The sequence below is a fragment of the Equus przewalskii genome, chromosome 3 (assembly GCF_037783145.1).
Source record: "Equus przewalskii isolate Varuska chromosome 3, EquPr2, whole genome shotgun sequence".
Classification (NCBI taxonomy): domain Eukaryota; kingdom Metazoa; phylum Chordata; class Mammalia; order Perissodactyla; family Equidae; genus Equus; species Equus przewalskii.
In genome coordinates, this window is record NC_091833.1 from 23,316,934 (window position 1) to 23,573,572 (window position 256,639).

Below are 256,639 nucleotides of genomic sequence, written 5' to 3' on the forward strand. Positions count from 1 at the left end.
CTCTGAGGATTGAAGTTGGCCAAAGATCTTACCCAGAAATATCTTCACACACAAAATCTGGGGGTGGGGCGATTCCTTCAGAGCCGGCTGAGGCTTCAGCTGGGCAGCACGCTCCCGTCACTGCTGCGGCGTGCCCTCGAGCGGCCGAGAGCAGCTGGGCTGGGTGAGCCACTTCGCCTTGTGGGGATACCACAGATGAGGAGCCTGAACCCAGCGCCTCATTTCCCACATTTACAGCAAAGCAGGGCAGCCTCTCCAGGACACTCAAGAGTGTCTGGTCCCAGATGCCTCTCATTCAGGGCTGACAGCTGCCCAGAGCTCCCTAGACAGAGGAATATTTGTAGGAGGGACATAAAAGGTCCCCAGACGCTCTTCCTCCTTTCTGCGACTCTTCACCTTCTCCCAGTCTCCACTCTACTCTCAGGTGCATCATCTCCTAAATGACTGTTGCCGAAAATGGATTTGAGGAGTTCTGAGAAGAAACCCTGGGTCCCAGGTTACCTCGTCCTTTCTCTCTGAACATCCCATTACTCAAATCCTAATATGGACATCACCACTTCAAGAAATCCTTGCTACCATGCAAATTCCTTAAGCTATTATTATTATTATTTTTTTTTTTGAGGAAGATTGGCCCTGAGCTAACATCTGTACCCATCTTCCTCTACTTTATATGTGGGACACCTGCCACAGCATGGTTTGATAAGTGGGGTGGAGGTCTGCGCCTGGGATCCGGACTGGCAAACCCTGGGCCGCCAAAGCGGAGCACGTGAGCACGTGGACTTAACTGCTGTGCCACCGGGCTGGTCCCTTAAACTATTACTTTTTAACACCCAGATGCAAATTACCTTTGCTGAAAGTGGAGGAGGTAGAAGGCTCAGGAAGGGTGTCACAGAGGTCACTGACCCCAGGACTGGGCTGTTGGAATGTGGAGACGAGGACTGATTAAAAGGGGACATGGCAGGGCACAGAAAATAAATGCGGCCTAGTTCTGGGCCTGAATGGAAAGGTGGCCACTAGAGAGCAGGTGCCATCCAAGAAGGGGTTCTGCGTATGTGCTCTCCCCAGGAAGGAGCCTCATGACATAGCTTAAACCCATCAGTAGAATGAGTAATTTTGGACACAGCAGCCTGAGAGTAAACCCCAGATCTGATTCCAGCTCTCTTCTGAAAGTCCTATGATCCCAGTCTGTCTGCCCTAATCAGCCAGGAACGATAGAAACCTCACAGTAAGTTTTGTGAGCATCAGTGCTCCAGCTCCACAAACTTCCACTAGCAGAGTGGGTGGGTGCAGCATCCTCCCAGTCACCACAGAAGATTTAACAAGTAAAAACCTGCAAACTCTTTATTAAATTCTCCCATTTCATCTGTACAGAAAAAAATGCACATTATGTTCAGATTCTCAGTAACATCTCAAAATTACACAGCATGAACATGTAAAAACAAGGAACTGCCAGGATTTTATACATAGAAAGGAAAACCATTTACAAAAGAAGCTTGTTAATTTTTCTTTCTTTCTTAAAAATAAAAAGTTAAAGGCCTAAGATTTCACACAGCATTTGCTGTACAGTCTGTTTTCCTGCTTGGACTGACTTGGGAACACTGTGCTGGGAGAAGCCGCTCAGGATGCCTCCAGCTGCCAGCTCTCCTGTCGGCCACTCCATCAGTGCACTGCAGTCTGACCAGGGGACCTGTTCGAACCACCCTAGCATGTCTGGCATAGGGCCTGTGGGGCTCTGGGGTCCAGGTGTCCATTCTATGTTGGGGGGAAGGCAAAAACAGAATATAGAGGCACTGTCTGAATTTTCTCCTTGCCCAGGGAGATTTCTCCACTGCATGTATCCCAGCATCCCTACCTGTGTGTGGTGAAGATCTGGGGAAGGGGGAAGGAGAGGAAACCACCATCAGGACCCTGTGACCACTAGCCCAGGCAGACAGTCCCACCTTTGTGCTCCAGATGACAGACAATCCCTGGGTCTCCACAGTGATCTCACCAGATGGTCTGGGGAAGCCTGTCACTCTGACAAGTCAGTCTGGGTTTGCTAATAACTGATCTGTTGTCTGAGGTCTGGACAGGAAGGGGAATTCGACTTCAAACTTGACTACCCTAACTTGTGATCCTGGTCCTAGTGGAGAGGAGGAGGACCAAGAGGAGTAGAGTTAGAGAGACTGCCAACCAAAGACAAATGAGAGAGAGAGAGGCAAGCCAGAAGATCAGCTCTGGCCCCAGGCCTTTGGGAACCAAAGATCAGTAGCGAAGAGGTGAATTAGAAGTGTCCCTGAAGGCCCAGAAGAAACTCAGGGCACTAGATGCTCACTTTATAAAACTACTTAGGAGCTGTCCAAATGGTGAGAAATAAAAGGGATCTTTGAGGTTTTTCAAATTCATAAGAATCTGAAATGCAAGTAAACATACCAAAATGCACATGATTCTAAAAGACATATTTTTTGTTCTATGGCCAAAATTTAGGTTGAATGTGTCAGACTGGATTGGCTGGCTTCCAGGGTCCCTATTTCAGCTTCCTTCTCCACATCTGCTTACTTAGAATAAGTTATATGTGGAGAATGTTTATTCTTTGGTCGGGGAGGGGAAGAAACGGAGAGTGAAGGCCGTTTCAGGGGAACTTAAGACTCGCTAAGAAAGGAAGCCGTGTGAAGCAGCCCGCCCCTCCCTGGAGGTCTCACTACAGTGGGGCTCTCCGGGCTAGACGCAGTACTACAGCCTGGAGGTGGGGAGGATGGGAGCCACTTCCAGAAGTCACGCTTGCATATGAGAGTAAATCTTCTCTTGGGGAAGGTAGAGGGAAGTCAGCATACAACTCCCTTTCCACTTTATCTGATAAAATGTAAATGGATGCTACAGACCTCTTTACCACTGGATTCTTCTATTACATGGCCTCAGGAAATGGGAAGAAATGAAATCTGGTAGTAATTTTGTTGCCTCTTCTAGGAAAGCAGAATCTCCCTCCCTCCCCACTGGCAGAGCTCTTCACTGTCCCCAAGGAGAGTCAGGGCAGGATGTGAGAAAGCCAAAGGCCTGCCACAAACTCAGGTCAACACTTGCTCACTAAATACTGGAATTCCCCTGCTTCTGAGGATGCACTGGCTCAGAACAAGCTACCGGATCCACAGCGGGACTGGGAGGGGAAGCTAGAAGGTCTCTAGGGAACCCAGAGAAGGAGGGTTTTCCGGCTGGACTGAACTCCAGCTTTTGCTATGGCTCCCATATGGGCACATCGTGCTAGCAGGCTTCTCTTGGGGCACCAACAATAGCAGAGGGAGGCCAGGGATGCACCAGGATACAGGTCTCACTCCCAGAGCTACCCGTCTGTTGGTAGCTCTGTTAGAGGGAGCAGTTGGTCTCGTTCTTGATGTTTTCTCTAGATTTTTGATTTCCTGTATCACAGGGCCTCCAGCCCAGGAGACTGATCTCCTCGTGCCTCTGGAATGTGGTGGAGCACACTAAGTAAGTATGAGTCCCTGAGACACTGCAGTGAGCTGACAAGGACAGATGAGTTACCTGGCTACTGTTAATTTTCAGCAAGTGCCTAGAGCCTTGGCAAAAAAAATCTACCTGCTCTGCTGCTTAGGTTATTGTTCATGGGCTAGACATCAGGAGAAGAGATAAAGACCAAGGTCCATCATCAGTCCCTCATCTAGGGCCATGGTTTCCTCTTCTTGACGAGTTCTTGACTAGTTGATTTACCCATGACTGACCTATGAGGCCAGTACTCAGAGGTGCCCCAGAAGCGGTTTTGTTATATCAAATGGGGTACAGAATAGGTACAGTTGGGCTGCAAGTTCAGATGGTGCTGGGCCCCCTGGATGTAGAAAACTGCTCAGGAACACCACCTGGGACCCTCAAGAACCAGTCACATGAAACTATTCCAAGTAAGATGGTGAAATGCTTCCTAGCAACCAGTAATTGAAAACACCAGCAGTCATCCCTTCTATTCTGACCATTTCTAAAGGTGACAAATGTTTCAAGAATCAAACTCCTTTTCAAACTTCCAGATCTGCTGCAGACAACTAATGAGATGGTCTCTCAGTTCAAAAAGAACAGAAAGACCAAGACTAACACGTAAACCATGGAGATGTTTTACATGTATTGGGAGGGAGACTGCAGAGATGGAGAATGGTACCCCATTCTCATCACATGGTGAACATTTATCCTAACCTGTAAATCACACCAGACACGTCAGTGGAGACCTGCATTTAGATGACATCCCCCGTTCTCAATCCCAAGCCCCCGCCACCCAGGTGGGAACCCTGGAGGTGGACTACCTGCCCCAGCTCAATTCAGCCCGACAGTGGTGGCAGGAGGGGGTGCTGCTCGGATGCCAAGAGTTTCAAGTTTTGAGACTGAAGAATCCCAGGGCAGTTGCTGAGAATCAGGAAGACCCTAAAAGCAGGACTGAGAGGACCAAGCAGCTTAGCAGCTCCCCTTGGAGACTTGTAGTACCCTAGGTAGGGGGGATATACAGCTGGCTTCTGGAACCTACTGCCTCCAGGAAGGATAGCAAAAAGAAAAAAGAAAGAAAAAGAAGAAAACCACAGTATTCAAATATATGTCAGTCAGGTTAGACACGGAGTAATTTGGATCAACTGATCCACAAATTGACCCACTTTGTATTGAGCACATTTCAGGGAAGACAAATGTTGTGCAGGTCCCACAGCACATGTGGACAGTGGCAAAGGAGGGGCAGGGCAAGGAAGGGTGCCATGGTCTATGTGGACAGTTTTAGGCACATGATTTATAATACTTGTGGACGTCTATCAGGTTAATAAAATATATATTATATAAATATATCTCCTACTGTACATGCCGCCCTCTTGTGCAGCCACTGTGACTCCAGCCCTAAACTCAAGCCAAGCTGTGCCAGGTTGAACCATGATGCCTGCACTCCTCCCTCTTTATACTCCAAACCTGTCATCTCCACACGCAGGGATGAGGGAGGACGGCCAGGAATGCTGCTTCCATAGAGCTCAGATTCTGGAAAGACTGTTGAATCATCAAAGTACAACATGTAGCCGATGCCTACTACAGTGGGTGTATGCAGCAAATGGACAGAAAGGAAAAAAAAATGGAGAAAAGCCTCCATCTTTGAATGTAATAACTTTCCACACCCTCTCCACGTAGAGGCATAAAGGAGCTTGTCTGGGAAGCTGGCCTTGAGCCTGCAGAAAGGTCAGGTTAGACTGCCAGTCACACCCTGTGCCACGCTAAATCTTTATGAGCCATTGTCTCTGACCTGCATTGTTGCCTGGAAAATAAAGCAAAGTGAATCAATCCCCCGCTCTCCTTCCTGCCCTGAGCCCCCTTGCCCCACAGTTCCCGCCTCCTGTGAAGTGGAGGGTTTCTGGGGTAACTGCTACTCCAGCAGAGTCAGTCTAGATGTGACTGAGTCCTGCACTAGCCTGGAGGAAGGAGATTACCGGGATCCTGCTGCCTGGACTCAGGGTCCAGCCTCTCAGCGCAGATCAGTGGACTGACCAGCTTCACCCACTTCTGATCCCTTCCCCAACCCACATGCCCTTGCCTAGGGAAGCACATGCTTCACGTCACCGAGGTGAGGAGATCACGGCCTTGGAGTCTTGACCAGCAGTGATTCTGTTAGGGTGGGAACTGGAAGGCATCACTGTTCCAGCAGAAGAAAACAAGACCCAAAGCAGGCTAGTTAAAGGTTTCCCACTACTTGGTGAAGTCCGTGGCCCTGACGTGGCCCAAAGGTGCTTTTGAGAAATGAGCAAGACACCCCAGCTACAGAGTATTGGGTGGTGCGTTTCCCTCTAAAGTCCTGCCTTCACTTTACACAGTCACGAAGACATAACCCCATCGCCCAAAGCAAGCCTGGAGGAGATGTGTTACTATATACATTTTTTTCTTTCTTTAAAAATTCCTTTTTTTTTTTTGGTGTTTTTTTTTTTAAAAAAAATCATTTGAGTTGCAGGTCAGGTGAGTTGGTTCTGGAAGTATTGGTAATTCCATTGGTATGAGAGAGACTTGTCTACGGGCAGGTAAATCCAAGTTTGCCAACAAAGGCAATAACCAAAGTGGCCAGCTGCTGATGCTGCACAAATGGTCGAGGAGGAGGAGGACACCATGGACAGGGGCGAAGTCTGAGATGGGACAACGCAGTGGATACCTGCTGCTGCTCTAACATGAGTGTTGGTGTCACCTCTTAGAAGAACGAGGTGAGTGGGTACACTATACAGGAGGGCTGTACAGACTGGGCACTGGACAGGTAGTTCCTTTGGTGGTCAAGGTGGCTCTACCTGTCCTTGAGCTCTCGTGTCACTCGCTTGGTGATACGTCCACACATCAGGCCAATCAGGAACAATATACAGATGCTCCCGCTGATCACAGAGAGAATGTAGTTCTTTGACGGAGATGTCATCACTTGCATGGCGAGGTCAGAGAAGCCATCCGCTGGGGCTACCTGGAATGACACATGGCAGCATCATCTTCTGAGAGATCTAGGCAGGGGCTCTGCTGGCTCTAACTTGCTCCCCTTGATTCCTAGTTAATTTATGTCATTTCTTTCGGGGAGAGAGGGCTTGGACAAGAAAAGTCAAACAGAGAACTCAAAGTCTTCTTCCTGATCATACTACTGGACCTATCTACTACAGAAAATTAGAAGATACAGACAAATACAAAGAGGTGGAGTCTCATACAGTTCATCGTAGCCAACATAGTAACAGCCCTCACACTGAGGACTCGACGACGTGTTGGGCCCTGGGAAAGGGCTAGATGTGTTTTCAATCATTTAGTCCTGGTGCCAATCCTTACGAATAGATTTTATTACTCCCACATTACAGATGACCCAGAAGCCTGAGGGTGGGGAGGCGGCTAAGTGACTTACACAAGGTCACAGGTTTTTAGGTATTCTGATTTATTTTCTTCATCATGTTTGCTGCCTTTTTAAAAACAAAGAGAAAAGCTGAGATGGTACTAGGGGCTAATTCTACATCTTGCCTTATTTTCACTCACCATTATGTCATACGCATCCCCCCATCAAAACCAATGTGCAAACATGACGTATACCGACTGAACCCACCTAACCATTCCCCCAGCTGTGGACACTGGTAGTCTAACAGTTTTCATCCTCAGTTTCTCTCCCTGCTTTCTCCAACAGCCCTCTACGCTCGCCTCCTACGGCAGGATCAGGATCGAATGGTTCACCAGGTGCAAAGGAACCTGTCCTTTTGAGTCTCACCTTAGTCTGACGCCTCAGAGGAGTCTGGCCCAGAGAGGTCTGGGCTGCTTCTACGGTCATCCCAGGTACACAGAACAAAGCAGGAAGGCTCCAGATTAAGGCAATTTGAGCACAAACATTTGCCAACACAATATAAGCAGTGGAGGCACTCTGAAGCAATGCTTAGTGGCTCAAAAGTGGAAACCAGTGAAGAAAGAAGAGACTAATTTAGTGTCACTGCTCCCTCATCTGACCAAGGGCTTTAAAGATGACTTTGCTCCCGTGAGAGAAGGGGTGACGGGTGTGCTTGCTGTGTTGTCAGCTGTCATCTCTTCCTCTCATCTCGCTTACACCTAGGTATGAAGACTTTCTGTGGTTTTTCCCACTTGCCTGTTACCCTTGAGTTTTAAGCAAATGGGTGACAGGAGGAATTGGGCAAGAAGGAGGGGAGTTCTCATGGTCACTCTCTTGATCTAAGGTAACTGCGAATGTCTATCCTAGTGTGGGGTGATACAAAGAGGATGGTACTAGAAACCTGACTTTTTTACCGACGGATCTTGAGCAAATCATAATCTCCAAAGTCAAAGTTTCCTCTACCATAAAGTGAGGAAATGATCATTTAACTTACCTTGCAGGATTTCTACATTCAAATGAGGTAATATATCCATCAAAGTGTTTTGTAAATTACAAACCAATGTATACACGAGAAAAACTCTCATTCTTCTTCTGAGGCTGAATTTTTGTAGGAAAAATTTCCTCTAGCCCAAGTCTGCCTGGGTATCTTAAACATTCACTAGTGTCCTGAAGTCTCCCAGTATCCTATTATTCTCCACATTCCAGGCTAGCTGGGGGCTAGTCTCACATATATATTCTTCTCCCAAAGACTGTAAAGTTAGAAAAACAAGCTTTAAGACAGAAAGGGCTGGATATCGTTCTTTTCCCATGGGCATGTTTTCTGGTTTCTCTTTTGCATGGCTGGCTTAAGTCACATGCTTCCTTTGGGTGACTCACTTGTCAGTGGTTGACTATGGGCAACTGAGGGCAGAAAGTAGTGGCCTTGGCAAAGCCTTGCAGACACAACTCAATGCAAAGGGAGATGATGGCTCCAGGCTCACAGACAGCCAAGGAGTCTGACAGGTGCACTGATAGATTTTTCAAATACACTTACTGCCAGTCTCACAACAAGGACAAGGAGACCAGTGAAGTATCTCGCAGAGACTAGGAAACTGATAGAAGAGATGGCCACTTCAGGAGATTCTCTTGGTCATTACCTTCGCTGCATAACTCCACATTTCGATCCGGTCATTAAGGCGTTTTTTGCACTCAGGTTGTAACCTCACTCGCTTATCCTCCAAGGCCTCCATGAGGCAGGACATTTCTGTAGAAGGAAAGGGATAAGAAGAGTCTGAAACTGTACACAACGGAAATTTCTGTAAGGTTAGGGAGACGGGTACCTAAGCACTAGAGAATTGAGATCCGTAGGCTACCCAAAGTTAAATCCATTCAGGAAACTTAACCCAAGAGCTAACATGGAGAAGAATATTTAATTTCCAAGGTTGGCTGTCCAGAGTCTCTCTTAAAATTTCTCTTTTTATTGGGCATGCACAGCTCAGGAACAACTTTACAGCTGCCCAGGTTCCACCTCACATAAAACTTATCTATTGAGCCTAACGTGGCCACTGCGGAAGCTGCTGAAGCTGTTTTGGTTTGGACAAGGGGGTGAAAAGGGCCATGATGATGGCTTCACTTTGCTTCCCTGATAAATAGCTCCACTTTGCCTTTTCATCAAATCTTTACCTCTGGTCATGGCTAGGTCACTTCAAACCTGCAGGATTATTCCCAAATTCATTTTGCCACAAAGGCTTAGTCCCAGCATCAACCAGGCCCCCAGGAGGTGCTGTCTGTGGTTGAACTGAAGCTACAGAACAGAGTAGCTGCAGCTGATGTCTCACAGGGAGTCCCTGCTCCTCCCAAGATGGTTCAGACAGGCTCAGCGGGAACACAGTGACTTACGACGCCCACGGCCAGGGGTGATGGCTGCACAGTGGTGTTTAATGTCCAGGGCACAAGCTGTATGAAGAACTGGGTCCACAAAGATGTCTGCTTTGCTCTCCTTCAGCATGTTTAACACTTCCTAGGAAGACAGGATCGTTGTAGACAGAGCTTTTATACAGGAAATGCATCAGATCTGTTGTCTATAAATACTTTATATACAAAGAAAGTTAAGGAGGGAAGGTTGAGTCAAAAGAGCCTGAGATGCACAGCAAGGTGTGATGATGCAAAGAACGCAGATTGTTAGCATCTGATCGAATTCAATAATAGACCTGCGTACACTTCGTATGCAAAGCTGTGTGCTACACAAAGCAGGGGGCTATAAGATCAGATTTAGGTTTTCGGCATTCTGGTATGCCCTATTATTAAATACAAAATGTTAGTTTTTATATTTATGTAATACAGTTATTTTGTTACTTTAAGTCTGAAAATGTGAAATCTGAAAATCAGAGTAATATGCTATATTAAAATTCCCAATCAAACAAAGGTATATTTGTTTGCAAAATATTTCACTTTACTTCTATTATCCTCAAAAGGGAAAAAAGAATTGACAGAAGATAACTTCCACCATGAGAATAACTCTTCTGTGAGTTTAAAGATGTTCCGAATAAGAGGAACAGGAATGTGATAGAACTGAAATCAGCTCTGCAGACTCTCCATTTATACGTGATAAAATTATAGGAGGTAAAGACAGGACAGAACTGCTTTCTTAGACAAAAATTAGTCTGCCCTCAATAGAAAGACAGTAGTCAGGGGCTCGGCCCAGTGGCACAGTGGTTAAGTTTGTGCTCTCTGCTTCTCGGTGGCCTGGGGTTCACCGGTTCAGATCCCGGGTGCGGACATGGCACCACTTGGCAAAAGCCATGCTGTAGAGGCGTCCCACATATAATGTAGAGGAAGATAGGCATGGATGTTAGCTCAGGGCCAGTCTTCCTCAGCAAAAAGAGGAGGATTGGCAGTAGTTAGCTCAGGGCTAATCTTCCTCAAAAAAAAAAAGACTGTAGTCCCGGTAAAACAACAATAATAAAAACCAAAACTCAAATATTGTTCAAAAAGTCCTTCTTAAAGTTAGATGGGATCATTTGATGACAAAGTAGTCCAAGGAAAATATCTACATTTAGCTTTTAGCCAACTTCTACCACTTCTCAGACCATGTGGAATGTGGAACATTTTGAGAAGATGAAAATATCTGCTAAACATCATATAATGTCAAATATTGGAATTGATATTTTGCTTTGGTATAGCACTCACAATGCCCTTAAACAATGGTCTAGTCATGAGGAGGAGACATACTCACAAATAATTAGTACATGTAAAAGAATATTTAAGTTATAGGCAATTAACGGTAAAGTCTGGTAAGAGGAAACAGTAGAATTCTGGGAAGGACGGTTTAGATTTTACTAAGACATGCAGACTACAGCTTTAAAAGGAACAAGAGAAGAGAAAAGCAAGTGGCGGAAATATGGTGATTGATGGCGGTTACCTTCTTACACCCTTCCGTTTTGATTTTGAGCAGGTTAACTTTGAGGCACTCCTCCACTTGACCTGTCTGCTCCTGGGCTGCTGCTTCTTCAGCACATAGACTGGAGATCTATTAGGAGACATCCGATAAACAAGGTCACCCTTGCTCTCACCAGAGACCTTGTTTCTGAAATGTGTGGATCTGGTGATCTTCCCACACACGTGCCCAGGGCTCTTCTCAAACAGATTCCTGGTGGATTTCTCTCCCCTCCCTCCCGTATGGGCCAGGCTCCGTTCTCATTCACAAGGACTAGCACACAGAGAACCAGTCAATGCACATATCTTTATTCTGTCAACGCTGAGATTTGAGTCAGACTGTCCCAGGACTGGTCACAAAGAAGGCTACTTCCTGATTCCACATGAAGTTTATAAAGCCAAGTAAAATACTAAAAGCAAATGCTTGACATTTACAGAGCTTTGGTCAACTTAGATTCACAACTTGGAAACACACACACACACACACACACACACACACACACACACACAGAGGTCCTGAAACACAGCCTGCAGCACAGATTAAACACATAACTTTCTTGGGGCTGGCCCTGTGGTGTAGTCCTTAAGTTTGGCACACTCCACTTCAGCAGCCTACGCTCATGGGTGTGGATCCCAGGTGCAGACCTACACCACTCATCAGCCATACTGTGGCAGTGACCCACATATAAAATGGAGAAAGACTGGCATGGATGTTAGCCCAGGGCTAATCTTCCTCAAGCAAAAAAAAAGGAAGACTGGCAATAGATATTAGCTCAGGGGTAATCTTCCTCAGCAAAGACAAAAACAAAAAAGTAACCTTCTTTGGACAGCTTTATGAGTAAGCTTCTTTGAAAGAGCTTTAGCTACAATCCCCTAAAACTGACATATGTTGAACAAGGTTCCCCAGATGGCCTTTTCTAGCTAGGAAGTCATTTCCAAGGACAGACGCTTCTTTATAGGAGCACTTCTGTCTTTCTGGCAAGTCCTGGGGGTGTTCTGGCTGACCATCAGAATAAGGAGAAGGGAAGAACAAACTATGTAGAGAGATATAATAATAAAAGGATACTCTTGTTCCATAGAGAAATATGGAACCAACATTGTACAGCGACAGGACTAATGCCAAGTCTAATTCAGTGTTACGGAGAACCAGGAACTCAGACAATGGAGAGCCTAGAAGATGGGCCTTCAACAAACCCTGGATTCAAGGCTGAAGTGAAAGAGAGTAGAATAAAGAACTTTTCTCCAATAAGAACTTCTCTGAGGGCCAGCCCCGGGGCCCTAGTGGTTAAGTTCAGCACACTCCGCTTTGGCAGGCCAGGTTCAGTTCATGGGCATGGACCCACACCGCTCGTCTGTCAGTGGCCATGCTGTGGCGGTGGCTCACATACAAAAAAAGAGGAACAGTGGCAGTGGATGTTAGCTCAGGTGAAACTTCCTCAGCAAAAAAAAAAAATTTCTCTGACCAGCTCTGTTCACAACCAGCTTCATACCCAAAACCTACCTCATCTGAGCAGTGTAGCTGGAGCTGAGGATCGAGTCGGTAATCTAGAGCAGACTCCTGGATAATAATCCGGATCTGGTCTTCACAGTCTGAAGAGAGGCGCTACTTGTAACAAAGGGAGAAAAGTCAGCCTATTAGACAACTTCAGCTTTTTATTTGGCCCTGGCTTGGGAAAGGTATGAAAAAGGTCTGGGGAAAGTAGGAACAAGCTAAGAACTTCCAAAGAAAAGAGCATCAGGAATAGTGGTGGCTCCATAAATACACCTCTGTGGAAAGCACAGGCCACTTTACCTGGTCAGCATATCTCAGCTTGAGGCAAGAGATGACTTGACCTTCGAGCTCCGAATCATCCTTGGCCTTAGTCAGAATACCATGACAGAATTTAGGAATGTCAGCTTTACAGGCTTTCCTCAGCACAGGGTTTAAGCGGTAATCTAGAGCAGAAAGAGATAAGCACATGATAAAATATTCCACCCGGATTCACAAATTTTGAGATCCATCTTCCAAAAGGGGGCATATTATGGCAATGACCATGAATAAACCACGGATTTGTTTACTTAATACATGTTTACTGTGCCCTCACTACAGTATTTCTAACCAGTAACATAATTGGGTGAAAGAGTGGATGTCGAGACCCCCAGGAATGCTTCTGCTCTGCGGCAGCTCTGCTGGGTTTGTTCAGACCAAGGTTCAAGCAGTCCTCACAAAACCAAGCAGACACCAGCAACTTTCCCCATAACGTATTTTAAAAACACTGAAAACAGAATCTCTAACTCACCTTGCCCAGTAAATTACAAGGTCTTGCAATGCAGAGGTGAAATTTCTCTGTTCTAAAACAGATTACTCATATATTCTCCTACCACGTGCATGAAGTTTTATTAAATCTTCATACTTATCAAGGAATGCTAGCCCTGATTCCTTTTGTACGCCTTTCAAAAGCAGTTTTCTATTTTTTCAGGCCTCTCTTTCACATGACTTTCATTCTGTTCTTCTGGATATTCTTCAAGGAAGGAGTAAGTCATTTTTCTTACATCTAGACTCTTCCCTTAAAATTCACGATGAACAAACCACCTATGGTTTAACTATGCAAGTATATGCCCACTCGATTCCACTTATGCTGTGCTCAATGGGACCAGGAAAGCCAAGCCAAGATACCTGTGTTCTGGGTGATCTGGCGCTTAGTTATCATCTGTTTGCATTTGGGATCCATCAATTCACTGTTTTTATTTTGCTTCAAGCACTGCAACATAGTTTTGGAATCTGCTTCTGGACAGAATCTCTGCAAAGAAACAAAGTTTTATAAAAATAGGTATCCAAATGTGGCAATTAACACGATCTGTATCACTCTTAGATCTATTGAGGAGCTTAAGACAAACAGCCTGAAGGTATCACGTGGTACAAGAGAACTGGCTAAGTCTGAATAAGCACTCAGTCTCAAGTCCCCCTTTCTTTACCTAGTCTCTACTATATTTCTCACATTTCTTTCTACCACCTCACTGTTTCCTACTCTACATAGATTGATTCTCTACCTACACGGCTATGTTACATTACATGACATCTCATGAGCTTAAATCCTGTTTAAGCACGAATATAACATTGTACCACATGGCCATGTAGTCCTCAAGCCAAATCTACTCAATCCCAATAGGAAATTTAGGAATTACTCGCCAACCAATGTGGACAGAGATGTGGGGAAAGGACCTATCTGGTTCATCTGTTAACTATAGGGGTTATAATCCTACGGAATCCTGTGGGGCTAGGCCCTGTACACTTGTTAGTGTCCTTGAAGTCAGAGATCCATTTTGGACTAGCAATAAACTCTACCTGCTAATCTACAGTCTATCTACTAATTATAATCTACTAATATCTTAATATGGAGACATGGATTGCTGATTGATTTTTATAAAAGCTTTCAAAATCTCACAAAGCTCCTTCAAATCAGAGCCCGACATTTTCACTTTTACAAAGGACTCAATTCTACCAGGCCCAGCTAAAGAGACTTCTCTAACTTTTAAAATTCTCTTTGGAATTTATTTGATAGGGTGAAAAGTCACATTTTATTTTAAAGGGAAGCTGAAAAAAGGGGTTAGAACCTGAAGTTTAATCTCTCGTATATGTGGATAGATCCACAAACTGACACCTAGATTGTCAAGTCAGCCCTGCTGCAGAGAATGTTCACTGGAGAAGCAAATGAAGCAGAAGAACTTGTAGAACACCAAAGCCTTTTTATTGTGGTAGATGGATGATCAGGACATTCAGTGGTGGCTTTTGTGGTATACCTACGACTCTGCCCTCAAAACTTAATCATATATTTATTGGACATCTCTTTACTTGTGCCTTAGGTCAAAGAGAATCTTAGCTCAGTGGTTTTCAAACTTGAGCGTACAGCAGCATCCCCTGGAGGCTCGTTAAAAAGACTCTCCACTCCCAGAGATTCTGATTCAGTAGCTCCGGGGGGGGGGGGGGGGGCCCTGAGCATCTGTAGGTTCTCAGGTGATGCTGCTGCTGCTGCTCTAGGGACCAGCCTTTGAGAACTACCATCTTAGCTGTATAAAACAGGTTGAAATGGAAAGATTATATGAATTTGCTCTGAAATTTCAAGAAGTTATGTTGCTGTCATTTTTACTTACCCTGTGCTTAACCCTTGGTTTTGGATCCCTTACCTTTATCATCTGCTTGCAGACTCTCATGAGGGTGTAATCTAGTTCTGGGTCCATCATCTCTGTTTCCTGCAGCTTAAAAACTTTCTGGTGGCAACGGTTACTTAGCTGCTTCTTGTTTTCTTTCAGACATTCAATAATCTATGGCATAAGAATTATGGTCAAGTTAAGGGGTGTATGAAGGATTGATAATCCATGTATTCTGACCGAAGCATTCAGTTCTTAGTGTGTCCCACATTTTCCTATCCAAGTACCTTCCATTTCTAATTCCTAGGTTAATAGGAATCAGGATTTCCTCACCAAGAAGAATTATATTTATAGATTTATAACCTGAGGACTAACAGCAAATCAAATTGCATAAAATTACAGATGAATAGCAGGCTGCACTGGAGTCCAAAGGGAAGGAAACCCATTCAGGATTCCCAGTTTCTTCTGCCTTCTAGACCTGTTCCTTGTCAAGATTCCTTCTGGAGCATACACAGGCTCTCTGCATTTCCCTGGAGCAATAATCCTGACTAGACAGTAGGCACAAGACAGGAGGTGCAGTTCAACTCACCATTTACCACATGAGAACAGACCATTAGATGCCAGATAAGAATCAGACCCAATCCTTACCCTTGACGAATACACAATCTCACAGGGCAAACTTATATAAACAAATAACTACAATAAAAAAGATGAGTGGGTTAACATAAAAGCATAAAGTGCTACAGGACGGGTTTTAAGATAATAAATTAAGTATATCCTGAAATCTCCCCTACATCAACCTTATAGGTATTATAAAAAAAAATAAAGAAGAGAAGCAGATGGGAAGCTGCAATAGCTAGGGCCGTAGCATGAAGTCATGAGATTTCTATGAAATCCTCAAGGCACAACCAAGAATCACCAAATAACTGAGGGAAAAAGGTAGGAGAGCAATTAAAAAATATATTTACTATCCTCAGAGCAATACAGAATGAAATAGTAAACAACAGTCAAAAACAGGTACTTATGAAAAGAATGAATTACAGATCTTGGAAATGAAAAATAAAACCCAATTGGTGGTCTCTCTAAAGAGCAAAACAGACAGAGCTGAAGAACAAATTACTAAGCTGGGAAATGGAATTACTTCAATGTAGTACAAAGAAACAAAAAAATGGAAAGCATGAAAGAAAAAGTTAAGAGACATGGAGGACAGATTCAGATGCTCCAACTGTCTAAACAGGAGTTCCAAAAGGAAGGAAAAGGAAGACAATATGTGAACAAACATGACTGAGAATTTCCCAGAAATGAAGACATGAATTCTGAGACGGAAAAAACTAGGATAAAGAAAACAAAAACCATTCCTAATTATGTCACAGTGAAGTTACAGATCATTAAAAATAAAGAAAAAATTCAGAGAGAGATTAACTACACAGAAATGAGAATCAGACTGACATCAGACTTGGCATCAACAATAATAGATCAAGAAGACAATGAAGCCATTATCTCAAAGGCTAAAGCACCATGGCAATGCCCTCAACTAGAAGAGGGAGGTGAGTCCAGGGGAGAACAATAAAAAAAATCACTTGCACTTCACTCTGATGATTCTGGGTAGGGCCCTGTTCTGTGTATTAAAAAAAGAAAAAAAAAGGGGGCTGGCCCAGTGGCATAATGGTTAAGTTTGCTTGCTCTGCTTTGGTGGCCTGGGTTTCACAGGTTCGGATCCTGGGTGCAGACCTACGCACCGCTCATCAAGCCATGCTGTGGTGGCATCTCATATACAAAATAGAGGAAGATGGGCATAGACATTAGCTCAGGGCCAATCTTCCTCACACACACACACAAAAAAAACCCCCAAAAAAGTTCCCTAGGAAATTCTTATGTGACCTCTAGTTAAGAACTTCTGTGCAATGGAAATGTATAAGGGAATAAATTAATTTTGGAGATGCAGAGTGTTAGGAAAGCTATAGAGAGGAAGAGGCATTTGAAGGATCATTAGCAGTATACTAGGCAGACAAGGTAGGGAAGGACAGGGTAACCTGAAAGAGGGGAGACAATGAAGAGGAGACAGAGAGGAATGCAGGTGAGGAACTTTGGGGAAAGTACCCTGGCACAGCTTAGGAGGGGATGATCATGGGGCTGGCCTGGCGGCATACTGGTTAAGCTCGCATGCTCTACTTTGGTAGCCTGGGGTTTGCACGTTTGGATCCCGTGTGTGGACCTACACACTGCTCATCAGGTCACGCTGTGGTGGCATCCTACATACAAAATAGAGGAAGACTGACATGGATGTTGCTCATGGACAATATTCCTCACCAAAAAAAAAGAGGGGCTGATCAGGCTGGAAAGGATGTGATGGGGTCTATCTCACTGGTGAAGAATTAATTATTAACATGTTACCTTTACAATTAAAAAATCAACACAAAACATTACCTGAGCATTGCCATATTGCACAGTGGAACAGTAGTTCTTAATGTCACTCTTGCAGGCTTCGTACAGGTCTGGTTCCAGACGGATGTCTTCTGTCTGCATGAGAGGGAACCAGCATAGAAAAGTGAGCTTATTTTAAGCTGGAGATGTCAAATGTTCTACAGACTTATTTGTTGACTGGATCTTGGCTAATGACCACCGCTTTTACACAGCAAAGTGGCAGCCGTGTGGCCGCTGTAGTAAACGGACAAATGGGATTTAGTGTCAGTTCTGCCACTAACTAGCTACTTGGCCTTGGACTTTCTTTCTACGATGAAATGCTACCATCTACCCTGACCCCTTCACAGGACTGCTATGAGGTGAAATAAGATTAATATCATGCAAAAACCACATTAGAAAGTTAAAACCATTATATAAATGTAGGGTCCTGCCTTTATTATTTTACTGAAAGAGCTAGGGTCAAAGCTAGGGACCCAAAGTCCCAACTAAAATAGAGCATTTAGGCCAGCTCCACTTAAACATAAGTGTCACTGAATCACTACCACTATATGTGAAAATATGGTAATGCAACTTTTGCAACATTAATGGTGTTTGGTGTTCAGTACTAGTTGTCGCTTAGACTGAGATGAAATAAGTATGATTCACAATATAAAACATATCACAAAAAATTTTTACCTGTCTTCTTAACATGCTTTGTGCTTAACCTCAAAAGAAAAGTAAGAAGTTTCTTCTTATAGTGCAGCCTGTGCTTGACTTCCCAATATCCATTTCGCCTCAATGATGAGTAAGCTCACCAGAGTGTGGCATTTCCCTGGAAACTGTTGCTCAGGCAGTAAGCACAGATCTCAAGCTGACACAATCAAATTGAAGGGAAGGATCTGTATTTCATGCTGGGGGTAGTTTTCTCTTGTTTTTATTTTCCTGCTGCAGACGAATATTGGCGCAAGTAGCCCAGTTGTTGCGGGCAGCCATCATGCAGCCATGAAGGAAGCCAGCCTTACGATCAAGTTAGTGCCAGGGATAGCGGAGCGGAGAGAGAAAGACCCTCGATCCTTGAGGACATTATTGACGCAATGACTGTATCACATGCTTACAGCTTGTCTTACAGCTGGACTTCCAGTTATGTGCAGTATTTTATCCGCACATAAAATTATAAAAATATTTTATCATTAAAAAAAAGGTAAAGCAAGAAGCTGCCATATGGTAAAATTTCAGCACTTAGCTCTGAGTCTTTTCCATTCAACAGTTGTTAATAAAATCTTCCAATTTGCCCTCGCCTCTCACCCAACTTTCTAAGCCCTGCCCCTGTGGCTTCTGGGACCAGAGACTGTGCAACGAGGCATTACCATCTCCAGCTCTTCCACCCGCAGCTGCTTGCGGCACTTCAGGGACACCCTGTGTTCCTTGGCTTCCTGGAGAGTGTCATTGCGCACGGTGGTGCTTAGGCAGATCACCACGTCCACCCTGCCAAGGAAAAGAGAAGACTTGAGACTGGCAGGAGCCACACGTGCGCAGACAGCTGAGAACTGGACGGGGGCAGGTGCCATACCACCTCCCCAGAATCCGTGACCCCTCTGTGTTTCCCAATGCCTTTCCTGTAAGTCTCACTCTCCTTTCAGAGTGCTAAAAGTAGTAATTTGACTGTGTATGTCATAAAAGTTGGGCCATGCTGACTACAATTCTGACTACATTCTGACTACATTTCTGACTGGTGGGGAGGCCAGAGAGGGGACATGTGTGCAAGCACAGTTCAACACTTGTTTTGTTAAAAACATGTGACCAGAGAGGAATGCTGCTCTTAACTCTGAACTGTGTCTTTGATGTACTGTGACACTCATTCCAGAAAGGTACAGAAACCTGAGCAAAATGGGAACTTGATTTGCGGGCAAATGTTTTCTAGAAATGTGCCTTTTCAAAGAGTAACATGGAAGCATTTGGGTAGCCATGCTATAACAGCTCATCACTCTCCTCAATAAGACCTAATTCTTAAATGAATAAAGGTTTTGTTTCTTCCTAAGATCTTTGACTCAGTAAAAGCCTCTGCTGTTTCCCTGAAGAAACAACTTAATGGAATGATGTCAGGAGGAAGGCAGTTAACGTCTTTTATTCATACTGCAACTTGCTCCTCTAAGTAAACAATCTATATCTGCTTCATCAGTTAGATGGCCTTAACCTGGAAAAATTCAAAATGCTCCTTTAGACTATAGGCTCTCCATATCAGAACTACCACCACCATTTGTGGCTCTAGGCAGCTATAAAGACGATCTGTCCAGACAATCCAAGTGTTTGGCCATACCACCAAAGGAGCGTGCAGGAGGTCTCCAGGGCTAATCTGCCAGACAGCAGGAGGCTGCCTGGCGTCTTGGGTGTTCATTCAGTAACTAAGAGGGACTTTGGGGAAGCAGAACGAATCAATTAAAAGCTACATACTTCTTCTTTATGTTGGGGCAAAGTTTCAACACATCCTCTTTGCAGGCCATTTTAAATTTGTAAGAGAATCGAAAATCCTTCATCTGCACCTGAAAAAGATGATCAGAAAGAAAATCAGAATATTGAGTGGAGTTGACAAGGGCAGGATCTGTCATTCCACCTCTGTCTCCCCGTGCCTGCACTCAGCGGCCCTCGATACCGTTTGTTAAAGGCAACAGGCCCGGAGAAGAGATCAATTTTACACAGTTGACTGGATGTCATCCTCCTGGGAGGGAAGTGCTTGCTTTACCAGAAACACTGCCTTTTGACATGTGGTAACTATGGAGAGCATAGTTTAACCATCTTATTCAAATGCCAACCCTGGGTAGTATGATTTAAAAGAAAAAAAGGCTTAGAGTCCAGAGTATTGATATACATTTGGGCTGCTGCACTGAACAGTGACACAAAATAGCAGACCCCACTGATACTAACTGTCAAAGGAAAAGCTAAAATATCTTATGTAAGCAAGCAGTGTGACTGAAGCAGGAAACGCCTGTTTATTTGTCCCCATCCCCACTGGATTGCATGCTCCTTAAGGGTACAGACCCTGTCTTATCTATCATTGCATTTCCCAAGTCTAACAAAGTACCTGGCCCTAGCAGATAAAAACATCACATTTACTGAGAATAAATCGAAATAGGACATATATTTGGAGAAAATGGTTTTTCACAGAAGTGGTGCTCTGATGTTCTAAAAGAGGAAGGGATTCAGTAGCCATCCAAAGAGCCAAGGCAAGAAGGACCTGCCAGGTGTTACTGACCAGTTGGAAGTGAGTGACTCCAATGGCACACTTCTCATTCATATCTTTCTGGTGCTTGTTCTGTATCAGACACTCCATCAGGTCCCCAGAGTCTATCTGGTTATCTGCCACATCCTGGGGAAAGCAGTGCACATTTACACCTTATTTGTAACCTCTAATGAAAAAACCCTACGCCCCAGCCCATGAGAAATACAAACAAGACTGATTCTAGACTGATTCTAGAGCCTTCACAAACAAGATATACCACAAATCATGTCAAAATAAGCTGGAGAAATTACAAAGAATAAACATTCAGGGGAATAAAATTTACACAGCAAGTTGCCCCACATGAAGCGCCAATGAGAACATGCACCATGCAGGGCCTTTACTCCCTTCCTTCTGATGTTGGAAGCTGGCTTTCAGGGTAGCATCTGACACCGCCTCCTGGGTGTCAGATCCTCACGGGTCCTCGGTGTGCTTCACTCCCACAATTTAGATAGTTCAGTAAGTGAATAAACTAACAGAATTCCCCCAATATCGAGGTACAAGGAGACAGCTGGAAGGGGAAAGCCACTATTATTGCTAACAAATCCTGGACTGATGTATCTGAAGCAACTCAGCCATGCTGATAGTGGCTTCCCCCTTTTCTCTCTGTTTATAAAAGGCATCTCAACAAGTGCTGCTAACCACACACCTGGGTACCCACAAGGGATAATCAAATAAGGTTTCCCAGGATGGTGGCACTCCTCTCTCGATGATGTTTACATTTTAACTTTACCTTGTCAAAGTTGGCTATCACTCAGGAGAAACGTGTGCTGGAGACAGAGATGAGTCCAACACACTTGCGGGCCAGAGGCCCAGTGAATCTGGTTCTATTTGTGACCCTTGTTTTTCCAGACATCACTTACGTGGCAAAAGTTCTGAATTATGGGTTCACAGGCTCTCATCAGCAAGGCTTCTATTTGAATATCCTGTAGAAGATAACATACATTAATAATTCTGCTTTAGAAACAGCCAGGGGTAAGAGTAGGAGCAGTTTCTTTTTCTGAATTAGTAGCATCTGATGGGTATATAATCTAAAATGGACATCTAAAAACTACCCTAGTATTTAAGTAAGATAGCCCCAGCATAGATAGAACTGCTCCTCCATTATACTTCGAAAGGCAAGTTTTCTAGAGGCAGATTCCCCTTGTGCCCAAACAAAAGAGAATGCAGAATTAAGAACGGTGGGGAGAAAAAAGTATTTAAAAATAATATTAGAGTATGTAAAGCCTTTGGAATTTTCCCCAAAAAGCTAAGCAGTTCAAAAAGAAAATAGGAGTAACTGACCTCTATCTTTAGTTTCTAAGCTCCTAAACGAGATCACTGTCCTCAAACCAGATGACAAACCACTGCATCTGGGGAACCACACTGAACGCCTTTAAGCTCAGTACCCGCCGCATAGCACTAGCTGCTGAAACAAGATCTTCCTTTCAAGTTACACACCCAGAATGTCCTCATTAGCCCACAAGGACATGAGAATGGGAGAGGAGATGACAGAAGATGAAAAAGGCAATAAACTTTTGAAAAACAGAAAGCAAAAAAAGATGCTGAGAAATGTAATTTTATGTATTGCCAATTTTGACAATTCAAATAGTTCTAAAAGGGTTAGATAAAATAAAAAAGCAATTCTTTGTTTCTTTGTTACCGTGATTTCTGCACAAGCCAATTTTAACTTTTTAGCTGCTCCACCCTGTAATAATCTCTGTATTTCTAAATAATATGCCTATGCTTATGAGGTTTTTTAACCCCCGTTTTTACAATTGAATGGGTTTCAGGATGGAACACGTATTCAATCGTTCATGTTTAACTGGAAGTCCCACGTTTTTATTTCATTAAACACACAAACATTACCAAATGACCTAACTGAAAAAGCTAAAGATAAGGGAATAGGAATGCTTGGACTATTCTTGAATGTGATTAAGAGATCTGAAGTACATTTGCTATATTTTCTAAAAGGGGGGGAAAACGATACATCTAATCACTGTGATAATTCTAACATGAAGAAAACCAAAGAGCTAAATGTATAGAGTGTTTTTCTAGAGAAATGAGGAGAGGGGTTCGGGAAGCAACACAATATACTTCTTTATAAAGCAAATGGAGAGAATCTGACAAGGCTTCTTTTGTTTTACAGAGACTCTGCATGCTCAAGAGTCTAGAAACAGTAGAACTAAGAAAAAAAGCAAAGGCTGCTGACAGGACACTCTCCTTCTGTGAGCTGCAAATGCTTACCTCGGATTCTAACTCGGTGAGGTTGCCGACTATATCTCTGCATTCTACAGCCAAGTCATCGAGATGATCCTGGAGGCACTCAAGCTCCTGCAAATCAAAAGGCAATCCCTTGGCATTTGCCAGTTGCATAAATGGTCAAGGGAAGCTGAGATACTAGTGTCGACTTCCTTTTCAGAGGTCCTCTTCTTCTTCTCTTATTAAAATGACTTCACAGAACAGAACACTAATGCTTTATCTGATTCTCCAAACTGGGATTGTTGAAAGGATAAGTACTTGACGTAACAGGGTGGTTAAGAGGTTTAAGGGGATACAACAGCCATGAGAATCCTCCAGAAGGCCAAATTGGTAAGTCCAACAATTAATCATCATCAGCGTTTGGGTGTCCTCAGAGTCTAAAATAATCAGGACTTTATTTCATTCATTAACACCCTGCCATTCCATTTTTACCTGTGTTTTGATAATCTTTGTCTTCCATTTTAAATCTGCATTTTGATAATAATTGTTGAACAGCAAATTCACAGGGAAAGATGTGGCATATTTTAAGACTCTTCATGGGCAAAGCAGGTTGGGACCCAGAGTCGGAAACACAGCACAGAACCAATAGCTCCTGCAAGTCCAATCTAGGACTCTAACCCCAGCCCCCATTAAAAGGATCCTCTGAGGGAAACCCTGAAACAAGTGAGCACACTAGGGCTTGGGGATCTAAAAGCTGTCTTGTCTGGGCTTTAGAAACTGAGCTGGAGCTACCCCATAGCATCAGCCTATCACTATTCCTCTTAGAGATTTAGAGATTTGAAGTATAATATCAGCTCACTTTCCCAAAGCATATCAACAGCTATTTCTCAGCAAAATGCTCTGTTAAAGGATCAAGTTTAACTTACTGACCATTCTGCAAGAACCTCCCTGCGCAGAATTAGAATGAGAAGGGAGGAGAGGGCTGTAGGTATCATACAACAGCCAGAATTGGTGATGGTGGTGGTGAGGGAACCCAAAGGAAAATGCATAAAACATTTGGGAGTAAGATAAACAGCTACGGGAAAAACCCTATTCACGGAATCCTTTCCTCAGTTTATTTTTTAATTTAATTTTATCTTTTGAAGATTAGCCCTGAGCTAACATCTGCCACCAATCCTCCTCTTTTTGCTGAGGAAGACTGGCCACGAGCTAACATCAGTGTCCATCTTCCTCTGCTTTATATGTGGGATGCCTACCATAGCATGGCGTGCCAAGTGGTGCCATGTTCACACCTGGGATCCGAACTGGCGAACCCCCGGCCGCCGAGAAGCAGAACGTGCGCACTTAACCGCTGCGCCACTGGGCCGGCCCCTCCTTTCCTCAGTTTAGCTTCACAGTGATGGGCTGCAATGTAGTGCAGCTTTTTCGATGTTACTTTACAGGGGTAGGAAAGGAAACTTTCCTGGGACTCCATACCACTGTGTCTCTGTTTCATTAGACAGAGGCAGCAGAAAGCTGAACTATAGGCATCTTGTAACAATAAACTCGACAGAACTGTATAAGGCCCAGGAAGCAGACTGCTGAAAATGATATTCCCAGGCCCATCAGATCTGAGTAGGCAGCCATGCTGCTTCTTAAAAATGTCCAATTCCGAGGCCGGCCCCGGGACCGAGTGGTTAAGTTCGTGCGCTCCGCTTAGGCAGCCCAGGGTTTTGCCGGTTTGGATCCTGGGCGTGGACATGGCACTGCTCATCAAGCCATGCTGAGGCGGTGTCCTGCATGCCACAACTAGAAGGACCTCTGCTAGAATATACAACTATGTACCGGGGGGCTATGAGGAGAAGAAGAAAGGGGAAAAAAAGAAGATTGGTAACAGATGTTAGCTCAAGTGCCAATCTTTAAAAAAAAAAAAATGTTCAATTCCTGTACACGTGACTTTTTAATAGTTTGGTTCCAGAGGGTGTTTTGGAGTGTTATAAATGGAAGCTGGAAACCTGAGTTCACACCTTACTCTAGTATTAATGGGGCTTTATCCAACTAGCTATTCCTCACTGCTTGGTATCCCTGCCTTACGATAGAAGACAAGCTACTTCCCCCTTAATTTACTAGAATGCAGTAATGCACCCTTTCTTTCTCTTTTTTTAAAACTAGGTACAAAATCTTTAGAAATCATTCATAGCATGCTTGTAATCCTTGGGGGCTGCTCCTTCCCTACACTCTCCTGTATTGGAGAGGTTACGTTATAATAGAATAAATGCCTGCTAGGATTAGACCTGAGTTTTACGGAAGGAAGTCAATACACTTCACTTCTCTGAGCCTCAATTTTGTCAACTACTAGAAGGAAAAAATAATTCCATTCCTACATATCTTGTAGGACTGTTGTAGGACATGCTCATTATTCATGCATGCCAGTATTCACATACATATGTATGTATTTATATCCTGCCTTCCCTCAAAAGGACTTAATGTAGCTTATAAAAGTGAGAAAAGAAAAAAAAAAGATAAAATGAATTAAAAGTGAGCAAAAAATAGGAAAGAAAAGGAAAATATGGTAAAGAAAGTGGAGTGAAGTCAGCAGTAAGCTTGGTACACAAAATGCCCACCATAAAACCTTATACACTTGTTAGAGACAGGCCATATGTTTGGCTCCAGGCTTTTTAAGAGGCAACACAGAGGGGAAAATAATAAACTATAAAATACAGTAACCATAATATAAAAACAAACTAATTGCTTAAGAAAAGTACAATTATTCCTAATATGGAGACCAAAGAGAAAACTTTCCTGAGGATTTTTTACAGGTGGAAGATTGAAGAATAATATAACAAACCATGTCTGTGAAGTAATCAGAGATGGACTTTTTTGTGTGTGTGTGTGAGGAAGATTGGCCCTGAGCTAACATCTGTCAATCTTCCTCTATTTCGTATGTGGGATGCCACCACAGCAAAGCTTGATGAGTGGTGTGCAGGTCCACCCCTGGGATCCAAACCTGTGAACCCTGGGCCACTGAAGAGGGTGGGCGAACTTAACCACTACACCAGTGGGCCAGCCCCAACAGAGATGGATTTTATGGTAGTCGTACTCTATATAAAATGTTAATCATGAACATTATTATTATTATTACTGTAAGATAAATAAGGTAGCTATGTCACTTACCTGTCCAGTCTCTGTTTTTTCACTGCACCATTTTCCCAGATCAATCAGGCACTTATCTTGGAGGGCAGGATCCAGCTTCACATCCATGGCACGTTGATGTAGGATCCTTTGGACTTCAGCTCGGCACTCCCGTGAGAGCTACATGAGAAACAACAGTAAAATACTTTAAAGGTATCAAAACCAAAAGAAAAAGACATTAAACAAAGCAAATCTGTTGTCAGGAAACTAACAGATAACTTTATAGTTAGTTGAACCAAACTTTATACCTCGAATCTCTTCTAGAATAAGAATTAAATGTTTCATGAGGCTCTAAAAACCTCTGTCTCTATAAATGAGATTATACACTCAGCATTTTCTAATATACTATATGAAACAACATTCTTTTCTCAGGATATCCTGATATAAAGTGAACTGGATTTGTTGCGGTTAACTTACAGAGTTTTGTGTTTAGCAAAATTAATTTGCCACTACCCTATGAATAAAGAGTAGAATGCTTGATCCGATTCAGGAGAGAATACACACTTGGGTCAGGAGAAGTGAGTTCAAATTTACCTAAACTCGGAAGAAGCAGGCAACAGTTACTATAGGTCAGGACTAGGCTCTTCTAGACGATTTAGGGAAAATTAGCAGAGGGTGAAACAGACGAAAATTAGTTTATTTGGTAGGGTTGTGAGAAAGCTGTCATTGCCAGGTACAGTCAGTCTCTCTTTCCTAAAAAGCCAACACAGCTGGGGTGAGGGAAGGGACGAGAGCAACTGCTTCATGAGAATGGGGTTTCCTTTTGGAGACATGGAAATGTTTTAGAAGTAGAGCTGGTGGTTGCACAACTTTGTGAATCTACTAAATGCAACTGAATTTTTCTCTTTAAAATGGTTAACTTTATGTTATGCAAATTTCACTTCAATTTATAAAAGTATATTTTTTATACTTTTTTAGTATATTTTTATACTTTTTTAGTATATATTTACATACTATTTATATACTATATTATATATATTTAGTTAATATTTTTTAGTATATTTTAAAAAAAGACATCATACCAGATTCCAACCCTTTCTTCATTACAAGAGAAGGAACTTTCTACTATAGTGACTACCAAGATGCCAGGATTTAGGAGTGCCTTTGATTAATAAGAGGCTCATTATATGGAGGAAAAAGTAACAACAAATTCCCATATTTTTTTACACAGTAGTAGAAAACCTGGGTTAAGACCACAGTAACTGACGTACGACATTTCTTTCTGTTTGGGTCTCCTCATTCTGAATCTTAAACAGTCAGACTTTTGCATTGAACTCAGAGGGGTATTTGTAAACATGCATGTGAAATAATACCCTCCCTATTTTCTGTAACAAATGCAGGACTGAAATGCAATGGGATATCTCAGAAGGCTTAAAAAGGCTACCATGGAGAGCAAGCAGCACATCAGTGTGACAATGGAAAGCAGCAAATTTTGCTGGAGAGCCAAGCACACACAAATACCCCAACAAGAAGTAGCAATCAGGTCAAATGCCAAGAGATTAGGTATGGAGGTTTCTGCTCCAACTGGAGTACTGTCAGGGAGGCCTCATTCCCATAGGCATTAGTGCTCTGCTATCAAGGGCAGAAGCCTAAAGACCATTTGTATCCTGGCTAAGAGCTTCTAATGGATCTTTAAAGCTAAATAAAGTTAGATGAACAGAATTTAATTGTCTCTTTGTGATTTAGATTCTGGTAATTTTAAGAAAAAAAACTGGAAATGTCCCGATTCACTTTGTTAAAAACATAAAATCAGACAGAAAGAAGCTGGAGAACAACTCTGTGCACGTTCACTGAATGAAAAAGTTGCTAGTAGTGCAGTAACCTTCCCTGCCCAATATACTAAGTCTTCCTAGGATGACAAAATCAGAACAACATATAGCAAACTAATTAAAAACCAAATGACAATAAGAAGAAATGAAGTCAATATTGAGTGCATACCCTCCGGCCCTGTTCCTCAGTGCGGTAGGCGTGTCTATATAAGCAAGAGAACACAGCTCCAGGAGGCATAAGTTCACTGGTTTCATTCCAACCGTGAGTGTGGCAAAGACGAGATGCATCTCCCTGGCACTTGCGGTATAAGACAGGGTCCAGCCTATAAGGTTAAGAGTTAAAAGATAATCACTCTTACTATACTTTTCCTTCTAAGACATGCTAAGGGTTTTTACAAGGTGCTTGCTTGTGTACTCATTGGTAACCACCTCCAGGGTAGTGGAGACAGCAGGCAAGCAAAAGTACATTGCTGAATTTTGTTCTTCACGAACACATGGTGTTTGTCAACCTTAATACAGAAGATTTAAGCTCTACCTTAAAGATATTATCTTGGCTATGTAAGGCACAGAATAGTACAATACTACACTTAGCACTAACATGCCCTGGCTGAAACAAGAAAATAAGGTTTTAGCTACCATCAGGCAATTCACAACTTTTCATTCAATACTTTTTTCTAAGTATGAATAAAATTCAATCCTACCTGATATACTGGATTCAATAAAATCAGGAAATGGCAAGATAAACAGAATCTCCCACTCAACTTCCTTTCTAGTAACACTGTTGCTCTTCTTTTCCCCATGCAAGGTAAGGCAGTTATATTTTCAGCATACCTGAATAAGCGTATCAATTTAAAAAACCTGACATTTGGGGCCTGCCCCGTGGCCCAGTGGTCAAGTTCACACGCTCCGCTTTGGCGGCCCAGGGTTTCACCGATTCGAATCCTGGGCACGGACATGGCACCGCTCATCAGGCCACGCTGAGGCGGTTTCCCACATATCACAACTAGAAGGACCCACAACTAAAATATATACAGCTATGTACTGGGGGGATTTGAGGAGAAAAAAAAAAAGAAGATTGGCAACAGTTGTTAGCTCAGGTGCCAATCCTTAAGAAAAGAAACCCCTGACATTTAATTTAGACTCTGGAGACAGTGGATCAGGCAATGAGCCTGCTGCTTCTCCAAATTAGGCCAATGCATGCTTAATTCTGTCCATGTTACAATGTCAACTTTGGGAAGGGCTATTTAAGGGGAGGAGAAAAGTTAGTATTTAATGAGCAGCTTGTAAGACTGTGAAGCATCTTTAGATCATGGGTGAAGGAATTACAGAAGAGGAAAAAACATGACTTTTTCAGGCAGTAAACTCTTTGCTATTTCAGTCTAGATGGCCCGGGTAAGCACAGGGAAATTCCTACACAGTTTTCTGTAGTCCTTTCCAGAGCTAATTTGAGGGAACAGAAATAGAAACACATTGAATCCTCAAGTATTCTCTTTCCAGTAAAGTATGTGGGTAAAACATATAGTAATCTCCAGAAAAAGTTAATGACCAAAGTACAGTGGCTGAAACAACTGAATCAGGAAGCAGCTGAACTTGGGATGCAGGAGGAGCAGACTGATCAGGTACTGGCGGCTTCGAAGGGGAAGGGAAAATGAGACATGGAAAGAGGAGGGGATTGAAGCCAATAAATTATAGAGATTCTGAGTGTAATATAGATACTTCTCCTATTTCACTTCTCCTCTTTTTTCCAGCTAACAGGATGAGAAAAGAATCAAATTGTCACTTATTGGTAAGAGCCTCTTAAGACAGAATAAATTCAATAACTTAGAATAGTTAAAGAAATAGCAAATTCCGTGTGGTAATGGATTATAATTAGTCTTTGGGTGGTGAACATGATGTAATCTACACAGAATTCAAAAAATATTATGATGTACATCTGAAAATTATATAATGTTATAACCCAATGTTACTGCTATAAAAACAAAAATTAAAATAAAAAAAGGAAAAAAATAAAAGCAATCAAAAACAAGAAACAGCAAATTCCCATACTGAGTGCAAATCAGTAAGAATAAAAATGTGCTATTATCGTCTTAAAGACATATCTGAAGATGCTTCTGCTGCCCCATAGGTGCCCAAGCTCTTTCTAGACGATGTTTGTGGTATCAGAAGCATCTGACCCTGACTTCCAAAGTAGTAGTGAACACGGGCACTGGGGAACAGACCTGCAGGACGGTGTCTGCCTTTAAATACTGAGGTTTTTCAGGGGACCGGAGTGTTGTCAGCTATCCTAGAACTTAATAAAAACAAATTCCTACCGATTATCTCAAAAAACACCAGGGATACTGGCGACACAGGAGAACAGGCTGAGGCTTACGCTTACTCTGGCTTCAAAATACTCACTTCCAATCACGGGAGATGAAATATTGCAGCTCTAAGAGACGGTGTTCACAATCTTCCACCATTTTCTCTGTGTATAAATGTTCCATCAGGCATGAGAGGATCCTGGGCATAAAATAGGGGTGAAATTGTAACAAAGGAAAGAAGAGTTCTGACAACAGGTTCTGAACTCTTGCATCAGTATTTCCTTGGTCTGTGGGAAAAGCCATTTCACTATTTTCCTAGGGCAATCAGGAGTTTACTCTTCTGAGAATCACTCAAATTAACCCAGCCTGACAGTGATTATGGCTTCTATCAACTTCGGAGCCACTCAGCACTTAGGACTCAGCTTGCATAAGATCTGCATGCACCTGCTTTATTTTTAACTGTTTATTATGAAAATTTTCGAACACACACAAAAATAGAGAATCATATACATCCACCTTCCATTCCTATAGCTTTATCAACCTATGGCCAAGTTTGTTTTAGCTCTATATCCCCTCACTGATGTTTTACAGCAAATCCCAGATACCATATCATTTCATTTGTAAATACTTCACCATATTTCTCTATGATAGGAGAACACAATCCTATTATCCACCAAAATAAATCAATGAAAATCATTAAATATCCTATCAGTTTTCAAATTTTTCCAATTATCTCATGCCTTTTTACATCTTTGTTCAAAGTGGGACTCAGAAAAGGTCCACACACACTACATTTAATTGATAGTATCTCAAATCTATTTAATCTGTAGCAGTTCCCTCTTTCCTCCCTCTCAACTGGCCCCTTCATGGCTGGTGCAATTATTTTCATATTGGTAAATATTCTTAATTAGTCTTAAGAGTGTTTGTCTATCTCCTCCAACTACACAAAGAGCTTTAAGGAAGAAGACCTTTTTTAAATCCCCTACCACAGTATGAACAGTAGGAGTGCATGAATAGCAGAATGATGATAAACATGGACTGCATTGCTTTTATTGATGGGTACTGCCAGCTGCAGGTTATAAAGATTTTTGCAGAATTGGAAACCTGTTCTTACTTGCAACCTGTTTCTAAAAGCTGTTTGTACATCATATGGAATAAAACTAATGCATGAGATACAAATACTTTATTACAGCATTGTACAGCTTTCCTGGATCTTGGATGCAACTTCAGAGCTCATTTTGTCCATTATTACTCCCTCTAACCATCACATTTTTTTCATTTCAATAATTAATTACTTTCTATCTAATGATTATTGAGTAGTCAATGTATCCAAGTTAATATACAAATGAAAAATACAGAGCCAAAGCATGTGTCACTCTTTATCCTGAGAGTTTCTCTATCTCATTTTTATTTGACCATTAAATGGAATTATTCAGTGACCTAATGTATAGGCCCATATATGGTCAGTCAATGTCAACAAATATCATCACAATTCTCGGTCTAGGTGTCTCTACAGTGTGGATGAGGCAGAGCCGAAGTCTCAATTCCAACAGTAGTTTTAACAAAAGTTGGTATGTGTTCCTGTTTAACAAAATTTCAGTTAAGATGTTAAACCATCCAAAAGTCATTTGAGGGAATGTTCCCTGAGCTGCCCTGCCAAATATAATAAAATATAATATGGATAAATAGCACAAATAAGATAACCTACATTGGGTCTCCTGATCTGATGTGTTTGCAGGCTGTCTGTATTACAGATTCACAAGCTTCATTCAGAGCTCTATCAATGCGGTAATCTGCACCAGGATCAGTCTCTTGAATCAATGTTTGAAGCTGGATTAAAAAAAAAAAGTTAAGAAAGAAAGCCACTTACACATTAGGGAAGAGCAATATCACATCTTCACGCAATCAGTTACTCAGTTTGGTATATCACAATGTACTCTCAATAAGGTCCTACGATTGTCACTGGCCAAGCTCAAGAGCTGTTGCCAAAAACTTTCCAACTGGTTTCTCTCCCTTGACTGCAAATTCTTCTGTTTAAGTCAAAGTGGGGGTTGCTTGCCTACCTGTCTGAACCATCTCTAGATATTTGCAAAACAAAAGGTCTTTACAATGTAAAGTCTGCCTCTTTCCTCACATCTAGGCAGATATCTATCTGGTAATTGGTCTACTAAATCTGACACTCAGGGCCAAGCCAGAATTGGGCGAGAAGAGTAAAGAGAAGACATTTCCAGTTAGAGACCTAATTTGGTCAAAGGAATCTAGAATTTGAATTTTGCTGCAAGGACACTCGCATTACAACAGGCGTACTTTGCTTTATTAAAAACAGATGTGAGATTTCATTTAACTTGCAAGAAATATCAATTACAAAAAACAAGAATATGGTACTTATAATTTCCTATTTTTCCTCACTGTCTTTTATACAACCTAGAGGAAAACTAGAACTTGCCCATTCAAAGTATACAGAAAAATACTTGCGATTATGCAGTTGAAAATGAGAATAATTTCTTTAAGATTTACTTTTGCTTGGTCCATACTTTGTCAGGGAATAAAGTGAAAGCATGATAAAATGTGCCTTGGATTCTTTTTTTCTGTGTTTGAGAAGAAAGCAGTGGGAGCGCAGAGGAAAAAACTCTAAATTAAGAATCAGAAGACCTGAGTTCTATTAATAGTTCCGGCTCTGCCACATAGATACCAGCTTTGAGAACATGAACAAGTTGATTAACCTCTAAGCTCCAGTTTCTTTTACTGCAGAGGATTATAAGAAAGAGTGGTATGGAGGAGAAAGTTATATAAACTGTAAAGTATTTTACAGACGTAAAAGATCACTGTTACTACAGATGGGTAGCAGATGGTGTTTTGGGGTGGGAATCTTAAATAACCGAAAGTAAATCTGAAAACTACTAATTCTTCTGGTTCCTTTACCAAGTTAAAGAATTGGAGCCCTTCTTGTGTCGTAGATTTAGCCTCTGAAGAGGCCTTCTCTGATCCTCATACACTTGACCTGCGATCCCACAGGGGCTCCTGTGAAAGCAATGATCCCATCACATATTGATCAGAGAACACAGATCAAAAGGAAATGGAGAAAGAAAACTCTGTCTATCCCAAAAGAAGTCAGCAATTAAGATGAGAGAAGCATGAAGGACTTCCAATATTTTGGGATGGAAGTTATTTGTACCAGTTCTTGGTGGCAATTTGGAGAAGCTAGAAAATGCTGTGGTTAGTTAGGAGGAAGATTATTGTCAAATGACTACCAATTTTAGTTATGATGTTTGCTAACAAAGACTAAAATATTTACATCTTTTTCTGAGGGAAGTTATAAGCATCATGGGAATCTGGAAGTCACTGCAAAAACTGTATCAGTTAAATATCCATGACTGACAGGTGAACTTTGAGAATTCTCAATGAATGCAGACTGCAGGTCCTAAAAGGAGACAATGAATGCGCTATAGACTCTAGTAGGCTAATGGCTCAAGGGATCACAGCTACTCCCACTCTTGAATCCAGTGACAACAGTCTGGGAAATAAACACTAAGAACGTGAATTGCTACATGATAATACGTCTATTCTAGCCCCTAACTGCTTAGGAAAAACCTGGGAAAATGCTTCCAAGAAATGATTAATCTAAAGAATAGCCTGGGCAGTCACCTTTGGCTTGGGAGAGACTGGGCCCAGACTCGTTCAACCATAACTGAAGAGAATTTAATAAGTTCACGATTACGGTGCATTTGGAAGATAAGATGATTAAGATAATAATTATCATTATGCGTCACAGTTTACTATTTGTTGAGAGATCACTAAATCAAAGTATCACCAAGCAGAGAACAGGAAAAATTAATGGTCAACCACAGACAGGTATGAAAGTCTACTGGATCAAGGAAGAAAATTGAAAAAGAAAGAAATCCACTCAAAATAAATTATTTCTAAACATTCCTCCACTTGATGACGGCTAATGTAGTAGAAGACTAAGGAAGATTTTCTTCTTATTCCTTCAACTGTTTTGAGCAAAGGCTAAAAAACCATGGGTCTATAAAAAACAAAATAAAGTGTTTGTTTCCCACTTGGCTAAAACTTAATGTGGTCAAAACTACATATTTCACTATTTGAGGCTAACCTCTAGGTTTGGGAAAGCACTTTTCTTCTGCACACAAAGGAAGAGGTGGGTGGTACTTATTTACCTTTCAGGTTGAGTCACCAGCTCTTTTAATAAGCTAAATTTCAAAAAGCCTTGGAGGTAAACTAGATGCCTCAAAATAAAGTCAAACCAATGTATTTTCTTTTTTCTATAACGTTAGTACAAGTGTAGCCTCAGTCCCCTTTCCACGCCACATTAAGGATGAAATGCAAATATAGAATGTCTTGATTCATTCTTGGGCTGGGGCCCAGGCACATACATTATCACAGAGGCTTCCTAGCACAGTAACCAGCAAGGACTGCTCCTGAGGAAGACTCCTTCTGCTACACTTGGTATTTTGGAGAACAGGCTACATTTGTCTATTTTTCCTACCACGGCATGTAAAAGTTACTGTCTACTCTGGGTCAGGGTATTAGAAGCTAAAATGAAATTTTACTCCACATCAAAATTTTATGGAAACTTTATGTTTCAGACTGTAAAATTCTGATTTTACATAATTAGCAAGAAAATAAAATTCAAGTAATAGTCAATTTTAATAAAAATGCTAAAAACAAAAGACTAATGAATAGTGGTTTTCTAAAGTTTCACTGAGAGAGAGGCACAACTTTCTAATTTAGGATAGAAAGGTAAACTATATCTTTTGTGCTTCCTAAGGAAAAGTATAGGAAAGTATGGGGTACATTGTACAGGGTACTGCTGTTGCATTTGGTATTGTAAATTGTTCAAAGATTCTTATTCAGGAAAAAGTAATAAACATGGACAATGGCAATGAAATAGATGCACTGTATCTATAATATTTTGTTAAATTTATATTATGTACCTGATCTGTAGTTATTCAATTGTTTATGAACCCTGGGATCAAGAATAACTTTATTTTATCAAGCAAACTATGCTAATTTTCTCCAACTATCTTTATAGAACTGCTGACTGTAGAGTCTGGAGGTAGAGAAAGAAAGACCCTTCCACGCATAGTTGCCCTACTCTAACAAGAAAAAATGGTGTGATTTTGAAAATGACACGCTTTCTTGATCCTCAGGTCAGGAATTCACACCATGCTGCACATCAGTAACAAAAAGAAACATAAAACTTCAATTCATTTCAGCTCTCCTTCAGCCTCAACTCAATCAAACCTATTTAGACAGGCAAATTCTCTTTTGGTGGAAGAACTTCTCTGATTTACCAGAACCTGGTTTGCCCTGATTCTGGATTTAGTAAATTCAATCTAGCAAGTTACCTTTTCTTTAAAAACTCTAGCAAACAATGCATTTTATCTATTTCTTTAAGTATATAGCTCGTTTTATTGATTATGAGCTCAAACTTCTGCTCTGCAGAGAATTCCACATTCTTACTAAGATACGCCTGAAGAAACAACATTCCATGTCTGGTTCCTAGTAGCTAATGTTCACTGTGATGTCATAACGATCCCGATAAAGTAAGTTGGGATCGTGTCAGGAAGAGGTTCCTCAGCTGATAAAGTGTGACATTCAAAACGGCAGTAGAAATTTTTTCCTTACCGCTTGTTGGCAGTTCATGCCAACATTCCCTTTCTCGCCCCGAACTACTTTCATCAAACAATGCAGGGTTCGCCCTTTTCGATGCAATCCAGAACAGTGGTGTTCAATCTCCCCCCGACAGCTCAGGATGATCTCAGGGCTCAAGGAAAAGTCTTCCATCAACATGCGTCGGTAATCCAACATCTCCCCCTGGCACTCACTGCTCACTTGTCGCCCTAAGTTAGGATTTAAGCCAAAACATTATGGAGGCGAGCATTAGAATCAGATATCACCACATATTAAAAGAACACGTTTTTCCCTAGAATATACTATACCAGTCATGCTATTATCTAGACTGAAAGGCTTGAACTTTAGCAAAAGCTTTATAAGCATAAAATGAATTTAAGACTCCAGGGACTAGCGTTCATCTTGTCGGTGTTCTGCATTATACAGATTTTATACTACTGAACTAATAATGCAAATGTTTTGTCAATGGAAGGCTTATTAATAAGATAACTATTGGGGTAAAGATGAAAGCCAAGAATAATCCCTACTGGCTGGCCTACACAGTTAAAGCTTGTGGAAAAGACTCCATTTGAAATATTCACTACAGCTCCCTGCCTCCCTTGAGCTGTAAATGTCAAGTGAGAAACTTAAGAAATTTTTTAAAAAACAGCTGTACTGAGGTTTAACTGACATATAATAAACTGTACTTTTAAAATATACAATTGGACAAGTTTGACATATATACATCGATGAAACCATCACCACAATCAAGATAATGACCACCACATCCATCAACTCCAAATGTTTCCTCATGCTCCTTGAGACTCCTTCTCTTCCCCACCCACCCCACCCCCAGTCAACCACTGATCTGCTTTCTGTGGCTACAGATCCGTTTACGAGTTTGCATTTTTTAGAAGTTTATATACACGGAATCAAACGGTAGGGACTCTTTTTTGTTTAACTCCTTTTCCTCAGCATAATTACTTTTAAGATTCATTCATGTATCAACAGTTTATTTTTTTTTATTGCCAAGTAATATTATTCCATTATGTGGATATATTATACTTTGTTTATCCCTTTAATTGTTGATGGACATTTTGGTTATTTTCAATTTGGGGCTATTACAAATAAAGCTGTTATGAATATTCCTGTATAAGAGTTTATATGGACATATGCTTTCGATCTCTTGGGTAAATACCTAGGAGTTACATGGCTGGGTCATATGGTAGATGTATGTTTAACTTTGTAAGAAACCAGCAAACTATTTTCCAAAGTAGTTGTACCATTTTAAAATAGCATCAGCAGTGTATGACAGTTCCAGTTCTTCCACAGCCTACCAACACTTAATATGGTCAGTCTTATTTTAACATTAGCATTCTATATAACTTTTCTGAATTATCTATTCATATCCTTTGGCCATTTATTTACTGAGCCTTTTGGTGTTTCTTGTTAATTTGCAGTTTAAGGACATTCACTTTCTATTTTTAAATACCAAAATTAGATTACATTATGCATATCATTTTATAATATGCTTTTACTAGTCAATAATCCCCACCTTTTCATTTCAGGAAAATTTCATCTAACACCTAGACCATAATCAAAATTCTCCAATTGCCTCCAAAATGTCCTTTGTTTGGCACTCAATCTATTGCTTTTAAGCTTAGGTGTCTTTGACTATCCAGATATGAAAAAAAAATTTCATCAAAAAGCTCTGAGTTTTATTTAATGATCGATTTTTTTCCCACTTTTTAATCACTAACCAATTGTCCCAGCACCATTTATTCAACATCAGCTACGAATTTCACTTTTACAGATTATAGCCAATATTAAGAAAGACAATCCTGACCTTCTATACATCCTTGTTGGTTCCTTTGTCAGAGATTGACTTTTAGACTAAATAGACCATGAGTCTGACCTTGTGGGGTAATCTTTTACTCCTTTGCTGTTTAATTTCTTGATATCATCACTGTCATAATAATAACAGTATCTATCACTTATTGTATATTAAGTGCTATGCCAAATTACTTCATTCAGTCCTCACAAGAACTCCTTAACATAAGTAATGTTATTCTTGTTCTATACATAAGGAAAATGAGGTTTGGAGAGATTAAGAAAGATAAGCGATGGTCACCCAGCTAGTTAATTTGGTGACAGAGCCATAATTCGCAGCTGTGTCCCTCTGGCCCAAAGCTGATGTGGTAAATCATTACACGGCCCTGACTCTGCTAGAAACGCTGTGTGAGAGGCAGTTTAAAAATTAAGATATTTGGGTTTGAGAAATATAACTTACTTCTTAAAAGGCAAGACGGGATGTAAAAGAAAAACAAAATTGGGATTATTGAGCTAAGAGAAAGGGCCTTCAATCATGCTTCGGGACCCCAACCCTTCAGCCTAGAGTTATGCTCCTGCGTCACAATGCACAGGTGCAGTCAAAAGAGTAAATATAGGAGGAAACTATCCAAAAAGGAATGAAATGGATAAAAAGAAACTGACTCTCACCTCTATGTACAGCTGACTCCAGACACATCAGAAGGTAGGAGAGCCTAGCTTCCCGGGATCGAGGAAGGTTTTCCACATTACACCGGTATTTCTTCAAGTCACTCTTACAGGATTTGGCCAATGAATAACTGACTTTATAATCCTGGGCAATCAGCTTTTGGCGCGTTGTTAGTGCTTCTCGACACTGAGGGAAGGGTGCAGCAAGAGAGTTGTAAGACCACCCAAGTGGCTCAGCTGTTCATATGTACCTCCAAGACAAGCAGAGCTTGTGGCCAAGTATAGTCAACCACCGTGGTTATTACAAAATGGCTACCTTTAAGTTTGATTAAAATTGAGCACAAGTAGGCTAGAGTAGGTGGCAAGAGGAAGGGGTAAATGGGTGGGGCACCCTGGAATTCTACAGTGAATTGCTGACTGTTGTAGCAATAGCAGCTGTCCTAAACACATAAATATTTGGTAGATTTTAATACATTAACTTGACAAAATATTCTTTTCCTCTTCAGTAATATCCTAAAAATAAATTTCACCAGAATCAAAGTGGTAACTGCCACAACACTCTGCAAATTCCATTCTATACTTTTTAAACATAATTAATCAATAGTAAATAATATAAAGAATCGAAATGAAAAACATTTCCTCAGCACAGGAAAGTAAATGACAGGATAGCAAAACAAAAATAATCACTTTTAAAGTCATAAAAGACTCCTGCATTCATCCAGGAACAGAGGACTAACGGTAATGAGAATGCTTAATGAGACAGCTGCTGAAAGACGAAATCACTAATTATCTATGAAGCACATTGGTTTAGTTAGTATAAACTTCCTGAATATACAGGGATGGCTTCAGTGTGATTTTGATATAAAATTCTCCAATTCTACCCCCTAAATTGATTTCCAGTTAGCTTCCCACTGTCTAGATATCACAAAAAGCATCATTTTCTTGGTTTAAGTGAAACACGCTTTGGTTCCCTACTAAAAGCCTAGTATCTCACCTCTGAGAAGGATAAGCTTTATCAGTCCTTTATATTTTAGTATGAGTTTACAAGACTATTTTTGAGGGGATTTGAGAAAGCTTTTACGAAATGAATAAAACATTGGTTTCAAAGTAATGCTTACCTTTTCACTCATGGATTCTTCAAATTTATGGTTAAAGAGGCACTTATACACTCTGCCTTCACCAGCTTGCGTCTGTAAGATGGAACATCCTCATCATTATCAGCATTATTAGCTAAGTAGTTATGCTGGGCATTATCCACAATCTTATAGAGAACTTTGTGTTAAATTATTATAATGATGCGTACTTTTGAATGAACAGAAATGCAGTAGCCTTTGAAAGAAAATAGTGATTGCAGTAAAGATGAGAAAAATTTTCCCATGATGTTTGTCTACTGTCACTTGTTCCCAGATATACCGTTAATTAGAGAAGCAAGAGAAATGTCAGTGAGTCTTCCTTCTCACAACTTTATGCTAGAGTCAGTAAAACTCATAATCAGTGGCTCTGATGGTTAAAGCTGTTAATTCAAAACAGCAGGCAGAGTGGGAGTTTACACAAGTCACTCTCAGTCCTTTGTTATATAGATGGAGATTACTCTGTTTAAAGTGCTGGAAAGTTGTTCTATAGAGTCTGCAGGTAGTAATCAAAGATTTGATTTTAAAAGTTAGCCACCTGTTTTCTTCATCTTAGCCAAAAATATAAAAATACGTAATATGGCAAAGTTTTAGCCATAGAAGAGATGTGAATGGGATTCCCTGGTAAAATACGATTCCTATAGGTAAAACAAACTTCCAAGAACTAAAATTGAGAATGAGATAAAGTAGAAAAAATAGTGTGTGGAGGTTGTCAGAAGCCAACTGTTAACTGGATGTGAAGCCACCAAGGCTGAGCATCCAATAACACTTTCTGCTATTCTGGGACCAACTCCATCTTCCATTTCAGTGGCTTTTCTACATGTGAGGGTTTGTCTTGGTTTATTGTATTTTGGCCGAGTGGTTAAGTTTGTGCTCTTCGCTTCAGCGGCCCAGGGTTTCACTGGTTCGGATCCTGGGTGCAGACATGGCAGCCGCCGCTCAACAAGCCCTGCTGAGGCGGCGTCCCACATGACACAACTAGAAGGACCCAAACTAAAATTATATACAACTATGTACTGGGGGGCTTTGGGGAGAAAAAGGAAAAAAAATTAAAAAAATAAAAATGTAAGGAGAAAAGAGGAACAGTTTCTAAGCTGACTCACATTTTCACAAAAACGCTCCCGATCATCTCGGCAAGCAAAATATAAATGCCGGTCTAAATGAAAGTCATCTGAGGACAGCTCAGCCACCCGGAGAATGGCTTTCTTGCAGAGTTCAGAGACTTGAATCTTGGGATCTCTTTCTTCTGCTTCCTTCACCAGGCCTTTCTCCAAGCATGATACCACCTCACCTTGTGAATGTGCATCCTAAAATAGCAATGATAGTAACATTTAAAAACTCTCACTGCAATGAGTTTCAAATAAACATCATTTGGTTAAAAAAAAAACCCCAACTCAACATATAGTTAACATATTGATGTTCTATTAAAAAATCAAGTGGGAACCAACTACACTGTGGAAGTTACAGAAAATGCTCTCAAAAATCTTTGGTTAGAATATAATACTTGCATGCCACAAAAGCAAATAGACATCCTCAGAAATTTAAGTATACTTTAGTTTGCACTAGAAATAGGAATTTAACTTCTTCAAGTTTAAAATGTCAGAAAAATTTAAAGAAATTACATCAGCCCAATGCTCTGATCATAGTTCATGTCAATGTTGAAATAACATTGCAGAAATCTCTCTTCATTTACTTCTAAGGGCTAGGTATTTCCCAAATAGCAGGGCTTTTGGTCAAGTTAAAACAACAGCAGACCACAAAATCCATTGAGAAAAGATGTTAGAGATCCTTTTCCTCTTTTTTCTACTCTATACTGTTCACAAAGACCCCAATATGTACAATCTGTGGTATAATACTCACTTTGATGTTTTAAATTTATCTTAATGTGATTTAACGAGATTACCACCACTTTATACAAACCGCTTTTGAGAGCTTTCCTAAAACCATCCAATTATCTTTAATAGTACTTTGCATCATTCCCATAGCAACCACAAGCATTCACTCATTGAAAATATGAGAAATTTCCCTTAAATATTTTCTATTCAAGAATCCTAATCCTCTATACTCAGAAGACATGCTTCAATAACTTCAGAGGTATAACCATTAATGTAGCAAACCAAAGTAGCAGAAAATATAGTGCTACCATTTATTTACACACATGTGCGCATAAAAAATCTTGTCACAGTAAAATACCATGTCTACAAAATCATCTGTATATAATAAAAAGATTCCTAAAACCAGGTAGAGAAACATCTACTTTAAGCAAAATTTCAATTCAACAAAAAAAGTACATAGTTTTTTCTATTTCGTTGTAATAGGATTTGTTTTATAATACATTAATTTCCAAGTATTTTCACAAGAATATTCATGTTCTCTCCTAATGTACCTGTGAAGAAAGGATAGGAATTGTGGTATCTATTACACAGATGAGTAAACAGAGGCCTACAGGAGTTTATCAACTCATCTGAGTTGCAGAATGTAAGGGGCCTAGCCAACAGTCATCATTTATTTTTCTAGACCTTGTGGTTCTACGAAACTCCTCAAATTTGTGTGTGGGTTTTGTACTTTTCCTGATGAGGGTTCCTGGCTTTTGTTAAATTTTCAAAAAGAACTGCTGACCCAAAAAAGACTAGGAGCATGCTGTCCTTGTGCCTTCCTATTCTCTATCTGCACTTTAACCTTTTTCACTTGCTGTACGATTCTAACCAATGCTTAGAAACCTGAGATCAACAAAACATTTTTTTGGAGAGTAATTCTGAACAGATAAACAAAACTCTGAGGGACAAGTGACAAAAGGATAAGGATAGAAAGAAAAGTGGACACAAACCCCAGAAATCGGAGTAAGGCTTATCTTTTCTTCCTAAATTATGAGTGACACTCAAGTTTGTCTGACTATGACCCACTTAGGAAAGGCCTAACCATTTCCACTACCCAAAGGAAAAACAAATCTGTGACAAAGACTTGGACAGAAACATACTGGTCATATACTATTTACAGTATATAAGAGATTATTATAAACAAGATTTTATGTTATAAAACAACATCCTGTACCAATTTTTAGTAGCCCATCATAATTTACTTAGATGGTCACTAGCAATTAGGTCTTAACCATATAAAAGACGTTGAAAACAATAGCATGAGAGTCAACTCTTGATTTAGATTCATTCAGCCTTTAATCTTGACACATGGTAAAGAAATGACTTCCACGTAATGAGTCTAAAATGTTTCGCTGTATACTTAGGATTTATAACTGTTCTAAATGTGCCACCAGTAAGATTAACTACTTAGGGCTATTATATTTCTTAATGGTTCTGTTTGCTTATTATTGGATTTAAGAGAGCATCATCATGGTTTGAGACTCCCTAAGGAATCTAAAATTTAATTTTAATTATAGCAATTATAGCACCACACATCAGTACTGGGCCATAATATCACCTCCATTAGACGTTTTTATTCATCACAACTTTAGACAGATAATTTTTCAAATAAAGATATTTCAGGGATCCCTCTCAGTTCCCTAGTCTCTTAAGCTTTTTGGTTCAGCTCATTTGGGGTATATAACTGAAGTGCATGCAAGTATTTGACAAAGAAGACTGGCTAATTACTGTATATGAATGAAAGCACCTGCACATTATCTATGAGAAAATAAAATTACTTAGGTTAAAAAAGTTATTAATACACAGGCTTGACATATAAATAACAAATGTTCCTGTAAATGGACTTACAATGAATTTTTAAGATTCTATTGTGGTGAGACAAATATCCGTCTTAAAACTACTGCTAGTGTTCTGATCAGTTTTTAACACTAATCTCAAAAAAGTAAGCAAGAATTCAGTTTTCATTTCTGCTATAAATCATTCTCTAGTTCACCATTTTTGGTGTCTTCTGTGATCTACCTCACCAGATAAAGAGAGAAAAGGAATGCTGAATTATTCAAAGTAGTGGGATAAAAGCAGAGAATGATAAACTGATGTAACTACTGAGTGAAAAGTATGAAAGTAGCAATAATGTGGCACGAGTCCACAACTAAGTTTCCGTATTGGAAGCCACATTCAACTTTCTCTTCAGAGGATATAAATCATTTACACTTTTACATCATAATATATTCCGAATATATGTTTTAGTAGTTCTTCTCTGTTCCTGTCTTTTTCTCTTGCTCTCTTCCCTTGTGGTTTGATGGCTATCTTTAGTAATATGTTTGATTTCTTTTGTCTTACTTTTTTGCTTGCTTATTACATGTTTCTGATTTGTGATTACCATGAGGATCTATTTAATATCCTATGTATATAACAGTCTACACCGAGTTGATACTCTTTAGCTTGACCTCTTCCTAAAAGCTCTACTTTTTCACTCCCCTCCTCCCATATTTTATGTTTTTCAAATCATATACAGTCGCTTGTTTTGTGTGTGTCCATCCATTACCCTCTTATCATTGAAATAGGTGATTTTAGTACATTTGTCTTTTAACCTTCATATCATCTTCACAGTAGTTAATCTGCTAGATTTGCTATATTTTTATCTTTACAAGTGATTTTATTGCCTGGTTGTTTTGTTGTTGTTTTGTTTGTTTTGTTTTTTGATTATTTTTTTTAATCTCTATTTGTGGTTATTGCTTTCCCACTTAAGTAAGTCCCGTCATCATTTCTTGTAGAACTGGTTTCTTGGTGATAAACTCCTTTAATTTTTGCTTGTCTGGGAAGCTCTTTATCTCTCCTTCCAATCTGAATGACAGCCTTGATGGACAGAGTATTCTTGGCTGTAGGTTTTTTCCTTTTAGCACTTTAAATACGTTGTACCATTCTCTTCTCTCCTGTAGGGTCTCGGCTGAGAAGTCTGCTAGTAGCCTGATGGGCTTCCCTTTATATGTCACTTGTGGCCTTTCTCTTGCTGCTTTTAGGATTCTCTCTTTATCCTTAATTTTGGACATTTTAATTATAATATGTCTTGGTGTGGGCCTCTTTGGGCTTATCTTGTTTGGAGCCCTCTGTGTTTCCTGAGCTTGGATGTCTGTTTCCTTCCTCAGATTAGGAAAATTTTCATCTATTATTTCTTCAAATAAATTTTCTGCCCCTTTGTCTCTCTCTTCTCCTTCTGGGACACCTATAATCCGAATGCCAGCACGCTTCATATTGTCCCAGAGCTCCCTTAGACTGTTCTCATTCTGTGTAATTCTTTTTTCTTTTTTCTGTTCTGCTTGGGTGATTTCCTCTAGTCTTTCGTCTAGCTCACTGATCCGTTCTTCTACATCCTCTACTCTGCTATTGAGTCCCTTTAGTGAATTTCTCATTTCCAGTATTGTAGTCTTCATGTCTGATTGTGTTTTTTTTATATCTTCCAGTTCTTTGCTGATGTACTCACTGTGTTCATCCAGTCTTCTCCCAATATCTGTGAGCATCCTCATGATATTTTGTTTGAACTCTTTGTCGAGTAGGTTGCTTGTTTCTGTTTCATTTAGTCCTTTTTCTGGGGTTTTGTCATGTTCCCTTGCTTGGAAAGTATTCCTTTGTCTCCTCATTATGCCTCTTTCTCTGTGCTTATTTCTACGTATTAAGTAAGTTGGCTATGTGTCCTGATCTAGGAGAAGTGGCCTTATGTACGAGATGCCTTATGAGGCCCAGCAGTGTGCTTCCCTCTCGTCACCAGTCCAGAAGATCCAGAAGTGACCCCTTTGTGGGCTACTTGTGTTCTTCTTCTGTGTCAGGGTTGCTCCCACTGCAGATACCCAGGGAGTCTAGTCTTTCCTTCCCTGGCCAGCTGTTTGTAAATCTGGTTTGGGAAGCCTCAGCACCTGTTGGCTACAAAGTCTATTAGCACACTCCTATTTCAGTTTTCCTCTTGATTGGGTTGGTACCCAGTGTAGCTGGTTGCTAGGTTCAGGGGCTTACAGTTGCTATAGGCCTCAGGCCTACATGGCTGTTGTCAGTTCTCTTAGGAGTACAGCTGAGTGGGGCTGGCCCTAGGCACAGAGCACTCAATTGTTTCAGGCTTTGGAAGGTGGGGCTGATCCTTTTCATGGCTATTTGTGAAGCACAGGTCTTCTGCCGGATAACCCTCACCCCCTACAGGACCACACACATGTCAACACAGTCCTGGTCGGTGCAAGCTTCTCAACCTCCTGGAGCGTACCCTGACACCGCACTGCAGAGGCGCCCACCTCTCCACCAATGCCCCCCCACAGTTCACCTGGTTCTCACACAGGCCCTGCCCCACAGGGGCAGACACCCTTGCCTGCCTGTGGAGGATCAAGGCACCCATTCAACCCAGGCTGAAAAGTAGCCTGAGGGCTTGCTGTTAGGTGGGGCCAGTCCCTAGGGCGAGTTGCCTGCCCTGGCTGAACTGGATGAAATCTGTGCTCTAGTGGGCGTGGCAGACCCCTGGGCTAACAGGCCAAGGGACGAACCTCAATGGCGCCCGCGCTGTCCATAGCAGCACGCCTGGACCAGCTCAGAACAATGGCCCCCACCAATGTCTCAGTCTCTGGAGAGGTCCCTCCTCTCACCAAGATGCCCCCAGAACCCATCAGGTGAGTCTTGTTTCATTAAAGGACTGTCAGCCTTCTGTCTGGTGATTTTAGGTTGCTTCAATGAGTGAGTTTGTGCATGGGCTGTTTAAGACCCGGGTCTTTTCGGCTTTCGGCAGATAGCTTCTCTGCGGGTATCCTCGCTGCGGTTAACAGCCAGCAAAGCCATACAGTAAGACCCCCGTCTCAGCTGGGCTGAGTCTGAAGGATGCTTACAGCAGTATCACCCCCGCTCCGGACCTCACTCCTCCAGGTAGGGCTGTGTACCTTAGGGTGGCTCCCGCCTGGCCAGCTGAGAAGCTCCGCTGCTCCGAAAGGTGGCTTTTTTCCTCTCCAGCAGGAATTTCTGCCTCTTCTGCTTTAGTCGGGACTGTCCCTTTTGTGGTTCTTTTTATCCAGTTTTCAGTTTTGTCTCTAGGGTAATTTTTCCAAAAATAGCTGTAACCTGGTTGTGTTTGTGGGAGGAGATGAGTTCAGCGTCTGCTTACGCCACCATCTTGATGAGATCTCTGTGCTTTCATTTTAACAATATGTATCTAGAAAATTCTATCGGTTTTAAAAAAATTCTTTTATTGAAGTCATATTGGCTTACAACATTCTGTAAATTTCAGGTGTACATCATTATATTTCAGTTTCTGTATAGACTGCATCGTGTTCACCACTAAGAGTCCAGTTTTTATGTCACCATACACATGTGCCCCTTTACTCCTTTTGGCCCCCTACTCCCTTCTCCTCTGGTAACTACTAATCTGTTCTCCTTATCTATGTGTTTGTTTATCTTCCACATGAGTGAAATTCTACGGTACTTGTCTTTCTCTGATTTATTTTGCTCAGCATAATATCCTCAAGGTCTATCCTTTGTTGTCACAAATGGCACAATTGTCTTTTTTATGGCTGAGTAGTACTCTAGTGTGTGTGTGTGTGTGTGTGTGTGTGTGTGTGTGTGTGTACATATAAACCACATCTTCTTTATCCACTCATCCGTTGATGGGCACTTAGGTTTCTTCCAAGTCTTGGCTATTGTGAATAATGCTGTGATGAACATAGGGGTGCACATATCTTTTTGAATTACTGATTTCATGTTCTTTGGACAAATATCCAGTAGTGGAATAGCTACATCATATGCTATTTCTATTTTTAATTTTTTGAGAAATCTTCATACTGTTTTCCATAGTGGCTGCACCAGTTTGCACTCCCATCAGCAGTGTATGAATAGAGTTCCCTTTTCTCCACATCTTCTCCAGCATTTATTATTTCTTGTCATGTTAATTACAGCCATTCTGAAGGGTGTGAAGTGATATCTCATTGTAGCTTTGATTTGTACTTCCCTAATAATTAGTGAAATTAAACATCTTTTCATGTGCCTGTTGGCCATCTGTATATCTTCTTTGGAAAAATGTTCAGATCCTCTGCTCATTTTTTTAATTGGGTTGTTCATTTTTCTGTTGTTGAGTTGTATGAGTTCTTCATATATTTTGGAAAGTAACCCCTTGTTGCATATGTGATTTGCAAATATTTTCTTCCAGTTGGAGGGTTGTCTTTTTTTGTTGTTGATGGTTTCCTTTGCAGTGCAGAAGCTTTTTACTTTCATGTAGTCCCATTTGTTTTTTTTCCTTTGTTTTCCCTTGCCTGATTAGACTGGTATTCAAAGAGATATCGCTAAGACCAGTGTCAAAGAGTGTACTGCCTATATTTTCTTCTAAGAGTTTTATGTCTTACCTTTCAGGTCTTACATTCAAGTCTTTAATCCATTTTGAGTTAATTTTTGTGTATGGTATAAGATAACAGTCTATTTTCATTCTTCTGAACATGGCTGTCCCATTTTCCCAACATCTTTATTGAAGAGACCTTCCTTTCTCCATTGTATGTTCTTGGCTCCTTTGTTGAAGATCAGCTATCCGTAGATGTGTGGTTTCATCTCTGAGCTTTCAATTCTGTTCCTTTGATCTGTGTGTCTGTTGTTGTACCAGTACCATGGTGTTTTGATTACTATAGCTTTGTAGTATATTTTGAAGTCAGGGAATGTGATACCTCCAGCTTTGTTCTTTTTTCTCAGGATTGCTTTAGCTACTTGGGGTCTTTTGTTGTTCCATATGAAATTTAAGATTCTTGGTTCAATTTCCATGAAGAATGTCCCTGGAACTCTGACTGGGATTGCACTGAATCTGCAGATTGCTTTAGGTAATATGGACATTTTAACTATGTTTATTCTTCCAATCTATGAGCATGGAATATCTTTCCATTTCTTTACATCACCTTCTATTTCTTTCAATAATGTCTTATAGTTTTCAGTCATAGTCTTTCAGTATAGTTTCAGTTATGGGTCTTTTACCTCCTTGGTTAAATTTATTCCTAGATATTTTATTCTTTTTGCTGTGATTGTAAATGGGATTGTATTCTTGAGTTCGCTTTCTGCTAGTTCATTGTTAGTGTACAGAAATGCAACTGATCAGCCTTGCCAATCTGGGTCTGGAGCTCTTTGTGCTGTGCACACTACAAGGGGATTCTCCCAAAGTCATTTGGCCTACAACTGTGCAATCGAGCACCATCCCCTCACTACTTCGCGATCACCACATCCTTTGTGCTCTGGAAACCGGCAATGGCAAGAATCTCAGCTACCTACTACCTCTGCTTCAACTGCTCTTGGGCTGGCCACGCCTGGTCTCCCAGTGTATCCCTGCTCCTTGAGGCCTGATCCTTGTACCTTCACAAGAATTAGCTGAACATGTCCAGGCTGTGGCACAGCCCTTGGGCAGCTCCCTGGACCTCCATGTCCAGGAGCTTGGGGGAGGCCATGGCATGAGTAGGATCCAGCTGCAAGTGTCCAAACAACCTTCAGCACATGTACTAGTGGCCACTCTGGAGGCTTTGCGGAAGACCCTGAAAAGGTAACTGATCAGCCTGGAGCAGCTCTCCTTCTTGGTATTGGATGAGGTAGACACACTCTTGCATGGAAGCTTCCTGGAACTAGTGGACTGCATCGTGGAGAAGAGCCGTATATTGGAAGGCCCAGCTGACTTAAAATACCCCTTCAATCCCAAAGCTCACTTAGTGCTGGTGGGGGGCCACATTTCCCCAAGGTGTAAGCCAGCTACTGAGTCAAGTTGCCAGCCCAGACTCTCTAACCACTGTCACCAGCTCCAAGCTCCACCATGTCATGTCTCATATCAGACAGACATTTATGAGGCTGAAGGGAGCAGAGAAGGTGACTGAGGTGATACAGATCCTCAACCAGCATGACAGAGAATATAGGACGGGCCCCTCAGGAAGTGTTCTGGTGTTCTGTAATAGCTCTAGCACTGTGAACTGCCTAGGGTATATTCTAGATGACCACAAAATCCAACACCTCAGGCTGCAGGGACAAATGCCAGCCTCAATGAGGGCAGGTATGTTCCAGCACTTCCCAAAGGGCTCCCAACTCCCGAGACATACTTCTGTGCATAGACACAGCCTCTCGGGGCTTGGACAGCACCCATGTGGAGCTGGGTGTCAATTATGGTTTCCCCCTTACCCTGCAAGACTACATCCAGAGAGTGGGAAGAGTGGGCCGTGTGGGGAGCAAGGTGCCAGGAACAGTCATTAGCTTTGTGACTCATCCTTGGTTCACATTGAGCTGGCAGCTCGCTGGAGGAGAAGCCTTCCAGGACTAGGGTACTTAGTGAGAGAGCCTTTGCCCCAGCAAACCTGACTGCAGCTGGCTTAAATACAATGTCCTAACAGGGATCTTTCCCTGTGTTCTGTAGGGGTGAGCACAATTGTCAGTAGGATGAGCTAGGCCGCTCAATCACCTCTTCAAAGGCCTGGTGAGCTGCTGTCTGGCTTCCAAAGGTAAGCTGCTGGCTGGCATTGGAGGGTGAGCTCCTGAGCATGTCTCTCTGTAGTCTTTCACATGACTCGTGAAACATAAAGTAGATTTTGGCTTTGCATTATGTCATGATTTCTAACAATATATGATGTTTTTATGGATCTCACCCAATAATAATAGTTATCATCAGGGCAGAATTAATTGAATTCTGAGAAGATTCACACTCCAAACTACCACACCAAGGACAAAGGCTCTTTCAACTGATGGTTTAGTTCGTAAACATTTAGGTTTTATTTCCTGCCCCTAAAACACCCATTAAGCTCCCAGGAAAAGGGAAAGGTGAAGTAACTAGCAGTAGGGAGAAATCTTCACCAGCAGTGCCCATGGCAGGCTTGGGCACTCTTGGTGAAATCTCTGAGAAGTACTGGCAGAAGAATACAAGGCAGACTGACGCAGAAGTGTGGCTGGCTGTGCATTTCCAGGCTCTGCCTTCTCTTCTGTCCCTTGGTGGCAGAGGAAGAGGAGAGGGGATTAAACTGTTTTACAAAACTGGCAAAACAAGTGTGCAGCATCCTCTGATTGTCTCCTAGGTTCCAGTCTCTGCTGCAGTATATGAGTTTTGCCTAAAGTAATGAACAGGTCAGAATCAAAATACTCCACAAAACAACTTAAAAATACTTGCACGCGGAAAATGATAAGGTTTCAGAGAACAGAAATGGGCCCAGGGCAGCCTTTACCAAAACAGAATATTGTACCAAATGTACAATCAGAGCTCTCTTTTCCATATGAAAAAACTGAAGCTCAGAGGGACAAAAGAACTTACTCAAAATCACACAAGTAAGTTGGACAGAATCTGGTCTTGTCTGCACCAAGGTTTGTATTCTTAACCACCATACTGGCTTTTTTCAAAAATGATACACACACAGAATTACTATACATCTCTCTTTTCCTTGAATATTCCTTGTTTACATCTACACCTGGCACAGTTTTTAATACTGCCTAGTTTGACTCTCAAAAGTGACCCACTTTAGGGGCCGGCCTGGTGGCACAGTGGTTAAGTTCGCGCGTTCTGCTTCTCAGTGGCCTGGGGTTCGCCAGTTTGGATCCCAGGTGCAGACATGGCACCGCTTGGCACGTCATGCTGTGGTAGGTGTCCCACATATAAAGTAGAGGAAGATGGGTACAGATGTTAGCTCAGGGCCAGGCTTCCTCAGCAAAAAAAGAGGACTGGCAGCAGTTAGCTCAGGACTAATCTTCCTCAAAAAAAAAAAAAAGTGACCCAGTTTAGACAATAATTTGGTTGCTCTATCCCTGGACCACTATGGTGGAGCTGCCCAGGAAGCTTGTTAAAAGTGCAGATTTTTTTTTTTTTAAATTTTGGTGAAGGAGATTAGCCCTGAGCTAACATCTGTTACCAATCTTCTTCTTTTTGCTTGAAAATGATTACCGCTGAGTGAACATCTGTGCCAATCTTCCTCTATTTTGTATGTGGGATGCTGACACAGCATGGCTTGATGAGCGATGTGTAGGTCCACACCCAGGATCCGAACCTGCGAACCCCAAGCCGCCAAAGAAGAGCATGTGAACTTAACCATTACACCACTGGGCCGGCCCTGGCAGATTTCCTAGCCCCACTCCAGATCTGGATAAGTTTTCTGAGGGTTGGCCCAAGAATCCATGTACGAGTATTTCTAAGTTGTTTTGTGTACTCCCCAGGTGAGTCTCAAACTCTCTTAAGTTGAGAAACCTTTTGTGTATACTGTTCCACCTTCCCCAGAGACCCAGCCAGGTCTGGATAAGGTTTCAGTCCCCCACCAGAGCAGAGGGGTGCTCCTGGACAAGTAATCTCTCTGGAGCCTTGGAGAATCTGAGGGGTCTCATGCTGGCCCACCTGCCAGGATGAACCTCCTCCAGAACCCTCCCCAAAAGCAGTCTGATCTAATTAGGCCTGACTTCATCTGTCCTATCCTGTACCACACTGATCAGGTAACTTAGGAGTAGAGAGAAGGTGCTGTGCTTCTCAACTGGGGTTGGCCAACCTCTGAAATAGTAGCCCGGGCAATCTCTACCTCCTGGGCACATCCCCTCTGCAACAGCCCCAGTCAACAAATATCCCATCTTTTTTTTTTGGAAGATTAGCCCTGAGCTAACATCTGCTGCCAATCCTCCTCTTTTTGCTGAGGAAGACTGGCCCTGAACTAACATCTGTGCCCATATTCCTCCATTTTATATGTGGGCTGCCTGCCACAGCACAGCTTGATAAACGGTGCGTATATCTGCACCTGAAATCCAAACCAGCAATCCCTGGGCCACCGAAGTGGAACGTGTGAACTTAACCGCTGAGCCACCAGGCAGGCCCTGAAATGTCCCATCTTTGCTTATTCAAGGTCAGCCATAAGGAGGCCCCTGCTAAGGAAGGTTCTCTCTCATTGCTAGGAAGTTCTTGGACACACTGCATCAAAGGCTGCCCTAAATATAGTTCCTTCCTGTGGGCCCAGTCAGGCTAAGAGCAGAGTTTTTTTCCTCCTCCTCTGAGTAGGACCAAATTGTTTTTTAGTAACACTTTTTCACAGTGTTGACCATATTTTTCACCTGGGCTGCTGCTGGGCCCACATCTCTTCCTTTCATGGTGATGGGATTATCATTATTTGCCCTTTTTGGGGAGAGAGGAGTGTAATGATCAGGCTGTCATTTTGTATTATGTCATTTTGTCATGAAATTGTTTTGAATTTCATATTAAAATGGGCCCATCATTCCCACTTTTTGAAGTCATTCGAGACCCTCATTTTGCCTTGGAGCACCTTTAACATTTCTCCCAAAGATGGAATGTGATGTCCCTGGAATGTGATGAGCTTGTCCTCATGTTTCTATCAGCTACAAATCCGGAGTCCCAACATGGAGCCCTATCATGGAGCACAACACCTCTCCACTACCTGTGTAGCCTTGGGTAGACCCCTTAGCCTCTCGGGTTTTGGAGTCCTCAGTTGTGAAAATGTGAAGGTTCTATGAATTTACACTTGAGGCAGGACAAGGTCAGGAAGAGCTCGTCTTTGCTTTTATTCTTCCCACCTGGAATATCTTCCCTCCTCTCCATGGGTCCAAATCTCACTTGTCCTTCAGGCCCACCACCCAGGCGCCTTCTCTGATTTCCAATCCATACAAATCTCTGCCTCTCCAGCTGTTGAATACTTAGGGTCAGTGACATACAACCCGGCTGTCTCTTAAGCTAATCTTGCCTCTCCATCCAGTCTCAGAATATGGGTTTCTTTTGCCCTCCTGTGGTCCCTGAGGCTGTGCCAGCCCACAGGTATGCTCCACAGGGAGTGGCTACTTGACTAGGGCATGGGTGGGGAGGGGCAGGTGTGCGGGCCCAGGCAGGATGCCTCTCTGCCTCCACCTTACTCTCCTCCACAAAACCCCCGGAACCTGAAGCCCGCCCCTCAAGTCACAGACTCCTTATGTGACCTCACTGGGTAGTGATGACCTCATAGACCTTCTCACAGTTTCCATGGCAAATGTGGTGCTCTTGGGGAAACTTCCCTACTAGTTCTCTACCAGATACCGATCTGTTAGGTTGCCTGAGAGAGAATGTCTGACCGGATCTTCTATATTAACTCGAACTTGTCCTCTGTCCCCTGGGAGGGCAATGGAGCAGGTAGGCCTAGTGTGGACGTCTGTATAAGAGGCATTGGTATACATACAACCTCACCTGGCTGCCACATGTTCCTTTTGGGCTTGCCTACCACACCTCAGAACATCCCCAGCTGTAAGTAGTACCAGTGGCCTAGGGCCCCCTCAGGGACCTGCAGTGTTCCTGCTCACTACCAAGGACAAGTGAAATGTCATCCCTGGGCAAGTGTTCAGAAGGGTTTACAAATGTAGCCTTCCCCTTTGGGCTACAAGATGCTTCCATTCAGACCCTTTCCTGATTGGCCTCTGAGCAAAAGAGCGTTTTTGTTGGCAAGTGATAAATGGAGCAGTTTGAGGAAGAGCTGTTGAAGGCTGCTCTTGAACCTCACCTTTCAACCCAGGCACCTTCGCTGTGCTGTCATGTAGACATCCACCTGGGTCCCCTCAGATGCATCCCAGACCGAGCTGCTGAGTACTGGGGGAAAGAGTGGTGTCATATCGATGGGAAGAACAGAAGAGGGAAGGGGAGTGATGAAGTGATACTGAGCCTGGAGGACTGAGGAAATGGTGTCCCAGGAGGATGGGGTGATGTGAGCCTAGACTTGGTACCCAGATTCTGGCTTGGAACGTCCTGGTCACTATGTCTCAGTATTTGGCCTTTTTTCTAATCTAGATAAAAGTATCACAGGGCTGGAGTTCAGTGTGGTTGAAACAGGCAGAATGAACGAGGCCCAAGAGAAGTTGCCAAGGTGAAAGGGGTTCTTAACTCATTTAGATTAGATTATTTTTTCAAAACTTGAAAGGCATTTCCATTAAAGCCTCAGAAGTGACAGAACTTAAGAAATGTTTTCTCTGTTGTGGAAGGGAGAGATGGGGGGGATCCTGATTGCAATTATTTTCGGGTTCTACAGTTTTCTCTGGGATGGGGAAGAGATTTCCTGGTCTCCTGCTGCTGGTATAGGCTCCAGGGAATTGCTTTTGCAGCCCAATACCCATCTCTAGGGCACTCGGAGGTGATGGGCCAAGGCTGTGATGTGGATGCCAAGTAGGTTAAAGGGCTTCAACCAGAACCAGAGACAGACATGAGAGAGGGGAGGTCCTGGCAGGACACTGTGCCCAGCAGAAGTGACTGATCAGTTGTGATTTTCTTTGCAACAGCAGTGGCTCCCACTATTCCTCCTACACCTTGTCTATACCATGTCCTCTACCGAGGGTGTGGAGAAACCCAGATGAGCTGGCATGGAGAGACATACTGCCTGGTTGGTGGCTACCGGGCCTACGGAGATGCTCCTCTGGCCACCCCAGCAAAGGTGGAAGCAGAGAAGCCAGTCCCCAGGCGGGGGCTCAAGAGACATCGAGCTGTGGCAGAGCCGGAAGAAGACCTCGGTTGCCCCAAACCCAAAATTCCACGATTGCAGCTTGGTGGTAGGAGGCGGACCCTGCGGAAGCTTGCTGGCTGAGCCACTCTGTAGAGAGGGTAAACATTTAACTGCCTAATACAGCTAATGCTTCCTCCTGCAGTGAGCCCCGCTGACCACCATTGGAGGTTAGAACCTGAGCCATTCTGTCTGAGCCTTTCTCTGCCAGGAGCCTCCTTCCATACTAACTGGCCATGGGCAAGGAGCCTCAGCAACTGAGGTTTGAAATGAGAGGCTGCTCTGAGCATCCCAGGACTGAAGCTGGCCTGGAAGAAAACCTGATGTTCCTCTGCTCAATCCTCTAGTGTCCCTTCTTGGGCAGAAGAAAGAAAACTCTGCACTCTGTGAGCCAAGGAGGATGCAGGAGCAGAGAGATGGTGCAGAGCGGCTTTATCAGCGGCCTGGTCTACCAGATGGACTCCTGCATGACTCGTTGCCAGCAGCTACCAGCACTAACCAGGAGGAGCTGGGCTTTTTGAATCTGAAAGAAGCAATCTGTGGCTACCCAGGGAGCCTCCTGCTTGGGGTCTCAGGAGGCAGAATAAAGAGACCCAGGAAGACCTGCTCCCTGGAGCAAGAAGGGGATGGAGAGAGTCAAGCAGCATTCCTCGCCCCACGCCACCACCTCCCCCCCTCCGCCCACACCCCCTGCTCACATCCTCCTTTATTCCCAGCCCTTTCTAGCCCCAGTGGGGTTTCTCATTGTTCAATAAATGATTTTCTGTAACAGTGTTTGACTTGAAATTCAGCTTGTCCAAGGCCAGGCCCCAAACCTCCCTGTTCCCTTAAAGTACATTTCCACATGGGGTATCTGGTCCTCTAAGACCTTCTGCCTCCAAAAAGGGCCCTTGGGTGCTGCTTCTCACTATGTGGCTATGCGAACTGGGGCAGGACACAGGCAGGTTCTTTAAGAAATGCAGAGCCTGATGAGTACTTCCCTCTCTATGTGCAAGTGCAAGTGTGTGTGTGTGTGTGTGTGTGTGTGTGTGTAAGGAGAGGAGAGGCAGGACTGAGAAGATGCTGTTACATCTACCAATCCACCCATCCATCCATCCATTTAACAAATATTTATTGACATTATTTATTAACAAATATTTATTGGGATATTTCAGTGAATGTGATGATCAAAGCCCTTCTCCTCAAGGAACCCACAAACTAAAGGAAGAAACAAAATATAATTTCAAGTAATTATAATTGTTATAAAGAAAAGTTAAAATAGGATAAGAGGATAGAGTGATGAAGGGGTGCTATATTATACAAGGTAGTCAGGGAAGGCTTCTCTGAGGAGGTGACATTTCAGTGGCGATGTGAGTGAAGGAGTTATGTGAGGAGCTGGAGGAAGACTCTTCCCGGAGGAGGAAATGGCAAGTGCCAAGACACTGAGGTAGGAAAGAGGCTAGCCTGTTCCAGGACCAGCAGATAGGCCAGTGTGGCTGGTGAGGAAAGATAGAGAAGAATGAAAGATGTGGTTGGAAAAGTAGGCGTGGGCTGGACCGTAGCAGGCCTTGTCGGCTATGGTGAGGAGAGCATCCTGTCTTAAATGTGACGGGAAGTCACGGGAGGGATTTGAACAGGGTAGTGAAGTGATCTGATGTAGATGCTAAACAGCTCACTGAGTGCTGTGTGCCATGGCAATGAGGTGCTGGCTGTTCCCAGTGGAACGCCTCTCTCAGCAGGTAAGGGGACAGTTGGTGCTGGGGAGTGAGGGTGGGAGAAAATCAGCAGAGAGGAAAGAGCAGTGTTTGGGCCTGTATCCCAGGCCCACGTACTTTTCAGCCCAGAACAGAAGGGGACACTGTCAGCAGCTCGTAGCCCTCAGGCCCGGGTAAAATCACCCAACCTGTGGACAGCACACTGGTTCTCAGGGCCACAGCAGCAAGACTGTGGCTCCTTCCCCCAACACACACCTTCAAGGCCAGAGAAAGTGCTGATAACTTAAGAAGTTTCCCCAACCTGGGTTAGAGGAGCGGGGGCGTACACCCTGCGGTTCCTAGCAAGTTCGCACTGTGAGTCTCAGTTAACCCACAAAAGACCACTAATGCCTCTTCTTGCAGTGACCCCCACTGCCCAGTACTGGAAATTAGAACCTCAGAATCTCTCTCTGAGACTTGGTGTGACTGAGGCAGACTTGTGGTTACTGGGGGAGTCAGATAGGTTGGCGAATCCCAAACATGAGGCAGAGACCCACCTGGGCTCTTAGGACAACTAGACATCCCCAGCACCCACACCACTCCTAACTGAATACGGTTTTCAGGGTGGAGTCTGGAAATCTGCAGGTTTCTTTTCTTCTTATTTGAAAAGTTTATTTACCCACATATTCTGTGATCCTTCAATCAGCACTCTACAGAACTATTCCTATCTCTCAAAATCTGATATTCTACATTCTTCTTTTTTTTTTTTGAGTTTGGCTTTTATTCTTTTTCTTATTTTTGAAAGTTGTATTATTGAGGTCATAATGGTTTATAACATTGTGTAATTTCAGGTGTACATTATTATTTATCAGTTTCTGTATAGACTGCATCATCCTCACCACCAATAGTCTAACTTTTATCCATTACCACATATATGTGCCCCTTTACCCCTTAAAACCACCTCCCAACCTCCTTCCCCTCTGGTAACCACTAATCTGTTCTCTTTATCCATGAGTTTGTTTATCTTCCACATATGAGTGAAATCACGTGATGTTTGCCTTTCTCTGTCTGGCTTATTTCACTTAACATAATATTCTCAAGGTCCATCCATGTTGTTGCGAATGGGATGATTTTGCCTTTTTTTTATGGCTGAGTATGTATTCCATTGTGCATGTGTGTGTGTGTGTGTATATATATATATATACACACCCCACATCTTTATCCATTTATCAGTCAGTGGGCAGTTGGGTTGCTTCCACGTCTCAGCTATTGTGAATAATGCTGCAGTGAACACAGGGCTACATAAATCTCTTTGGATCACTGATTTCAAGTTCTTTGGATAAATACCCAGTAGCGGGATAGCTGGATCGTATGGTATTTCTATGTTTAATTTTTTGAGAAACCTCCATACTGTTCGCGTCAGTTTGCATTCCCACCAGCAGTGTATGAGGGTTCCCTTTTCTCCACATCCTCTCCAGCATTTGTTATTTTTTTCGTCTTGGTAATTATAGCCATTCTGACAGTAATTACAGCCATTCTCATTGTAGTTTTGATTTGCATTTCCCTAATAATTAGTGATGTTAAACATCTTTTCATGTACTTGTTGGCCATCTGTATATCTTCTTTGGAAAAATGCCTGTTCAGATCCTCTGCTCATTTTTTTAATTTGCTTGTTCATTTTTCTGTTGTTGAGTTGTATGAGTTCTTCATATATTTTGGAAAGTAACCCCTTGTTGCATATGTGATTTGCAAATATTTTCTTCCAGTTGGAGGGTTGTCTTTTTTGTTTTGTTGATGGTTTCCTTTGCAGTGCAGAAGCTTTTTACTTTCATGTAGTCCCATTTGTTTTTTTTTCCTTTGTTTTCCCTTGCCTGATTAGACTGGTATTCAAAAGGATACTGCTAAGACCAGTGTCAAAGAGTGTACTGCCTATATTTTCTTCTAAGAGTTTTATGTTTTCAGGTCTTACATTCAAGTCTTTAATCCATTTTGAGTTAATTTTTGTGTATGGTATAAGATAATGGTTTATTTTCATTCTTCTGAACGTGGCTGTCCCGTTTTCCCTACATCTTTACTGAAGAGACTTTCCTTTCTCCATTGTATCTTCTTGGCCCCTTTGTTGAAGATCAGCTAGCTGTAGATGTGTGGTTTTATCTCTGGGCTTTCAATTTTGTTCCTTTGATCTCGTGTCTGTTTTTGTGCCAGTACCATGCTGTTTTGGTTACCATAGCTTTGTAGTATATTTTGAATTCAAGGAGTGTGATACCTCCAGCTTTGTTCCTTTTTCTCAAGATCGCTTTGGCTATTTGGGGTCTTTTATTTTTCCATAAAATTTTAGGATTCTTTGTTCAATTTCCATGAAGAATGTCATTGGGATTCTGATTGGGATTGCACTGAATCTGTAGACTGCTTTAGGTAATAGGGGCACTTTAAGTATGTTCATTTTCTAATCCATGAGCATGGAATACCTTTCCATTTCTTTATGTCTTCTTTGATTTCTTTCAATAATGTCTTATAGTTTTCAGTATATGGATCTTTCACCTCCTTGGTTAAATTTATTCCTAGGTATTTTATTCTTTTTACGTGATTGTAAATAGGATTCTGTAGGTTTAATTAATATATAATCTTTGTTCTAAAATTTACATATATTAACGTTTTGAAAAAAATTGTTATCGTTTCAAAATCATGACATTTTTACGTTCATACAGAGGCAGGGACAAACAGATTAACCATGACTTCTTGCCTCTGCCCTTTAGAGGAGGTCTGTTCACAGCAAGTCATGAGGAATTTTCAAGCTTCAGAGGCAACAAATTTGGAATTGATGAGCCTGTTCTCTTCTGTGGTCAGAAGGTGATTCATTAATTTTCAGGATAATTTTCATATCTAAGTAACTGGCTTCAGAGAAGTAAACTATAGTTGGAAAAGGCAAAGAAAGGCTTAGAACATGCCTTCCTCATTTTTAAACTTGGCTGTAGGACCAGAGCAAATTATATAGGAGGGAACATGCTTTTTCAGAAGCACAGGCATGAGCCCATCACACTGTCACCAAAGTACAGGAAAGCTTTTGATGCTAGGGTGAGGGCCTGGTATAAAGAGAAATTCACCTAACTGGTAGGTATAGCAAAAGATAAAAATGACAAAGATGTGCATTTTGATAGTCCATAGAAACATTTTTTGTTATTTTAACAAAGGTGAAAAAACAAGCCTCCCTCTCATGTCTTTGGCCTCTAGCACTACTACTTCCTGCAATGGTCTCAGTCACTGCAGACTGAGGAGCTCACACACACAGCTGAAAGCACGTTTTATACTGACAATTCAGACTGCTAGTGGGAAGCTAATCAGAGATTAGCTTTCATTCATCATAAATACGAAAAAGTGTCATCCCTGATTCCTGCAAAGTGTCTGGAACACTTATGTGAAGAGTTTAAAAGGAGTCAGGTTTAGAATTGAATATAATCTCCCACACCCTAAAGAAAGTCAGAGGAACTTCCTGAATTTTCAGGATGACTTGAGTGGTTTGTGCCATTTCTAGAGTCTGCTGCAGAGGAAAAAAAATCCACATTCTTTATTAAAACTGGCCCTTCTTTAGCTGCCTGAAAGGTGTATGTCAAGTTCACAGTGCTCTCAAGATCAACTGAGAATGCTGTGTGAAATGGCCAGAGCCCTGTGCTGGTATAAAGGAAAGGGTATTTGGTGACAGCCAGACAATACCCAGCACTAAACCCTTCATTTGAACCAGTATATGAATTTCCAGCATTCCAACACTATGTCCCCTTTGTCAGTGACGGAAGCCTGCAAACCATGGTGCAATGAACAAATAGAGGGCAAAGAGACAAATGGATTTTATTTTCCTTCATATTTCCTAAACATCAGATTAATGAGCAGTGGTAATAAATAGCTGATGCCATACACAGATCTCAGACTACCTCTCCCACTGGCATCTGTTACTTCTCAAGAGTTTCTTTCATTTTCGCTGAGCTAACAAATTCAGAACAAACCTGGCCAAACGTCCACTGTGACCTTCTGGACAACAGACTAACAAGGACAAAATAAGATCAGACACAAACAAGGAAGAAGAAACTAGCTAGGTAGTTATTTTCTGTCTTTACTAAAACTAGTTCTTCTGAAATGAAGACAACATGTCACATTTATAGAGTACCTTTCTTCTAACAAGGTAAAAATACCTTCACATATCTTAAATTTTCTTTTGTAGTGGTGTGCTTACTAAGTAATTTTTTATGGCAACAGTGAGATATATGCAGAGAAAGGTTAGAGAACTCAAATCTCTTCTAATCCAACTACTTTTCCCACAGAACCTCAAAATGCTTTTCAAGAGGAACATTATAGGTAACTAGCAAATGGTTTAGTATTTTGAGGATAACACCACTCTTAGCAGATATAAATTTCTCTACTTCCCTCTACAGTGCTGAAACACTTTGTTACAAACAGATGAAATGCATTCACAGGTCCACTAGCTTTAGATCTTGGGGCTGTCTGGACCTCAACTTTAAGGCCACCTCTAGCCCTAAATTTTACCACACCAATTATACAAAGCTGTTCACTTATAAAGTTTGTAAGACCCCTTTGGTGAAGCCAGCGCAGTAAGTACCTTTTCTCCAAGCCGAATGCTGCCACATTTCAGAATATTGATGTCATTTTTGCAGTCATCCATGAAGCCACAGATTAGACGGTAATCACTGAAAATGATGGCCGTCATCTTGGTGATGTATTGGTGACACTGGTACTCAGTGATGTTGCCTCGGTGATCCACCAAGCAGGAAACCAAATAACCTTTTCCAACTGGTTCATCAGCACATTCTTTAATCTGCTCAAAAGAAAGTGGCTATTTTACACAAGTATTCTATTCTCATATCAAATAACCTTTACAAAACAGACAATGTCTGATATTTTCTTGTTGATTACCCAACTCTATACTTGGAAGAGAAAAGGAAACACTTAGAAATACATTTATTGTAAAGGAAATAGTGTGCCACGCCCTCTCAGATGGTTGAGCCTTCTAAGAAATACCTGATTAACGTGTTTTGCAAGAAAATATATCCATAAACAAATGCTTAGGTAGAACTCAGGTTTAAATAGAGTAAAAAGAGCTTTTTAAAAAATTTCAGCTTTACTGAGATATAATTTAAAAGAGCTTTTAACATCTACAGCTTTAGAATAGTTCTACTGAGAAGTCCCTCTATCTATGCAAAAAATGCAATGGATAGTGAGGAGATTAATCTAGAGAACATGTCTGGAAAACAGGTGCAGAATTGGTCTAGTTGCACGTCCCAAGCCAAGCTACACAGAAAACTGTTACTGCTGGTAAACCTAATGGCCAAAGGGAGGGAGGAGGGAAGGCATAATATCACTTCTTGACACGACATTAATGTGTTCTGAATTAACTATGGATTTGGACATGTGTTTTTGAACTTAGCAGAATCCCAGCTTCACCACTGTGGTCTGGAACAGAAACATGTTTAAGATGATGTTCACTGCAGCCTGCTGAGAGGTTTGGGAAGCGGAAGGCCACAGTAAACCTAATTTGGGTGGTTTAGACATACGATCTAGTGGGTCAAGCACAGAGTGGTTAGTGTTCCTGCAGAGTTCATCCCAAACCACGAGTGCTCATAAAGCAAACTAGCCAAAAAATGCTGAAATTCATGCATAAACAAGTGAAATCTACTTATAGGGCTATAAGCTTGAATTATAAAGCGAGAAGGTTGTTTCTCCTACTGCACTTGGAGAAATTAAAAAGAAACAAAAGGAAGTTTTGACAAAAGGAAGGAGCCAAATGTAAATGTTTATTTTTAACACAGAAGACAATGATTTATTGGTTTTTTTAAATCAATGCAGACCATTCTCTACCACTGCACTACCTACTGTAATGTAAATATGTAAACAGGACAAAACACATACAACCTCCTTTTCCAAAAGGCACTGGGTGAAGGGCATACATACCACACATCAATTATCCTATAGGCCACTAGGTCTCTTCACATCTAAATCCAGATCAAGTTAAAAACTCGGTTCAAGACAGAAAACTGTTTACTTTTAAAGAAACAAACTTGGGAATTTAAGTAAACAGTCCCATACTGGCTTCAAGAGGCAGCAGACATCTCAACACTCAAGATTAACGCAATTCTTTCAGCTTAACCTGGAATCTTCTTTTGTGATGCCTAAAAAGGTGGGTTGTTTTTCAGCAAAACAGAGTTAAGTTTCAAAAGTAAAAGGAGGAATGGCTGCGTGAAAATCTGAGCATTTGCGATTCAACCATGGAAAAAGTCCTGTATAAAAAAATAGGACTAGTGGCAGACATTTGATTTTAAAACTTAATGAAGGAGAAGAATTCATACAGGCCCTGATACTGGGCAATCAACAGTTTAAAAATCTGAAGAAAAAGCAAGAGCAGATTTTGAGTTGGAGCCCCAATAAGAAGTTAAATGTATATTTAGCTTTAATCACTTGAGGTTTTACTGAAATACAGAGATATAGTACCTATTTGTATTTCAGTTTACCACCAATTACATGAAGTGTAGTATTTGAATTAGAAGTTTATGCTTTTCTTCAACCATCCTATTGAATAGAAGTTTAATAAGACTTGTAAAATTAACAGCAAAAAATAGCATTAAATCATCAACATATCTACGAACAGGAGTAAACTCTGAAGGGGCTGGGGAGCAGATTCACAAGGTACATTAGAAAAATGCTGTAGTCACTCTATTTCTGACATGAGACAGGAGGAAAGGAGGCAGTATTTGGCTCAATCTCGGAGAGTAAATAAAAAGCTTGGTTGGCAGTTTGCAGCTATTCTTGTGATGTTGTTTTTCTCCTTGGAAGTAGGATTCCAAAATTAAGGAAGAAGATAAGAAGGAGATGTAGAACAAGATGTTTTGTTAGCCACTGTGTTCTTTCTGATACTTAATTTTCCAGACTCTACTATAATCTCCCTCTAGGGAGGGAGAAGTGCCCTTGTTTCTTGAATCTTTTACAAAACCACAATACTCCAAAAGGTTACAAGAGGGCCATCATTACATATACATGATAAGAAAGCCAGCCTTATAACAGATACAGATACACATATAATAAGCCAACAAAGAGGGTAATTATTCAGGTGAATCTGCATATACTCTGAGCTAAATTTCCACATGGCAATCAAATTGGTATGTATAGCTAGTTATATAGCTAGCTAAAGGAGTGTGAGATACAGAATATTGAAGGTAGAAGCTAAAGATCAATCTTTCACAGATACACCAAGGTAAATAAGAAGGGTCATTGCTTTAAAAGAATAAAATATACCTGATCCAGTATTAGAAAGTTTGAGGAAGAAAGGTTCTACAAGATCCCATAATGATGTTAAGTGAGGAACACAAGCTGAGGGCTTATCTGAGTGGAGTAGGTCTTCTGGAAGGCTCAGGAGAAAGGGGTCCTGACTTAAGTCAAGTCATCAATAGGGTCAGTTTGAGGACAGATCAATATGTTATAAGATCTATGACTATTAACTTTGAGTGGAAAAACAGCAACTACTTTCTCTGTGATTATTATACTTCAGTATACAGAAATCTCTGGCTTTCTGGAATTTCTATTACTAATTCCAAAAATTAAAATAAAATAAAATAAAAATTTCAGGGGCTGGCTCTGTGGCCGAGCGGTTAAGTTAGCGTGCTCTGCTTTGGCGGCCCAGGGTTTCACCGGTTTGGATCCTGGGTGCAGCCATGGCACCGCTCATCAAGATGATGAGGTGGCGCCCCACATAGCACAACCAGAGGGACCTACAACTAGAATATACAATTATGTACTGGTGGGCTTTGGGGAGAAGAAGATGGGGAAAAAAAAGATTGACAACAGATGTTAGCTCAGGTGCCAAACTTTTTTTTTTTTTTGAGGAAGATTAGCACTGAGCTAACATCTGCTGCCAATCCTCCTCTTTTTGCTGAGGAAGACTGGCACTGAGCTAACATCTGTGCCCATCTTCCTCCACTTTATATGTGGGATGCCTACCACAGCAAGGCTTGCTAAGCAGTGCCATGTCTGCACCTGGGATCCGAACTGGCGAAGCCAGGGCCGCCAAAGCAGAACATGTGCAGTTAACCGCTGTGCCACCAGGCCAGCCCAACAGGTGCCAAACTTTAAAAAAAAAAAAAAAAATCCAATACCACAACTTTCACTAATACTATTTATTGTTTACATTGAGCCAAGAGAAATAATTGAAAAATCTCCCCAATTAGCATGCACACAATGTTATACATTTTCATGATTTTTGTCTTTATACTCAATATCCATTTATAATATTATACATAATCTTGTTACAAATCTTTTTAATACTAACTCCTATTATTTGAAGCGTATGCCTCTATGGTTCAATTGATCCAAGTGGATAGCCAAAACACTTAGGAATGTTTATAAGCTTCCTGGGGAGGCCATTTTGGTATGCCTCAGACATAAGTAGATTGTAAAATGTGTGAGAGCAGCACCGATGACAGAGCAGTTGTATTCTCTGTTTGGTGACCAACAGAGCCTGATTTCCAGTTTGTCTGAATCAACAGCATCTAATGTAAATGTAGATAAACATTAACAAAAAGAATTACATCCCCATTCTTGGTCTATCTCTCAAGCAACACAGATGTGAATTTCAAGAAAAGTAACGTAACTGAGTCAGTCATTCCTCGTTTAATGACTGGTTGGTCAACAGATGTAATTTTCTCATCTACGTCATTCAATACCCACAAAATACTTTCACAACCTACCTCTGATATGGTAGATTTGCAAACCTCTCTGGCCACAGATTCAAATTTGGGATCTGTAGTTAGGTTCAGTTTATAATTCCACAACAACTAGGTAGAAGAGAAAAAACAAACAAAAAAACTCCAGTTAGAATACTATGGAATTTATCATCAATGACCACTATAAATGATAAAAGCTATTACACAGAGTCAGATAAAGCACATTCACACTTCAGTTAAAACAGAAAAGATAAAATGTCATCAAATTTACAGATAAAAGGAAAAAAACATGCAGACAAAATAAAAACACTACGCTTCAGACATACTTTTTTCTTTTTTTACTTAAGGACAATTTTCTTAAAGCTATGAATTCAGTCATTAAAAAGTCAAGAAAAATATATAATCAATCAACACAATCAAGCATTCACTGATTCACTCAAACATCTGCTTAGCTTATTATGCTGTACCACACAGAGTCTAACCTCAAGGGGCTTCATAGGCTATCACAGGAAACAGAAGCAAATGTCTGAGTATGTACTGTGTTAGGAACTGTGGGATAAAATAAGAGGAGAAAGACAAAGACTGTCCAGTGGTGGCTATGGTCCATGGCCCTATTAAGCGTGATTAAGCATCTGGTTAACGGCAACACAAGCTGCCACAGCAGCACAGGGGAGCAGTACCCCGGACTGGGGCGGGGTGGTGGGGGGAGGTTTTGGTCAAGGAAGGTTTACCAGAGAAAGTACAAAAAGCTAAAAGATAAGTAGGAGTTAATCATATTAAACGGGTAAGCAGAAGACCGTTTTAAGTAAATGAAACAGCATGCGTGGAAACTCACCCAAATGGGAAGGAGGGTGTATTAGGGGACTAAAAGTCCAGTGGAGGACTGTTGACTCTGGAGAGGCAGGCTAGAGCCAGATCATAAAGCCCCCGTGAGCCATGTTTGAACTTTAACCCAAGAATAATGGAGAGTCACTGAAGGGACAGCAAGGGGGTGACATGACCAGATCTGTTTTTTATAAGTAAAACAGAGACATATATAAAGAGCATTAGGAACAACAAACAAACAAGCAGTTAATTCTGTATAGGAGTGCTGAGGAAGATTTTGTGAAGAGACAAACTATGAAGGATGACTAGATTTCTTCTCCTCTCTCAGAAAAAAAAAAAAGGAAAATGAAAATGTTCTAATCTCTCAACTATCATCAGTAAGTCAATTTTTAGAAAAAAAGAGTAGAATCTGGTCTCCATTTATAATGAAAGCTCTAAGAGGATGGGACTTCTGCCTTGTACACCCCTGTAAACCCAGTGCCCAGAAGAGTGTATGGAACACACAGGCATCGATAAATATTTGCTGAATAGATGAACGAATAAACAAACCTATGCCATGATGAATGACAAGTTCAACCAATAGGATATATGAGGCCAAACTGAAAATGGATATAGGAGAAGCATAGTTCTAACTGAAGGAATCCTGGGCCTCCTAGCTCCTGAGAAGCAGCAATTAATCCAATGATTCAAAAGACAAGGTAAGAATTTAGACAAATACATTTTACTATTATCTATGAATTAAGTAAGTACTACACGGTCATTAAATTTTATATTGTAAAATTAAAGCAATGCTCTTTTTTCAAAATTCAGACCATCCTAATTCTTTGTGGACATCAAACCAAAGATAGATTAAAATACTTCTTCCTTCTTGAGTGACTTGTACCTGACTCAATCCCATTTCTCTTGTAAAAAAAAAAAAAAAGAAAGAAAAAGAAAAGCTATCTGGTAGCTTTAGGATTTAGAATAGACAGCAACAAATGTTAGTAAAATTATAAACACAAACCACAGAATACTTCCTCTATCTAATGCAAACTCAGATGTCCTGTGATTGGACCAGAAATAGATTTCCTATCAATAGCCATTTAGATAATAATTTAGATCTTTTCAATGTCTTCAACTTTTAATTTGGAACTTTATTCTGATAACAGATATAAATTTCCTTATGAACAGCACTCCTCCCAAAATGACAGTATTTTTAAATGCTAAAATATTCTACCTCTCGTCTTTTTTTATTTTTTAGATTTAATTCACATACCATAAAATTTATCATTTTAAATTGTACAATTTAGTGGTTTTTAGTATATTTACAAAGTTGTGCAACCACCACAACCATCTATTCTAGAACATTCTATCATCCCAAACAGAAACCCCATACCCATTCTGTTGCTGCCCATCCTCCCTACTTCCATCCTTTGACAATCATTAATCAACTTTCTAGTCTTTCATTTTTAATATGACCTATTAATACATTCTTATTCTCTTTCAGGAATATAAGTAAAAAGGGAATTCAACACAGGTTGCCACCAATACATTTTCCGCTAGAAAATAAATACATACACTTGATCATTAAGAGTTGATTACTTATACCATATTTAATAGTGTCCTTTCCTGAGTGGTTATAAATAAGAAAAATAACTGCAATTTGACAGTAAGTGCTATTGGTTTACAAGATATAACTCAGTTTCAATTTCCTTAAATTTAAGACGTTCATCTATGAATCTATCTATCATAGATTAGATGGATAGATATAGGGATGGATAGATAGATTCCGTTCCTCACCCTCTCCCAAACATGTATTGAGTAACTACTGTAATCCGAGTACCCTCCTACGTGACAGAGTTGAGAAAGGTGAAGGAAAAAAAAAGCCACTGTCTCTGCATTTGAGAAGCTCAACCACGGGAGACAAAAGAAGGAAAAGTCAGACTAGGAAGAAAATAAGCTATAAAAATAGAGTGTGATAAATGTGGTAACAGAAGGAGGTTATGGCAACACACAGGAAGAATACATCTCACTGAAGGTGTCAGAGGGATAGGTGGTGCTGACAGTGGTCAAATTACACAGGGCGCCATCGCCAGGGATAAGAAGGAATTTTGTCAAATGAACTGAGGGAGATTGGGGGTTCCAGGATGCAAAGGTAAAAAGGACAGAAAGAACAATGATAACTTCTAGGAATCACATGGAGCTCAGAATGGCCAGAGCTGAGGGTATGAAAGGGGGTGGAGGGAGGTGGTGGGGGGGGTTAGATCATATTGAATATTATAGCTTATATTTAAAAAACGAAGCTTTATCTTAAAGGAAATGGGAAGCTAGTGGATAATTTTAACCAGAGAACTCAGAAGATCAACTCTGGTCACAGTGTAAAGAAGGGCTAGATGGAGGGAGGTTAGTAGACCAGTCAAAAGGCAAGAACTGACGTGGATGGGAAGGGGTGTATCTGATATATTTAGAAGAGAGTAATGGCAAGATGTGGATGTGGAGGGCAAAGTAAAATTCTTCCTTCACAAAGAAGCTCCCAGAAAGTACAGTCTATAGCTCATTTTATCTACTTACTCTTCCATTTATCCCTAGAAATTTTAAATCAAAATTATCTGTTTGGTCAAACAGTTCTATAAAGGTAGTTAAAAAAATCAAAACAAGTAGTTCGCTGTCAAGTCCCTTTCTAAACTCCTACCCACTCCCCAGAGGCAAACACTTTAAATTCTTTTAGCTTTTTCTTATGGTAATTACCTCCATATTTTTAAACTAAATTGCTATTTCTTGACTTGTCAGTTTTCGGTATCCTACAGTAGCTTTACACTATAGAAGGAATAAACTCTTACAACCTTCTTGCTGAACCCAATCCTCTCACAGAAAGCTAAATCAGAATGCTGTTAAATATTCAGTATTTACATTATTGACTCTGTAAATAATTATATATACTGAGCTATATAGAATATTATTATATTTCTTTCCTTACAACTTTTAGTTTGTCATATAGTTAGCAGTCATTTATTTCATAGGTCTATTTCTCTATATACCCACTACTAATTAATCCCCAATCTCTTTATGAAAAGATAAACTCCACAAAATGTTCAAACGCATCAGGTAATCTCTCAGGTCAGACATTGCTCTTGGAGTCTTCCACCTTCCTGCTTCAGTCAGGACTGGTTGTGTTTTTTTTGTTTTTTGTTTATTTATTTACCTATTTTTTGAGGAAGATTAGCCCTGAGCTAACATCTGCCACAAATCCTCCCCTTTTTGCTGAGGAAGACTGGCACTGACCTCACATCCGTGCCCATCTTCCTCTACCTGATATGTGAGACACCTGCCACAGCATGGCGTACCAAGTGGTGCCACGTCCATACCCGGGATCCGAATCGGTGAACCCAGGGCTGCCGAAGTGGAATGTGTGCACTTAACTGCTGCGCCACTGGGCTGGCCCCAGGACTGGTTGTTTAGCAGGCCTTTGTACAGGTGTCATCCTTAGAATTTCCTTTGCTTTTGCTCCTATGTTGATTCACTAATTATTAGATTCTTTATCTTTCTCTGTCTTGGTGTATTGCTTCATTGTGGAAGGTGGAAGCACACCCTCCAGTAGCTGTATGAGAAAACATGGATGGCTTGGAAATGTTTCGAAAAATCACATGTCTGAAATGCCTTTATTTTACATTATCTTGATGGGATATCATTTTTACTCAAAATTTGGAAGGCACTGATCTACTGTCTTCTAGCTTCTAATAATGCTGATAAGAAGTATAATATTATTCAAATTCCCAGTACTTTATTTTTTTCTCTCTCTGAAAGATTTTGGGATTTAAAATATTTATTTATTTATTTATTTTTATTTTTTTGAGGAAGATTAGCCCTGAGCTAACTGCTGCCAATCCTCCTCTTTTTGCTGAGGAAGACTGGCCCTGACCTCACATCCGTGCCCATCTTCCTCTACTTTATATGTGGGAGGCCTACCATAGCATGGCTTGCCAAGCGGTGCCATGTCCGTACCTGGGATCTGAACCAGTGAACCCCGGGCCACCAAAGCAGAAGGTGCACATTTAACCACTGCGCCACTGGGCCGGCCCCTCTTTTAATTTTCATGCTCTTAATTATGAGGGAGAATCAATTTTTTTGTTGTCTATTGGACTTCTTTTTCTTTTCCTATGAAGTCTATTCATGTTGTTGTTGTCTATATTTATTAATATAGTATATTAATATAATATAATATGTATATAATATATAATATATAATATGTATATTATATATAATATAATATGTATATTAATATAATATACATATTAATATGTCTATATTTATTAATAATCATGTTGTTGTCTATATTTATTAGCAGCACTTTCTACTAGAGAATGTAGTCTCTTCATCTGCATTGCAAATACTTTTTCATAATTTACATAACTTTCCTGAAGGAAAAACCTCAAATCTTTTTTGAGTTTTTTAATGCAATCACATTTATCAATCTTTTTTCTTTTTAATATTTTTTGAGGTTGTATCATATTCAGAAAAACCTTTCTTCTGTGTGTGTTTTCTTCTAGTACTCTCACGGTTTGATTTTGACTTTAAATCTGCCCATCCAGATCTTCTTTAGAATAAGTAGTGAACCTAAGCTGCAAAGCTGCTTCTGTTATCGCAGTCTCCTGTCCAAACTACCTTCTACACTGTGACTGAGTGATTTCTTCCAGTACTGTCAGATATACAACCTCTTTTAACACCCAGCTCAAGTATCACCCCCACTATTAAATCTTTCCTGACATCAAGCCACCTGGTTAAAATTCACTTTTGTGTTACCACTCTGCTCTGTACAGACTTCTATCACAGTACTGAGCACTTGTTGCATAGGTGTGATTTCACGTCAGTCTCCTTTTAATGTTATACTTTATATAATATGGATATATACATATGACTTTTAGTGTATTAATTATAGTTATCTATCTATATATACGAAACCTTTAACATATTAATCATAGTCTATCCCTGGAGTTCTTATGTGCTAACTCTAACACATGTCTGTATCTTCAAAGTGTTTCTCTACATGCCTCTAGTTTCTACTACAGTGTTCAGCACATAGATGACAGTATAACTAAACAAAATAACTTTAAAATACAGAATTCTAAAGTAGTAAACTTCACAAGCAGAGAAACAATCATTTTCATATGGTAGCAGTAACTGAAGAAAAATTTAAGTTTCAAGTGCATAAATATTATTTGGCAGAAGCTGCCAATTTCTACAATGGAATGATATCTGTAGATTTTACCATGCCCTTAAACAAAGTTTATCACCCTCTTGTTAAGATTAAGAGAACTTAAGAAAACATAATGTTTCCCAGAACAACAGGAAAAGCACCCCAAAGTCTGTCACTATATATATAAAACACATATGGTGAATTACGGAAAATCCATACTTACATGATTGCAGTCCGAAGAAATTTCATTTTCAGGCTAAAAGGAAAAAAAGAAGAGATGAGGTTAAAAAAAAAACCCTCTCAAGTTTTCAAACACCACCAAAATAAACTCAAAACAAGAACTCTGAATATTCAACTGAATATGTTTGTTCAATATAAGGAGCAGAAAATGGCTTATATATCTTTTAGATTGCTGGGGAGGAATATATCAGAAAAGTAGATGAGACATACTCCCTTCCCAATCAATGGTACAATCTGGAAATGGGGGAAGACAGAGAACAATCTGCTAAAGAGATAAAGCAATAGTGACATAATGATCCTTACATGACATTTCCTAATATTTCTGAAAGCTAAAGAGGATCAGGCACAACACAGGTGTTCTTTTTTAAAGAAAGCTAAGTATCCAAAAAAAATATACACTTATTAAAGAGGGCAAAGAAAGTCTGCCAATGATTTAAAAATAAGTCTCATGTGACCATTAGGGGAAGTTAGGTGAAGGGTACACAGGACCTCTATGTGCAATGTTTGTAATTTCTTGTGAGTCCATAATCTTTCAAGTCTATAATTAAAACTAGAAAGTTAAAAAACCCCAGAAATTATATATATAGTCCCATGAATACATTTGCTTTGTAAAGCCAGGTACATGTACCAGAGATACAACAAACTTTAGATTCCATGATGAAAAAGGGTGGGCTAAGGTGATGCCTAATATCGCATAGCTTTGCAATACACATCCTTAGCTTCCTTGTTCATACCGTTAAAGGAGATACAATTGTAATAATATACATCATAATAAAGCACCATTTCCTTTGAGTTTCCATAGCACTCCAACCAGTTCAAACGAAGTGAATTCTGTGTACTTTCTATGAGAAATTACCAATTTAGGTTGTAAATGGTACCATTTTCAAAATAAAGGATTCTATCCAAGGTAAAGATAAAGAAATAAAGAAAATAGTAAATATTAACAAATTAAGCAGCCACATCTAGCATTACTTCAGGAAGAAAAAGGTTTTTAGGAAACTATTAATTCTACTTCAGGATTTAGCAGGCATTAATACTAAATATAAACTCGTTCTGTACTTACTTATAAAATATTATATTAAAACTGACTTTAATTAGATTGCTAGGCAATCACAGGATTATAACCTATCACTTTTGAACTTTCCTCCTACTCATCTAAGTAAGAATAGATGTTTTACTGCCTTTCTGGGTCTCAGAAATCAGCCTCCATACTGAGTTAATTTAGCTTAACTCACTTCCCCTCCACTTCAATTCCAAGTGCTTAATTTATCTCTCTTAACAGTTGCTTAGCAAGAATGCTTTATTTTATTTAGGCAGTTTTCCACCTTATCCACTTTTAATCTAATCCTTAAATTTTTTCCATTCAATCAGCAATTCTAGTTCTTTCTGAAACAAAGCATAGAAGGCAATTAATATCACTACCATCTCTACTCATACCCATTTCTACTAAACAATAACTTTGGATTAAAGGAGTACTCTTGAAAGAAATTCAAAGCATTGGAGAATTTTCAAAATAAAGTAGTCAAATAAGATGTAAGCTACCCATGGAAAAAAGTGTAGTCATGTTTACAATCCACAAGACCTATTATTAGCAAATCAATAATTTTTTTACTGGCTTGCTTCCCTACAGTGGTAGATTAGCCTATTTCCTTCAGGTTTTCATTCCTCTTTAACAGGATTTGATATCCAGATCCTTTGCCTTGTAATTTTGCACAGCCTCCTGCTGTGGACTGAGTACATACCCAGCTCCACCGATGTTAAGCTAGGCATCTGATTAGCTTTGGCCAGCAGGATTTACCAGACGTAATATGAGCAGACACTTTTTAAATGTGCTTGGGTGGTTTGGCTTGTATTCTCACACTCTTGCCATTCCTCATGAGAAGAACATGCCCAGGTAGGTGCTAGTACAAGGAGAAGAGACATGTGGAGAGACCTAAAAGTAACCCATACTCTGGACAGAATCATCCCAATCAACCTGCATAGCCATGAGCAAGAAAAATAAATATTTGTCATTATAAGCCCTTGAAATTTTAAGGGTGTTTGAAGAAAAAAAGATAACTAATATTCCTACTCAGCAAATGAAACAATAAAAATTCCAAAATGTTTAAGTTGCAATTGGTAACAGCTATGATCTAATTTAGTGAATTATATATATATTAGTAAGTACAGAGTACTGTCTTTTATGAAGGAACGACATAATCCAGAGACTCAAATGAACTACAAATTTGGAGATCATGTTTGGTATTCATCTCTTGTACTGTCTGGATTTGCAAACGACTATAAGTGGGTTTTAATTTTTTTCTTTCCAGATTTAGTTTCTCTACTCAGAAAGACAGGATGACAAAATAGGCATGCCATAAGAACATGGTTATGACGTTAAACCATTGGGATTCACAGAACTGAATAGCTGCAAAGAAAGTCTAAGAGTAACTGCAAATAATTTCAGAAATTTAAAAGGATCTTTAGAATCAAAGAACACAGTAATGGTTAAGAGGAACAGAACAAAGACCTGCAAAATATAAAGTAGTATACCCAAATAGTAGGAACATGAATAATGCCAGCACAAGTTAACTCTAGAGAAAGTATAAAAACAAAACTCTACGGTTTAGCACTCAACCATTTGATAAGGAACTAAAGGACTGAAATCTCAAGAAACAAAAGCAGTGGAGTAACATCAGCATCATGGCAGAGTGAACATGCCAAGAACTCTCTCCCCTCCAACATACAACAAAAGGGGACATCCATACTCCAACAGAAGATATTCTAACAACACAAAAAGCTTGGCGAGACATGCAGCCACACAATGGAGGGTGGAGAGGCTGGAGCCCCCCTCGGAGGAGCTGGAACGGGGTAAGGGAGAACTTCATTCCCTCCCCTAAAGACTGTCGTTGCTGCCACGGGAGGATGTGTGAGGGAAGGAGAGAGGGAGGCATCACGAGGATCCTTGGGATCACCCAGGACTCCCACAGGTCCTTGAAGCTTATAGGAAAGCCTTCTAACAGGGCGAAAGCTTTGCCGCAAGGTGACCTCATCAAGCCTAGATCCCAGGAGACCAGACAGTGAGAGCTGATCCAGAAATCCTGGACTGCACGCAAGAGAAAGCGTCCCTCCCCTCACCTGCCCTGTGCCATCTTGGCTGAAAGTGGACAGCTCAGAATATGTGGCTCTCGACCCCCACTCAGTGGTGAAAGGCTGTAACTGCAACCAAATAACATCAGAATGAAAAAGAGCCAACCTTCCAACATCAGACACTACATCAAATCTTCAGACAAGAGAGAAAACGACAAGCACCCAGAACTCAGTCCTGAGGACACAGAAACATGTAAGCTAAATGACAATGAATTCAAAATAGCTATTGTGAAAAAACTCAACGAGGTAAAAGAGAATGTAGAGAAACAATTCAACGAGTTCAGGGGCTACTTCACAAAAGAGATTGAAAACATAAAGAAGAATCAATCAGAAATATTAGAGATGAAAGACACAATGGAAGAGATAAAACAAAATATGGATTCCCCAAATGCTCAAGTGGACATCATAGAGGAGCGAATCAGCATAATCGAAGATAGACATGTTGAAATGCTCCAGACAGAGGAGGAGAGAGAACTAAGACTAAAAAGAAATCAAGAAAGTCTCCGAGAAATATCTGACTCAATGAGGAAATGCAACATAAGAATTGTAGGTATTCAAGAAGGTGAAGAAGAGAATGGAGCAGAAAGCGTGTTCAAAGAAATAATAGCAGAGGACTTCCCAAATCTAGAGAAAGAAGGGAAATATGTGTGGAAGAAGCTTCAAGATCTCCTAGATTTGTCAATGTAAAAAGACCTACTGCACGCATATAGTAGTAAAACTGGCAAAAATGAATGACAAAGAAAGAATACTCAGGGCAGCAAGGCAGAAGAAAATAACCTACAAAGGAACCCACATCAGGCTTTCAGCAAACTTCTCTGCAGAAACCTTACAAGCTAGGAGAGAATGGAATGACACATTCAAAAGACAAGAATCTTCAGCCAAGAATACTCTATCCAGAAAAAATATCCTTCAGATATGAGGTAGAAATTAAATCTTTCCCAAACAAACGCTAAGGGACTCCGTAGCCAGGAGACCCCTGCTACAAGAATCCTCAAGAAGGCCCTCATACCTGAAAAAAAAAAAAAAGGGAGAAAGGAGTCACAAAATGCAGAGTAAAGAGATGAAAAGGTAGACAGAATCAGAATAGGATAGCAAATATTCAGCTACAGCATTAGGCTAAAGGGAAGGAAAACACCAAATACAAACACAATCTTGTCACTTTAACTGCAAACTCACAACACAAGTTGGAATAAGATATGAGAAAAACAACTTAGGAGGGGAGGAGGAAAGGGACTGAATCGTTTTAGACTAAGGAAATAAGAGGCCATTGGAAAACGGACTATCTTATACACGAGATTCTGAATACAAACTTCAGGATGGCCACTAAACAAAAAGGCAGAATAGAGACACAAAATACAAATAAGGAACAAACAAAGAGACACATCATAAAAAACTACATAACTCAATGGGTGCACCAAAACACACAGGACAAGAAACAAAGGAAATGCAGGAAAATTGGAAAATGGGTGATATAATGACAGCATTAAGCCCTCATACATCAATAATCATCCTAAATATAAATGGATTGAATTCTCCAATAAAAAGACACAGAGTGGCAAGATGGATTAAAGAACAAGATCCAACAATTTGCTGCCTCCAGGAAACACACCACAGCTCCAAAGACAAACACAGGCTCAGAGTAAAGGGGTGGAAGACGATACTCCTAGCTAATGGCAAACAAAAGAAAGCAAGCGTCACAATACTTATATGAGACAAAGTAGACTTTAAGATAAGGCAGGTAAAGAGAGATAAAGAGGGGCGGTATATAATTATCAAAGGGACACTCCATCAAGAAGAAATAATGCTTATAAATATCTATGCACCCAACACAGGAGCACCAAAGTTCATAAAGAAACTAGTGACAAACCTAAAAGAAGACATTAAAAATAACACAATAATAGTAGGGGACCTCAACACCCCACTCACATCAATGGATAGATCATCCAGACAGAAAATCAACAAGGAAACAGTGGAATTAAGTGAAAAGATAGAACATTTGGACTTAGTAGAAAAATACAAAACACTCCATCCAAAAACAGCAGAATACACATTCTTCTCAAGAATGCAAGGAGCATTCTCAAGGATAGACCACATGTTGGGAACAAGGAAAGCCTCTATAAATTTTTAAAAGTTGAAATAGTAACAAGCATCTTTTCTGCTCATAATGCTATAAAGCCAGAAATTAATTACAAGGAAAAAACTGAGAAAGGGACAAAGATGTGGAGACTAAACAACATACTACTGAACAACCAACCAATGGATCATTGAAGAAATTAAAGGAGAAATCAAAAAATATCTGGAGAAAAAGGAAAATGATAACATACCATACCAACTCATATGGGATGCAGCAAAAGCTGTCTTACGAGGGAAATTCATCCTAATACAGGCTCACCTTAACAAACAAGAAAAATCCCAAATAAGCAATCTCAAATTACACCTAACTGAATTAGAAAAAGAAGAACAAAGCCCAAAGTCAGGAGAAGGAGAGAAATAATAAAAATCAGAGCAGAAATAAATGCTATTGAAACAAAAAAGGCAGTAGAAAGGACTAATGAAACAAAGAGCTGGTTCTTTGAGAAGACAAATAAAACTGACAAACGCCTAGCCAGACTTACAAAGAAAAAAAGAGAGAAAGCTCAAATAAACAAAATCAGAAATGAAAGAGGAGAAATAACAACAGACTCCACAGAAATACAACGGATTATAAGAGAATACTACAAAAAACTATATGCCAACAAAATGGATAACCTAGAGGAAATGGATCAATTTTTAGGCTCTTTCAACCTCCCAAAGCTGAGCTAAGAAGAAACAGACAATCTGAATAGACCAATCACAAGTAAAGAGATTGAAACAGCAATCAAAAGCATCCCAAAGAATAAACCCCTAAGACCAGAGGGCTTTCCTGGGGAATTTTACCAAACTTTCAGAGAGGATTTAATACCTATCCTTCTCAAGCTATTCCAAAAGATTAGGAAGGATGGAACACTTCCTAACGCATGCTACAAGGCAAACATCACTCTGATACCAAAGCCTGACAAGGACAGCACAAAAAAGGAGAACTACAGGCCAATACAGCTGATGAACATAGATGCAAAAATCCTCAACAAAATTTTCACCACCTGAATTCAGCAACACATCAAAAGGATCCTACATGATCAAGTGGGATTCACACCAGGGACACAGGGATGGTTCAATATCTGCATATCAATCAACGTAACACACCACATCAACAAACTGAGGAATAAAAACCGCATGATCACCTCAATAGATGCAGAGAAAGCATTTGACAAGATCCAACAGCCATTTATGATAAAAAAAAACTCTTAACAAGATTGGGATAGAAGGAAATTACCTCAACATAATAGAGGCCATATATGACAAACCCACACCCAACATCATACTCAATGGGCAAAAATTGGAATGCCATCCCTCTGAGAACAGGAACAAGACAAGGACGCCCACTATCACCAATCTTATTCAACACAGTACTGGAGGTTTTGGCCAGAGCAACTAGGCAAGAGAAAGGAATAAAAGGAATCTAAATAAGGAGTAAAGAAGTGAAACTCTCGCTGTTTGCAGATGACAGGATCTTATATATAGAAAACCCCAAAAAACCCATTGGAAAACTAATAGAAATAACTAACAACTACAGTAAAGTTGCAGGGTACAGAATCAACTTACAAAAATCAGTTGCTTTTGAATACTCTAATAACGAACTTACAGAAAGAGCACTCAAGAATACAACTCCATTTGCAATCACAACTAAAAGAATAAAGTACCTAGGAATAAATTTAACCAAGGGGGTGAAGGATTTATACAATGAAAGCGCTAAGACATTACTGAAAGAAACTGATAATGACATAAAGAGATGGAAAGAGGTTCCTTACGCATGGATTGAAGAATAAACCTAGTTAAAATGTCCATACTATCTAAAGCAATCTACAGATTCAATGCAATCCCTCTGAGAATCCCAATGACATTCTTCATGGAAATAGAGCAAAGAATACTAAAATTCATATGGGGCAACCAAAGACTCCAAATTGCTAAAGCGATCCTGAGAAAAAAGAACAAAGCTAGAGGTATGACAATCCCTGACTTCAAAATGTACTACAAAGCCAAGTGATCAAAACTGCATGGTACTGGTACAAAAACAGGCACACAGATCAATGGATCAGAACCGAAAGCCCAGAAATAAAGCCATACATTTATGGACAGCTAATCTTCAACAAAGGTGACAAGAACATACAATAGAGAAAAGACAGTCTTTTCAATAAATGGTGTTGGGAAAACTGGAGAGCCACATGCAAAAGAATGTAGACCACTATCTCATGCCATACACAAAAGTAAACTCAAAATGGATCAAAGACTTGAAGATATGTCCTGAAACTATAAAATTCCTGGAAGATAATATCGGTAGTACACTCTTCGACATCAAACTAAAAAGGATCTTTTCAAATACCATGTCGTCTCAGACAAGGGAAACAAAAGAAAAAATAAACAAGTGGGAATCTGCAAGGCAAAAGAAACTAGAATCAAAACAAAAAGACAACCCACCAAATGGGGTTAATCTCCATAATATATAAGGAACTCACACAAGTGAACAATAAAAAAACAAACAACTCGATCAAAAAGTGGGCAGAGGAGATGAACAGACATTTTCCCAAAGAAGATATACAGATGGCCAATAAACACATGAAAAGATGTTCAACATCACTAATCATCAGGGAAATGCAAATCAAAACTACACTAAGATACCACCTTAATGCCTGTTAAAATGGCTATAATCACTGAGACAAAAAACAATAAATGTTGGAGAGGGTGTGAAGAGAAGGGAACCCTCATACACTGCTGGTGGGAATGTAAACTGCTGCAGCCACTATGGAAAACCATATGGAGATTCCTCAAAAAACTAAAAGTAGAACTACCATATGACCCAGCTACCCAAACAATCTGAAATCAACAATCCAATGTAACATATGCACCCCTATGTTCATTGCAGCAAGATTCACAATAGCCAAGACATGGAAACAATCCAAGTGCCCACAGACTGATGACTGGATAAAGAAGATGTGGTATATATATATATATATACCACATATACATATGTATATATACACACACACAATGGAATACTACTCAGGCAGAAAAAAAGACAAATTCATCCCATTTGCAATAACATGGAAGGACCTAGAGGGAACTATGCTAAGCGAAATAAGCCAGTGTGAGAAAGACAAACACCAGATTATTTCACTCATATGTGGAATATAAACAAATACACGGACAAAGAAAATAGTTCAGTGGTTACCAGGGGAAGAGGGGTGGGGGTTGGGTACAGGGGGTGAAGGGGAGGACTTATGTGGTGACAGTCAAGAAATAATGTACAACTGAAATCTCACATTGATGTAAACTACTATGAACTCATTAAAACATTAAAAGTAAAAACATGTTTTTAAAAAGGAAAAGGAACAAAAGCAGATGAGGGTGCTGACACAGGTTTGGTTCTCAGACTGCACCATTCTTGTTATGTCCCAATCAAATCACTTCATCTACTTCTGCAAAACTGTAAATGCAGATAGGCTTGATTATCTTTAATCTTAGAAGATGAATAGCACGTGAAATAAAATCCCAAATTACTAAGGTAGAATAAGGCTGAGGATTTTTTTCCTTTTGTTTTTGCTCATTGTTAAAATCAGTGAAATAACACTCTGAAATGATCCGAAGATGAATCAACAAGCAAATAACGAATAATTACGATGTACCCCAAATTGTGTTAGGTACTCTTGTGGGACACAGAAGAAAGATAAGACAATGTCTCTAATCTCAGGTAGTTTACAATCCAGCTGCAGAGATAAAACGGTGAAATCAAGCAATTAAGCAAGAGTAGGAACTTGAGGTAGGCCTGAAGGATTAGACAGAAGAATGATTTCCAAAGAGGATGCAAGTTAGATGATCCCCTGGGGCTCAGGAAGAAAATAACAGAACTTCTCTTTTTCCAAAAACTTATCCTTTAATTTATATTTTATTTTTTTAAGATTTTATTTTTTTCCTTTTTCTCCCCAAAGCCCCCCGGTACATAGTTGTATATTCTTCGTTGTGGGTCCTTCTAGTTGTGGTATGTGGGACGCTGCCTCAGCATGGTTTGATGAGCAGTGCCATGTGCGCGCCCAGGATTCGAACCAATGAAACGCTGGGCCGCCAGCAGTGGAGCACGCGAACTTAACCACTCGGCCACGGGGCCAGCCACTAATTTATATTTTAATAATGTATATATTAGAATAATATTTTATGAATAAATATATATCTCCTGGGAGTATGCTTAATAATTTTTTCAAATGATAAGAAGATGATCAAGCTAGGAGATTAACATCTGAAACCTTTCTTATAATCACTGTAGGAGTCCCACCCCTTCAAATCAGAGGCAAAGTGCTGGCTCCTAGCTTGTGGAAGCATTAAATTAGAAACTGAGCTTTGCCACATTATTAGCTACTCTACCACTCTAGAGTGGACTTCAAAAAGAAGTCTCTTACTTAAAGTGGAAATAAAATAATTGTCCCCTTAACAATGGAAAACTGAGAGAAGAAAAATTTATGAAAAGCCTCCTAAATAGCTTTCTGTTAATTAAATGATCAAATTTTACAGAAGCGACTGCTAAAGTTGCATATGTTAATATCAGTAAAGAAACTATTATGAATAGAGGAAAGAGAAAAAGAAGACAATATGACACGTCCCCCCAACCCAACACAGCAGTGACTAAAACAGAGAAGGAACTCAGTTAATGCTGAACAAATGATGGTATTAACCATCAACCTTTACAGTATCTCCGTAAAGGAGGTAAGCCCTGAGTACTTGGAGACACCTGCCTGACTCCAATAAAGAATGTGATAGGTGTAGCAGGAAAGAGTGAAAGTTGTCACTTCACTAACTGAACTAGGTGCTACATTTCTTTCTTTTTTTTTTTAATTTTTATTAGGAGTATTTTTTTTTTTAAAGATTGGCACCTGAGCTAACAACTGTTGCCAATCTTTTTTATTTTCTTTTAATGCTTTATCTCCCCAAATCCCCCCTGGTACATAGTTGTATATCTTAGTTGTGGGTCCTTCCAGTTGTGACATGTGGGACGCCGACTCAACGTGGCCTGATGAGCAGTGCCATGTCTGCGCCCAGGATCCGAACCAGCGAAACCCTGGGCTGCCGCAGCGGAGCGCGGGAACTTAACCACTCGGCCATGGGGCCGGCCCCTACATTTATTTCTTACTACATGCTGCACTGTAAGATAAATGGTGTTGTATCTAATTTTACAGATTAAAATACTGAAATATAGAGAAACGGAATGTGATCAAAGGTACACTGCTAGGAGACAACAAAACTGGGATTTAAATAATAATAAATGGCGACTAATACTTACTGTGATGCTATCAACTTGATACCTCCCAAAAAAGGCTCGATAGGTCAGGTTGAGCACAATGATGGGGGACTTTGGGAGGTGCAAGAAAAGGGTAGACAAAATGAACAAAGAGAACCAGTGCTCTAGAGTGATTTGTTTGACAGCTATGTGATGAATTTAGATGCAGGCAGCCCAGATAAGAAATTGCCGAAGTAATTAGATCAACTGGGGATCTGGATTAGCTCTTGAACAACCACAGCAAGCTATAAAAAACTTTGCTTAGTTCATTTGGCTTTTCTAAATCAATGATTTAGATGCTTTGGGTATTACTGTATTTTAATCTTCTAGTTGGGCAAACCAAAGCTGAAATAGCTGATTTTAAGGCTTAAAACCATTAGCCCTTCCTCTAACTTCCATCAACTCAGAATTGGTTTTAAGGAAAGGGATAGAATAGTGAAAGGAGAACAATCGACCAACAGAAGGATTCAGCTATAGAAGCTGTGTACTTCACGTGTGTCACTTAACGTCTCTAGACGTCTGAGAACAGGATTTGGACTGGAACACAGATTTCTTCTCCCAGGATCCCTAACAGACTTTAGGAGTCTGAAATCATCTTGAAATTGAATACAAACTTTTGTGTGCAAGTGTATTTCTCTGAGAAGAGAATCCACAGCTGTCATCATAATCTCAAGAAGATCCATACGACAAGAAAAAATTAAGAAACACTGGTCTAAAATGGTTATTCTTTCCAGCTTTATGAGTCTATAAATTCTAAGATGTGGAATACAAAAATAGAAGTATTTATTGAATGCCATGTCTTTTTATGCAGGTAATTTGCTCATTATGATTATGGTTTCCTACTGCTTCATCTTAACCATTCTGTTGGTCAAAATCACAACAATGGATTTCAGAATAGTAAACTACTGAAAAGCTTGACTGTGAATATTCTCAATTAAATCAACCATCACATTCACTTAAGAGGATGGTTTTTATATAAAGTAAAAGTCTGGACCTATGATTTCCCCAAGGTGAACAGGCTGACTTAATGAGTCTGGCAGGAGAAATTAAAGGATTCACAAAACTAACTTGGAAGTTGTCCCAGTTTCTGAAACAGAAATGCTTAGGAGTTGGATTGTGTCTAAAATATGGAACATTCTACAGTTACATTACTAAAGTTGAACTACCCATCAGACCACACCTGGTACTAAATTAAGTGACAACAGACTCTGTTTATTAATCACCTGGGGGAAAACAAACAGAAAAATATCAATAGTATCAGTGCTTTTATAGCCTTGCAAAACTCTGAAGGCTGGGCAACAAGCTGATGCCTCCTGATTAAAAACATTCTGCTGCGGTAATAAGTAAATTCTTCCTCTGGGAGTTTATTCATTAAGAACCTAGTAAACTCCCAACCATATGAGAAATTCATTTATTAACTTGGCCCAAAGCACCCACCTCCCACCTACCAAAAATGCAAACTGAATATAACGTAGTTGGTAATGATTAGATAAATCCAGTCCTTAACCTTGAAAAACCTTCCCTGAACAAGTGTACACTGAATCTGAACCTTCGGTCAGATTCATAACTATGCTCCTCTTAGTGCCTTAGTCTGGCTCAATTAGAATTAATTTTTCTTATTTGTACACAGGGATAGCGGCTAAGTATTATTTTTCCAAAAGGACAGTGATCAACATAGGCTTTATGCCCTCCAGCAATGCTCTGATTCACTAAAAAGTTGTGCTTATTCTTCAACATTCATCCAATTTTTTCAAAAAGGATTTACTGTACAGGTCCAGTGGGAGATTAAAAAAAATGGTATGAAATATAGATTACAGATGCCTGGCTCTCAAGTAGATTAGTGTGGTAGAGAAGATAAAACATGAGTCTACATTTAACTATCACACAAAGTTGAACGTGGAGTTTGTAGGGCTGGGAAGAAGGGCCTGATATTTTAAAGAATGAAAAAAGTACTGCCAACCCCCGCGAGTAGCAAGATAGAAAGGAAATCAGAAAGAGTCTAATGGAGGAGGGTACATCTGAGTTAAGCCTTAAAAGGAGGTTATGACTTGGTGATGTGACACTCTATGTATGTTGAGGCAGATGAGATGGAGGATGTGTAGGACAGAACACTAGGGTGTGGGAGGAGTTGGAAAGGAACATTCTGTCAGAGAGCACACTTGAGTGAGACAGTGAGGAATCCTATGGTGACCATTCTTTTTTTTTTTTTTTGCTAAGGAAGATTCGCTCTGAGCTAACATCCACTGCCAATCTTCCTCTTTTTGTAGGTGAGCCACCACCAGCGCATGGCCACTGACAGACGACTGGTGTAGGTCTCTGCTCAGGGAACTCAACCTGGGTCACCAAAATAAAGCATGCCAAACTTAACGAGTAGGCAACTGGGGCTGGCCGTACAGTCACCATTCTTAGGCTTACATATTTGGCATCTCCTAATACATGGTAGGATAACCATAAAGTTTTAATAAAATCCCAACACTGGTCCAGTAATTTTCCCATAGTCCAAATTAATATGTTATGTTAAACACAGTGTAGAGAGTGGTGATTTTATTTACTTTTATTTACTAGCGTGTTTCTCTAGTGGGTGGTGAGGTAACAGCTGGTAAACATTGTAGTTACTTCTATAGGGCATGTTGAATTTTAAAAAGAGTAAAAGATATATAGGTGAAACTCTCACAAACAAATTAGGGCCCATTTATCCCTGGTTCTTGGACAGTCTCACATAAATGCAGAGCAGTGTGTGGGCTACGTTGAGGTCATGACTTACTTGCTTTATACTTTTAAAATGAAAAATATCCCCAATGTCCTTTAATTCTAATAAAATAAAAGAGTATGTAAGCATGTGTATATATGTGTATGTGTGTGTGCATATATATATATATATATATACGTGTATATATGCGTATGTGTGTGTGCATATATATATATATATATATATATATACACGTGTGTGTATATAAATATGCGCATGTGTCAGTGTACATTACAGTGGGAATTAGCAAAATGGTTCTGCTCTGGTTCAGACAGCATAATTACTCACTGATATAAATCCTGGCAGGACTTTTAGCTCTGTCAAGCACTAATTCATTCATCTTCAGTGAGGTTATACTCTTATTCTGAAAATATGAAAACACAGTATAATCTGGCAAATTACTGGACTTAAATGGCTGACCCCAAAAAAAGAAAGACTGAGTGACTCTTGTCTCACTGACAGAATGATCCATATGCATTAAGAAGATGCTATGTCTCAAATTCTACTTTGAGACGTCAAATTTTAAATCATATTTTTGTTTAAGAAAAGTCTAAAACTAGTTAAATTGACCTAATGGAAATACTCAAAATTAATATAATTTATCATCTTCTGTCTCAGAGCAGGAAATGACAAATACCAAAAGGATATAGTAATCTACTTATGGAACAAAAATTGCTACATTACATTATGGCAAAGGGATACACATTGGATCATGGTTTTGCAAATCTTAAAGTTTATTAAAAAATATAAATTATAAAACCATGCACTTTTCTCCAAGAAATATTGTGAACTTCCCCCATTTTCCCACTTGTTTTACTATTATGAATTTGAAATAGAGGCACCTATAAATGGTAGGAGACAGGTCATTCTCCAAAGAATGTTTAGCCATACTTCTTTTCATATATAGAGCCCAGTCAACACCTTTCCATCAACTCCCCATTTGAGACTGCCCAATGTTCAAGAAACGTAGGGATTGTTTTGCAATGATAAGTGTTTTAAAATCCAATTACGGCCTTGCAAGGACCCTGCCTCATTTCTCCATTGTGAATGAATGAGTTTCTCTGGGACAAAAGCATCCTCCAGAAAGCCTTGATCAGCAGGGAGGGAAAACTTACCTCCCATCACTCACTTTTCCTCCCTAGGAGATAATTTAGAAATCTAGAACCCAGTTTGGTGCTGATGGTGTGCAATTTTACCTAATTTATACAGGAAGGAAACAGAGTTGGGCACTCTATCAAATGCTCAGCCAGACTCCACATAGTCTCAAGAGGAAGAACCTTGGACAGGTCTATTAACTCAGCCCCCAACCATGGCAGGCACACAGCTGTAAACGGATAAAAGGCCTGGTCTTTCATTGCCCAGTTGCCTGGATAAAGTCAGTTTTGGTGCCTATGTTACAAGATTGGCACCTACACTTATAAACTGTTTTATAGGAAATTCATCAAAAAGGCCCTACTTCTTCTGAATATGATTCTGGTTTCATTGTACATTCGTTACATAACAACCATGATCAAGTCATATATTTCTTTAGGCTTCAAATTTTCATGTCTCTAGAACAGAGATAAATCCCGCTTTACCTACTACCTCATGAGGCTGTTATGGGTAGAACAAGAAGAGTTATGTAAAAGGTCTTTGAAAATTATAGAAGGCACTGCAAATATAAGATACTACTGGCTTTTCATTCTCTGTATATAAGCTAATCATTTAAACATCAAAAGCAACATTACTGCTTTCTAGTAGGCCATATTTTATGCAGGCAATAAGAATTCAATATACGTGACATACATATATGATTGAATATGTGTATATTAACTCTGAAAGAATACATAAAAAGATTTCTACGCTTTTGCACTTTTTGAATTTTGTGCCATGTGCGAAAAAATAGAGATAATTCCAGTTTAAGACATACACAGACACCTTTGAAAATATTTGGAATACATCTTCATGGTTGGGGTACCAAGGAAGTTTAATGATAAATGATGTATTCTTCCCAGTCCATATTTTTCTATTTCTTTCTCTTGCACTGTTTATATCAAAGGGAGTGGTGGTAGGGAGGAAATATGGGATCTCTACGTCCTCTGGGACACGGCAAGTAGCAATCTAGCCCTCTTAAGGGTCCTAGATTGGTAGTTCTACTCCAAGAAAAATACAGTAACCATTTTATGGGATAGTTTTCCCAGTACAGCCAACTTTGATGTGGCAGTTTTAGAACAAGAGGTGAAAATAAAATTCGCTGAAGGGCAATGTATGAATAAGGAACAGAACATCAATTTTTATATGGGATCCTTTATATCCTTTATTTATTTGCTGTCTCAGATGATTTGGAACAGATGAATATAAGTACAAATTTGTCAAAACAGTCGTTACTATAGCCAAACGCAAAGTACGAAACTAGACTAAAATAGAAAATTTCCAGACATCTGACAATACTATTAATGTTTACACCCAGTAAATTGGACTGATTCTGTCAATGCAGCTCAGTACCTCCAATCCAACTGTGTTACTTCTATTCTACAATTCTGAAAAGATCAAACCAAGAAATGGATATAAGATTATAGGTTGCAAAAAAAGTCCTGAAACGAAATACAACTTCTCACGCCCCACCATACACAAGTATCTAAAAATACCGCATTTCTTCCATACTAACCAGTGGTGAGTGCATTGTTTACTTTCACTGGCCTAAGGAGAAGCAAATAGAGCTGAGCTGCCAGAATGTGCAGAATCCATCCTGTATAACTCAAACTGGTGCTTCTTAAGAGAACACCTTTGATTCAGGGACAGACGTTCCATCTGAATTAAGACAGCAACTAACAATGCATAATTCTAAAGGATGTGCAAATTTTGAAGCAGAAACTGGCAGGAGGACAAAACTTAGGTTAGATGAATGAGATCAGGCATATTCAGGTATCGGGAAATGGTAAGTTGGAATGGAGAAAGAAGGGTACCTCAGTCTCATTAAATGAACCTCAAAAGTGGAGAAGGGCCGGCCCTGTGGCCGAGTGGTTAAGTTCACGCGCTCTGCTTGGCGGCCCAGGGTTTCGCTGGTTCTGATCCTGGCTACAGACATGGCACCGCTCATCAAGCCATGCTGAGGTGGCGTCCCACATGCCACAACTAGAAGGACCCACAACTAAAAATACACAACTATGTACCGGAGGGCTTTGGGGAGAAAAAGGAAAAATAAAATCTTTAAAAGTGGTAGAGAAACAGTAAATAGTTACCATATAAATAGTCTCTTCTTGAAAAGGAGTCACATCAAGAAATTGAGCAGAAGGGCTGGCCCCGTGGCCTAGTGGTTAAGTTTACACGCTCCATTTCGGCAGCCCAGGGTTTCGCTGATTCGGATCCTGGGAGCAGACACGGCATCGCTCATCAAGCCATGCTGAGGTGGCATCCCACATAGCACAACTAACAGGACCTACAACTAGAATATACAACTATGTACTGGGGGGGCTTTGGGGAGAAGAAGAAGCAAAAAAAAAGAAGATTGGCAACAGATGTTAGCTTAGGTGCCAATCTTTAGAGAAAGAAAGAACATCAAAAAAAAATTGTGAAGAGGCAAAAGTAATCACTATTGACCAACAGTAAAAATGAAGAAAGATAAATATAAAATAACAAATGAATATAAGGAAAACTGAATAAAGTTGAAGATAACGACAAATAGAACTATCAGGACCTACAGAAATTTCTGAAGTAGTCCTGATCAAGACCTACAAAGGATAGTATGTCCTGGAGCTCATGAAATCATCAGAATGTCAACGAACTAAAAGGTAACTTAGAGATAATCTATCCAAGAGATTTTCAGACTTTTGGGACCTCCTTCTTACTCCCCCCGACAGTCTGAGGCACATAGACTGAACATCACTGAGGTAGTCCAAAACCATTTCCCCAACCGCCCCTGTACCACTCTGCCCCTCCACTTAAGTCCAGAATGGAGAAGTCATTTGCTCAAGGTCACAAAGTCAATAATTGGCTGAATGAAAATCTTAAGGCTCCATATAAATGCTATTCAGTACAGAAGAAAACTAAGACCTGTGTGAAAAGTGAACTGGGAAAACCTAGCATCCCGGTACATTGTTTTGAGAGACCTGAAAATACAGCTGTAAAACAAAGTTATCCTTCAAAAATCAAAAACATAACCAGTACTCCAATACAAAACACAAACCCAATGGAAAGCCCTACCTTTTCCTTTATTCTCCTATATTCCCATTGTAAAACCTCAAATCTAAAATCCCCTATCCTGTCACACTTAGGAAAGGAGGTTTCTGCCTCCACCAAAACAAGACTTAATGACTACTTTCTGGAGCTAGTCTGTAACCAAAATGTAACAGGAAACAGTGTGTACTTAATGCCTGTCTCATGTTTACAGGCCTTTTACTATATAGATAATCTTCTGATTCCTTATCAGCTCTAACCCTTCGTCTACTTGATGATGTCTCTACTTTATATTGTCCTATCTGGCATCTAATTACTTTTGAATGACAAGAAAACTATACATGAGAATTTAGCAACCCTATAGGGATATTTTGGTCAAGAACAGGTCATTGGGTAGCCCCTAATGACTGGTACTGGATTTGTGACACAAAAGCCTCTTGGTTACTACCAGCAAACTCGACAGGAACTTGTTAGCTTGCTAAATGAATGCTTGTCTTCAAGATAGTCCCTGCTGCCACTCAGGGTCCATTCTGGTCCACTGTTCCCCCTCCTTCCTCCAGGAAAAAGAGACTAGATTACTTCTCTCAACAAAAAAACGGGCCTCGGCACTGGACTGGACACTTTAAAATGGTTTAAAATGCTAAATTTTTGTTGTGTCTATCTTACCACAATAAAATAAAAATAAAAGTGGGCCTCGATTTGAGATCTGAAAGCTTAACCACTCAAAGGGAATTCTGGACAGCTTCCTTTTGTCCTCAATCCTCTTCATACACATTTCACAAGAGGCACAGAAAGTTGGGAAAATATTACATGTTATATATGGTTCAGAGACTGAAATGAGAGCTAGACAATCAAAGAAATCATGAAACAGGTAAGTTGGCTGATAGCCCCACAGGTAATTCATCTGGCTCCTCGGACTGTGGATGAGATATTTCCGTGTTTTAATTTGGGCACTCTTGATTCCTGGCTTAGAAATACATTGCAAACTCTGACCATAATCTCTCTCTCCTGTTTGAGGTGCAGTGTTCAACTGTATGATCTCCAGAGTCTTAAACGATGGATCAGATGATCCAATGAATAAATGATCATGGCACAATAAGAACAGGGAAACTTGACATAAATATAGTGGATGAAATGACTACCACCAGAAACTGGATATATAATCATGATTCTCTAAAACAGTGGTCTACAACTGGTTTGTGTGCCCCCAGATAGTAACGTTCCATTCTCCAGTTTGGGCTGAAGAAGGACCATAACAGAGGACTGATAACTAAGACCAACTCTGTCAATAAAACTTTAGACTATAGTCCATCTATGTTAAACATGACATACTTGTTTGTTTCAGGAAATCTTTGCCCAGGAAAGATAAGACTATAAATCAATAAATAACTTCACTGTTTCTTGCTTAGATAACATCATTCTACAGTTGGTAGGAAAGGTACTATTAATTATACATCAATAATTACCACTATAGGGGGCCGGCCCAGTGGCTGAGTGGTTAAGTTCACGTGCTCCACTGTGGCGGCCCAGGGTTTGGCCTGTTTGAGTCCTGGGCGCAGACATGGCACTGTTAATCGGGCCACACAGAGGTGGCGTCCCACATGCCACAACTGGAAGGACCCACAACTAAAAGTACACAACCATATACCGGGGGGCTTTGGGGAGAAAAAGGAAAAATATAATCTTTTAAAAAATAACAATAATAATAATAATTACCACTATATCAAACTATAAATGCTGAAATGATAAAAGTTAAACATTTACTTTGGGAAATATTGATAAAGTAAAGTAAAAGATAATAAAGATACAATATCTTGTAAGAATTATTATCTCCAAATTACATCTCTGCCTTTTAAAGTGGTAATTTTCTATTATAAAATTAATTGATTTTGAAACCAAAGTGCAAAGAACAAAAGACCAGGAGGACCCTTGTGATGGTACTCCAGCTGAGCCAATAATCATTCTGTGGGCTGAGAAAATCATAATTCCCCAGGCTTCAGTTAGAATATGTAGGGAACTGAATAAAAAGCAAGACACTTCGACTCTAACTGGTTGCAAATCTAATGATTCCGTAAAAACAGATAACTCTCTCTCTGAGGAAGAGGAAATACGTACTGCTATAGAAATGATTGGGAGACATGAAAGGAGATAGGCAGAAGAGTTACAAGTCTTTCAGCATTACACTTTTAAAACACTTCATAAGCAAGTCAATGGTTTGAAAATGTATTACTTCTCTAGTAAGAATATTTACCTCCCATAACAGAAACAAAGGACACTCCCAAGTATTTCGAAGCACTCATTACCATATAGACTATAGGACTGGCTATGAAGCACAGGCTTGGGAGACGGAGACCTGGGATCAAATCTGGGCTCTTCCAGCTACTAGCTATGTGACCTCTGACAAGGTAAGCCTAAATTTTCTTATCTATAAATGAGGATAATAAGCATATTTATTACATATGTAAGCATAAGTAAGCTAAAACATATAAAGCATCTAGCACAGTGCTCATTGTAAGCATACAATAAATATTACCTACGATAAGAATAATAATGTTATTATTACTATTATTATAGTATACTTCCAGAATAGTGTTAATTTTGTACTTCCCCACCCCCAGAGTAAGTCAATCTCAAAAATAAGGAAAAAATAAATAGAAAGTTTTCTTTTAAAACCTCAACTTCAGGAATAAATTTGTAAATTTACAGATTCTTAGCTACAGAAAGAAAACTTCAGTTTAAATAGTTCAATCACATTAGGACAAACTAAAGGAATAAAATAATTTAGGAAATTATGGTAGAAAAATCTTATTCTAATGAAAAGAACAGTCTTTAAACAACGTCACCAAGTTTGCTTAGCACAAATAAGTGTGTTGAATTTCTGGCTGCCCCTCAACCTAATTTCTCAATCTAACAGCCATATACAAATTCAGATGTGATATCTGTTTTGAACTTCATTTAGGTTTTTGTTTCTAAGTAAACATCAGAGGATTAAATAGTTTTGGTTTTGTTCACTCACATGTTCTAAGGCTCCAAACAACCTCTGCATTTAAGTTCAACTGTTCAGATGCAGCTATCTTTAAATACGCAAAAAAACCAAGGCTATTAGTCAACTAAGATAGCTTTTCTAAATTTTACTTGGAAAATGTTTCTAGCTTACTGCTGAGTCAACGTACTTCTCTCATCACATCAAACTCAAGTTGATTCATTTTGTGAAAGTAAATGTTGCTTGTCACCAACTGGTCAACTTTAATAAGGAAGATCAATGACTTGGACAATTCACTTTAAATGTCATACATTTGTCTACGTTCATTACTTTAAATCACCTGACAGCCACCTGTGAACAGGTAGTACAAAGCAGTACAAAAGAGGTCCAGGGCTACACTACCATAATTCTTTCAAATGTGCTCAGACCTTACAACAATATCTTTAAAATTTTGATCATCACAATTATTATTCTTCAGAAGGGTACTGGGAAATCTAATGTTTAAAATATAAGCCTTCAATTTAAAGCCTCTGAATGTTTAGTCTACACCAAAAAGAGAGAAGATAAAAATACATTTCTGGGGGAGTGACCTCAGCAACCCGGTGGAGTGAGCTGTTCCCTTTATCTCTCCCCCTTCAAACTACAACTAAATGTACATTCATTGATCAGAGGAAGATACTCACACAGAACAACAGGAAGCCTGAGAGACCTGCACAGCTATACCCTTGAAGGTGGACGGATTACCTCCAGGGAGATGGTGGAGATAGCTGAGCACTCTCAGGGCGTCCTCCTGCCCCCTGGCAACCCTCTGCAAGCGAGCAACTCCTGGGTGGAGCACCTGTAGTACCACTGTGACTCTGAGGGAAGCGCATCTAGGCAAGACTATGAGCAGGTGATGGCAACCCTGAGCCCCTGTGTGATCACTTTCCCATCTGGTGAGACAGCCCACAGTGTTACGGGGTCCCAGAGAGTGGCCTAGGCTCAGACCCTGTGGGGAGACCCCGCCCACCAAGCACAACGGCAGGTACAACCTGGGAAGAGATGATGGCAGAGCTGCATGCCCGGGCCAACCACTGCCTCTTTTTTCTTTTTTTTTAAAGATTGGCACCTGGGCTAACAACTGTTGCCAATCTTCCCTTTTTTTTTTTTTTCTGCTTTATCTCCCCAACCCCCCCGTACACAGCTGTATATCTTAGTTGCCGGTCCTTCTACTTGTGGGATGTGGGATGCCACCTCAACGTGGCCTGACAAGCGGTGCCATGTCCACGCCCAGGATCCAAACCCTGGGCCACTGCAGCAGAGCATGCGAACTTAACCACTCAGCCACGGAGCCGGCCCCTAACCACTGCCTCTTAAACTACACCTAACAGAAATAGAAAAAGAAGAACAAACAAAGCCCAAAGTCAGCAGAAGGAGAGAAATAATAAAAATTAGGGCAGAAATAAATGAAATTGAAAACAAAAAAACAGTAGAAATGATCAATGAAACTAAGAGCTAGATCTTTGTGAAGACAACCCTTAGCCGTACTAAGAAAAAGAGAGAGCTCCAATAAATAAAGTTAGAAATGAAAGAGGAGAAACTACAACTGATACCACATAAATACAGAAGATTATAAGAGAATACTATGAAAAACTATATGCCCACAAATTGGACAATCTAGAAGAAATGGATAAATTCTTAGAATCATACAACCTCCCAAAACTAAAGTAAGAAGAAATAGGGAATCTGAATAGACCAATCACAAGTAAAGAGACTGAAACAGTAACTAAACTTCCCCAAAAATAAAAGTCTAGGACCAGAGGGCTTCTCTAGAGACTTCTACAAAACATTCAAAGATTTAATACCTATCCTTCTCAAACTATTCCCAAAAAACTAAAGAAGACAGGACACTTCCTAACACATTTTACGATGCCAACATCACCTTGATCCCAAAGCCAGACAAGGGCAACACAAAGGAAAATTACAGACCAATATTGCTGATGAACATAAATGCAAAAATCCTCAACAAAATATTGGCAAACTGAATACAGCAATACATTAAAAGGATCACATACCATGATCAAGTGGGATTTATACCACGGATGCAGGGATGGTTCAACATCTGCAAATCAATGTGATACACCATATTAACAAAATGAGGAATAAAAATCACACAACCATTTCAATAGATGCAGAGAAAGCATTTGACAAGATCCAACATCCATTTATGAGACAACCTATCAATAAAATGGGTATAGAAGGAAAGTACTTCAACATTATAATAAAGGCCATAAAAGACAAATCCACACCCAACATCATACTTAATGGTGAAAAACTGAAAGCTATCCTTTTGAGAACAGGAACAAGACAAGGGTGCCCATGCTCACCACTCTTATTTAACACAGTACTGGAGGTTTTGACCAGAGCAATTAGGCAAGAAAAAAGAAATAAAAGGTATCCAAATTGGAAAGGAAGAAGTGAAACTCTTGTGTTTGCAGATGACCTGATCCTATATATAGAAAATCCTGAAGAATCCACCAGAAAACTATTAGAAATAACCAGTAACTACAGCAAAGTTTCAGGGTACAGAATCAACTTAGAAAAATCAGTTGCATTTCTATACTCTAATAACGAAGTAACAGAAAGAGAACTCAAGAATACAATCCCATTTATGACTGCAACAAAAAAAGAATAAAATATCCAGGAATAAATTTAACCAAGGAGGTGAAAGACCTATACACTGAAAACTATAAGACGTTACTGAAAAAAACTGAGGATGACATAAAGAAATGGAAAGATATTTCATGCACATGGATTGGAAAAATAAACATAGTTAAAATGTCCATACTACTTAAAGCAATCTACATATTCAATGCAATCCCAATCAGAATCCCAAAGACATTCTTCATGGAAATAGAACAAAGAATGCTAAAATTCACGGGGGGGGGGGGGGGGGGGGGGGCAACAAAAGATCCTGAATAGCTAAAGCAAGCCTGAGAAAAAAGAACAAAGCTGGAGGCATCATAATCCCTGACTTCGAAATATACTACAAAGCTATAGTAATCAAAACAGCATGGTACTGGTACAACAAGAGACACACAGATCAAAGGAACAGATTTGAAAGCCCAGAAATAAAAGCACACATCTACGGACAGCTAATCTTCAACAAACGAGCCACGAACATACAATGGAGAAAGGAAGTTCTCTTCAATAAATGGTGTTGGGAAAACTGGACAGCCACATGCAAAAGAATGAAAGTAGACCATTATCTTTCGCCATACACAAAAATTAACTCAAAATGGATTAAAGACATGAAGGTAAGATATGAAACCATAAAACTTCTAGAAGAAAATATATGCAGTATACTCTTTGACTTTGGTGTTAGAAGGATCTTTTCGAATACCATTTCTTTTCAGACAAGGGAAACAAAAGGAAAAATAAACAAATGAGACTTCATCAGACTAAAGAGCTTCTGCAAGGCAAAGGAAACCAGGAACAAAACGAAAAGACAACCCACCAGCTGGGAGAAAATATTTGCAAATCATATATCCAACAAGGGGTTAATCTCCCAAATATATAAAGAATTCATACAATTCAACAACAAAAAAAACAACCTGATCAAAAAATGGGCAGAATATATGAGCAGACATTTTTCCAAAAAAGATATATGGATTGCCAAGAGGCACATGAAAAGATATTCAACATCACTAATCATTAGGGAAATGAAAATCAGAACCACAATGAGGTATCACTTTACACCTGTTAGAATGGTTATAATTACCAAGACAAAAAATAAGAAACGTTGGAAGGGCCGGCCCCATGACCAAGTGGTTAAGTTTGCGCGCTCTGCTTCAGTGGCCCGGGTTTTGCCGGTTCAAATCCTGGGTGTGGACATGGCATTGCTCATCAGGCCATGCTGAGGCGGCATCCCACATGCCTCAACTAGAAGGACCCACAACTAAAAATACACAACTATGTACCGGGGCGCTTTGAGGAGAAAAAGGAAAAAGAAAACAAAAAGAAATGTTGGAAAGGATGTGGAGAAAAGGGAACCCTCATATACTGCTGGGAATGCAAACTGATGCAGCCACTATGGAAAACAGTGGCGATTTCTCAAAAAATTAAAAATAGAAATAGCATATGACCCAGCTATCCGGCTACTGGGTATTTATCCAAGGAACTTGAAATCAACAATCCAAAGAGACTTATGGACCCCTATGTTCACTGCAGTGTTATTCACAACAGCCAAGATGTGGAAGCAACCCAAGTGCCCAATGACTGATGAATGGATGAAGAAGATGTGATATATATACACAATGGAGTACTACTCAGCCTTAAAAAAAAAACCAAAATTGTCCCATTTGCAACAATATGGATGGACCTTGAGGGTATTACATTAAGCAAAACAAGCTAGACAGAGAAAGACAAATACTGTAATGATTTCACTCATGTGGAAGATAAACCAATATATGGGCAAAAAGAATAGGTTAGTGGTTACTAGAAGGGAAGGGGGTTGAGGGGTGGGCCTAAGAGGTAAAGCAGCACATATATATGGTGACTGACAATTAATAATGTACAAGTGAAATTTAACAATGTTATAAACTATTATGACCTCAATTTTTTAAAAAATCCATTTCTGGAGGAAAGTTTGCTATTTCAAACATATTTTAAATTCTCACTGAATTTTAAATTCATTGTGATACAAATGAAATACCTCATTTACCAAAGAAAGAGGACAGACCAAATAACATAAGTGAGCCACAGGAGGCATGCAAGCGTTTTCCCAACTGAAATCTTACTAAATAATCCATGTCACAGACCTTGACTGGGGAAAGGCCCTCCGCATTAGGGAGCACATAAGTATATTCTGAAGCAAGAGGTGATATCTGATTACCCAAAACATATTTTTGTTTCAGTTTCAAAAAAAAAAAAAAAGACTAGGGGAAGGGGGATAGTAGAAAGTTAATGCTGGATTGTTCTCTTTCTAAAACTGTTGATTTTGATACCAAGGATTTTTTTTTAACCATCTACCTAGATTCTCTATGTTCCTTATTTTTACCTCACTAATAAAATCCACAAAATGCAACATTCTAAGACATTTAAAATACACTTTGGTTGTAAATAGTTCTGTACACACACATATACCCAGCCTCAGTCATCTGTCTGCTTAAGAATCTTACAACATTACAACCGTCGGTAGATAGTTATGCCATTAACAGAGAGAATTCAGAAGTGTGTACAAAAGCCAATTTATGTGATTTGTGATAGATTTTAAAATAAAAATTTAGGACATAACTCACACTAAGATATCTTAGAATATTTTATCTAATTAAGTAACTTACTAAAAACCTTTAGCCAGAATTTTAATTTTTAAATTTTATCTCAAAATTATCAAATATACATTTTAAAATATAAAATTCCATGAGATAATTTTGACCTAAGAGCAAGTTAATGAAGTCTGAAAAGAGCCAGAAGTGAATGTATTAATCCTTCCCTTCCAAAAGGCATGACATTGAACAAATGATCTCAATACCCATGACTTACCGAAATAATTTATTCAGCTGGTTACTGAAACTGCCTCTGCTTCCAGAATAAAGAAACAGTGCATATAAGAATAGGAAGTTGACTTCCCTGGTTTAAAATGGTCTCTTATTAGTTCATTTTGGGGTCACTAAAAATTCCTAAGTTTTTCTGGTTTTATTTTCTTCCCCTGACCCCTTAGAAGTGGTAGTACCTCAACTACAAGCAAAACCCAAAAACTTTCTATGAGTGTGAGTTACCTCCTCAACCTTTTCCCTGTTTCACCAACAGCTTATTTAGTATAATTATGTATCCTCTCTAAAAATCTCAGAAAAACAAAAACAGAAAAAACGAACAGGCAGATTCTGTTTCCAAAGATAACTAACCACATACGCCTTAGAATTTAAGATCAAGTAGATCTAGCCAACATAATTAATTGCCACCAAAATAGATCAGACACAACAAAAGTGTCTTGCATCTGTGTTTTGGCTTAAGGCTACACTTTCCATTTATGACAAAATTCAAAGTTTTTTTTTCATATTTAGCTTCCTTTTTGCATAGTGAGGAAAGCAACTGACTGTGAAATCGTTAATTCTGATTCCTATTCTACCAGTTAACTTAATTAAATTAAAATTAAAGCCAGTTAATTTAAGAATAATGAAAAATTCAAAGTTTTACAGTCGATGTTCAATATCAGTTTCTGAATGAGAACCTGACTCACAATGAGTCTTTCAGCTGCTCCCCATTCTAAAAATATCTGCCACGGGACACCTTATTCCATCTGAAATCGAGTAAGAACTTCAAATCTATGTTCTAATTCTTATTTTGTGCAAACATGACGTCACAGAGCAGGCAACGGCACAAATAATTTTGCTGGCGTAAATTTGGTTCCAAGTTGTATCTATCTGAAATTCTTCCTGAAAATATCAGAATCCTAATAACTTCTGGGTTGATCATAAAACCCCGACAGTTTCTGGCAGAATTTTTCTTGTTAACAGTCCAGATACTTACATTTAAGGAAGTTTCTTGAAGGCAGTAATCTCAGCTTGGCCTACCACAATACTAGGCACACACTGCCGTTCTCTGTACCTTTGTTATTTGGTTGACAGAAATTCTATCTGACCTCTAAGCTTCCAAAGACAAACACTCTCTTTCACTGGGGTCAAAATGAAATAAACAGCTTCTCTCAAAGTTTTTCCTTTCTAGTTTATTTTTCAGGCCTTTCAATTATAATATCAATTCTCTACCATAGCCCCAAATTAAGACCAAAATTATGTAATGGCTTCAAGCTGGACAGAACAAGAAATCATTAAATAAGGATGTCAAAGAGCACTGTCAGAATTAGTGCCATTCTCAGAAAATTAAGTCCACTACATTGTTTTCTTGATGGAAAAGCACTAGGATGGGGAAGAAAAGGGTCATCAAGAATTACATTTCCAGGGTCGGCCCCACAGCCAAGTCCTTAAGTTCTCACGCTCCACTTTGGTGGCCCAGGGTTTTGCTGGTTCAGATCCTGGGCATGGACATGGCACCGCTTGTCAGGCCACGTTGAGGTGGCGTCCCACATGCCACAACTAGAAGGACCCACAACTAAATATACAACTATGTACTGGGGGGATTTGGGGAGAAAAAGCAGGAAAAAAAAAAAAGATTGGCAACAGTTGTTAGCTCAGGTGCCAATCTAAAAAGAAAAAAGGAATTACATTTCCAGAGTGTCTCTGCACACCTCTAAAGGAATTCACCACCATTATTTACTTAAATCCAATTTCCCCAGGAGGAACTTCTCATCCTTCAAATGAAGCTTTTAGAAATGACCAAGAAAAAAAATCCCATATGAATAAACACCAATGAATTAGATCTGAAAAAAAGAGAGAACTTCTGAATGGAGTTCCAAGTCTAGTTATCTCATGAGGACAACTTTATTTCTTTAAACTTTCCCCTCAAATACACCCTCTTAAGAGTTTCTAAAAATTAGTCTACTATATCACTAGTTACAACATAGGAGTGCTTCAGAAATCAATCAATTTCATGTGAAATCTCAGTAAATTCTGCTTTCTTTCTTTCTTAGAAACATCTATTTAGGAAAGTCAGAAGATGAGGAATCCTGGGCAGTGGAGGTGAGGTTCATGGCAATGACTGAGGATGAGCATCAGTCAACCTCAAATAAGGGGCAGAAAGGATCTGCATTTTCTTGGGCCTGTTGAGAGGGAAGAAATGTTGAAAGGCAGAGGACCTGAGTAGCGAGAGTGAAAAAGAAAATACAATTAGGGGTCAGCCCAGTGGCGCATTGGTTAAGTTCACAGGTGTCGGTTCGGATCCTGGGTGCGGATCTATGCATTGCTTGTCAAGCCATGCTGTGGCAATCGTCCCCTATATAAAGTTGAGGAAGATGGGCACAGATGTTAGCTCAGGACGAATCTTCCTCAGCAAAAAGAGGATTGGTGGCAGATGTTAGCTCAGGGCTAATCTTCCTCAAAAAAAAAGAAACAAACAAACAAAAAACCCTTTCCCTTAGTTTCTCAACAATTCTTTAGAAAAGATATTCTTGCAAACTTCTACCGAATCTTTAAGTATCTAACAACTCATTTCTAATTCTATTCCCTGTTCCACTCTGTTCTTCACGAATTCCACTCAGTCTTCATCATCTGAGTACTCTTGAAGTCTAAGTCAACAAAGATTCTGCATAAAATTTAAAATGCTCTTTATCCAATTAAAATTTGCTGTTGAATAAAAAATAAAAAGGAAGTTTACTCTTTTGTAAAGGGAAAATACAAATAGCGGTCTTTACTTACTCAACAGGAAACTGCCTCTAACTAAGTCAAACTTCAAACTGCCGCAAACAGATATTCAATTTGCTATCCAAACAGCAATTCTGTTTTGTGACCAATGAAACTGTAAATTATACTTCTGTTTTATAAAAAATGGAAAACTTTTCTTACACTATAAGGAGAGAGGAGGTAAGAGCCAGAAGAACCGATATTTTAGCCTTAATTAAAAAATATTTTAGGGGCTGGCCCCGTGGCTGAGTGGTTAAGTTTGCACGTTCCGCTGCAGGCGGCCCAGTGTTTTGTTGGTTCGAATCCTGGGCGCGGACACGGCACTGCTCATGAAACCATGCTGAGGCAGCGTCCCACACGCCACAGCTAGAAGGACCCACAACGAAGAATATACAACTATGTACCGGGGGACTTTGGGGAGAAAAAGGAAAAAAATAAAGTCTTTAAAAATATATATATATATTTTAAGGGGAAATATGGATTGCTATGTATCTTAAACTTTGCAGAATTCGTTGATTTTTTTAATTATATGTATGTGTAACTTTGATTAAAAAAATTTTAAAAAAGAAAAAAATTAAAAATAAATAATAAAATTTAAGCTGATGAAAAGCTTGATTCTGAAACTTGTTAAAGATATCTTGTTACTAAAACTGTGCTGAGTTCATTCCTGTGAATCTCAAAACCTAAAACTACTGGAAGGATGAGAATTTACACTTCTTGTTAAGGCCTGATCTTGACTTAGAATCTCTACAGATTCTTGACTCAAATTACATGACATACTTATATCACTTAGATCCAGGTTGACTATAATCAGTAAGTATCTGGTATTTAGGAAATGATTTCAGAGTTGGTAATTTATTGGATGTAGAAGTGAAAGAGTGAAGCATGATGGTTGCCCTAGTATCCAGGTTGGGAGACAAAGGAGACGGTAGTACCTTCACCGAGATGTCAAATCCAGGCCCACTGGCCTTGGAGTAGCAAGTACTGAGCTCAGTTCCAGAGATGTTAAGAATGAAGTGCCCATGGAAATCCCCTGCAGATCTATAGTTGGCAATATACGTCTGGAGCTCAGGAAAGAGGTTTAGGCTCATGATAGAAATAAGGGAGTCATCACATTTGGATGGGAATGAAATCAGCTGATGCAAGTGAGAATAGAACTACGGCATTTAAGCACTTGATAGAGGAGGTGACTGAGAAAGAACAGTCTGATAGAGAAGCTACAGAGAAGTGTTTTAAGAAAGGATGGTCACATACTGATGATTCTATTTATGTATATAAAATGTCCAAAAAGGCAAATTTAGAAACAAAGTATATTAGTGGAGTCTAGGTGTGAGAAAGAATGGGGATTAACTATAAATGGGCACGAAAGATCTTTCTGTGGTGGTAAAAATGTTCAAAAATGGATTTACGGTGATGGTTAAGCAAGGTTTTTTTTTCCTGAGCTAACTGCTGCCAATCCTCCTCTTTTTGCTGAGGAAGACTGGCCCTGAGCTAACATTCACGGCCATCTTCCTCTACTTTATATGTGGGATGCCTACCACAGCATGGTGTGCCAAGCGGTGCCATGTCTGCACCAGGGATCCAAACTGAGGAACCCCGAGCCACCGAAGCAGAACGTGCAAACTTAACTGCTGCGCCACCAGGCCGGCCCCACATTCAACTTTTTATATGAATATAAAATATATAGAAAGGGGCTGAGTATGCTAAATGTCCTTCAACACACTGAACAGTACTGCACAAAGAGGAATGGTCCCTCCAAAATGCCAAAAGCACTCCTGCTGAGAAATATTGATTTAAACCATGTTCCTATTAGTACCTCAAAAGGTAAGGTACCTGTAGATTCTTATTCTAAAATATTAATATATAAGGCATACACATTACTAACAAAATATTTCACCATATTCAAATTAAAAGTATAATTTCCCAACATTTTAACTTTGAAAAATCGCACACGACTATTAGATGTTCAAAATTTAGAAATAACATCAAACATTTAAATAAATATTTAATTTTTCAGTTATTTGTCATTTAGCTTGAACCAGACTTACAAATTTCTCTCTGAGCTTTAAGCATTCTATAACAGACCAGGCAAAAACATTTATAAGCTCTTCTGCGTAACGCCGAAATTTAATATTTTCCTTTGAGTCTTTTGAAAGTGTAATTTCATAAGCTGCCTCGAAACAACCATAGTATACTGTATATCTCTCTAGTAAAGCATTCTACTGTTATTATAACCTGTCTGCATGCTCTTTGAGGAATTATGTCTATTCCATCTTTTTATACAGTGTCTAAAACAGCTGGCACATAGTAGGTGCTCAATAATATTTGTTTCAAGAATAACTGAACAATGTTATTGAAAACTAATAAACATAACCTATATGATGAACAAAACCTGTGTAACTAATTTTTATTTTCAGGAGAATTAGTTAATTTTATACTAGAAAGCCTTAATAATAATTGTGTAAAGTTAAGAAGCGTCTGGATGAAGGTCACAGCGAACTAAATAATTGCTCTAGCATAAAACAGACAACAACAGGCAGAGGGCATGTCATTTGGAAAACACAATATACCTGTTCAACAAGGACAAAATACACAGAAGTAAGAGAAGAAAAACGATTAGTCCCTTCTATTTGTCACGTTCTAAACTCTTCCCATCACATAAAACTACAAATGTCATCCCATCTTGCCAAACGTACACCAACACCTAAGATCAATATTTGCAAACTCTGTTCCTTCTGGGTATGTGGTTAGGGGAGGGGGCTTAGTGGGAGAGGAAGAGATTATTATCAAGAGAGGAAACAGTGATGGAGGGGTATTAGCACTTAAGGGGTACAAAAATATTTATTGATTGCATTCTAAAAAGTACATTCTTTCCTGCAACGGTCATTCAAAAGCTCCTCTCTGAAGCTGGGTAAGAGATTCCATGAAGTTTTGAGTATTGTTTTCATAATGTGGCCAAATGTTAAAGCTGCTAGGAAAAAGAGCTGGAAGTCCTGATTGATAGGATACCATGATGTCCTGGAATCTTTCTATATCTTGGTCAATATGTTGGCTTAAAAAGATAAGCATATGGGAAGCAGCGGCTCTGCTTCTATGCCAGGCAATGTCTCCACAGTGTGTGGGTTTCCTAACGTAACAGAAGTCATACCATATGGTGCTGCTTTTATTGGCATGAGCAAGACAGAAGCTGCCAAAAACTGATTGTGCTATTTTGGGCCATGAAACGTGATATATCCCAAATTTAAAACAGAAGGATTTTTAAAATTAAGAAAGACCTTTTTTTAATTTTAAGATTTCAAAAATATTGGATTTTTGGGGGCTGGCCCCATGGCTGAGTACGTCTGCTCTGCACTGCGGCCCAGGGTTTCACCGGTTCAAATCCTGGGCACGGACATGGCACCGCTCATCAGGCCATGCTGAGGCTGCGTCCCACACAGCACACCCAGAGGCACTCACAACTAGAATATACAACTATGTACTGGGGGGCTTTGGCGGGGGCAGGGGGAGAGAGAGAGGGGGAGAGGAAGAGGAGGAGGAGGAGGAGGAGGAGGAGGATGGGGAGGAGGAGGGGGAGGAGGGGGAGGAGAAGTAGAAGAAAAAAGATTGGAAACAGATTTAGCTCAGGTGCCAATCTTAAAAAAAAAAAAAAATTTAGACTTGTATAATCCAAGGCTCAACTGGGAAACAGCTTTCAGTCTTTGAAATAAGACAAAGACGCAAACAAAAGCCAAGAGACAGGGAATAAGCTTGGCAGCAATTTTCTCAAAAAAAATTTTTTTAACGATTTAAACAAAGTCTTTTTAATATTTATACTATAGATATAAAAGTGCAATGTATAGAAACAGCTTTTGGAATACCATATTTTGATAACACCAAACTAGGGCAGTAGAAGTGAAAAGGTGAAAGATGGGGTATGAATGGGATGGAATCTGTATTTCTCTCTAGCCACTCTCCAAGTTTTTATACAATAACACCAACTACTCAAATAAGCTGATCTAATGTTTAAAGTTAGAGCAACCTTGGAAACATTCATGTTAAATCCAACAGACAAACAATTTAGCTCTTACAAACTCAGCCCGAGATTTGAGTAACTGGGTCCAGGATTCTAAAATCAACAATTCGAAATGCTATAGAGAGGCTGGTAAAAGTAATTTTGGTACAGGAAGTTTTGAGTTTCCATGCTTGTTTCAAAGCCTTTTCCCCAAGCCTACTCCTTTCTCCTGAATTAGGTTAATTATAGATAATAAAAATAGCTTTTAGTTTGTCCTGAGCTGGCAAATAGGTTTTATGAACTGCTTTATATAAAGCAAGAAATTTTTAAGATAAGGACTAGGTTGAATCTAAAATTACAAGTGAAAAACTCCATTTTCCTGCCCATTTATTATCTTGCATAACAATAAACACAAATTATCTAGAGTAAGGTGAATTGTAAACTTTAACACTCACCTAACTAAAGAGAGTTAGTCCAGTCAACCCAAACATGTAAAAACAAACAAGCTACGGTGGTTCTCAAAGTGCATCAATATCAGCACCTGCAAATTCTTGGACCCCCACCCTAGACATACTGCATCGAAAACTCTGGAGATGGGATCCAGCAATCTGTGTTTTAACCAGGCTTCCAGGTGATTCAATGCATGCTCAAGTTTAAGAACTACTGAGGAAAGAGTACTTGGATTTTGAGGTAAGAAAGCCAAAGAATGCCAAATATAGATCATTACTGCTGAAAAGCAATATAACAACTTTGGTTTCTTTTGTCATACTTTCTGTTGTAATTTTCTTTTTTTTTTTAGATTTTTTAATTTTTTTCCTTTTTCTCCCCAAAGCCCCCTGGTACATAGTTGTATATTCTTCGTTGTGGGTCCTTCTAGTTGTGGCATGTGGGACACCGCCTCAGCATGGCTTGATGAGCAGTGCCATGTCCGCGCCCAGGATTCGAACCAATGAAACACTGGGCCGCCTGCAGTGAAGTGTGAGAACTTAACCACTCGGCCACGGGGCCAGCCCCCTGTTGTAATTTTCTGACAATATTAACGCCTAGAAGTTATAAATTAACCAGAGGTCTATGACAGGAGAACTGAGAAACACTTTTTGGGTTTTACAGAATTGTATCTTCTCATTCCTCTAAGTGCTACATGTTTTTCTTTCTTAAAAAAAATACAATACAACTTTAAACAGTCAGTTGGTTGATTCGTGTGCAGGTGTGTGTTTATAGGGGGGTGGTAAGGGGCCTTCCTTGAGGTATCATGCCAAAGCCTGTAACAATACTACATAGATACAGTCATGTGTCACTTAACGATGAGGACACGTTCTGAGAAATGTGTCACTAGGCGATTTTGTCACTGTAGGAACATGAGAGAGTATACTTACAAAATCTAGGTGGTATAGCCTACTACACACCTAGGCTAAATGGTAATAATCTTAGGTAACCACCATCGTATATGTGGTCCCTCATTGACCAAAACGTCATTACACAGTATATGACTGTAATTTCAAATGCACCAGGTGAATTATGTACCAGAAGTATTGGGCAGGAAAAGGAGGAGCAAGGAAGGGAAGGCATCTTTTTTAAGATTTTTTTTTCACCTGCAGGTTCTTAAAAATCTTACCCATTAGTCTAAGTAGACACAACAGAAACTAGTCTAGAACAGCAAGTTAACTACAACTAGAAGAAAATGGCAAACATTTCTCTAGTTTTTCTTTTCCTACCAGTCCTTCACCTTTCCTCCTGAAGAGTTAAGTTTTATCCAAAGAAGTCTGAAGTGTGTATAGTTTAAGCCACTGCTATGACCTAGTTTGAGGGATACAGAAAATGGGCTATATAAAAATTCTCCTGAGCAATCAAAAATGTATCCAACATTTATTTGAGACTCAACATTGCCTGCTACAGGATGGATTACCTTCTTTTCCTTCAAGTGTCTTGACTCGGAAGATATGAACCCTGTTAAGTTATAGGTCCTTTTGCTTAATCCAGTGTTCAACCTGTGCTTTTGTCCTAAATTCCTTCAACAGTTTTGAAAGTATCTTATTATCACTACCTTGTACATCAAAGAATTTAATTCTGAGGGACATTAAATAAGGTAGTGGGAGAAGACTTTGAAGAATAGTTTTCATCTGAGCTGGACCTTGAAAGATGAGAGGCAATTTCCACAGATGAAAAGGCAGAGAGATTTCAGGCACAGGGAGCAATGTTCCCTCCTTCAAAAAGCATAGGTTACTCTGGGATAGGTGCTGGAGACAGAGTGCTCAAAGAGACAGTCACGGGCACTCCCTCCTGGGGCTTACACTCAACAGCGCTCAGATAAATAAAAAACAAACAGGCAGACGACTAAAATAACGGCAAATTTTGTCGTGAAGCAAACTAGGGAATAAAGAGTAACAGTGGAAAATTTACTTCAGGTGGGGAGGACAGGAAAACCTTCTCTGTGGAGACGTCATTTAAGCTGAGATCTAAAGGGAGAGGATGTAGCTATGAAAAAGTGAGTGCGGGAGGTGGGAGTGTGGAGAGCATTCTAGGCAGAAGGAATACTCCATGGGAAAGATGGGCATATTTTCTGAACTAGAGAGAGAGGCACGGACAGAGCCCAGTGAGAAGTGGAGTGGCAGAAAATGCATTCAAAAAGAAGTCAGTAAGGAGTCTGGATTTTATTTGAAATGCAATGAGAAAGTCTTAAAGGATTTGAATCAGAGGACAGACATAATCAAATTACTTTTGTAAGAGAGACTGTTTATTCACTACTTTTCAATAAAATTCTTTCCTTAAATAAACTTTGAGGTATACTTTACAATAAAAAAATCCACATTTTGGGGCCAGCCCGGTGGCACAGCGGTTAAGTTTGTGTGCTCCGCTTCAGTGGCCTGGGGTTCAGGGGTTCCGATCCTGGGTGTGGACCTACACACCACTTGTCAAGCCATGCTGTGGCAGTGTCCCACATACAGAATAAGAGGAAGACTGGCACAGGTGCTAGCTCAACGGCAATCTCTCCAAAGCAAAAAGAGGAAGACCGGCAACAGATGTTAGCTCAGGGCCAATCTTCCTCACCAAAAAAATCCACGTTTTAAGTGTATAGGCTGGTGACTTCTGACAAATGCACGTCTGTGTAATCACCACCACAATCAAGATATAGAACATTTCCATTCCCCTAAATTCATTTGTGCCCCTCTGCAGTCAATCTCTCCTGTCCCTACTCCTGCCTCAGGCAACTAATGGTCTATTTTCTATCACAGTAGATGACTTCTGCCTATTCAAACTTTATTCTCATGTACTGTTTTTCAATGCAAATTTTAATATCTACAAAACACACACAAAAACAAAGCAGAGCTTATTCTTTGTGACACCAACTTTCAGATTCTCCGACATTAACCGGGCGTCAAACAATTTAATTCTGACACTAACTTCCTGAAGTTAGTGCAGACCCCACAAGTTGAGGGCTCAGTCCCACAAGACAGCCCTCACTTCAAACGCCAGTCTTAAGCCCCACATCCGAAGACACTTGTACTTCTGTCCAACTTGGCTACAAGTTTGAGGGTTCTCAAGACTCCCTCCTCAGGTTTGATGATTCTCTAGACCAATTTTGAGAAGTCAGGAAAACATTTTACTTACATTTACCAGTTTACTATAAAGAATACAACTCAGGAGCAGTCAAATGGAAGAGACGCATAGGGCAAAGTGGGCAGAGAAGCCACAGAGCTTCCTTATGCCCTCAGGGCATGTCACCCTCCCAGCACCTTGATGTCTTCATGTGTTCACCAACGCAGGTCTTTGAGTTCAACAATTTTTGTAAAGTTCAATATCCAGCCCCCGCCTCCTCCTCTCCCCAAACTAACACACACCTCCTTGGTGAGAGGGGCTGAAAGTTCCAACCCTCCAGTCACTCGGTCTTTCTGATAACCAGCCCCATTGTGAAGCTATCTAGGGGCCTCACCTTAAATTGTCGTATTAACATAAACTCAGGTGTAATAGAAAGTGGCTTCTTAGGAATAACAAAAGAATCCCCATCACTCAGGAAATCCCAAGGTTTTAGCAGCTCTGTGCCAGAAACTGGAAACAAAGACCAAACATATTTTTTATTATATCACATGCTTGAAAAATGAGAAAGGTTCCTTATAAATATGCCACTAATTCACCAGTGTGGAAGTACAGTGATGATATGTATGAAGGGGGTCACTCAGTCTGCTCTACAACCGCCTTTTTAAAAATTAAAATTAGCTTGGGTCATTTCAAGTAAAACAGGGACCCAGAGGAACGTGAGTGGTTTCATTTGGGATTTGCCTCTACAGTGTCTCCAGCAACCACACCCTCAGTATAGGTTGTGTGGGCTCCGACTCAGGCAGAATTCTCCCAGGTAACTCACTGAATCCAGCTTTTACTTCCTCTTCTATGAGAGATATTTAAGTTCATGGTTGAGTCACAGGACCTTGTTTTATCTCTTTCTTCAAAATTTGACTATTCTGACAGATTCTAGCTTAACAGTATTAGTTAAGTAAATGGCAATCTTCTAGAACATTCTTTAAAATAAGTATAGACTCCACAGCAGTTTCAACTCCAGTTCTGACACTCCGCCATTCTTTTGGTCTTCTTGTGGCTGCTAAAAGCTAAATTTTCACTGTATATTCAAATTCTACAATTTGGTAAACAGCTCTTTTACTCAAGCAGCCATATGATAACAGCAAGTCTCATACATACAAAGACACAATTATCAATCTAGATTATGGGATTACTAAAAATCCTCAAGCAAAGCATATGTATCCAACATTCTCAACCATGGCAACATAGTTTACAACCACGGTAAATCTCAGTAACAGAAGTCTTTAAGAATCAGGTATAACACAAAATAGTCACCTACAGGAGATACTTGAAAATGACTCCACAAAATTAGCCTTACAAAAAAAAAACTACAATTCCTCAGTATTACTCATGTAAAGCCTAATTTGGCCCAAAATTATTTAAGACAGGATTTCTTCAATAAATGGGTTGACATTCCTATACTTTTCTCTATATATTATCGCTAAATATCAGTTGGTCACTTAAAGTCAGATGAGACTTCATTAAATTATGATGAAAACGAACAGTGAGGAAAAGAACTACATTATAGACAGGAACTTTGGTAAAGTGTATGAATAAAATTATCTTTTGATGGATGTATCTTATTAATATTCACTTCCTCAACTTGCAAACTCAACAACATCGTTTGTCACTTTAGCTCATTGCTCAACAGTGGACTTATTGATAGATATTCAAATACAGATGAGATGCTAACATAAAAAGATGTAGTTTCCCTCAGAGTATTTTATAGAGTTTTGTGGTGAAATGGAAGAAAAAAACCCATCAACAGGGGCTCAGTGGTGCAGCAGTTAAGTGTGCACGTTCTGCTTCGGTGGCCCAGGGTTTGCCGATTGGGATCCTGGGTGCGGACATGGCACTGCTTGGCAAGCCATCCTGTGGTAAGCGTCCCACATATAAAGTAGAGGAAGATGGGCACAGATGTGAGCTCAGGGCCAGTCTTCTTCAGCAAAAGGAGGAAGAATGGCAGTAGATGTTAGCTTAGGGTTAATCTTCCCAAAAAAAAAAAAAAAATCAAGAAAACATTTTATTTTTCCTTTTTCTCCTCAAAGCCCCCTGGTACATAGTTGTATATTTTTAGCTGTGGGTCCTTCTAGTTGTGGCATGTGGGATGCCACCTCAGCATGGCCTGATGAGCAGTGCCATGTCCGTGCCCAGGATCCGATGTGCCGAAACCCTGGGCCGCTGAAGCAGAGCACACAAACTTAACCACTTGGCCACAGGGCTGGCCCCCGACAAAACATTTTTTAAAAATCAGCTATAGCTGCGCTTGGAGGTACCAACTAGATGGACTATTCTTACATACTGATCAAATGATCACTGTAGTGATTTAAAAAATATGTTCACAAATTGCAATGTTTCCTTCTTTGAAAACTGGATCAGGTCACCAAACTCAAGTCATAATTTCGTCTTTGTCTAGTGGCTTTGTTCCAGAGTGACAAAACATAAAATAGGTCAATTATCCATGTTGTGAAAGGAACTACTGTTCAGAACAAAAACAAAAAACTTAAATTTAGTACACGTTTCCTTTAAATCGTCAACTCCATCAGTACATTTAAAATGTGAATCCATACTGCACAGCTATAAAAAAAGACAAAATCATCCTATTTGCAAGAACATGGGTGGACCTTGAGGGTATCATGTTAAATGAAATAAGCCAGACAGAGAAAGACAAACACCATATGATTTCATTCACATGTGGAAGATAAACAAAAGGATAAAGAGAAGAGATTAGTGGTTACCAGAGGGGAAGGGGGTGGGGGGAGGGCAAAAGGAGTGAAGGGGCACATATGTATGGTGACGGATAAAGGTTAGACTATTGGTTGCGAGCACGATGCAGTTATACAGAAACTGATATATAATAATGGGCACCTGAAATTACACAATGTTATAAACCATTATGACCTCAATAAAATAACTGATAAATAAATCAATAAAATAAAATGTGATTCCATCCTCCAAGGAATGATTTACAACTATTTTTATGGTTCTGTGGAAAATAACCACACATAACATCAAGATAACTGTTAATATGTATTAATCATTTTCTGTAATATAGTGTAACAGCGGCAAAATTTTCACATACTGCAGAGGATGGCAGAAAAGAATGTCTCTTGCTAGCTCCTCTTTCCATGCTAAGAACTGGGACCATTCCTGGGCTTTCTCTCACTTATTTATGCTAAGGAACTTGGTTTGGAATATAAAAACCTCTATGCGTATTTTGCTTTGGAACATCATAAGGTTTCATTTAGCAACAGATTAACTTTATTAATTATATTTTCCTTGAGCTAGTTATTAAAATGTGCTCCCACTCCTGAACACAGGTTGACCAATGGCTCAGAAACAATTAGCCCAGGATTTAAACAATTTCTATGGAAAAAACAGAGTCACTAAATCATACAGGGACAATTATAAACTGGCGATAATTCATCTACTTTATATTAAGGTAAGAGTTAATTCTAAATTCCTAAATCACAGAAAAATCCCTTTTGCTTTTACTACAAGAAAGCAAAATAATCCTATAGGAGAAAAGCAAGATGTTGGAAACATGCAATAATAAAAGCCTACTGATTATTCTTCATTTTATAAAATGTGACTTTGAATAGTTTTACTAGAAAGTTTTTTCACTAGGAGAAACAGACTTCTTTCCACAAAATTTTTGTTTTTGTTTGAAGCTAACTCAAGCACTTTTATATAAACAACTTTTGTATGGCACAACTTAGTATATGCAGATTTCATACAAAATAACCTAAAGTCTGTAGCCAAAGAGCAAAAGCAGAAACTAACACTCTAACTGTATGTACGTTGTTTACATTATATAGGCTGATACAAAGAAATCATAAGAACAATTCTAATAATGGCTGTAATTAACTTAATTGCATTCTCATAAAGAAAACTTATTCAGATTTTCACTATTCAGGAACAGTAAAGTACTTTCAGTAATTTGGTAGGAGGAAGATTTACTCTCCACACTTTAATCACTAGAGTGAATCTTTACTTTTCCTACTGACCAATTTTTCCCCCCAAAATTGGTGTAGAGTTAGCAAAACTACAAGGAACTCAGGGCCTTTGATTCAACAGCTTTGTAAATCCTTATCTCAAATATTACAAACTTTTCTACGACTACATAGTATTTGAGTTTCACTTTATTCTTACGGATCTTTATTTATTGAATAGTCACCCATTTTACAGTATAATAAGTGAGCTGAAGTAAAGCAGTAAGACTCCCAACTAAGGGAATTTTGTGTGTGTGTGCTGAGGAAGATTTGCCCTGAGCACTAACATCTGTGACAATCTTCCTCAATTTTTTAGTATGTGGGCTGCCAGCACAGCATGGCCACTAACAGAGCGGTGTAGTTCCACGCCTGGGAACCGAACCCAGGCCACTGAAGTGGAACATGCTGAACTTACCGTTACGCCACTGGGGCTGGCCCGGGAAATTTTAATCATAGGGTTTTTAGGTACTAAAATAGGCAGGAAGCTCTTTGGGTCAAGGAAGTGACCAGAGAATAGACTGGTCTAAGAGGGTGTGACTGGGTAGAGGTGAATACTATTTGCAGATACTGACAGGCCAAAACTCTGAGCATGGTTAATTCAAACACTTGTCCAAGTGCAGAGACTGTAGGGAAAGAGAGCGAAGGCTTGAGTGAGGAGTTGTGAGACTGAGCAAGTAACACGAAGCAAAGAAGGCTGAAGATCCTGGTTGGAAGACCGTACCCTGGAGCATCTAACAGGAGTGTAGTGCAGCTGGCTAGAAACAGCCAGCCTGGCTCCCTGTAAATAGTGCCGTCCTGAAAAGCCTGAGCCTTGAATCAGTTTCTCCTATATTAAAGGAGGAAGAAAATGAGTCCTTTTTATAGAAGATATACTAGTTACTTGGGAAGAACGTGCTGAACAAAGGAGAACATTTTGAAATGCTGGATACATACCAATTTAAAGAAAGCAGTAAAACAATGAAACTGGGTGGTTAAGAATTTTTTTTAAATTTGGATTTTTATTTACAAATGGTCCTCAACTTTCACAGTTTGATTTTTTATGCTTTATATACCTAAGAAACTCTTTTAAAAATGTATCCAATTTAACTAAAAAAAACACCAAAACAGTTCATTTCTCCCATCCTCCCAGACTCTTACATGTTGATTTTCTGTTTTGTGTTTGCCAGCTGACAGACTTTTGATCTACTGAGTGCAGGTCCTACTCACCCACCCATAGTTCACTTTCTGCAGTATCACCACTTAAGGTGTATCTTGTGAAATTATTAGAACATTTTATTCAGCTTAGGGGGAAAATGCAAGTGCTGATATTCGCAAAAAGAAGCATCTCGAATGTAACTGATTGCTTTTAGGTCTTAAGCCAGTCTTCCATGTACTCAATTATAAAGGATGGATAATAAAACAAAAAAAAGTGCACAAATGTTTGAACTACATTATTGAAGACTGTACCTAAAAGGTTAAGAAAAATTAGGATTTTATAATATTTGTTAACTCACTGAGCACCTGCTTTATCACATGTAAGTCTGACTTTAACCTATCTAGCAGTTATCCATGTTTCTATGGATACACATTCATAAATTTGAGTACTTGAGAATCTCAAGACATTTTTAGAGGACATGAAGAATCTGCTTTTGAGCTGGTGGGGGACTTGTTTCTTCCCCCCAAGAGTTGAGGAAAAGTTTTATGCATTAGCTACTTTGGCCCTAGAAGTATTGGGGGACTGGAGTAGTTAGAAGTAAAAGGATGTCCTAAGAGAAGGGCAGATAAATAATGTTTAAATCCATCTTCAAACATTTAATTTCATCTTAAAATGAAATTTTAACCTGATTCTATTATCCACTCTGTCACTGGCTGTGCATCCTCCTTTCACTTTTTAAATGAGGAGTCTGACTACAGTTCTTTATTTCCTGCTTCGTATGACTTTTATCATTAAAAGTAATCCACCCTATCTCATCTTTAGGCTTTCTGCTGTTTTTGGTACTTAAAAAACAACTCTCTTCTCCTTGGCCCTTTATCCTCTTTAACTCTCTATCCTCTCTTAGTTTTGGGCAGTGACACAAGACTAAGTGTCAACTTCACTGGCCCAAGGGGTGCCCAGATATTTGGTCAAATATTATTCCCATTCAGGATTTAGTCCTTATGTCTCCTTAACCTCTGTATTTCTGATAACGTCAACAGTTTTGAGGAAGCCTGGTCAGGTATTTTGTAGAATGTCCCTCAATTTGGGTTTGTGTGATGTTTCCTCATAGGTTACAGCTTTTGGGGAAGAAGTGCCATCCTCCTCATATCATATTGAGGGCAGACACGCTAAAAACATGGCATCGCTAATGATACCAACTTTGATCACCTGGCCGAGGGAATGATTGCATAGATGTTGAAAACTGTTTAAATTAGCAAAACACCAAAATGTCATTATTATAAAGTTCTCAAGGCTATTGGTGAGGACTCACTGACAGCTGGGATCTACAATTCAGGTTATGAAACATGAGCATTGGCCTCCTGGACTGGCCTTTCATAGAGAGAGGGAGAGAGGGAGAGAGGGAGGGAGGGAGAGAGGGAGAGAGGGGGAGAGGTAGGGAGGGAGGGGGAGGGGGAGAGTGTGTGAGTGTGTGTGTGTGTGTGTGTGTGTTATTTGTCTCAGTTGTTTTGTTTTTTGGTGCGAGGAACACAGTAAGTTCAATTACCTCTGTTGTGAACATCTCCCTTGGCTCTCGCCTGGCTCACAGTGGTCTCAGTGAAGTTTGTGATGCCAGCTCTTTAGAATGTGAAATGAGCAAACTGACAGGTATCTATCTCTTTATTCTAATAAAGGAAGTGAATTCTAAACATTAGTGCCCAAGGACATAGCACTGTTCTTGATTTGGGTCATCTCAGAAGTAAAACTCCCAAAGATAAAAATCACTGCTTCCTATACTGAAACCCTACATATACATGTATGTATGAAATCCTACGTATAAATGGCTGCACTTTTGTTTGTCTCTCCCACTTTTAGTCCAAGTACTTCAGGTGGGACTTCATTCCACAGACAGGAGTAGATGAAATGGCTCCAATCTAAGTCTATACATATAAGATTCCTAAGTGTTCAGGGACTTGGACAATGATAAACAATAAAACACTTGCAAATAATGCTGGCACAGATGGAGGAGTAGGGATAAGAGATATTTTGGCCACCTTGGCACCACGTGGAGGCTATGAAGGAGGCCAACCCAGAAGCAGACAGTAAGAGAGAAATCAGTCCAGCTAAGAGGTTGAGCTCCAGTATCCAGCTAAGCTTGAAGCCAGTGTTATACCTTATCTTTATAGTTACAGGAAGCAAACTCTCTTTTCGGCTTAAGCTAGTTTGGATAGGACTTCCTGTTACTACAAAGAATCATAACTTTTGACACAGTGAGGAACATGTGCTTTTTACTTAAATCTCACTCTGATAAAACAAACATGAAAGAAACATTAGAATAATTTTACAACTCTTTAACCTAGCCCATGTTTATCTAAAGTTGTAATGACAACACAGTAAAAGTCTCTTTTCTTTTAAAGGAATCCAGTGGTTAAGTATGTTAAATGCAATGAAGTTACCCAGTCACATTTAAGGGAACATGGGAAAAAGGAACATACTACTTTTAAGACATTAAAGCTAATTATTCTATACTCTGGCAAATGGACCTGTTTAATTCCAAGCCACATTTAACAGCAACTTCTGTCTAGCATCTTTCAAAAGTAACATGACACTTTCATATCCTATAACTATCTAATCTCAATGGGATCTGTCAGCCTTCTAAATCACATTTTTCAATAAGGCCTAGAAGAGTTACTAAATTTTCACCTGCTTATTTGAAGTCTCATCAGCTTTCTAATGGGCAGACAGTAAACTACTAAATTTATATCTCAGAATTAAATAAATTCTATTAACAGCTCCCTGGCTGCAACTATAGTAAGCTGAAATACTGAAGAGGATTTCAATGATAGTCTCACAGCAGAACAAACCAAATGAGAGTTTTGTGGAACTAGTAAAAATAAAATGCCTGTCTCTCTGGAAGGCCCAGAAGCTGACGACTTGAAAGGAGCCCTGGAAAGAAGTCATCATGTTTGTTTTCTCAGAGACAGGTTTGTCAAACGAAACCAACGAAAAAACAGGGTTTTGTGGCTGTTGGTTTGTAATAGTTACTGCTACAACCACCATAAGGATGCAAGAGTCAAGAGAGAAAACAAAAAAAAGTGTATTAAACAAAACGACAAGTGTAGGGAGAGAACCTGCTCATGTTTTCATAATAGTGGGGCTAGATCACTTGTGTAAAAATGTGGTAAATGTTTATAGCCTGGTAAATATTAACATGCTCAATTCTGCCATTCAAACTTCAAAGCATTTTGAATTATTCAATGCTTGGAATAACTCCAGTTTGACTTTATAGTGACTATCTCAGATGACAATGATCCTAGACATAATTCACTGTGCAAAATGTAAACATCACTGTTGACTTCAATGCATAATAAACGAAAGTACTATGTATGAGCATGTTACAAAAGGCATATACAGCTGTCAAATCATGGAAGGGGCAAAAATTGCATTCCTTACAGAGCAACTACATTTATTATTTCTTCTTTCGCCTTTGTCAACCACAAGATTCGATAGGAGTAGAGACAAATGTACCAGCTGTTAAGCATCCATTCACCATTCCACCAATCTGATTCACCTTCTGCCATGTCTCTGACACACTCCTCTAACATTTGTTTCGCTGTTTAAGAAAAGACAATTCTAATTTGAGACCGCTAACCTCAAGACCCAAGAATCACAGCAACAGCCTACTGTCAATTACCAAAATATCTGATCTTCCTATAATACTTAAATACCTTAATTCCTAGCTTGTGTAATCCAGAGCAACATAATAAACCACATTCTTAAAGAGGTGTGGCAAGCAAAGCCACCTGTTAAATGTTAAGAAAAAACTGTCACTTTCCTAGCTACAACAGTGTGTAAACTTAATGAAAAATAACCAGGGAAGAAAGATATGTTTATTGTTAGTGGAAGAAAAAAATCTTTAGGAAACAAAATAATTAGATGCAATCCTTTTATATCTCACCTGTAGATTGTCAAATTACAATTGTTTTACTACATATATATAAGGTAGCTCAGAAAAATGGCTCACTATAAAAAAATTGAAGGGGCTGGCCCGGTGGTGTAGTGATTAAGTCCACACACTCCACTTCAGAGGCCTGGGGTTTGCAGGTTCGGATCCCAGGCGTGGACCTACACACCACTCATCAAGTCATGCTGTGGTGGCATCCCATATACAAAACAGAGGAAGACTGGCACAGAAGCTAGCTCAGGGCCAATCTTCTTCACCCCCACCCCCCAAAAAAATTGAACCATAAAATAAATATAAATTACTGGATTAAGCTATGTTCAAAATAAGGTTGATGCAAGAGTTTTAACCTTACATTTTCACTAGGCATGTCATTACTCATGAGTATGGGGTGGATGATCTTCTGTCATCCAGGTACTATAGCAGCCATCAATAAGTGTTTTGGTAATCATTTTTTCATCCCAAGCCTGAATTTTCCATATTGGTAAGCACTCAACTTCCTACAACCACAAACACGTCTGATCAACTCAAAAGCCTCAAAGATAACAAAAATATTTTGTGTCATCCTGTTATTAACTCAAAAAACGAAAGTTTTTGTCTTGGTGTCTGGGTGTGTGTGTGTGTGCATGTGTATGCATTTAAACTGAAGTGAACAATACTCACTGACTTTAATGACTCTTAGATTCTTCCTCATAAAATGTGACTCCCCACTGATTTAATTTTAATAGTTCTACATGTATCTTCTATTTGCAAAGTGCTTAATCAATAGTATACTAAATCTGGTATACATGTGAATTAATAGGGAAACTTTAAAGAAAAAATAGATGTGGCAATCAATCCATTTCTAGTAATGGTGGGTTCGATTATTTGGAACAACCCTCAAACTATAAACAACTAAAAATGTTATAAGACAAAAAAAATCTCAAAAGCAACAAAGAGCTAACAATACTGTAGGTATTACCAAGCCAGAGCTGAAGGAAAAGGGAGTACCCAGAAACATAGGAAGGCTCAAAAGCTCACTTTCTGCCTTGAAGGTACTTGCTAAACCAATCAAAATGGGTCCTCCTCTTTGAAGGGCCACGTGGGCAGAAAACAAGCCCAAGACCTGCCCAAAGTAGAAAATCTAATATGAGACACTCCTCACTTTAAGCTGGAATCTCAAAAGGCTACAGTCTTAAGGCAAGGGCGAACTATAAGCAAACCAGCCCTTCCATAGATTTGCACTGTCTGGGCATTTCAGAAAATCTCAAGTCTGTGAAATTGATTTAAGATGGTCCTGGAGGGCCACCCCCGTGACCGAGTGGTTAAGTTCACATGCTCTGCTTCAGCAGCCCAGGGTTTCGCTGGTTCAGATCTTGGGAGCAGACATGACACCACTCATCAAGCCATGCTGAGGCAGCATCCCATATGGCACAGCCAGAAGGACCTACAACTAGAATACACAACTATGTACTGGAGGCTTTGGGAAAAAGAAAAAAAAAGACTGGCAACAGTTGTTAGCTGAGGTGCCAATCTTAAAAAAAAAAGATGGTCCTGGACTGGTAGTGGTCCAAACTGCTTAATGGAAGCAAATAAAAATACTTTCTGAAAAACAACACTTTCATCTTAGGCCCCAAATTATTCCTACAAATAATTTCCCAAAAGAAAATGGGTAGTATACAGTAAAAATAACTAAACATACTGTGAAACAAGATACTAATGAGAATCAGCAGAAAAACAAAGAAACAGATCTTAAAAAACTTCACATATTACAGATCTTAAAAGACTTCGGTTATTGGAATTATCAGACAGAGATGATGGAACAATCATATTAGCTAACCTTCAGAATACTAGGAAAAATAATCATCATTTACCATTTTTAAACTAATACGTTATACTTTATATATCCTTTATGAAAATTTAGAGTAGAATAAAGTGAAAATGGAAACTTTATTAGAAATCCTAATATACATTTTAACATAGTAAACCCAATATATATACTGTATTTTCCTGAGTTTGAAAGTATACATACCCAGCTGCTTATCAACTGTCAATCACAAACGTAGAACATAACCTCTTGTAAATACTGTTTCCAGATTTCAAATATATCTATAAAAGATTCTAGCTTATCATTATTTCTGCTTCTTCTTGGACTTGCATCATAAAATGCAATGCTTGAAAATTTTGATACCTCATAATTTCGTTGAAAACAGGACTGCCTCTTCTTTAAAGCTCCATCATTGCAATATATTTTCATTTATATATCAATAAAAACCAATTAGAACAATAAATCTAAATATTTTCATTTCTACATCTCCTATATGCTTCTATTCACTTTTGTATACACATTTGACTTCAGCCTTTGCCCACCTGTCCAGTAAATTTTAGAGCAAAGTCATAAAAGATGTACAACATTGTCACACATCCTCCTAGCAAAATGAGATGTTCTAGGTACTCGTCACAAAAGACCTTTTTGCTGAATAACTAATTACACGAGAATACAATATTTCATTTTTATCCTTAGAAATAATTTGTTCACGCATTTTTTGAGTTTCAGGAAATTAATCTAGGATATTGTCATCTAGACTCAGTCTGAAATATTGCTTCTATACTATTAAGATTATAGACCACTGCTGCCCAACAGAAATATAATATGAGCAACACATATAATTCTACATTTGCTAATAACCACATTAAACAAGTAAAAAGAAACAGGTGAAATTAATTTTAATATATTTAACCCAAAATATCCAAAATGTCATCTCAACAGGTAATCAATCTAAAAAATGGAGATATTTTAAATTTCCTCTTTCCAAGTCTTTGAAGTCCCATGTGTATTTTACACTTACAGCACATCTTAAGTGTACTTTTTAAGTGTTCAACAGCTGCAGGTGGTTGGTGGCTACCATACCGAAATGCGCAGGTCTACAGTGCTGCTATTTTGTCTCTTTACATTTATCTTCTAATTCATATAATTGTGAAGTATTTTCTTCTGTCAATGTTCTTCTCTTTGCCATTATGGGCAGAAAATGAAAAATTCTGAATTTTCAACTGTGTTCAATGAAAGCTTAAAGTAAACTACAAAGATGGTATTTAGAATTACAATAGAGTACAATGCATCCATGTGGTAATTGCAAGATAGAAAGTAAATTTTCTCTTTGTTCTTTGAAAGATGTCTAAAAAAGAATAAACGTCATGAGATATCAATCTTCACAAATGTTATTTTTCAAAAAAGAAACTCAAAAACTAAAATTGGGTCATGCATGGTACAATGATAGTTAAACAAATGAGGCAAACTTGAAAAAATCTTGAAGGTACAGAAAAACATCAAAAGTGATCTAGCAGATTAGAACTACAAGAGTCTAACAATTTTGAAACAGAAAGTTGGAAGACTCATACTACCTGATTTCATGACTTACTATAAAGCAACGGTAATTAAGAGCAGGATACTGGCAAGAGCATAGATATATAGATTAAAGGAATGAATTTATGCATGTGTTAAAACTCATAGACTGCATACACACACAAAAAAGTAAATTTTACTGCATGTACATTATACCTTAATTTTTAAAAACAATGAACTATGGTAATTTAGTGTTAAAAAAGTAGAAGAGTTAAGCAGTTGGGCATAATTGAAGACAAAATTAGTAAACTGTAAGGTAAGCCAAAAGAAATCATCTAGAACGGAGCATGAAGAAGAGAAGTTAAACACGGAGCCTTCCATCACAGCAGCCACTGAGGAACAGCAGCCATGGCTCTGTGCTACCCATGGCCATGGGCCTCAACAAGGGCCACAAGGTGACCAAGAACATGAGCAAGCTGAGGCACAGCCACCACCAGAGACACCTCACCAAGCACACCAAGCTCCTATGGGACATGATACAAGAGGTATGCCACTTCACCTCATACAAGCAGAGTGCCTTGGAGCTGCTCAAGGTCTCCAAGGACAAGCAAGTCCTGAAGTTCATCAAGAAAAGAGTGGGGACACACATCCATGCCAAGAGGATGTAAGAGGAGTTGAACAACATCCTGCCTACCAAGAGGAAAGCAGCTGCCAAGGACTGAGCCCCCTCCCCACTCTGTGCATAATAAAACCTTGACAGAAAAAAAAAAAAAAAGACATGGAAAAACAGCAAGAAATCTAACTTAAAGTTCTAGAAGAAGAGAAAGAGTAGGGTAAAGGCAGATAACGGCTGAAAATCTTCCAGAAAGGATGAAAAACACCAAATCAAAAAAACTCAATAAAGCTGAAATTGGACAAATAAAAGGGATTTCACACCTAGACAAATGACAGTGAACGTGAGAACACAAAGAGAAAATCTGAAAAGAAGCTACAGGAGCTAAGTGACTGCTCAGCAGCAACAGTGAAAGCCAAAACACAGTGGAAAGAAGAACATGCACTGAAAGAAAAAATATTCCAACCTAAAATTCTATACTGTGATAGATTTTTTTTAAGGCCACAAATCCCTCTCATTTCTTTATGCACACCCCTTTGAATGTGACATTGTCACTCCTCCCATCAAGAGATGGAGTCTAATTCTTCTACCCTTTGGAATCTGGGCTTGGCCACCTAACTTGCTCTGGTCAAGAAGACATTAGCAAATACGACAGCAGAGGCTTGAAAAGTGCTTGTGTGTTGGCGCTTGCCATTTCTATATGGCTTTCTGAACCTAGCCACCACGTGAAGGAGTTTAGGCTAGACAGCTGAATGATGAGAGATACGTTGCCTAGTTGCCTCTCTCACCCTAGAAAACCACCAGACATCTAAGTGAGGTTATCTAGGACTGTCTAGCCCCCAGCTGACCTGACAGGTGACTACAGATATATGAATGAGCTGAGCTGACACCATGTAGACCAGAGACAAGCCATCCCATTGAACCCTGCTCAACCGCTGACCCACGGATTCATGGGGAATTTGTTGTTTTCGAGTCATTAAGTTTGGGATCGTTTGTTACCCAGAAACAGATAATTGATACCTAGACCCGGCAAAAATATCTTTTAAAAATAGAGCGAAAGAAAGACATTTCCTGACAGACAAAACCTAACAGCTGGCTACCAGCAGACCCTCATTGAAAGAAATTCTAAAGAATGTATTGTAAGCAGAAGGAAAGTGGTCCCAGATGGAAGATCAGAGATGCAAGAAGGTATGAGGAGCAAAGAAAGTGCTAAATATGTGGGTAAATCTATAAAAACACTGCTCTTATAACACAATAATAATAGTACCTTAAACGATTAAAAAAATTCAATGACAGAGACCACTCCGAGACATTCTGATTTAATTTACGTGAGACATCTGGATATTGATATTTAAAAAAGCACCCCAGGTGCAACTAGGGTTTAAAACCACTGTGACTTAGATTAAAAACTTATGCCTGTACATGTAAACTTGGCATTCATTAATCTCCACTTTCCTTCCCCTTTTATCTGGATTGCCTTTTTGAAGTTACTGACATGATCCTCCATTGAAATAAGCTTTAAAAAGACTTACTGTCTCTGTAATACAAAGCGGCTCACCTTGGGAGATACTACAGGTCCAAAAACAATGACTATGTAATTTCTAATTATTTCCTGTCAACTGGATATTACTATAAATTCACAGGGTGTTCCCAGTTGCAAGCATCCAAGTATCTCAGCTAAGGTTACAGCTAAACAGGTTTTCTGGTTAATGTTCTTCTACAGTATATTCAGCAAAATAGTAACTAATATAAAAGACCAGGCTGCAAGCCATCTGCTAACCAACAGCAACAGATCAGGATATTGTGCTACTCAAAACACTCTGCGTTAACTGTTCATTTCCCTAAATTGCTCTGTTAACTAGATATGGATGATAGTGCTTATGATCTAACTCAATACACAAATCTCAGAATTAAAATAACCCCCAAAGTAAACCCTCAAATGATGAAAGATTTCCAAAATAATGAACTTTGGCTGTAATATCAAAATAAGTACGAAGGGGTGGAATCAATATAAGGAATAAGAAAATGATGCACTTAAAGAATATAAATGAGTAGAGTATATGAAGCATACCTCAATGATTTTAAGATGCACCATTATTTTATGTACCACTAGGAGAAAAAATTGCGAATTATAATTATGTCATAAAATCTAAGATGCATCTTGATTTCAAAGATGTTAAGATGAAAAATAAAAAGTATGTTTTAGAATCAATAAAATATGATAAATGACAAAGCATTATAACCAGGCAACGAGAGGATTTTTGCCAAAAGCTGTCTACCTGTATTAAAACTCTCAGCCAAAACAACCATACATCCCAATTTAACATCAAAATACAGCCTGAAAGAAATAACACTTCCTCTATGCAACTGGCAGACGTATCAATGAGAAAATGTTACGTCTATGGAGAAATGGCAATATTCAAATTCACTACCACCACTAAAGCAGTATCACAAAAATGTACACACACAAGAGCAAACACAAGATTAAGCACAAGCAAACACACACTCTCTCTCTCTCTCTCTCAAAAACCCAAATTAGTTTAATTAAAGTCTGGAGTGTCATGCATACACAAATGGCCCTGATTAATGAAAGTCCATACCAACTATAAAAACTGACAAATTCATAAATTCCTATAAAAATGAAGGCTATGTAAAGAGATTATAGCCTAATATTTTTCTAACTGAACATGATGCTGATTCGGATGGATTGTAAACCATTTAAAAAGAGCTGCATGTACATTATATTTTATAGTGTAAGACAAATTTGTTCTGTAAATGGACATATACAGTAATATTTAGGCTTTTCAGGCCACATACAGTCTCTACAATCTTGTGGTGCCTTCTTTCAACAATCTTTTAAAACTGTAACGACCATTCTTACCTCCAGAGACATACAAAAACAGGCTGTGGACTGAAGTTAGCCCATGATCCGTAGTTTGCCAATCCCTAGTCTAAGACATAAATGAGCATAAATGGGTGCTTCATGAAACAAGACTGCTGAAGAAATTAGAGAAGAGATCTATTCTAGATTTTAATTAATAGGTATTTAATAATGCTTTAACAAAAACCGCTAAATCAAAAAAACAAAGTTTACTGAAGAAAAATTTTATTTTTCATTCTTTTCATTTAAAATATAGTTGTTGACAAGCTTCTGTTTACTCATGAATAAGATCTTGAATGAGTAGTTGCAGAAATATTTTTATTTTTATTTTTTGGAGGAAATCACGTACCAATTCTAATTTGGAAAAAAAGACACAGATCTTATTGACGTCAAATCATTTTTCTAATGACTTCTATCATACTTTATACATGGGACCCCATCATCTACAATTCTGGGTTTTGACATAAATAGACAAAAAATAACTTTCAGAGGATCATCCTATTCACTTTCGCTAATAGCAGTCTATCTATCCAGGCTCTAGTAACCATGAAGAAAGACGACAGTCTCTAAGACCAGTGAAAAGCCAAGGCTAAGGCAACAGTTTTTGTATTAGTGCTGTCCAACATGTACTCATTTATAAAAGGAAAATAAATTTATTGGTGAGTTTTATATAAATGGTGTTTTCAGTAGTTATTAAGAGAAACTTAAAAACTGAACGCCAATTCAAGAGAATCTCTGTCAAAGTGCCCAGAAAGAGACCCTTAGCTGCTCCTATGTAGAAGAAAACACTTCCCAATTTAAAACCCAGATTCACACAAGTTCTATGTAAGTCTATCCTGATAAATTGAGTCACAAAGGAAATCACTAAAAGGTAGACTCATCAGAAATGCTGTCCAGGGGCTGGTCTCATGGCGGAGTAGATAAGTTCACGTGCTCTGCTTCGGCGGCCCAGTGCTTCACCGGTTCAGATCCTGGCTGTGGACACGACACTGCTCATCAGGCCATGCTGAGGTGGTGTCCCACACAGCACATCCATAGGCACTCACAACCAGAATATACAACTATGTACTGGGGGGCTTTGGCGAGAAGAACAACAAAAAGATTGGCAACAGATGTTAGCTCAGGTGCCAATCTTTAGGAAAAAAAGAAAAAAAAAGAAATGTTGTCCAACAAAGAACTCTGCAAAGTTAAAATGGGTCATGACTATGGGTCCAGAAATGCAAAAGAAACATAGCTAAAGGACTGAAATCTGAAACAAAAATCCCAAATGTAACAATGAAAATTATAAAACATGAAGGGGGGAATCACGTTTGCTCCAAGTATTCTGACATGACGCTAAAACATTCTCACAGCAATGACTTAGATTTGCCTCCAGTTCTCTGTTAAAAGTAAAAAAATGAGTAAGACACAACTTTGGGATTTCTTTTGGGTTTTTTCATTTGTTTGTTTGCTTTTGTTTTTTAACTAATCAGACCTAACTAATGATGAATTTGATCTTTTTTTTAAAAAACTGTTGCTATATGAGTATGTTGATGACTCATGATTGATGAATAAGACTGAGACAAGAAGGAAATGGACCAAATTGATCTTATTAAAGCAGATAAAAGCTTTCTGTAGAACTCAGCCAATTAATGCCACATTCTAAAGCTACTGACTTGTCTAAATACTGTCTGTGCAGTATAATCTACTTTATCCTTTAGCTTTGCAGGATTTCTTGCTTTCTGAAGTTCAATTTCAGAGTAAATACTGTCAAGTGTGTTTTATGAGGACTAAATGTAAATAGTTTGTAAGAAATCAATAGATAATGTCTAATATAACAAAAAACAAGAGAACAGCATAAGTTTCTACTGAAAAATTAGGTAAATACAGGAACAAAGAGCTAAAAGAGCTGAAAGGGGAGAGAACTAAAATAGGAGATTACAGCTTTCCATTATAAACCTGGTAGCACTCTGACTTTTAAAATTATATATTAAAACTACGTATGTATTAAGTTGAATAAAAAAGGAGGGGAAGAGACTGAGACTGTGAGCATGGAAGCACTTTCTGAAGATGCACTCCCACTCTAACTCTGCTGCGCTTCAGTGAACAGAAATTTACCTAGTCTAGAGATACTGGTTTTGTTTCATTTTGTCTTAATTCCCCCAAAACATTATTTGCATGATTATTTTGAGTCATCCAGTTAAAACAAGATTTAAGGAAAGACCTTTGACAATGTTTTCCTCCAAGATGACATGGTCTTACAAGGTATTTCAGTAATCTTTAACTAGCTGAAAATAGGTAAATGTGTCCTGAAAGTTCTGCATTTTTAAGAGCCAGCTCTTAATAATTCACATAAATGGGTTGTGATTCTAAATCAGAGGGTTCAAAGCTGCATCAGGAATGTTGAGTAGCAATAACATACCAGGAGAAATGAGAAATGAGATGCATAAACTGTTTTTAAAACTCAAATCCTCATTTAAAAATATTAGCATAACTTTTCCAGAATAGTTGAATCGCATGCTGTACCATTTTTCAAAACACAGGTCTAAATCCTAAAGGCTATTAGATAATAAAGATGCCAGATCAAAGAACTAAATTGAAAATGTTGCTCTTAAGGATAAGAACAAATTCCAGTGAGGCATTTCTGGGCCTATCAGAAAAGCGGGAGATCCAAGGGTTGGGTAGAGAAAACAGCTCATGATATGAAGGCCTCGAGAATCAAAGCCAAACTAACAATAAATGCAATGAGGTTTTTGTTTGTTTTTTGAAGTGCCAATTAAAAAATCTGTATTGTTAATATATGTCCATCTTTGTTTCCCTAACGAGTGATAAGCTTGGGCTTCACATCACATTATTTACAGAGATGTACATGACATAATCTTTTCCAAAAAATTCCAACTAAGAATTACGAATTAAGAAAAATACTAACGTACAATGTTCTGTGACTTACAAAGAGTAGATTACTGGCTTGACCGTAACTCACTGAGAGAAGGAGGTGCTTCCTGTTTCCCTTCAGCGTGTTTACTTTTGGAGCAATTCAGCTAGGTGGGATTTTTCTGCCAGGTTACATCACCCAGCAACAGTACTTGGGGAGTCATCTATTAACAGGTTTTTCCAAACCAACTAATGTTTGTGAACTATAAGTTGTACAAAACTTCAAAAGTTTTTAGTTTGCTTTTGAACTAATATGCTGCTGGTACAGTGACAAAAGCCAACAAAACTGCACTTCCGGGAATACTATGATACTTATAATACTTCCTCCAACACTATGAAACTACATAACCACAAGGCTATTTACTGCAGCATTGTGCATAACTGTGAAATACGGGAAGTAAATACTCATACATAGGAGGGTGGCTGAATAAACTAAGGAAGATATCTATGAATTGATATAAAGTGATTTCCAGGACATAATGTTAAAGGGAAAAAAGCAAAGTGCCAAAGAGTATCAAGTATGCTACCTTTTGGGTCAGTGTGTAGGGGAAATAAGAAAATATAGACGTATCTGCTCACTTGTACATAAAGAAACAAAGTATAAACTAAAAATAGAGGTTGACTACCCTGGGAATGGGAAGGAAAGGATGGAAGGATGGGAATGGGATAAAAAGTGTACCAGGGAGGCAATTCTAGAATCATGTTCTAGAATTTTTACTGACTCAAAACTTAAAAAATAAGAATGGGGCAAGCAAAATTGCAATTCAAAGAAAAACAAATGAATCTAACTATATTTTGAAGGAATGGTATAACCAAAGGGGAGCGAAGGGAAGGAGAAAGGAGACTAACCCGAGCGGCTCGTGAACACACTATTTTGACTGTATATTCTCAGCCCAATGACAAAAACAGCTGTAAACAAATACTGAACTCCAGTTAGTAGGTTTGTTTTCTCATAATGGCATAGTTTAGCAATTCTGAAACAATTTTAAGTGTACTATAGGATTCAGCAATTAAATAAATAATTTGTGGATAATAAGAATCAAGTTTTTCACTGTCAGAGAAGGGAATTATAAATATGGAAAGGGAGAAAGCTAGAATGAACCCTGTAGTATTAGAGGCATCAAATGAATAAAAATCAGTTTTTAACATGTCCATATATGTATAGATATGAATAGATATCTGTGTATATACACACGTGTGTATATGTACACATGAATGCATGCACGTAAATACACACAAAAACACACACACTTTGTACATTTTCTGGCTCTATCTGCTGAAGCAATGACACTTTAACAGCAATAAGCACATCTAGCACCCAGACCTTAGCTTCTAAATACCATTCTTCGCTAAAAAGGAAACCGGGTTCCTTGGAGAAGTGGTTGATTCCAGGGCTGGAATTGGAAAAGTATAAGATGAGCCTGAGAGACTTCTAGTTTCTGCTGTGACACATAAAGAGCTTGGAAACCAACACTCTCATCCTCACAACAGAAAAAAGCTGAACAAACTGAAAATCAACAACTCTTCTTAGATTCTTCATAGAACTGAAGTCACGGGGCAAACTTCTGCCACAAAATTGGAGAGACAGTTGAATACGGAGAATCACAGCTTACTGGCAGCTGAAGCCCAGGAGTAGAAGCCCACTCTTGGAGTCAGGAACCCACAGGAACTCAAACTCTGAACGACAACTGCTCCAGGCTCAGTGTGGACAAGCTTGGGGGTTAAAAACCCCAGGAGAATGAACAATCGGAAAAGAAAATCAAGTAAACAATTTCATTTACAATAGCATCAAAAAGAATACACAGGAATAGACTTAACCAAGGTGGAGAAAAATTTGTACAATGAAAACTACAGGGGCCGGCCCCATGGCCAAGTGGTTAAGTTCACGCGCTCCGCTTTGGCAGCCCGGGTTTCGCTGGTTTGGATCCTGGGCACGGACATGGCACCGCTCACCAGCCCATGCTGAGGCGGCATCCCACATTCCACAACTAGAAGGACCCACAACTAAAATGTACGACTATGTGCTGGGAGGATTTGGGAAGAAAAAGCAGGAACAAAAAAAGGCAGAAGATTGGCAACAGTTGTCAGCTCAGGTGCTAATCTTTAAAAAAAAAAAAAGAAAACTCTAAAGCACTATTGAAAGAAATTAAAGACACAAATAAATGGGAAAACAGCCGATGCTCATAGACTGGAAGATTTAATACTGTCAGTACTACCCAAAGAGATCTACAGATTGAAGGCAATCCCTATCAAAGTCCCAACAAAGGTTTTTGCAGAAATAGAAAAATCCATCCTAAACTCATATAGAATCTCAAGGGACCCTGAATAGCCAAAAGAATCCTGAACAAAGTTTGAGGTCTAACACTTATGGATCTCAAAACTTATTATAAAATTTATTATTACTTTTGATTACTACAGTAATCAAAACTGTGGTACTGGCATAAAGACAGACATATAAAAAAAGAATAGAATAAGGAGCCCAAAAAGCAATTGTCATTTAGAGTTTGATGTGGGTTCCTGACTTTAGCATATGTGGTCAGATGATTTTCAACAAGGGTGCAACGACCATTCAACGGGGAAAGGACAGTCTTCAACAAATGGTGTTAGAAAAACTGGATATCCTCATACAAAAGAATGAAGCTTGGCCTTTACCCTACAGCATGTACAAAAGTAACTCAAAATGGATCAAAGACCTAAATGTAAGAGCTAAAACTATAAAAGTCTTAGAAGAAAGCATAGGGGAAAATTTCATGACACTGAATTTGGCAACGATTTTTTAGATATGACACCAAAAGCACAGACAACAAAAGAAAAAAACAAACTGGACTACATCAAAATTAAAAACTTCTGTGCATCAAAGGACACAATCAACAAAGTGAAAAAGCAACTCATGGGATGGGAGAATATATTTGCAAACCATTTATCTGATAAGAGGTTAATATACAGAATACATAAAGAACTCCTAAAACTCAACAACAAAAAAAAACCCAATTAAAAAATAGGCAAAGGACCTGAAGATACGTTTCTTCAAAGAAGGTAGGCAAATAGCCAAATAAGCACGTGAAGATGCTCAACATCACTAATCATGAGGGAAATGTAAATCAAAACCACAAGGAGATATCACTTCACATTCATTAGAATGGTTATTATTTTAAAAAATGAAAAAAAAAAACTAAAACAGAAAATAAGCGTTGAGGAGGATGTGGAGAAACTGGAACTCTGTGTGCACTATTGGTGGGAATGTAAAATGATGCAGCCACCATGGAAAACAGTATAGCTATTCCCCAAAAAATGAAAAATAGAATTACCATATGATCCAGCAACTCCACTTCTGAGTACATATACCCAAAAAAACTGATATTTGTACACCCATGTTCATAGCAACATTATTCACAACAGCCAAAACATGGAAGCAACTCAAATTGCTTGACAGATGAATGGATAAACAAAATGTGGTACAGATAAACAATGGAATATTATTCAGCCTTAAAAGGAAGAAAATTCTGGCATATGCTATAATATGGATGAACCTTGAAGACACTGTGCTATGTGAAATAAGCCAGACACAAAAGGACAAATATTATATGATTCCATTTCTGTGAGTTACTAGAGTAGTCAAATTCAGAGTCAGAAAACAAATGGTGGTTGCCAGAGCTGAAGACAGGGAGAATGGAGAGTTATTGTTTAATGGGTATGGAGTCCTAGTTTGGGATAATGAAAAGTTCTGAAGACAGATGGCGATGATGGTTTCATGACAGTGTGAATGTACTTAATTCACTGTGAACTGTACACCTAAAAATTGTTAAAATGGTAAATTCTATGTTATGTATATTTTACCACAATAAAAAAAAAAATGGGAAAAAAATAGATGACATCGTTTTGGGTTGTTTTTGAACCTGTATGCTCCTGGTACGATAATAAAACAAACAGTAGGCAGAGGCCAAGTTTGAAAACAAACTATACAAAACCAGATAGTCTTTCTTAGTATTAGTGGCAGAGAAACTTAAAATAATTAAGTTTCTAATTCCTCCCAACCAGTAGAAAGTTAATCTTCTTTCTCATCAAGAATTTATTGAGCACAAACGAGGCACTAGGTTAGGAACTGGGAATATGTTGTGTTGCTGTATGTATGCATACATACTCAGAGCCCAAGAGGCCAAGTGTTCTTATACAAACACAAAACCAGGTGACAAAGTTTAGGCATTATGTGATGTATTGAAAAACTTCTAGTTGGATCCAGAATGTTCACTCTTTGTGGTCCAAACATTTTGCCTTCCCAAAGCTGTAAGTCTTCTAGACAGCAGCTACTTACGGTGCTTTTCCCAACTGATCTGGATCTATTCCAGAATGACATTTAAACTATTTTTTATCTACTTTCCTAGAAGCCACCATGGCTTACTAAACACTATTTGTGGGACACAAGCCCCAAGTGTTTGGTTCCAACGCAATACTACCTGGCAATATTAACCAACATGGTGACAATTTAGAAAGTGGCTACACAATTATTTTGGACAAGAAGGCTAAACATCTCTATTTACTTTTGCTGAAATTTAACTTATAATGAAAAGGTTCTGAGGAAGAAAAAAAGAAGAAAAGCTGGATATTCTTTACTCTGTGGATCATAAGTTAAACCCAAGATAGCAACTTTCCTGGGAACTGGTAAGGTCTGTGAAATTTAAAAGGGCTATAGCCTTTAAAGTTCTTCAAAAAAATTATAAATCATGTTTTCTGACACCAAACTGATTTGAATCTCCTCCATTTTTCTTTCTTTATGAACATTTATATTCACCCTCTTTCTCTCAAGCATCTTTAATCTTTCATCTTCTACTGGTTCCTTTCTCTTTGCCTTTAAACTAAAATAGATTTCCTTAATCTTGAAAAATCTTAACTGGGATGTCCTCCCTTCCAGATAGTCTCACCTCTTGTCAGTATCAAACTTCTGAAACAGACTAAAATAGTCTCAAATAGTCCAAATCTGGGTTCGATAGAAACTGTTTTCTGTTTTACCAAAAACCATGCTCTTTTCTCAGTCCCTAATCTTAACGGTGTTATTCTATTTACCCTAGTGATTACTAGCACCTCCTTTCAAATTTCCCTTTCCTTGGTTCCCACAACTAAAATTTCCCTCCTTGGCTCCCAAAACTAAACTCTTCTAAATCTTCTTTTAACTTCTCAACCACACCTTCTGCCCCCTGTAATTCCCTCAACAACCCTCTTTCCAACCCTCAATTGTGAGCATTCCCCAGGGCTCAGTCCTTGGATACGTACTCTTCTATTTACACATTCTTTAAGAGGGCTCAACCATTTTCATACCTCCAACTATAGACTTTTTGGTTGCATGACTGAAATTTAGATTAAGTTCAAGACTGAGTTCCAAATTTACATCCTCTTACTGGAAATTGCTTGAAATGCCTAGCTGTCAGCTCAAATTCAACACAGCTAAGAAATATATTTTTGGGCAGCTAACAGTTAAACTTTAACTTTTCTTCACCTGGTTAAATTCTACCACCCTTTCAGCTCAATCATCATTTTCTCAGGAAAACATTTCCTGACTCCCTGATTACCAAATGTCCACATACCTCTCATCCACAGCCGTTCATAGCTATAATTTCCCATCTATTTTGTGATTCTTTAATGGCTACCTCCTCCACTAGTTGGTAAGGTCCATGAGAGCAGGGATCAAGCCTTTTGGGAGTGGAAGGTGAGGGGTATGGTAATCACCATATTCTCAGCACCTACCATTAAGTTTCAGACATGTAGTAAATAACATTGATCCAAAATTTGTCAAGTGAATGAACAAAAGCGCTCTACATTTTTCCTGGGTAACGAGTCTCCCATCAATCCTATTTCCATCTCAATTGCTAATATTCCACTGTAATCCAGGTCTCTACTTCACGGTTTAAATACAAAAGTAGTTTACTCCATGAGCTCCTTCAGATTTTCCTCACTTCACTCTACACTGCCACAAGAATAATTTCCTTAACTTTTTTACTATGCCATTCTCCTAACCAATAATCTTCAGTGACCTCCTATTTGCCTCAAAAATAAATCTAAGCTAATGCAGACATTTCACTAAAGAGCTCAATTTGCCAAGAACACCAATGTCAGCTGCTCAGGACAGCCCTTCCCATTGGCCATGGCTTTGAAAAACACACCAGTTCTTCTCTTTGACTCTCCCTTATTCTAAGTTCCCTGCAGACCACCAGCAGTAACATTACCTTGGAAATGTTACTACTAACTGCATCACAAACATCTAATATTAATTAACCAAGTTTTATTGGCAATACATTTACAAACTATCTCTTAGGATGTGTTTCTTACAAGGTATGATTAATATTATTATTTATGAAATTCTTATCAATTATAGTTTCGGATAGTTTCATAAATTTGGCCTTAAATTCTAATGATCACAGATTCAAAAAGTCTAAGTAAATTATGGCAAATTAAATTTACCTATCTAAAATAACAGATGAAGACTGGTTTAACATTAGAAAAAACTGTTAATATAACACACCCCATTAAGAAACTGCGAGTGTTGGGGCTGGCCTGGTGGCACGGCGGTTAAGTGCGCACGTTCTGCTTTGGCAGCCTGGGGTTCACCAGTTCGGATCCTGGACATGGCACCGCTTGGCAAGCCATGCTGTGGCAGGCATCCCACATATAAAGTAGAGGAAGATGGGGATGGGTGTGAGCTAAGGGCCAGCAAAAAAGAGGAGGATTGGCAGCAGATGTTCACTCAGGGCTAATCTTCCTCAAAAAAAAAAAAAGAAAGAAAGAAAAGAAACTGCAAGTTTCTAAGGGACCAGGCCCGTGGCCGAACAGTTAAAGTTCCACATGCTGTACTTCAGCAGCCTGGGTTTGCAGGTTCGGATGCAGGTGTGGACCTACTCTACTCATCAGCCATGCTGTGGAGGCATCCCACGTACAAAGTAGAGAAGACTGGCAGAGATGTTAGCTCAGGGCTAATCTTCCTCATAAAAAAAAGAAAGGAAGAAAGAAACTGCAAGTTTCTTTTTCAAGGGACTGTTTCTGTATGAAATAAAATTCATAAAACATACACCAAAAATAAGAAAAAAAAATAACCATAATGTGTTACTATGCTATGATATTAAAATCTTTATGAAATATAATAATATGTAATCAAATCGAGTGGCTTAGTTTCTCTTCATTAAAGCCCAATAATTTAAACTAGGTTTTCTAATGGTAAGTATAATGCCTTTTTCCCCAGACAGATTATTCATATAATTTATGGTAAGAGCTACAGAGAAAGAAATACTAAACTTTTAAAATTCTTATAAGATCTCTAAGTGATTTAATCTCATGCTGCATAATTTTATGCATGTTTCAACACAAAAAAACTTCCTGAACTGGAAACCTGCATTATTATTAAAGTTAGAATACTTACGGATTAGAAAAAGAACAGACAAGTGGACAAATAGGTAGGCAGGTACCACACTACTAGAAGACCACTAGTAGATAAGACCCAAAAATCTAGCAGGGAGGGGAACACTATTAAACAGTCTTGCTAACTTCAGTGCTTTCAGAGAATTAAATGGACCTCAGTTCATGATGAAATACAATTAAGAAAAACAAAACAAAAAACCTTAGCAGTCACACTCCCTGAACTTTATAAAATAATCCTGTCCTCACATCACATCTAAACTCAAGAAAAGACAATGGGAATTTTACCACAAATTTTTTAAAAGAATTCCAATTTGATTTTTCAAAAGGAACTAAACAAGGACTCCAGTTGTTCTGTGTTTTATCTCCAGTGTTATATTAACCCAGAGACCTTAGGCAATTTGCCCAAAATCAAAATGAAGGGAAGAGGTTGTAAGAATGGCATAGTGGCATAAACACAGAACCTGTTTTAAAATGTACTGAATAATTACCCTGGAGAAAAGTGTAAAGCAAACAGAGATCAAGGCCCTGAAGCTAAGGCAAATGATGAAAGCACAACACAGCAAAAGGGCTCTATTAAGTTTATCGCTAACAAAAAGTGGTCTGTAAAGTCAAGTCCAATGTATTCAATCTAATCCAGAGCATAAATCAAATCCAAGTTTATACACAAGTATCAAATTAGGTAATAATACATTAGTAAGAATAATTCCTTTAAATTATCTAAAAATAATTTTTAAATATTTGTTCATAAACTCTCCCAATACTTGAATGAAGAGCCGTAATTCCTCCACATGATGTTAAATCGGCATCAGATAATCTGCCAACTCCCGCAGGACATCCTGAGCAGGAGCAGAGTTCTTTACACCCATAGGAAGCTCTCAAGTTTACAAAACGCGTTTAGCTCTACTATGCCTCACTTCAACTTTACTCCTTACAACTGCTTGTTTTCACAATTAAGGAAACTGAAGCTCCCCAAACTGACCTGCACAAAACAATTTATCTAAGTGTTCTGACTCAAAGTTTAAAAAAAATTATATATTTTGCTCATCCTTAGTTAAAATATCTACTTTCCTTTACTTCATCAATAAATAAAGCATCATTAGCAGAATGGGCATATCGGCCTGAACAAGCACTAACTTTCTAAACCAGACTGCATGACATCCACAATTGGATATTTATTGTCCATTTCAACAAGTAACTTTAAGTGTTTGCTCAGTAATTACTCAATTTGCTGGGAAAAAACAAAAAATACAAATAAACACTAAATAACGTAGGGCATCACCACTTAGAATACGCGCAAAATTACCCAATATGTTGCAAAAACTATACACACAACTATTTCTTAAATAATCTGTTTCCACGCTGATAGCAAAAATTCACCTTGGTTGCTTTGCTTTCTTTTTCTCTGCTAAAAATGTGATGAATTCTGAATTGTTGCAAGAAAACAAATTAACCGTTTTGGGAGAAAATAATATATAAATGTTATATAAACGAATTTGTTTGCCACAACAAGTAGCATCATTTCACAAGAATCCTGGTTTGTAACTTAACCACATAATAAAGAAAAAATTAACCAAGACCCAATGTTTTATTTATTTATTTTTCTTTTTTAAAGATTGGCACCTGAGCTAACAACTGTTGCCAATGTTTTTTTTTTTAATCCTTCTCCTCAAAGCCCCCCAGTACAGAGTTGAGATTCTAGTTGTAAGTGCCTCTGGTTGTGCCATGGGGGATGCCACCTCAGCGTGGCCTGATGAGCAGTGCCATGTCTGCACCCAAGGATCTGAACTGGCGAAACCCTGGGCCGCCAAAGCAGAGTGTGCGAACCTAACCACTCAGCCACAGGGCCGGCCCCAAGGACCCAATGTTTTAAATGCCCTTTTGGCAAAAAGCAATCATTACCAACACCAACAGCATTTAACATATATCCAGTCATATTAAATTGACTCATAGGAAACTCCAGCTGACAGCCATCTTCTGAATCTAAGAAATACAAGCACTGCACAGCAAGAATAAACCTATGTCTAGACTACAGGTTGTCAATGGACTTAATTTATCATCACAAAAGACTGATCTCCCAATCATCCAATGGAGAGATGAAATAATGGAATTAAAAAAAAATAAAATAACTAGGGGCCTAATGGTTAAGTTCGGCATGCTCCACTTCAGTGGCCTGGGATTGCAGGTTCAGAGCCTGGGCACAGACCTACATCACTCATCAGCCATGCTGTGGCGGTGACCCACATATAAAATAGAGGAAGACTGGCACAGATGTGAGCTCAGGGGTAATCTTCCTCAGCAAAATAAATAAATAAATAAAACTAAGCATAAACATTTCAAAACTTTGACAACATCTATAAAGGCTATTATTATAATTAAATTATCAAACAATTATTTTGGGTTAGAAGACACTGGCTCAGAGTAACACTTATTCTGCATTCCTGCTACATTCTACTTGCTAGTTCTAATTAATTTAAAGAATAAATCTATTATTACGTCAATGAAACGTACAAATCAGTGTTACCCAGCATTACTAAATTTTCATGAAAACCAGCAAAAGTTCCAACATGTATCAGTCCAAGTTGCCATGACATGCTGCAAGGTCTGCCACTCAAGAGAAAGCTTGGTGTATCTTGAATCATCTGGAATTTCTTTTAGGTTACATAAATTAATACTTATAATAATGGAAAGGACAGAGCCAGAAACAGAAAAGTGTGAAAATAACACCTTCAGAAACTGAGCAAAGAAGGAAAATCTAAAGATATTGGCTCATCAGAGCAGAATGAAGCAGACTTGCTTAAAAAAAGAGAGTGGTTTTCCCAATCGCTTGGAGGGAAAAAAAGACTAACACAAAATAAATACAGTTGTTTTCTCCTAAGATACAAGATTTTGTTTGTTTAAAATTCTGGCAGTAGGAGGGTGTTTTGTTTTTAGTAACCACAAGAAAATCTATGAATTAAAATTGATACAGAATACAATTTTTCATACAGTTTACAATAAATGCTTAAAACTAACATCTTTATGTGATAAAGCAAGTATAGTAATATGTTAATGGTAGAATTTCAGTGGTTGGGTATATGGGTGTTCAACATACGATTTTTTAAAACATTTCTGTATGTTTGAAATTTTTCATAATAAATGGGGGCTAAAACTAAATCTACCCCTTAGAGAGACAGTAGTGATTAAACAACATAATGTACACAAGCACACAGCAGCTGCCCAATAAATGTTAATCTATCTCCTGGTCCCTTTTGAACAATGTCAGTTATCCAAAGAATGGGCTAACTCAAAAAATCAAGAACTTCAGGTTCTAGCAATGTATGTTTTTGAGTAAAGAACACAACATGAAAAGCCTTCAACAATAAACACTTAGCTGTATAAACAAAGTTCTTTCAAAGACACAGATGGACTCAGAAGAAAGGAGAATACCCTAGGTGCCAGGAAAAAGAGGGAAGGAGGATTAAAAACCATGGCACCAAGAAGGGGAGGAAGGAAGAGGGGAGACTGTTCCATTAACCTAGGCTTGAGGCTTAATGACCAGGGACAGAACACAGGGTCTTGACTGTCAGCAAGGAGAAAAGCGAAACTGAGGTCACTACATAAGCCTGAAACCACTTCCATACTTTAAACCAAAGAGATTATAACACTGAAAACTGATCACAAGAAAGTGTCTCCCTTTCCATACATTTAGAGCAGAAAAAAGAAAAACCTTATTGCTTAACAACATTCACTTTTCTGGAGAAAATGGGAAGGAATGTAACTTCTTGATATGACAAATCAAAGGCTGGCACATGAACTTGACTCGACTTGCCCAGACAACCGTGACAGAGCTTGCTAGCTAGCTGCTAGCATTTCGTGCTCCCCTTCTCAGTGTGGAGTTGTCACCGGGCAGGAGTTACCCAACCCCTGGGTATGTGCTGCTGAAGACTTCTGGCCAATGTAATGTGAACAAAAGCAGAGCTGATCACCTTGGGGCCAGGGTTTTAAGAACAGGTGGTTAAAAGGTTGAATTTTATGGTATGTAAATCACATCCCAATGAGCAAGGAAGGAGAGAGAGGTGATAAGGACTTAGAAAACAAAAGGCAGCAGCAGGCAGGGCTTCCGCCTCTTTCCTGCCTGACAGCAGAGCCTCCCAAGCCCTGGGAAATGGAACCACAAGATGCGAGAAACCAGGGTCTCCAGATCACCAGATGGCTGATAGTCTCCCACAACTTCTCTTGTGCTAAGCCACTGATATTTTTGGGTTTGGTATGACAGTTAGTCTTACCCCAAATAATACATGAACTGAAAAGAAATTTTTTATCTTGTAAGTGGGTAAAGGGCTTAGCTCAACCCAGTTATAAGATAAGCTGACCTTCCTGACACATAACGAAACTGTACCCATGGAACTCTCACGCTGAAGCACTTTTGTCAATATGAGCCAATGAAGATCTTTATCTTAAATTTTTAAAAATGTTAAATAGGTAACACATACATATGGCTCAAACATTCTTTCAATAAAAAATATAAAGAATATTGTGGAAAGTTTCACACCAATTTTCAACCTCCATTAGCCTAGTTTCTTCTGTATCCTTCCAGAGTGTTCTAACGCAAATGTAAGCAAATACTAATAACTATTTTTATTCTTCTTCCTTATAAAAAAAGTAGTATACTATACTGAGTGGTAACTTTACTTTCTTCATTTAATAACAGATCTTAGAGATCTTTCCATACCTGATATAAAGAGCTTCTTTTCCACAGCAATACAATTGTTCATTGTATGGATACACAATAATGCATTTAATCACTCCCTATTGAAGGGTGCTGGGTTGCTTCCAATTGTTTGCAGTTACCACAAAAATTATTCAATAAAACACCTCCTACACATTCATCATACTGTTATGTATACAAATGCTGGGTCAAAGGATATATACATACATTTGCAACTTTAATAAATCTCAATCTCCTTTTCTAACAAATTCTCCTCATTCATTTCCATTTGATATGACCGAAGTCAAAATTCAAGGGATGGTGATTTCTACTTCCACTCATGAAGGACTAATTAATTACTACAGGAATTGCCCCTGTAGGGGAAGAAGACAATTCCTCCACTCTCTAGGTCCTTCTGGCTGGTCTATGAATTAAACTGACATGAGACAGAATAACAGGAAAAAATCAACAAAGCTTTACAATATGTATACATGGGAGAAATCCAGGAAAACCGCGCAACTCACCAGAATGGCTGAGGTCACTACCTTAGATACCATCTTCAGCTAAAGACAAAGGAGGATGCTGGGGGTGGGAGTTTGGGGCTTCGAAGAGGAGGAAGGCAATTTACATGGAGAAAAAAATGTAAATGTTTGTTAAACAAGTGTTTATTGGAACAGTTGCAGACAATGTTATCTTATAGCATTAGCTCCTTCCTAGAACAGGCCTTCTGCCTTAAAATTTTTTAGACAGGGGGAATGTCAGAGTTTCTTTCAGAGTCCTTTGTTCTTAAAAATAATCAAGTCAAAGAGACACATTTTGAGGTGGCCAATTCTGATCCCCCACGCCCCCATAGTAATTAACAACTAGACAAAATGTAAGAAATAATTTTCAGACGTTGGGCAACAGGCAGCACAGGACTACGATCCTTAAGTGAAGGGAAACAAGGTGAGCCTGATGATTATCTCAGCTTGCTGCCTGGAGGTGGTTTCCAGGCTGCAGCACAGGGAGAGGGAACCCAAACAGAATCTGGTGTTCTTGCTGAGCAGAGACGAGAAATCAAAGTTCAGGGAATCCAAGGGGGCTAGAATTTGCAAGACAGAGTACTACTATAAAGGAGAGCCACGCAAAGAGCCCAGGAGATCTGCAGAGGGATCCCCTTGGGTTGAATCCTGTCCTATGTACATGTGGTGGGAAACAAAACACTGAAAAGCAAATGGCCAAATAATTCCTGAAGCTCACAGAAGTCAGGGAGTAGTTCACTCACACCAGCCACAATGGAAAGACTTCATATAACTCAGGACCCAGAAGAGTCACATCTTAGCAGCAGAATTAAATTAGGCGTAGATTAAAAGCTACTCTGGACTTGCCCTAGAAAAGCTTAAAAGTAAGCCTCAAAAGGATCAAACTGATCTGCATGTAACCTGTGTGCCAGACAAAATCTAACACACTTTAAAGGAATTCAACAAAATTCAGGACTCAAAGATGTAAAATTCACAATGGCCAACATCCAATAAAAAAATCACCACACACGCAAAGAAGCAGGAATATGACCATCAGAAGAAAAATTAATCAGTAGAAAAAGACCAAGAAATGACAGATGATGGCATTAGCACATGAGGACCTTTAAACAGTTATTACAAGTACACTCAAGGATGTAAAGGAAAATATGAACATAATGAAGAGAAAAATGGAACATATGTATATACATATATATATATATATGCACACACACATACATAAAAGACCAAAGTCAAACTTCTACAGACGACAAATAGAATATCCAAAATAAAAAAGTACGCAGGACAACATTAACAGCAGACTGAAAACTACAGAAGAAAAGATCAGTGAACCTAAAGACACAGCAATAGTAATTAACAAAAATGAAGCAGGAAGAAAAAAAATTTCTTTTGGGGGAGGGGAAGTGAAGAACAGAGCCTCATGACCTGTGAATCAATATCAAGCAATTTAACTTAGGTAAGATTTTTAGAGTCCAGAAGAGGAGTCAGAACAGAAAAACTATTTGAAGAAATAATGGGCACACAGTGTGTGTTCAAGTATTTGCTGACAGACATAAATAAAAACAGGAAAGGGCTATAAAAACATAAAAAACAATAGTGTGAAATATATTATCTATGTAAATATGCAAGTTACCAGAAAAGCAATGTGGTAACATGGAAAGACTGAAGTTTTGAATTTAAAAAGACCTGGGTTGGCATCTAAGCTATTTCTTCTTCGTTGTTTTGTTGGTTTTTTTTGCTGAGGAAGATTCACCCTGAGCTAACATCTATGTCACAATCTTCCTCTATTTTGTATGTGGGTCACTACCACATCATGGCCGCCGACGACTGGTGTAGGTCCAGGCCCAGGAACCAAACCCAGGCTGACGAAGCAGAGCGGGCCAAACTTAACCACTAGGCCACCAGGTCAGTCTGCTAAGCTCTGTTTCTTAATACTTATGTGACTTGGGCAAACACAATCCATCTGATTCATTTTTTTATCTGTAAAATAAGGCTGATATCTGTCCTATCTACTGCATACCATTATCAAGTGCTGCAAATGAGATAAAAAGAGTTCCATAAATTAAATGTTGGATAGTGACTTGACTCAGAATAATTAAACATTTAGGGAGAAGATTGTTAGGCCAATAATCAGTTTTTAAAAAGCAAGAATATAGAGAAAAATAGGCAACAGATGTTAGCTCACGGCCAATCTTCCTCACCAAAAAACAAAAACAAAAACAAAAACAAAAAACCCAAACAAAAAAGAAACAATAATTTAGGGGCTGGCCCAGTCGCATAGTGGTTAAGTCCACGTGCTCTGCTTCAGCAGCCTGGGGTTTGCCGGTTCGGATCCCAGGCGCAGACCTACACAATGCTTAGCAAGCCATGCTGTGGCAGGTGTCCCACATATAAAATAGAGGAAGATGGGCACAGATGTTAGCTCAGAAACAATCTGCCTCAGCACAGATGTTAGCTCAGAGCTAATCTTCCTCAAAAAAAAAAAAAACAAAACAAGAATATTTGGTGAGTTCCTGTCTGACACTTACACCTGGTTCCACATTTCCCCTGTTGTAAGAGAGTTAAGTTTTTCAGAACACATTTTATATGAAACAAAACTCTTGTCACCTTTTTCATGCCAAATAAAATCCTGCTTATTAATTAACCCATACAGTAAATGCTCAGTAACTATTTTACAAACGAATGAGTAAAAAGCTTAAGATAAAAGTATAAGATAAAATAACTGGTTCTCTTCTTTTGGTCCTGGGGATAGATAAGCCAAATCAGAAGCTGGGAAAAAAAATTTCAGGGAGACCCTCCAAGCTGAGAACTCTACACTAAAATGACTAATTCCTCCTATCTCCTTGCTTTTAACTGGAGACTTCAAGCTGAAACAAAACAAAACAAAACAATGAAATTGCTGGAAAGGAGATACTATTTACTCAAAATCTGAACAAGATGAACAATTAGGTTGAATCACATGAAACTGCTGCTTTTACAGTTATGCGGGATACATTCTGAGAAATGAGGCATTTAGATAATTTCATCATTGTGCGAACATCATAGAGTGTACTTACACAAACCTAGATGGTACAGCCTACTACAGACACTGGCTATACAGGACCACCACTGTACACACGGTCTGTTGCTGACCAAACGTCATTATGTGGCATATGGCTGTATAAGTCAAATACAATCAAATATTGGTAATTTCTTATGGTTCAACGTAACAAAAACAATGAGGCCAGAAAACAGTGCTTAAAGGAGAGCTGGGAAGAGGGGAAAGGGGCAGTGGGCTGTGCAAAGGAAAAGTACTGAGCAGTATTTTGGTGCAGAAAATTCCCAAATCACTGAACATAAAATCTTCACCAGGGCCGGCCCCATGGCATAGTGGTTAAGTTCAAAGCAGTCCACTTCAGCAGCCCAGGTTCGGATCCTGGGCGCAGACATATACCGCTCATCAGCCATGCTGTGGCAGTGACCCACACATGAAGTGCAAGAAGACTGGCACAGATGTTAGCTCAGGGCTGATCTTTCTCAGCAAAAAAAATCTTTACCAACAACTAATATTTACATATAAACCCTGTAAACTCAAAAGCTGTAACTTGGTACTCTCTAGAAGCCCACACCACTGCACTATGTGTTTATGGGTGTGGGACAGCAGGATGCTGTGTAGGGAGTTAGTGGGAAGTAGAGCTGGGGAAGTAGGCTGTGACCGTCCAGCTAAAGAATGTGAATTTGGGGCCGGCCCGTGGCCGAGTGGTTAAGTTCACACACTCTGCTTCAGTGGCCCAGGGTTTCGCTGGTTCGGATCCTGGGCGCGGACATGGCACTGCTCATTAGGCCACGCTGAGGCGGCGTCCCACATGCCACAACTAGAAGGACCCACAATTAAAAAAAATATATACAACTATGTACTGGGGGCACTCAGAGAGGGGAAAAAAAAAAAGATTGGCAACAGTTGTTAGCTCAGGCGCCAATCTTTAAAAAAAAGTATGCGACTTTCTTTCCATATGAGGAAGGGAACCACACCAATCTCTTCTGACTTCTGCTTTCACTGCACTAGTTTCTCCTATTTCAGATACACTTTCAAGTTGAAAATCAATATACAATACTATAAATCCTTGAAACCTTTTATAATAATAAAAACAACAACAACCAGACACACAAAAGCTTTTATCTATATACAAAATAACAAACAGCCAGGTCCTAATAAATCCACCAAATCAGAGTTTTAATATGACATTAAGGAATTCCGTTTCAAAACTATTCAAAACTAGGGGCAGGCCCCGTGGCCGAGTTGTTAAGTTCGCACGCTCTGCTTCAAAGGCCCAGGGTTTCGCCGGTTCAAATCCTGGGCCAGGACATGGCACCACTCATCAGGCCATTGCCAATGAAAATAATCCATAACCAATCTATAAATGAAAATTTGGGAGAGTTTATTCTGAGCTGAAATCTGAGGACCATGACCAGGGGGTCTTTCTTCCTGAAGGAAGAAAGGGCACCAAAGAAGTGAGGTATATAAAGCAATCTACAGCTTCAACGCCATCCCAATCAGAATCCCAATGACATTCTTTACAGAATTAGAACAAAGAATCCTAAAATTCATATGGGGCAACAAAAGACCCCGAATTTCTAAAGCAATCCTGAGAAAAAAGAACAAAACGGGAGGCATCACAATCCCTGACTTCAAAACATACTACAAAGCTACAGTAATCAAAACAGCATGGTACTGGTACAAAAACAGGTGGACAGATCAATGGAACAGAATTGAAAGCCCAGAAATAAAACCACACATCTATGGACAGCTTATCTTTGACAAAGGAGCTGAGGGCATACAATGGAGAAAAGAAAGTCTTTTCAACAAATGGTGCTGGGAAAACTGGAAAGCCAGATGTAAAAGAATGAAAATTGACCATTCTTTCTCACCATTCACCAAAATAAACTCAAAATGGATCAAAGACCTAAAGGTGAGACCTGAAACCATAAGGCTTCTGGAAGAAAATGTAGGCAGTACACTCTTTGACATCAGTATTAAAAGGATCTTTTCGGACACCATGCCTTCTCAGAGAAGGGAAACAACAGAAAGAATAAACAAATGGGACTTCATCAGATTAAAGAGCTTCTTCAAGGCAAATGAAAACAGGATTGAAACAAAAAAACAACCCACTAACTGGGAAAAAATATTTGCAAGTCATATATCTGACAAAGGCTTAATATCCTTAATATATAAAGAACTCTTGCAACTCAACCACAAAACATCAAACAACCCAATCAAAAAATGGACTGGAGACATGAACAGACATTTCTCCAAAGAAGATATACTGATGGCCAATGGGTACATGAAAAGATGCTCATCATCGCTGATCATCAGGGAAATGCAAATCAAAACTACACTAAGATATCACCTTACACCCGTTAGAATGACAAAAATGTCTAAAACTAATAGCAACAAATGTTGGAGAGGTTGCGGAGAAAAAGGAACCCTCATACACTGCTGGTGGGAATGCAAACTGGTGCAGCCACTATGGAAAACAGTATGGAGATTCCTCAAAAAACTAAAAATAGAACTACCATACGATCCAGCCATCCCACTACTGGGTATTTATCCAAAGAGCCTGAAGTCAGCAATCCCAAAAGTCCTGTGCACCCCAATGTTTATTGCAGCACTGTTTACAGTAGCCAAGACGTGGAAGCAACCTAAGTGCCCAGCAACAGACGAATGGATAAAGAAGATGTGGTACATATATACAATGGAATACTACTCAGCTGCAAAACAGAACAAAATCATTCCATTTGCAATAACATGGATGGACCTTGAGAGAATTATGTTAAGTGAAATAAGCCAGCGAGAGAAAGATAATCTGTGTATGACTCCACTCATATGAGGAATTTAAAACTATGGACCAAGAACAGTTTAGTGGATATCAGGGGAAAGGTGGGGAGGGGGGTGGGCACAAAGGGTGAAGTGGTGCACCTGCAACATGACTGACAAACATTAATGTACAATTGAAATTTCACAAGATTGTAACCTATCAATAACTCAATAAAAAAATTTAAAAAAAAAAAAATAAGTGAGGTATACAGAGTGGTTATATACCCCCATACAGGACGTTTCACATATGATTGAAATGTCCCTCCCACAATAGTCACAAGATTGCCCTGTCAGCACAGAGCTTGGTGGACACAGCAGGTAGTGTGGTCTGCTATCTCAGAGGGCGTAGCAGGAGGCAAGCCTATTGTTTTGAGCTGGGTGGTCACAGGTGAGCGCAGCAATCAGTTCCTAGCCCAAGGAAAGAGGCTTAATCCTTAAGGGAATGCCAACGTTGGGAGGGGGAGGGAAGTTGCACCTTTATCTCAAGGGCCTTTGTTCTTGCCATAGGGAATATCTAAAGCAGATATACTATGCACACTCAAAGGTCAGGCCGAATTAGGTTTACACCAAATGGCTTCCTCATATTCTCCAAGATATCCTATTGCTTGCCATTTTTATTTGTCACCATGCTGAGGTGGCATCCCACATGCCACAACTAGAAGGACCCACAACTAAAAATACACAACTATGTACCAGGGGACTTTGGGGAGAAAAAGGAAAAATAAAATCTTAAAAAAAAAACTATTCAAAACTAATTCTGCTACCTAATTACCTCAGAAAAGTGGATTACCTACTGAAAATATTTTTGCACTGTCCTTAATGTATGATTAATTTATATATTTATACTTTAATATAGACCAGTTTCATAGACCAGAGAATGTTCCAACCTTAGCAATATAAAAGTCCTTACATATTACTTTCCCTTTTAAAAGTTGCTAACTTTTGGAAAAATTTCAGTGATTTTTATATTTATCTGGTTTTACAAAGGGCAAAAAGACAAAATCAATGCCTTCTGTTTCTCAGCTGATAAAAGAGCTAAATTCTTAGTCATTCCTTTTGACTGCATTCCTTAAGGCAGTCTCTAGAATAAGGACTAATTATTTCCTCTTATCTAAGACAATGAAGTTGTCCTTTGATAGGCAGTATATTCCAAATTTAGGCATCATTTAGGCAAAGAGAACTAAAGAGTATTTGGTAGAACTGAATTCCTTTACCAAGAGACTTCACTCCTTTGCTCTCTATAATCTCAACGCGTACACATTTTAAATACCAGGTAAGGGCTCTATAAATATCCTTGGCCTTACTCTTCAAGTAAGTTCAGCTAACGTTTTCCTGAAGGAGCCTTGGAAGGATTATATAAAAGGTGTGGTGCATTACAGTTGACTTCCCATAAAAAGCCTTATCTTGAGCAATTTCATCTGCAACAACAAAGGGAAAGACCATTTATGGGCAAATGCAATTTGACGGATGGTCTACATATTTAAAAATCTTCATCCTCACCATAACCCTGTGGGAGTATGTTTCATTACCTCAGTTTTACAGAGAAGGAAACTGAAGGTTGAAGAGAGTAATTCGCCCAGGTCACAGTAAGTGGTAAGTGAGCCAGGATCTGAATCCAGGACTGTAGTTCCAAAGCCTGCTCTATTTTGCCATTCACATTGCCTCTCCCAACACGAGCTCCACATGACTACAGGACTTCATCTCTCTTGTTTTTCCCTTCAGGTGTAACAGGTGTGCTCAGCAATGGCACTAATTAACCGATGGCAGATTCTGTTCATGAATAAAACTCTCCATTACATCCCTTCTCCCTCCTTGAAGTTTTTGTCCACTTCATGTTTCTATCACGTTGCAGAGCTGATCCGGCCAGTGCAGGTGATATCGACCCTGATATCAGTTTCCCCACATTAAACTCAGCATATATGGGGTTAAAACCAAAACACTCATTCCCTGCTTACTCTCTGGCTTCCTGGCTCCAGAATCCACTATCCTCCATGGAGACAGACACCGTCAAGGACAAGCACCTGGACTATCTCCTCCCGCAAAGAGACACGGGCTGGTGGGAAAGCTGCTGACCAGCAAGGTCATGAGCTCCCTCCTCTCTACAAGTGTCTCAAGGCCAAAGACAGGCTGGTGGGAAAGCTCTGACCAGCAAGGCCATATGCTCCCCCTCTCCTACCTAAAGCCCCAAATAAAAACCCTTCCTTTGAGCTTTTTGGGGAGTTTGGTATTTCAGCGTTAGCTGCCCTCTCTCCTTGCTCAGCGCTGTGCAAAAATAAAGTTCCTACTTTCTTCCACCACCCCCGGTGTCAGAGATTGGCTTGCTGCGCAACGGGTGAGCGAACTCACTTCAGGTTTGGTAACACAGGAACTCTGGGAATTCTGTTAGGTGACTTGCAGGCTGTCTTTCTAGTTTAAACTTAAATTACAAATGAAATCTTCCTAGATACCAGAGTGCTTTCTTTAAACATGATTTCTTTTTGTTTCTTTTTTTTTTTTGTAACTTTGCATTTGAATTATTTATAACTTACATGCACATTCTCCTGGTTAATTTTTCTCACGTATCATTTCACTTCACTGTTTATCTTATGATTTTAAATATACATCACATCTGTTATATTTTAAAACAGTTTTTAAACAAAAACGGTTAAGAGTTTGTTCTGTTTTACAAGTGCACAAATCCAGGAATCCAAGTCAGCACCCATTTTCACTATCACTCCTCCTACAGAGAGTTACACATGTCATTCAAGCCTTCAAGAGGAGAATTTATAGGTACTATAAATACCATGCATTCAATCTAACACAATTTTCTAATTTCAGTAAAATTATTAAAGTTGAATGAAAACAGATGCCTGGTTCTCTCCATTCATTGTTTTTAGATTCCAGTCCACACTTCTTGTTCCTCCACACTCTATTTTAATGCAGATACAAGAGTAAGTACTGGCACAGTTCTGACGGCCATCACTTGAGATTCTTTCTTTAGTTTCAAATTTATCTAACTCATTCAAATAAAGATGAGTCACTGACTTCCAGTTTTATAAATACTGTTCCTCTCCAGTTGAAGGAGCTACAGTACCCCTTACAACTCATAAATCAGGCAAGGGGAATGTGAGATCCCTCCATTAACCAGATTAGGAGGCATTTTAAAGCAGCTAAATTAAGAATTTCACGATATGAACAACCAACTTAAGAAGAATGAAAAGTACTGAAGGGCTTTTTTCTGATCTTCCCAACTATTTCCTCTACCATATGCCCATAGCATTTAATTTATCCTTCTTTTATGGTACTTACTACTTTATAACTTGCATTATGGTTTTTAGTGAAGATAACTTTTTCTTCTTCTAGATCCATGCTGTCCGATAGAAATATATGAGACATATATTATTTTATGTTTTCTAGTAGTCACATTAAAAACTAAAAAATAAAATTGTCTTTAATAATGTATTTAACCCAATATATCCAAAATATTGTCATTTAAACATGTAATCAATATGAAAATTAATGAAATATTTTACATTTTTTTGTACTAAGTCTTCAAAATCAAGTGTGTAGTTTACATTTACAGCACATCTCAATTCAGGCGATTCATGTTTCAACTGCTCAATAGCTACATATAGCTGGTGACTACCACACTGAACCACCACAGGGAAAGGGGGCGGGGGGATAAGCTATTTTACAGTTGGACAGACTTGCTTTCAAATCTCAATTCCACTACTTCCTGGCCCTGAGGTGGTTTCCTCATTTAAAAAAAAATTAATAATAATAACAATACATCTCTCATAGGATTAAAGGAGATATAATGCCTAGAAAACACCTGGTCCCTTAGGAGAGGGCTCACAGAAAGCCCTCAATAAATGCCAACTATTAACATATATTTGTATCCTGTAACAGTAAGCACACTGTCTTGAACATAGTAGGTATTCAATAAATGCTTGCTGAAGGAAGAAAAATTAATTTGCAAGACGTCTGAAAGCCATTTTAACTGCTTCTTTGTAAAATATACAAATATCTCATACAAACAGGAAAAGATTTTCTTGGATTGTTGGTGACTAAATTTGTTTTGAACACAAATTAGGAGAAATGCACACAAGAGAAAAGTATCATTTCATCTCTTGGACTGTTCACGGACTTTATTTTCTTCCAAAGAACAATGAATTATTAAGCAACTATATACTGTAAAGCACTCTTATCAAGAGATTTCTAGGGGCTGGCCCCATGGCCAAGTGGTTGGGTTCTCGCGCTCCGACTTGGAGGCCCAGGGTTTCGTGGGTTCGGATCCCGGGTGCGGACATGACACCACTCGTCAGGCCATGCTGAGGCGGCATCCCATGTGCCACAGCTGGAAGGACCCACAACTAAAAAAAATATACAACTATGTACCGGGGGGCTTTGGAGAGAAAAGAGAAAAATTTAAAAATTTTAAGAAAAGAGGAGAGATTTCTTAAAAAGTGTTTGCCATAAATGACAGTGCTAATTTAGTGTTAACTCTCAATTATCTGCAGGAATATTTCTGTCTGAGGCTGGGATAAAAACACATCCCATTGGGCTGGCCCCGTGGCCAAGTGGTTAAGTTCGCGCGCTCCGCTGCAGGCGGCCCAGTGTTTCGTTGGTTCGAATCCTGGGCGCGGACATGGCACTGCTCATCAGACCACGCTGAGGCGGCGTCCCACATGCCACAACTAGAGGAACCCACAACGAAGAATACACGGCTATGTACCGGGGGGCTTTGGGGAGAAAAAGGAAAAAATAAAAAAAAAAATCTTAAAAAAAAAAAAAAAGAAAAACACATCCCATTTCTGGGCTTTACATGGAGAATGAACCAGTGGTACATGTAAGATCCTTTATAATCTAGATGCTGAAAACTTCTTAAACTCTTTACTTCAGTCAGTACGGCCTCCTTAATTTCTCAAAACATCTCATTTTTCACCTGTGCTTATGACTCCCTTGCACGTTTTGTATTCCAACAGATCACAGAATCACAAACTACCAGAAGGATCTTAAGAGATAATCCAGTCTTTGTATTTTCCAAAGCACGTACCATAGGTGGTCAGCAAGATGATTTCAGGTGCTGTGTGTCAGTATTTAATGGTCATATGGTTTAATGGTCATATATTTCATTTAATGTATATTAGAAAAACATAACCAGGACATCAAAGTCAAGAATTCACATGTATCTTCACTTACGACAGGGGATAAAGTAGACAATCCCTACTTAAAGGGGAAAAAAAGTGGTAGGTTTTTAAGCTAAGAGTAGCAGAGCTGGGTTCCACTCAAGTCCAAATTCTAATTTTGGGGGCCAGCCCGGTGGCATAGTGGTTAAGTTTGCATGCTCCGCTTCACAGGACCAGGGTTCGCAGGTTTGGATCCCGTGCATGGACCTACACACGACTCATCAAGCCATACTGTGGCAGCGTCCCACATACAAAATAGAGCAAGATGGGCACAGATGTTGGCTCAGGGCCAATCTTCCTCACCAAAACAAGAAAAAATCCTAATTTTGTGCTCTTTTCATTGCCCTAAAGAATCTACTGTCTGTATGACACCAAGTGATTAACTTTCTTATACAATTGTTTTTGATCATAATCTCATTTATCAAACAACTGTAAACAATGGTAGTGTCTTAAAGTATTCATGTTCTTCCACAATGATGGGTGCATAACAGGGGATTAATAATGCCTTGATTATGTGGTTAGATTGTTTCCAACTACTGAAAGTTAGCACAGGCGGAAATCCCATATTGGCACAAACAAAACAATCATAATATATCCTAAAGTCAAATAAAGTTTGGATTAATTGTTTTTTGCATTATTCATTTCACTATTTTCCCCCCATGAATGAATAAGGAATCAGGATATAGTATACATATAAGTCCTAGAAACTATATAAAATATACATACAGAGAATATACGTTTACCAGAAACAACTCATATAAGTTAAATAACATGGATTTTAGAAATTGTACTGTTACTCAAACCTCTCATTTAACACATGAGGAAACTGAGACTCAGAGTGGTAAAAACAACTTGCCCAAAGTCATACAATTAGTTAAAGGCAGTGCCAGCTCTAGTCCTAGTTCACTCTTTGTGCTGTTTCATGGATTTCAAACAAACAGTGGGGAAATATATCTAAATTCTTCCATTATACTTGTACAAATGCTGCTTAAGGTGAGGTGGGATTCGAAAATCTTTTCATTACGTAGAATTTCTGCTCATGATGGACTCAGACTAGTAATTAAATTAACTTTGTCTAATAATGCTGGTTTGTCTCCCTGAGAAATCTACAATACTCCAAAGGATAGGAGCTGTTGCTATACAATTGTTCTTTTTTATGAGGAAGATTTAGCCTTGAGCTAACTACTGCCAATCCTCCTCTTTTTGCTGAGGAAGACTGGCCCTGAGCTAACATCCGTGCCCATCTTCCTCTACTTTATACATGGGACGCCTACCACAGCATGGCGTGCCAAGCGGTGCCATGTCCGCACCCCGGATCTGAACTGGCGAACCCCGGGCCACCGAGAAGCAGAACGTGTGATATACAATTGTTCCTGGCAGTTAAGAAAAGAGGATTCTTGGGGGCCTGCCCCCAAGGCCAAGTAGTTACGTTCGCACGCTCAGCTTTGGCAGCCCAGGGTTTCGCTGGTTTGGATCCTGGGTGCAGACATGGCACCACTCATCAGGCCATGCTGAGGCAGGTTCCACACAGCACAACCAGAGGGACCTACAACTAGAATATACAACTATGTACTGGGGGGCTTTGGGGAGAAGAAGAAGGAAAAAAAAAGAATGTTGGCAACAAATGTTAGCTCAGTTACCAATCTTTAAGAGGATTCTAGTTCCAGGTGACTCTTCTCATTTTGTGTCCATTTATGAACCCCTGGCATTCTCAATAGTCACACACTAATTTCACCAACTGCAACCCTCCAGGGTAGACTTGAAAGAGTACGGTCTTTGAAATCAAAGAGAACCTGCTGACTACCAGCTCACTTAGGATATAACACTGGACAAATTGCTTCATCTCTCCAAGCCTATTTCTCAACTGAGATAATAAGATAACACTACCTCAGGGGCTGGTCCCGTGGCCGAGTGGTTAAGTTCATGCACTCCACTTAGGCGGCCCAGGGTTTCACTGGTTCGGATCCTGGGCGCAGACATAGCACCACTCATTGGGCCATATTGAGGTGGCATCCCACATGCCACAACTAGAAGGACCCACAACTAAAACTACACAACTACGTACTGGGGGGATTTGGGGAGAAAAAGCAAAAAGAAAAAAGATACTACCTCTTAAGACTATCAAGAATATTAAATAATATAGATAGTGTGGTACACTATCTTAGGATACTGTTAAGTGAAAGGTTAAGAAAAATGTTCACTTTATGAGTTTGAAAGTGGGTTTAGGGGCCAGCCCAGCGGCTGAGTGGTTGAGTATGCGTGCTCTGCTTTGGTGGCCCAGGGTTTCACCAGTTTGAATCCTGGGTGCGGACATGGCACGCTGAGGCAGTGTCCCACATGCCACAACTAGAAGGACCCACAACTGAAAAAAATATATATACAACTATGTACCGGGGGGCTTTGGGGAGAAAAAGGAAAAATTTAAAAATCTGAAAAAAAAAGAAAGTGGGTTTACACTGTGTAATGCTGAAATATTAATTCCTGTTCAATACATAAAATAGTACCACTTACGTAAACATTTAAAAAATATTCACTCTGTGCATAGCTTAAAGATAATGGTCCACAAATTTATAATCTAAAGCTGATATATCAAGAGAATCTAAACTGATAATCTAAACTGATATATCAAGAGATAGTATCATGAAATTTAGAAAAACTACTTCATGATACTTTTAAGTACTAAAAAATAACACTTAGGGTGGCCGGCCCGGTGGCGCAGCAGAAGTTCGCACGTTCTGCTTCAGTGGCCCGGGGTTCGCCAGCTCGCATCCTGGGTGCAGACATGGCACTATTTGGCAAGCCATGCTGTGGTAGGCATCCCACATATAAAGTAGAGGAAGATGGGCATGAATGTTAGCTTAGGGCCAGTCTTCCTCAGCAAAAAGAGGAGGATTGGCAGCAGTTAGCTCAGGGCTGATCTTCCTCCAAAAATAAATAAATAAATAAATAAATAAATAAATAACACTTAGGTTCCAGATTTTTCTTTTTTTTAGTGTTTATCAGAGACACATACTGAAGTACTTATAAGTGAAATGACATAGTGTCTGGGATTTGCTTTAAAATATACCAGTCTCCCAACTACTGTGCCAAAAAAAAAGGCGGGGATAGTTGAAGCTGGGTGATGCATACATGTGGAGTCATCATACTATTCTTTCTACTTCCGTGTATGTTTGAAATTTTCCATATGAGAAAGGTTTTGTTTTTAATCTAACGAAAACAAGAAAAACTATGCACACCACCAAAAACGTTCTCCTAAGGAACCAAGGTCTCCATCCGAAACTCCTAAACACAAGATACAACTGGTCATTTCAGCCAAAAATATATGAAGTATTTTAAAATTACTCTCAACATAAAGCTTCTCTTGTCTCTTTATCAAATATTAGCTAGAAGAGCAGCATCTTCTCCTTCTTTGCTATTACTATTCCTCCACCTGGTAGAACAGGCCAGGCTGTATTTTTCCTTTTTCCCCTTATACTTTCTAGTTATATTTTTTTATAACTACAACTACTACTAGTTATATATATATACATATAACCGGGACTGCTTTCCCACCATTACTGTTATTACACCTACTATTTAATAGTGGGCCCATTGGGTATACTTGACCTTTTAAAAACCATGACTCATCCGAGAGGGTTAAAAAAAAAAAAAGAAGAGCACATACTTTCAAAATAACAGCCACAATGACTGAGGAAAAGCTGTGAACTAATCTGCAGTCTTTATAGAGGTTTATTATAATTTACGAACAGATTTTTAATTTGTTGGTATAGGATGCATTAGACAATCCGTTGAAATTATTTAAAGGTAACCATAAATACTTTCAAATAAATTTTTTAAGTGAATTACTACATAACTTTGAATACTACACTAGAGAGAACCTTAAAATATTTGAACTTCAGACTTAATCTAACTCTAAATACTCCCATGTTGTTTCAAAATAAAAATGTAGTTTACTATACTGCCACTTAAATACTTACATGCTTTGCCTTTTCATAATTCTAATAGCAAGTACACAGAGAACAATCTTCCCCAAATTTGCATCCAAAGGGATAAAGGAGCACATGTCTACTTCCCTACCAAACAGTTCCACTTACCAAAAAGCAAATACAGAACATATTCCATAATTTCACTTCAAATGTGCCTACCTTTTTTATTTCTTTAATTAACTTATGCTCTTTCACATACATAAATCAGATTTAACTAATTCTCAAACTAAGTGGAATAAAATTTGCTTTTGTTATCTTTAAAGAAGAAAAAAGTAGTTTAAAAATAGCTCCAGGGGGCCAGCCTGTGGCTGAGTGGTTAAGATCACACGCTCTGCTTTGGTGGCCCAGGGTTTCACCGGTTGGGGTCCTGGGTGCAGACATGGCACTGCTCATCAAGCCATGCTGAGTCGGCATCCTACATGCCACAACTAGAAGGATCCACAACTAAAAAATACACAACTATGACCAGGGGGATTTGTGAGAGAAAGGAAAAATAAAATCTTAGGGAAAAAAATAGCTCCACCTCCTGAAGAATATACACAGTTGTTAATGGTACTCTCCTTTCAATTTTTATGTATATAAAATTGGAGGAAAATCAATTAAATTTGGAAATCCCTGCTCCCCAAAACACCTCCACATCCAATTTACACAACACCTTTTCCCTCTCTGGAGCATAAATACAACTGCATTTGTTTACTCATCCTCAATCAGTTGACAACATTTACTGAGTCTCAGCACTGAAATAGGTACTCTGGAAAGTTACAAAGGAATATAAGACCTAGAAACTACTCTCAAAGAGTTTATATATCATCCCCATAAGGGAAGAAAACTGTAGGTACTAAAACAATATCCTTCCTGAGCATCTTCCTGTCAATCGAAGGTGGAGCAGGGACTACATTTTCAGGCCAGGTTCTTTGCTCTAAGTAATCCAAGAAAGATAGTAACTACTAAATTAAACAGACTCCAAAAGTGGTCAAATCTAAGTTATTTATGGATTATATATGCTGCTACACACTGCCACATGCATGACAATGGAAGACCACTCTTGTAAGTGGAGGTTTCCAAATATCTCTAACGCACACAAAGGAAGAGATACGTACTCCTCAGATGGGCCACTTTGCCTAATGATGTCCTATTTCTGTCACAAACTACTAACAAAGAGGTCAACAATATTAGGATTCTAGTTTGAGGAAACAACATGAATTATATATCCCCAAAGACCAAATAGGAAATTCCAAAAAGCTTGACAGAGTTAAGAATCTCAGTCTATCCACTAGAGAAGTAGCTGAAGAATAAAGAAAAAGATACTATCTTTCTAGTCTTCAAGTTGTCCATGAGAAATCATCTGAGGCTCCACATTTCTGATGGCTCTGGAAACTTCCGTCTGTCTCCTGATTATATATGTCTTTTCCTCTAGGGAATTACTCTGTATAGAATACTAGAGCAAATATCACAGTGGCGGGGGGGGGGGGGGGGGGGATACTGCCAAGACTAGCAATTTTCTACAAACTAGTGGTCTTCCCATGACCATGAACACCTTAGATAATTCTGATGACAAAAGTGTATCAAGCGGCAGTTTCATTCTACTTGTCAACCTTTGGGCCTAATTCTCCATACTTAATTGTTTAAAAAAAAGTATCCCTACCAGATTTGCTCCAAATCTTACAGAACTGTCCAATACGCACTTATGTCTGCTGCATTAAATCTAGAGGAGATATGTCATTTAACTGAAACACATCAAACAACATCAAATCCAGATTTCATTAAGAAGTACTGTTAAAATCATTCATACATCAGAAAAGCAAGACCCCACAACCCAATCACAAATGTTGTATATGTATTACAGCTTCAGATGCCGCCCCAACTTTCCAAGCTTTGGAACTCTAAATCACTTGAAGTAATAGCTTAAACTTGAGATTCACTACAAATTGACCAAAAGAAGTAGAAGAAAAAAAGAAAAGCATACATTATTTTCAGCACCCGGTAGATAACAGAAATTTGCGAATTACAAAAGAATACGGTAAAGACAGTAAATTTGGCTGCTGATTACAATACACACAGAATACAGACGCCGAGTTACCTAAATAAACATTACCTACTGCCAATAAAGAGCGGATCATTCTTTAACAGCTCAAGTACGCCAACATTTTTCATGTTTAAAAGGGTTGCTACAAATTATCCAAGTCGAAACGGATGGCCAAATCCTAAGCAGGTTTTCGCCAAGGAGCCACTGTGCTTAGAGAGCATCACACAAAAGACCTGAGCAAACATAAACACGCTCTGGGCCTTCGCCGATCGCGGCCAGGAGCCGGGGTCTCGGTTCCAGACCCCCGCCCCAGGGAGGGAAAGAGGGGTGAGGGTGGGGTCCTCTTCTCAGAACGCGCCGGGAAGCGACGGGCAGGGAGGGAAGGTGGGAGTGCAGCAGAGGAAGCAGGAGAAGCGGCAGACCAGCGTCAGCAGCTTCCAAGGCCGGCGACACCCTCGGGCCCGCACCAGGCCTGGCCCTCCCGGCCCGTCCTGTCTCCTCACCTCCCTCACGTCCTGCAGGCACTCGAGCACCGCCAGGTTGTTGCTCCAGGTGTGCTTGGGACACACACGGGTCACATCCTCCCTGCAGGACTCTTCCTCTGCCAGCTTCCAGCCCCCGCCAGCCCCGCCGGGCCCCGCTCCGCCCCGCCGGGCCAGAGGCCCTCCCGCCGGGAAAGGCGGCTGCGGTGGCTGAGGCGGTTGCTGCTGCTGCTGCTGCTGCTGCTGCTGCTGCTGCTGGAGCTGAGATGCCTGAGGCTGTTGCTGCCCCGCTGCCCCGCCGCCTCCAGGCTGCCCTACGAAGGACACAAGGTTGGCCCCGGGGCCCTGGACCTGGCTGTGGCCGCCCTGGCCTGGGTGTTTCTGGGCCCCGGCCGCGGCGAGCAGCAGCAGCTGCAGCGCCGCCGACAAGCGGAACATCCTCCGTACACGTCCACACGCCGCCATCTTGGGTCCGCGGCGAGCTCAACGCGCCCGGCGGCGCCGCGTATTTAAATGAGGGGGCGGGGCCGCGGGGCGGGGCCCGGCTGGCCCACCCGAGTAAGTCCCGGCCGGCGCCGAGCCGGGGGCTGGGAGCAGAGTCTGGGAGAAGGCCGTGCTGGGAACGGCCCACGCCCTGGGGCTCGGCGGGCGGGAGAGCGGCGCTCTTTGCCTGCGGAGTCGGTGGCGCTCCTTAAAGAGCCTGGGTAGGGTGGCTTTGCCTAATTCCCTTGGTTGTCGTCACGGAAAAATAAAAAGGAATTGGGATTGCCACAACCAAGATGGCCGGTAGTGTCGCCCGTTCAATGACTTGAAAAAAAACTTTATGTGTCTAGAGGTGAACTTTACACGATCAGGTGTATTCCGGAATCTAAGAGCCTCTTTTGCATCTCTCCTTGCTTCCTGCTAGCCGCCTCAGAAGTCTTTCCTACCTGGAGAAGACGGCAGCGTTGAATCAGGGTTAGGAGCACAGGTTCCTATCCACGGGATGAAAAAAAAGATCCGTTATAATCCTTGCTTTTCCGCAAACTAGGCAAGTCCTGTAACTTCTCTGAAGCTCATTCTTCTTGTCTGAGAAAGAAGAGAAGGAGTTCTAATGTAAAGTATAATTGTGAAGATTAGAAATAATAATAAGGAAAGTGCCTGGCCCATGATATAGAACTCAAAAGTTATAGCTAATATTATAAATACACTGTGAAGCCCTTTCTGCATGAGTCTTGATAGTAAGCGAGAACTTAAACTCGTGTTTAAAGGAGAAGAAAATAACAAACGTCTTTGAGGCCTCAGGTTAGGTCCGTGCCTGAGTAATTGTTTTTGCTGATCTGCAGCAGCACTGCAGGCAGAGATTGGTGGTTGCACTTCACCCCAGTGTCTCTTCCCTCTCCTTAGAAGAGATAAGTTCCCAAGGCATCTTCACATCCATTGTGTGATTTCATCAGTCACCAGTGTGTGTCATCGTCAGGCCTGGGTTGGGTTCTAATTCAACTGAGGAATGGCATGGAGATGGTAACAATTCTGCCCAGGATGAACTCTGCTAGCCTGGGTACCAGAATCCCTTGGGATTCCCTCTGCCCTGGTGCACATTTATCCCACTCTGCCAATACAGTGTGTTGGGGAATGAGGGCAGCTTGAGGCATGTGATCCCCACTGGTTGTCTGTATTCAAAAATACAGCATCTGCTGTCCTGACCCACAAAGGGGCAGTGAAGAGCAGATCAGATATAACTAGAGCCTGAGAAGTGGGGTGGGGGCTCAGGTACCCCTGAGAATGAGAATATTCTTGGGGTACAAACTTCCCACTGTGGCTGACTGCAGGCCTCTATCTCTGGGAATGAGGGCATGTTGGCATCTCCATCAAGACTCATCCCTGCTACTGCCATAAAATGGTCCTGAGGCCGCTGCCAACCTTGAGCATGAGCTAAGGCAGCCCAGGGTAGGCCAGATAAATATACATGTTCATTAACAGGTACATGGCATAGGTATGTCGGGCAGGCAGGCTGAAGACATCACCAGATGTTCTTGAAAAGTCACAAGGGGCCATTAATTTTCAATGATGGTCTACATGTGCTCAGACAACAAGTGGGAGATTATTTTAAGCCAGTTTAAGGCTAGAAATTGATAATCTGCTAAGAGAAGCCAGAAGTTGCCTGCCTCTCAGCCTACACTGAGAAAACCCTATACCCAGACACAGATTGCCTCCAGAGATAGGGAAGAGTATATGTGCTTATCTTGAAATCACAGTGACCAAGAAGCAAGTAACCAAGAGAAATCTGGGAATCCAGCCAGCTTGGGCTGTGTCAGGCAAGTCTAGACTTTACAGAAGGCACAAACCCCTAAGCCAGTGGGAAGAGGGTTGACCTAACCTGGGTCTCCTGGCCTCACTGACTTTTCAATATTGAATAGACTATCTCTATCACTAACACAAAAAGGGTGGGAATTCATTTTAGCCTTCATTTTACCGTTTGTTTCGTGATCCTCACTTCCCTAATTCATTCAATAGATATCCGGTGAGCTTTTTTCTTTTTTTTTACGTTACAGGCATTGCTCAAGAACTGGCTTATATGAGACATAAACAATAAGAGAGTAAAAAAAGAACAGGATAATTTCGGACGGTATAAATGCTATGAAGAAATAAAAGATACATGGGATGACTGAGGTGGGGAGGGGATTTTATATGAAAGCAGCAAGGGAAAGGCTCTCTGAGTGATAATTAAGCTGAGAGTCAATCAGCATCAAGATGACAACCATAGGGGCCGGCCCAGTGGCACAGCAGTTGAATTCGCACGTTCTGCTTTGGCAGCTGGGGTTTGCCAGTTTGGATCCCGAGTGAGGACATGGCACCACTTGGCTAGCCATACTGTGGCAGGCGTCCCACATAGAAAGTGGAGGGAGATGGGCACGGATGTTAGCTCAGGGTCAGTCTTCCTCAGCAAAAAGAGGAGGATTGGGGCTGGCCCCGTGGCCGAGTGGTTAAGTTCACGCGCTCCGCTGCAGGCGGCCCAGTGTTTCGTTGGTTCGAATCCTGGGCGCGCACATGGCACTGCTCATCAAACCACGCTGAGGCAGCGTCTCACATACCACAACTAGAAGGATCCACAACGAAGAATATACAACTATGTACCAGGGGGGGCTTTGGGGAGAAAAAGGAAAAAATAAAATCTTTTAAAAAAAAAAGAGAAATAATAAAATAAATAAATAAATAAATAGAAGAGGAGGATTGGCAGCAGATGTTAGCTCAGGGCTAATCTTCCTAAAAAAAAAAAAAAGGATGCCAACCATATAAAAAACTGGATCTGAAGTTATCTTAGTCTGTTTGTGCTGCTATAATAAAATACCACAGACCAGATGGCTTATAAACAGAAATTTACTTTTCACAGTTCTCGAGGCTGGAAGTCCAAGATCAGGGTGCCAGCATGGTTGGGTTCTGGTGAAGGCCCTCTTCTGGACTGCGACTGACGGCTTCTTGCTGTGTCCTCATATGGTGGAAACGGCTAGGGAGCTCTGTGGGGTCTCTTTTATAAGTACATAATCCCATTCATGAGGGCTGCACTCTCATGTCCTAAGCACCTCCAAAAGGCCTCAACTCCTCATATATCACATTGGGCGTTAGGATTTCAACATATGAATTTAAGGGGGACACAATCATTTAGACCATAACAAAAGAGTTCCAAAAGACGAGGTTAATAAGTTCAAGACCCTAACGTGGGAATAAGCATTCAAAGTGAAGGCCCATGTGGCTGAATTGAAATGAGGAAAGAGGGGAACAGAAGGAGAACTGATCAAGGGTCAGATCATATACATGTAATTATTCCAACCATGACTGAGTTTGTATTTCCACCAAAATCAAATCATAAAAGCTAGATAAAGTATATAAAATATCTTTGGAAGGGATTAGAAAGTAACCAATGTAGTCAGGGAATGAGGGGCTACAATCTTTGAGAAAAGGAAAGTATGCAGGGAAGTATCCAGCCCAGATTTTTTCTGAGGTAGTATCAAAATTGTGACTCAGAAGAATTGAACCCATGCAGAAAGCAGCAATCTTACTGGGCTAAAAATACACAGGTGGGAGTTCAGAGACCCCAAAGTGGCTGAGACTTAAGGGTCAAAATACTGGAGAGAAGGAAACCACGGAGAAAGAGCTGAAAATCTGTGAATAAAATTCTCTCAAGTCACTGGCTGACTCATAAGCTGTGCAGGCACAGGGGAAAGGTCAAACAAATCCTGAAGAAAGCAATAACAGAGAGAGCAATAAACTGAGAGAGATTTCAGCGGCCCCGTAAGTCTGGGGAAGTAGTAGTTAGAGTTTAAACTCTGCTGAGGTATAGAGGCCTTGGTAAACACCACAGGCTTTTAACTGAGGCCTCAGAACGGTTACATCTGAGGAATAAAGCCCACACCCCAGGAGAAAAGACAACACCCTAAGAGTAAGGACCTTGCCCTAGAAGAAAGGGCAAAACTATAGTAGGCCAACTCTATAAAGCTTAAAACATGCTTCAGTGGGATCAAGGTGACTCATCAGTACTGTGTCTACAAGAAGAAAACTTAATGTTTTTAGAGAAAATAACATTATCCTGAACCTCTATAATTTGTTGTTGTTGTTGTTGTTGTTGTTTTTGAGGAAGATTAGCCCTGAGCTAACTACTGCCAATCCTCCTCTTTTTGCTGAAGAAGACTGGCCCTGAGCTAACATCCGTGCCCATTCTTCCTCTACTTTATCCGTGGGACGCCTACCACAGCATGGCTTTTGCCAAGCGGTGCCGTGTCCACACCCGGGATCTGAACCGGCCAACCCCGGGCCGCTGAGAAGTGGAACATGCGAACTTAACCACTGCTCCATTGGGCCAGCCCCGAGCATCTACAATTTTTAATTTTCATGGTGCAGGATTGAATCAAAAGTTGAGGCATGCTAAAAACAAAACGAAACTGAACTAGACTAAATAACCAAAACCAAAAAGAAAAAAAAAGTCAACAAAAACAAACTCCATAATATACAGATATTGGACTTATCAGATGGAGACTTCAGAATAACTGTGACTAATAAGTCATAAAAAATAAAATATAGATAAAATGGATGAAAAATAGAGAATTTCAACAGAAAATTGGATTCTATACAAATAATCAAATGGACGTTCTAGAACTGAATTAAAATTCATTAGATGACTTTAACAGCAGACTGGATGTCTTAATTTGTTTGGGCTGCTATAATGGAATACCATAGGCTGGGTGGCTTATAAACAATAGAAATTTACTTCTCAAAGTTCTGGAGGCTGGAAAGTCCAAGATCAAGGTGGTAGCAGGTTCGGTGTGTTGTGAGAGCCCACTTCCTGGTTCATAGATAGCCGTCTTCGTGCTGTAACTTGACATGGTAGGAGGGTACCAGGGAGCTCTCTGGGGTCTCTTTTTATAAGGGTACTAATCCTGTTCATGAGAGTTCCATCTTTATGACCTAATCACCTCCCAGAGGTGCCACCGTCAAGTACCATAGCATTGGGGATTAGGATTTCAACATGAGTTTTAGGAGGACACAAACATTCGGTCTGTAGCACTGGATTCTGGCAGAAGACAGAATTAATTGAAATGAAACAGATAAATAGAAAATACCCAAAATGAAGCACAGAAAGAAAGATTTTTTTAAAAAGAACAAAGTGTAAGAGATACGTGGAACACAGCTGAAAGTTCTAATGTACATATAATTTAGAATCCCAAAAGGAGAGGAGAAACAGAATGGTGCAGCTTAGCATTTGAAGAGACAATACTTTGAATTTCCCCAAACCAATGAAAGATATCAACCTACAGATTCAAGAAGTTCCCTGAAACCCAAGCAGATAAATAGAAAGAATACCACATCTTAGCACATTATTGTGAAACTGCTGAAAATCAAAGAGAAAGCGAAGATCTTAAAAGCAAAGACACATCTTCAAAGGAGCAATAACTCTAAAATCTGACTTCCAGTAGAAACTAAGGAAGCCAGAAAACAATGGAATGGTACAATCTGGATACCAAGAGAGGGCCAGCCCGGTGGCACAGCAGTTAGGTTTACACGTTCTGCTTCAGTGGCCTGGGGTTTGCTAGTTCAGATTCCGGGTGTGGACCCAAGCACTGTTTGTCAGGCCATGCTGTGGCAGGCATCCCACATATAAAGTGGAGGAAGATGGGCATGGATGTTAGCTCGGGCCTTCCTCAGTAAAAAGAGGAAGATTGGTGGCAGATGTTAGCTCAGGACTAATCTTCCTCAAAATAAATAAGTAAATAAATAAATAAATACAGAAAGAAAGAAAAAAACTTGCCTACCTAGAATTCTACACCCAGGGAGAATATTCTTCAAAAATGAAGGTAAATTAAATATGACACCAAAGCACAAGCAACAAAAGAAAACATAGATAAGTTGGACTTCATCAAAATGTAAACTTTTCTGGGGGCCGGCCCCATGGCCGAGTGGTTAAGTTTGCATGCTCGGCTTCGGTGGCCCAGGGTTTCTCCAGTTCAGATCCTGGGCATGGACACGGCACCATTCATCAGGCCATGCTGAGGTGGCATCCCACATGCCACAACTAGAAGGATCCACAACTAAAAATATACAACTACGTACCATGGGGCTTTGGGGAGAAAAAGAAAAATAAAATCTTTTTTTTTTTTTAAAGTAAACTTTTGTGCATCAAAGGACACAATCAAGAAAGTGCAAAGACAACCCACAGAATGGGAGAAAATATTTGCAAATCATATATCTGATAAGAGTCTAATATCCAGAATGCGGATAGAACCTTTATAACTCAATAATAAAAGGAAAAATAATCCTGTTTTAAAATAGGCAAAAGATTTGAATAGTCATTTCTCCAAAGATGATATACAGAGAGCAATAAGCACATGAAAAGATGCTCAACATTATTGTGCATCAGGGAAATGTAAATCAAAACCAAAATGAGATGCCATTTTATACCCACTAGGATGGCTATAATAAAAGAAAAGGAAAAAAAGCAGAATAACAAGTGTTGACAAGGATGTGGAATAATTAGAATTTTCATATATTGATGGTGGGAATGTAAAACAGTGTAGTTACTCTGGAAAATTTTTTGGCAATTCCTCAAAAAGTTAACCTTAGAGTTACTGTATGACTCAGCAATTCCATTCCTAGGTACATACCCAAGAGAAGTGAAAACATATGTTCACACAAAAACGTATACATAAATGATCATAGAAGCCATATTCATAATAACCAAAAAGTGAAAACAACCCAAATGCCCATGAATTGATGAATGGATAAATAAAATGTGATATATCCATACATCCATAAAATGGAATATTATTCAGCCACAAAAAGGGATGAAGTACTGATAGATGATACAACAACTTGAATGAACCTTGAAAACAATGCTAAGAAGCCAGAGACAAAAGGCCACCTATATTGTATGATAGCATTTATATGAAATATCCAGAATAGGCAAATCCATAGAGACAGATTAACAGTTTCCAAGAGATGGGGAGAGGGGAGAATTGAGAAGTATGGGGTTTCTTTTGGGGGTGGTGGAAATATTCTGGAATCAGATAGTGGTGATGGTTGCGCTACCTTGTGAACATACTAAAAACCAGTGAATTGTACACTTAAAAATGGTTAAAATAAAAATAAATAATGAGAGGAATGTTTATTAATTCAAAAAAATAAACAGGCTATCCTTTTAAAAAATGGTTAAAATAGTGAATTTTATGTTGTATGAATTTTATCTCAATAAAAATTTTTTTTAAATACAATTGGAGGGGCTGGCCCCATGGTCGAGTGGTTAAGTTCACATGCTCTGCTTCAGCTGTCCAGGGTTTCGCCACTTCAGATCCTGGGTGCGGACATGGCACTGCTCATCAAGCCATGCTGAAGTGGCATCCCACATGCCACAACTAGAAGGACCCACACCTAAAAATATACAACTATGTACCGGGGGGCTTTGGGGAGAAAACGGAAAAATAAAATCTTTGAAAAAAAATACAGTTGGAACCATAAAAGAAAGTGAAATAAAGACATTTTCACACGAACTAAAGCTGAGATGGTGAGATAATTCATTGCTAGCAGACTTGCACTACTCTAGACCAGAGGAAAATATCCCAGATGGAAGGGCAATAGGAAGGAATAAAGAACACTGAAAGAGTAAATATGTGGACAATTAATCTATTTTAGAAAACAATGGGGGATTTATAACATATGTAACACTGAAATATATGACTCCCAAGCATATAATCAAGGATGCAGATTGTAATCTATAGGCCCTACAGTCTAGGATAAACACTAAAAGAATACTATGAGAATGTGTAAGTATAAAGCTACTAGAAGAAAAACAACACTGGAATGAAAAGCACTTTAATCCAAAAGGAAGGCAAAAAGGGTGGGAATAACATAACAGAAAATACTTGGGACAAATAGAAAACAACTGCATTAGGTTGAAGTCTACTTAAATGTAAGTGCAATGGGAAGCCATTGGAGGGTTTTCAGCAGCGGAGTGGTTTAAGCATCAAGCAAGAGCTGGTAAAGGTAGAGTCTTTATCCGCCTCACAACCACCCTCACAGTACTCAGCATGAAGTTGGGCACAGAGAGGGCAATCAATGAAGACGTACTCAATAGGCCAGCCTGCTCCTCCCACTGCTCAGTGGCTGGAACGTTCCTACTTCCCTGAAGCCCACTAGTCCTCCAGCCCTGCAGCTCTCTCTCACCCACCGTTTGGGCAAGCAAGATGAAAAGAGGTGACGAGCAGAGCACTTTTCCCCCCTCACTTCTTACCATCTTTCTCATTTGAGGACTATGGCGGCTTCCAAAGTACAGGAATACTTCCCCAAACTTGACTATGCAACTGAATCGCCTGGAGCAAGTTTCAAAAGTTTCTGATTATGGTATCCAGGAAGGTGCTTTCCCAACAACTAAGCCGGCATGGTGCCTGCCAGTCTTTGACAACTATTGCTCTAGTGCAGGGCAGCATTGGTGGGCTCCCTCCCTCGGGCAGCTTCCTGAACTTTGCCAAGATTTCAAGATCAACTAGAAATAGCATTGATCGGGGCAGTCTGTGGCCAAGTACGCGCGCTCCACTTCGGAGGCCCAGGGTTTCCCTGGTTTGGATCCTGGACACGGACATGACACCACTCATTAGGCTATGTTGAGGTGGTGTCCCACATAGCACAACCAGAAGGACCTACTACTAGAATATACAACTATGTACTGGGGGCGCTTTGGGGAGAAGAAGAAGAAAGAGAAAAAAAAAGAAGTGCATGGATTAACTTTTTTTTTTCTTTTTTTTTCAAAGATTGGCACCTGAACTAACATTTGTTGCTAATCTTTTTTTTTCTTTCTGATGAGTGGTGCCATGTCCATGCCCAGGATCCAAACCAGTGAAACCCCAGGCTGCCGAAGCAGAGTGAGTGAACTTAACCAATCTGCTGCCATGGGGCCCGCCCAATCCATGCAGTTCTGACACTTTCATCATAAAAATTTTTCTTTTATCCTTTAATGTTCATCTCAAAAGTCTCAATGTTGTTGAAGCTTTCTTGGGAAAATGAACGCCTTGCCAACATATCATTTATATATATATATTTTTAATTATTTTATTGAGGTCACAATGGTTTATAACATGATGTAATTTCAGGTGTACATTATTATTTATCAGTTTCTGTGTAGACTGCATCATGCTCACCACCAATGGTCTGATTTTTATCCATCCATATATATATATATATATATATATATATATATATATGTGCCCCTTTATATAACCCTTTAACCCACTCCACCCCCCTATTCCCTTGCCCTCTGGTAATCAGTAATCTCTTTATCCATGTGTTTGTTTATCTTTCACATATGGCTGAAATCATACAGTGTCCTTCTCTATCTGCCTTATTTCACTTAACATAATACCCTCAAGGTCCATCCACGTTGTTGCAAATAGGACAATTTAATCTTTTTTATGGCTGAGTAGTATTCCATTGTATATATATACCGTATCTTCTTTATCTGATCATCAGTTGATGGGCACTTGGGTTGCTTCCATGTCTTGTCTATTGTGAATAATGCTGCAGTGAACATAGGGGTGCATAAGTCTCTGTGAATTGTTGATTTCAAGTTCTTTGGATAAATACCCAGTAGTAGGATAGTTGGGTCATATGGTATTTCTATTTTTAATTTTTTGAGAAATCTCCATACTGTATTCCCTAGCGGCTGCACCAGTTTGCATTCCCACCAGCAGTGTATGAGGGTTCCCATCTCTCCACATCCTCTCCAACACTTGTTATTTTTTTTTTTTGTCTTGGTAATTATAGCCAGTCTAACAGGTATAAGGAGATATCTCATTGTAGTTTTTATTTGCATTGCCCTAATAATTAGTGATGTTGAAGATCTTTTCATGTGCCACTTGGCCATCTGAATATCCTCTTTGGAAAAATGTCTGTTCAGATCCTCTGCCCTAGATCAGATCCTCTGTTGCCAAACTTCCTCTTTTAGCTTGAGGAAGATTGTCCCTGAGCTAACATCTGTGCCAATCTTCCTCTATTTCGTATGTGGGATGCTGACATAGGATGGCATGATGAGTGGTGTGTAGCTCCATGCCTGGGATCCGATCTGCGAAGCCCAGCTGCTGAAGTGGAACGTGCAAACTTAACCCCTACGCCGTCTGGCCAGTCCCCTCTGATCTTTTTTTTGATCAGGTTGTTTCTTTTTTTGTTGTTGAGTTGTACGCGTTTTTTATTGATTTTGGAAATTAACCCCTTGTCAGATATATGATTTGCAAATATTTTCTCCCAGTTGGTGGGTCATCATTTCATTTTGCTCATGGTTTCCTTTGCCTTGCAGAAGCTCTTTAGGGGCTGGCCTGATGGCATAGTGGTTAAGTTCATGAGCTCTGCTTTGGCAGCCCAGGGTTTGTGGGTTTGGATCCCAGGCCTGGACCTACACACACCTCATCAAGCTATGCTGTGGCAGCATCCCACATACAAAAAAATAGAGGAAGACTAGCACAGATGTTTGCTCAGCAACAGTCTTTCTCAAGAAAAAGAGGAAGATTGGCAACAGATGTTATCTCAGGGCCAATCTTCCTCACAAAACCAAAACGAACAAAAACCCCAGAAGTTCTTTAGCTTGATGTAGTCCCATTTGTTTATTTTTTCTCTTGTTTCCCATGCCTAAATAGACATGGTATTTGAAAAGATGCTGCTGGGGCCAGCCCGGTGGCGCAGTGGTTAAGTGCGTACGTTCCACTTCGGCAGCCTGGGGTTCACCAGTTCAGATCCCAGGTGCGGACATGGCACCGCTTGGCAAGCCATGCTGTGGCAGGCGTCGCGCATATAAAGTAGAGGAAGATGGGCATGGATGTTAGCTCAGGGCCAGTCTTCCTCAGCAAAAAGAGGATTGGCAGCAGATGTTAGCTCAGGGCTAATCTTCCTCAGAGAAAAGAAAAGATGCTGCTAAGATGAATGTCAAGGAGTGTATTGCCTGTATTTTCTTGTAGGAGTTTTATGGTTTCAGGTCTTAACATTCAAGTCTTTGATCCATTTTGAGTTAATTTTTGTGTATGGTGTAAGATAATGGCCTACTTTCATTCTTTTGCATGTGGCTGTCCAGTTTTCCCAACAGCATTCATTGAAGAGACTTTCCTTTCTCCATTGTATGTTCTTGGCTCCTTTGTTGAAGATCAGCTGTTCATAGATGTGTGGTTTTATTTCTGGGCTTTCAGTTCTGTTCCATTGATCTGTACGTCTGTTTTTCTGCCAGTACCATGCTGTTTCCGTTACTATATCTTTGTAGTATATTTTGAAGTCAGGGATTGTGATGCCTCCAGCTTTGTTCTTTTTTCTTGGGATGGCTTTAGCAATTCAGGGTCTTTTGTTGTTCCATATAAATTTTAGCATTCTTTGTTCTATTTCTGTGAAGAATGTCATTGGGATTCTGATTGGGATTGCATTGAATCTGTAGATTGCTTTGGGTAGTATGGACATTTTAACTATGTTTATTCTTCCAATCTATGTGCATGAAATTTCTTTCCATTTCTTTATGTCATTTTCTATTTCTTTCAACAATGTCTTATAGTTTTCAGTGTTTAGATCTTTCACCTCCTTGGTTAAATTTATTCCTAGATATTTTATTCTTTTTGTTGCAGTTGCAAATGGGATTGTATTCTTGACTTCCCTGTCTGCTAGTTCATTATTAGTGTATAGAAATGCAACTGATTTTTGTAAGTTTATTTTGTACCCTGAAACTTGGCTGTAGTTGTTGATTAATTCTAATACTTTTCTGATGGATTCTTTAGGATTTTCTATATATAGGATCATGTCATCCACAAACAGCGACAGTTTCACTTCTTCCTTTCCAATTTGGATACCTTTTGTTTCTTTTTCTTGCCTAGTTGCTCTGGCCAAAACCTCCAGTACCATGTTTATAAGAGTGGCAAGAGTGGCTACCCTTGTCTTGTTCCTATTCTCAGAGGGATGGCTTTCAGTTTTTCACAATTAAGTATGATATTGGGTGTGGGTTTGTCATATACGGCCTTTTTATGTTGAGGTACTTTCCTTCTATCCCATTTTATTGAGTTTTTTAAATCATAAATGGATGTTGGATCTTGTCAGATGCTTTCTCTGCGTCTATTGAGATGATCGTGAGATTCTTATTCCTCATTTTGTTAATGTGGTGTATCACATTGATTGATTTGCGGATGTTGATCCATCCCTGCATCCCTGGTATAAATCCCACTTGATCATGATGTATGATCCTTTTGATGTATTGCTGTATTCAATTTGCCAATATTTTGTTGAGGATTTTTTCATCTATGTTCATCAGCAATATTGGCCTGTAATTTTCCTTCCTTGTGTTGTCCTTGTCTGGCTTTGAGATCAGGGTGATGTTGGCCTCATAGGATAAGTTAGGCAGTGTTCCAGCTTCTTCAATTTTTTGGAATGGTTTGAGAAGGATAGGTATTAAATCTCTTTGAATGTTTGGTAGAATTCTCCAGAGAAACCATCTGGTCCTGTTCTTTTTGTTTTCGGGAGGTTTTTTATTATTGTTTCAATCTCTTTACTTGTGATTGGCCTATTCAGATTCTCTATTTCTTCTTGATTCAGTTTTGGGAGGTTGCATGAGTCTAAGAATTTATCCATTTCTTCCAGGTTGTCCAATTTGTGGGCATATAGTTTTTTATAGTATTCTCTTATAATTCTTTGTATTTCTCTGGTATCCATAGTAATTTCTCCTCTTTCATTTTTAATTTTATTTATTTGAGCCTTCTCTCTTTTTTTCTTAGTAAGTCTGGCTAAGGATTTGTCAATTTTGTCAATTTATCTTCTGAAAGAACCAGCTCTTAGTTTCACCTTTCTATTCTTTTCTTTTCTTTCTTTCTTTTTTTTTTTTTGGCCTCTATTTCATTTATCTCTGCTCTAATTTTTATAATCTCCCTCCTTCTGCTGATTTGGGGCTTTGTTTGTTCTTCTTTTTCTAGTTCTATGAGGTGTAGTTTAAGATTACTTATTTGAGATTTTTCTTTTCTTTTTTTTTTTTTTTTAAAGATTGGCACCTGGGCTAACAACTGTTGCCAATCTTTTTTTTTTTTTTTCTGCTTTATCTTCCCCAAACCACCCCCCCGTACACAGTTGTATATCTTAGTTGCATGTCCTTCTAGTTGTGGGATGTGGGACGCCACCTCAACGTGGCCTGACGAGCAGTGCCACGTCCGCGCCCAGGATCCAAACCCTGGGCTGCCGCAGCAGAGCGCGCGAACTTAACCTCTCAGCCATGGAGCTGGCCCCGAGATTTTTCTTATTTGTTGAGGTAGGCCTGTATTGCTATGAATTTCCTTCTTAGAACCACATTTGCTGCATCCCATAAGAGTTGGTATGATGTATTTTCATTTCATTTGTCTCCAGGTAGTTTTTAATTTCCCCTTTGATTTCTTCATTGATCCGATGGTTGTTCAGTAGTATGTTATTTAGTCTCCACATATTTGTGACTTTCCCAGCTTTTTTCTTGTAGTTGATTTCTAGTTTCATAGTGTTGTGGTCAGAGAAGACGCTTGATATTATTTCAATCTTCTTAAATTTATTTATTTATGGTGAGGAAGATTGGCCCTGAGCTACCATCTGTTGCCAATCTCCCTCTTTTTGCTTGAGGAAGATTGTCCCTGAGCTAATATCTTTGCCAATCTTCCTCTATTTTGTATGTGGGACACTGCCACAGCATGGCTTGATCAGCAGTGTGTAGGTCTGTGCCCTGGACCCAAACCTGCAAACCCCAGGCCACCAAAGTGGAGTGTGTGAACTTAATCACTATGCCACCGGGCAGACTCCTTAAATTTATTGAGGCTTGCCTTCTTTCCAAACATACGTGGTCTCTCTTTGAGAATGTTCCATGTGCAGTTGATAAGAATGTGTATTCTGCTATTTTTTATGGAATGTTCTCTATATATCTATTAAGTCCATCTGGTCTAGTTTTTCATTTAAGTCCCCTATTTCCTTGTTGACTTTCTCTCTGGATGATCTAGCCATTGATGTAAGTGGGGTGTTCAGGTCCCCTATATTACTGTGGTGTTGTCAATTTCTCCCTTTAGGTCAGTTAATTGTTGCTGTATATACTTTGGCACTTCTGTGTTAGGTGCATATATATTCATATGTTATAGCCTCTTGGTGAAATGCCCTTTTTATCATTATATAGTGCCCCTCTTTGTCTCTCATTGCATTTTTCATCTTGAAGTCTGCTTTGTCTGATATAAGTACAGCAACACCTGCTTTCTTTTGCTTGCCATTTGCTTGGAGTACTGTTTTCCATCCTTTCACTATGAGCCTGTGTTTGTCTTTGGAGCTAAGATGTTTTCCTGGAGGCAGCATATTATTTGGTCTTGTTTTTTTAATCCATCCAGCTTCTCTGTATCTTTTGATTGGAGAATTCAATCTATTTACATTTAGATTTATTATTGATATATGAGGGCTTAATACTGCCATTTCATCTCTTGTTTTCTGGTTGTTCTATATTTCCCTTTTTTCTCTTCCCTTGTATTTCTGACTGTCATTTCAGTTTGGTGGTTTGCTGTGATTGTTTTCTCTTTGTTTATGATTTGTGTCTCTGCTCTGATTTTTTGTTTAGTGATTATTGTGAGGTTTATATAAAGGATCTCATAGATGAGATAGTCCATTCACTGACAGCCTCTTATCTCCATTAGCCTAAGCAGATTTCATCCCTTTCTTCTTCCTTGTCTAAGTTATTATTGTCACAAATTAGTGTTCTGTGTTGTGAGTTTGTGATTAAAATGAAGTGTTTATAGTTATTTTTGATGGTGTCTTTCCCATTATCTTTTATGTTATAATTAAACATTTGCTAACCTGTTCTTTTGGGGAAGAGTGAGGAAGATTGGCCCTGAACCAACATTTGTTGCCAATCTTCTTCTTTTTGCTTGAGGAAAATTGTTGCTGAATTAACATCTGTGGCAATCTCTCTCTATTTTATGTATGTGAGATGCCGTCACAGCATGGCTTGATGAGCGAGGTGTGTAGGTCCACATCCAGGATCTGAACCCATGAACCCCCAGCTGCTGAAGCAGAGCACATGAACTTAACCACTATGCCATCTGGGTCAGCCCCTGCTAACCTGTTCTGATAGAGAGCTGTAATTTTCTGATTTTGTCTGTCTATTTATCTTCTTGCTCAAGGCTTTGTAAACCTTTGCTTTTTTGTTTCAGGTATGAGGGCACCCTTGATCATTTCTTGTAAGGTAAGTCTAGTGGCAAAGAACTCCCTCAGCCTTTGTTTATCTGGGAAAGTTTTCATATACTTGTAAGTCCATTTCCTTCCCCATGTTTGGGAAATTCTCAGCTATTATTTCTTTGAACAAACTCTCTGCTCCTTTCTCCCTCTCTTCTCCTTGAATACCTATAATCCTTATGTAGCATTCCCTAATTGAGTCAGATATTTCTCAAAGAATTTCTTCATTTTTTAAAAGTCTCAGTTCTCTCTCCTCGTCCACCTGAAGCATTTATGTCCTCTAAATTACTAATTATGTCCTCCATAATATCAGCTCTTTTTCCAAAGGTTTCTAGATTGTTTTTTTAAAATCTCATTTGTTGTGTTCTTCATCTCCAGAATTTCTGTTTGTTTTTTTCCTAGAGTTTCAACCTCTTTGGTGAATAATTCCTTCTGCTCATTAATTTTATTCCTGATTTCATTGAACTGTCTTTCTGAGTGTTTCTGTAACTCATTGAGTTGGTTTTTTTTTTATGCTTTTTTCTCCCCAAATCCCCTCAGTACATAGTTGTATATTTGAGTTGTGGGTCCTTCTAGTTGTGGCATGTGGGATGCCGCCTCAGCATGGCCTGACGAGTGGTGCCATGTCCACGCCTAGGATCTGAACCAGCGAAACCCTGGGCCACCAAAGTGGAGTGCGTGAACTTAACCACTCTGCCACGGGGCCAGCCCCTCGTTGAGTTTCTTTATGACAACTCTTCTGAATTCTCTGTCATTTAGATTGTAAATTTCTATGACTTGAGGATTGGCTTCTGGATACTTGTCATTTTCCTTCTGCTCTGGAGTGTTAATGTAGTTCTTCATAGTGTTTGATGAAGTGATCCTTTGCCAGTGCACAGTGGTGATATCAGGTCACAGATTCCACCTGCCACCACTGGGGAGAAGGGGACAGGAGCTGTGTTTTCTGAACCTGCTGCATATGCTGGAAGTTGTGCCAATATGCCTAATCTGCATTTGCCCCCTGGCTGCAGCCACTTGGCAGATCACACATGCACATGCAGGTGTTCTGGTGCAGGTCTGCTGCCTTGGTTGGGGACTAGATGAGCTGGTGCGCTAGGTGGAGTAGGGGGACACTTTATTGAATGCATGCTGGCCCATTCTGCACTCACAGGTGGCCCACCTGGGCTGCTGCATTTGGTGGGGGTGCCCATGTGGTGGCTGACTTGCACCACTTGGTGTGGAGCATTCCTGTAGGCCAGGCTGCAACTCTGAAAGTGAAAGCTTTCACATATGGGCCTGCTTGCTCCCCCACCTCCTCTTACAGTCACACACTGGCTGCTGTGTGAGGACCTGCAACTTAGATTGGAGGGGGAGGGGATCCACTTACCTCCTTCCACTGCTTCCCAGGAATCCAGTACCCCCATCTTTAGATGTATGGGTGCTTGGATCTCTCAGATGTCATTTTGTGCTTTGTAGGGAATCCTCTGTTGGTTAACGAATGTCCATCTGGCTGTTACTTAGTGTGGAGAGACTAAGGGAACAGCTTTCTCCACCATGATGCTGATGTCACTCCATATCATTTTCATATTTATTCATTTATTCAGCACTTATTTTCTGGGCACCTTTTATGTGTTTTCTGCCTTGGTGACAGCACTGTTATTGGAAGAACCAGCCAAGACTGTCTAGGTTTCATTATCTACTCCACCATTTATCTGCTGATGGGTTATTCTGGGTTCTATGAAAAGCAGTCTCCAGAGAGGATTAGCCATGGAAGAGATGTATTAAGATGAAAGCCTCCCAGGAATGGGCCTGCTGTAGCATCTCTGCCATGCTCCCTTCGTTGGTGGGAGAAACTCTTTGGGAGTGTGGTCTCAGAGTGAATGCCATGATGGATTTCAGCAGTCCTGGTAGCAGCCATAACTTGTAGTTCAGTAGGACACTTGCTGTGTCCTCTGCCAAGGTGCACCCCCTGTAGGAACCCAGGACCTTCAACCATGTGGAGCCCAGAGTTGCGGGGATGGGAAGTACAATTGGTCAATTACACTCCCCACAGTTGGAGATCTGAGAGGCAAATTTTCATGACCACCATATTTCACCCCTTGTGCCTCACAGATTTATTTCTCCACACAATTTTGGTGAGCAGCTACTCCTTAGTGTCCATGGATCTCTCTTTCTGAGGGAAAAGCTCAGAAGAGGGAGACTAGTGGGATAAACTAACATCCATCACTGCAGGTCATTTCAGAGCTGCCACTGTTATTCATCCCCTTCTCCTCCATTCTGAATTTCCTTTACGCTCAGCTAGCATCTCAGAAGTCTTTATGGCTTACTGGGTGATGTGACACAAGCCTTTATTTCTGAGGTGGCGGTGGTGGTAGTGTCTGAACGCTTATTAGTCACCATACCCTTCTTGTCTGTTGTTGTATTGTTGCACATGTCTGCTCACAGTTACAGAGAGGAAATGGAGTACCAGAAGGCACCCAAATAGACCACCTGAGTATTTCCCCCTGCCTCTGTTATGTACAAGCAGCTGTACTTCCTCTTGTTGATCAGGGTTAGTTACCACAGTCAGTATGATGATTCCTCTTCTCACCTACTGGTCTCTGGCTACAAGGTTCCAAAGTGTCCTGGTAGCAGCCATAACTTGTAGTTTCAGTGGGATCCTTGCTGTGGCCTCCGGCAAAGTGCATCCCTTGTAGGAACCCAGGGCTTTCAACCATGTGGAGCCCAGAGTTGCTAGGATGGGAAGTACAAGGTCACCCAGGTCACTGGGAGCAATGGTAAGTGGGACCCTCCTGTTTCCCCATGTTAGTTCCTGGACCCATACATTCTCTTTTAGGGACATAGCACCATTTAGAGGTCTCTTATTTAACACTGCATCCTGAAGAATGGCACCCCACTCTTTCAGAGTGTTGCTTCTCAGTTAGTGCTTCAGCTGTGCCTTTAGAAGGTCACTACCAGTATTCTGTCAACTGGCTCCTTCTGGACGGTGTAGTATATGACATGACCAGCAGATCCCATGGTCATGGGCCTGCTTCTGCAATCCCTTCCCTGTAAAGTTAGTCTCCTAGGTCAAATGCCATGCTGTGTGGCAGTTTGTGTCTCAATCAGGCATTCCACTGGCTGAGGCTCTGAAAGCAAGAAAGGCAATTCTACACCCAGAATAGGTATCTCTCCCTGCAATGATGAACTGCTGGCCTTTTTAGAGGAAAGGGGCCCATTGCAGCTGATTTGCCACCAAGTAGCTGCTTGGTCTTCTCTAGGAATAGTGCACATCAGAGACTCAGTGTTGGTCACTGTTGCTGACAGGTTGAACATGCAGAGGCAGCCTTGGTAACTGGAAGTCTGTTCTCCCATGTGGACTTTGGGCCCATATGTAGCCTCTATCTCTGTTACCATGGCCACTCTCTTCTTGTGCCTAGTATATCAGGTCTGCAGGAGCTGAAGCCTGGCTAATGTCAATTGGCTGAGTCATTTTGCCTACTTGGTTGTTCAGTACCTCTTCCACGGTGGAGGCTTTCTGGTGGGCATTGTCATGTGATAAAAAATCTTTACCTATTGTGCCTTCTCCCATATAGTTCATCCACATGCCTATATCCCAGACTAGGCTGTTGGACCCTGCCCAAGAATCTGTATATACTCTCACTTAAGACCACTTCTCCTTCCATACAAAGTGGAAAGACTAGGGGCACAGCTTACAGCTCCACTCATTGGGAATATTTTTCACCCTTCACCATCTTTTCTGGGCATACTTGCATCCTTTAGGTCTTTTATTTTTTTTTTTTAAAGATTTTATTTTTCATTTTTCTCCCAAAGCCCTCTGGTACATAGTTGTGTATTTTTAGTTGTGGGTCCTTCTAGTTGTGGCATGTGGGATGCCACCTCAGCATGGCTTGATAAGCAGTGCCATGTCCGCGCCCAGGATTCAAACTGGCGAAACCCTGGGTTGCTGAAGCAGAACATGAGAACTTAACCACTCGGCCATGGGGCCAGCACCCATCCTTTAGGTTGTTAATGGTGGTTGTAATCTCCACCACCATCCATCCTCCAATAAGACATTGCTTTTAATTTACTATCTTGGCTGGTGGTGGGGAGCAGTTTCCAAAGTTTACATTTGGCCTTGCCTGTCATGCTCATTCTTACCCCATAGGCCAGAAACACAATGTGAGGTTATTCTAGATCATTTCCAGTTATATATCTGGGGACAGGGGAAATGACCACTGGTTGGGTCCACATTTCCAGTTGGGTCACTGTAAGCCATACTTCAGCCAGGACTCCACTTATTACCTGGCCCTCAGAGGCCAGGGGGCTATGACGCCTTTGGTCTCAGTATCAGTTGAACTCAGACCAAGTGTCTAATGGTCCTCAAAATATTTGGTTATTTCCCTTTCGTGAATGTACATCCAGCCAAGTAAATGGGCAGGAGTCTCTCTGGGGAAGGACTGAGGGAATCACCGTGGTGGTATATACTTGCTGTGGGGCTGCAGGGTCTTTATTCCTAGGTTCCCAAGTACTTATTCATCAGTGGGTTCTGGATCTGAAAACTGGGCTCAAGTCTAGAAACTGAGCAAGAGAGCATGACTTAGTGGGGATGACCACACTTAGCCTCCTGCTCTGCCATTCTTGTGGGGTTTTTTGGTTGATGTTAAAAAGCACCCTTGTTGGCTGTATCTATTTTGCCCCTAGGGATTTTCTTTTTCTCCCTAAATCCTCCCAGCACATAGTTGTATATTCTAGTTGTGGGTCCTTCTAGTTGTGGCATGTAAGACGATGCCTCACCATGGCCTGATGAGCGGTGCCATGTCCACGCCCAGGATTTGAACTGGCGAAATCCTGGCCCCCCCCACCCCCCCCCACCCCCGAAGCAGAGCGGAGGACTTAACTACTCGGCCACGGGGTTGGCCTGGGATGCTATCTTCTATTAACCTTCTCCACAACTCCCTGCTGGTTAAGACCCTTGGTTGCCTGTTCATTCTTGCTGGTAACAATGGTAATTGTGGTCTTCTGGCTTGTGGCAGTTAAGCATTACCACCTGGTCTTTATAATTCTGAGGCCCCAATCATCCCAATCTTAGCACCTGTTTTCTGGCACACTCCTGGCACTACTTGTGTTAGTCTAGGTCTACCAACAGCAGACAAGAGGGGACTAGCCATCAACAAAAAAACAAACAACGCAATTAAAAAATGGACAAATGGGGTCAGCCTGGTGGCGTAATAGTTAAGTTCGCGCACTCTGTCTTGGTGGCCCAGGGTCCATAGGTTCAGGTCCCAGGCACAGACCTATACATGGTTCATTAAGCCATGCTGTGGCAGCATCTCACATACAAAATAGAAGACTGGCACAGATGTTAGCTCAATGACAATCTCACTCAAGCAAAAAGAGGAAGATTGGTAACAGATGTTAGATTGGAGCCAATCTTCCTCATCAAAAAAAAAACAAACCCACAAAACCATAAAAAATAACAAATGTGCAAAGAACTCAAATAAACATTTCTCCAAAGAAGATAAACCAATAGCCAATAAGCATATGAAAAGATGTTTCACATCCCTAATCATTAGGGAAATGCAAATCAAAACTACAACGGTGACTACCAAAAAAAACAGAAAAGAACTAGAGTTGGAGAGGATGTGGAGAAAGTGGAACCCTTGTGCACTGTTGGTGGGAATGTAAAGTGATACAGCCGCTGTGGAAGAACAGTTCCTCAAAAAACTAAAAACAGAATTATCATATGATCCAGCATTTCCACTTCTGGGTATACACCCAAAAGAATTGAAAGCAGGGTCTCAAAGAGATATTTGTACACCCATGTTCACAGCAACATTATTCACAATAGCTAAAATGTGGAAGCAGCCCAAGTGTGTACTGACAGGCGAATGGATAAGCAAAATGGAATATTACTCAGTCTTAAAAAAGAAGGAAATTCTGACATGTTACAATATGGATGAACTTTGAGGGCATTAGGCCAAGTTAAATAAGCCGGCACAAAAAGACAAATACTGTATCAATCCATTTATATGAGGCAATTAGCAGTCAATTCACAGGGACAGAAAGTAGAACGGTGGTTGCCAGGAGCTGTGGGGAGGGAGAAAGGGGAGTTAATGTCTAACGGGTAAAGAGTTTCAGTTTTACAAGACGAAAAGTTATGGAGATGGATGGTGGTGATGCTCACAGAACATTATAAATATATTTAATACCACTGAACTGTACACTTAAAAATGGTTTAGATGGTAAGTTTTTATGTTATGTGTATCTTCCCACAATAAAAAGAACTGGAAAAAAAGGGGGGAGGATTAGCCTTGCAAGAAATTTATTAGGGGCAACATCTATAAAAAAAAAAATTGGGTGAGTGAGAAAGCCATCAAACCGTGATGCAGGTGTCACCCTCTGTGAAGCAGAGAGGGAGGGAAGGAAGGATGGTTGGGAGAAACAGATCAAATTTAGGCTGAAGTTCAATTCTAAGAGTTTGGCCAAGGCCATCGGAGAGTCTTCAAGCTAAAGTTGCCCGTCAGGAGTTCAGTGTCTCCTAGAAATGGGCCTGGCTTAGTATCCCTGCAATCCTTAGTTGCTGGCTGGGAGGAACCCTTGGGAAGCGTGGCCTTGCTGTGGATGCAGTAATGGATTTCGGAGCTGAGCAGCTAGAACTATAGTCGGACATCTAAGAGGTTCATTTTTATGGCCACCACACCCAGGCAAATTCTATTTTTTTAGAAATGTTATTTTTCTTTTTTTTGGTAAAGATTTTATTTTTTCCTTTTTCTCCCCAAAGCCCCCCGGTACATAGTTGTATATTCTTAGATGTGGGCCCTTCTAGTTGTGGCATGTGGGACGCTGCCTCAGCGTGGTTTGATGAGCAGTGCTATGTCTGCGCCCAGGATTCGAACACTGGGCCGCCTGCAGCGGAGTGCGCTAACTTAACCACTTGGCCACGGGGCCAGCCCCTTCCCCCCTACCCCCATCACTTTCTTATGACAGGCCCTCATTCCTTCCTGATCTGTTCCTGGCTAACCTGACAAACAATCAATTTTCTGTACCATGTTTAAGAGAAACAACTGAGCCACACCAACGCCCAATACCTCCCACCATGGCTCAAGCCTGGAATTACCAGGACCCTTCTGGAAGCACTGCTTTAACCTTATGGTGACATTTTAATCAGATGGTACGGAAGGTCTATGGGCATGATACAGACCTGAGCACTGCAAAGAGTTTGAAGGCAGAGTATGACTATTTATCCCGGGGAAGACATTCTCTCCTCTATTCCAGGAACAAGTGCCCTGCTAAGCCTCCACTTTCATTAACCAACAGTCCATCCAACTGTCGGCAGCTCAGAGTTTAGCTTAGGTAACAGAACCTCCAGTCTTTTTACCCAAGCATCTGTTAAGTGAAGTTCTGAACTTCCTTTGTTTTCCTCTCAATGTGCAACATTTCCTTTTAATCCAGATATTGTTATTTGGGCCCACGTCTAGCCTCCAGGTGAGCCATTCTGCTTGGTGAGTCCATAACTGGATGAACCTATTGTTACTCTTTAGGGGCACATGAGGGGTCATGGCACTCCTCTGCACATCGTCTCAACAGCAGGCTCCTTCCTCAGCCAGCACTGCACTCCGCTCTCTAGGAGCAAGACAGAGCAGCTCCACCCACTTCTTTCCCCTTTCAGCTGACGTCTGTGATAGCCCTGAACTGGGGGGGTTCTAGCCCATGTGTCACGGACTCTTCACTGGACGGTGGTGTTCCCAGCCTCAGCACCCAGAAACTCAAGACAAATGAGGGCATTTGTAAGTGTCATGATATGCAAGACTGTCTGTTTTATTTTCATTTTAAATGTAGGAGAAGTTGTAGGGAATCAGCCTAGGCTGTTCTGGAAACAGAGACATCAAGGGTGGAAGTGAGCTTCCACCCAGGTTCCCCAACTCCTGCTCAGCTGTCACTATTGGAAAGTAGAGAATGTAAAGACTAGGGAATGTAAAATTTAATTGAATACCACCTAAATGCCATTTTCCTTTAATAGAATTTTTAACCTCTTTCTTCCCCTGTAAATTGGAGTAACAATACTTATTCCACAACATTGTTTAAAAATATATTAGGAAGGGGCTTTGTAAACTATAAAAGGGTTAAATAAACAGGAGATCATTACCAACAAACAGAAATTGACTGATAAAAGGACAAGGACACACAAACATCTATTTTCAGAATTTCACTTACAGCCAGTCACTGAGATGGGAAACAAGAGGAAGAGTATTATGAACAAGAAAACAACGATGTAGGGTTTCTTAGTAATTGGGGGTTTATTTCTACCCCAGGACCTCTGTCATCTTCTGTTGGAGTACCAGGCTCCATTACAATAGTAAGCTAAGACCTATGGATTCAGTCCTCCCGGAATCTAGTATACAGACTCAATTTGCTATTCAGCTGGAACACATTTTCAGCCCTTCCAGTCTAATCCCAGAACACCATGATTTATGGCAATAGAAATTCCTAAACTAAACAGAACAAAGAAACTGAGGCACTTGGCCAGAACTGTGCTCAGTAGGAACCCAGGAGCCCACATTTGCCCAACACTGCTGCCACCATCAGAAGTGCTGCCAAAGACTAGAAGAAATAAAAGGGTAAGTCGTCTTCTCCTCCTATATTGCAGTCTTCTGGATTCAAAGAAACTAACAGGAAGACAGCAGGCAAAGGGAGTCTGGGATACGTAGTTTTCAGGAGTTAGCCCCTTGGATCTGAGAGTAAACAGACAAATAACCAGCGAAGGGGAATTCTTAACAGGCAAACACACAGCTTTCCATTAGCAACAGTGAAATAGAATTGCCAGCTAAACCTTAAACCACCTCATAAACGTAAATGAGATGTTTACTTCAGATCCAGGGACCATCCTGTGCAACTCAGACCTAGGACACTGCTTGAAATGGAGAAATCTCCCAGACTGGGATTATACCCCTCTCCCAAGAGGCAGACCTGTTCCTGCCTCTGGCAGTCAAAGAGACAACAGACACCAGGAGCCGGTACACAAGGCAGATGCTTTATTTTCATAGTAACATTAAAACATAAAACACAAACATTAAAACATAGAACACGAACAGAGATCCAATTGCCCTGTTTTCAAAGTAGGTAAAGGATATCTACAATGACAGGGTATTTTCAGTCTGCTTAACTCCCACCCTCAAATAGGAAAAGCACTTTACAGACAGGGTGACTGAACAGAGTGGGGCAGGGCCAGGTCTATAGATGTAATCTCCTGCCAGGCAGAGGGGGCCTGGGGTTGGGGAGTTAGGGGTGAAGTTTTTTCCTTTGGAGAAATTAGCCATAGTCATATGAATTTGTTTCTAAAACATTCAAATTTACCAGAATAACGCAAGGCTTGGTAAGACATGAGGTTCACTCAGCTTCCTTCGGTTCCTACGCGTTGGGGCATCAGCTTCAGGTGAGCGTACTTCAACACTAGTCCAGTCCTAACCCTGCCCAGGTTCTGCCCCTGCCAAAGACAAAGGCAGCCAGGGCCTGACCATCTGCATCCTCTCTGTGACAATCTGCGGAAACCAGATGAGTTCTGCTTTTTAATTCAAATCTCTTTCTGCCACTGATGCTCTAGGCCTGGCAGACATTCTTAATTATCAACATAGCAAAAGGAATATCTTTGAGAAAAGAGGGCTCTTTCCAGGCCTGGAAACTGGCTTTTTGAAAGATGACCTTAAATAGAAAGAAGCCACTCTTTAAAAGGCACACCTAGAACTTGGAACTCTGGGGAGAATCGACTGCAATAACCTCTTGCTGGTAAGAAATACTGGAAACAGCTCAGGAGTTGACAGGTCATAACTGTTGTAAAATAAAAATAATGATAACTTTTCTCCAACAATTATTTAAGAAAATCACACTGTTAGCCATCCTGCTCCCAAGAACAGGGCAGTGACTGTCCAGCCCTTGAGGCACGTTCTGCTGTGGACCGGAGTGTTGCAGAGTAGCCTCAGGCAAAGCAAACAGGTATAAACTGAACCCTCCGCTGGAAAAATTGCAGCTCCCAGAGTCGGACAACCCAGGGATGGAATGAAAGCTGGTGGGCATCTCCCTGCAAATCCACACACGTCTCGAACCACTATTATCTTCCTGAGAATAAATATTTCACTAACAACACTTTATCTTTGATACTAGTAGAGACTTAAGCAAGAGCTTTGACATACCACTCATCTTTTCCTAATGAGAAGGAAAAGGAGTGATCTTCAAAGCTGGGCTTATATAAAACCCATCCTGAGATTCTAAGCTGGCTAGAAAAAAATGAGTCTTCCCCACTGCTCAAACAGCAGGTCTCTTTCCTTGGCTCCCACAACCTGATGAACTTCATGCCTTAGGAAAAGGTCTACGTCTCATCAGGTGCCTCCATCACTGGGCTTGTCAATATCACAGCACTGCACACCTGAAAGATAACTGCTGCTGCCACAAAGCAGATTAGATGTACTCTACCAGACACTTCTGTGGGGATAAGACCAACTTACTAAAAGGTTGTCAGCCCACAAGGTCAGAAATAGATCAAATCCCTCGCAAGGTTCTACAGTGCCCTCTTGTGTTCCACTGAAGACTCTTCTGCATCCATGCAGCATCAAGAAGATGGTTAGTCCCTTCAGGGACATAAGCATTCTCAACTCACGCAGCTCAAGTGACAAGACCACTCAGGCATGGTGTGACATCCTCCAGAAAATGCTTGGTGCACACTCATATCCTAAATAACTGCCAGGGGAGGATACTCTCTGAGGTCCAGCAGAAAGTCTGATCGAAAATGCAGATTCTCAACAAAGATTAATGAAAACTTTTAACCCAAGGAATGGATAACGTAGATGGAGTACCAGTCACTTACTCTTTTGGTGGACACAGCAAATACATGATCTGTAGTGCTTCAGTGACCTGGAGTCCTAGAATTACACCAATCCAAAGGAACCATGATCCCAAAAGTTCTCGGCCACAGACAATAAGCAGAGCTCTTGCTCAGGGCTGCTAGGTGCTAGCAAACGATCTTTAATCTTAACCAGCAGCATGCCTTGTAAGTTTCAAGACCATGGTCACTCCCACCTATAGAGGTGGACCATCTTCTCTGTTAAGGTAGCCAAGTAGCTGCTATGGTTCACCTCAAATGGGCAGATGTCCAAGACAGGCTGATGGGTCTGCAGATCCTGTAGCAAGGAGCCACTCCCAGCATCCCACAGCTAAAGATGACAAGCAGAGATAAAGGTCAGGAGTCATTCAGGTCAGTTGAGAGACTTGCTTTCTATTTTTTTAAAGATTTTTTTTTTCCTTTTTTTCCCCAGAGCACCTCCGGTACATAGTTGTATATTTTTAGTTGTGGGTCCTTCTAGTCGTGGCATGTGGGATGCCGCCTCAGCATGGCTTAAGCGGTGCCATGTCTGCACCCAGGATCTGAACAGGTGAAACTCTGGGCCACTGAAGCGGAGCGCATGAACCTAATCACTTGGGCATGGGGCCAGCCCTGAGACTTGCTTGCTTTATCATAAGACAACTTTGAAAGAGCTGCAGAGAGCACACTGCCTGGGGAGCAAAGTAGCCCATCCCTAACCTTCACAAGGTTGCACCAAGCCAGCACACTTGACATGCTTCAGGCACATCCTCACCTACTGCAATCAGCCATTAGTCTGCCTGGCTTTCAGAGCGGATCTGAAAATCAAGCTGAGCATCACCCCTTTAATCTGTGTGCCTGGCACTCTTCTAGGGACAGACAGGAAAAGAAGACAAAGTCCCTGTCTCTGCCTTCATGGACCCCATCTTCTAACTGGAGTTTTCTTTTCCTTTTAAAAAATGTTTTTTAATGAAAAAATTCTTAAGTAATAATAATTTTAAAGTAATAAAATTTTAAACTACAATGAGCTACCCATCACTCAGATCATTAAGCTTTTGCCACCTCTGCTTTATTGATTCTACTTTTTTCTTGGCTGATTTCATGTCATTTTACTCCTATATACTTAAGTATGCATCTCTAAAAAAAAGTTTCTTATAACAACGTCATCATGTACAACAAAACAAACAATAATCTCATAGTATTATCTAACATCCAGTGCATAATCAAAATTTTCTGATAGTCTCTTGTTACATTTGGTTTGCTTGAATCAGGATCCAAGTAAAGTCTACATTACATTGGCAGTTATAAATGTTAATAAGTCTATTTTAATCTAGAGCAGATCCCAACCTCCCCGCTTTTTTTCTTCTGCCATTGTTGCAGAAGCTGGGCCCGTTGTCCCACAGGACGCCCGCAACCTAGATTTGCCTGTTTGCTTTCTGTGCTATTATCTACATTGTTCTCTATCTATTGCAATTCCAGTAAATGAAAGTTAGCACTACACTCTAGAGTGGTGCTATCCAATATGGGGGCCACTAGCGACATAAAGCTACTTATATTTATATTAAAAATTTAAAAATTAAGGTTTTCATTCACACAAACCACATTTCAAGCGTGCACGTGGCTAGTGTGACTATATTGGACAGTGCTGCTCTAAGGCTTGATTAAATTCAGGTTCAAGGACATCTCACAGAAGACACCATGTGCTTCATATTGTCTTAACATTAAGAGGCAAAGAATTCCTGGTTAACCCACTTACAGTAATGCTAAGGCTGATCAATGTTTTCAGGTGGTGACAGGCTGACCCCTCCACTGTAAAATTTCCCATTAACCTTTCATGTGTTGGCTTTATCCTGAATTGATGAAGTGGATGCCTGAATCAATTATTTCATAGGGGTTTCAGTAGCGCCTTTTTTCTTTATAGGTTCACAGTCCCACAGGACACTATAACTCAGGTAAAAAGAATGAGGTGAATCTACAGATATTGAAATGGAAAGATATCCAAGATAGTAAGTTAAATGGATAAAGAGCCAACGACAGAGCAGTATGTAAAGTGTGACTTGTGTAAAAAATAGATTAAGCAACCACAGATATACACACATATGCAGATATATGAAATTACAGAGAACTTGAGCTTTTTGCTTTAAATTCTTCTGTATCAAAAATAATAGGCTTACCAGGGCAGAATTTGACGCTTCATCCCCAGTACACACCAGGATGTTGCCATCATTCTTTGGGTTTTGGAAAATGGCACTTTTGGTTAGCAGTTTGCAAGTGGGTCCCCCAAGGAATGTTTGTACAGGATGGCAGGAGCAAACTGGCTCTCCAGCATCATCCAGCTTGTAGGACATCTCCATCAGCACGCTTCGTAAGGTGGTATGATTTTTATCTACGGGACAGAGAAATCAGTGTTGCTTCACAGGGATGGTCCAAAGAAAATAACCAAGTACCTGAACCTCAGATGCTTACAACCTAGTTGAATGGAAAAGCCACACTTTGTTAAACCATCAACAATAGCTACAAAGCAAACATAATAACAAGAACAAAACAATACAGCAAAAATGAAATGTAGAACCCTAGGCTAGGATGAAGCAAGGTGTTTACAATAGGTTTTTGCCCATGAGGGAAATAATTCTGAGATCCTTTTTAGTAAAATCACTGTATCCTGCCAGACCTCTGCTTGGGTTTTTATCTTCCTTAAGAGTTCTGACCACAAGTTTTTTCTTCCTTCCCCCGTGAAGACCCCATGAGCCCCTGGAATTGCACATCTTTATGAAGTGAAAGCATACTACTACAGAGGGGGAATAGATACCTGCAGTTCTGCAGAGGCAAACAAAAGCTGGAGGACAAAATGGGACACCCAAGCTTTCTACATAAGTCACAGCAAATCACAGCCTTGGAGAGAGAACACCTATGAGGTAACTAAGAACCAAAACGGTAGGAAGAGTTGGCTGACGCAGATGCTCAGCCCAAAAAACACTTAACTGATTAGGCCTACCCACAACTAGCTGAAGTATGGGCACTTTAATGACTGTCTCTGCCAAAACACCTGCCTCACCATCAGTATAGTTCATTAGGAATTTAGATTCAGACCTCTCAGGCTACAAGAACCAGGGAGTTTAAGCACAGGTGGCTGTCCGGGGCTCCACCCTGGTTCTGGAGGCAGTGAGAAGTTCAGCCGGCTAGGCCCACCATGGCTGTCCATCTACTCCCCATTTACCTTTGTTGGCCCCAGATAAGGAGGAACAGCTAATACCCTACTCAGCCCCACCGGGCTGCCTTCATCTGGTCCTTTCTTTTAAGTGAAGTGAGGGGCAAGCAGCAGATATGAAACGGATGTGAAGGTGGCTCAGTGGCTTCAAGAGCAGGTCTCCTCATACCACCACTGTTCTAAATCATAGAGGCTCCTAAAGTGGCTACTTCACTTCCAGGGAGTATCTGGCAGACTATGTCCCCGTTCACACAAGTGAGGAGTCGGGAGGCAGGCTCTATGGAAGGACTTGGGGCCACCATCCTCACTGTAGTAGCAAGAGCTGTTAGCCTGTGAGGGGCCTCAGTACTATCTGAAGGGTAGGGCAAACTCTCCTGTCTTCCCCTCTACCCAAACCACAGAAGGTCCCACAAGGACACCCCAACACTCACCAGGCCTGTAGGTCACAAGACAGTGGCGGGTACTGCTCTCTGTCTGAAAGTCTATGCAGCCCCCTGGCTCCACAGGCAGCACATGAGGCCAATGAGAAAAGCCCATTTTCAGTTCCCAGAAGGAAGCGTTCTCCAAGGTTCCAGCCAACACTCCACCATACGGAAATGTAGCTGAGGCAGCTCGGGGTATGTATGACAAGGATACCAGTGGGCATCTGAAGGGAAAGAAAGGACACCATGTCTTTCACGTTCCAATACTTGGACTGCTCCAGACCCCACTACCAGGAGCCCTCAAGCACATTCCTACCTCTATAAGAAGAGATTAAAAACCTGTGGGTCACTATCCTTTATGTGATAAAAACTACCAACCCACTTGTAGAAACAAAAGGGCATATATGTAACATTCTGTGTCCAATTTCAGAGGAGACACCACATGCCCTAAAAGCAATGAAAAAATGGACTAGGAAATTGAATAGTATAAGATCACAATTACAAGAAAGCTAGACTGGTGTGAGGCTTCTGGAAATGGGGTTAGCCACATATACAAGAAAAGTCAGGAAGGAAACACAGCTTATACATCTAATAAAAGAAAGCTTCCAAGCTGTTGTTGACAGACCCTTCAATTAAAATACAGCCTAAAGCAACCACACTTTAATTCAGAAATAGGATCTTTTCTTTAGAGATTTTCTAAATCTCTTTCTGCAAGCATATGACCAGCGTCATATGCCAAGAACTCTTCTCAGAAATACTGGCCTGCAGACCATGTTACTATGAACCCGTTTCTGCTGAAGTTGCCAAAGCGATCACTTTGTCTGCTTTATTTCACTGCCCTGTCAGAATGAAGCTAACCCAGGCAAACTAAAAAAATGAACCATACATACACATATTCTTTCCTTGCTGCTATTTGCTGTATTTTACTGCCTGCTCTATGTGGATCCTTCTACATCGATGGCAGTTACCTTGTTTGCCTGGAGCTCACATTTGTCTAAGTTTGCATCAATCATCTTCAGGCCCACGACCACATCACTGAAGCATGATTCCACCCCACCGAAATGAAAAGAAAACCCAAGTGCTGGGCTAGGTTTCAGAAGTCATTATCACTGTAGTGATATCTTTATATTTAGATCCCTGTGCCTCTTTTTAATACATATTCAAATTGGAAATGGAAATTCCTCCTAAGACACTTCTCATTTTGGCCCAGGTCACAGACCCCACTCCCCTTTTGAGAACTTTATGCCTCTAGAAGAGTATTATCCCCAAATGGCACTCAACACATTCTGAAGAGCCACAGTAGCGCTGGTGGCCACCCACCCTCAGAGACGGGGCTGACTTTGCAAACCTCCCAACTCTGTAACTTGATTATGATAAATCATAGTTGTATTGTATCCTTAGACCAAGTTGGTTTAGCTGTGGATTAGGGAAGTTTTAAATCACTTTTTATTGGGCTACTCTTTACTGATCTCTTCTAGTGTGTTAGACATGCAACTATTAGAGCAAATCTATGCTAACCATAGTTTACAGATGAAGCTACGACAGGCCAAGAAACATGACCAAGGTCACACAGCTCGTACATTGTGGAGCTGGGTTCTGAACACAGATCTGACTTCATTTTGCCATGCTGGGTGATGAGTATATATACTCTATATACTTGGTACCAGAGCTTTCTACCATGTGAAGTATGAACACAAAACTCTAAGGATCTTACTGATTCTGAAGTGAGAAGTGAGACTAATCAGTGGACTCAGAGAACTGCCCTCTGTGAGAAATTCTGACCATCTGTGAAACACTCTGGAAGGAGAGGATTAAAAAATAACAGTCCAAGAGAAAGCTGCTACCTACAGGAAAAAAGTAAGCAGCTCCGTACCTGGCTTTCTGAGGTACTAACTCCTGGATATGACTGCTCGTGTTTCGAAGGTCATACACCAGAATTGAACCATTGACCAGTCCGGCATACATGTAATTGTTTTCATCAAGACACCAGCAGCAGCTCCAGACAGGACGTCCAGCGTTATAAGTCTGGACCACGGTATTTGTTTCCAGGCTGTGGAGTTCAAGAGACTTTTACAACTATGCATTAAGAAAATCAAATATGTAACGAAGATGTAAAGATGATCATTTCAACGATGATCTTTTAAGAACACACCCACACACCCAAACTCTATTTGGATTCCCAGTTTCTTCTAGGGGACTGCCCAGATAACTCCTTCTCATTCAAAAATATTTGTTTTGGGGGACACAGTTTTCCTTTGAGCTCTAAGGATGTAAAAGAATAAGTTAAAAAGCCATATAAACAGTACATTCCCCACCCTACCCCTTACCTTCTCCATAGTTACCTATTACACAGGTAATCATATTCAATGTTAAAAAATTAGAAAATACACATAAGGGAAGTAAAATAAATTATAATCTAAACACCCAGAGGTAGTCAATAACACTCTGGTATTTAACTTTTCTTCTTTTCCCCCTATTTTTGAAAACCACTAGAAAAAAATCATAGGCTAATACATACATATAAAATATAATGGTACGTTGAGTTTTGGGGCAAAATTAAGCTGAAGCAGTCTTGAAAAGTCAAAAAGCTTATCAGGCCTGATAGTGCTATCGTGATGTCCCTCAGATTTAGTTGCAGAAATTAAACAGGAAGCCAACTATCAGAGATCTGATCAGAACTACTTCCTAAAAGATAAGGGCATGGAGCACACTGAGATCTAATTCACAGCACTGGCAGAGCATGTGAAAGATAAAAGGCAGTAACTGAGGGTTACTGATGAGAGAAGTCATCCTGGTACCCCAGGAGACTGAGTTCCTGGTAAGCATTTCTGTTAGGCAGAATGATCCACGTAACAGATCAGGAATAAGCAATGCCAAGCTGGTATGGTGACTCCATGGTGCCAGATCCCAAGGCTCTCTCCATATTGTCATTCTACTATCTCTAGCGTACTACTCTCGTCTGTATGGCTTAAGAAGTATTTTGCAACATATATAATTTTAAAGAAACAGGACACTACACATACTGTTTTATAACCTGCTGTGTCCACTTAAAAGCGACAGATTTTAAATTCAATGAGCCTGAATCTCAGAAGACAATGCCTCACACCAAAAAAAAAAAAAAAGCAAGCTAAGACCATCATAATAAGGATATTAATTTCCACACCGTTCAACATTAAACAGCCCAGGGCCCATCTCCTCCCTGAAGGACTCACCTGGTCAGTTTAATAGTGCTGTCCAGAGAAGCAGAGAGCAGCAAGCCTTTGGACCGACTGCTGAAAGCCAGTCCGCGGATCTGTTTGCTATGCATGGGAATGTACTGACTGCTCTTCATGTTGGCAGTACTCAACATCTTAACGCCAAAGCCTGCCAAAGGTAAGAGAGAGTGAAACAGCACAATGAAAGTCAATCTAGGGCAAAGCAAACTACCTGTTCAAGAGGCTCCCTTGTTCATCTTTCTTGGCATACAAGTCCCTGGAAAACAGCAGGTCAAACAAAGAAAATAAAAATTCCCCAGGGTTATAAGTTATTTTAAAAAGCATATTCCATTCCAAATCTCCAGCAACAGGTAAATGGATAAATCATTGTATACATATACAGTGGAATACTAGCCATAAATAAAAGAGAATGAACTATTGATATATACAGTAATATGGACGTATCTCAAAAAACTTATGCTGAAAGCAGCCAGACAAAAAAGAGTAATACTGTATGATTTCACTTATGTAAAATCCTAGAAAACGTAAACTTATCTATAGTGATAGAAAGTAGATCAGTGGTTGCTTGGGGATGGTGAGAGAAGGGAGGGTCAGGTGGGAGACAGATTACGAAAGGGCATGAGAAAACGTGGGGTGATAGATATGCTCATTATCTTGATTGTGATGATGATTTCAGGGGCATACAAATATATCCAAACTTACCAAACTGTATGCTTTAAACATGTGCAATTTATTATATGTCAATTATACTTTAATAAAGCTGATAAGAGAGACAGAGAGAAAGAGACCATACCATTTCAACCACCAACACTCAAGATGCAGAAGAGACACTGAACAAAAAAGAATGAAGATAAATTTCTATCTCAGGGGGTCAAGATATGCTACATTTGTCTGAAATGGAATGAAAACAGATGACACCTCAAGAATCCCAATCAATGTATATCATTCCAGGAGGGCAAAAAACTCCAGAACTTGTCCTTTTTAATTTATTTCTTACTCTGTTCTCTTATTAGGCTATGATGATATATTTACTTTCACTAAATATCTATTATTATCTGAGTTACACATGATAGCCTTGAATCACACTTCAGCTTCTCCAGGAAATCAAGTGGGCGAGTTCTTTGCATTTTCTCCTGAAACAGAATTAGGAGAGCCAGAGACATAAACAGGGAAACTATAGGCTTTAAATCAAGAAGGGAGCATGAACACTTGCCTAGGTAATCATCAATGGCAACAAGGAGAAATCAGCACCAGCAGGATATCAAGAAGAGCTAGTGCTGGGGCTGGCCTGGAGGCACAGCGGTTAAACACACACGTTCTGCTTTGGCAGCCCAGGGCTCGCTGGTTCAGATCCTGGGTGCGGACATGGCATGGCTTGATAAGCCATGCTGTGGTAGGTGTCCCACATATAAAGGAGAGGAGGATGGGCACAGATGTTAGCTCAGGGCCAGGCTTCCTCAGCAAAAAGAGGAGGATTGGCAGCAGATGTTAGCTTAGGGCTAATCTTCTTCAAAAAAAAAAAAAAAGAAGAAGAGCTGGGCTGTGCAGGGTGGAATAGATACATCAAGGAAAAAGGAACAGATCATACCCAATTGGGGGAACAAGGAGAAGAAACGAGTATTTTTCCAATTTTCAAAGATGTTTTATTTAATTATAATTCTTTTTATTAAAAACTTGGATGAGAAATAGGAACATTATAAACAATCTTCATATTTTCCCCTCAATTGGAGCCCCTTGATAATCTCTCAACTCATAGCTAATATCAGTGACTAGAAAAATATATGACAATCTAGGGATTCCACTCCCAATCCTAACTTCGAGGACACAGTTTTGAAGCATGTGAATGGAACTTCTAAGTGCGGAGACAGAGGAAATCAGGCTGAAGCAAAGGGCCCTGACAGTTGGCAGAAATCACAAGCTGAAGGTGGTACAAAGAAACATCCACAACACTGAGGAATGATTTAATTGGGTATGTGAGGAGATCTGGTTTTCCAAATTAATACAACCTAAAATTAAGGTTAAAAAGCACAATATGAGAAAATTAGTAGAGTATCAATGTATTCCCAAATTCTTTTATTTGGAATTTGTACACTACAGAAAATAAGTATTAGATCTTATTTCAACTTGAATTAGCCCTTGGGGGAGTGTTTTTTGAGTACTCCCAGTCTAAAATGAATCTGTACCTTTAATGGGACATCCAGGGGGTGATGTCCTCCCTGGACTATCCCAGGAACCCACACTTCCAAGTACCTCATCTTCTTTCACTTTATCCCAGTTATCAGTATTTCTGCCCTTTTGGTGAACAACTTCACAGAATGAAGTCAATAGACGCTACAGACATCTCTGCAGCACGCTAAAGTATCTGCATTAACAGGGAACTGATTAGGAAAGGTGATTTGGTGGGCTGTGGTCAGTGTGCACCCATTAGTGAGTCATGGATTCTCCAAAAAGAGAGGAGAGAAATAAATGTAGTCCAATAATGAACATGAAAGCAGAGGTTGTGGACTGTTCACCTGGAAGGAAGGAGGCCTGAGGAGAAGGTTGTGACACCACCAGGCAGCCCAGAGCATCACAGTATGTCATAATTCGGCAGTTTCCTGTCTGAGACACCGTGAAGGTCTTCTGGAAATGGTACTTGTGCTGGCCCTGGCTGGAGGGCATGCTGTTTTGTAAACGTGCTTGGGAGCCCCTGGGTTGCTGTGAAATCTGATCCTGATGCTGCACAATAAGTTTTTGCAAGTCCTAAAATAAAAAATATTTTATAAATGTGAAGCTTTTTCGTTTGATATTCCCTTCATGTACAATTCCTTGATTTAATTTAACATATGAAAATGTTAACACAAATCCCAGAGAGCTGCTGCAGTTTTCACGGTATTTCAACAAGCAACTGAAGTAAGGAGAGCACAGAATCAGAAAATATTAGGGTTGAAAGTCTTCAACGGTTGTTTTGTCTAAAACTTTCATTTTATTGGCAGATTCAAGGAGGTGAAATGACTTAAACAAGCTTGAATTATCAGCTGGCTGTTTAATTTTTTTAAAAATCCAGACTGCAGTAGAATTCATCATAAAGTGTGTAAGCTTCAGACAAATACTCTAATCAGAAATAAAATAGCAGGTCATGTTTACATCCTGAAAAACTTAGTAAATCCTATTTGTATCCAAGATAAACCCAAGCAATATTTAGATTCCTTTTCTTTTCAATTCCTATCCCCCAAATTCTTCGGATTGGAAAGGGCCACCTCACCTGGACACGACTATGAAGCCTGGTGCACTCCTCAGTGAGGACTTGCAGCTGGAGCCGGCACTGTGCTGACTCTAGCTCGGCCTGTTGCCGCAGCATCTGCTCCTTCAGTAAGGAACTAGAGAGGGAAAGCCAGCAACAGGGGGAGATTAGGAGGCTACAGAAGACTTCCCATCAAGATGGCACAGTAAGTTCATGCTATGATATACATACTGTGCTGTAACTATGTCATGATAGTGAGTACAATACGAGAAAAATCTCTCAAGTCCAGAAACAATACAGAAAAGTAGCATGCAGGGCTGAACTCATGAGCCTACTGGGCTTTGGTGTCAAAGCAGGTAGTGACAGCCAGAAGTCAGGCTCCCTCTAGGGAATGAGGACTAAAAATAGAAAATGAGAGAACAGAGCCAAGTTCACTGCTTGAGTTGGGACCAAATTATATAAGAGTAAAATGACATGTTAAAAGACCAAGGTTCTCTATTCTATTAAAAGAAAATAATAAGCTATTCATTGTTCATCAGATACTCCTATAATACCACAAAAAAGGGCTTAAGTTAAAAAGAAAGTATATACCAGGAAAATGCTAACAAAAGAAAGAACAATTAGAATTAAAAAGCACAAATAGCTATAAAGAACAATGCATAATGAGAGGACACATTCACCAAGAATAAAAATCAGTGCTTGAATCAAGATTAAGAAAATCAGATAATAGCATTTTCTAAACACCAGATAACTGATCAGGAAATATAATAGAAATAAATTCACTGACAACAGCAATTCTAACAATAGCAACCTAGGAATAAAGGTAAAGGGCATGCAGGATCTTTACAAAGGAAAGCACACTTGTAAAAGACACAAGAACACAGGAATACAGTGAAAGGATATTTATAATGTCCATGGCTGTAAAGACTCAAAATCATGAAGATGGCACTTCTCAAGTTACTCTAAAAATATAGTGCAATTTCAATCAATCAAGATCTCGGAGTTTTTCAGGGAACTCACCAAACTAATTTTAAATTAATATGGAAGAGCAAAATGGCAAGAACAGGAAAGTGAGTTTTGAAGAACGAGGTGGGAGGATGTATTTTAAAGCTACAATAAATTGTAACTTGGGAGTACTGGGCGAGAATCAACAAACAGAGCACGCAGCAAGAGTAGTTCATTCATACGTAGAAACTTAATTTAGGATAGAGGCAGCAATGAGAATTCACATAGAAAGAATATACTTTTTAATAATTATGCTAGAACTTGTTATCCATAAGACTAGATTTTAGATAGATTAAAAATCTGTGTAAAAAGCAAAACTTCTAAAGACTTTAGAAGATATTACGTCTTTATGACCTTGAAGCGGTAGACACAAAAAGCACAAAACAAGATATTCATAAACGATTATGTTAAAAATTAAAAACTCACGGTCAATAAAAGAGACCATAAACAAGTTAAAGAGAGAAGCCACAGACTGGGGGATGACATTTGCAATGTATACAACCAACAAGGAATCAATATAAGGAAAACACAAAGAATTATAAATTAATAAGGAACAAAATACATTTTGCTCAATATAAATGAGTAAAAGATATAAACACAATTCATAGAAGAGTATGTTCAACCCCATTAGTAATTGAGTAAATGCAAATTAGGTAAATACTATTTCACCCCATGAGACTGGCAAGAATTGAATCTGATAATAAAAGGAGACGAGTGTATGAAAAAAACAAGAAATCACTTACACTGTTGCTGGGGGGAGTATAAATTGTTAATCTTTTTTTTTCCCTTTCCTCTTCTTCTCCCCAAAGCCCCCCAGTACATAGTTGTGTATTCTAGTTGTGAGTGCCTCTGGTTGTGCTACGTGGGACACCGCCTCAGCATGGCCTATTGGGTGGTGCCATGTCCACGCCCAGGATTCGAATAGGTGAAACCCTGGGCCGCCAAAGTGGAGCCCGTGAACTTAACCACTCAGCCACGGGGCTGGCGCCCTGGTAGGAGTATAAACTGAAATGACTTCCTGGAAAAGCAATTTGACAAAATCTAGTAAAGTTGAAATTACAAGTACCCTACAATAAAGCAATTCCACTTCCAGACCTAAAGAAACTCACGCCTATCTCTGCAGCGTGGCTTATACTAACAAAACTACAAACCACCTTAACTGACCACCAATAAAAAACACATCTAGGTAAATTCGAACTAGAGAACTAGAATACCACACAGAAATTGAAATGAATAAACTAGAGCTGCAGGGATCAACTAGCATATATGCCCCAAACATAATATTAAGCAAAAAATCAAGCTACAGAAGGAAAATTATAATCTAGTAACATTTGAATAAAGTGTATAAACCTTCTAAATCTACTATATATGAATTATGGATATAGATCCTCTAGGGAGAGAGATGGAATTGAGGAGAACTTGGTTCACAAGGAAGCTTCTACTGATCTATAATGATTTCTTTCTTTCTTAAAAGGCCCAAAACAAATATGGCAAAACATTAGGATTTGAAAAAGGATTTAAAAGGGTTTTCATTTATTAGTTTCTGTATTGAATGGCATTTTGAAATTTTTCACATTTTCTAAAGAGCCTAGGGAGCACCCTGATTGATTATAGTAATCAGCAAATTTTTTAATACAATCATCCATTACAAGCACACCTATAGGTTCCGCCTTTTCAACAAAATTTCCCTCTTCACATAGCTGCCATTTTAAAATGCTACAAATAAGTATTGGAGCAAATGAGAAAAAACCAGTAAGGAGGAAAATTAAAATCGTTTGCAAACCCACTCCTTAGTGACTACCTGTGTGGTTTTTTTCCAGTTCACACAAATAACGTGCTTTCAATGACAACATATTATGTGCACTTCAACATCAGTTTTAATGAGTGTGTAATACCCCATCACATGGATATGCCAGTGTACTCAACCCACTAACATGACAATCCTCTCAGCTTGGATTATTAGCAATGCTAAATGAAAAGTCTCAGTAAGTAAATCTTTGCATACATCCTTAATCGTTTCTTTAGAATAAATGCCTGAAGAATTACTACATCAAAGGCTTTTAATGGCTTTTGAAGCATACAGCCCAGGGCCTCTCTAAATAGCTGTGCCTGTGTACATTCTTACCAGTAATGTGTGAGAGAACCCATGTCCCATGCTCTCTCACAGTGGTGGGTATTTTTATTATTTAATGTTCTTGAAGCATATTTTAAGGAGCGTCACTAGCAACTATTCTTGGCTTTCAAAATCCTGATCATTTCTTGCATTGCACTGCATGTGCAAAGCTTCACCTAGGAGTCTTCTGTGTAGAGTGCTGTTGTAGGAGGGCTTAGAGACACGAGAAGCAAACATGGCAACATTTAAGCAATATGCCAGATGGTCTTTCTTTAAAGTATCATTAGCTCTATTCTAGTGATGAGGAGACTAAGACTTGGAGAGGGTTCACATGGCCATGAATTGGCTACAAAGAGTTAGGCAGGGAATCCCCGATTCAGTGTTCACGGTATTTAGCAGCAGAGGCAGGCAGTAAATTTAATCCCTAGCGAAGAATCTAGACAGGCTACAAAAAATCCAGGATATCTTTCAGCTTGGGTCTGCTGCCCAGGCAAGTGTGAGGTATTACTATAGGGCTGTAGGTTTCTCTATGGCTTCTGGATTTCAGGAAGGCTTAAGACACCACGTTATTGTACTTCCTAGGTCATATTACCAAAGGCTTAAGTCTGAGAGCTGATTCCAAGTTCATGGAAATGCCTAAGTGCTCCTGCAGAAGGAACGGCTGCTCCACTCCTGCTGAATCTACTTGTTCCAATCAGCACGCAAAAGAGGCTTCTGAAAGCAGAGGTTTACGAGAGGTGCTGAGGACACAGAAGGAGTAAGTGGCATAGTCTACCACCTACCTATCGCCCTGCTTTCACCTCCCTCTCTTTCAAGGAAGGAGAGTTTCACGACCCAGGTGTCAGTCTTCCCAGGATGGCTATGTCAGGTGACACAGCACTAGTCAATACTCCTTAGATTACAGGGATGAAAACTTTTTTAAACTGGCAAACTAAAGCTGAAAACCAATGTATTGACTCATGTAACTGAGAAATCCACTGGAGTCTAACCGCAAGCACGGTGGATTCAAGGGTCAGGAACCTGTCTTCCTCCACTTCTCAGCTCTGCTTTCCTGTGTATCGACTTCATTTTCAGGCAGACTCCCCCGTCCTCTGGCTGAGAAGGCACTTGGGAGTTCTGGGATTACCTTCTATTCTTTCTCAAGGGTTCGAGTAAAAGTCCTAGAGCCTACATTCATTGAGCTAGCTGAAGTCACAATTATTTGTTACTCCAGATCCTCATTTTTTTTTTTTTTTAAAGATTTTATTTTTTCCTTTTTCTCCCCAAAGCCCCCCGGTACATAGTTGTATATTCTTCGTTGTGGGTTCTTCTAGTTGTGGCATGTGGGACGCTGCCTCAGCGTGGTCTGATGAGCAGTGCCATGTCCGCGCCCAGGATTCGAACCGACGAAACACTGGGCCGCCTGCAGCGGAGCGCGCGAACTTAACCACTCGGCCATGGGGCCAGCCCCTCCAGATCCTCATTTTTAATGCTCATGGAGAACAAACCATGCAGACCTCCTTCAGAAGATGATCAGTCATGTATTATAAATCACAATGTGAGACAGACTGCCAAGAATCCCCACTCACTGCCCAAGTAGCCTCAGAAGCGCACTAACAGTGACTTATACCTCCTTTTTCAGATGCGCCTACAAGGAACCAAAAAAAGAACATTCCAGCTAGGCAGACTCTTGCCACCTACCTTTTCATGTGCTCATGTTCACTAGTGTCCAAAGCTTTCAAGGTTCGGGCATAAAGGACAACGATGTCACTTTGCTTGGCTTTCTTGTTGCACTAAAGAGCCCAAGAGGACACAATTAGTGTAGTTCTAGCTATCCTCCTGACTCAACACATTGACTGTGTACATGCATAGTCCTTGCCTACGGTCCTTACCTGGGGACATTTTCGAGCCTGTCCTTTAAGCCACTTAGAAATGCACCCATATCCAAAGAGGTGTCCACAGCGTAATGCTGAGAGTCGGTGATCCCCAACATTGGTCCACTGTTCCAAACATATTGTGCAGGTGTCCCCTTCTTCCTCATCCATAGAAACAGAAGGTACAAGGGGGCTGGACTTCTGGGGAGACTGCTGGATGGAAACCAGAATACATTCAAATTACAGAAAATGCAGTCTTGAAGAAGATGTGCAACTCTATCAAACTAACAAAACCCAACTGAAAACTCTGTAGGAAAACTGCAATGCCTATGAATCACTTGCCATTCTTTCTAGAACGTAATCTAGTCAAACATAATACAAGCCATGAAAATATCACTACCCTTTGAACTTACGAAATGCTTGGATTTTTTTTTCATTCAAATGAAGGAGGTATCTTTACAAAGATTAAAAAAACCTAGCAGTTACCTAGATAACCAGGAGGAAATAATAGGTTTATTATACATTCAACATTAGGTTCATAATCAACTCAAGTAGCTGCAATATACTTGGCTCATGTGAATCAAAGGGAAAAAAAACCAAGAAAACAAAGAAAGGATATAAACAGTTTACAAAAAAATACAGATGATCAACAGGTGTTCACCTAGCAATTTAAGAAATGCAAACTAAAGAGACCATTTTTTAATCTATTAGATGGTATAAAGTGATGTCTGATGACACAAAGCACTTTGACGATGAGGGAGAAATGGGCATGCTTACATACTGCTGCTGTAAAGAGAAAGTGGCACAAAGTTTCCAGAGGGCAACTTGGCATTATCTATCAAAGCTAAAGTACATATATCTTTCCTCAGACACAGCAATCTCTCTCTAGAAATATATCCCATAAGCAGAGTCATAAATATTTGCCAAGATAATTGTACAAGGATACTTAGTCCAGTCTGATTTCTATCAAAAAAGAATGAGGGGGCCAGCCCAGTGCTGCAGCAGTTAAGTGCACACATTCCGCTTTGGTGTCCCGGGGTTCGTCGGTTCCGATCCCGGGTGCGGACAAGGCACGGCTTGGCAAGCCATGCTGTGGTAGGCATCCCACATATAAAGTAGAGGAAGATGGGCACGGATGTTAGCTCAGCGCCAGTCTTCCTCAGCAAAAAGAGGAGGATTGGCAGCAGATGTTAGCTCAGGGCTAATCTTTCTCACAAAATAAAAAAGAAAGAAAGAAAAGAAATAGGGAACCATTAGTGTACATGACAAAGGAAGAGTTAATCAAAAATTTATTCATATGATGGAAACTATGCAGCTATTAATGAGATTTAACTTTATGTACTGATAACAGAAAAGTCTACCAGATGTAATAAATCACAGGAAAAAGGAACCAGGCTCAGAACAAGGTATAATATAATCCCTTTTGTGTAAATTTAAAAATAGAACATTTATACACACAAACTTACGGGTACATAAAATTGTTTTAGAAGGAAGAAATAAAAACACGGAGGCCATACAGAAACATGCAAAAAGTGGATCAATGATGTTTTGGGATTGGCAGAGTCCACAGTCGATGTAAATAACTCTCGTATTAAGGACAATGATGTGTTATTTTTAAAAATCAAAATATATCACATAACAATCATATTCTGCCAGGTAGTTCATAAACTGCATTCATATCTATTATTTTAATTGATACTTAACCTTGTTGTGTAGGTAGGACAAGTTATCCTCCTCCCCACCCTGCTTCCCCCACCCCTTCTACTTTTTAAACCTAAGCGGAAGCAGTCACACAAATGAGAAACTTGGATAGAATTCACAATTGCACCTCCTGCCTACAAAGTCCGGAAGCTTTCCATTTTGGCCTTCAACCTCCTTTTTTTTTTTTAATATATATTTTTTTAAGATTTTATTTTATTTTTTCCTTTTTCTCCCCAAAGCCCCCCGGTACATAGTTGTATATTCTTCATTGTGGGTCTTTCTAGTTGTGGTATGTGGGATGCTGCCTCAGTGTGGTCTGATGAGCAGTGCCATGTCCACACCCAGGATTCGAACCAATGAAACTTAACCACTCAGGCACGGGGCCAGCCCCCTTCAACCTCCTTTTAAAACAGAAATCCAAGGCTTTCATTTAAAAAGATGCTCATATTACCTGTTTGGGGAGGGTCTCTTCTCCATTGATACATGTGACTTCTTGCTCTGCTGACATACCTCCTACTTGCTCTGCCGAGCCGTTTCCAGAAATGATAGGACAGGTAATATACAAAAGAAGACACAAATCGGGCATGAGAGGCTAGCAGGAGGGAGAGTCTGACTCACCAAAGCTTTCCATTTCTAACTGGCACTGTTGTCGTAAAAGGGATGACAATTTCCCCAAGAAGCATCAGTGAATTTATTTTTTTAAAACTTATTTTGGATATTTTCACACAAATATAAAAGTAGACAGAACAGTATAATTAACCCAAGAGTACCCATTACCCAATTTCAAAAGTAATCAATACTTTGCCAATCTTGTTCCACTGAAGCCCCCATTCCCATTATCTTCTTTTGGAATACTTAATAACAAACCCTAAATGTCATTTCACTTGTAAAAATGTTTGTAATACTAACTGATAAGGAATTTTTTTTACATAAACACTATCATTATTATACCTAACAAAATGAGCAATGATCCTTTAATACCATCTAATACCCAGACCCAGTTCAAATTAAAAATTTTCCAATTATTCTAAAGTTGCTCTTTACAGTGGATTTATTCCAGGCAGGATCCAAACAAGGTCTCCACAATGAGCTTGAGTGTTACGTCTCTTAAGACTCTTTCGGGGGCCAGCTCCATGACACAGGGGTAAAGTGTGATGCCCTCTGCTTCAGTGGCCTGGGTTTGTGGGTTCAGATTCTGGCTACACCACTTGTCAGCCATGCTGTGGTGGCAACCCACATATAAAGTGGAGGAAGACTGGCAACAGATGTTAGCTCGGGATTAATCTTCCTCAGCAAAAAAAACCCAAAAAACAAATAAGAAAACCCAGACTCTTTCATTCTATGACAATTCTCCTTCACTCATTTTTAGCCCTTCTTTGTCACTGATTTGTTAGGAAGAGACCTGGCCATTTGTCTGATGAATGTCCTACCTCCTGGATTTGGCTGACTGCTTCCTTGTGGCACTGCTTCCTTGTTGCTTTATCGCCTACATTTCCTATAAACTGGCAGTTAGATCAAGAGGTCTCAGTAGATTTAATCCTGTTTGCTGGGAAGAGGAACGGCAGCAAGAACACTTCACGGGTTGTGTGCTTCTGACTGCAGCACATCAGGAGGCTCACAGTGGGTTTAGCTGGTGTCAGTCCAGTCCCTAGACCATCAGCTTCCTCATCAACCTTTCACAGCCTCCATTAATGATCAAGAAGAGGATTTTTAATTTTTAGTCACTTTTCTTTTTGAGGCTCAAATTGTCCCACTGTAGGCCAGTGGGGGGGGGGGGATCCCTTCAAATTGGCTCTTCTTCTTCTTTTAAAAAATCCAAACTTTTATTGAAGTGTAATATGCACACAGAAAAATATATCATAAGTATTCAGTTTAAAGAATTTTCACAAACTACTATAAACCAGAACATCACCAATAACCACAAGAGTGCCTCTTATACCCTTACGTCCCCCTTGTATCTGTAAGGGGAGGGGCTCACCTTGCCTGCACCACAGGTAACCACTACACTAAATTCTAACACCATCAATTGATTTTTGTGTGTTTCTGTATATAAATGACATCTCAGAGTTTTTTGTGTCTGCTACTTTTGTTCCTCGCTGTCTGTAAGATTCTTCCATACTAATGTGTGGAGTTGTAGTTCATTCATTTTCACTGCTCCAGTGTTTTATTACATACAATACTACATATGTAACAATTATTCATCCATTCTACTCCTGATGAGCATTTGTAGTAATCAGTTTTTCACCTATTACAAACAGCACTGTTACATTTTTGTACTTGTCTTTAACAAAAGTATGTACTCATTTCTTTGGGTATATATCTAGAAGTGGAATTGCTGAGCCATAGGTTATATATGTATAACGAGCTTGAAAGATACTATCAAAATGTTTCTACCAATTTACACTCCCATCAGCAGTGTATGAGAGATCTGGTTACTTTATACCCTTTCCGATACTTGATATTGTCAGTCTTTGTAATTTTAGCTGTTGTAGTGGGTGCATACTGGTTACCACACTGTGGTTTATTTTATATTTCCCTGATACTAATGAAGTCTTTTTACATATTTATTGGCCATTTGGCTACCCTCTTTTGGAAATAAAATCTTTTGCCCATTTTTCTGTTAGGTTGTAGAAGTTATTTATATATCCTAGATATAAGTCCTTTTACAGATATATGTATTATGAATGTCTTTTCCAGTCTGTGGGTTGCCATTTCACTCTCTTAATACTGTCTTCTGATGAGCATAAGTTCTAAATTAAAATTCACCTGTTTTATTATTGATTTGCTGGAGAAATCTGGTCCTTTGTCCTGTAAAATGTCCTACATCCTCGACTGGACTGACTGCTTCCTCATGGTACTGCTTAACTCTCATTTACGGTAAAGTTACAGAGTTGTACGACCATCACCACAATCCAATTTTAAAACATTTCCATCACTCCAGAAAGACCCATCATGCCAATTTAGAATCATTTCACATTTGCAGCAGCAGTCCTAGGCAACTACTAATCTACTTTGTCTCTATATTTACCTTTTCTGGACATTTTATATAAGTGGAAATATCTATGCTGGCTTGTAATTTTCTTGTATTGCTTCTAGATTTTGAAGTACTCCTTACTCCTGGGTTTTATCCTTCACATATTCTTCTAAATATTAGAATGGTTTCACTTTTTACACTAGATCTCTGATTCACTTATAATATATACTGAATTACAGTATGAGGATTCTTCCAACTTTATTGTTTTCTAGTTAGCTATCCAGTTTTAACAATACTAATGTAAAAGTCTATCTTTTCTCCACTGATTTGAGACATTCCCTTTACAATATAGATTTTCATACTCATTTAAGACCTTTTTCTAGATGTTCCATTTGTAGAATGTCCTACATTTTAGATTTGAATGATTACATCTTTGAAGTCTTGTTCACCTTTTTCTTCTACTCCTGCCTATAAACTGTGCAAAATGGTTATCATATCCAGAGTCTTAAGTAGACTCAGGGTTTTTTGGGGCAGCAACAGTACTTCCTAGGTGGTGTGGATATTTCTGACTGCCACACATCAAGAGGCACACAGGGTCTGGTGGTTTTCCTTCTCTGAGATGCTAAGACTGATCAATGGATTCTGGTGGTATCAGCTTGGTCCTTCCATTATAAAGAATCCCACCAACCTTTCAACCTAATGATGCACTGATGATCTTTGCCTAAATACATCATTTCATTAGGAGTCATAAAATGATGATTTATTTTCTATCATTCCTGCTCCAATTATTGGCTGGAATTTTTCTATTTAAAAAAACTTCCTTGGGGGTGGGTGAGAGGGATGAAAAGGCAGAGAATAGAGAATTTTTAGGGCAGTGAAAATACTCTGTATGATATTATAATGATGGATATATGTCATTATACATTTGTCCAAACCCACAGAATGTACAACACCAAAAGTGAACACCAATGTAAACTATGGACTTCGGGTGATCGTGGTGTGTAACAAATGCACCATTCTGGTGAGTGATGCTGATGGGGAAGAGGCAATGCATGTGTGGGAACAGAGGATATATGGGAAATCTCTGAATCTTCCTCTCGATTTTGTTGTGAACTTTAAACTACTCTAAGAAAATGAAGTCTTAAAAAAACCCAGGGGCTGGCCCCGTGGCCAAGTGGTTAGGTTTGCGCACTCCGCTGCAGGCGGCCCAGTGTTTCATTGGTTCGAATCCTGGGCGCGGACATGGCACTGCTCATCAAACCACGCTGAGGCAGCGTCCCACATGCCACAACTAGAAGGACCCACAACGAAGAATATACAACTACGTACTGGGGGGCCTTGGGGAGAAAAAGGAATAAATAAAATCTTTATTGAAAAAAAAAAACCCCAGGGGCCGGCCCCGTGGCCGAGTGGTTAAGTTCATGCTCTCTGCTTCGGCGGCCCAGGGTTTTGCTGGTTTGGATCCCAGGCATGGACATGGCACTGCTCATCAGGCCACATTGAGGCGGCATCCCACATGCAACAACTAGAAGGATTCACAACTAAAAAATGTACAACTGGGGACGGCCCTGTGGCCGAGTGGTTAAGTTCATGTGCTCCGCTTCTGCGGCCCAGGCTTAAACCTGTTCGAATCCTGGGCATGGACATGGCACCGCTCATCAAGCCATGCTGAGGCGGCATCCCACATGCCGCAACTAGAAGGACCCACAACTAAGAATATACAGGGGGCTTTGGGGAAAAAAAGGAAAAACAAATCTTAAAAAAAAAAAAATCTGTGTTTAAAAAAAAAAGCACAACTATGTGCTGGGGGGATTTGGGAAGAAAAAGCCGGAAAAAAAAATTTAAAAAAAACCCAAAAAACCCAAATCTCTTTCACCAACTATTTGGTTTTCCTGAATACAGTTCACACAGGAAAGGCAAGATAAATGCTTAATCCTTTATTTATCAGTTTTCAGAGTAATGAATTAGGGCCCTAATAACTTATGATGGTGATAAAAGAGGTTTTTAAAAAAGTGCATAATTATGAATTTACAGCTTTTCATAGATTTCATGTATTTCAATCCACAATCCAAGATACATTCATTATTCTTTTTAATGCTCAAATTGTCCCATCTTAGGCCACTAGGATTTCTTTCAAGGCTGCTCCTGGGCCTATTGACACAACTCTACGAGACTTAGATGGCTTCCCTGCTTTCTAGCACAATAAAACGCCCTAAAAACATTGTCTATTTCCTATCCCAAACCTGGAAAGCTATTACTCCAAGAAGCCCTGGTTCTTTTTAGTGGAAAAAGACCACAATGTGGGGTATCAGGAGGTTTTTAATGTAAGCAGATCACTACATAAAGTTCATGTGCACAATACATAACATTATAGTAGGACTTAAAGAGTGGCAGACTGGACAGGGTGCTGAATTTACAAAGCTTTTCTTTTAAATAAAGAATCAACTTTTTTCTCAGATATCTAAGAAAATAAAGGGGAATGTAAAATGCCATTACAAAGTGACTGACTCACTGGGTCACAAATCACATTAAATTGCAAGCTAGATCAAATCCTCTCTATATAATTATGGCCAGTGAAAGCTTTGTACTATAAGGCAGGAATCTATTAGATTGGGGGCAGGGGGTGGGGGGAGAGAAAATATCGAAACACAAATCTAGAGTTTCTAGCCTTCTGAAGTCTAAGCTTTCTGCCTGATAGCCTTGCAAATCCAAAACTGGACAAAATACACACCTTCTAAAACGACAGCTCCAGGTTCCTCCGCCAGGACAACAACCTCTTCATTCTCTGTGGAGCTGTCACTGTCAGAATCGGACCTACTTGATACCTGCAAGTCTGCAGAGACAGGATTCCTGGTCTCTGAATCATTAGAGGTAGCTGGCAAGTGAGGCTGGGTCCTGCTCACTTGAAAGTAAGCATCCAATGGTGCTCTTGACCTACATATGCAGAAAGACAACAGAATTATAGTACAATGGATCATCATCACAAGAATAATCCACAGGAATAATTTGAATGTAAATCCTAGTAATTTCAACCCATCTCCAGGTTATTAAATGCTGCCTTTGAACACTGAAGCAGGAACAGCAGATTTAGGCAGATGCTGGCTGACCTGGACATTCTCTTTTCCACTCAATTATTAGCCCACACTGGAGCTTGACCCTTCTGTTAAAAGCTAATTCCACTTTACTGGCCTTTGGCAGTGTGTCGCTATCTTTTAACAGACATGACTCAGCAATTTGTTCGCTGTTACTAGAGAACTGAAAAGAGAAGATGGGCAAGAAGAAAAAGGACACTGTTGATCAGCATGACCCTACGGGATTCTGCTGCTGCAGCTCAGGAGACAAGTCTTTCAGAGCATTGTATGAAGTCTGGCTTCAGTCATCATTGTTTCACTTCTTATTTTAAGATAATATTTTTTTCTTTCTTGCAGGGGAAGATTTGCCCTAAGCTAACATCTGTTGCCAATCTTCCTCCCCACCCCACCCCCGCCCACAAAGCCCCAGTATACAACAGTGTGTATAGTTCTAAGTTCTTCTGGTTCTTCTCTGTCAGCCACCGCCACAGCACGGCTACTGACAGACAAGCAGTATGGTTCCATGCCCAGGAACTGAATGCAGGCTGCCAAAGCAGACTGTGCCAAACTTTAACTGCTAGGCCATCAGGGCTGGCTCTTTCCATTTTTCTTTTCAAGTTTAAATAATGTCAGGTTAAGATTAAAAACAGTATAATATCAAAAAATAACTCAAAATAAGAAGAGCTGGGAGGAGACAACACTCCAATCTGTTCTGGCTGGCTGAGTTTAACCGTAACCACTACTACACCTCAGTTTCCCTCACTTCCAAGATAACAAGCCATCCCCACTTATGGCACAGAATTAATGAAGTTTAATATTAAAAACCAAAAAGGTGTTCTGAACTTTAGATCATACTTCCTAGCTAATGATTACAAAGTATTACTGAAAGGTGGCCTACTTTAAGTCTTAATAACTATCTTTATGACATTAAGATACATTATTGTCCAGAAACATTGTCGGACACTGCTCACACAAAAAAATTTTGATTTTTCATAGTTTGGCTGCAATTTATGACAAATTAGGGCTTTCTATTAAAAAATTAATGATTGAATGGAACAAAATAAACACTATTTGGTATCTAATTCAGTAGATAAAAGATTTACTCTTGTAAAGAAAAAAGAAATGTGAATGAATTGAAATGAGAAGTAGCAATCAAGTGCTTTTTTCTTTTTGAGTCACAATTTCTAAGTGTACAATTCAGTGGTTTTTAGCATAACCATAAGGTTGCAGAACCATCGCCACTATCTGATTCTGAAACACTTTCATCACACCTAAAAGGAACCTTGTATCCATTAGCAGTCACTCTTCCTTCTCCCTTTCCCCCAGTCTCTGGCAACCACTAATCTACTTTTTTGTCTCTATGGATTTGCCTACTGTGAACATTTCATAAGAAAGGAATTACATAATATGTGGTCTTTTGTTCTGGCTTCTTTCACAACTTGATATATACAGAGATCACATCATCTGCAAATAGCTATGGTTTTATTGCATCCTTTCCAACTGGAAAGCCTTTTATTTCTTCTTCTTGCCTAACAGCTCTGGCTAAAATCTCCAGGACAATGGTGAATAGAAGTGGCAAAAGCACACCTCCTTGTCTTGTTCCTGATCTTAGGGGTAAAGCTTTCAGTCTCTGTCCATTAGGTATGATGCTGGTTGTGGGTTTTTCACTGATGCCCTTTATGAGGCTGAAGATTCCTTCCATTCCTATTCGTCGTTGTTGTTATAATAGGGTTTTGTCAAATGCTTTTTCTGCATCTGTTTGAGATATTCATGTTTTCTCCCTTTATTGTATTAATATGGTGTATCTCATTGCTTTTTATATGTTGAATCAACCTTGCTTTCCTGGAACAAATTCTATTTGGTTATGGCCTATAGTACTTTTTATATGTTGCTGGGTTTGGTTTGCTAGTATTTTCTTGAGAATTCTTGCTTCTATATTTATAAAGGATATTGGTCTATAGTTTTCTTGTGATGTCTTCGTATGGTTTTGGTATCAAGGTAACACTGGGCTTACGGAATCAGTTGGGAAATGTTCCCTCCTCTTCCATTTTTTGGAAGAGTTAATGAAGTACTGGTGTTATTTCATCTTTAGGCATTTGGTAGAATTCACCAGGGAAGCCATCTAGTTCTGGGCTCTTCTTTGTAGGAAGTGTTTTTTAAATTACTAATCCAATCTCTACTTGTTATTGGTCTATTCAGATTTTCTTTCTCTTGACTGTGTAGCTTAAGTCTTTCTAGAAATTTGTCAATTTCACCTAGGTTACCTAATTTCTTGGTATGAAACTGTCCACAGTATTCCCTTATAATATTGCTTTCCTCTGCAAGGTTCACAGTAATGTTCCCCCTTTCATCCCTGATTTTAATACTTTGAGTCTTCTCTCTTTAGTCAGTCTAGCCAGAAGTTTGTCAATTTGGTTGATCTTTTAAAAGAACCAACTTTTGGATTAGTTGATTTTCTCTCTTGCTTTTCAATTCTCTATTTCTACTCTACTGGTCATTATTTCCTTCCTTCCTTCTGCTTGCTTTGGATTTTGTTTGCTTTTCTTTTTATAAGGCTAGGTTATTGATTTGAGTACTTTCTTCTTTTTTAGTATGCCCGTCAACAGTTATAAATTTCCCTCTAAGCATTACTTCAGCTGCATAAAAGTTTTGATATACTATGTTTTTTTTGTTTTGGAGGAAGATTAGCCCTGAGCTAACTACTGCCAATCTTCCTCTTTTTGCTGAGGAAGACTGGCCCTGAGCTAACATCCATGCCCATCTTCCTCTACTTTATACATGCAACGCCTACCATAGCATGGCTTTTGCCAAGTGATGCCATGTCCACACCCAGGATCCGAACTGGAGAACCCCAGGCCGCCGAAAAGTGGAACGTGCGAACTTAACCACTGTGCCACCAGGCCGGCCCCTATGTTTTTCTTTTCATTCATCTCAAAGTACTTTTTAATTTTCCTTGGGATTTCTTCTCTGACCTATTGGATATTTAGGAATGAGTTGTGTAATTTCTACATATTTGTGAATTTCCCAAAACTCTTTCTGGTACTGATATCTGCTTTCATTCTATTGTGGTCAGAGAACATACTTTGTATCACTTCAATCCTTTATTGAGGTTTGTTTTATGGCCTACTACATGATCTACCCTGGAAAATGTTCCATGTGCACTTGAGTAATAAGTATTCTTTTGTTGTTGAGTGGAATGTTCTATAAATGTCTCTTAGGTCTAGCACGTTTTTTTTCTTTTGAGGAAGATTAGCCCTGAGCTAACATCTGCCACCAATCCTCCTCTTTTTGCTAAGGAAGACTGGCCCTGAGCTAACATCTGTGCCCACCTTCCTCTACTTTATATGTGGGACGCCTGCGACAGCGTGGCCTGCCAAGCAGTGCCATGTGCGCACCCAGGATCTGAACCGGGAACCCCCGGGCCGCCGAGAAGCAGAATGTGCGAACTTAACCGCTGTGCCACTGGGCGGGCCTCAGGTCTAGTAGGTTTATAGTGTTGTTCCAGTCTTCTAGTTCCTCGTTAATATTCCATGTAGCTGCTCTACTCATCATCCAAAGTGGGGTACTCTTTTGTGCCAGTCTTAGCCTACTGGTAGTGAAGCTACCAGCTAGAAATGCCGAGGGGTCCCAGTGAGTCTCCCACAGACATCTTTCCTTTCCAAATCAATGTTATGACCAGATCGAACCTTGTGGTTCTTATTATGATTGCAAGACGCCCTTCAGCAATAACCATTAGAAAACTTGGAGAAAAAAACATTTATCACTTACAGGCCCTGGAGTGTACAAAGCACACCAGGGAGCATGTGGTGAGGTTGCAGGTAGAGAGGGAGAGTGAGCAAGCATGGGCCTAGGGTTCTACTTTTATTAGGGTTGAGGGTAGGGGTCTAGGGTTTCGCAGGCTTGCTCTCTATTGGCAAATTTAAAACATAAGCGCGGGAATTTAAAGTGCAGGGGAAAAAAGAAAAAGAAAGGAAGAAAACCCAAGCAGCCCAAATGGCCAGTTATCTAAATCAACCGGGACCTCTAAAACAAGGGAGCCTCATGGTTGTGGTGGTGCCAGGCACTTATCTAGCTGTGTGGCTGGCAGTGTCTTTATTGGAGACAGCCTTCAGTGAAGCACATGCCTCTTCGCAGTGGATGCCTCAGCAATAAAAGCTTAAGTCAGGTACTTGCTCTACAAAAGAAGAGCCCCTGCCAGGACTTACACCACAGGTACTGACATCTACTATTATTGGTGAGTTGTCTCTCTCTCCCATCAATTCTGTCAGTTTTTGCTTCATCTATGTGGGGGCTCTGTTGTTAGGGGCATATGAGCTTATAATTGTTATGTTTTTTAGATGGATTGACCCTTTTATCGTTACAAAATGCCCCTCTTTGACTCCTAGAACAATTTTTGTCTTAAAGTCTATTTTGTCTGATATTAGCATAGCAACTCCAACTCTTGTGTGGTTACTGTTTACATGGTATATCTTGTTCCATCCTTTTACTTTCAACCTATTAGTGTCTTTGAATACTAAGTGTGTGTCTTGCAGACAGTATATAGATTTTTTATAAATCCATTCTGTTGATCTATGCCTTCTGATTACAGCATTTAATCCATTTGCATTTAGCATAATTACCAATAAGGTAGGATTTATGTCTGCCATTTTGCTGTTTGTTTTCTTGTCTTAGGTCTTTTCTGTTCCTCTCTCTCCATCATTGCCTTCTTTTGTGTTAAATATTTTCTAGCATACCACTTTAATACTCTTGTCATTTCTTCTACGACATATTTTTGAGTTATTTTCTTAGTGGTTGACCTCAGGATTACAATTAACACCTTAATTTACAATAATCTAGTTCAGAGTGATATCATCTTATTTCAACAGTAACAAAAACTTTACTCCTATATAGCGCCATTCTCTCTCCACTTTTGCTATTGTCATATAAATTACATCTGATGATTATGTGCCCATCAACACAGATTTATAGTTATTTCTTTTCTTTCTTTTTTTTTTTTTGAGGAAGATTAGCCCTGAGCTAACTACTGCCAGTCCTCCTCTTTTTGCTGAGAAAGACTGGCCTTGAGCTAACATCCATGCCAATCTTCCTCTACTTTATATGTGGGACACCTACCACAGCATGGCATGCTAAGGGGTGCCATGTCTGCACCCGGGATCCGAACTGGCGAACTGCAGGCCGCCGAGAAGTGGAAAGTTCACACTTAACTGCTGTGCCACCGGGCCAGCCCCTCTTTTTTATTTTTTGAGGAAGATTAACCCTTAGCTAACTGCTGCCAATCTTCCTCTTTTTGCTGAGGAAGACTGGCCTTGAGCTAACATCTGTGCCCATCTTCCTTTACTTTATACGTGGGACGCCTACCACAGCATGGTGTGCCAAGAGGTGCCATGTCCACACCCAGGATCCGAACCGGCGAACCCCAGGCTGCCACAACAGAACGTGCACACTCAACTGCTGTGCCACCGGGTCAGCCCCTATAGTTACTTATGCTGTTGTCTTCTAAATAATATAGGAGAAAAGAAGAATTATAAATAAGAAATATATATGTATTGTCTTTTACATTTACATATGTAGTTATCTTTGTGGTGCTCTTTGTTTCTTCATATGGATTCAATTTATGTCTGGTGTTAATTTCAGCCTGAAGAACACTCTTTAGTAACTCTTGTGGGACAGGATTCCTCTGAGGAAATGTTTTTTTTAAAAAAAATCCTGGGCCGGCCCAGTGGCGCAGCGGTTAAGTTTGAACATTCTGCTTCTCCGCAGCCCAGGGTTTCCTGGTTCGGATCCCAGGTGCGGACATGGCACCGTTTGGCAAAAGCCATGCTGTGGCAGGCATCCCGAGTATAAAGTAGAGGAAGATGGGCATGGATGTTAGCTCAGGGTCACTCTTCCTCAGCAAAAAGAGGAGGATTGGCAGTAGTTAGCTCAGGGCTAATCTTCCAAAAAAAAAAAAAATCCTGAAGTGCCTTATTGCTCTTTCATTTTTTAAGGATAGTTTTGCTTGACAAAGAATTTAGTTGAGTTTTTTCTTTCAATACTTGGAATAGGTCATCCAACTGCCTTCTGACTTTCACGATGATGAGAAATCAGCTGTTAATTTTGAGTATCCTTTGTACACGATGAGTCACTTCTCTCTTGCTGATTTCAAGATTCTCTCTTTTCTTTAGCTTTGACAGTTTGATGCTGTGGATGGATCTCTTTTGAGTTTATTCTACTTAAGAGTTTGTTGAGCTTTTGTAATGTTTTACATCAGATTTGGGAAGTATTTGGTCATTATTTCTTCAAATATTCTTTCTGCCCCTTTCTCTCATCTCCTTCAGGGACTCCCATTATGCACATGTTGAAATATCTGATGATGTCCCACAGGTCTCTTGAGATTCTGTTCATCATTCTTCATTCTTTTTTCTTTCTATATCTAGATAGGATAATCTCAATTGACCTATCTTCAAATTTGCTTCTTGACTTTTCAAGTCAATTCTTTCTTTTGCTTGCTCAAATTTGTTGTTGGGTCCTCTAGTGATTTTTTTCATTTATTGTTCTTGTTTATGCCAGCATTTCTATTTTGTACATTGTATAATTTCAATCTCTTTATTGAAACTATTTGGTGACACATTATTTTACATTTTCCTTTAGTTCTCTGAATATATTTGTTTATTTTAAAGATTGGTGGGGCTGGCCCTGTGGCCGAGTGGTTAAGTTTGCACGCTCTGCTTCGGCAGCCCAGGGTTTTGCCAGTTAGAATCCTGGGCACGGACATGGCATCACTCATTAAGCCACACTGAGGTGGCGTCCCACATGCCACAACTAGAAGGACCCACAACTAAAAATATACAACTATGTACCGGGGGGCTTTGGGAGAAAAAGGAAAAATAAAATCTTTAAAAAAAAAAAAAGATTGGCACCTGAGCCAATCTTCTTTTTTTCCCCTGCTTTTTCTCCCCGAATCCCCCAAGTACATAGTTGCATATTCTAGTTGTGGGTCCTTCTAGTTGTGGCATGTGGGATGCCACCTCAACGTGGCTTATGAGTGGCGCCACATTCCCACTCAGGATGGGAACCAGCAAAACCCTGGCCCGCCGGAGCAGAGCGGGTGAACCTAACCACTCGGCCACGGGGCCGGCCCTCTCTGAATATATTTAAATAGCAGAATTAAAGTCTGTCCAGTAAGTCTACAGTTCCTTTTTTTCCCCTGTGTATGGGTCATACTTCCTTTGCACATCTTGTAATTCTTTTCTTGAAAACCGGACATTTCAAATAATACAGCAACTTTGGAAATCAAATTTTCCCCTTTCCATGGTTTGTTGTTGTTATTTCTTACAGTTGCTACTGTTTAGAGACTTTTCTTAAGTAATCCCTAAAGTTTGTTTAGTTAGCTTAGTGGTCAATTTCTAACTGGACAGAGATTTCCTTAAACACCTAGAACTAGCAAGTCTCCCAGTCTTTGCCGAGGGACTGTGTGTATGTGTTGGGGCATGCCTTCCATAATCAGCCAGCTAGGCGACAATTCTGCCTTGGCTTTCACTTCCTGCTTGTGCAGAGCCTCAAGGTCAGCCAGAGTTGAGAGCTTAGTCCTTCTTAGGTTTTTCCTGAGCATGGGCACAGCTGCACAAAGCCCTGGGCATATGTGTGGCCTTCTAGATTCCCAAAAATACATCAGAGCTTTTCGAAACTCCTATGAAGCCCTCATTCCCCAGCTTTGCCTTTTAAGCTTTTTGGTGAGTCTATTGTTTGCCCCAGTGGTTATCTACCGCCTCAGGCAGCTGTTGGGGAAAAGGCTTTAGTCTTTTTAGACTTGGCAAGCTCTAAGTCAGGGACAGTCTTGTGAGTGGGATCTTCTAGGAAACCACTAAACAGGTCAAAAAAAGAATTCTTGGGGGCTGGCCTGGTGGCGCAGTGGTTAAGTTCGTACATTCCACTTTGGCGGCCCAGGGTTCGCTGATTCAGATCCCAGGTGCGGACATGGCACTGCTTGTCAAGCCATGCTGTGGCAGGCGTCCCACATATAAAGCAGAGGAAGATGGGCATGGATGTTAGCTCAGGGCCAGTCTTCTTCAGCAAAGAAAGAGGAGGACTGACAACACATGTTAGCTCAGGGCTAATCTTCCTCAAAAAAAAAAAAAGGAGCATTCTTTGGGAATGAGGCTTTGAAAGAGCTCCAACTCCATTTTACTCCCTCTAGTGTCTGCCAGGCCACTGGTTTTCACTGTGATTGCGGGCAGTTGGTTTTCAAGGTCACCAGGGAGTTGAAAAGGGGTAGGGAATAGGGAATGCCACAAAGCTCACTGTTCTTACTGAGATTCAGCTGTTTTTCTTTAATAATCACTCCCTGAATTGCTAGAAGCATTTTGTAAATTTCCAGAGTCCTGAAAAAGTTGATTCTGTTAAATTTTTCCAGTTGTTTCACTGCGTTTATGGAGAGAATTTTCTGAAGTCCTGACTCTGCCATCTTCACTGATATCACTCAGGTTTTCTTTTTGAAAAAATGCTAAGCAGGTTTACCAACTTATTTTCGGGAACTGTGTGTGAACAGCAGCTTTCACTACCATGAGAATAAATATAAGAACATAACAGCATTTCCAAAGAAAAAAAATTTTTTTTTTAAGATTTTATTTTTCCCTTTTTCTCTCCAAAGCCCCCTGGTGCATAGTTGTTTATTTTTAGTTTTGGGTCCTTCTAGTTGTGCACGTGGGATGCCACCTCAGCATGGCTTGATGAGTGGTGCCATGTCCAAGCCCAGGATCTGAACTGGTGAAACCCTGGGCCGCCGAAGCAGAGCGCACAAACTTAACCACTTGGCCCCAGAACATTTTAATCAAATTAAACATATACTAAAGTTAGGCTAATAGTTGGGTTACTGACATGCATACCAATAGCAGTCTGCATAGAAACCAGTAAACAATTAAGTGATTAACTACTTTTTAAAAAATCACTCATGAATATTGCTTTTATATAGCAAAACAGGCATTTCCAAGGTCAGCTGGGGACACAGAAAAGGGGAGCTATGAAGAGTAACAGGAGGCAGTGCTAGGGTTTCTCAGCCTTGAAACCCAAGAAATCCTCCTCCTTCCCTGCACTTATCTTTGAATTAAATAATAGTATAGTAAGTACTTGCCTCCTGCTTACCCTCTGTCGTCCTAGGTTCCATAAGCTCCCTGAGAACATACCCTGATCTGTCCTGATCACCAGTGTATCTCCAGGGCAAAGTTCAGTCTCCCACATAATGGAGTGTTATAGACATTTGATGAATGAGTGATGACGCTGGCAGCCAGAATCAAGCAGCCTCAAACAAAGAAACAGGAAAGGAGTTTGTGACCTTGGCTGGGAAGCCTGTTGGGAAAAATACCTCACTACTCAGCTTTCCCCAACTTTGGCTTCTTGGTGGAGTCTGATGCAAAAGCTGCTCACCTGGCCCAGGCTCTCAACACCTGGCCAGTGAGTCTGTCAGGCGGAGTTAATGCCAAATACCAGAATGAGAAATTCACCTCAAGAGATGCAGGAGTAAAATCAGTCCTGAGAAAGCTCACACTTTCATGTGACTTTAGTGTGAAATCTGCTTACAACACAATATTTAGGGAAAAAAAAGTTTTAATACCACGTTTATCTGGCTCCGGAACCCATGTTCTGTCCACTGAACTGCTCAGTCCCTGGCCCTTTAGGTTTATTCCCTTTGTGGGGAGACACATGCAAGTGTCAGTCAAATAACTTGACTGACATCTTTCAACATCTAAATTTTGCAACCTAGTCCCTGAGCACAGATTCTACATACATCAAGCAATTTTCTGACTGGAGTTTGGCTTTGTGTAAATATCTTCTGGGAAAATCATGCTGACCAGGCCAACAAGAGAATTTGGCTTCTATGGTGTTTCTATTTCTCTCTGTAAATTAGTAACTGGTTTACAAGTGTCACTCTCCCGTGAGTTGATTAACACAAGTTAGCGTCCCCCACCATGAGCAATCAACTACCCCTGACAAGAGTGAGTGTATGAACAAGGCTGAGGACTACTGCAGAGGCCTCTTGGCAGCCACCAGCTCCTGGGGACACCATTCTCAATTCTCAACCCACTTACTCACTTCAAGGGGGTCCCCAAATTGCAATACAAGTTGCCTTCACCTATGACACAAATGTAAGAAATCTTATCTTGCCTTCATAATCCAAGGGAATGACATCCTAAAATAACAGAGTAACATGCATTTGCAACTCCTGTCAACACAGAACTATGCACCCAGCTTCCTTGATGGGTCACACCCAGAAGTGACCAGACACTACAGAACAGGAGCCACAGTAAGAGTAGGCCTTGAGACAGTAATCAGCAGGATCCATGGAAAAAAGATGCTGAATCCAGAATCAGAAGGCACAATCCCAATTCCAAAGTTACCCAGCCGAATCACAAATTATCCCATTGGCTTTCTTATTTGTTAAATGTAGGTAGTAGATGTCTACCACTTTTTAGTATCATCTTGTTCTTTTCTCTTTTTTTAAAAGATTTTGTTTTTTTTTCCTTTTTCTCCCCAAAGCCCCCCAGTACATAGTTGCATATTCTTCGTTGTGGGTCCTTCTATTTGTGGCATGTGGGACGCCGCCTCAGCGTGGTCTGATGAGCAGTACCATGTCGGCGCCCAGGATTCGAACCAATGAAACACTGGGCCGCCTGCAGCGGAGCAAGCGAACTTAACCACTCGGCCACGGGGCCAGCCCCTCGTTCTTTTCTTTTTTTGAGGAAGAGCTAACATCCCTGCCCATCCTCCTCTACGTTATATGTGGGACGCCTGCCACAGCATGGCTTGATAAGCGATGCGTAGGTCGGCACGTGGGATCCAAACCGGCGAACCCCAGGCTGGCCCCATCATCTCATTATTTTCATAGTGTTAGAAAACAAATGGATCTGATTGAAGCTTCCTTTACTTGCCTGTGTAGAAAACAAGTCAGATCCAGGTTCCAATCCCAGCTCTAACCTCCTCTGTGCTGGGGCAGTGAGATCCTGAACCAAGTACTCTCTCAGGGTCCAAGTTCCTTCACAGTAAAATGAAGAGGTTGAATTCAATCTCTTCAAACATTATGAAAACACTTAGAAGGCCAAATGTGAAATAAAGTATTTGAAATAAAGCAGGAGGAAGTTAAAAAACAGACAAGGCATAGACAATTGTTATTCTTCATAATCACCCTGTCAAGACTTGACAGCTAAGCCCTTTAAGAGGCTACTTCAAACCAAAAAACTATGAAAGAAAACTATTTTTGACTCTGTAACACATTCTCAGGTGAAAGCTGGAACATTTGCCACTTAGTCAGATAAGCTGTAAACTAAGTGACATCCTACTTTTCACAATGCTTCTCTAAATCCAGCCTGCCTGTCTCCCAAGACCACTGCACCACTAAGTGGAGCGCCAACCAACAATGGATCTTGGGAGAGCAGCCTTGCAAATTAAAAAACACTTTCTTGGGGCCGGCCCCGTCGCTGAGTGGTTAAGTTTGCGCGCTCTGCTTCAGCGGCCCAGGGTTTCACTGATTCAGATCCAGGGCGTGGACATGGCACCGCTCATCAGGCCATGCTGAGGTGGCATCCCACACGCCACAACTAGAAGGACTCACAACTAAAATACATAACTATGTACCGTGGGGGGGGGGGGGTTTGGGGAGAAAAAGCAGGAAAGAAAAAAAGATTGGCAACAGTTGTTAGCTCAGGTGCCAATCTTTAAAAAAAAAAAGAAACAGTTTCTTGATGTACAAGATACAAACGATGTAAAGAAGGGCCAGCCTCTACAGGAACTGTTGCCAACAAGCTACCACCTAGTCTTCAGAGCTACCAAGGTTAACACATTCCCTCACTACTTCGTGAAGTAAATGAGGCAAGCACTTTTATTTTCATCTGACTCCGGCCCATCCTCAGCAGCACCGGGGGTATGACCAGAGCCTAAGGTTCACAATTCCCAATCTGGCACTAATCACACAAAATATACACATATTTACCTGGCATTGTCTGTCCTCTGAGACCCTCCGACTCGTGTCCTGTGTGAAGCAGACCTCCTCCTCCTCGCTCTTATTGGCCCCACACCACTGTCTGAGGGTGGTCTTAGGAATTGCAGCATGCCATGAAGCCTCTGCAGCCCGCTGATGAAGCTGTTCACTGAATTCAACGAAGACACTCCAAGGGTACGGTTAGCACCAGATTCCTGTGTATGTTCCTCTGAAGGTCCTGGGTTGACGTTCTCCACACTCCCTTCTCCCAAGAGCTCCACTTCCTCTGTCAGGTCAATGGACACCTGTGGAGCAGGCTGGAGCAGGGGTGGTCCCCTTTGGCTGCTGACCACATCAGCAGGTGCAGGCTGAAGCAGGAGTGGCCCTCCTTGGCTGCTGACCACTTGAGCAGGAGCAGGCCGAAGCAGGAGTGGCCCTCCTTGGCTGCTGACCACTTGAGCAGGAGCAGGCCGAAGCAGGAGTGGCCCTCCTTGGCTGCTGACCACTTGAGCAGGAGCAGGCCGAAGCAGGAGTGGCCCTCCTTGGCCGCTGACCACCTGAACAGGAGCAGGCCGAAGCAGGAGTGGCCCTCCTTGGCTGCTGACCACCTGAACAGGAGCAGGCCGAAGCAGCAGTGGCCCTCCTTGGCTGCTGACCACCTGAGCAGGAGCAGGCTGAAGCAGGAGTGGAGCTCCTTGGCTGACCACCTGAGCCGGAGCAGGCTGAAGCAGGAGTGGCCCTCCTTGGCTGCTGACCACTTGAGCAGGAGCAGGCTGATCTGCAGCATGATGATCTAACTGCACGTGAAGATCATATTCCATTGCTTCATGAGCCATTACTGGGAAAGCAATAGTTGTAAAATGTATTAGCAAAATAAAAAACATACGATGTAGCTGATATAATCATATCTAGTCTTGGAGAATTTGTTTCAAATCATTCTCGGCAAAACTGAGAAGCTTAAAGAGAAGATTTTAGTTACTTAGTTTAAGTCAGAGTGTTTTGGTAATCATCAACTTTTTCCTCCATAACAAGCACTTATAACCAGTTTTCCAGTTCCACCCTTGAAAACATGAAGTCATGTGATCATAGCACTGTCTTCTACAATAGAAAGATCTATAAAATATGGAGATTGAACTATTCTCCCAGACCTCTTGCAGTTCTTTGTCGCAACCTGAATATGGATATTTACCAAAACAAATGCATAAAATGCTGTATTTAATTCTAGTAGGCAACATTCATCCTCATGGCACCAAGTTACAAAGCATAAACAAAGGACATGTTTACACTTGCAAAATTAACTTGATTACTAACTCAAAATGGAAGTTTACCTAATTTCTCCAAAAAGGCTGAGTAACCTTTATTTACCCGATTCTTTTCATTATCTTTGTTTCCCATCTCTAATTCCACTTGTCAGTCTAGTCAACAAATACTTATCAATCACCTGTTATGTCTCTTTCATTATGTTTTCCATTTCTAACTGCATTACATCAGTCTATTCAAGAAATACTTATGAAGCACCTGTTATGCAGTCAGACACCCCAGAGGCAAAGACAAATCTCATATAAGAGTTTACAATCTATGGGGGCCGGCCCCACGGCCGAGTGGTTAAGTTCACACACTCTGCTTTGTGAGCCCAGGTTTGGTTCCTAGGTGTGGACCTACACCACTTGTCTGTCAGTGGCCATCCTGTGGCAGCAGCGGCTCATATACAAAAAGAAGATTGGCAACAGATGTTAGCTCACAGTGAATCTTGCTAAGCAAAAACAAAAACAAACAAACAAACAAAAATGCTGATCATATGAAGAGCCAAAAAAGTTTCAGAAGGAAATCAGTAGGCAGGGTCCCTGGTGAGCATGGATTTGGTGCTTTTGAGAAGAAATCACTGTAAGGAAGAGCAGATAGTATGGGATGAGTTGATGAGGCAGGATGCTATCACTAAAGGCCTCAAGGGCCTTGGTAAGGGCCTTCTCTGTTAGGAATGGACTGTAGGGGAGCAGAGTGCAAGCAAGGTGACCAGTTTATAGGCTACTGTGGGAGTGTAAATTAGTGGTCAGAGGCTTGACAGCAGTGGAGATAGAAAGGAGTAGACAGCTTTAAGAATCCTCAGCATAGTCACGTTACTTAAAATCATGGGATAGATTAAACTACCTAAGAAGGAATAGAGATAGAAGACAAGTGGGCCAAAGACTAAAACCAGAGAGACTAACATTAAAACGACAAGAGTTATAGGAAGAGAAGCCAGTAAGGAAGACTACGAGTAGGAGGAAACCTGGAGGAGTATGGTGTCTTGGGAGAATGTTTCAAGGAAGGAATGCTCAAGTGTGTCAAGTGCTACCTGGGGAAGAATGGCCACTAGACTCAGCAACATGGAGATGACAGCCAATCCAGAAAAGAGTAATCTCCCGTAAGTGATGGGGTCAGAGGCCAGACTGGAGTGGGCAGAGTAAATGGAGGGAATTCCAATATACATGGTGGATAAAGCAAAGTAGCCTTCTCTCTCTAGTCATCCCTGAAAACCCATGAACATAACAACAAGCATTAAAAAAAGGATAAACCACAAGGACAAAGCATATGCAAACAGGATATAAGATATGCAAATCAGTTCTTTGAGGCCATAAAGGAGACTGATGACTGGCAATTACTTAGTAGAGCTGAAAAGATGAAACAACAGCCTGGAAAGAGGGAAATGTGTGCTATTGGTTTCCCACTAAGGGAACTGTAGAAACCAGGTACCACAGAAGGCAGCATTGAAAGATGGAGCTGCAAAGGAGGGCCGGTTGAAAGCCTGTAAAAGCAATTAGCCTGTCTCCCACTCAAACAACAAAAAGCCAGTCAGCCAAAGAAACAAACAAAACCTCCTCCCCGCTGTGCTGTAGAAAACTCGAAGTTTGAACCCGACAGGCTTAGGACCAGCATGGAAGGTGGCACAGATGTGACAATAAGGAGTTTTACAAACTGATCTGAAAGTCTACAAACTGAACAGTGTGAGGCATTTCCAACCTTTCTCCCCAGCTTTTTTCCCCTGCACAAATCCAGGATACAATATTCTGGTTTATATATATTCTCTATGCCCCAAAGCAGGGGATTAAAGGATTGTTCCCCAGAGAAAACTAGCTCAAGAAAAAAGATCTATAAATACTGACAGTTGTGAATCCCCCAAGAAAATGGCTGCATCTCTGTTCATAAACCTAACAGTAAAAGCCCACTGGTTGATAAGGTTCAGCCGGTCATACGGAGCTTTCAATCAGCTTTCTGGAGGGGGTCTCTCCTAATAATGAATAAATAGCTAAGGATCAACTGACATTTGAGGAAAGCCTCCAACATGACAGAAAAAGATCCAACTAGACGAACAGAAGAAACTTGGAGAGAAAAATGGGAGAAAAGCAAGAAACAGTAAAAAAAAAAAAAAAAAAGTAAATTAAAATTTAAAAAAATCCAAATTTCCAAGAAAAGAATGCCAGGGGAAAAAAGCACAAATCAGAAAACAATAATGAGTTCTTGGAAATAAAAATGACAGTCAAAATAAAGGATTTAATAGATGGATTGGAAGATAAAGTCAAGGAACTCTTCCAGAAAGTACAATAAAAAGATAGCCAAGTAAGACAATAACAAAATGAAAAGACTCAAGCCAGGATATCTGATTAACTGAAGTACCAGAAAGAACGAACGCAGAAAACCGAGAAGAAAGTAGCAAAAACCTCTGGTCAAGATAGAACCATAAGCTCTCTTCCAACTAAGAAGCCCAACATGGTAAAGTTTCCTCAAAAAAATAAATCCAACAGAAAAGATCAGGTTGCAAACAAATCCATTATAATTCCATTTTTGGGACATTTAAAAACATGCAAAACCATGCTACTATCTGGACTTATATACAATTGCAGAATAAAACAAGCCTGGGCATGAAAAATAACAAAGGCAGGAGAGGGAGGGTGCAGGGTACACACGAGGCTTCAACTATATATATATACATAGTATTTTTATTTCTTTAAAAAGAAATTGGAAGCAACTATATTAAAAGGTCAAGGGCAAAATTTGTTACATCTGGGTGATGAGTGCACATCTTTTGTTTTTTTTTATTATTCTCTGTACCTTTCAGTACAGTTAAATATTAGAAAATGAAGTAAATTTCTTCCCATCATATGCCAGTTCTGATTAGAAAGCAACCAGTTCAGATTAAAACAGGAAGGCAGACAGTCGAATCCTAGTCTGACTCATTCCTATATCCACAGCATCAAGTACCTAGCAGATGCTAAATACCTACTGAATTATCCATCATACACCTAAAAAAACCCAAACCAACCAAAAAAACCCAACAACTAAGAACGTACCACCTGATGTAGAGAGATATAGATACAGCAGAGATATAGAACATCATCTCGGCAGAAAGTTCTATGGAACAGTGCTGTTCTGGAGCCAAGCTTCCCAGACAATGTGGGGAAATACGATCCCTCCAGTCCTTGGGGTAACCAGCGGTGCAAAAGACCGCCGGCTGGTCCCGCCAAGCCTTGAGCAGCCTTGTCCTTGACCTCGGCATGCCACACAAATGCTATTTTCTAGGTATGCCAAGAGAGTTGGTGCTTAAAATGTTAACCTCTCACTTGTCATCTCACCAAGCTTCGTTATTCAGATTTCAACGTCCTCAACAGGCCCCAATGAGCAAGGTAAGAGGCGGCCCCACCTCGGTACAAAGGATCCCTGCTCTGCCACGTACTACTTTCCCATCCTCTGTTAAACTGTAGGGTGGGGATAATGAAAGTATTTATGCCACGCTGTTGTTGTAAGGTAAAGTTGGATGAAACTAACGACTAGGTTTTCAGTTTACTTGAAAGCGATGCAAAGAACGGGCGCTCAACGGGAGGGCAGCCGAGGGACCTCGCACTCCCGCCCGCGGCGAACTCGGCTCGGTCCAGACGGTCCGAAGTTCCTGCCTTCCCCGTCCCCCACCCGACCTCGGGCACCCCCTCCCCCAGCAATCCCGAAAGGGCGGGGGTTCGGGAGCTCAGCCCCGACCGTTGGCGCCGCCCGGAGGGGCCGAACCTCCTCAGGCCGCCGGATTCCATGCCCGCCCGCAGCCCACCTCGTGGGACGTCCCCAGGCCCCGCATGCAGGGACCAACCCGGGTCGTTACCGCGGAGCCCGAGGCTCAAAGCCTGGGAAGGGGCAAGCGCCCTCCTCACCTGAAGCCGGAAAGGCGAGGTCCGGCCCACGAGGGCACCGCAGCGGCAGACCGTTTCTTTAGTAGAAATCGCCTACGCCAGGGCCAAACACCACTTCCTGGGCAGCTCAAGCTGCCCGCCCGCGCCGCGGGCGCAGCCTGCTCCTATTGGGCAGCAGTCCCAGCCGGCGGCCAATACCCTCTTTTCTTCTTCCTTTGGTCGCCCCTGGCTGAAACAGCGGCGCTCTCATTGGCTGGTCCCTCGTAAACTGACTAGGCGGGACCACGCGCGGGGAGCCCTCGTACAATTGGTAGAAATCTACGTCCGTCACCTCGCGCCCGTTTCCAAAGAGAAGAGCCGAAAAAGGGTTTTACCGCTTTTTATTTGAACTTTCTGGCGGGAGAAAGTTCTAAGGAAAAGATTTCTGGACCCATTTCGAAAAGAAGACGGAAATATTAAAACTGTGGCTCCTGCTGCTTCTCCCCAGCTCTTTAGCGAAGGAGCTGTCTTTATGCAAAGGCTGGTAGCTAATCTAATAATTTCAAAATATTGCCCCCAGAATTCTGGACCCCATTAAGAGGCGTGGGACACTCCCCTTCATATATATCCTCCTGCGGGGTTGGAGAGATCGTGCAAAAGAACTTGCCTACACGATCTCTTCAATTTGAAACGTTTGCAATACATTGCCTGCTGCTAGAACTATCATCACATCGCTTAACTGCAAACATTTTTCAGTCATCTCGCTGAAAGACAAAATCTCACTTTTAAGAAGAAAACCTAAAAATGTAAACCTTAGACACAGACTACACATTGCCAAAATTTTATTTATTCAGCTACGAATTTTCAGTGAAATTGGTAGCAGAGGAGGCCATAAATAACTGAAAGTCATAGATAATCTGAATATTGACTTTTCGGTATTTTTCTCCTCTAAACTTTTCACCAAAGGCGGTATCAGCATTTGCACTTTTTTTCCTTTTCTTGCCTTTCTAAGGAAGTTGCTGCTGAGTCATAGAATGGCTCATATTAGGAGAAAGGAATTTTTTCTTTCATAAACAAACACATATATTAGGAGTAGAATGAAAAACGTTTTGAGTGACTCTCACTGTTGTATAAGTACTGCATGTCCAATGCAGAGAAATTAGACAATGCAGAGAGGCAGAAAAAAAATTGTCTCTATCCAGAGAAGTCGTTACCAACTTTGTTTAAATCTACATCTATCTAAATACAGTCATGCATCCCTTAACAACAACAAAGTTGTTAGGTGATTTCGTCGTTGTGTGAACATCACAGAGTGTGCTTACACAAACCTAGATGGTATAGCCTGCTACACACTGTAGTAGGCTGTATGGTCTAGCCTATTGCTCCTAGGCTACAACCAATACAGCACGTTACTGAACCGAATGCTGTAGGCAATTGGGACACAATGGTATTTGTACATCTAAACATAGAAAAGCTACAGTAAAAATACGGCATAAAAGATAAAAAATGGTATACCTGTATAGGGCACTTGCCATGAATGAAACTTGCAGGAATGGAATTTGCTCTGGTGAGTCAATGAGTGAGTGATGAGTGAATGTGAAAGCCTAGGACACTGCTATACACTTCTGTAGTCTTTATAAACACAGTACACTTAGGCTACACTGAATTTATAAAAAATAATTTGCTTTCTTCAATAATTAATTAACTTTGTCTTACTGTAACTTTTTTACTTTATAAACTTTTTAATATTTTTAACTTTTTGACTGGTGATAACACATAGCTTAAAACACAAACACATTGTATAACCGTACAAAAATATTTTCTTTCTTTATATCCTTATTCTGTAAGCTGTTTTTTAAAATTTTTATTTATTTATTTATTTTTAAAGATTGGCCCTGGGCTAAGGTCTGTTGCCAATCTTTTTTTTTTTCATCTTCTTCTCCCCAAAGCCTCTCAGTACATAGTTGGCTGTCCTATGTAGGACGCTGCCTCAGCATGGCCTGATGAGCGGTGCTAAGTCTGCGCCCAGGATCCGAATGGGCAAAACCCTTAGCCGCCAAAGTGGTGCACATGAACTTAACCACTTGCCCAGGGGCCGGCCCCCGTAAGCTGTGTTTTAAAAATTTTTAAAATTTTTTTACTTTTTAAACTTTTTTGTTAAAAACTAAGACACAAACATGCACATTAGCCAGGCCCACACAGGGTCAGGATCATCAGTATCACTGTCTTCCACCTCCACATCTTGTCCCACTGGAAAGTCTTCAGGGGCAACAACACACATGAAGTTATCATTTCCTACAGTAACAAAATGCTTTCTTTTGGAATATCTCCTGAAGGGCCTGCCTGAGGCTCTTCTTAAAGAGATGTCACTCTTTTCAGAAATATGTCCATGGTGATTTGCTTGATTTCTTTCTTTTTTTTAATCATAGTACTGATGTCTGAAATTTTCTTTTAAATGCATAAAAATTAGGATGGATTAGTGGATAGAAAGAGGCATGGACAGGCGGATTTGTATGCGATAAAATACATATAGTAAACTGTTACTTGTAGAATTTAGGTGGTACATATATAGGTGTTTAGAATATAATTCTACTAACTTTTCTGTGTATTTGGAAATTTTCATGAATAAATGTTGAGGAAAAAATTAGGTGCTGAGCCTGAGAGGATATCCTGTGCAAGTGAGGGGCCGTGAAGATTAAGTTTAATAGTTTCACAGTGAATCCACCTCTCCCTGTGGGTCTGCCAGAGTGTGAATAATTAATCTACAAGGGAGAATTGTCATTGTAACTCTTACAGTAAAGTGAACAAAGAATTTATTTTATTTTTTATTTTTTTTTGCTAAGGAAGATTTGCCCTGAGCTAACAGCTATGCCAGTCTTCCTCTATTTTGTATGTGGGTTGCCGCCACAGCATGGCCACCACTGAATGGTGTAGGTCCATGCCTGGGAACTACACCTGCTCTGCCACAGCGGAGAGAGCCAAACTTAACCACTAGGCCATGGGGCCGGCCCCAAGAACAAAGGATTTTAAAGATGAAAATAGTAGTACTTGATGGTAAACTCCAAAAAAGAATCATTTTAGGGGCCAGTCCAGTGGCTGAATGGTTGGGTTTGTGCCCTCCACTTTGGTGGCCCAGGGTTTCGCTGGTTCAGATCCTGGGCATGTGTAGCCGCCCCTGATGCAGGAAGGGTTAATAATCACTGGAAAAGGCTTGCCAGCAAACTGTGACCCAGAGGTGAGAATGCCGGTCAGCCAAAGATGGGTAAGACCCCCAGGGCGGGGCAACCTAAGACAGGCGTGGTCGCCTGGGGGCACAGATGGAGACACATATCGATATCGGGAGCAGGAGGGGCCGTTGCCTAAGAGACCTTGCCTGCTCCGAGATAAAAATATACGAGCACAGCAATAACATGATAATATCAAAACAGAGGCCAAGGGAGGGCTCCTTGAAAAATCACTAAGAATTCTTGGCATTCGCTAATTACTTCATCCAGAACACCTGTGTATGTTTAACAGATGTAAGCTATGTATATATTGAAATGCTGGTTATAATAAACTCAGAGTGGCCATCAGCCCTCTCCGCATCTATCCTGGTGTGTACATTGGATCACGACACCGACAGCATGGGCTTGGCACTGCTCATTGGGCCATGCTGGGGTGGCATCCCGTGTGGCGGAGCTGGAGGGACCTACAACTGGAGTGTGTAACTGCGTACTGGGGGCTTTTGGGGAAAGAGGAAAAAAAAAAGATTTGCAGCAGATGTTAGCTCAGGTCCAATCTTTAAAAAATAAGTAAATAAATAAAAAGAATCATTTTAAATGTTCCACCTGTCCGTGTTTATTCATCTACATCTTTTTCTTTATAGAAAAACATGTTCTAGGTTTAAAAAAAGAAATCAAGAATAAGTAAAAGATAAAAAAGAATAGAAATCAGTCATAATTTTATTCCTCAGAGATGAATACTAGAAAATAAACCCCAAATGTGTTTTATTTATTGTTGTCTCCTCTGTGATTAGAACAACGCCCAGCACATTTGCTGTTGAATGATTTGGGATGAGTTGCAGAAAGAAGAAAAAAAAGCAACATGTAGAGATAAGTGTAAGTGTATCCTAGTAAAGCATACACGCCAAGCAAAGGTGTAAAAATTTGGAACACATGGGCCACATGCAGGAGACGAGGGATTTGAGTCTGGCAGAGATTAAAATCTGGGAGTTCCTAGATTAATATATTTTGTTTTTCCTATATGGCATTAAAAGAATTTTTGATGAGATCCCAACCTTTAAAAAATCTGAATTTCCAGCTTCTTTTGACAAAACGGAAAGCTCTGGAAACATTGGGATCCCATTCCTACATGATAAAAATAGGCTGGAGCTGAGTGGAGGCTGTCCTTAACAAAGCTCATGTGTTCCCTGAAGTCACCTCCAAGCTCAACTCACTCATTTAGATTCCCTCCTAGACCCTAAAGGCAGTAGAGTTTTCAATCTCTGGTAGGAGAACTCTGGGACTTGATATTGGAAGTCAGGTTGGGGTCAGAGATACAAGGCCATGGCTATCCAAATGGGCAGTTTGTACTTAGTTCAGTGGGCAAGAGGAAGGATTGGACAGCATTCTCTCAGTTACTATTATTGTGTAACAAACCACCCCAAAATTTAGTGGCTTAAGACAACAATAATTTCTTTGGTTCATGATTTTGTGAACGGGCAGTTTTGGTTGGCTCAGCTGTATGGTTCTTCTGGCCTTGACTGGGCTCACACATGTGGCTGGGTCACCTGTTGGGATACCAGGGCTAGTATGACCTCAGCTGGGGCAGGTTGCTCCATGAGGTCTCTCATCCTCCAGCACACTAGCCCAGCTTGTTCATGGCTGGGTAAGGTTCCCAGAGAGGGAGTGGGAGTTTGTAAGGCCTCTTGAAACCCAGGCTTAGAACTGGCACACCATCACTTCTTCTACATTCTATTGGCCAAAGCAAGTCACGATGCTAGCCCAGATTCAAATGGTGGGGAGGAAGACTCCACTTCTTGACGGGAGGAGCTACAAAGTCACATTGCCAAGAGATGTGAATACAGAGAGAGAGGACATTTTTGCAAAGAGTCTGTCATAGTTACCACTGGAGGGGTATTTTTGACAATATCATTTGGAGTGGGATATGCTCAGTATGACTGGAATTGTGTTCTATTTGTAACAGAAAAGTGCTGCCAATCTGTACCAATAAATAACTTCATGAAAGGATTTGAGAGAGACAGATGCCCAGCTTGTGCCTCTTCCAGCTTCTTGTCCAGGGACTCCTGAGTTTCAGTTTGAATACACAGCTTGGTGAAAGTCAGACAGTTTCTCCAAGATTTCTGTAAATAAGTGAACAGAAAGTGAGACAACAGCAGGGAGCTGACAGCTATGATAGAAACATAAAGATGTTTCTATTCTTCACAATAGTATAGAAACTGCATTCCCCCGGGTCTGGCTGGGGCCTAAACCACCATCTGCATTCATGCCTTTATGATATGAAGTTCTCTCTTACTTGGTCAACTTTTAAATACAAATAGCTTGTGGGAAGGATAAACTCACACATTAGTGTGAATTAGTCTCGGGTATTAGATTCTCTAATACCAGGAGGACCCTGGGTTGTAAGAGAGCCTGGAAGAGGGAGGAAGAAGACATGGGAGAGTTTGAAGGAGAGGAAGGTACTACACAAAACATTGTCGGCTTCTCTTCCACCCTGAAGGCTAATTCTTCAGGAAGCACCATTGAGTCTGTTCTTCTGCTCTGTGGTGGCAAAGAGAAAGTTTCAGATAGAAGCTAGGCCACAATTTTGATTTTTCACTCCAAAAGGTAGGCATGGTAGTGAAGGGAGAGGAAGGGTGAGGGATGAGATACCCTCTCATGTGTCTGTTAGAGTGATTCCCAATGGACCACCTATGAGACAGCCTTAAAGAACAGTCCTCATGCCACAGACGTCTGTAAATACTGATGATGTCCTTGGGGAACTGCCTTAAAAGGTTGGACACCTGTCTCCTTAGTTTGTGTCTCAAGGCATTTTATCTTCAATAATGAGTGTGCTCCACCCCCTTGTCTATAACTCAAAATACTCTCTCATGAGTGCCCCAGGATATATGCATAAGACTATTTAAAGGGGCATGGTTCCTGAGAACAAAGTACTGGAACAACTAAAATATCCACCAATAGTGGAATGGGTAAGTGAGGTGCATGGTTATCTAATGGTCCACTATAAGCAGTGAAAATGAATGAGTTGAAACCATCACATTAGCATGGATGAATTTCAAATCATGATGTTGAGCAAGTTATTGTAGAATATAGTATATCATTTTTGTTCTTGTACATGAGAAACCAAATAATATAGTGTACCTAGTTGTAAAACTAGAAATAAATTTTTACCACAAAAGTTAGAACAGTGGTTACACCTGGAGGAGGGGGGAGGAATGTGAAAAGCAGGGAGTCACAGGATGTTGAAAAAAGAAAAGAAGGAAGGAAGAGACAGGAAGGGAAGGAGGAAGGAAAGAGAGGGAGAAAGAATATAGGTTAGAGAAGTAATCTGCCTTCTCAATACACTTTAGACTAAACCACACCCTTAGAGCGGGGTTTCTGGAGTTCTGTAGCATTGATACGTGGGCTGGATAATTCTTTGTTGTAGGGTGCTGTCCTGTGCATTGCAGGATGTTGAGAAGCATCTATTCACTAGATGCCAGTAGCGCACTCCACCCCACCCCACCTCTCCCGAGTCTCCCAAAATGTCTTTAGACATTGCCAAATGTCCCCTGAGGGGCAAAACCACCCCGGTTGTGAAGTACAAAGGAAATCTTTCACATGTGTGGCTCATGCTCTTTAGACCAGAAAGGTCTACCTTTAACAGAGGGTCGCCTGGAGGGCTCATATGACCGGCAGTCATCAATAATCTCCTGCAACTGTGAAGGGCAGTCTTCACCCAGAGGCTCCTGGTACCGGTCCATAACCACCCGCTGGTAGATCTGCTTGGAATCAAAGCCTAGCATAGGAACAATAGGATGGGAGGCTTAAAAATTTGATCTGGCACACATCTCTCTGGATGCTGATGGCTGGCATCAGAACTAGAGACTCTGAGTATTGAAGAAACAAGAGCTTCCAATGACCCATTGACCAGCCCAGGCAGTGCCCACATTGGAGTACAACGCTCCCAGGACAGCATTGATGGGAATTTCTAGTCTATCGGAAGGAGACCCAATCCCAGCATCATCTGAGCCAGGCTTCACACTGGTTACCTTCAAAAGGGACCTTCCCAGTGGCAATTTCCCAGAGGACGATTCCAAAGCTAAAAGAAAACCAAGAAACTGAATAACCATAATGTTTCTCTTTTCCTATGCACCTCTAGGCATTTCCAGAAAATTCAGTGAATTTTCTGATTACCACCCGATCCCACTCAACAGAGTTGAGTTACAATGGTCCTCAAAGGTGGGGTTTGCCCTGGGCTTTCCCGTCTTGTTCATCTGAGTTAGAATCTGCACAAGAACATGAACACACCTGTATATTTCAGCTTTTATGTCATATTTACGATACACATTTTCCAGTCTCTCAGGTGAGATGTATGCTGCAGAAATGACTCTCTCTGCTTCTTTTCCCTTAGTTCCTCGACTGATGGAAGTCTGTGTTTTGCTCAACTCAAATCCTGCAAGCTAGATAGAGAGGTGACTTAGAGACAAAAAGAAACAGCACGATCTTGGGAGTGGAGTAGAGGGCAGGGAGTTGGTGCTACACACAATCGTCAGCGGATGGTCTTTTGCCTCTGGGATTTATTTCCAGTGCTGTCCTCTGCCTGTGTGGCTACTCCAGCACTGGCATTATGGGTTCAACTTACAGCACATCGACCAAGAGATACACAAAGAAGTGTCTTCTATATAAGATGGGACAATGAAGGTTACTTGAGATAATGGCTGTAAAGCACCTGTAAGACTTGGTGAGCTGTAGTTGTTCTGGTATTACTACGTTAGATACAGGGCTTTCTCACCTGAAGACTCAACTTCCTTATGTCACCACGTGACTTTCTTTCTCTCAGAGCAGATGAAAAAATGACTTGGGAGCATCTCCTCTCTTCTTTCTGATCATATAGAGTGGCCAGCCTGTTCCTTTGGATTTAATATAACTGTAAGTTACCCCACCAACCCTGCATGTCCAACGCCATGTTCTTTGAAGCCACAGCATAGTTAATGGCAGTGTATATTCTCCTTGCTCCCGGCACACCTGTCATTAGCACCATCAGTGTGCAAAGGGCTGCCAGCCCCAAACTCAGCCAGATACCCAAATCTGGGGGCAAAGTCAGGAAAAGGATTAGACATTTAGATGGCTCATCCCCCTTTCATTCACAAGTTCACTGAGCACTGACATCCTCTGACATCTGGCACCATGTTAGATACCAGGGATGAAAGGCTGAATAACACATGTTACGGTTAGGTGGGATGAGCACCATGAGTGTGGTGTAGACATGGTGCTTTGGGAGCACTTAAATCATATCAGTGAGGGGGAAAGGGATCCGAAAGGCGGAAAAGGCCTGTCTTCTGTTATTTGAAAGCTGTTCCTGATGCTCATAAGGCTGGAAAAAAGAAAGCCATCAATGGATGACAAAGAAAATATTCTTTTAGCATTTGGGAATTGTGGACATTGAATTAACAAAACATTTTCCTCTTCCATTTGAGAATCTGACTTTCAGTTAACTTTTTGGTTCCATTCCCCTGGGAACCTGATAAAGGCACACTGTCACCTATGCTCCTACGTAATATTGCTGATGATAAAAAATGACTGTTGATTGGTAAATTGCTTATAGGTGGGGGGTCAGGAGGAACGGGGACTATAAAGAGCTGATGGGGATGCTGGGCTTTGTGGTGACTCATAACTAGCATGCCCCTTGTGGGGACACGTGAAGGTGTGCCCAGAGTCGTTATAAGAGAATATTGACTTCTGTAGGTCATGAGGCTTCTACCCTGGACGGCCTGCACACCCCTGAGGGGAGCCTCTTTCTCTAGCACCTGGGGCAAAAGCAAAATAAATATCTCCTGGATGACTGTGGGGACAGCTGTGGGGACTACCACTGGAGAGAAGGATTTGATGCTGCCCTGCTGGCAAGCTGTGTTTCCTGCCTGATACCCTTCTAGGTGACTCCCAATATCAGTGAGACCTATGGCAGTCCTGTGAGTCCGAATGCTTAGTTGGACCTAAGAAGATCCCTTGGTGGGTGTTGGAGGGATGTAGAGGTGGTGTCCAAGCACCTCAAGGGAAATGGCTCTTAGCCTATTCCTGCTAAGCAGGCAGTGAGGGAAGACAAGCATCAGAACAGCAGACAGGATTGAGTCTGTCCTGCGGTGGGCACACAGAAAGGTGTCCAGCCAGTGGAGGAGTTGAGCTCAGTTCTAAGGTTAAGGCAGAGAAACAAGCAGGCACAGCACTTCTAGGAAACGTGTCCCTCTCCCACCACCAGTCACACAGGCCAAATCCAAAGAACCCCCTGGAAGGCTGCACTCACCTTCACTTTGTAGCCATCAGTTACCAGGAAGCTTGTGCTGCTGATGTTTCTGTGGAGTTCTGGAGATGCTTCCGAATGGTGCAACCTGACATGACCAAAGGCAAGGAGAATTAGTGACCTTTGCACAGACTTTCTTGGGGGCTTGACAGTCATTACTGGGATAATGAGGCTGGTCAGTATCACGCCTTCTTCATGGGTAGCTATCCATGGATAGGTGGGGAAACCAGGATGCAGAAGTGAGATTTGACAGTTGTGTACTGTGAGTGTAGAGCAGAGCTAAGATGGAACCCCAAGTGTCCATTGGACAAGTGGGTGTGACAGTCCTTGGGGAGCGTGTATGATCTGGTACTAGAGGTCACGTTAGGTGGAGAAAGATGAAGGTGCCTCTCTGGTTCTCTGCCTAGGGAGTGATGGGCAGATCAAAGTGCCCAGAGGCATGGCTGGATGGTTGGACCATGCCTAGGATGCTTCTGGTTGAAACAGGATGTGAAGCTGGGATTTCCTCCAACTTAGTAAGTGGTAAGTGCTTTGGATTGATGGAGCCCCTGCATCCCAACTTGGTCATTATCATAGTAACTGCCTTAGGTTGAGTTCTCCCAGCAGCAGATCATGAGCCAAGGATTTGGGTACAAAGTGATTTATTAAGAAGGTATTGCTAGGCAAAACTGGCAAGAGAGTGGAGGAAGCAGTATAGAGAAGAAGAAGGAATAAAGCGAAAGTGTGATTTCACTTGAAGTTCCAGCCTCAGCATGATCCCATGGGGCTCTCTGGAGGATAATTACCCTTCAAGGTTTGTTCCGCATGAAGCAAAGAATCTGGACTTTTGTACTCACACCTGTTGTTCAATGGCGATGGACTGGGAGCAAGGGGGATTGAGACAGGAACGGTGGAGATAAAACTCATGGGCACTTTCAGCTATGTATAAGGGCAAAGGGGCTCCAGCGCCCACGGATAGTCCTCTGTAGATGGCAGCCGTGAGGTGTCAGCAGCAAAGCATGCCGAGTGGGGGATGAATATGCAGAGCCGGCGAAGAGGCCGTCTGGATGGGGCACTGACAGTATTCCCTACAGTCCAAAATTACTTCTTATAAAACTCACTAGTGTAGGGAGGCCAGAAGAAATAAACTTTATGATTTCAAAGAAATAGCTAGGCAGGGTCTCCAAAAGTACGGGATAAGTGGTATGCAAGATGACATCGTGACAAAATTATTCTCTCTTCAATTTATTCCAGTCTTTCTGATCCTATCAAGGAGAAAGTCTTGGTTGGTGTCAGGTGTCTTTAACATCTCTCTAAATCTGTTAATATCTCCTTTGTACAAAGAAAACGTGGGTCTGAATTATGGACCTTTGGCAGGCAGCATGATTCAGCCAGAATTTCATAACGTTGTTTTGGTTTCATTTGTGGTCACCTTTTTGTGGCAAGTGATTCTAGTTTCCAATTTATGGTAATAATAGAAAGTATCCTTTTCTTATACTTATTTAGCTTCTTAAAAAGTGAGCTATTTTAAGGAAACATATGAAGTAAATAATACTAGCAGGATTGTGGATATGGTAGAAACTATGGAAGTGGTCTGTGAGTGACTGACCTTTGGGGATCCTTGGGCTAAAGGAAGCACAGACTATATGAGAGTAGGTAGAGTTGACAGATAAAATACAGGACATCCAGTTGATTTTGAATTTTGGATAATCAATGGATTTTTTTAGTATAAATATGTCCCAAAATTCCATGGGACATACATCTCCTAAAAAATTATTTATTAATTATCTGAAATTCTATATATCTGAAATTTTAGTAAAAGTATGTCTTATGTAATATTTGGGACATATTTATACTAAAAAATTATTCATTGCTTATCTGAAATTCAAATTTAACTGGGCATCTTTTTTTTTTTGTTTGCTGAGGAAGATTTGCCCTGAGCTAACATCTGTTGCCAATTTTCCTCTTTTTGTATGTGAGCCACTACCACAGCATGGCCACTGACAGACGAGTGGTGTAGGTCAATGCCCAGGAACTGAACCTGAGCAGCCGAAGAGGAGCATGCCTAACTTACCATCTAAGCCACTGGGGCTGGCCCTAACTGAGCATCTTGATGTTTTGTTTTATTTTGCTTTTTTTTTTTTTTTTTTTGCTGAGGAAGATTCACCCTGAGCTAACATCTATAGTCAATCTTCCTCTTTTTTTGCTTGAGGAAGACTACCCCTGAGCTAACATCTGTGCCAATCCTCCTCTACTTTATATGTGGGTCGCCACCACAACATGGCTGATGAGTGGTATAGGTCTGCACCCAGCATCCGAACCCATGAACCCAGGCCGCTGGAGCAGAGCACACAGAACTTAATCACTATGCTGTGGGCCAGCCCTAGGATTTTGTATTTTTATTTGCTAAATCTGGCCACCTTAAGAGTAAGATCTGTCCAGCTCCATAAGAGCAGCCTGGACAATAAATTCCACCCTCAATTCTGTGAGCTGGTGCTCACTGGGCAAAGCCTCCTTTTCCCTCCTGTCTAAGGTGTTCTAATCAGAGTAAGTAGAAAACAGCTTATGGAAGGCGAGACTCGTGGGGCTTCCAGCCTGTTCTCTCATCACATCTGGGATTATCAGCAGGGGAGACAGACTCATTCCGTTCTTCTCGGTGCCCTTTCACCCCCTCTGGTACCTGTACAAGCCTTTGGCTGCCTGCAGGACCAGGACGATGCGCAGAGCAAATATGATGTCCTTGTCCTTGTCCAGCAGTTCTCGCAGGGTCCCGAGCTCACAGTACTCCATGACGATGGAGAATTGAGGTGGGGTCACTGATGGAAAGGAGCCAAACACTATGAGGATCCTGCTCCACTCAGAGCTCTCACTTTCTGCAGCCCACCTCCCCCTCTCTCTACAGAGACAGACTCAGCTCTGCTGCGAGTCTCATTTCTCCCCCACCCTCTATCCCCATCTCACACAGTTTGCTCCCCGACCTCCTTGAATGGGTCAAATACCTGCAGAGTTCCCATACCTCTTCTTCGTGGTATAGGGTATGTCATAATTCTACATTTGGCTTAGCTACTTGAGTAATGTCCCCCCCACTCAACTGTAAGCCCCAAGAGTACAGAGTCTGTTTTATTCATACAGTGCTCACAAGGAGCTGAGTAAATATGTGTGGAAGGAAGGAATGATGCACAGACTTCAGGGGCTGGTGAGGTGAGGGAAACTCAGACAAGAAGCCGAGGTCTCAAGTCATGGGCCTGAGATGCAGGAACCAACACACACAGTGTCAGTCACTCAGTCGTCACCCAGGAGAATAAACGTCACTGGAAGTTTTCGTTCAGGCTGGAATTCTAAGCCCCAAAATCAGGTCACCTGAGGCTGTGGAGAAACTTCCAGAGGGGATAAAATGGGGGTTGCTCTGTCCTTTCTGTAGGCAAGAGCAGCAAAACAGAACCAGCAGGAGAAGCCATGCCGTGAGGGAAAACGCGGCCACATTAAAAAATAAAAATTAAAAAGAAGCTGACACATCAGGTTCTTGGCAAAGAGGCGGTTAATTTAGTTTTTAGGCTTAATCTACACCGATGACGATCAAGGTTAGATTTCTTGTTTAGGTCAGTCAGCCTTATATTTGATAGCAACGAAATGCACCCATCACCTAGGGCAACATCTGAACAAGTGCCCTCTCAGTTCCCAGTGGGCTGGTAGGAGACATGGCCACATCAGTGCAAACCAGCCCTCTGGCTGAAGCCAGCTTCAAGCCCTCTTCTCAAGAAAGAAGATGGGAACTTGCATCCTGGGAGTGGAAACAAATTAATGTTGATAGTAATACCACTGTGTAGATTTTGCCCCTTTGACTGTTCTTTAAAAATGCAACACATTATAGCACAGAAGATATATGACAGACCACCAAGAGCATGACCTATCCCAGAAGCACCCTTACCTGTTTCATCAATGCAAATCCCAAATATACGCAGGATGTTGGGAGAATCAAATTTCTTCATGGTTCTGATCTCATTATTGAAAGTATGCCTCACTATTCTATGAGGATAAAAGGGGAAATTAAGATTTCAGGACTGGAAGGTCCCCCAGAGAACATCTGGTGTAGTGATTGTCTGTGTATGTGTGGGGCGGGAGGGACTGTCAGCATCTCCTGGGGTGAGAACTGGTGCTGGGATGAGCTTGGTCACTGATGGCAGCATATGGAACCCCTTAGATGTATTTGGCAGCAGAATTAGCATGTACGATACATGCTACAACACAGATTTACCTTAAAAATGTCATGCTAAGTGAAAGAAGCCAGACACAAAAGTCCACATATTGTATTATTCCATTTGTGTGAAATGTCCAGAATAGGCAAATCTATAGAAACAGAAAGTACATTAGCAGTTGCCTAGGGCTAGAGTTGGTGGGTGGGAGTGAATGGGAGGTGACTGCTAATGGGCATAGAGCTTCTTTTGGGGATGATGAAAATGTTCTAAAATTATATTGTGGTGATCATTGCACAACGCTATAAATATATTAAAAGCCATTAAATTGTACACTTTAAATGAGTGAATCTTATGGTATGTAAATGATATCTCAATAAAGCTGTTAAATATAATCTCAGTCAAAATCTCAATGTGTATTTTGAAGAATGTGATAAACTTTCTCTGATACTCACTTAGCTAAGTCACCCTGAGAAAGAAGAGTCAAGAAGAAGGAGATGCCTTACTAGATATTGAGAATTACTACAAAGTCATAATAAAAACAAAACAAAACAAAACACAGTGTGTTAATGGTACAAAGACAGGCAAGTTGACCAGTGGAACAGGTGAGAGAGATCAGAGCCCCATCCATGTCTAAATAGAAACTTCACATACAATAAATGGGGCACCAAAAATCAACAGGGAAGGACATTTAATAGATGGTGTAGAGAAAATGGACTCACCATGTGGACAAAAATAAAACTAGGCCCTATATAACATCACATACAAAGGTGGATTCCTGCAAGCTTAAAGCCTAAATGTGAAAAATAAAACTGTAAAATTAATAGAAGAAAATCTGGAATAACTTTGCCACCTAGGGTTGGGGAAGGGCTCCTCAAGAGCACAAATTTTGGTGGATTTGATTACAACAAAATTTAAGAGGTCTGTTTGATGATGGACACCATGGACAAAATTAAAATGTAGATAACGTGATGAGAGACGACCTTTGGAATACTTAAAACTGACAAGTGATTAATTTCCACAATACATAGGATCTTCTACAAACTGACAAGACAACAACAGCAACTGTGACAGAAAAAAGGGCAGAGGATATGAACAGGCACTATATAGAAGTGGAAACCCAAATAGCTAAGTCATAAGAAAAAAAATGTTCGAATTCATTAGTAAACAGAGAAATGCAAATTATAATAAGTATAAGATATTACTTTATAACTATAAGGATGAAAAAAATTAGAAAGCTGGATAATACCAAGGGTTGGTGGAGACATGCAACTACAGAGCTTTCAGTCATTGCTGGTGGGAGAGTAGGTGTATTCAATCCATTGTGAAGAATTATCAGGTAGAACTTAGTCAATTTCATATACGCAAATCCTATGATCCATCAGTTCCTCTCCTGGCAATATAGCCCAAAGAAATTCCCACACAGGTCCATAAAGGCATATATCATATTATTTTTGGTGGCGAAAAGTTGGAAACAGATTGGGTTCCATAACTGGAAAAATAGCTAAAATGTGGGTCTACACCACGGACAGCAATCAGAAGGAAAGGACTACAAGTCCATGATGCTGAGTGCAAAAAGTAAGAAAAGCAGGAAACAGACATACAACGCTACCATTTGTGAAAAATGAAAATGTATGCACATGTAATGACAACACACATTTTGCAAGAACACATACAAGCAAAACACTTTATTGTCTGTGGTGGGAGGATGGGGAACTGAGAAACATGAATGAAAGAGAAAAGATTTTTAAAAATACATGAATAAAAGACAGAAGTTTCTAGTATTGAGGTGAGAAGACATGCAATTAAGCGTAGGCTCTGCTCCTTAATAGTGGAAGGCAAGTCATTTAACCCTTTGGGGCTGGGCTTTCCCCACCTAAAAATGGAGACAATGTCCCTCTCTCCTTGGGAAGTTATAGGGAGGAAGTGGAATGATGCATGAGACAACTATACAAAAGGACTTACCCAATGCTTCTGGCCTGTGATTTGCTGAATACTTTTATGGCCACTGGAGATTTGTGGTATTCTCCTTTATAAAGTGTGCTGAATTCACCTTTCGTTAGTGGGATCCCATCCCATCCTGAAAGCTCCTCTTTCTTAATCTCCTTGATTTGATCTTGTGGGATCTCCTTCATGGGTTTCTGTAAGTCTGACCTCAGCCAGGGAGAAAAGGAAATAGAGTCAATGAGCTGAGGAAGGTGTCCTAAGGGAAAGAGGCATCTTTGGAACACGTGAGTGGGAAGCCCTTACACCATAAACCAAAGCTGGCACTGGCTGGAGTGTCCGATTGATGCATCTAGGGGAGAGGTGCCAATGCCTCTGAGTGACTGGTAAAGACACAGCTGGATGGTTAACAGAAATGTGTCCTTTCTCTCCTCTTCAAATCCTGCCTGTCTCTCCAGCCTAAATCTCCATTTCTACCCGTCTCTTTCACTTGGCACTTGAGCATTTAGCATCTTGTCTAGTCATTTCAGTTCTAATACTTAGATACATAGTTCAGGCTCAGTAACTCCACTACTGTTATGTGTTCACATGTCTCTCTTCCCTCTCCCTTCCTCCACCCCATGGCTGTGAGCTCCTGGAAGGCAGGGTCCTTCTCTGCATCTTAGTTTCCTCTATGTACAGGTTCTGTCATAAAGCAGATACTCTCAGTTTTGTTGAATGAATGAATGAGCATTTAAAATTTGATATGAATTTCTTCTTACAAATTCAGCAAAAGGATTGAAGGTGTGATGCTATCTAAAGGAAGTTTTCAGCACTTTGACAGGTGCTAGAAGATATCTTGCTGGTCAAGAAGCTCCCTTCAAATGCTGCTCTATGGACAAAAGCCTGGGCTAGCCACGAGCACATCCCAAAACCTGTTAGCTGCTTCCAGCCATCTAGCCCAGAAAACAGACAAGGATGGGGGTAGGGGCAGGCCGGAGTTCCTAGTAAACAAATGACTTCTAGTTTGGGGACAGTCAGAGGTAGCAGGGCACATGATAACTCACATTGCCTCACGATTCTCCCGGTTTCTTCTATGCTGATTTCCAATTTTCTCAATGAAGCTTCTACAATTTCATCTCCTGCAGGAAAAAGAGTAGCAAATACTCAAAAATAGAAATGCTAATTAAAAGCACACAGAGATACTGTTTTTTCACCTGTCAAATTCATTGTGGTAGGAATTATTACTGCTGAAAAATATTTATCTTTCTACTTCTAAGCACACAGGAAGTGCCTTGAAGCCTGGCCGTGTGACTTGCTTTGGCCAAAAAATGAAGTGAAAGAGATGTCAGGGAAGTTCGTGTCAACAAAAAAGTGCCAAAATATTGAAATATACTGGAAGGAAGACAGTGACATTGGAGAGTCTCCTGGACTTTGCCTGAATGAGAAATAAGCTTTTGTTTCCTTAAGACATTGAAGTTTTGATAGTTTTTTTTTAACCACAGCATAATCTAACCTATCCTGATTTATATACTCAGAAATATGTTTAAAAATTGATAACATACTATATAGAGTGGCCAACCATCCTGGTTTTCCCAGGACTGAGGAGTTCTGTGGACATGAGACCTTCAGTGCTAAAACCAGGAAAGCCTCTAATGGAAAAAAGTATGGAGAAACAGACACTCTCTATACATTGTTGGTAGGAGTGAAATTTGTGTAACCTCTGTGGAGGGTAATCTGGCAACCTCTATCCAAATTGAAAATGCTCATACTCTTTGATCCAGCAATTAGACCCAGTAATTCCACTTCTGGGAATTTTCCTAAAGATATCCTCAAATATATACAAAGATCTCATTGCAGGATTATTTACAATAGTTAAAAATTGGACACAAATGCCCATCACTAGGGAGCTGCTTAAATATATCTGGTCCATGTACACGAAGAAATACTAGACAACTCTATGGATATTTACACAGAAGAATATTCAAGATTATTTAATGAAAAAAGCAAGAAGCAGAACAGTGTGTCAGTATGTGGCCGATTGTGTAACAACAACAAAATACATACACTTGATGTCAAGGTGAGTCAATATACCTTGATGTCAAGGGTGAGTGGGAGACTTTCTTCTCATGCTGGGCCTTTTTTGTACCTTTTGAATTTTGTACCATGGGAATGTATTACGTAACAGAAATGTTTTTACAAAATTTAAAAGCGAGAACAGGAAGTAAATCCTTTCCTCTAAGTTGATGACACCAATATGCCTCCCACCTCCACCAGGAAATGGACCGATGAGTACAGAAGATTAGGAAGGTCAGGGACCAATCCTGCTCTTCAGCTGGGTCAGCCTCTACCCCGCCCCAACTTCCCTCTAACCCAGTCTCTGACTCTCTTTCTCCTTGGCAGCAGCTGTTTGTTTGGGGGATTACAAATGCTTCACTTTCTGTTATCCAGAAAAAGATGCATTTTTTCTTCAGGTCTCCCCAGACCTGATTTGTCCTGCTGGAGTCTCTCCTGCTGATATGACTTGGGATGGACTGCCCTCCCCATCCAGGTGGCAGAACAGTTCTTCCTCTGGGCTCTGGTGCCCAGAAGATTCATCCAAATGTCCTTTACCCTCTCCTCCTTCCTCTTTCTCCACCCATAATCCTTACAAGAGGGAAGGATTTGGAATTCATATCACCAGGATCTGTAAAAGCGTAAAGAGACCACATTTGTTTCCATTCTTCCGCCCTCTTCCTTCTTCTGCTGGCCATGGCTCCACTGTCATCCCCCACTCGAACCTAGCCCACATCTCATCCCCTTAGAAACTTGTCCTCCACTAAGTCAAACTAGGGCCATTCTAGTTTAAGCCATGGTCATCTCTTACATGGGCTCTATAGTGGTCTCCTAACTGGGCTCAACTCCCACTCTTGGTCCGCAGGGGTATGTTGAATTATTAGTCCGAGTTCTTCACTCCCAATGTAGGAGGAGGAACATACATCCACACCCTGGCCATAGCCTCATAACAGGCACTTTGTACTTCCTGTCCCTTCATGTTGGCTTTGGCCATGTGACTTGCTTTGGATGGTAGTGGACGTGATACAAGTAGAAGTTTCAAATGTCCTGGCACAGTTGGGCTTGCCTTGTTGCAATTCTGCCACAAGAACATTCTCTGGGTACTCACTGCTTCTTCAGCCTTGGCTCCAGAGTGGGACACATGGATAGACCCAAATTGGACCTGGTGCCTGGAGTCAAGCCCAGACAAGCCCACATGAGATGAGGAGAACCTCAATAGATCCACAGATTCGTGAGAATGAGAATTAATAACCATTGTTTTAAGCCTCTGAGTTTGGTATGGTTTGTTGTGCAGCATCAGTGCAGCAATAATTGACTAATACACATCAGTACGGTCCATTTGCCACATGACAGCCTGAGTGATTTTCTTTTAATACAAGTCAAATCATGACAGGCCCAAGTTTAAGGACCTTCCTTCAGTGGCTACCTATGACTCTTAGAATAAAATCTAAAATTCTTATCATGCCTACACAGCCCTGCATGACCTTGCTCCTTTATCTTTTGGCCTACGGTTCCCCACTTTCATCTGACTCCACTCTCTCCCTTGCCAACCACACTGAAGTTATCCTGGCCCTCTGGCTGTTCTTTGTACATACCAACTTATTCCCACCTCGGGGTCTTCACACTCACCATTGTCTCCGCCTGGAGTGCACCTCTCCTTCATCTTCACATGGCTTGCTCCTTCTCATTATTCAAGGTGTTCATTCAAATGTCACCCCATCAGAGAGGCTTTCCCTGACCACTCTCTCTGCACCCACTGTCCATTTCCACCTCCCCACCCCACTTACGACTTTCATTGCCTTTCAATAAAACAATTTACTTAGCCCTCTATCTGCAGACTTCATGTTCCATGAGGGCAGAGATCTCATCTATTTTGCTCTGTGTGTATCCTCAACACTTAGAACAGTGTCTGGCACACAGGAGATTCTCAATTTGTGTTTGCTTAGTTAATTAGTTAATTCTTCCTCCTGGATAATTTACATATTAACTGAAGATCCTGGATAAACTAAGGCTGGAAGGAATTAGCTTCTGGAATTTCAGGTATCACATCAAAAAGAGAATGGAAAGGCAAAGAAGAGGCATCAGTATTATCTCCCCTCCCTTTTGCCCGTTGGCTTGCCCAAATTTCACCGGCCCCCACCATATCCAGGCCCAGGGACGTTAGGAGTTCCGAGTCATATAAATAGACATCTACTCAAATGTCTTCAGCCTTCCTGCTCCTTTGGTAAATCAAAATGAAATTAATATGCCCCCATTTGCACTCCCTTTCCCCCACCCCCCACCAAAACCTTACCACTTTCCAGCTTTTGGAAGACTTTCCTGTCTTCCTCTGCATCCTGCTGATCTTCCTGTTGCCAGGACGCTTTTTGTCTGATGCTTGAAAGAAGGATCCGTTGATCCACCTGAAGTTGCAGTGAGAACTCTTCCCAGACATCTCTCAGCCTTTCATTCACTTCACTGAAGAGTATTTTCTCATGCCCTGCTGTTAGAAACTTCAAGATACTGGGTTTATTGCTGAACTCATGTATCCGCCCCTGGGCTTCCTGGAGGACAGCATGGAAACGGTCCAGGGCATTGATTATCTTATCAGGCAGGCTCCTCCCTCCTTCGGTCTGGAGCATTTGCAGAGGCTGCAGCAGGCCATTGACACGTTGCCCTAGACGCTGGCACTGTTTCTGGCAGTATTTCATCTCGTTACACTGTTTGTAGATAATCTGGCCCAAGGAGGTGATCTGCCCCAGTTTATCCATACCTAGAAGAAACTGACGGAACTTGTTTAAGTCCCAGGATCTCCTGCATATTTACTACTGGGCTAAAAGAACATCAAGGATGTCTGTGATTTAAATGGCTGAAGAGGTCTCCCCACTATTTTCATGTAAGGTAGAGACAGCCTGATGTCCACTGAAATCTATTCTGTCCTTCCACAGTAACAGAGTTAAAGCCAGGAAGTGTGGGCCCAGCTATATCTCCCAGCCTTTCTTGTGACTTGATGTGGCCATGTGACTAGTCCTCACCAATGTGGTATGAGTGGATATGATATATGCTACTTTGGGCTGAGGCAGGTTTGTCTCCTTTACGCACTGTCACCTGGATGCTAGGATGATGCAGCCCTAGGTGTGGTATAGCCCCAAGAAGGAAAGCAGAGTCCCAAGAAGGAAGAATCCTGGATCCCTGAATCATTGCTTGGAGGAGATTGGCTCACAGGCCTGGAATGTCTGCCATGGACTGTTAAGTGAGCAGGGAATAAATTTCTATTGCATTTGAGCCATTATATTTTGGGGCCGATTTGTTACATCAGTTGAGCCTGTCCTAACAAATGCATCCTGTCAAAGGATATGGATGGCAATAGGATGGTGGGTTGGAAAGCTCAAGCCCTGTCTAAAGTAGGCAAATGTTACCCAGCAAGTCACCAACTGATGCTCTTCAAGGATAAAGGGCCCAGTGGTGGAAGATCTCCCAGCTTTCAAAGAGCAGTCATAATCTGGATTTTTGTGTTCAATCTCCCAATTTAAAATCCTGCGGCTAAGTCGAAAAATGTTTTAAAACCTACGCAGTCCAACACTGTGTAGGTCAAATAAAACATGTTTGCCAACTGGATATTGCCCATGAAGCCCCAATTTGCAACCTTGCCCACAGTTGGCCAAGGATATTCAGGATAATAATAGAAGTTGGATTCTGTCAATCTCAAATATACCTTTCTGTCTCTTTTCCCAATGCTCGAGCATCCCTGCCTCCCTAGTCCTCACCCCAAGCCCTCTCTACCCCATTTTTAGCAAGCTGCGAATTGGTTCCAGCCTCCTCATTGGCCTAAAATCAATAAGACCTCATGTTGCAAGTGCTGCCCCCCCAAGAGGTATTTGCACTAAAGATTCTAAGGTTTTCCAGGCTCAGAGAAATTGTGGTGGACATTTGTGTTTCCCCACACAGCATCCATTTCTCTACTTCCTATTACTGACCAGGTTTTCAGTAGCTATCTGCTCCTTCCCCATTCAGCAATGAGTTTGCAGGGAATGGTCCCACCCCTGGTTCCAGGGGTGAGACATCGTGTGTCTAAGCCAGGGGTTTTCCATCGAAGGTGACTTTGCCCCTCTTGGGACTTTTGGCAATGTCTGGAGACATTTCTGGTTGCCACAGATGGGGAACGGGTGCTACTGACATCTAGCGGGCAGAGGTCAGGGTGCTACAAGGCATAGGACAGCCCCCTCTCGCCCCCCCCACCCCCGCCAACAAAGAATTATCCAGCACAAAATGTCAACAGGGCAGGTTCAGAAACTTCAATCTAAGCCATCAGACAATTCCTAATAGCCTATCACAGTGATTAGTTCAAAACTGGGCACCTGGGCCAATTTGAGCGGAGAAGACTATTTGCTGGGGAGCTTCCCTAAGACAGCCTGGGAAGCCAGCTTCTAACTCTTAACCTCTCTTTCTCTTCTCTGAATATGAGAGAGAAAGCATGAAGCCTGGATCCTAAAGCCTTGGAACGAAGCTAACCTATGGATGGCAGGATGGAAAGAAAAGAAAAATCTGAGTCTTTGATGACAACATTGAGCCACTGGTTTGAACTGACCCTGAAGTCTACCTCATTCCTCAATTACAGGTTTCACGAACCAATAACCTTGCTTATTGTTTAAGCCAGTTTGAATCATGTTTGTTATACTTGCAACTCAAGGCAACTGGGTTCAGGAATGAATGATCATAACAACGATGATCACAAATCTCCCTATTGACCTAACACATGCTAACTGCTTTGGAATCACGAGCTCACTGTGGTTTTCGTCGTGCTATAGATAAAGATACTGAAATTCAGGGAGATTGCATTTAAATAAGTACAAGGCCATGGAAACAGTTTCCAATGTACTTTTAAACAAAGTTAATCTCAACAGCTCAATGAAACAGGTTGGACACACATTATCACCATTTTACAGATCAGATAGCCATTTGGAGAAGATAATTGGCCTGGAACCCAAATCTGGCTTTAAAATATGAGTAAGAAACTAGCAAAAGTGAACTGAGATAAGCAATCAATTGATAGACTTTCATTTTTGTTGCCTTAGAGTTGCATTGACCTGGCAAGGGAAATAGGTATTAAGGAATGACTAAAAAGACTCAATGGATCTCAGGGTATCCAGCTATTCCCAGTTGCTAAGCAGATGACTTCAAGGCCATTTCTTGGGACTGGGAGGGCAATGGGCTTTACATCTTTCTCTGGTCCTCCGGAGACAGAAATACATGTGAAAGCGTTGCTCAGGGAATCTTGTGGATTTCAGCCGCATAGCTCCAAGCTCCAATTATCTTATTAGTAGCCTCATCAAAAAGCCATATCTCCGCAATAACCAGTCAGAAAAGATAATGGGAAAAATATTTCATTAAATGGCAATTTAAAACAATAAATTTTATAGGAAAAGTGATGGGACGGTATGAAGAAAATCACACAAATCAAAGCTTGAAGAAATGGAGAGAATTGTTACATTTCTGGTTGGTAAGACTAAAAATGACAAATCTGCCAATCCTTCCCAAATGTAAACCCAATTTAACGCGGTTTCAATAAGATTCCCAATGGTATATTTTGGTATTGAAACCAAATGATCGTAAAGTTCATTTGAAAGAGAAAATTAGTAGCCATAACCATGATTTAAAAAAACAGGTAAATAAAGGGACTTACCTATAAGATATTAAAATATTAAAAATTGAATTAACCAAAATCGTTTAGGGCTTATTAAGCATATGATAAAGATATTGAAAGGCTCAAAGGGACTATAACTACATATATACTTTGACCCAACACTGTGAATTTCTAGGAATTTATGCTGTAGAAAAGCTTGTATGTATATAGATAGACGGATACTAAGCTGTTCATTGCCGTGCTGTTTCTAATATGTAAAAACTACTAACAACTCTGATAAGAATGTGTTCATATGTTTTAAAAGTGAAAAATCTTAAAATGGTAGTAACAATATAAACCCAAAAAGAACTCCGGTGCCATTTCCCTCTCCCCTACAATAAAAAATGGTATGAGGCACTCCTTTTCTGAAGCTACATTTCACGTCAGGCTATTCTCCCTGTGCCTAAAATGGATCCCCGAGCTGGGTGGCATAGTGGTTAAGTCCGCGCTCCGCTTCGGCAGCCAGGGATTCGCAATTTCGGATCCCGGGCGTGGACATAGCGCTGCTGGTCAAGCCACGCTGTGGCGGCATCCCACACAAAGTAGAGGATTGGCACAGATGTTAGCTCAGGACCAATCTTCCTCAGAAACACACAAAAAGAACTGGAATTATCCATGTTGGTAATTTCCCCACTGACAACCGGGAGTTCGCCTGTCTAGGGCTGTTGGTGCAATTTTTCTGAGCCAGGTTCCCGAGGCCGCTCCCCGATCTCCACCTTGATCCCCACCCCTGCTCCGCTTCTTCCTTAGCAGGAAGCAGAGAGACCTGAGTAACTTCACCATCAGAGCGGAGGAAACGAAACCAACTGGGTCCTGAGTTCCAGAAAAGCGGACTATAAGTCACCCTCATCCCTACCCCGGGTTCTCCCATCACTGCCCGGGAATCCGGCTGCAGCCCCTCTGCGCCGCCCCTCCTCCCCCCCCACCCCGCCTCTGGGGCTCGAGCGCGCCCCGGGAGGCCCCGCAGACTCACCCTCGTCCCTCCCGAAGGCGTCCAATGTGTTCCAGAAAGTTCCAGGAAGACACAGGCTTCTCCGAACGCTGCCTGCTGCCTGCTGCCCAGGGGAGAAGTCTGCAGACGCGAGGCGGGGGGGTTGCGAGTCCAGAGCCTCCTTCCCTCGAGTACCCGGCGCTCTGTGCTCTTGAAGGCAGTGCGGGATTTCATACGGGCGGCGCCAGCTGTGGCGGGGCGGTTCTGCTTCCTTCCGAAGTGAAACTCGAGACGGCACGTTGTGCCTAAGTCCAGCCCCTACACGGGTCCCTCCAATCAGCCTTTGAACGGCTGTCAGTCTTGCACCCTCCAAAGGCCACTGCCCCTGGGCTGGGACATGGGCAGGGAAGTCTAACGCGTTTCCTTGGAGCTTTGCACGTGGTTCTTGCTGCCAATCACCAGGCTCACGACGCCTGGCTCCCTAGAACCCTTTTCCAGGCATTTCATAGGGAAGCCTCCTTCCTTCCTCCTGGTGTTCTCCTCCTGTCCTTTAGACACTCTCCCTACCCTCCCAAATTCACTCTGTTATAGAGTACTCATGGGTGCCAGGCTCTCTGCTTGGGGCTGGGGATTCAGAAAGGAATAAGGTCCCAGGGAACTATTATAACCAGGACACAATATGAGAAGGATTGGATGGGCAAAAAACTGTGGGAGCCAGATAGAAGGTTCTTGTGTCTGCTTCTCTGTGTTTGAGAAGGGGGTTGGGGTGTGGTGGGGACACACACCTAAGTGGGAAAAAGAGCACTTCCTCCTCTAAGGTCATTGCAGAGCTTTCTGTTACAGTGTGAGATGTGTTTTATTAAAGTTAGCTGTGCCCCCAGCTGGAAAGTCTAAGTGATGTCATTCATTTTCTCATCAGGCTATTTTACTCTGAAAGGACAGACTTGGATTGTACAAAAAGATGTTATGGATTGGGAAGGCAGGGGTTGAGGATGTCTGGGGTGTTTGTTTATTCACTTTTTTGCCCCTGCTATTGTTCCCCATCTATCGCATCATTAGTTTTCTTCTTATCTTAGGTCAGCTTCTCTAGAAGCAGAGCCTGAGAGAGAGATTCAGGTACATGTGATTTATTGAAGGAAGGCTCTCAGGACAGAGGGTAGGATAGGGCAGGGGGGAGAAAAAACACTAAGCAAGGATGTGGTCTCAGTGGATTCTACCTTCAGCCAGATTCCTTGGGGAGGTCTGGAGCACAACGCTCTGGAGCAAGAGGCAGCTTCCATTCTGCCCAGGATAGGTCACATGTGAGATCACAATAAATCTTAACAATTTCAAGAAGCTTGAAATCATACCAAGTACCTTTTCTGACCATAATGGAATGAAACTAGAAATCAGCAGAAGGAAAAATTAACAAATACATAGAAATTAAACAGCACTTAAACAACCATTGTGTCAAAGAAGAAATCAAAAGAAAATTAGAAAACACCTCAAGACAAATGAAAATGAAACACAACATACCACAACCTATGGGATGCAGCAAAAGCAGTACTAAGAGAGTAGTTCATAGTGATAAATATCTACGTTAAAAAAGAAGAAAAATCTTAAATAAACAACCTAACTTTACACTTTAAGGGGCTAGAGAAAGAAGAACAAAATTAAGCCCACAGTCAGAAGGAAGGAAATAACAAATATTAGAGCAGAAATAAATGAACTAGAAAATAGAAAAAACCCAATGAAACTGAGTTTTTTTAAAAGAAAAGATAAACAAAATCAACAAACCCTTAGCTAGACCAAGAAAAAAGAAAGAGATTAAAATAAATAAAATCATAAGTGAAAGACATTACAATTCATGTCACAGAAATAAAAAGAATCATAAGAGACTATGATGAACAATTGTACGCCAACAAACTGGATAACCTAGAAGAAATGGATAAATTCCTAGAAACATACAGCCTACTAAGACTAAATCATGAGGAAAGAGAAAGTCTGAACAGGGCCCCATGGCCAAGTGATTAAGTTCGTGAGCTCTGCTTCGGTGGCCCAGAGTTTCACCAGTTCAAATCCTGGACGCGGACATGGCATCGCTCATCAAGCCATGCTGAGGTGGCATCCCACATACCACAACTAGAAAGACCCACAACTAAAAATACACACCTATGTACCAGGCAGCTTTGGGAGAAAAAGGAAAAATAAAATCTCTCTCTAAAAAAAAAAGAAAGTCTGAACAGATCTATAACTAGTATGAAGACTGAATCAGTAATTAAAAAACATCCCAACAACAAAAGCCCAGGGCCGGATGGCTTTACTGGCAAATTCTATGGAACCCTTTAAAAATAATTAACACCAATCCTTCTCAAACTTTTGAAAAAAATTGAAGAAGAGAGAATACTTATAAACTCATTTACGAGGCCAGCATTACCCTGATACCAAAGCCTGACAAAGATACCACAAGAAAAGAAAACTACAGGCCAATATCCCTGATGAATATAGGTGCAAAAATCCTCAACAAAATACTAGCAAACCAAATCCAACAGCACATTAAAAGGATCACACACCATGACCAAGTGGGATTTATTCCTGGGATGCATGAATGGTTCAACATATGAAAATCAATTAATATGACACACCACATTAACAGAATAAAGGATAAAAACACATGATCATTTCAATAGATGCAGAAAAAGTGTTCCACAAAATTCAACACTCTTTCATAACAAAAGCTCTCAACAAACTAGGAATAGAAAGGAATTCTCTCAACATAATAAAGACCATATATGACAAACCCACAGCTAACATCATACTCAACAGTGAAAAACTGAAAGCTTTTCCTCCAAGATCAGGAATAAAGCAAGAATGGCTACTTTAACCACTTCTATTCAACACAGTACTGGAAGTCCTAGCCAGAGCAATTAGGCAGGAAAAGGAAATGAAAAACATCCAAATGGGAAAAGAGGAAGTAAAGTTGTCCCTGTTTGCAGATAATATGATCTTATACACAGAAAACACTAAAGACTCCATAAAAACCCTATTAGAACTAATAAGCAAATTCAGTGAAGTTGCAGTTTACAAAATCAACATACAAAATCAGTTGTGTTTCTATATACTAATGACAAACTATTTGGAAAGGAAATTAGGAAAACAATCCTGTTTACAATAGCACCAAAAAGAATAAAATACCTAGGAATAAACTAACTAAGGGAGTGAAAGATGTACACTGAAAACTACAAAATATTGATGAAGGAAATTAAAGACACAAACAAAAGGAAAGACATCCTGTGTTCATGGATTGGAAGACTTAGTATTGTTAAAATGTCTATGCTCCTCAAAGCAATCTACAGGTTCAATGCGATACCTATCAAAACCCAAATGTCATTTTTTACATAAATAGAAAAAGAATTCTAAAATTAATATGGAACCACAAAAGACCACAAATAGCCAAATCATTCTTGAGAAAAAACAAAACTGGAGGTATCACACTTTCCAATTTCAAAATATATTACAAAGCTATAGGAATCAAAGCATAAACGCCAACATACAGACCAATGGAACAGAATAGAGAATCCAGAAATAAATCCACACATGTACACTGATCTTTCTTTCTTTCTTTCTTTTTTTTTTTTTGAGGAAGATCAGCCTTGAGCTAACTACTGCCAATCCTCCACTTTTTGCTGAGGAAGACTGGCCCTGAGCTAACATCCATGCCCATCTTCCTCTACTTTATATGTGGGACGCCTACCACAGCATAGCTTTTGCCTAGAGGTGCCATGTCCGTTCCCAGGATCCGAACCGGTGAACCCCAGGGCGCCGAGAAGCAGAATGTGCGAACTTAACCACTGCGCCACGGGGCCGGCCCCAGTCAACTGATCTTTGACAAGGGTGCCAAGCATACACAATGGGGAAAGGATGGTCTCTTCAACAAATGGTGTTGGGAAAACTGGATATTCACATGCAAAAGAATTAAATTGGATTGTTATCTTACATCACACACAAAAATCAACTCGAAATGGATAAAACACTTAAACATGAGACCTGAAACTATAAAACTTCTAAAAGAAGACATAGAGGAAAAGCTTTGTGACACTGGTCCTGGCAATAATTTCATGGATATGGCACCAAGAGCACAGGTAACGGAAACAAACAAGTAGGGTTATATCAAACTAAGAAGATTTTGCACAGAAAAAGAAACAATCAACAGAGTGAAAAGGCAGTCTATAGAATGGGAGAAATTATTTTCAAATCATATATTTGATAAGGGGTTAATCTCCAAAATATATAAGGAACTCCTACAAATCAACAGTAAAAAAAACCCTAATAACTTGAGGAAAAAAATGGGCTCAAGACCTGAATAGACATTTATCCAAAAAAGATATACAAATGGCCAACAGGTATATGAAAAAATGCTCAACATTACTAATCATCATGGAAATGAAAATCAAAACCACAATGAGATGTCATCTCACACCTGTCAGGATGGCTATTATCAAAAAAACAAAAGACAACGAATGTTGGTGAAGATATGGGGAAAGTGTTACCCTTGCACACATTGGTGGAAAAGCAAAATGGTGCAGTCACTATGGAAAACAGTATGGAGGTTTCTCAAAAAATTAAGAGTAGAACTACCATATAATGCAGCAATCCTACTTCTGGATATTTTTCCAAAAGAATTGAAATCAGGATCTCAAAGAGATAGCACTCCTATGTTCATTGCAGTAATATTCACAATAGCCAAGATGTGAAAACAACCTAAATGTCCATTGACAGATGAAAGGATAAAGAATATGTGGTATATACATACAATGGAATATTGTTCAGCCTTACAAAAGAAGGATATTCTGCAATATGCAACAACATGGATGAATCCTGAGGACATTATGCTAAATGAAATAAGCCAGTCACAGAAAGACAAATACTGCATGACTCCACTTATATGAGGTATCTAAAACAGTCAAATCCATAGATCCAAAAAGTGGAATGGTAGTTGTCAGGTGCTGAGGGAGAAGAGAAAGTAAGGAGTTACTAACCAATGGGCATAAAGTTTCAGTCAAGCAAGATGAACAAACTCTAATCTGCTGTACTACACTGTACCTATAGTCAACAATAACACATTGTACATTTAAAAACTCGTCAAGAGGGCAGATCTCATGTTAACTGTTCTTTCCAAAATAAAAAGAACTATAAGAAAATACTATGAACAATTGCACATCAACCAATTAGATAACCTAGATGAGATAGACAAATTTCTAGACATGCACAAATTACCTAACTGAATCAAGAAGAAATAGAAAACTTGAACAGATGTATAAGTCAAGAAACTGAATCAGTAACGAAAACCCTCCCAACAAAGAGAAGCTCAGGCCAGATGGCTTCACGGGTGAATTCTACCAAACATTTAGAAATGAATTAACACCAATCTTTCTCAAACTCTTCCAAAAATAGAAAAGGAGAGAACACTTCCTAACCCATTTTGAGGCCAGCATTACCCTGATACCAAAGCCAGACAAAGACACAAGAAAGAAAACTACAAACCAACATCACTGAACGTAGATGCAAAAATCCTCAACAAAATGCTAGAAAATGGAATCTTAGAGCATATTAAAGGATTATACACCACGATCAAATGGGGTTTATCCTAGGGATGCAGGAGTGGTTCAACATGTGAAATCAATGTAATATACTACGTTCTTAGAACACAGGAAAAAACCCCACATGATTATCTCCATTAATGCAGGAAAAAACATTTGATGAAATTCAACACCCTTTCATGATGAAAACACTCGGCAAACCAGGAATAGAAGAGAATTTTCTCAACATGATAAAGAAGATTTATAAAAAACTCACAGCTAACATCATACCTAACGGTGAAAGACCAAAAGCTTTCCTCCTAAGATCAAGAACAAGACAAGGATGCTGTCCAACATTCTACTGGAAGTTCTGGCCAGAGCAGTTAGTCAAGAAAAAAAATTAAGGAATCCAAATTGGATAAGGAGAAGCAAAACTATCTCTGTTCACAGATGACATAATCTTGTATACAGAAAACTCAAAGAATCTATAAAAAAATTTCGCTGGAGCTAATGAATTCAGCAAAGTTGCAGGATACAAGACTCACATACAAAAATCAGTTGTGTTTCTATGCATCAGTAATAAAAAATTCAAAAAGGAAGTTAAGAAAACAATTCCATTTACAATGCCATCTGAAAGGATAAAATATTTAGGAATAAATGTAACCAAGTGGGTGAAAAGGCCGGTACACTGAAAACTGCAAAACATTGCTGAAGGAAATCAAAGAGCTGCGGGAATAAACACCTGGACCTCAACCTCTTCCATCCTGCCAGTCTCTTGCCAGTGCCTGCATTTGCAGAACAACTGGCAGCCAAAAAACAGAAGAACACACTGATGCAGTTCACACAGATCAGCCCCTCAGGGTACCGAGAGGGATGGGGAAAGACAGTGAATCTGGAGAGCAAATGGAAGATATCTAGCACATCTCATAATTCCAATGTGTGACGTCTTTGTGGGTGGATTTCTGATGCATTTTGTTTCTATCAGCTTTACTCATGGTGCCTTCTTTCCTTGTGTGTTTTCTTTTGTTTGTATTGTGAGCTTATAGTCCTTGGAATTTTATCTGTGGGAATTTTTTGAGGCCTGGATTGAAGTCGTGTTTCTCCCCAGAAGTTTTTAAGTGCTTCTTCTGAGAGCGCTGTGGCTCCACTCGTCATGGCTAGTTTACACTAAATTTTTGGTTTAAGGTGTTTCAGACCATCCAGTTTGCATGAATTCAAGCTTCAGACCTCCATGAGGGCTATGTTTGTGGATCTCTATTCTCAAAAGAGCCTTTCTCCACTCCATGCAGGCAATTTTACTTGTGGTGCCTTGGGAAGGTGGGCTTATTTCTGGTTCACTCTTACATTGAGAATATAGCCCTTTGGGGTCTGTAGGAGACACATCTGGTAAGTCTTGTCATATCCCTTCTGTCCACCTCTGGTCTTATCTTCAGTTGTGTTGGGAGGTTCTGCGTGAACCCTGTCTTAGCTTTGATTTCAGCCACAGTTCTGGTGGATAGTTCCCGGCAAGCTCACACTCAACTGGTACTGACTGCAACCCCCTGGAAGTGCACACAGCCATCTTTCTGCTTTTGCTCCAGGATCTTCGTCAAAGCCAATGAATCTGTCTGGCTTCCATGCCAGGACAACCCACATCTGAGAAGGGAGTCGACACTCTTGAAGACAACTCTCAACCAAGAGGAGAGGAAGCTGGTGGATAAGTCTTCCAGTCTCTTGTCCTTTAAGTGGACAATTTCAGCCAGTATTCTGTTTCTCAAGACGCCCCTGCAGAATCCATAGGAGAACTTTACATATTCATCCTTATATGGCTCCCCACTTTCCCTTCCTAACCCTTCGCAATGTCTCACTCCTTATTTATGCAATTGCCTCCCAAATAAACTGCCTGCATCCATTTTCTCATTCCAGGTTTTGCTTTTTAGGGAACCTAAATGAAGACAGGATCTCACCTTTATGCTTTTGTCAAAAAAAATTTGTTCTTCTTTTTCTTGTCATTTCTTCTTTTTCCCTGCTACAAGCTTATAAGGTGTCTGGATGGAGGAAAGATGAGAGTTCTGGTATTTTCCAAATTTCACATTCATCCTGTAGCATTCATCCTGTAGCATCTTTAATAGATGAAATTTATTCATTGTGCTGTATCATCTAACCGTAAAGAATGCTCCCGTCAAATTTTTGCAGGTATCATAACTTTATAGAAATTTAGATCTGGAGAGTTCATATACATAGTTCTATAGATGAGACAAAGTAGCAAATCAAGAGAACAGACAAGGTGAAATAGTGCTGGAATTTTACAGTCATAGACATCTGATTCCAAAAGTCACTATGACGGCAGTCATAAGGGGGCAGGACCTCATGCTGTCACCAGAGGGCAGCAGAGGCCAGGGAATAGGTGGATAAGTGAGGACCAAACAGTGAAACTTGCCAGAGTTGTGATAGGGGCAAGAATAACATTTATTGGGGCCTGTTACAAGTTGGGCATTGTGCTGGGCACAATAAGAAATCATACAAAGCTCAAAGGCAGAGACTGGGAGGCCAGAGCCAATGGAGGAGTGGAATGGAGCTGAGTTAAGAGGGCAGTTCTCCAGGTCAGCCAGGAAATGCCCAAAGACAGCATGTCTAGAAGGACAAGCACAATGGCAGAAATAAATATCATCGCTATGAGTCTGCTAAGGGCAGCTGGGGTGTTGCTAGAGAGTCAGGTGAGGTAAATTGCTAGGATCACTGAGAGTCAACCTGCATATTTACTTTACACTCATCAGAAGTTAATTGGCCCTTCGCCTGAGCAAACAAATTTTGATGATTTTTGTGTCTTCTTCCACTACAGAAATAAACATAATCATGTGCCATAAGTTCCAGGCTTTCCCATTGTGCTAGATGTGTTGGCATTTTGACAATGTTCCGTGCTTGCTTTAGCATCTAATCTTTGACTCTTACACTTAATCATAAAATTCTCTGATTCAGCCAGATGGCCTCTGAGTAAGGACTGTGCCATGAGTGTCAACTGGTTTGAGGTTAAGGGCCTCGTGGCACTTCCTATATTCTTCTCTTCTGTACAATGGGACTCACTCTCTCTCTTCCAAAGCCCTTGTGGAAATTCCTAACCCTCTGGAAAGTTACAGGGGACACAGCAAGGAGCTCTGGGGGAAATTGTCCAGTGTTCACTGAGTGGACCTTTCCGTCAGTAGGTTGACTTGGTTTTGTGGAGTTTTTTCCTACTATTTTTCCCCTAAATATTCTCATTACCATGCTACAAACTCAGATTTTGGTGTTTCCTACTAGTTGTGTTTCAATCTTTTTAAAGAAGTTGTTTTTTTTTTTTAATTAATTTTTTGCTCCAACTTGCTCATCTTAGACTTTTCTCTGGTGAACTTATTTGCAAGTAGTTGATCTCTTCCTTTGCTCCTCCTTTTTGTTTCTTCCTTCCCCTGGGGTGTGATGCTCCGTGGTCTGATTTCCACTACTGTCTAGGAAACGGAGGATGTGATTCCTGCTGCTTGGATGGGCCCGATTCCAGTGATTCCAGGAGACTGAGGGATGGGTGTCTCAGACAGGTCGCATTTATCTTCAGGCTGGGAGCTGCAGGAATAAAGCCACCGCACGGCTGCTAGAGCAGGGAGAGGCAGCAGCGGTGCGGGCTCCCTCCATGATGCCAGAGTCTCACCAACATTAGCTCGCTTCTGCTTCCGCGCCTGCGTTTGCTCCCGCTTCCGCTTCCGCTTCTGCATCCTCGGGCAGGCGAATCCAGAGCTCCCGTCTGCCGGACCTACTGAATTAGACTTTTGAGTGTGAGGACCTGGATCTGTATTTTGACAGGTTTCTCTGGTAATTTTGAGGTAGTGACTGAGAAGACATCCTGAGAGACTTTCACCTAGGCTAAGCCGGCCTGAAATTGTTAGTTTCCACTCCGGGCATTTGTTGCTGGAGTCTTCCCCTTTTGTTTTAGGAAAGTCAACTGGAATCTCAGTTGAGATGGGATAAATTCCAGAAGAAATGCCTTCCCAGTGGTGTACAAAGGCGGTTGGTGGGAGTGACACCCTCCCCCCCCCCCCGACCCCACTAGGTGCAAGCAGTGAGGGGAGATGCTGCCTGCAAAGAA

The 256,639-nt window shown here is 40.5% G+C and overlaps 4 protein-coding genes and 1 pseudogene across 7 annotated transcripts; 2 read left to right on the plus strand and 3 right to left on the minus strand.

Annotated features, from left to right (window-relative positions):
- Positions 1 to 1,314: 1,314 nt before the first annotated feature.
- Positions 1,315 to 156,874, minus strand: GLG1 (golgi glycoprotein 1). The gene is made up of 26 exons (XM_008534104.2): positions 156,387 to 156,874; positions 71,170 to 71,202; positions 64,973 to 65,059; positions 60,838 to 61,053; positions 40,328 to 40,531; positions 39,213 to 39,284; positions 38,098 to 38,281; positions 35,614 to 35,828; positions 31,676 to 31,797; positions 30,065 to 30,166; positions 27,837 to 27,990; positions 25,881 to 26,018; positions 22,773 to 22,859; positions 21,410 to 21,472; positions 20,523 to 20,636; positions 19,724 to 19,812; positions 18,640 to 18,757; positions 17,297 to 17,389; positions 14,906 to 15,043; positions 13,398 to 13,521; positions 12,534 to 12,676; positions 12,243 to 12,344; positions 10,728 to 10,835; positions 9,206 to 9,326; positions 8,464 to 8,570; positions 1,315 to 6,436 (listed from the first exon to the last, which is right to left on the minus strand). The coding sequence occupies exons 1-26, from the start codon at positions 156,828 to 156,830 to the stop codon at positions 6,269 to 6,271; spliced, it is 3,546 nt and encodes a 1,181-aa protein (XP_008532326.2). The 5' UTR covers positions 156,831 to 156,874; the 3' UTR covers positions 1,315 to 6,268.
- Positions 46,139 to 49,566, plus strand: LOC139082477 (probable ATP-dependent RNA helicase DDX28; annotated as a pseudogene).
- On the plus strand, positions 53,138 to 54,783 carry LOC139082480 (DPEP2 neighbor protein-like). Its single transcript, XM_070613882.1, has 2 exons — positions 53,138 to 53,204; positions 54,338 to 54,783. The coding sequence occupies exons 1-2, from the start codon at positions 53,138 to 53,140 to the stop codon at positions 54,637 to 54,639; spliced, it is 369 nt and encodes a 122-aa protein (XP_070469983.1). The 3' UTR covers positions 54,640 to 54,783.
- Positions 156,875 to 181,035: 24,161 nt separating the features above from the next.
- On the minus strand, positions 181,036 to 222,944 carry RFWD3 (ring finger and WD repeat domain 3). 2 transcript variants are annotated; one of them, XM_008534105.2, is made up of 13 exons: positions 222,790 to 222,944; positions 217,625 to 218,450; positions 205,323 to 205,525; positions 200,069 to 200,139; positions 197,935 to 198,129; positions 197,744 to 197,835; positions 192,967 to 193,081; positions 192,236 to 192,464; positions 189,720 to 189,870; positions 188,381 to 188,557; positions 186,517 to 186,731; positions 185,052 to 185,263; positions 181,036 to 183,229 (listed from the first exon to the last, which is right to left on the minus strand). In XM_008534105.2, the coding sequence occupies exons 2-13, from the start codon at positions 218,446 to 218,448 to the stop codon at positions 183,086 to 183,088; spliced, it is 2,628 nt and encodes an 875-aa protein (XP_008532327.2). In that variant the 5' UTR covers positions 218,449 to 218,450; positions 222,790 to 222,944; the 3' UTR covers positions 181,036 to 183,085. The 2 variants fall into 2 exon arrangements, with proteins under 2 accessions (XP_008532327.2, XP_008532328.2); XM_008534106.2 differs by having other exon boundaries at positions 197,935 to 198,126; positions 222,790 to 222,937.
- Positions 222,945 to 226,559: 3,615 nt separating this feature from the next.
- MLKL (mixed lineage kinase domain like pseudokinase) lies at positions 226,560 to 249,027 on the minus strand. 3 transcript variants are annotated; one of them, XM_008534107.2, is made up of 11 exons: positions 247,031 to 247,428; positions 242,689 to 243,157; positions 239,408 to 239,482; positions 238,383 to 238,566; positions 236,153 to 236,250; positions 234,905 to 235,040; positions 232,249 to 232,333; positions 230,256 to 230,407; positions 229,997 to 230,046; positions 229,603 to 229,743; positions 226,560 to 228,088 (listed from the first exon to the last, which is right to left on the minus strand). In XM_008534107.2, exons 1-11 carry the CDS (start codon positions 247,220 to 247,222, stop codon positions 228,039 to 228,041), a joined length of 1,632 nt encoding a protein of 543 aa, XP_008532329.2. In that variant the 5' UTR covers positions 247,223 to 247,428; the 3' UTR covers positions 226,560 to 228,038. The 3 variants fall into 3 exon arrangements, with proteins under 3 accessions (XP_008532329.2, XP_008532330.2, XP_008532331.2); XM_008534108.2 differs by having other exon boundaries at positions 242,689 to 243,147; positions 247,031 to 247,370; XM_008534109.2 differs by lacking the exons at positions 226,560 to 228,088; positions 229,603 to 229,743; positions 229,997 to 230,046; positions 230,256 to 230,407 and adding an exon at positions 230,688 to 230,857 and having other exon boundaries at positions 247,031 to 249,027.
- Between the last annotated feature and the right edge of the window lie 7,612 nt (positions 249,028 to 256,639).

Coding starts and splice junctions, on each gene's coding strand:
- RFWD3 (XM_008534105.2), bottom strand. CDS start 218,448: ATGGCTCATGAAGCAATGGAATATGATCTTCACGTGCAGTTAGATCAT. Junction 192,465..192,966: donor GGCTTCATAGTCGTGTCCAG/GTGAGGTGGCCC, acceptor TTTTTATTTTAG/GACTTGCAAAAACTTATTGT. Junction 185,264..186,516: donor TCTTGTGACCTACAGGCCTG/GTGAGTGTTGGG, acceptor TCTGTCCCGTAG/ATAAAAATCATACCACCTTA.
- MLKL (XM_008534107.2), bottom strand. CDS start 247,222: ATGAAATCCCGCACTGCCTTCAAGAGCACAGAGCGCCGGGTACTCGAG. Junction 238,567..239,407: donor CGGGAGAATCGTGAGGCAAT/GTGAGTTATCAT, acceptor GGCTGAGGTCAG/ACTTACAGAAACCCATGAAG. Junction 230,408..232,248: donor CTGATGGCTACAAAGTGAAG/GTGAGTGCAGCC, acceptor CTCTCTATCTAG/CTTGCAGGATTTGAGTTGAG.
- GLG1 (XM_008534104.2), bottom strand. CDS start 156,830: ATGGCGGCGTGTGGACGTGTACGGAGGATGTTCCGCTTGTCGGCGGCG. Junction 31,798..35,613: donor GCATGAACTGCCAACAAGCG/GTAAGGAAAAAA, acceptor TTTTTAATCCAG/CTTCAAACATTGATTCAAGA. Junction 8,571..9,205: donor CACCCCTGGCCGTGGGCGTC/GTAAGTCACTGT, acceptor TTCCTTCTACAG/AAATGTCCTGCCTCATGGAG.
- LOC139082480 (XM_070613882.1), top strand. CDS start 53,138: ATGTCTGACCGGATCTTCTATATTAACTCGAACTTGTCCTCTGTCCCC. Junction 53,205..54,337: donor CTGGGAGGGCAATGGAGCAG/GTAGGCCTAGTG, acceptor TCTTTGCAACAG/CAGTGGCTCCCACTATTCCT.